Source organism: Phyllobates terribilis, unplaced genomic scaffold (genome assembly GCF_046119375.1).
Source record: "Phyllobates terribilis strain yellow unplaced genomic scaffold, ASM4611937v1 Scaffold_4__5_contigs__length_816908805, whole genome shotgun sequence".
Classification (NCBI taxonomy): Eukaryota; Metazoa; Chordata; class Amphibia; order Anura; family Dendrobatidae; genus Phyllobates; species Phyllobates terribilis.
The window spans coordinates 28,975,936-29,264,293 of NW_027362764.1; positions in this window are offsets into that span (position 1 = coordinate 28,975,936).

The following is a 288,358-nucleotide window of genomic DNA, read 5'->3' on the forward strand; positions in this document are numbered from 1 at the left end:
GAGGGCATGTGTAGCACCCTGAGGATTCGGCTGCTACAGGAGTATTGCACCTCAACCCAGAGGTGTGATATTCCACTCCCGGGTAAGGAAGGAGTGTGGAACTGAGCTCAGATAGACTGCATGCACTACATACATCCCATTTCCAGAGGAGCAGGCCGACGGCACTCCCACTTAGAAATGTGCAGGTGCGACCGAGCCTGTTCCTGGCTGGAGTGGGAGGGGGGAGGAACATCCCATGTAGTGTAGGGGCAGATAGGGGGAGCAGTCTGGGTAGTAATAGGAGCTCATTGGGTGCTGGTCACCTGAGCTCACACATAGAGGGTGTATATAAGGTGGGCACCATCAAAGATCAGGGTCAGATGCAGAGAGTCAGAAGGAGAGAACAAGTCTTCTGCAGAGGAAGTCAGCCTGCAGCAAGGGAGCAGAGCAGACCTGAGCCTGAAGAGTGAGAGAGTGGAGTACAGAAAGACCCAGAGGGGGACAAAGAAGGGACCCAAGAACCCAAATCAGATCACCGGGTGAGGAGTCAGCAGAAGGGTACCGGAACCCAAGCTGGTGGGGGTAAAGACATTCCCCAGCCAGAGACCGGAGACCGTGGGCAGTGTCTGTCACGGTCACCCACTACATTCACCCTGAAGGCACACCACACGGAGGGTCAGGGAACCTGAGGCCAAAGGTTGCCCAACAGAAGGCCCGAGGGAGCTGGATTTAGGTGAATCACTGGTGGGGACGGCTGAAGAGAGGACAGAGAGAGAGAGCTCAGGGCCACGCTCCGGACTTGTTTGGGGGTTGGCCGGATCCAGGACCTGGTGGTCGCAGCACGGCTCGGGTGGTCACTTGGAGCTAGAGTGACCCGTATAATAACTGCAGTAAGTAAAGACCCTTAACTGCACAACCCGAGTCTGTCATCATTACCGGCTGCACCGCACCACCACAACCCCCATCCTCTGCGCCTGTCCCCTCTGAGGCTATACCCTTCCCGTTGGGGGTTATCCCACCAAGCTGCGCACCCACCATCAGCCTCAGCGGACCCAGCAGCAGCGGCGGCCACAGTGACCGCATCACAACGGGTGGCGTAGTCGACAAAACGAACTTTAATAACATCAGTAAAGACTGCCACATAACACTGAGCTTGACGCCCTGGGCACGGGGCCGGGTCACAGCCGCTCGGAGACTACAACCCCCCATCTGATCCGGTGCCGGGTATTCCCCTCAAAAAGGAATATGTCCCAGGGGGCGCGTCAACTTTGGCGTAGTCGGCAGGATTACGTGCCCGCAACACCCGGGTACTGCGTGCCTGAAGAAAAGTGCAAGTTTACCTCAGAAAGAAGTCTCCCGCCGGTTCCGGAGGGTCCACGCCATCGGACTCCATCACCAGTCGTTTCCCGCCGATTGTCCGCCATTTCCAGCTTGTTCCCGCCATCTGCCGAGTTTCCCGCCACTGGGAAGCGATTCCCGCCAAAACCGCAGATTTCCCGCCTTGGAAGAGCAGCGGACGCCATTATGGGCGTGCCAAAGGAGAGCAAGAGGCCACCTCCCATCGTGGGCCAGGACAGAAAATGGCGCCAAAAGTGGAAACCGCCCCCACCAACAGAGACTGTGATGCTGGAGGTGTCTGTCAGCGTGAAAGAACTCCCCCTGGAGCTGACAGTCACCGAGTTGCCCCGGGACCGCCCTCGAAGTAGGAGGAGACGAAAGAAAGGAGAGAAGATGGGTGTCGCCTGGAGCAGTGTAGAACGAGCGCACCCGGAGGCAAGAGGTCTAATGAGGAGTAGCGGAGAAGCTCACCCGGAGTCGAGGAGAGAAAGAGTAGACCCGGGAATGGAGCGGCAGCAGAGCAGCACCGGCCCGCTGGCCAGGAGCCTGCTGGAGGAAGAAGGAGGAGAGCAGAGCAGCACCGGCCCGATGGCCAGGAGCCTGCCGGAAGCAGAGCAGAGCAGCACCGACCCGATGGTCAGGAGCCTGCTGGAGTCAACAACCCCGCTAGGCTTAGCGGAGATCCTGGCGCAGCTTCCCCGAGATCGGGAGTGCGCGCGGAGTGCCCTGGAGGGCCTCGCGGGAAGGATGGCCCGAGTGCAGAGGGAGATCCTGGCGGAGTGGGGCCGGGAGATGGCCCAGCAAGCTGGAACCTGTCCACTTAACCCGCTCCCTTGGAAGAAGACATCGACTGCCTCTGCGGATGACGCGGGAGGACCCAAGGCCGGAGACGGCGCAGAAGAGGGAGCGAGACGCATGGCAGCAGGTAAGGGGGATGCCTATACCCCATACCGGAAGACCGCTTACCTGCCCCAGCTCCCCGTCGCAGAGCCCGAAGGTCCCCCGGCCGTACCCGAGACCGCCATGACACCGCCACCGACTAGGCCCCGACCGGAAGCCGCCGTCGCGACCCCGATGACGTCACGCATCGTGACCCGGAGCGTGGCGCCGGAAGAGGAGCCTCCGGCCTGGTCACAGGGCCTAGCATTTCCGGGCGCCGCATCCAAAGCAGAGCCATCTACCTCCGCGGAGCCTCCGGCCTGGTCGCAAGGCCAGGTAACCCAGGGCGCCGCCGTCCTAACGGTGCCCTTCACCTTCCAGGTGCCCCAGGCCTGGCCGCAAGGCCTGGGCAACCCGGGCGCCACCACCACCGCGCCCGCGCCCGTAATACCTAGGGTGCCACATCTGGGAGAGGACCCCTTCAGCCAGCTAACGTGGCCGGACGGTCGGCCTTTCATCTGGCCCGAAGGATTCTTGGAGCTGGAGCGGCAGAAGCAACTAGGTCCCCTGTGTGAGCCCCTAATCCCGGCTCCGAAGCCCGTGACTCGGGTCTCGCCTCCACTCGAGGAAGCCCAGTTCGTGTGGGACCCCACGGGAGAAGATTTGATGGGGTTCACCGGAGAGACTCGGGCAGCTGCAGCAGCGCGCACAGAGTGTTGCCGTCAACAGCTGGCAGAGTTCAAGAGAGAGCGGGAGGAGAGGCAGGCCAAAGAGCAATGGGCCCAGACCCGCAGCGCGGAGCAAAAGAGTCGGACCAGAAGGGACCCCCGTGCAGCAGATCGTCCCCGTACCATCGGGACGGTAATAAAGTTTAATGCGCAGCATGGGTGGGGCTTCATAAGGGACCGGAACACCATGGGTGACGTCTTCGTTACACGACGGGACGTCGAGTCCCACCTGCCAGAGGGTCACAAAGGCCGTGACCTCTACGTCGGTGACGAGGTAACGTTCACCCGGCACAAGTGTGCCAAGGGACCTTACGCCCTCCACGTGCATCGCTTGACGGAGGAGGAGTTGCGGTGCGAGGAGGAGGAGCAAGAGGACCCGGACGGGTCTGAAGAAACCACCAGCCGTAAGATAAGAGCAGGAGGCAGACGCCGTTGAGTGCGGCAGAGCAGGAGACTGTATATAGTTGCCTGTCGGGGCACAGTGAATCGGAACTGAAACTGAAACTGGAACTGTTGTTGCTGCTAAAACAGTCCCCGTTGGGACCAGCGAACTGTTACCTGTAACCCTTTCCATACCAGGCTGAGGACTGTGAGCAGCCATCCCTTTCCCTTTACCTGGCCGGGGACTGAGAACGGCCAAAATTTCCCTGTACATAGTTGCGCTTGCTAAAGCGCCCCCTACCGGTTTTATTTGGGAAACTGTTTTACAAAAGACTGTCGCACTCTACCTGGTCACGAGTTGCACGGTGACCAGAGGAACAGAAGAGAGAAAGAGACGACGAGAATGTTGTTTACCTGAAAGAGTTTATATATATATTTATATAGTATTTCGTATAATATTTAATATGTTTTACATGTTTATAAAAATGTTGTATGTTTTGGTGGTTTTTGTCTTTGCAGCCCGAGGACGTGCTGTGATTTACCAGGGGGGAATGTAGCACCCTGAGGATTCGGCTGCTACAGGAGTATTGCACCTCAACCCAGAGGTGTGATATTCCACTCCCGGGTAAGGAAGGAGTGTGGAACTGAGCTCAGATAGACTGCATGCACTACATACATCCCATTTCCAGAGGAGCAGGCCGACGGCACTCCCACTTAGAAATGTGCAGGTGCGACCGAGCCTGTTCCTGGCTGGAGTGGGAGGGGGGAGGAACATCCCATGTAGTGTAGGGGCAGATAGGGGGAGCAGTCTGGGTAGTAATAGGAGCTCATTGGGTGCTGGTCACCTGAGCTCACACATAGAGGGTGTATATAAGGTGGGCACCATCAAAGATCAGGGTCAGATGCAGAGAGTCAGAAGGAGAGAACAAGTCTTCTGCAGAGGAAGTCAGCCTGCAGCAAGGGAGCAGAGCAGACCTGAGCCTGAAGAGTGAGAGAGTGGAGTACAGAAAGACCCAGAGGGGGACAAAGAAGGGACCCAAGAACCCAAATCAGATCACCGGGTGAGGAGTCAGCAGAAGGGTACCGGAACCCAAGCTGGTGGGGGTAAAGACATTCCCCAGCCAGAGACCGGAGACCGTGGGCAGTGTCTGTCACGGTCACCCACTACATTCACCCTGAAGGCACACCACACGGAGGGTCAGGGAACCTGAGGCCAAAGGTTGCCCAACAGAAGGCCCGAGGGAGCTGGATTTAGGTGAATCACTGGTGGGGACGGCTGAAGAGAGGACAGAGAGAGAGAGCTCAGGGCCACGCTCCGGACTTGTTTGGGGGTTGGCCGGATCCAGGACCTGGTGGTCGCAGCACGGCTCGGGTGGTCACTTGGAGCTAGAGTGACCCGTATAATAACTGCAGTAAGTAAAGACCCTTAACTGCACAACCCGAGTCTGTCATCATTACCGGCTGCACCGCACCACCACAACCCCCATCCTCTGCGCCTGTCCCCTCTGAGGCTATACCCTTCCCGTTGGGGGTTATCCCACCAAGCTGCGCACCCACCATCAGCCTCAGCGGACCCAGCAGCAGCGGCGGCCACAGTGACCGCATCACAACGGGTGGCGTAGTCGACAAAACGAACTTTAATAACATCAGTAAAGACTGCCACATAACACTGAGCTTGACGCCCTGGGCACGGGGCCGGGTCACAGCCGCTCGGAGACTACAACCCCCCATCTGATCCGGTGCCGGGTATTCCCCTCAAAAAGGAATATGTCCCAGGGGGCGCGTCACATGCAGAATAATGTAAACCCTGTCCTAGGAGCTTACAATCTAATATACAGTATACAGACTGCTCCTGAGGGCTCCTGAAAGATTCCTTGGTACACAGCCATTATGAAAAAGATTCATATGTGCGTAAAGTGGACGATAATAAGAATGGCTTTTTCATATGCGGAAAATGTAAAGCATGCAAAAATATGACCAATAGTAAGGAGTTCAGGAATCACGACAATAGTCGAATATACGAGATTAGAAAGCCCCTATCATGCAGTTCAAAGGGTGTTATTTATCATGCGGAGTGTCCGTGTAAGAAAATATATATTGGGCTTACAACACGAGAATTAAGAATAAGGACTAGGGAGCATATCCTGGATATAGAAAAATCAATGTCCATGGAGGAAACAACTGGATTGAGAACTCTCCCTAGACACTTCAAGCTCCACCATAATAGCGACCCTAGAGGTCTTATAATAAAAGGCATTGACCAGGTTGATATGGGGATTAGAGGTGGTAATCTGGGCCAAACCTTAGCAAGACTGGAGAGTAAATGGATATTCAGGCTGGGTACTATATCCCCCCAAGGCCTGAATGAACAATTCGGCTTTGCTGCCTTTTTATAGCAGCTTCATTAAGAATTAGTTGGGATATATGACACATATTCATATCCATATCCATGACATTATGTCCATAATTTTGAAGTGTATAACACCTAATACATATTCCATTATATAGTACCTAAATTTTAGTCTATACAATTGTCGCTGCATCTTTATTCTCTAAATATATAATTTTTCATTTCCCTAAACCTTGTCTGGCACCTTTTTAAGCTGTTCTGTGTTTTTATATGGTTTTAATTTCATTTTGTTCTATTTAGTCCTCACCTGTTGTTCTGGTCGATGTTCCGTGGTGGTGTCCCTTGTGTTGGCCGTGGTTGGTTGTGTCCTTGTGGTGATCTGGCCAGACTTCTGCAAAAAAGGAGATGAATAGCATAAGAAGATAAAGGTCGGAGCGTCTACCTGAAACCAAATCAACTAATAGTATAAAGATAAACTGTGGACTTTTTTAAAAAAAAGTAAAAAAAGTATAAATATGTATAGTACAGTGATGATGGGAGGAACTATGAACTGTATTGCATTACTGTTATATATTGTATTAATTAATTATATATTTTTATTTAGATTTTATATCTTGGTAAAATAGTATATATATATAAATATTTATTTTTTTATTTTTTTTATTTTTTATTTTTATCTTCAATCTAACAACACTATTTCACCTTAGTCACTTTATATACCTTTCATATTTCTTACTTTTTATTTTTTTATTCATGATCTTTTGCACATGTCACTATATTTTACATGTCACTAAATAATAACATTATATATGAATATGGTCACTTCACTACAATATATTTAAATTTTATTTCATTCACATTACACTATTATATTTTACCACTTTTTTCACCTTTATACTTTATATCTTATGTAATATTGACAATAAATAATTATACCTCCCTACACATCACTTTACAACTCATACACAGTAGTCTACATCTACATTATGTGTTATTCATGGCATCTGCTATGATTAATTTATTTATGCAGTGTATAATGGGCATTATTTGATATACAGTACACTATCTATATGAATTCATCTTTATATGGCACTTTTTTTGATCTTCCATTCTTTTTGCCATGTAACATATGTACATCATTATTTCATAATGACTATATGGTCACCCTTGGATTCAATTATGGTTGAAGCCACTGCCGTACCGCGTGTTATAGGGCTTAGAGCATGTACAACAGTAAATAGAATAGGTATCCACTTACGGGCACGATCTATACTTCGCCACTTCTATATGGGGAATCTAGGATGGAGAGTGCGCATGAGCACGAGCGGACCCGTGGGACTTCCGGTCTTGCGCACTACACACAGCGTGCGTTCCACCGCATGCGTGTCAGGCGCCATATTCCGGAAGTCCGGTTATACACACGGTACTCCCAGTAATGCGGTCATGCGCCGAAACCACTCCCATATTGATAATTATTGAAATCGATTGGTGGGGGGACTTATAAAAACGGAAGGCTTCGTACTGAGTATACGCCCCTATTGAAGAAGCACATTAGCGAAACGGCGTCGTCGGGGCAGGTTCTGTCTTGGAGACCTCCAGATACATAGCATTATCAGCAATCCCTTTGTAAGTACTATGGCTGTCTTAAATATAGATACTTTAGACATATCTTAGATGCCTTAGACATACCCTAGATATCTTATACCTGGGTTTTTCACTATAACAATTGCACTATTTTTTGGCACTTTATAATATGATTACATTCTATAATTAGTCTGTCACTTGACATTTATTTATAAAATTGCTTTCCATATTATGTACAAAATTAAATTGGGAGCAATTTTTATGGGAATAGTGCAATTTGTATTGATGTCTTAATGGATCTGCAGTGATATAATTTCTTGTAGATATATCAGTTAGGGATAATACTATATGTTACTGGATTGACTGGGAGTGGTCTCCTTATTGTCTTTAGGTCTCTGCTTTTACTTATTTTTTATTATATTCTTAAAAAAATTTTTTAATTGATGAAATAAAAGAATGATTTTATTAAGATTCTTTGTTGTATATCTTCCTTAAACCAGATTATTAACTGTGGTTTATGTGTGTAAAAAATGCTCCTGAGGGCATGCAGAATAATGTACACCCTGCACTAGGAGCTTACAATCTAATATACAATATACAGACTGCTCCTGAGGGCATGCAGAATAATGCACACCCTGTCCTAGGGGCTTACAATCTAATATACAATATACAGGCTGATCCTGAGGGCATGCAGAATAATGCACACCCTGCACTAGGAGCTTACAATCTAATATACAATATACAGACTGCTCCTGAGGGCATGCAGAATTATGCACACCCTGCACTAGGAGCTTACAATCTAATATACAAAATACAGACTGCTCATGAGGGCATGCAGAATAATGTACACCCTGTCCTAGAAGCTTACATTCTAATATACAATATACAGACTGCTCCTGAGGGCATGCAGAATAATGTACACCCTGTCCTAGGGGCTTACAATCTAATATACAATATACAGACTGCTCCTGAGGGCATGCAGAATAATGTACACCCTGTCCTAGGAGCTTACAATCTAATATACAGTATACAGACTGCTCCTGAGGGCATGCAGAATAATGCACACCCTGTCCTAGGGGCTTACAATCTAATATACAATATACAGACTGCTCCTGAGGGCATGCAGAATAATGCACATCCTGCACTAGGAGCTTACAATCTAATATACAATATACAGACTGCTCCAGAGGGCATGCAGAATAATGTACACCCTGTCCTAAGAGCTTACAATCTAATATACAATATACAGACTGCTCCTGAGGGCATGCAGAATAATGTACACCCTGTCCTAGAAGCTTACATTCTAATATACAATATACAGACTGCTCCTGAGGGCATGTAGAATAATGCACACCCTGTCCTAGGAGCTTACAATCTAATATACAATATACAGACTGCTCCTGAGGGCATGCAGAATAATGTACACCCTGTCCTAGAAGCTTACATTCTAATATACAATATACAGACTGCTCCTGAGGGCATGTAGAATAATGCACACCCTGTCCTAGGAGCTTACAATCTAATATACAATATACAGACTGCTTCTGAGGGCATGCAGAATAATGCACTCCCTGTCCTAGGAGCTTACAATCTAATATACAATATACAGACTGCTCCTGAGGGCATGCAGAATAATGCACATCCTGTCCTAGGAGCTTACAATCTAATATACAATATACAGGCTGCTCCTGAGGGCATGCAGAATAATGCACACCCTGTCCTAGGAGCTTACAATCTAATATACAATATACAGACTGCTCCTGAGGGCATGCAGAATTATGCACACCCTGTACTAGGAGCTTACAATCTAATATACAATATACAGAGTGCTCCTGAGGGCATGCAGAATAATGCACACCCTGTCCTAGGGGCTTACAATCTAATATACAATATACAGGCTGCTCCTGAGGGCATGCAGAATAATGTACACCCTTTCCTAGGAGCTTACAATCTAATATACAATATCTGAATGTAGCTTTCGAGGGGTGGTTGCGGTGGAGCGCGGTCACAGGAGGCCGGTGTCAGCGGGCCCTGGGCTCTCATAAGATGTCGGCGCCGGTGAGCAGAGTAGCTTTTCCCATTTATTGCCCTGCAGTGGACTTTGGGAAAATGGACGCTTGAGGCGGCGCATGCATCTCCCGAGATCTCAATCTGCACATGCGTCACCTCTAGCAGCCATTTTCCCAAACTCTACTGCAGGGCAATCTATAGGAAAGGGGACTCTGCTCACCGGCGCCGACATCTTATGAGAGCCCAGGGCCCGCAACATCGCCCCACTCCTGTCGCCGCCGACTGGCTAAAGCAGTGGCCCTGTCTCCTGTCACCCCGCTCCACCACCGCCGCCCCCTGGTAACCTACTGTTAAACGGACTATAAGAGGCACCACCATTTTATTAAAAAAATGATTTTCCACCCCAAAATTTGGGGTGCGTCTTATAGTCTGCAAAATATGGCAATGGCAATGCAAGTCTATGCACTTGTGGAAAAATTGGACCGCGCTTTGACATCGGAGTGTGGTCCGATTTTCACCGACTTGCAGAAGGGAGAAGGTGAGAAACCTTTTCTTTCTCCTCTCCATGTCCGAGAAAAACTGATACCACTCTGATGAAAGTCTGATCAGAGTCTGTAACTCTATTATACCAGGTGCCGTTGCTTCAATTCTGCTCTTGATTTCCTGTGGTTCCAGTTCTGGTCTTCCTGCTGCCATCAAGCCACGGCGTTCTCCGTTGTTTCTGCTCGGCCATCCTGCTGCGCCACCGTCATCGGTCCGTGCTTCATTACTGCTGCTCATCTGAACTAGATGAGACATAACACCTATCATTACAAAAAATGAGGATTAAATGATAGGTCCTATTTAATCCGCGTCACCTACTGCTCTATGACCTAAAGGGAAACACCGGCGCCATACTGCAACTCCTGATCACCATAAACCGTCAGCTCCCGGTCACTCCTGATCCAGCAGGACCATGAGAGCGGATAATGGAGAACTGGACCAGTCTGCTATTAAATGGATGTTCTGAAAACTCTATGTTTTGACAAGAATAATGGCAAAGCTACCCAAAAATGGAGCCAAATGGGGTGGTGTCAGCCGGCCCTCCCCTTTCTATATGCTTTTATTAGAGCACATGGGGGTCATAGAGAGCAAAGCCAGCCGATTGCTGAGGGTCTTCAAGACCAGTGATACATGATCAGTTGATCGCCAGCAAGTCCTCATTTAGGGAAGGGTTTGTCCAGATCGGTAGCCCCTGTTAGGCCGGGCTCACACTGCTTTACTAAAGCCCCCAAATGATTTTCCATGGGATCTGGTCAATAACATTTTTTTGTAAATCATAGACTCATTCTAACAATCACAGCACGGGACACAGGATCCAGCGCCATCTGCTGAGATTTTCAGGTTAATGATGCAGTTCTGAATCCCACTACTGACCCCCCATCTATACAATGTATGAGTGAGGTCATAGGTGAAGAGTTCCCTACCTGGACTTGTCACCTTCCAGCAGTCAGCCTCGAATGAAACAAGATGGCTCAGGAGTTACACTCTGTACATTCTATACCAATTGTGATGTCATAGGATGTCTATGTGCTTTGTGATGTCATCAGAACTGCCTGGTTAACCCCTTCCAACCCAATGACATACTTTGATTTTGTGAACAGGTTATTTGGATGCAATGAAGGGACAATAGTAATCATCCAAAACTATAAGTATAGGGACACAAACACATACAGTTGACACCAGAAGTTTCCATACACTATATAAAAAGACGCAGGTTTTTCTCAATATCTGACGTGAAATCAGAATAAACCTTTCCCGTTTTAGGTCAATTAGGATTACCATCATTTTTAATATTTGCCAAATGCCAGAATAATGAGAGAGAGAGGATGTTTTAAGGCATTTTTATTACTTACTGATTCCAGTGATTCAGTTCCAGGTGCGATATCACAGTGTTCAGGATTCAGCAGGATGGATCAGTGTTCTGGTCAGTATGAGGAGTGAGCCGCTGTCTGCAGCTGGAGAGATTCAGTGACCCGTGCACTGCTCTCCCGGGATGTCTAATGCTGGGAGGAGCAGTCAGCAGCACTCAGTGCACTAGCACATGACATGCTGCAAGCACGGCAGCTCACACGTGTCACTGATTACTATTCACCGCTCCTCCCAGCATTAGACATCCCGGCAGAGTACGGGAGTCACTGGATCTGTTCTGCTGCAGTGCAGACAGCAGCTCACTTCAGGGACTGACTGATCGCTGATCAATAATGCTGAATCTCTGCCTCTGCGATACCGCACCTGGAGCAACCAGGGAGAGCGGTGCTGCTGTTGGTAAGTCTAATAGTGATTGGCAGCATCGCAGCCAATCAGTGTTAGTTTTGTTTGTGGCCTCTTCCCCGTGCTAACAGCAGAGCTGAGGTAATGAGCCATGATGTGCTGAGTAACCGTGCTCCCCCCTAACTGTGTCACAGGCTGACAGTGAGAAGCACAGGGAGATGGATGGCTGCCTGCTACATCACTCACCAAAGGTGAGATATATGTAGCTGAGCAGGATTATCACATAACTGAGCCCCCATCAACACCAACAGTGAGGGGCTTTACTCATTGGTGATAGAGGGTGAGAGGGCTCAGTCACTAAGGGAGGATTTCCCTCAATTTTTTGTTTCACCCCTGACTGTCTGAGCCTCCCCTGTATTACCCCTGAGTGCCCCTGTATCAACCCTGACTGATGCCCACCCTGTACCACCCCTGACTGATACAATGTCCCCATTTTGGTATAATGTCCCCCATCCTGGGCTCCATAGGCTGAACTGGATGGACGCTTGTTTTTTTTCGGCCTTATAAACTATGTAACTATGTAACATGCTATAACCATGTCCCCCTTCTGGTATAATGTCCGCCATTCTGGTGTAATGTCACTCATCCTGGTATATTGTCCCCATCTTAATATAATGTTCCCAGCCTGGTATCTTATCTCCCATCCTGATATAATGTCCTTCATTCTGATATAATTTCCCCATCCTGATATAATGTCCGCCATCCTGATGTAATGTCCGCCATCCCAGTGTAATGTCCGCTATCCTGATGAAATGTCCGCCATCCTGGTATAAGGTCCGCCATCCTGGTATAAGGTCCGCCATCCTGGTATAATGTTCCCCCAGCCGGTAGCGGACTTCTGCGGGCCGCCAAGGGCCGCCAACACCTTTTGCCAGCCTCTGATTGGCTGACAGCTTGTCTTGAAGTGCAGGGAGCCGGCGGGTCTCTGCGTCACAATACATTTCAGCAGAATGTGTGTCAGAGAATGCACATCCAGGTGAAATTGGTGTCGTCGGGCCACGCACAAGCATGGGTCTGGTCCCGGTTGTACCCTCTGACCGCGATCATTACGCCCCTGCTTGTTTTGTATGTTTTAATAGTGGAAATAATGATCCCATATGAATCCAGCCTAATGCTGGATATCACAGGAGCATCAACGCTGCACTTGAGTATGGAGCTAGCAATGGAGCGCCCCCCTCTGCGCTGCAATCTTGCCCCTCTGTCTGATACACTGTGACTGGCAGCCGCCTACAGGCCTGTGTCTAGTGTCTCTGAGGGGGCAGCAGCCGCCTACAGGCCTGTGTCTAGTGTCTCTGAGGGGGCAACAGCTGCCTACAGGCCTGTGTCTAGTGTCTCTGAGGGGGCAGCAGCCGCCTACAGGCCTGTGTCTAGTGTCTCTGCGGGGGCAGCAGCCGCCTACAGGCCTGTGTCTAGTGTCTCTGAGGGGGCAGCAGCCGCCTACAGGCCTGTGTCTAGTGTCTCTGAGGGGGCAGCAGCCGCCTACAGGCCTGTGTCTAGTGTCTCTGAGGGGGCAGCAGCCGCCTACAGGCCTGTGTCTAGTGTCTCTGAGGGGGCAGCAGCCGCATTCTGCCACCCCTTTCAGATTGCTCCAACAAGCGCCTGGGGCAAGATGCTCATCTCACCTCATGACAGAAGCAGCCCTGGTTGACATATAGAGAATGAGTAGAAGGAATGATGGTGCAGAGAACCGGTACAGTACAGACCAAAAGTTTGGACACACCTTCTCATTTAAAGATTTTTCTGTAGTTTCATGACTATGAAAATTGTCCATTCACACTGAAGGCATCAAAACTATGAATTACCACATGTGGAATTATATACTTAACAAAAAAGTGTGAAACAACTGAAAATATGTCTTATATTCTAGGTTCTTCAAAGTAGCCACCTTTTGCTTTGATGACTGCTTTGCACACTCTTGGCATTCTCTTGATGAGCTTCAAGAAGGTGTGTCCAAACTTTTGGTCTGTTCTGTATATACCGTATTTTTCAGACTATAAGACGCACCTAGGTTTTAGAGAAGGAAAATAAAAAAATTAAAATTTAAGGAAAAATGTGGTCATGATGCACTTTTAAGGGGGAGAGGGTCTTCTGCTGACACTGGTATAGGGGTAATGTCCCCCAATTCTGACAATATCCCCCATCCTGGTATATATGCCCCCCCTTCCTTTTATACGTGGTCCCCATCCCCATCCTGGTATGCCTGGCATCCCTCCATCCTGGTATGCATGGCACCCCTCATCCTTATCCTGGTATGCATGGCACCCCTCATCCCTATCCTGGTATGCATGGCACCCCTCATCCCTATCCTGGTATGCATGGCACCCATCATCCCCATCCTGGTATGCATGGCACAGCAATCCCCATCCTGGTATGCATGGCACCCCTCATCCCCGTCCTAGTATGCATGGCACCCCTCATCCCTCTCCTGGTATGCATGGCACCCCTAATCCCTATCCGGGTATGCATGGCACCCCTGATCCCTATCCTGGTATACATAGTGTGACACCTCTACTCGTAAAGCCCGTGTTTTACCCTGGGTGTTGGGGGACTCGGTGTCGGGCCTTGTGATGGAGAGGTGGGATGCAGCCATGGCCTGGGCCCAACCCGTGCTCAGGGCCGTCACATTAGAAAGAGATGGTATGGGCTTGTCCGGGTTGAGTGGCTGATTAACGACTACGCCACCTGTGGTGCCTGGTGAAGGGCCACCAGCGCCGCTGCAGTCCGCTGAGGCCTGGTGTTATGGCGGCCAAAGTTATTACTACTCCCCACAGGCGGAGCAAGGGCTCAGGGCAGAGGGACAGGAGGATGGGGGTAGTAGACGGGCGCCGCGTCGTGCGGTATGGCGCAGAATAAACAGTCCGGAGGCCATAGGGGTGAACTTCCAAGGCTTTACTCACATAGATGGCAAAGGAAGGCGACTCCCTGCTCCCCGCGGAGTCCTGTGGTCACCAGGGACCGGGGTCCGACAACCTCCGAGTAAGTCCAGCATTCAGTCGGGACCCTACTGCAGAGTGTTCCTGAACTACAGACCGTATCCTTTCCTGTCCGTGTGTGTGCAAATTGGCCGGGTCTCCCTCTGAGCTCCTCTCAGAACAAGGGTACGGGTGGCAGCTCCGCTCCGTCTGATACCCGGTGGGATCCTCTGGGCCTAACCGGCCTTTCCGTCCAGGACACAGAGTAGCAAGGTCGGGTGTCGGGGGCCGGTACCCCTCTTGCAGCCGGAGGCCCTCTGAATATATCAGCATGGCGAGGACAGGTGGCGTACACCGCTCCGTCTGCATCCTGCCTGGGACCCATTTGTTAGGGAGCCACACTCTTAAGCTCCGGGCCTTCTTGATCCTGCTCCTTGGCCGGGTTGAGACATTCCTTGTCTGCAACCTACCTCTCATCCCAAGGCCAGGGTACGAGGGCTGTGTCCCTTGCCGGTGCAGGCCCACACAGGATCTGCGCTCCGGGAGGGAGGTCACATTACACACAGTATTTGACAGCACAGTACGACCAACTAACTAACAAGGACTAGCAGATGGACTAAAAAGGACCAAGATCAAAGATGGCTTTGTATTAAATATGAAATCTAAGGTGTAACTAACTTGTAGGTCCTCCACACGCATCCACTAACTCTTGGTTCCCCAGTCTCCCTGTAACCAGGGGAGCAGCACCTAGTGCTTACTACCTCCCTCTGGTGGAGAAATGTGGTGTTGGATGCAAAAGTTTGGGTCACGACTATCACACCGGCCTTACCTCAGAGGAGGAACACTACACTCCATTATAGAAGTGCAGCATCTCTGTGGCGGTCGAACCCTCAGGGGCGCCACACATAGCACCCCTCATCCTTATCCTGGTACGTATGGCCCCTCATTCTTATCCTGGTATGTATGGCCCCCTCATCTTTATCCTGTTATGTATGCCCCATCAGGGTTATCCTGGTATGCATGGCACCCCTCATCCTTACCCTTGTATGTATGGCCCCCTCATCCTTATCCTAGTATGCATGGTCCCCCTAATCCCCACCAGGCTGCACATAAAAAATAAACATTCCTACTCACCTTTCTTCTCTTCTCCAGCGATGCATCCTGTCTGCCCGCACTGATCTCTCCATGTGGGCTGCGCATGACGTCACTGCCATGCGCGGCTCACATGGAGAGATCAGCTGCTGGAAGTCAGGACTGTGGGCGCAGGGAGCAGTGACTTCATGCTCCTTAATAGCCGGCACGCAGCGTAGCCGCAGCGCGGCTCCTGCTGCTGCCGGGCTATTGCGTGTGTCCGCTTATTAAAGGGCATGAATATTCACCCCTCTCCACTCCCATGGGCGTGGAGAGAGGTTGCATATTCATGCCCTTTAACAGCGGGCACAGGTGATTCCGGCAACAGTAGGAGCCGCGCTGTGGCTACACTGTGTGCCGCTATTAAGGAGCATGAATATTCACTGCTCCCCACGCCCAGTGAATATTCATTTTCTTTAGCAGTGGGGACAGTGTAGGCTGCAGCGGGCGGCTGCTGCCTCCTGTGTCCCGCTCCTCCGCCGTTACCGCTCCCCCCATACCCCACACAGTGTATATATATACCCCCCCCCCCAACATTCGGACTATAAGATGCATCCCCCCATTTTCCTCCAAAATTTTGGAGGAAAAAAGTGCGTCTTATAGTCCGAAAAATATGTAACTGTATGTGGGAGATTTACTGTAATCAGTGTGAAAGAAATAAGGAGTTGATGCTCATGGCAACAAATCAGATTAAATATCTAATTTTTCAATTTTACAGAGAATCATTTGCAAAAAAAGTAATTGATAGCTTTGGCCAACCATGACATATTTCCTTTGCACTTCTTTTAAATAATCTCCCCCTATCTTTCCAGTTGTTTGACATAGTTGAAACAGAGCTTTAACTGGTTTTCTTTTATATGAAGATTTAATGTGAGTTTGCTGACTGTAATATGCTATCACTTATCATTGTAGGAAAGCACAAATAAAATATATTAATTAATATTAACCCCTAAGTCACTGAGCCAATTTTAACCTTAAAGGGAATCTGTCAACAGATTTTTGCAACCTCATCTTAGAGCAGCATGATGTAGGCAAAGAGAAGCTGAATCAAACAATGTATCACTTAGTTAACTGGGTGCAGCCGTTCTCTTACAAGCAGAGGTTTTAGATTTAGCAATCAGAGCTAAAATGCTAACCCCACCCCCACCGGGCTCTGTATATACAATGTCCATAGAGAGTGAGCTGCCTATCACAGGAAGACCGGGCTCTGTATATACAATGTCCATAGAGAGTGAGCTGCCTATCACAGGAAGACCGGGCTCTGTATATACAATGTCCATAGAGAGTGAGCTGCCTATCACAGGAGGACCGGGCTCTGTATATACAATCAAAACCTACAAAAGACAAAAATATATCTCATACCCTACCATCATTATATATAAATGTAAAGCAAAGTTGCATAATAAATATAGGGTACTTAGTGAACTATTTTTGATCAAAAAAAGTATACAAGCCGTCCCACCAGCGGCAAGGTGACCCTAAATTGGGACGGTACCTATACTGTCTATATTAAAAACCTTACTGTATATCAAAGTTGAAGTGATGCATATAAAAGGGCAGACAAATAGGACCGGGTCCCAACTCCAGACCACCCAGGCCCGTGGTAAGCTACATATATACTAATCAGCTCAACAAAGGGGATGCCACACCCTTAAATTGCACAGAATGCAAACAAGACAAAAAACCAAGCAATGTGAACTGAGGTCTAAGATGGTAGACATGCAAGAAATAGGAGCATGTTCACACTAGCAAAAAGAAGCAAAACCTACAAAAGACAAAAATATATCTCATACCCTACCATCATTATATATAAATGTAAAGCAAAGTTGCATAATAAATATAGGGTACTTAGTGAACTATTTTTGATCAAAAAAAGTATACAAGCCGTCCCACCAGCGGCAAGGTGACCCTAAATTGGGACGGTACCTATACTGTCTATATTAAAAACCTTACTGTATATCAAAGTTGAAGTGATGCATATAAAAGGGCAGACAAATAGGACCGGGTCCCAACTCCAGACCACCCAGGCCCGTGGTAAGCTACATATATACTAATCAGCTCAACAAAGGGGATGCCACACCCTTAAATTGCACAGAATGCAAACAAGACAAAAAACCAAGCAATGTGAACTGAGGTCTAAGATGGTAGACATGCAAGAAATAGGAGCATGTTCACACTAGCAAAAAGAAGCAAAACCTACAAAAGACAAAAATATATCTCATACCCTACCATCATTATATATAAATGTAAAGCAAAGTTGCATAATAAATATAGGGTACTTAGTGAACTATTTTTGATCAAAAAAAGTATACAAGCCGTCCCACCAGCGGCAAGGTGACCCTAAATTGGGACGGTACCTATACTGTCTATATTAAAAACCTTACTGTATATCAAAGTTGAAGTGATGCATATAAAAGGGCAGACAAATAGGACCGGGTCCCAACTCCAGACCACCCAGGCCCGTGGTAAGCTACATATATACTAATCAGCTCAACAAAGGGGATGCCACACCCTTAAATTGCACAGAATGCAAACAAGACAAAAAACCAAGCAATGTGAACTGAGGTCTAAGATGGTAGACATGCAAGAAATAGGAGCATGTTCACACTAGGAAAAAGAAGCAAAACCTACAAAAGACAAAAATATATCTCATACCCTACCATCATTATATATAAATGTAAAGCAAAGTTGCATAATAAATATAGGGTACTTAGTGAACTATTTTTGATCAAAAAAAGTATACAAGCCGTCCCACCAGCGGCAAGGTGACCCTAAATTGGGACGGTACCTATACTGTCTATATTAAAAACCTTACTGTATATCAAAGTTGAAGTGATGCATATAAAAGGGCAGACAAATAGGACCGGGTCCCAACTCCAGACCACCCAGGCCCGTGGTAAGCTACATATATACTAATCAGCTCAACAAAGGGGATGCCACACCCTTAAATTGCACAGAATGCAAACAAGACAAAAAAACAAGCAATGTGAACTGAGGTCTAAGATGGTAGACATGCAAGAAATAGGAGCATGTTCACACTAGGAAAAAGAAGCAAAACCTACAAAAGACAAAAATATATCTCATACCCTACCATCATTATATATAAATGTAAAGCAAAGTTGCATAATAAATATAGGGTACTTAGTGAACTATTTTTGATCAAAAAAAGTATACAAGCCGTCCCACCAGCGGCAAGGTGACCCTAAATTGGGACGGTACCTATACTGTCTATATTAAAAACCTTACTGTATATCAAAGTTGAAGTGATGCATATAAAAGGGCAGACAAATAGGACCGGGTCCCAACTCCAGACCACCCAGGCCCGTGGTAAGCTACATATATACTAATCAGCTCAACAAAGGGGATGCCACACCCTTAAATTGCACAGAATGCAAACAAGACAAAAAAACAAGCAATGTGAACTGAGGTCTAAGATGGTAGACATGCAAGAAATAGGAGCATGTTCACACTAGCAAAAAGAAGCAAAACCTACAAAAGACAAAAATATATCTCATACCCTACCATCATTATATATAAATGTAAAGCAAAGTTGCATAATAAATATAGGGTAGTTCTAGTAAATATAGGGTAGAACTAGTAAATAGTTCACTAAGTACCCTATATTTATTATGCAACTTTGCTTTACATTTATATATAATGATGGTAGGGTATGAGATATATTTTTGTCTTTTGTAGGTTTTGCTTCTTTTTGCTAGTGTGAACATGCTCCTATTTCTTGCATGTCTACCATCTTAGACCTCAGTTCACATTGCTTGGTTTTTTGTCTTGTTTGCATTCTGTGCAATTTAAGGGTGTGGCATCCCCTTTGTTGAGCTGATTAGTATATATGTAGCTTACCACGGGCCTGGGTGGTCTGGAGTTGGGACCCGGTCCTATTTGTCTACCCTTTTATATGCATTACTTCAACTTTGATATACAGTAAGGTTTTAATATAGGCAGTATAGGTACCGTCCCAATTTAGGGTCACCTTGCCGCTGGTGGGACGGCTTGTATACTTTTTTTGATCAAAAATAGTTCACTAAGTACCCTATATTTATTATGCAACTTTGCTTTACATTTATATATAATGATGGTAGGGTATGAGATATATTTTTGTCTTTTGTAGGTTTTGCTTCTTTTTGCTAGTGTGAACATGCTCCTATTTCTTGCATGTCTACCATCTTAGACCTCAGTTCACATTGCTTGGTTTTTTGTCTTGTTTGCATTCTGTGCAATTTAAGGGTGTGGCATCCCCTTTGTTGAGCTGATTAGTATATATGTAGCTTACCACGGGCCTGGGTGGCCTGGAGTTGGGACCCGGTCCTATTTGTCTGCCCTTTTATATGCATCACTTCAACTTTGATATACAGTAAGGTTTTTAATATAGACAGTATAGGTACCGTCCCAATTTAGGGTCACCTTGCCGCTGGTGGGACGGCTTGTATACTTTTTTTGATCAAAAATAGTTCACTAAGTACCCTATATTTATTATGCACTTTGCTTTACATTTATATATAATGATGGTAGGGTATGAGATATATTTTTGTCTTTTGTAGGTTTTGCTTCTTTTTGCTAGTGTGAACATGCTCCTATTTCTTGCATGTCTACCATCTTAGACCTCAGTTCACATTGCTTGGTTTTTTGTTCTGTATATACAATGTCCATAGAGAGTGAGCTGCCTATCACAGGAAGACCGGGCTCTGTATATACAATGTCCATAGAGAGTGAGCTGCCTATCACAGGAGGACTGGGCTCTGTATATACAATGTCCATAGAGAGTGAGCTGCCTATCACAGGAAGGGGCGTGCTGGAGTAGGAGGCAGTCAACCAGCTAGTCACAGCAATGATAAGCTACTGGTGCTAAAACAATCATTGTAAGGAAACAAAATCTCAGATGTCAAGCTGAAATCTGTGTTTTATCCCCTACGGCCACAGCCCCACTATCAGTATTTGGTCAGTATTCGGGCAGTGTTTCTTCTCAGGCGTGGGAGACAAAACCAGGAGTGGATGATAAATGCAGAATTGGTGACTTGCTTCTATTCTACCTTTTCTCTGATTGTTCCTCACCTGGTTTTGGCTCCCATTCCTGAGAAAAAAATACTGACCAAATACTGATAGTGGGTCCGTGGCTTACCTCATGCTGTCTTCAAATTATATAGTAAAAACTTGCTGACAGATTCCCTCTAATGACCAGGGCAAATTTTTGAACTCTGTCCGGTGTCACTATATGTGGTAATAACTCTAACGCTTCAAGGTATCCCAGCTGAGAATGTTTTGTAGTCTATTTTAGTAGTAAATTTAGGTCGATATGTTTTGCATTTATTTGGGAAAATATTGGAATTTTAGTGAAAATTTTGAAAAACTTTCAATTTTCAAACTTTCAATCATTATATCCCTAAACCAGTTAGTCATGTTGTACAAAATAATTAAGACAACATTTCCCTTATGTCTACTTTACATCAGCATCATTTTTCAAATGTCATTTTATTTTTTTAGTATGTTAGAGTGATTAAAAGTTTAATAGCAATTTCTCATTTTTTTCAAGAAATTTACAAAACCTGTTTCACATTTCAATAGACTTTGAAGGGCTTATATATTGGAAACTCCCCAAAAGTGATACTAGTTTAAAAAACGCACCCCTTAAATATTTCAAAACTGCTGTCAGGAATTTTTGTTAACTCTTCTGGACCTATACAGGAATTAATACAAAGTCAAATAGAAAAATTTAATTTTTACTCTAAAATGTTGCTTTAGCCCCATTTTTTCACTTTTACAAGGAATAGTGTGGCACCCCGAGGTTGGTTGCCACAGTGGCAGCAATGTCATGTCTGAGAGCAGGTGGGAGGTTCCCTGGTTGGGGACAATTAGCTTTCAGCACCTCCTGCCTCAGTCCAGGGAGGGGAGAAACCTGCCCTTTATAAACTGGATCTGGGGCGGGGTTAGACAGACCAGTGAAGCCAGAGACAAGTTCCAGTCTAGTTCCAGAGAGAGGGACAGATCAGCAGCAGGCTGAGGAGTCCCTGTAGGCAGAGGAGGAACACGAGGCCAGGAGGGGAACTAGCAGAGTTTGTCCTGGCCAGAGACTTACTAGCCGGACACTGGAGTCCGAGGCTGTGAGGGTTATAAGCCCAGCAGCAGAAAACCACCATGCAGGGGACTTCAAGTCCTCTGGCCCAAGGAAGCCCGGAGGCTCAGCCACACGAGAGGGACCACTACTGCCCTGGAGGGGTGAGAAGCACGGAAGGCCCGAGTCGCCAGTCATACGGGTGAGAACAACATGGTACACTCAGGGACGTGGGCTTCCACTACACTACAGCGGGATAGCCAAGAAAGAGTGAAGTCAGCACGGTAGGCCTACAAACTCCCCCTGACAAGCAGGATTTCCCAGTTGCTCTCAGACTGACCAGGCCTCCATTGTTAACCTGTATTCCGGACAGGTCCTTTCATACCACCAACAGTAAAGACCTTGACTTGCATGACAAACTCCGTGTGGTTACTGCTGCTCCCGCGCACCATCACCCCCATCCTCTGCATACACTGCCCTGAGGCAACACTCCACCTATGGGGAGTTGTACTACACTCTGCTGCACCCACAACACCAACCTCAGTGGTCTGCCCTGCAGCGGCTGTTCATCCTGACTGCAATCCACGGGTGGCGTAGTCGGACATTAGTATATAGACTACCATTTACTTTGACCACCCTGAGCCACGGGACTGGGTCACCGCCACGGTGACTACAACCCCCAGCATCCACAAAAAGGCCCGGTTCCGGGTTCCTCACGCGGCCCAGGGGGCACGTCAACTTTTGGCGTAGTCGGTAGGATTTCGTGCCCGCCACCAATGGGTACTGCGTGCCTGAAGAAAGACTGTAAAACTTACCTTCGTGGAGTTTCCCGCCTTCTGCAGCCGTTTCCCGCCATCTGCAGCCATTTTCCCGCCATCGGGCGCCATCTCTGGGACGCCGTGCGGGAAGAATAGGGGAGTGGATGACGAAAGCGCGCAAGAACTGGAGCCCCGCCTTACGCACGGAGGCTGCGCAAGGTCCTGAAAGAAGCCGAGAGGACGCTGACGTCACCAGGACGCAACGCAAGGTCCTCAACCCCGACGAACGCCCCCAGAGCTGCGGCCTACAGAAGAAAAGCAACGGAAGGTAGGCCACGGTTGCCTAGGGGGGAAGAGGATGACGGAAGCAGAGAGGGCTGTCACCGCCAGCACGGCCTCTGCCGCAGTAATGCCGTTCACAATGCCTTATATCCCCGGAATGGCCTGGTTGCCCCAGTACTCAGGGGAGTCACATACCCTGAGCGACGTTAAGGAGATACTATATAGCCTATTCAAGGTGTACCCGCTGACGGAGGAACAAAAAGTGACCATACTGATAGGCCAGTTAACCGGCGCGGCCCAACGAGAAGTAAAGTCCTGGTCAGTCAGGGACAAGGGGACCGTAAAGAACACTTTTGATACCCGCACCTCAGCAGAGATCAAAATGAGATTTTATGTGTGCAAGCAGCGGGCCCAAGTATAAGAGACTATGCTTTGAACTTGCAAGAGGCACTGAGAGCCATCAAGCAGGCAGACCCTGATAGTGTGAGGAATGCAGATGAACTGCTGACTGAGCAATTCATTGAGGGTCTGCTGTCCAGCACCCACCGAACTCAGTTGCGCCTGATGGCCCTGCAGAACCCTGAGTTAGACTTTGCACAGTTTAAGGACAGAGCTATCCGGGTACTCCGAGAACCCGTACCCGGTGGTGTTGCGGCTTCCAGGCGCCCTGCTATCACTTATCACCAAGAGGCGGCGCCCCAGTCTACGGAATCTGCTGGAGCCAACGCACAGAATAGTAAACCGTCTACAGACCTGCACCTTCAGGTCCAGGAACTGACTAAAGGCATTGCCGCACTAACCAGGACTATGCAGTCGTTACAGGTATCCTCTTCAGGAAAGATCCAGCTGGCTACCAGTCCGGAGGACGTCCCGTGGCGCCGACAGAAGAGGATCCCACCATTCAGAGGGAAGCCAATGGACCGCTACGACCAGGATAGACAGCCCATCTGCCGCCGCTGCAGCCAGCCAGGACATATTGCGAGGTACTGTAATTTAAACGGGCCCAACCTGGGGCAGAGGGACAACCCCCAGGCATAAGATCATCAGGCCCGTCAAACTGGCGTGACAAGTATTTGGGGGGACGACCGGTCTTGCCTGTGGTACTGGATGGCATTCCCATGAGTGCGCTGTTGGACACCGGGTCACAGGTAACCACCATCCCCTATGTACTTTTCAAGCGGTACTGGGATGACACGGATATTACCCGCTACCCAGATATTGACTTGACCATCATCGCCAGCAATGGTCAGCCTGTGCCGCAGGTGGGGTTCAAGGAGGTGACCATCAAGATTGGTAAAGTTGAACTGCCGGCGCAAGGACTGATTATTGTGGACATTGACCGTCGTGAAAGTCACCATAAAATAACCTTGGGTACTAACGTAATTGAAAATTGTCTTTCAGAGATAATTGGTATATTACAGCAGGTGGCAATGAATGCCAGCTCCAGCCAGCAGCGTGTCTTACAAAAGGAGATCAGAGCCCTGATGAAGCGGCAACAGGTAGAACTGTCTGGTGGTGAGATTGGAAGCGTTAGGATGAGTGACCCATTCCCTATCGCCATGCCCCCAAAAAGTGAAATGATGATCTGGTGCCGGTCTGCAATCGGGTTAAGAGGTAGAGACTACCAAGCTATGGTAGAACCCGTTTACTCAGACAGTAGGCCCACCATTTTGACAGCACGGGGGGTGGTTGATGTCTGCCATTGGAGGGTACCGGTCCGCATCCTAAATATTGGGGAAAGAGAAGTACACTTGCCCCAGTATGCGACTCTAGCCAAATTGTTCACCATTAACCAGAACTCTGTAAAGGCCGTGGAACCCTTGCCTCCATCTCAACCAGAGGAGGGTAACGGCTCCAAGAAACAAATGGAGGACTGGTGTCAGAAACTGCATGTGGGCACCGACTCCACTCCCTCACAACAAAAACAGGGAGTCTACCAGGTGGTTCAGGAGTACGAAAGAGTCTTTAGTAAACACCCGCTAGACTTTGGGCAAGTAAAGGGGGTAGAACACCAAATCCCCACAGGAGACCATCCACCCATAAAAGAGAGATACCGGCCTGTACCCCCTGCACACTATCAGAATGGCAAGTGTATGTTGCGAGAGATGAAGGAGGCTGGGGTGATCAGGGATAGCTGTAGCCCCTGGGCAGCTCCTCTAGTTCTTGTAAAAAAGAAAGATGGCACGATGAGGATGTGTGTAGATTATAGAAAGGTCAACAGAATAACACACAAAAATGCGTACCCGTTACCTAGGATAGAGGAGTCCTTGGCTGCATTAAAATCTGCTAACTTCTTCTCTACTTTGGATCTCACTAGCGGGTACTGGCAGGTTCCTGTAGCAGAGTCAGACAAGGAGAAGACCGCCTTCACCACCCCGATGGGCCTCAGTGAAGTCAACTGTATGCCGTTCGGACTCTGCAACGCACCAGGGACCTTCCAGAGTTTGATGGAGTGTTGTCTGGGGCACAGAAATTTCGAGACGGTCCAACTCTACCTGGACGATGTCATCATGTATTCCAAGACCTATGAGGACCATCTAAAGCACCTGGCAGAGGTGTTCGACGCCCTAGCAGGCTTCGGCCTATAGGTGAAACCCTCCAAGTGTCATCTACTGAAGCCAAAAGTACAGTACCTGGGACACGTGGTGAGTGCTGATGGAGTAGCCCCAGACCCTGACAAGATCACGGTGATTAAGGACTGGCCAAGACCCTCCAGCATAAAGGAAGTGCGGCAGTTCCTTGGGTTGGTAGGCTACTACCAAAGATTCATCTCCGGGTTCACCAAAATGGCAGTCCCTATGCAGGACCTCCTGTTAGGTCAGTCAAAGACTAAAAGTCAGAAGCCGCCCTTTAAGTGGGACAAGCTGGAGGAGGAGTCTTTCCGCCAGCTGAAGATGGCCCTCACGGGGGATGAGATCCTGGCCTACCCTGATTACGGCCAGCCTTTTATCCTCCACACCGACGCCAGTAACGTGGGGCTAGGAGCCGTACTGTCCCAGATCCAGCAGGGCAGAGAACGGGTAATTGCTTATGCCAGCAGAAAGTTGAGACCCACAGAGAGAAACCCTGAGAATTATAGCTCCTTCAAGCTAGAGTTCCTGGCAGTGGTGTGGGCAGTCACCGAACGCTTCCAGCATTACCAGGCTTCTTCTAAGTTCACTGTGTACACAGACAACAACCCGCTGACACACCTGGACACTGCAAGACTTGGTGCCCTAGAGCAGAGATGGATGGCCCGGCTGTCCAATTATGAATTTACCATCAAATACCGGACAGGGCGCACAAATGCCAACGCAGATGCATTGTCCAGAATGCCTCACTTGCAGGACGGGGGAGAGGATCCAGAAGAACTGGAAGAAATTGAACTCCCTGCATTCCACCGTCATGGGGTCACCCAGTGTTCCCATTGCATAAAGGAGAGGTGCTCTGCCACCGCTACGTTCAATCCCTTACCCCACCACGGCTGGGCAGAGACACAAGATAGTGACCCCGCAGTCCGCCTGATAAAAGAGATGCTGACCAATGCTGATGCCCACCTTGATCCGGATGCTCCAGAAGAGGCCAAACAGCTGTGGAAGGAGAGGAGCAAGCTGTTTCTCTACGAGGGGAGGCTGTGCCGCAGGACCGTCAACTCTCGAACACATGAGCTGATCTGGCAGGTAGTGGTCCCAAGGCGGGATGCGGCTATGGTCCTAGAAGCATACCATGACGGCGCAGGGCACTTTGGATGGAAGAAGCTGGAGTTCCTGTTGCGTGAGCGGTTCTTCTGGGTAGGCATGAGAGGGGCTATAAAGAGATGGAGCAGAGACTGTGGCCCGTGCAACCTAAGGAGGAAGGACCGCGCCAGCCAGAAGACTCCCCTGCAGCCCATCATCACAAAGTAGCCCCTTGAGCTGGTGGGCCTGGACCACGTAAAGCTGCCTCCAAGCAGATCGGGATACGTCTACGCCCTCACAATCGTAGATCACTACTCACGGTTCCTAGTGGTGGTCCCTGTCAAAGATGTAACAGCTCAGACGGCCGCCAGAGCCTTTCAGCAGCATTTCTGCCGTCCACACGGGTATCCGGAGCAAGTGTTGACTGATCAAGGTCCAGCGTTCGAGGCTAAAGTCTTCCAGGAATTCTGCAACCTGTATGGTTGCAAGAAGATAAGGACAACGCCTTACCACCCCCAAACCAACGGGATGTGTGAGAAAATAAATCAGGTAGTAATAGACCTGCTCAAGACGTTGCCCCTGGAGGAACGCAGCTTGTGGCCTGAGAAACTGCTGGATCTGATGGACTTGTATAACCATATCCCAGTGGGTTCTACCAACTGCACCCTGGCTTACCTAATGAGGTCAAGACCTGGTAAGCTGCCAATTGACCTGGAGATGGGAGTCCTGACACCCGAGGACACCTCACCAGAAGCAGACTGGGACACAGAACGACAGCAGCAATACCGGAAAGTACAGGAAAGCGTGGAGCGAAGTCTGTCTCAAGCCAGAGAGAGGCAAGAGAGGGATTACAACCAGCATGCTCCAGCTGCTCCCCTGGCACCTGGAGAGCAGGTCTTGAAGAGAAAGAGACGGCTCCACAAGTTGGATGATGAGTGGGAGAAAGACCCGTACACCGTATTGCCGTCAAGCCATGAGAACCCAAAAGTGTGTGTTATCAGTAAGGATGGAGGAGAGACCACAGCCACTGTCTCCAGAGACCACCTGAAGAGGTGTCCCGAGCAGCTGTGAAGTGCTGATGAAGACCAAGATAGCCCTAAACCCGCAGAGGAAAGGGAAGAAATGGTCAGTACAGTGCTCGGAGAATTTCCCCGGTCCTGGACACAAATCAACAACGCCATAGTGGTACCCGTCCTTACCTTCCTCCAGCCGACTCCTCAAGAGCCCGCAGAAGAGCCAGTAGTGTTGGAAGAGCCAGTGGCCCCGGAGGCAGAAGAGTCCGTACCAGCAGCTCAGGAGAATCAACCCTCTGCTAGTAGTGAACCTGCCATGCCCGTGGTGAGCCAAAGAGTACGCAGAAAGCTGCCCAACCTACCCGTGACATCTGCAAACACCTCTAGTGCAGACTTGAGCACACCCAGTACACAGGGGGTGGAAACAGGGGACCCAAATAGAGTACCACCAGACAGTGGGTTACGTAGGTTCGCCAGGAGCACTATGGGTCAAATACCAGCTCGCTGGAGAATCTAATTGCCAAGTATATATCTACCTGTATATTGCAAATGTTTTATGTTTATTGCCTGGTTACTAATTATGTTTTTCTAGTTACCCGACAGGGTTCATGGACTAACAGGTTATGGACAGTGAATAACCGGAACTACCTTGTAGATAGTTGCACCTGGTGCCCTCTTGCGAATGGCCACAGATGAAAAAATTGGCCGGCGTGGCCCCCTTGTGGTCCAAAGTAGCTAGCTTCAGCCTTGCCGCCACGCCCAAGGCCAGGAACTTGGGGTTTGTGGGGACTGATCCCCGCACCGTTCAAGACTTCACCTTGTAGGGTGACATGGACACCCAGTCACTGGAGCGCCGTGACCTATAAAAACTAAATATACTTGTATATATGTTTATGTTATCGCTTATACCCTGTATTTGTGTTTTCTTGAAATATGTTTAGTCCCGGAGTACTAAATTTCACTAGGGGGGAATGTGGCACCCCGAGGTCTGGTTGCCACAGTGGCAGCAATGTCATGTCTGAGAGCAGGTGGGAGGTTCCCTGGTTGGGGACAATTAGCAAGCAGCACCTCCTGCCTCAGTCCAGGGAGGGGAGTAACCTGCCCTTTATAAACTGGATCTGGGGAGGGGTTAGACAGACCAGTGAAGCCAGAGACAAGTTCCAGTCTAGTTCCAGAGAGAGGGACAGGTCAGCAGCAGGCTGAGGTGTCCCTGTAGGCAGAGGAGGAACACGAGGCCAGGAGGGGAACTAGCAGAGTTCTTCCTGGCCAGAGACTTACTAGCCGGACACTGGAGTCCGAGGCTGTGAGGGTTATAAGCCCAGCAGCAGAAAACCACCATGCAGGGGACTTCAAGTCCTCTGGCCCAAGGAAGCCCGGAGGCTCAGCCACACGAGAGGGACCACTACTGCCCTGGAGGGGTGAGAAGCACGGAAGGCCCGAGTCGCCAGTCATATGGGTGAGAACAACACGGTACACTCAGGGACATGGGCTTCCACTACACTACAGCGGGATAGCCAAGAAAGAGTGAAGTCAGCACGGTAGGCCTACAAACTCCCCCTAACCAGCAAGATTTCCCAGTTGCTCTCAGGCTGACCAGGCCTCCATTGTTAACCTGTATTCCGGATGGGTCCTTTAATGCCACCAACAGTAAAGACCCTGACTTGCATGACAGACTCCGTGAGGTTACTGCTGCTCCCGCGCACCATCACCCCCATCCTCTGCATACACTGCCCTGAGGCTACACTCCTCCCGTGGGGAGTTGTACTACACTCTGCTGCACCCACAACACCAGCCTCAGCGGTCTGCCCTGCAGCGGCGGTTCATCCTGACCGCAATTCACGGGTGGCGTAGTCGGACATTAGTATATAGACTGCCTTTTAGTTTGACCACCCTGAGCCATGGGACCGGGTCACGACCACGGTGACTACAACCCCCAGCATCTACAAAAAGGCCAAGTTCCGGGTTCCTCACGCGGCCCAGGGGGCGCGTCAAGAGCACAATAAAATTGACCCCACTTGTTACCAAGTTTCTTCTGAGCGTGCTTATTCCCCATATATGGTCAGAAACATCTGTTTTGACAAACGACAGGGCTCGGAAGGGAAGGAGCATCATTTGAATTTTGAAACACAAATTTGGCTGAAATCATTTGCAGGCACCATGACGCATTTGCACGGCCTCTAAGGCACCCAAACAGCAGAAACCCGTCACAAGCGACCCCATTTTGGAAACTGCACCCCTCAAGGTTTTTATCCATGGGTATAGTGAGCATTTTGAACTTACAGGTACTACATATTTGATAACATTATATTGAGAAATTTCAATTTTTGATAAAAATGTTGCCCCAAATTTTTCACTTTTGCAAGAGGTAACATGAAAAAGTGGACCCACAGTTTGTTACCTATGTTCTTCTCATTGCGGTGATACCAAACACAGTCAAAAAAATCTGTTTGGACACACGGCAGGGCTTGGAAGGGAAGAAGCGATATTTGGTATTTGGAATGTAAACTTGACTGGAATAGAATGCTGACACCATGTCACATTTGCAAAGCCCCTGAGGTACCAAACACAGCAGAAACCCTCCAAAAGTGACCCCATTTTGGAAACTAGATGCATTAACCCCTTTGCAACCCATGCCGTATTAGTACGCACATTTGCGTACCCCCAGTTCAGTGAGGGCTGCTGCGCTGAGCCCTCACTGAACCGAGCACATGTCAGCTGATTCTTACAGCTGACATGTGCCCGCAACAGCCGCGGGTGGAATCGCGATCCACCCGCGGCTGTTAACATGTTAAATGCCGCTGTCAATCTCCGACAGCAGCATTTAATGCGCGCTTCCGGGTAGCGCGTCATAAGCCCCGCCCATCGGCGACCCCGTCACTTGATCGCGGGTCACCGATGGGTGGGCATGACAACCCAGGGTCTGCAGCAGACGCCTGTGGTTGTCATGATCTGGTCGCTATGAGCGCCACCTAGTGGTTGGTGCTCATAGCACAGAACCAATTCTGCTATATGCGGGGGATCTGCTCGTCCCCTGTATGTAGCAGAGCCGATCGGATAGTTGCTGCTTCTAGACTATTGAAGCAAGCAACAAGTGAAAAAAAAAAGTTTTTAAAAATATTTAAAAAATTAAAAAAATATAAAAGTTTAAATCACCCCCCTTTCGCCCCATTCAAAATAAAATATATATATATATATATATATATATATAAAAAAAAAAACCTACATAGACATATTTGGTATCGCCGCGTTCAGAATCGCCCGATATATCAATATAAAAAAATAATTAATCCGATCGGTAAACGGCGTAACGAGAAAAAAATTCTAAACGCCAGAATTACGTTTTTTGGTCGCCACAAAATTGCAATAAAATGCAATAACGGTCGATCAAAACATCAGATCTACCCCAAAATGTTATCACTAAAAACGTCAGCCCGGCGCGCAAAAAATAAGCCCTCACCCAGCCCCAGATCACGAAAAATGGAGACGCTACAGGTCTCGGAAAATGGCGCTATTTTTTTTGTTTGTTTCATTGCAGCCATTTGGTAAATTCTAAAAAGATCATTTTTTTCTCATTAAAGTACACTCTGCACCCCATCTTGACTGAAAAAAATAGAAATGTAGAAACTTTTGCAAATTTATAAACAAAGAAAAACTGAAATATCACATGGTCATAAGTATTCAGACCCTTTGCTCAGACATTCATATTTAAGTCACATGCTGTCCATTTCCTTGTGATCCTCCATGAGATGGTTCTACTCCTTCATTGGAGTCCAGCTGTGTTTAATTAAACTGATAGGACTTGATTTGGAAAGGCACACACCTGTCTATATAAGACCTCACAGCTCACAGTGCATGTCAGACCAAATGAGAATCATGAGCTCAAAGGAACTGCCCAAGGAGCTCAGAGACAGAATTGTGGCAAGGCACAGATCTGGCCAAGGTTACAAAAGAATTTCTGCATTACTCAAGGTTCCTAAGAGCACAGTGGCCTCCATAATTCTTAAATGGAAGAAGTTTGGGACCACCAGAAGTCTTCCTAGACCTGGCCGTCAAGCCAAACTGAGCAATCGTGGGAGAAGAGTCTTGGTGAGAGAGGTAAAGAAGAACCCCAAGATCACTGTGGCTGAGCTCCAGAGATGCAGTAGGGAGATGGGAGAAAGTTCTACAAAGTCAACTATCACTGCAGCCCTCCACCAGTCGGGTCTTTATGGGAGAGTGGCCCAACGGAAGCCTCTCCTCAGTGCAAGACATATGAAAGCCCGCATAGAGTTTGCTCAAAAACACATGAAGGACTCTCAGACTATGAGAAATAAGATTCTCTGGTCTGGTAAGACAAAGATAGAACTTTTTGGTGACAATTCTAAGCGGTATGTGTGGAGAAAACCAGGCACTGCTCATCACCTGCCCAATACAATCCCAACAGTGAAACATGGTGGTGGCATCATCCTGCAAATTTGTCACTTAGACAAGGGTTAGTAGGTGAAGCTGGACCCCACAATTTATTGCACAATTTCTTTCGAATGCGGTGATGCCCCATATGTCAGAAACTCTGTTTGACCACATATCAGGGCTGAGAAGGAAGGAGCACTATTTGGATTTTGGAGCCTTAGAATAGTTTGTGGGTGATGTTTGCAGAGCCCTTAAGGTGCCAGAATAGAAGAAAAACCCCAAAGGTAACCCTATTATAGAAATTGCACCTCTCAATGAAATTTCACCTCTCAATGAATTAATCTATGGCTGCAGCGACTATTTTGTAGCATCCACGCTGGGCCTTTTCTCTGGACAATTGCAAATCTGCCAGTTTAGTGCCCATACATTGTGTCCCCCTGCAGTGTAGTGCCCCCATATATTGAAGCGCCTCCATACATTGTGCCCGGCTTGTGTTTCTGGAAACATGCACCATGTAAATGAAGTACTCTCTCCACACTACAATAATGCCAACATGTGGCCACTTACTGCGGTTTAGGCACATTGGGGCTCAGAAGGAGGGGAAGATGCGGATTTGGGAGAGCAGACTTCACTGGATTTTATTTGGGGTTGGGATCTCTGTCGCTTTTCCAGAGTATTCTACCAGTAACATGGGAACCCCCTATATTTCCAATGACAGATGACGGACCTGAGTGGGAGCTGTTTTTTTGCGGAATAAGTTAGGGATCTTATTGGTAACATTTTGGGGTACTTAACATTTTTTGATCGCTTTCAGTATAAGGCTGTGTTCTACGCTGAACACTTACGTCAGGGTTTCCGTGTAAATCCCACAAAAATGTGATTCGGATGAAACTCCCAATGGAATCACTCACTATAATGAGGCAGATGGAGACAATTTGGACTCTGTTTGCTCTCCAGTTCCAGTGGTATCCATCTTTTTAGGCACTCACAGAACTGTGGTCAACCACACGTGCACTAAAAAGACACCTAAAATGATGTGACACCGCCGGAACAGAGACCAGACGGAGTCCAAAGGGACTCCATCTGCCTCATTACAGTGAGTTGTTCCATTGGAGGTTTTGTCAGAATCGCATTTTTTGGGGGGATTTACACGGAAAACCCGACGTCAGTGCTCAGCGGAGAGCGCATTATAAATGTTAACCAAGCCTTATTCTAATTTTTGGGAGGTTGAATGAACAAATAGACAGCAGTACAAGAATATTTATTATTTTTAATTTTGCGTCATTTTCTGTGCGGTATTAGTGATAAGACGTGTGACAGAGTCACTGGTGTAATATACGAGGGGAGGTATGTGTCACTCAGGTTGCTCTCCTGTGTGAACTGAGACCTACTGAATTTCTGCCAGCATGTTATATGCTGGGGGTTAACTCTTTTGAAGGGTGTGGTTTTATGTGAATGACATAGAGATGGGAGGGACGTCATTCACCATACCTTCCCTCAGGGTGTGGCTGAGCAGGGTTTAAATGTTCAGGCCTGTTTATTTCTCTGTATTGTGGTCTGGAGAGGCAAGGTCTCCAGACTGGGAAAGCTTCAGCTCAGGACAGAGCTGAAGGCTGGGATTACACCCTGTGTGGGCATATCCCCCATACATATGGACTGTGCTATCGTTTATCTTTTATTTTGTCGTTTTGCAAGTAAGGCCGTGTTTATTTTTGCTGGAGTTGCAGGGCTTTATGCCATGTAATAAAGCCTGCAGAGAAAACTCGGTTCCTGTGTCTACTTCCGGGAGCGGCCGAGCGAGTCGTCTTACCACAGACGGCTTTAACCTTCGGGTCAGTGATACCAGATTTATATCTTCTTTTTTTTTGTTATGTTTTGCTATTATCACGCAGTACAAATGCTTTTTTTTATAAAAAAAAAAATGTTGTAGTCATGTTCTGAGAGCTGTGCCTTTTTTATTTTTTGGCAGAGCTGTATTAGGGTTTATTTTTTGCGCAATGAGCTGGAGATTTTTTTGTTACAATTTTGGGGTACATAACTTTTTTGATCACTTTTTATTCAGATTTTTTTAGACACTAAATGAATAAAAACCAGCAATTCAGTTATTGTTTTTTTTTATTTTTTTTGCACAGTTCACCGTGCAGTAAAAGTGATAAGACCGATTTGTTCATCGGGTCAGTACGATTACAGCGATAACTTTTTTCCAAATATGCCATATTAGGGGATGTTTTTTGCGGGATGGTTTGGCATTTTGAATTGTACCATTTTTTTTATATATATGTGGAGACACGGGAGGGGGTGGGGCAGTGGGTACTCTCGTCCGCTGGCCCGAGACCGCATGGACCAGGGCTCATCCCACTGAGCACCCGTGGGCATAATTCTACTCAGGCAACACAGGGTGAGGATAAAACAGTGTGGCAATACTTTATTAAACCACCAAACGATCAATAAAATATGGAACAGTCCCAGCAAAATACCCAAGATGGTGCAAATGACAGTCTCACCCTTCCTCTGATTCGCCGGGATTTGAGCCGCTGCAACTTCGGGAATTCCAAGGCCAACTACCCTCACCAGTGGTACCCTCCTTTTGGCTGGCACCCACAGAGAGGAGGTAATGACAAGCTTAGAAAGCTAACCGAGATCAGTGATGTATGTGGCCAGGTGACCTGATTGTCCCAACCTAGATTCTTCAAGACGTCTTTAAGGGTTCAACTATGGTCAATGGAGCAGATCTGTATTCTTCCAGCTAGGGCTGTGGTCCTTAAGGCTGGCATCTCCTGTAGAATGTCAAATCGGTGTCCCTCTTGATGGAGCCATGGTGTCCTGGCAGCTGTCATATACAGTGTTCCTCTATGGAGTCATGATGTCCTGGCTGTGTTCTGTCAAGTCACTCTCTTGTAACAGAAGGATAGAAAATACGCTTTTTATACCCACATTTGTGGTTCAGGTCATCATCCACAGTTCAAGGGGAAGGTGGGATGAGATTAACTCGCAAATCGCAATGTTTGAGTATTTAATCAATCTGCTTAGTTTGTTCTCCTCTGATTTGCAGGTCAACAAGTTACATAGACTTATATAATGGATAATCAACATATTAGCAAACATCGATTGTTCCATGAACCTGTGTTCCTGTCCTCCAAAGATAACAGATACGTTACAACATTCAGACTCACATGACAATAGGCCTAGTTTCTTGTGCAACCGAAGAAAGAAACTCATAAATTCAATAGTCAATATTCAGGCAATAGACTTTATCTCTGGGCCTACTGAATTTAAGTTTGGCATAATTAAGATTAAATGCTGTGTCGTCACAATATTTTTTTTTGCTTTTTATTCAGTTTTTTTGTGTGTCAGTATGGAGTGTTTTAAATTTTTATTTTTTATGGTGTTCGCCTTTCCAAATAAATAACATGCCAGTTTTATAGATCGGGTCATTCCGGACGCGGCGTTACCAATTATGTGTCCATTTTTTTTGTTTATTTCTGTTTTAACACAAACGCTGCATTTTTAGTGGCGAAACAACTTTTTGTGATATGTGTGCGCTTTTTTGTGTGTTTTTTTTTTACTTTTTACACATTTTATGTCATTCTTTTTTTTTACTTTTTCACTTAGTACCACTGTAGGACATGAATATTTTTTACTTTGATCACTAGCTTCATGCCCTGCAGTACTCGTGTACTGCACTGCTGGAGAATTGTCAATGAGTCACTGACTGTGCCTGTGAGACCCAGCTTATGGCAGGATCTCACAGGCCACTGTACCCTGGTGTCATCAGATGACCTCAGGGCACGATGCAATGATTGGCACCTGTGATTATGATCGAGGGTGGACTATCTTGTCATAGGGGGTCTTTTAACCTACTTTTAACCACTTAGATACTGCTGTGGTGATTGACAGCAGTATTTAAGGAGTTAATCTGCCCCAATCGGTTCCAAAACCTCCCAGGGGCCAATACTGCAGGGTATCAGGTGTCATACAGCTGGTATTCAGGAGAATTGCACCCACAGGAGGCGCTATTCACTTATTCACTTATGAGGGATAAGGCCCCTTGACTAGTGATGAGCGAGCGTACTCAGCACTGCCTGACACTCGATCGAGTATCTGGGTGCTTAGGTATGCTCGGCACTCGATCGAGTATTGCGGGTGCTTGATCACCATGTTACAGTCTCCGTCCCTCATGTTTTGCTGCTGCTAGAAAGCCAATAAACATGCAGGGATTGCCTGCCATACACGGTAATGGCGTAGCAATGTTGGCTACTGGCATTACTGTGATTGGCCAGCCGCATCGTGCCGTCGGGTCATGTATAAGACCTGGTGATGTGATGCTCGACACACTCTCCTCTGGAAGCAGTTCATGGACAGTTGATCTAGGAAGGAGAGTTTAGACCCGAGCAGGTGTTTAATTGCTATAGAAGTACTTGTATACTGCTGCTGCACCATTAAAACAAAAGTCCTTTTGAGGGCTGCATCCTGTCCTTTCTCTAATAAAACTGCTGTTACCAGCATTCAGTGTAGGGATAGCTGGTGGAGGAGGGATAGTTTTGGATTAGATGCATATAGACAGGGTTTATTGCCTTACTGTCCTTATTTAGGTATGCTGCTGCTGCTGCAACCTAAAAACAAAAGACCTTTTCAGAGCTACATATTTTCTTTTCCCTATTAATACCGGAAAGTTTGCCGGCATATATTATATACCTAATTTAAAATGCGCAAATCATGCGGCAAGGGACGTAAAAGTGGACGTGCTGCTGATGGTGCATGCAGAGGCTGAGGTCGTGGGCCAGAAGAAACTGTGACTGCTGCGGAAACATGACAAACACGCTCATCCACGAGACCTAGCTTCCTGCCCCAGTTTGCTGGGTGGAGCGGGACATCACTCTTGAAGTCAGAACAGTGCAAACAGGTGGTCGGTTGGATGGCATATAATGCTTCCAGCATGTTTCCCAGCACCACCGTGTATTCCACACTGTCCAGTCTCACTAGGCAAGAGTCTGGAACACATAATCCTCACCATAATCCTCCTTCCTCCCACCATGGCGAGCCCAAGGAGACGAGTGATCCCACACCCGGACAGTCTTTACATTTCCATTAATTGATTTTGGCCTCTCGCACTGCAAATTCAAGAGGGACATGAGGAGATTTTGTGTAGTGATGCCCAAATATTTAAGCAGCCATCGTAAGAAGAATATGACGGTGGGGAACGGCAATTAGTGCCTCCAGAGGTAGATCATGATGAGACACAGTTGCCAACAAGCGATGTTGTTAAGACAACCAGTTAGGACTAGAGAGTGGAAGTCGAAAACAAGGTGGTGGATGATGAAGTCACTGACCCACCAACCTTGGAAGGTGCCATGTGGAGGGAAGACAGGAGCACAGAGGGGGAGTAATCTGCAGCACTGCAACAAGCAGGAAGAGGCAGTGGTGTGGCCAGAGGAAGAAGGCGGGAAACCACACGCAAGTTCCCAGGCCAGTAGTTCCCCAGTCTGGTGCTTTTTTAAAGAAAGCGCAGACAATTAAAGATCAGTCATTTCCAACCTGTACTGTACCAAGATCAGCAGGAGCTTGACCACTACCAGCCTGACCAGCAACAGCATGCTCAGGCACGGAAGAGGGTGAGGAAGCCCAAACACTATGGAAAGGGGGAGTGGAGACCCATAGGCAGATCTGACAACACTATGTTTCCAAAGGAGTTGTCATGCAAGGTGTGGGAAAGGCTTAGTGCAACACAAAGGGAAGAGGGAAAGGGAGCCCAGACTCTAGGGAAATGGGGAAGTGGAGACCTCCTAGGCTGATCTAATATCACCCTGTCTCCATTAACGTCCCTATATTGGTTCTTCACCAATCGCCGCACGCAAACCTCGCCCTGTCTTTCCCTGGCATTTGGCCCTGGCTAGGGAAGGGAGGGGAATGAGCACTAGTCGATCCACACTGACAACTAAAGACAACAAGGGGGAACAAACAAGGGAAGATATCTTAGCTTTTAGTCGACTTCAGAGAGATGAACACCCATCCTCATAGCTACAGAGAGGAAGAAGTAATGCACTTGCTCCGAGCCTTCTCAAGGGGTAATGTGAGTATCGCCGGCACCTCCCCCTTGCAGACAGCAGGTATTTATACACCCAGCCTAGGATGTTAATTAGCAAGAGGAATGTAGCTGCTGGGTCCTAGAGAGACAGCCTCTAAGAAGGTGTCTGTAATGCCAAATGAAGAGATCTCCTGCAACCAACTGCAGGGCGACTGTCTGTCACTTCTGACACACCCGTGACAGGAGTAAGGTCAAAGTTTGAAATACAATTTACAAGCTTCCTTGAATACAAAAAACTTGTCTCTACCTCCTGAAAACCTGTCCGGGAAGGCAAATTTGGGTTCAATAGGAGTCTGCAGCTGCTGCCGTTGCTGCTGAACCTCAGATAGAAGGTCAGTCACCTCTAGTGACAACCTCCGCAGCTGCTCTGCCAGCACAGAAACGGGATCCTTGAACCAGGGGAGAGAAAAAAAAAACACACAAAAAAAACATGTCAGGTTTTTTTTAATATATATTATATTATATGTACGGCCGGTGATAATGTCACGCAAGGTGAGGGAAAGACTAAGTGCAACACAGCGAGAAAAGGGAAAGGAAGCCCAAACACTAGGAAAAGAGGGAGTGGAGACCCCTAGGCAGATCTGACAACACCCTGTCTCCCCTAACGTCCCTAAATAGGTTTCACACTTATAGCCAAGCAGGAAACCTAATACCTGACTGCCCCTAGCGACAGGCCCTAAATAGGGAGGGGATGGGGTGAGCACTAGTCAGCCCCCACTGCAACTAAAGACAAACAGGTAAACAGACAAGGGAATACACTTAGCTTGAGAACACACCAGAGAGATCACGCCAACTATCCTCCAAGGGAACACCAAGAAGACAGTAGCCGACTACCAGTACTTCAGGCTTGGACAGAGGAAAATAGAGCTAGCACTGGCGACTCTCTGGAGAGACTGAAGGTATTTAAACATCCAGCAAGGGTGTGTCAATTAGCAGCAGAAAGTGGAGGTCACAGCTCGGTCCTAGAGGGAGAAGGATATCACCATAATACAGAGATGAAAAGATCAAGAAGGTGCCTGCAGAGCCAAGCGCAGTGACCTTCTACAGCTGGATCCAGGATGACTGTCTGTAACACCTGACACACCCATGACAGCCGTCCCCACTTTACACCAGCACATCATGTCTCATAACATCACTCATGCCCTGACCAATGCAGCTACTGGGAAGGTCCACTTAAAGACCGAGACATGGAAAAGTACTTTTGGCTAGGGACACTACATTTCAATGATATCACACTGGGTGAACCTTCTGGAGGCCGGGACAGAGTCGGACTCTGGAATGGCACATGTGTTACCAATGCCAATGATTGTGGGCCCTAGTTCCATCAGGGTTTCCTCCACCTCCTACTCCAGTTTCTGCACCCCTTCCTCATCCTCCATCTCCGAATGTCATATCGGAGCACCACATCCATATCAATCGCAAGCTGGAAGTACTGCAGCAGTGCCTCGATGAAGCGGCAACAGGCTCTCTGAATTTAATTTGCTTAGGTGACAAACAGCACACTGCCACAGAGTTGTGGAAAGGTATAACAGACCAGACAGATCTGTGGCTCACACCTCTGAATCTACAACCAAGCATGGTCGTGTGTGATAATGGCCATAACCCTATGGCGGCTCTGAAGCTTGGCAAGCTCGTATGAACCATGCCTGGCCCACGTGCTCAACTTAGTGGTTCAGCTGTTTCTCAAAACTTACCCATAATTTGCCTGAGCTACTTGTGAAGGTACGCTGCTTGTGCGCCCATTTTCTCAAGTGAGCTACAGCTACCGCCGATCTGTCAGTGCTGCAGCAGCACTTTCTAAGTGCTAGCTCACCGACTGGTGTGCAACATGACCATGTGCTGGAACTCCACATTACACATGTTGACAAGGCTTTGTGAGCAGCAGAGGGTAGTAGTTGAATACCAGCTACAACTTGGCCGTCATCTGTATTCTAGTCAGCCTCAGCACATAACATCCGATGAGTGGGAATGCTTGTCTGACATCTGTGAAGTTCTACAAAAAGATCAAAGCAGAATAGTGGTATAAGAGTTAAAGCATAACCTTTAATAAATTATGTGAATAAAATCCTATATAGGAATAGTGATACAAAGGACTCAAAAATAAATAGACCGGTCACATAAACCAAAAGTTACGCAAATTATTGGCAAATCGACCAAAAAAATCAGTGGCCTAACCTTCCTAGAACCATCCCTGCCTGAAACATCAAATGTCATTCTTAGCAGACCACCGGTGGTTAATAATGAGCACACAATTCATGCAATAATATTGGAATGATCTCACCAGCCACATCGATAGTTCATGCTTAAACAGGGGATAGTTCAATTCAAGCAGGGCGTCAGAACAACTTCAATCCTCAGCCTTGCATAGTACACCGCTCCCAACGCGTTTCCTTATATTCATAATTCCTCAGGGGAGATAAGGGTGTAAAGACTACCCTACTGTCATGGGTGACCGTCGCCAGCCCAAACTCCATATAGGCGGCGCAGCTCCTCTACGTTCCCTATTCCATTTAAAGCCACCCGCGTATACCACACGCGGGTACGTCACTTCCGGTCCGTGGAACGCATACTCCGGCCATGACACGCACACGTCACATCCGGGGCGGACATACAACCTCCCATTGGTGCGGTGCGGCGCGTGCAAATCGAGGAGGGGGCGTCACATGGGGTAAATAATAGCCACATGATAACCCGAAAAAAGAGGGGGGCCTCATTTCTAGATACGAACACCCTTAGACACCTCCATCCAGGGGTAGTGTCAACCCAGGATCTCTGGATTCAAAACCCTGGCCACGTAAACAAATGCAGCAACAATTAATAATGCCACATATATGTACCCCAATGATAAGTATATAATTCCACATGTGTAAATTTATAGTTTTGATGCCTTCAGTGTGAATGTACAATTTTCATAGTCATGAAAATACAGAAAAATCTTAAAATGAGAAGGTGTGTCCAAACTTTTGGTCTGTACTGTATGTCTTTTTGTGATTTCATCTTTTGTTACTTTTTTAAGCACTGTTCTTCTTTTTGTATTTTAAATAAAAACTTTAATCAGTTTGTCACTCGTTGCTGTAACATACCCACGATCTCGAGGAGAGAAAATAGCTGGGTTCTGTTACCTTGTAGCCAGAGTGCAAGTAGTGAATCGTTCAGGAGCTTGGGAAAGCTGGGTGTGCATGTGTACCAGTGTGCTGATCGGAGAAGGCATCTCGCTGGTCTGGTATAATGGCGAGTGGTGGCAGCGGTAAGTGTGACGTGGGGCCGTCTGTGGGATGCGGTTAGTTAATTGTTATCCTATTGCAATAGGTGAATGTATGAGTAAGTTGGATGTGGAGTCCAGTAAAGCTGCGTTGTGTAACACCGTCTGATAATCCACGTTCTTACCCCCTGTCCTGCGAGTCGGTCACTTTTCTTTACTGCAGGAACTTTAACGTGAACTCAGGTGACTTATAAAAAACCTTGAGCCGGAATATCAACATCCGGGCAATGAAGAGGGTGAAGAATATCCGGTGTATGGCGGTATGTATTTATAGATCATATAAGGTGCCGGTCTATAGAGAAGGGGTCCGTGCACGAAATCCACCCCACGGTCCTCCAACAAGGGGGACAAAGCTTGGGCTCCATAAGACTGAGCAGTTTCCTTGCAAATCCAATGGTGAAGATTTCTCGATAGCGTTGTGAGGTTTACAGATTAATGTGCTGCCAAAAAATGGCGCAGGCTGCCCCAAAATGGCATGGACGCATGCTGGCACATTTGCTTTCCATGGCTGCAGAGCAGATCTCAATCCAAATAAAATAGGAAGCAAAAATAATAAATGAAGATCTAGAAAAGCTTCATAATCACAACAGGAAATAATGTCACCGAAGCAGGATTCAAGAAAGACTTCATTATACAAAACCAATAGAAAGGTTCCTCCAAAAATAGTTATTTGTAGTGAAACTTATGCAAAACAAGGGTACAAAAAGAGGTTCTTCAGCAGATGCAGTGTGTATACATTTTCACTGTATGTAGTAAGGTAGACATCACAGTGCACACCTCCGCTGCTGCAGAACCTCATAGTACATACCTCCGCTGCTGCAGAACCTCATAATACGCACCTCAGCTGCAGCAGAACCTCATAATACACACCTCAGCTGCTGCAGAACCCCATAGTACACACCTCCGCTGCTGCAGAACCTCATAGTACATACCTCCGCTGCTGCAGAACCTCATAGTAAATACCTCCGCTGCTGCAGAACCTCATAATACATATCTCAGCTGCTGCAGAACCTCATAATGCACACCTCAGCTGCTGCAGAACCTCATAATACACACCTCAGCTGCTGCAGAACCTCATAATACACACCTCAGCTGCTGCAGAACCTCATAGTACATACGTCCGCTGCTGCAGAACCTCATAATACACCTCAGCTGCAGCAGAACCTCATAATACACACCTCAGCTGCAGCAGAACCTCATAATAACACCTCAGCTGCTGCAGAACCTCATAGTACACACCTCCGCTGCAGCAGAACCTCATAATATACATCTCAGCTGCTAAGATAATATTAGTATTCTGTTTTTTTATTAATGATTAGTATTCAGTCATCATGTGGTGGTAATATGTGGTCTGGTCATGGTGTGGTGGTATTTGTTCCTGGTATGTGGTGTTTTTCGGTCACTATGTGGTGGTAATATGTGGTCTGGTCATGATGTGGCAGTATTTGTCTCCTGTATGTGGTATTATTTGGTCACTATGTGGTGGTAACATGTGGTCCGGCCATGCGGAACCGCCGGTGGAAGTCAAGGTCTCTTGCTAGCCGAACTGTAGTGTCAAGCCGGTTTGTGGTGAATTAATGAGGAATAGTGAATACAGAGAACAAGTAAAGAGAGAGAAAAGAGAGGGATTGAATTTATGTGAGGAAAATGTTACGCTTTATCAAGGAAATGTTTGAGAGGATATGTACCCGCTATCTACTGTGTATAACCCTCCCAAAGTTAATGTTCAGTAAAAAGTTTATTTTGAGCTGTCAAATATCTGGTCCTGGCCAACAAGCAACATAGGTTACATGCGGCCTACACAGACGTAGCACCCTCACAGCACAAGTCCACGCACCAAGCCTTGACCCCCACCTTCATGTAATGTGCCGTGGCGCAAGAGACTAGTACCTCGCCGACGGCTACCGCTCCGCAACACTTTACATTTGGCGTAGTCAGCAGGATCGAGTCTTGCAGCTAGAAGAGCAGAGTGATGCAGGGAAAACTCGAGTTACGTATAGGATGGCGACCATTACGCAATCCAAGATGGCGCAGCGCATGAACTTTGTATTGGTGGTTAGTGGCTCAGAACAACAAGAAGGTCCCGCTTATCGTGAGCGTAGACGGAGAGGCTGGACAAGGAAAAGAGGACCTTGGGTTGGCCAGACTGTTTGAGGAGAGGGTAGGAATCAGCACGGCAGACCTGGGACAGGCTGTTCCAGCTCAAGCAACCAAGCCAGCGATAAGGACCCAAACCATGACTTTGCGCCCCCTGCGACCTGTGGGGATCGAGATAAGGTTTTGGAAGTTTGTGAGGGATCAGCGCAGCATGGATCTATCGGCGGCCCAGAAAAAGAACCCAAAACTAAAGCTGAAGAGATGCTGGTAGGTTCCCTAGCTGTCCACTTAAAGGAACAGGCCTCCTATGAAGAAGTTGTTAGCTTTGACTCAAAAGGAGGGCATGCATATATAACTGAGCATGGGACTGGCCACAACGTCTATGTAGAGAGGCGGATGATGACGAAGGAATACCTACCCCAGAGGCCACATGATCTTTCGCTGGACGAGTGGGTAATGTTCCTGAAGTTGCAAGGTTCTCACTTGAGTTACATAATTGGTGAGACTCTGGATTGGACGGTGTCAGATGGGAGGTGGTAGAAGGCTGAGAAAGCTTGGGAGAGGGCTGTGGAAGTGGACCAAGCTGAAGGTGGCACAAGAAGAGAGCTGGAGATTTTCTCCACCGACATGAGAACCGTCTGTAGTCCAGATGATGCAGGGATCGGTAGCCCATTTCCACATGGCTGGGACCACTACAGTGTCAGAGGTCGGGGCCACCTGTGGGTCAGGAACTGGGAAACAGAGCTCCAGGAACAAGATGAAGGCTGCTCCCGAATCCTCTGTAGGAGGAGGAAGAAGAAAATTACCCAGGATAAGTCGAAGAATAATAAAAGGAGACAGAGTTGGAATTGGTAAAGGCTGTGTTGTGCCAGTTGCGCCCTCAGTTTCTAGGCCAAGGTTCCAGCATGTCTATGACCCACGTATCCGAGACCCCCCCCCCCCGTGTTAATGGCCACACATGGCCAAAGTTGTTTTCCCCAGTTTTGTTGCTCTCCTTGCGCATTAACCTGCTGGATTAATAGACACTGCAGAGTTTTAGTTTTGCACAGATTGCATTCCACTTTTTTCTGAGTCATTTCACACATAATGCTTCTGCAATGCAACCAAAGACTTTTTTGATGTGTTTTTTTTTCCTGAAAGCAATGCAGTTTTCCAATTGATTTTTAAAGGTGTAAACATACTGCAGGCAAAAATACTGGTAAACTACAAAAGTCTGTGACAATAATAAAATACTCTGAAAATACCCAGTGTCATAAGTGAGGTTATGAGTTATATAGATCAAAAGCTGGGGCCATTGGATCATTGCCTGCACCCCCTGCTGTGAACAGGTAATTGAAGCAGGTTATCTGATGGAGAGCAGACATGGAGTCTATATACAGAGTAATTACCGGGTAGCTGTTAATGTTGGATAACCATTTGGGCCAGCAGATGTGTCCTGTATGCCTCCACTGGCACATAGGTGTTAAACGCAGGGGCATCAATGCTTTAACCTTGTTCATCCACTCTGTCTGTACCCTGAAAACCAGACAAGGTAAAACAATATTTTAAGGTTTTTGTTATAATAATTTTTATGTGATTAATTATATAGTCGTTGAAAGATAAGGTTTTAGAATATTTTCTTTATATGCTTATACTAAAATGTCTTAACTATAGCCAACGCCTAAGTGATTCATGCATGAAAATTATTGTTTAAGAAATAAAAATGAGATGTGCAAAAAGAAGATTGCAAAAGGACAAGTTCCTCTATATGCCTACACATGTTTTGATAATGGACACTGACGATACAGCTTATAATCTTAATCAGCCAGACGATTAGATTTGTTAAGCCAAGAGAAATACACTATTGTGTTAATGTTGACTTGTAATGTGTATTTCTGTGGCTGGTCAAGAAGGACACGCTATTATGTGTATAAAACTGAAAGTTGACTTCTCTTCGTATGGAAACAATGATGTTGTTAATATGCTAATGACATATTATACTAAGCTAGCTAGATGTTTATTTGCAAGAGCCCCCTTCTATACCAACTATGTAAATAGATTAGCTCAAACAATTATACCTGAGCCCTGTGAGTAATGCCATCCCTAACCCCTTACCTGTTAATGTGTACTTGAACAGAAAACTGTAACTATTTTAAGGGACATGTGGTTCTATAGCAGTCAGACTTGAAACAGATTCAGAGAGACTTTGCAAGGAAAATCAAAGATCAGAGACTCGTTCATGCCATCAGCTTGGGAGCATGGCTGTATCCAAACAGACACAGATTTGGATTCTACATGATTCCGGCCTAAGAGTACGAGGCCCTGACTGGAAAGATATGGATCTGCTCCATTGACCATCAGAGAGCCCATGGATACATTTGAGGATGCCAGGTTGTGACGATTAAGTCACCTGGCCCCATGGATATGTTGTTTGGGGTTGCCAGGTGGGACCCTCCGGTCGACTGGAACCCATGGAGACATTGGGAGAAGCCATATTGGGACCAGCTGGTCATCTGGCCCCATGGAAACTCCCGAAGAGGCCATGTTGGGACCGTCAGGTCTCCTGGCCTTGTACCTCGATGGACTGTTAGCTTCCTAAGCTGGCCGCTATTTTCTCTCTGTGGGGTCCGCCAGAAGTGGGCGGCCACTGGTTGAGGTAGTTGGCCCTGGAAGTCCCAAAGTCACAGTTGTTCTATCCCAGGCGGGCTAGCGGAAGATTGAGAACTGTTTAATTTTGCACTATCTTGGGTATTTGCTGGGACTGTTTATTGTCCGCTTTGTGGTTCAATAAAGTATTGCCACACTGTTTTACCCTCATCTTGTGTTGTCTGAGTAGTATTACGCCCACGGAAGACCCCGGGTCTTCACAGACACTATGGAAAATAACTGGTTTGCACTGGTATTTGCTGTGTCAGCATTGCTATATATGCTACTGTAAATGTATAGCGGGCAGACACTCCTACTGCCATCTTTATAGAGGTGAATTGCGTGTATGTCCTTGTATACAAGACATAAACCTTAATATGAACTCAGATGTCTCCAGTTTTCCATTGGTAAAGACAAATTCTTTTATAGACAAAATCTTTGTATATATCCAGGATCGTGAAGCCTATTCACATCTGTTGGTAAAATTGCAAAAGTTTTGGTAGCTGGCAATCCACAAGAGTGCAAGATCTCCCTGAATTATGGATAGATCATATTCATGCGTGGTATGTATAGAAGGCTGGAAAGGATGTTCAGTAAGATGACAGCCATATTGTTTCTGTGGGAGGATTCTGCTAAAGCTGGATTAGAATCGAATCTAATCAGCCATCCTCCACTTTCCTCCATGGAGGGAAGAGTGAGGAGTCTGGTGAGACCTTTTATAACCTGTTATCTAAGGAATATCGGAGTCAGACCCCAGGAGAAGCAATGAGTATTGCAGGTCTGTCCATATCTACCATCACGTTCTCCTCCCACGGATCCAGTTCGTAAGATGTAGAGTGAAGGAAATAAGTATTTGATCCCTTGCTGGTTTTGTAAGTTTGCCCACTGACAAAGACATGAACAGTCTATAATTTTAAGGGTAGGTTAATTTTAACATTGAGAGATAAAATATCCCCCAAAAAATCAAGACAATCACATTGTATAAATTAGATACATTTATTTGCCTTTTGCAGTGAGAAATAAGTATTTGATCCCCTACAAACCATTATGAGTTTCTGGCTCCTACAGACCAGTTAGACGCTACTAATCAACTCGTTACCTGCATTACAGACAGCTGTCTTACATAGTCACCTGTATAAAAGACTCCTGTCCACAGACTCCATTAATCAGTCAGACTCTAACCCCTACAACATGGGCCAGACCAAAGAGCTTTCTAAGGATGTCAGGGACAAAATCATAGACCTGCACAAAGCTGGAATGGGCTACAAAACCATAAGTAACAGCAAGGGATCAAATAATTATTTCCTTCACTGTATCTGTATTGTATCCCTTTTATTTTATTTGTTTTTGCTTGTATATATGTCTTTTTGTGATTTCAAAGGTATATATTATTGGAGGCAGGATAATGTATGGGCTCCTGTCAGGTATATATTATTGGAGGCAGGAGAATGTACGGGCTCCTGTCAGGTATATATTATTGGAGGCAGGAGAATGTATGGGCTCCTGTCAGGTATATATATTATTGGAGGCAGCAGAATGTATGGGCTCCTGTCAGGTATATATTATTGGAGGCAGGAGAATGTATGGGCTCCTGTCAGGTATATATTATTGGAGGCAGGAGAATCTATGGGCTCCTGTCAGGTATATATTATTGGAGGCAGGAGAATCTATGGGCTCCTGTCAGGTATATATTATTGGAGGCAGGAGAATGTATGGGCTCCTGTCAGGTATATATTATTGGAGGCAGCAGAATGTATGGGCTCCTGTCAGGTATATATTATTGGAGGCAGGAGAATGTATGGGCTCCTGTCAGGTATATATTATTGGAGGTACCAGAATCTATGGGCTCCTACCAGGTATATATTATTGGAGGCAGCAGAATGTATGGGCTCCTGTCAGGTATATATTATTGGAGGCAGCAGAATGTATGGGCTCCTGTCAGGTATATATTATTGGAGGCAGGAGAATGTATGGGCTCCTGTCAGGTATATATTATTGGAGGCAGCAGAATGTATGGGCTCCTGTCAGGTATATATTATTGGAGGCAGGAGAATGTATGGGCTCCTGTCAGGTATATATTATTGGAGGCAGCAGAATGTATGGGCTCCTGTCAGGAATTTATTATTGGAGGCAGGAGAATGTATGGGCTCCTGTCAGGTATATATTATTGGAGGCAGGAGACTCTATGGGCTCCTGTCAGGTATTTATTATTGGAGGTACCAGAATCTATGGGCTCCTGTCAGGTATATATTATTGGAGGCAGCAGAATCTATGGGCTCCTGTCAGGTATATATTATTGGAGGCAGCAGAATATATGGGCTCCTGTCAGGTATATATTATTGGAGGCAGCAGAATGTATGGGCTCCTGTCAGGTATATATTATTGGAGGCAGGAGAATGTATGGGCTCCTGCCAGGTATATATTATTTGAGGCAGCAGAATGCATGGGCTCCTGTCAGGTATATATTATTGGAGGCAGCAGAATGTATGGGCTCCTGTCAGGTATATATTATTGGAGGCAGCAGAATGTATGGGCTCTGTTAGGTATGTATTATTGGAGGCAGGAGAATGTATGGGCTCCTGTCAGGTATATATTATTGGAGGCAGGAGAATGTATGGGCTCCTGTCAGGTATATATTATTGTAGGCAGCAGAATGTATAGGCTCCTGTAAGGTATGTATTATTGGAGGCAGTAGAATCTATGGGCTCCTGTCAGGTATTTATTATTGGAGGCAGCAGAATCTATGGGCTCCTGTCAGGTATATATTATTGGAGGCAGCAGAGTGTATGGGCTCCTGTCAGGTATATATAATTGGAGGTATCAGAATCTATGGGCTCCTGTCAGGTATATATTATTGTAGGCAGCAGAATGTATGGGCTCCTGTTGTCAGGTATATATTATTGGAGGCAGGAGAATCTATGGGCTCCTGTCAGGTATATATTATTGGAGGCAGCAGAATGTATGGGCTCCTGTCAGGTATATATTATTGGAGGCAGCAGAATGTATGGGCTCCTGTCAGGTATATATTATCGGAGGTACCAGAATGTATGGGCTCCTGTCAGGTATATATTATTGGAGGTACCAGAATGTATGGGCTCCTGTCAGGTATATATTATTGGAGGTACCAGAATGTATGGGCTCCTGTCAGGTATATATTATTGGAGGCAGCAGAATGTATGGGCTCCTGTCAGGTATATATTATTGGAGGTACCAGAATGTATGGGCTCCTGTCAGGTATATATTATTGGAGGCAGCAGAATGTATGGGCTCCTGTAAGGTATGTATTATTGGAGGCAGGAGAATCTATGGGCTCCTGTCAGGTATATATTATTGGAGGCAGCAGAATCTATGGGCTCCTGTCAGGTATATATTATTGGAGGCAGCAGAGTGTATGGGCTCCTGTCAGGTATATATTATTGGAGGTACCAGAATCTATGGGCTCCTGTCAAGTATATATTATTGGAGGCAGGAGAATGTATGGGCTCCTGTCAGGTATATATTATTGGAGGCAGCAGAATGTATGGGCTCCTGTCAGGTATATATTATTGGAGGCAGGAGAATGTATGGGCTCCTGTCAGGTATATATTATTGGAGGCAGCAGAATGTATGGGCTCCTGTCAGGTATATATTATTGGAGGCAGCAGAATGTATGGGCTCCTGTCAGGTATATATTATTGGAGGCAGCAGAATGTATGGACTCCTGTCAGGTATATATCATTGGAGGCAGGAGAATCTATGGGCTCCTGTCAGGTATATATTATTGGAGGTACCAGAATCTATGGGCTCCTGTCAGGTATATATTATTGGAGGCAGCAGAATCTATGGGCTCCTGTCAGGTATATATTATTGGAGGCAGCAGAATGTATGGGCTCCTTTCAGGTATATATTATTGGAGGCAGGAGAATCTATGGGCTCCTGTCAGGTATATACTATTGGAGGTACCAGAATCTATGGGCTCCTGTCAGGTATATATTATTGGAGGCAGCAGAATCTATGGACTCCTGTCAGGCATATATTATTGGAGGCAGCAGAATGTATGGGCTCCTGTCAGGTATATATTATTGGAGGCAGCAGAATCTATGGGCTCCTGTCAGGTATATATTATTGGAGGCAGCAGAATGTATGGGCTCCTGTCAGGTATATATTATTGGAGGCAGGAGAATGTATGGGCTCCTGTCAGGTATATATTATTGGAGGCAGCAGAATGTATGGGCTCCTGTCAGGTATATATTATTGGAGGCAGGAGAATGTATGGGCTCCTGTCAGGTATATATTATTGGAGGCAGCAGAATGTATGGGCTCCTGTCAGGTATATATTATTGGAGGCAGGAGAATGTATGGGCTCCTGTAAGGTATGTATTATTGGAGGCAGGAGAATCTATGGGCTCCTGTCAGGTATATATTATTGGAGGCAGCAGAATCTATGGGCTCCTGTCAGGTATATATTATTGGAGGCAGCAGAGTGTATGGGCTCCTGTCAGGTATATATTATTGGAGGTACCAGAATCTATGGGCTCCTATCTGGTGTATATTATTGGAGTTAGGAGAATGTATGGGCTCCTGTCAGGTATATATTATTGGAGGCAGCAGAATGTATGGGCTCCTGTCAGGTATATATTATTGGAGGCAGGAGAATGTATGGGCTCCTGTCAGGTATATATTATTGGAGACAGGAGAATGTATGGGCTCCTGTCAGGTATATATTATTGGAGGCAGCAGAATGTATGGGCTCCTGTAAAGTATGTATTATTGGAGGCAGGAGAATGTATGGGCTCCTGTCAGGTATATATTATTGGAGGCAGGAGAATGTATGGGCTCCTGTCAGGTATATATTATTGGAGGCAGCAGAATGTATGGGCTCCTGTAAAGTATGTATTATTGGAGGCAGGAGAATCTATGGGCTCATGTCAGGTATATATTATTGGAGGCAGCAGAATTTATGGGCTACTGTCAGGTATATATTATTGGGGACAGCAGAATGTATGGGCTCCTGTCAGGTATATATTATTGGAGGCAGGAGAATCTATGGGCTCCTGTCAGGTATATATTATTGGAGGTACCAGAATCTATGGGCTCCTGTCAGGTATATATTATTGGAGGCAGCAGAATGTATGGGCTCCTGTTAGGTATATATTATTGGAAGCAGCAGAATGTATGGACTCCTGTCAGGTATATATTATTGGAGGCAGGAGAATGTATGGGCTCCTGTCAGGTATATATTATTGGAGGCAGGAGAATGTATGGGCTCCTGTCAGGTATATATTATTGTAGGCAGCAGAATGTATAGGCTCCTGTAAGGTATGTATTATTGGAGGCAGTAGAATCTATGGGCTCCTGTCAGGTATTTATTATTGGAGGCAGCAGAATCTATGGGCTCCTGTCAGGTATATATTATTGGAGGCAGCAGAGTGTATGGGCTCCTGTCAGGTATATATAATTGGAGGTATCAGAATCTATGGGCTCCTGTCAGGTATATATTATTGTAGGCAGCAGAATGTATGGGCTCCTGTTGTCAGGTATATATTATTGGAGGCAGGAGAATCTATGGGCTCCTGTCAGGTATATATTATTGGAGGCAGCAGAATGTATGGGCTCCTGTCAGGTATATATTATTGGAGGCAGCAGAATGTATGGGCTCCTGTCAGGTATATATTATCGGAGGTACCAGAATGTATGGGCTCCTGTCAGGTATATATTATTGGAGGTACCAGAATGTATGGGCTCCTGTCAGGTATATATTATTGGAGGTACCAGAATGTATGGGCTCCTGTCAGGTATATATTATTGGAGGCAGCAGAATGTATGGGCTCCTGTCAGGTATATATTATTGGAGGTACCAGAATGTATGGGCTCCTGTCAGGTATATATTATTGGAGGCAGCAGAATGTATGGGCTCCTGTAAGGTATGTATTATTGGAGGCAGGAGAATCTATGGGCTCCTGTCAGGTATATATTATTGGAGGCAGCAGAATCTATGGGCTCCTGTCAGGTATATATTATTGGAGGCAGCAGAGTGTATGGGCTCCTGTCAGGTATATATTATTGGAGGTACCAGAATCTATGGGCTCCTGTCAAGTATATATTATTGGAGGCAGGAGAATGTATGGGCTCCTGTCAGGTATATATTATTGGAGGCAGCAGAATGTATGGGCTCCTGTCAGGTATATATTATTGGAGGCAGGAGAATGTATGGGCTCCTGTCAGGTATATATTATTGGAGGCAGCAGAATGTATGGGCTCCTGTCAGGTATATATTATTGGAGGCAGCAGAATGTATGGGCTCCTGTCAGGTATATATTATTGGAGGCAGCAGAATGTATGGACTCCTGTCAGGTATATATCATTGGAGGCAGGAGAATCTATGGGCTCCTGTCAGGTATATATTATTGGAGGTACCAGAATCTATGGGCTCCTGTCAGGTATATATTATTGGAGGCAGCAGAATCTATGGGCTCCTGTCAGGTATATATTATTGGAGGCAGCAGAATGTATGGGCTCCTTTCAGGTATATATTATTGGAGGCAGGAGAATCTATGGGCTCCTGTCAGGTATATACTATTGGAGGTACCAGAATCTATGGGCTCCTGTCAGGTATATATTATTGGAGGCAGCAGAATCTATGGACTCCTGTCAGGCATATATTATTGGAGGCAGCAGAATGTATGGGCTCCTGTCAGGTATATATTATTGGAGGCAGCAGAATCTATGGGCTCCTGTCAGGTATATATTATTGGAGGCAGCAGAATGTATGGGCTCCTGTCAGGTATATATTATTGGAGGCAGGAGAATGTATGGGCTCCTGTCAGGTATATATTATTGGAGGCAGCAGAATGTATGGGCTCCTGTCAGGTATATATTATTGGAGGCAGGAGAATGTATGGGCTCCTGTCAGGTATATATTATTGGAGGCAGCAGAATGTATGGGCTCCTGTCAGGTATATATTATTGGAGGCAGGAGAATGTATGGGCTCCTGTAAGGTATGTATTATTGGAGGCAGGAGAATCTATGGGCTCCTGTCAGGTATATATTATTGGAGGCAGCAGAATCTATGGGCTCCTGTCAGGTATATATTATTGGAGGCAGCAGAGTGTATGGGCTCCTGTCAGGTATATATTATTGGAGGTACCAGAATCTATGGGCTCCTATCTGGTGTATATTATTGGAGTTAGGAGAATGTATGGGCTCCTGTCAGGTATATATTATTGGAGGCAGCAGAATGTATGGGCTCCTGTCAGGTATATATTATTGGAGGCAGGAGAATGTATGGGCTCCTGTCAGGTATATATTATTGGAGACAGGAGAATGTATGGGCTCCTGTCAGGTATATATTATTGGAGGCAGCAGAATGTATGGGCTCCTGTAAAGTATGTATTATTGGAGGCAGGAGAATGTATGGGCTCCTGTCAGGTATATATTATTGGAGGCAGGAGAATGTATGGGCTCCTGTCAGGTATATATTATTGGAGGCAGCAGAATGTATGGGCTCCTGTAAAGTATGTATTATTGGAGGCAGGAGAATCTATGGGCTCATGTCAGGTATATATTATTGGAGGCAGCAGAATTTATGGGCTACTGTCAGGTATATATTATTGGGGACAGCAGAATGTATGGGCTCCTGTCAGGTATATATTATTGGAGGCAGGAGAATCTATGGGCTCCTGTCAGGTATATATTATTGGAGGTACCAGAATCTATGGGCTCCTGTCAGGTATATATTATTGGAGGCAGCAGAATGTATGGGCTCCTGTTAGGTATATATTATTGGAAGCAGCAGAATGTATGGACTCCTGTCAGGTATATATTATTGGAGGCAGGAGAATGTATGGGCTCCTGTCAAGTATATATTATTGGAGGCAGGAGAATGTATGGGCTCCTGTCATGTATATATTATTGGAGGCAGCAGAATGTATGGGCTCCTGTCAGGTATATATTATTGGAGGCAGGAAAATCTATGGGCTCCTGTCAGGTATATATTATTGGAGGTACCAGAATCTATGGGCTCCTGTCAGGTATATATTATTGGAGGCAGCAGAATCTATGGGCTACTGTCAGGTATATATTATTGGAGGCAGCGGAATGTATGGGCTCCTGTCAGGTATATATTATTGGAGGCAGCAGAATGTATGGGCTCCTGTCAGGTATATATTATTGGAGGCAGCAGAATGTATGGGCTCCTGTCAGGTATATATTATTGGAGGCAGGAGAATGTATGGGCTCCTGTCAGGTATATATTATTGGAGGCAGCAGAATGTATGGGCTCCTGTCAGGTATATATTATTGGAGGCAGCAGAATGTATGGGCTCCTGCTAGTTATACATTATTGGAGGCAGAAGAATGTATGGGCTCCTGTCAGGTATATATTATTGGAGGCAGCAGAATGTATGGGCTCCTGTCAGGTATATATTATTGGAGGCAGCAGAATGTATGGGCTCCTGTAAGGTATATATTATTGGAGGCAGCAGAGTGTATGGGCTCCTGTCAGGTATATATTATTGGAGGTACCAGAATCTATGGGCTCCTGTCAGGTATATATTATTAGCCTCTTGATAAAGCTACACGCGAAACGCGCGTCGAGGCCCCTGGTGGATGTCCCTTACCTGCCTCCTTCTGCCCTATACACTTGGGAGGGTTAGCAACCTATTTGGTGAGTGCTCCTATTTATCCATTATTATGGCTTCCCATCTGGGAATTATATTTAAGGATGATACTATCTCGCCCTTTTGTTTATGACCTGATCCTCTCCTTTGTTTCCACCTTTATTACTTATTTTCATTTACTCTTTTCGTCTTTCTCTGCTCCTTCCCTTGACTCTTCCCCTTGTGGATTCCATTGGGATATACTGTACCCTGGCACACACATATCTAAGGGATTTATAAGATGTTATGGGAGTTTCTTTCTATCTCATTGATCCAATAGTCACTCATTGTCTGAACATTAATATGTAATTATACAATTTTTGTATTACTACTGTATACTTTTTTAACTACCTTAATAAACTTTGTCGTTTTATGCCATTATTACTCAATTATTGTGATTTCTCATATATTATTGGAGGCAGCAGAATCTATGGGCTCCTGTCAGGTATATGTGTCACCCTGACCTGGATGCCACAAGTGTAATTATAGCTGTGTCTGAGAGCAAGGGGGAGGTTCTCTAGTCAGGGGAACATTAGCATGCAATGCCTCCTGTCTCAGGCCAGTATTGGGAGCTGGCTGCCCTTATAAAAGCTGGTACTGGGGGCAGGGTTAGGGAGAACTGGATTGCCTGTCTCAGCACTGAGACGTGTCCCAGTGTGGAGCAGGGACAGAAAGTTGATTGCACCTAAGAGGAAGTGTGGCAGTAGGAGAGCCACAAGCCAGAGACAAGAGACGAAGAGAGCCTGTCTTGGCAGAGAAAAGACTTAATTTTACCAGACTTTGGTGTCTGAGGCTGGAAGGATTCCACATCCCCCAGCAGAGAACCAGTCCGCAAGGGACTGTACATTCCTTGGCCTAAGAAGCCTGGAGGCCCTGCCACAACCGAAGGGACCAGTAAAGCCGTACAAGGCTGGGAGCAGAAAGGAACCCACGTCGCAGGCCATACAGGCGAGAATACACGGAAAGCTCGGAAACGTGGGCTGTTACCCTATCAGGAGGAGATAGCCAGAAGGAGCGCAGAGAGCACGGTAGGCCTACACCCTCACCCTGACCAGGGCCAATTTCCCCGTTGCTCTCAGACATCCAGGTCCCCTCCTAGCCGGGACTGCTTGTGGGTCAGTTTACCTGTTTAGTAAAGACCCTGGACTGCAACCTGTTGTCTGTGTGCTCCTTGCTCCTCCAGCACTACCAGCACTGGGACTCTCACTACCATCACTCCCACCATCCACTATACTGCCCTGGGGCTGCACTCTTCCCGTGGGGAGTCACACTACCCTAGCTGCACACCTCATCAGCCCCAGCGGTCTGCATGCAGCGGCGGTTCCTAATAACCGCAATCCACGGGTGGCGTAGTCGGACATTATCTAAAACATCTGAAAGACTAACACTGGTCTGACCACCCTGAGCCGCGGGACCGGGCCGCCACTACTACCCCCATCGTTCCCCTATCGCCCGGATCCGCGTGCCCCACGGCCCAGGGGGCGAGTCAGCTTTGGCGTAGTCGGCAGGATTTCGTGCCCGCAACCACCGGGTACTGCGTGCCTGAAAAAGACTTTTGTAACTTACCTGTGGCGAAGTTTCCTGCCGTCCGGAGTCGTTTCCTGCCATCCGGAGCCGATTCCCGCCATCAGACGCCATCTTGGACCGTTTCCCGCCGTCCGGAGTCGTTTCCCGCCATCTGGAGCCGATTCCGCCATCGGACGCCATCTTGGACCGTTTCCCACCGTCTTCTGCCGTCTTCCCGCCATCCGCGGCTGCTTCCCGCCATCGGACGCCATCTTCAGGACGCCGCACGGGAAGAAGAGGGGCGTGGACGTCAAAACCGCGCGAGATCCGAAGCTCCGCCCCACGCATCGACGCTGCGCAAGGTCCTGGAAGGGAGAGAGAGCGACGTTGACGTCATCAGGACGCGACGCCAGGTCTTCGTCCATAGCAGCAGCAGCGGAGCCACGACCTACAGAAGAGGATCGTCGGAAGGTAGGCCACGCGTAACTAGGGGGGAGGAAGATGTCGGACACAGAGGCGCCCACTACCACCAACGCAGCTGCAGCAGCGGTGATGCCCTTTTCCTTGCCCTACATCCCTGGAGCGGCCTGGCTGCCCAAATACTCAGGGGAGCCCCATGCCCTAACTGACTTTAAGGAAAGGCTATACAGTTTGTTCCAGGTTTACCCCCTGACAGAGGAACAGAAGGTCAGCATATTGACAGGGCAGTTAACTGGCGCAGCCCAAAGGGAGGTAAAATCATGGCCCACTGAGGAGAAAAGGACTGTGAAGGGTATTCTGGCCCGGCTGCGGGGTACCTTTGATACACGTACCTCCGCTGAGATTAAAATGAGGTTCTATGGATGTAAGCAGCGGGCACAGGACAGCATCAGAGACTATGCCCTAAATCTGCAGGAAGCCTTGAGGGCTATTCAACAAACTGACCCTGGCAGTGTGCAGGAAACCGATAAGCTGCTAACAGAACAATTCATAGAAGGTCTGCTGTCTAGCGCCCACAGGGCCCAACTGCGCCTCATGTTCTTTCAGAACCCCGACCTGACCTTTGCCCAATTTAAGGACAGGGCCATAAGGGTGCTCCATGAATCTGCAACCAGTGGCGCTATAAACCCCCGGCGCCCTGCTATCACCTACCATCAGGAGGCGGCGCCCTCCTCTATGGACTCCGTGGAGGCTGATGCACAGGCCCTGAACCAAACCCGTCGAAATGCCTGCACCACCAAGTCCAGGAGCATCGCGGCATTGACCAGGACCGTCCAGACGTTGCAAGTGGACCCGTCAAGACCCATCGAGCTGGCTTCAAGTCCGGAGGATGTCCCGTGGCGTTGATAGAGGAGGATCCTGTCGTTCCGAGGGAGGCCCACAGACCGCTACGCAGAGGATGGACAGCCCATTTGCCGTTGATGCAACCAGCCCGGACACATTTCCAGGTACTGTAATTTAAACGGGTCCAACCTGGGGCAGAGGGCCGACCCCCAGGCATAAGATCACCAGGCCCTTATAATTGGCGTGATAAGTACGTTGGGGGGCGCCCGGTTTTACCCGTGGTGCTGCACGGTATCCCCATGAGCGCCTTGCTGGATACTGGGTCGCAAGTAACCACAATCCCTTATGTATTTTTTAAGCAGTATTGGACTGATGCTGATATCACACGATATCCAGACAGTAACTTGAGCATCATCTCCTGTAATGGCTTACCCGTGCCGCAGATGGGGTTCAAGGAGATGACCATTAAAATTGGTAAAGTTGAACTGCCGGCACAGGGAGTGATTATTGTGGACATTGACCGTCATGAAAGTCACCCTAAAATAACTGTGGGTACTAACATAATTGAAAATTGTCTTTCAGAGGTAATTGTAATTCTACAACAGGTGGCGGTGAATGCTAGTTCCAGCCAACAGAGAGTCCTCAACAAGGAGATAAAAGCCCTGATGAGATGGCAGCAGGTAGAACTGTCTGGTGGTGAGATCGGTAGCGTGAGACTCAGTGATCCATTCCCCATTTCCATGCCTCCCAAAAGTGAAATGATGATCTGGTGTCGGACTGCAATCGGGTTGAGAGGTAGAGACTACCAAGCCATGGTAGAACCCGTGTACTCAGACAGCAGGCCCACCATTTTGACAGCCCGGGGGGTGGTTGATGTCCGTCATGGGAGGGTGCCCGTCCGCATCCTCAACATTGGGGAGAGGGAAGTACACTTACCCAGGTACGCTACACTCGCCAAACTGTTTGTTGTCGAACACCAAGCTATCAGGGCCGTGGAACCCTTGCCTCCATCTCCACAGGCGGAGGGTAATGGCTCCCAGAAACAAAAGGAGGACTGGTGCCAGAAACTCCATGTGGGTGCTGACTCCACTCCCCTGCACCAAAAACAAGGAGTCTACCGGGTGGTACAGGAGTACGAGAGAGTCTTTAGTAAGCACCCGCTAGACTTCGGCAGAGTAAAAGGGATAGAACACCACATCCCCACAGGGAGCCACCCACCAATAAAAGAGAGGCACAGACCTGTACCCCATGCACATTATCAGAACGCCAAGGGCATGCTAAGAGAGATGGAAGAAGCTGGGGTTATTAGAGATAGCTGTAGCCCCTGAGCAGCCCCCTTGGTTCTGGTGAAAAAGAAAGACGGCACCATGAGAATGTGCGTGGACTATGGACAAATCAACCGTATCACCCACAAAGACGCATATCCGCTGCCTAGAATAGAGAAGTCTTTAGCCGAACTAAAATCTGCTAACTTCTTTTCTACTTTGGACCTTACTAGCGGGTACTGGCAGGTTCCTGTGGCAGAGGCTGACAAGGAGAAGACCGCTTTCACCACCCCGATGGGACTGAGCGAATTCAACTGTATGCCTTTCGGGCTCTGCAACGCACCAGGGACCTTCCAGCGGCTGATGGAATGCTGTCTAGGGCACCGAAACTTCGAGACGGTCCTCCTTTACCTGGACGACGTGATCGTCTATTCGAAGACCTACGAGGACCATCTCAAGCACCTGGCTGAGGTGTTCGAAGCCCTGGCAGGCTATGGCCTGAAGGTGAAACCATCGAAGTGCCACCTGCTGAAACCAAAGGTCCAGTACCTAGGGCACATGGTAAGCGCGAAAGGAGTGGTCCCCGACCCTGACAAGGTCACGGCAATCAAGAGCTGGCCAAGCCCCTCGAACATCAAAGAGGTGAGACAGTTTCTCGGGTTGGTAGGCTACTACCGAAGGTTCATCCCCGGGTTCACTAAGATGGCAGCTCCTATGCAGGACCTCCTGATCAGACAGTCTAAGTCCAGGAGTCAAAAGCCACCCTTCAAGTGGGATAAACCGGAAGAGGAGTCCTTCCGCCAGCTAAAGATGGCCCTCATGGGGGATGAGATCCTGGCCTACCCTGATTACGGCCAGCCTTTCATTCTCCACACAGATGCCAGTAATGTGGGACTGGGAGCCGTACTGTCCCAAAACCAACAGGGCAGAGAACGGGTGATCGCATACGCCAGCCGGAAGCTGAGGCCCACCGAGAGGAACCCGGAGAATTACAGCTCCTTCAAGCTAGAATTCTTGGCGGTGGTGTGGGCCGTGACGGAACGCTTCAAGCATTACCTGGCCTCCGCAAAATTCACCGTGTACACGGACAACAACCCGTTGACACACCTGGACAATGCAAGACTGGGTGCCCTGGAACAGCGGTGGATGGCCCGTCTCTCCAACTATGACTTCGTGATCAAGTATCGGGCAGGCAAAACCAACGCCAACGCGGACGCCCTATCAAGGATGCTTCACTTACCTGAAGGTGACGAAGACCCAGAAGAGCTGGAGGAGGTAGAACTCCCCGCGTTTCACCGGTATGGAGCCGCTCAACACTCTCACCGCGTGAAGGAGGAGGATCTAACAACTGTGATGATGAATCCCCTACCTCACCACAGCTGGGCCGAGACCCAAGATAGTGACCCTGCAGTCCGCCTGGTGAAAGATCTGCTGACCCGGGAAGACGCCCGCCTAGATCCAGATGTCCCAGAGGAAGCCAAGCAGCTATGGAAGGAGAAGAGCAAGCTGTTCCTCTACGAAGGCAAGTTGTGCAGAAGGATTGTCAACCACCGGACGCACGAGCTGACCTGGCAAGTCGTTGTCCCAAGGCGGGATGCAGCTATGGTCCTGGGGGCTTACCATGACAGAGCGGGACACTTCGGTTGGAAGAAACTGGAGTTCCTACTAAGAGGAAGGTTCTTTTGGGTCGGCATGAGAGGAGCTGTAGAAAAGTGGTGCAGAGACTGTGGCCCTTGTCACCTGAGGAGGAAGGACCGCGCCAGCCAGAAGGCACCCTTGAGGCCCATCGTCACCACGCAGCCTCTTGAGCTGGTAGCTCTAGACCACGTCAAGTTGGCTCCAAGCCGGTCAGGGTACATCTACGCCCTGGCAATTGTGGACCACTATTCCCGTTTTCTCGTGGTGGTCCTGGTAAAAGACTTGACAGCCCAAACAGCGGCCAGAGCCTTCCAGCAATACTTCTGCCGTCCACACGGGTATCCGGAACAGGTCCTGACAGACCAGGGTCCAGCGTTCGAGGCTGAAATCTTCCAGGAGTTCTGCAACCTCTATGGCTGTAAGAAGATCCGGACAACGCCTTACCACCCACAAACCAACGGGATGTGTGAGAAGATGAACAATATAGTCATTGATCGCCTGAAGACGTTACCCCTGGAGGAACGCAGCCTGTGGCCAGAAAAACTGCCGGACCTGATAGACCTATACAACAATATCCCGGTGAATGCTACAAACTGCACCCCGGCTTACCTGATGCGAGCTAGACCAGGTAAGCTGCCCGTAGACCTGGAGATGGGAGTCCTAATACCTGAGGACACCTCCCCGGATGCAGACTGGGATACGGAAAGGCAACTGCAGTACAAGAAGGTACAGGAGAGTGTGGAGAAGAGCCTGGCCCAGGTGAGAGAGAAGCAAGAAAGACTCTTCAATCAACACGCCCCTGCTGGTCCCCTAGAACCTGGTGAGCAAGTCCTAAAGCGAAAAAGAAGGCTACATAAGTTGGACGACCAGTGGGAAAGGGAACCCTACACCGTACTGCAGTCTGACCACGACAACCCAAAGGTGTGCGTAATCACCAAGGACGGAGGAGAAACCACTAGTGTCGTCTCCAGAGACCACCTCAAAAGGTGCCCCGAGCAACCCAAAGGTGTGCGTAATCACTAAGGACGGAGGAGAAACCACTAGTGTCGTCTCCAGAGACCACCTCAAAAGGTGCCCCGAGCAACTCCGTAGTGCAGAAGAGGATCAGAGTGACCTTGAACCCGCAGAGGACAAGGAAGAAAGGATCAGCACCATTCTCGGAGAGTTCCCTCAGTCCTCGACTCGCATAAATGATGCTATAGTGGTACCCGTCCTGCATTTCCTGCAACCGGCACAGCAACAACCAACACCAGAGCCGGAAGGTGAAGAGGAGCAAGCGGTTCCAGAGGCAGAAGAGCCTGTACCAGCAGCCCAGGAGAGTCAACCCTCTGCTGACAGTGAGCCTGCCATGCCTGCGGTAAGCCAAAGGACCCGCAGACAGCTGCCTGCCCTACCTGTACACCCAGCTGGTAGCTGTACCCCTAACGCTAGTGGGGAAAGCCAGGTTGGTCCACCACCAGACAGTGAGCTACGTAGGTCAACCAGGAGCACAAAGGGACAGATACCCGCTCGCTGGAGAATATAGAGTGTACTAAACTTGTAAATAACCCTGTTGCCAAGTGTTGAATTGTTTGCCAAGTTATATGCATGTTTAGTAATTCTGTGTTTCAGTTTCTTGCAGCTACCGTAAGGACTCAAAGGTTATGGACTTTTTATAACCGGGACCTTGTATGGACTGCGTTTGGAGCCTAACCCAGGAATGAACTAAGACTGTAAAGGACTTGGGGTAGGACAGACCCCCACCTGGTTAAGGCTCCCCGTTGTTTTGGTGATATGGACACCCGGTCACAGACCACACTGTGACCTAAAGAACTCAATTTGTGCGTCGTCTGTCTGTTAATGTTTTATTGTTATGCATATTGTCTTTGTTTACTGTTTAGTCCCGGAGTACTAAATTTCACTAGGGGGGAATGTGTCACCCTGACCTGGATGCCACAAGTGTAATTAAAGCTGTGTCTGAGAGCAAGGGGGAGGTTCTCTAGTCAGGGGAACATTAGCATGCAATGCCTCCTGTCTCAGGCCAGTAGGGGGAGCTGGTTGCCCCTATAAAAGCTGGTACTGGGGGCAGGGTTAGGGAGAACTGGATTGCCTGTCTCAGCACTGAGACGTGTCCCAGTGTGGAGCAGGGACAGAAAGTTGATTGCACCTAAGAGGAAGTGTGGCAGTAGGAGAGCCACAAGCCAGAGACAAGAGGCGAAGAGAGCCTGTCTTGGCAGAGAAAAGACTTAATTTTACCAGACTTTGGTGTCTGAGGCTGGAAGGATTCCACATCCCCCAGCAGAGAACCAGTCCGCAAGGGACTGTACATTCCTTGGCCTAAGAAGCCTGGAGGCCCTGCCACAACCGAAGGGACCAGTAAAGCCGTAGAAGGCTGGGAGCAGAAAGGAACCCACGTCGCAGGCCATACAGGTGAGAATACATGGAAAGCTTGGAAACGTGGGCTGTTACCCTATCAGGAGGAGATAGCCAGAAGGAGCGCAGAGAGCACGGTAGGCCTACACCCTCACCCTGACCAGGGCCAATTTCCCCGTTGCTCTCAGACATCCAGGTCCCCTCCTAGCCAGGACTGCTTGTGGGTCAGTTTACCTGTTTAGTAAAGACCCTGGACTGCAACCTGTTGTCTGTGTGCTCCTTGCTCCTCCAGCACTACCAGCACTGGGACTCTCACTACCATCACTCCCACCATCCACTATACTGCCCTGGGGCCGCACTCTTCCCGTGGGGAGTCACACTACCCTAGCTGCACACCTCATCAGCCCCAGCGGTCTGCATGCAGCGGCGGTTCCTAATAACCGCAATCCACGGGTGGCGTAGTCGGACATTATCTAAAACATCTGAAAGACTACCACTGGTCTGACCACCCTGAGCCGCGGGACCGGGCCGCCACTACTACCCCCATCGTTACCCTATCACCTGGATCCGCGTGCCCCACGGCCCAGGGGGCGAGTCAGCTTTGGCGTAGTCGGCAGGATTTCGTGCCCGCAACCACCGGGTACTGCGTGCCTGAAAAAGACTTTTGTAGCTTACCTGTGGCGAAGTTTCCCGCCGTCCGGAGTCGTTTCCTGCCATCCGGAGCCGATTCCCGCCATCAGACGACATCTTGGACCTTTTCCCGCCGTCCGGAGTCGTTTCCCGCCATCTGGAGCCGATTCCCGCCATCGGACGCCATCTTGGACCGTTTCCCGCCGTCTTCTGCCGTCTTCCCGCCATCCGCGGCTGCTTCCCGCCATCGGACGCCATCTTCAGGACGCCGCGTGGGAAGAAGAGGGGCGTGGACGTCAAAACCCGCCGAGATCCGAAGCTCCGCCCCACGCACCGACGCTGCGCAAGGTCCTGGAAGGGAGAGAGAGCGACGCTGACGTCATCAGGACGCGACGCCAGGTCCTCGTCCATAGCAGCAGCAGCGGAGCCACGGCCTACAGAAGAGGATCGTCGGAAGGTAGGCCACGCGTAACTAGGGGGGAGGAAGATGTCGGACACAGAGGCGCCCACTACCACCAACGCAGCTGCAGCAGCGGTGATGCCCTTTTCCTTGCCCTACATCCCTGGAGCGGCCTGGCTGCCCAAATACTCAGGGGAGCCCCATGCCCTAACTGACTTTAAGGAAAGGCTATACAGTTTGTTCCAGGTTTACCCCCTGACAGAGGAACAGAAGGTCAGCATATTGACAGGGCAGTTAACTGGCGCAGCCCAAAGGGATGTAAAATCATGGCCCACTGAGGAGAAAAGGACTGTGAAGGGTATTCTGGCCCGGCTGCGGGGTACCTTTGATACACGTACCTCCGCTGAGATTAAAATGAGGTTCTATGGATGTAAGCAGTGGGCACAGGACAGCATCAGAGACTATGCCCTAAATCTGCAGGAAGCCTTGAGGGCTATTCAACAAACTGACCCTGGCAGTGTGCAGGAAACCGATAAGCTGCTAACAGAACAATTCATAGAAGGTCTGCTGTCTAGCGCCCACAGGGCCCAACTGCGCCTCATGTTCTTTCAGAACCCCGACCTGACCTTTGCCCAATTTAAGGACAGGGCCATAAGGGTGCTCCGTGAATCTGCAACCAGTGGCGCTATAAACCCCCGGCGCCCTGCTATCACCTACCACTAGGAGGCGGCGCCCTCCTCTATGGACTCCGTGGAGGCTGATGCACAGGCCCTGAACCAAGCCCCGTCGAAAGGCCTGCACCACCAAGTCCAGGAGCTAACCAGGAGCGTCGCGGCATTGAGCAGGACCGTCCAGGCGTTGCAAGTGGACCCGTCAAGACCCATCGAGCTGGCTTCAAGTCCGGAGGATGTCCCGTGGCGTCGACAGAGGAGGATCCCGTCGTTCCGAGGGAGGCCCACAGACCGCTACGCAGAGGATGGACAGCCCTTTTGCCGTCGATGCAACCAGCCCGGACACATTTCCAGGTACTGTAATTTAAACGGGTCCAACCTGGGGCAGAGGGCCTGACGCGCCCCCTGGGCCGAGTGCAAGGGATACCCGGAGCCGGATCTCTATGGGGGTAGTAGTCCTTGTGGTGGTGACCCGGTCCGTGCCCAGGGTGTCAAACTAAGTGGCAGTCTATGACAGTAGATGTTAATTTGATCGACTACGCCACCCGTTGAGTGCGGCTTTGAAGCCGCCGCTGCAGAGCAGTCCGCTGAGGCCGGTGGTATATGTGCAGCAGTGATGGTATAACCCCCAACGGGAGGGGTATGGCCTCAGGGCAGCAGGTGTGGATGATGGGTGTAGTTATGTTGTAGAAAGGAGAGTCAGAGACTTGAGGTGCAGTTTCAGGGTTTTTACTCACAGGTGTTCTCTCAGTCACTCTGGCCTTGAGTGACCACCCGAGCCGTGCTGCGTCCACCAGGTCCTGGACTCGGCCAACCCCCAGGCAGTCCGGAGCGTGGTCCTGAGCTTCCCTGTCTCTCTCTCTTCCTCCTGGCCGTTCCCACCAGGGATCCACCTTTGGCCGGCTCCCTCGGGTCTCTTGGTGGTCAAACCTCCTCTGGGTTCCCTGACTCTATGCTTGGTGTGCCTTTCTGGTGGATTTGGTGAGGGTCGTGGCAAATCTTGACCACGACCTCCGGTTTCTGGCTGAGGATTAGTGGCCTCCACCAGTTCGGGTTCCGGTACCCGTGTCCGCCAACCCTTCACCCTTTCTGGTCTGTTTCTGGGTTCTTGGGGTTCCCTCTGTCTTTCTCTCTGGGTCCTTCTTACTCCTCTCTCTCTCTCTCTGCAGGCCTTGCTCCTGGAGCTGGGCCCAGCCGGAGCCACAGCTCCCTGTCAGCCCTCCTGGCTGAGCTCCTCTGCACTCCACTCCCCTACTACAAGACAAGACTGACTGACCCTGTCCTAAGATGGTGCCCACCTTATATACTCCCTCTATGTGTGAGCCCAGGTGACCAGCACCCAATGGGCTCCTAGCTTTACCCAGACTACTCCCCCTATCTGCCCCTACACTACTGGGATGTTCCACCCCCCTCCCACTCCAGCCAGGGACAGACGCTGTCGTACCTGCACATATACTGGTGGGAGTACCGTTGTTCTGTCCCCCGGAAATGGGATGTATGTAGTGCATGCAGCCTACTAAGCTCAGTTCCACACTCCATCCTTACCCGGGAGTGGAATACCACACCTCTGGCTTGAGGTGTAATACCCCTGTAGCAGCCGAGTCCTCAGGGTGCTACAGGCCGACCCCCAGGCATAAGATCACCAGGCCCTTATAATTGGCGTGATAAGTACGTTGGGGGGCACCCGGTTTTACCCGTGGTGCTGGACGGTATCCCCATGAGCGCCTTGCTGGATACTGGGTCGCAAGTAACCACAATCCCTTATGTACTTTTTAAGCAGTATTGGACTAATGCTGATATCACACGATATCCAGACAGTAACTTGAGCATCATCGCCTGTAATGGCTTACCCGTGCCGCAGATGGGGTTCAAGGAGATGACCATTAAAATTGGTAAAGTTGAACTGCCGGCACAGGGAGTGATTATTGTGGACATTGACCGTCATGAAAGTCACCCTAAAATAACTGTGGGTACTAACATAATTGAAAATTGTCTTTCAGAGGTAATTGTAATTCTACAACAGATGGCGGTGAATGCTAGTTCCAGCCAACAGAGAGTCCTCAACAAGGAGATAAAAGCCCTGATGAGATGGCTGCAGGTAGAACTGTCTGGTGGTGAGATCGGTAGCGTGAGACTCAGTGATCCATTCCCCATTTCCATGCCTCCCAAAAGTGAAATGATGATCTGGTGTCGGACTGCAATCGGGTTGAGAGGTAGAGACTACCAAGCCATGGTAGAACCCGTGTACTCAGACAGCAGGCCCACCATTTTGACAGCCCGGGGGGTGGTTGATGTCCGTCATGGGAGGGTGCCCGTCCGCATCCTCAACATTGGGGAGAGGGAAGTACACTTACCCAGGTACGCTACACTCGCCAAACTGTTTGTTGTCGAACACCAAGCTATCAGGGCCGTGGAACCCTTGCCTTCATCTCCACAGGCGGAGGGTAATGGCTCCCAGAAACAAAAGGAGGACTGGTGCCAGAAACTCCATGTGGGTGCTGACTCCACTCCCCTGCACCAAAAACAAGGAGTCTACCGGGTGGTACAGGAGTACGAGAGAGTCTTTAGTAAGCACCCGCTAGACTTCGGCAGAGTAAAAGGGATAGAACACCACATCCCCACAGGGAGCCACCCACCAATAAAAGAGAGGCACAGACCTGTACCCCCTGCACATTATCAGAACGCCAAGGGCATGCTAAGAGAGATGAAAGAAGCTGGGGTTATTAGAGATAGCTGTAGCCCCTGGGCAGCCCCCTTGGTTCTGGTGAAAAAGAAAGACGGCACCATGAGAATGTGCGTGGACTATAGACAAATCAACCGTATCACCCACAAAGACGCATATCCGCTGCATAGAATAGAGGAGTCTTTAGCCGCACTAAAATTTGCTAACTTCTTTTCTACTTTGGACCTTACTAGTGGGTACTGGCAGGTTCCTGTGGCAGAGGCTGACAAGGAGAAGACCGCCTTCACCACCCCGATGGGACTGAGCGAATTCAACTGTATGCCTTTCGGGCTCTGCAACGCACCAGGGACCTTCCAGCGGCTGATGGAATGCTGTCTAGGGCACCGAAACTTCGAGACGATCCTCCTTTACCTGGACGACTTGATCGTCTATTCGAAGACCTACGAGGACCATCTCAAGCACCTGGCTGAGGTGTTCGAAGCCCTGGCAGGCTATGGCCTGAAGGTGAAACCATCGAAGTGCCACCTGCTGAAACCAAAGGTCCAGTACCTAGGGCACATGGTAAGCACGGAAGGAGTGGCCCCCGACCCTGACAAGGTCACGGCAATCAAGAGCTGGCCAAGCCCCTCGAACATCAAAGAGGTGAGACAGTTTCTCGGGTTGGTAGGCTACTACCGAAGGTTCATCCCCGGGTTCACTAAGATGGCAGCTCCTATGCAGGACCTCCTGATCGGACAGTCTAAGTCCAGGAGTCAAAAGCCACCCTTCAAGTGGGATAAACCGGAAGAGGAGTCCTTCCGCCAGCTAAAGATGGCCCTCACGGGGGATGAGATCCTGGCCTACCCTGATTACGGCCAGCCTTTCATTCTCCACACAGATGCCAGTAATGTGGGACTGGGAGCCGTACTGTCCCAAAACCAACAGGGCAGAGAACGGGTGATCGCATACGCCAGCCGGAAGCTGAGGCCCACCGAGAGGAACCCAGAGAATTACAGCTCCTTCAAGCTAGAATTCTTGGCGGTGGTGTGGGCCGTGACGGAACGCTTCAAGCATTACCTGGCCTCCGCAAAATTCACCGTGTACACGGACAACAACCCGTTGACACACCTGGACAATGCAAGACTGGGTGCCCTGGAACAGCGGTGGATGGCCCGTCTCTCCAACTATGACTTCGTGATCAAGTATCGGGCAGGCAAAACCAACGCCAACGCGGACGCCCTATCAAGGATGCCTCACTTACCTGAAGGTGACGAAGACCCAGAAGAGCTGGAGGAGGTAGAACTCCCCGCGTTTCACCGGTATGGAGCCGCTCAACACTCTCACCGCGTGAAGGAGGAGGATCTAACAACTGTGATGATGAATCCCCTACCTCACCACAGCTGGGCCGAGACCCAAGATAGTGACCCTGCAGTCCGCCTGGTGAAAGATCTGCTGACCTGGGAAGACGCCCGCCTAGATCCAGATGCCCCAGAGGAAGCCAAGCAGCTATGGAAGGAGAAGAGCAAGCTGTTCCTCTACGAAGGCAAGTTGTGCAGAAGGATTGTCAACCACCGGACGCACGAGCTGACCTGGCAAGTCGTGGTCCCAAGGCGGGATGCAGCTATGGTCCTGGGGGCTTACCATGACAGAGCGGGACACTTCGGTTGGAAGAAACTGGAGTTCCTACTAAGAGGAAGGTTCTTTTGGGTCGGCATGAGAGGAGCTGTAGAAAAGTGGTGCAGAGACTGTGGCCCTTGTCACCTGAGGAGGAAGGACCGCGCCAGCCAGAAGACACCCTTGAGGCCCATCGTCACCACGCAGCCTCTTGAGCTGGTAGCTCTAGACCACGTCAAGTTGGCTCCAAGCCGGTCAGGGTACATCTACGCCCTGACAATCGTGGACCACTATTCCCGTTTTCTCGTGGTGGTCCCGGTAAAAGACTTGACAGCCCAAACAGCGGCCAGAGCCTTCCAGCAATACTTCTGCCGTCCACACGGGTATCCGGAACAGGTCCTGACAGACCAGGGTCCAGCGTTCGAGGCTGAAATCTTCCAGGAGTTCTGCAACCTCTATGGCTGTAAGAAGATCCGGACAACGCCTTACCACCCACAAACCAACGGGATGTGTGAGAAGATGAACAATATAGTCATTGATCTCCTGAAGACGTTGCCCCTGGAGGAACGCAGCCTGTGGCCAGAAAAACTGCCGGACCTGATAGACCTATACAACAATATCCCGGTGAATGCTACAAACTGCACCCCGGCTTACCTGATGCGAGCTAGACCAGGTAAGCTGCCCGTAGACCTGGAGATGGGAGTCTTAATACCTGAGGACACCTCCCCGGATGCGGACTGGGATACGGAAAGGCAACTGCAGTACAAGAAGGTACAGGAGAGTGTGGAGAAGAGCCTGGCCCAGGTGAGAGAGAAGCAAGAAAGACTCTTCAATCAACACGCCCCTGCTGGTCCCCTAGAACCTGGTGAGCAAGTCCTAAAGCGAAAAAGAAGGCTACATAAGTTGGACGACCAGTGGGAAAGGGAACCCTACACCATACTGCAGTCTGACCACGACAACCCAAAGGTGTGCGTAATCACCAAGGACGGAGGAGAATCCACTAGTGTCGTCTCCAGAGACCACCTCAAAAGGTGCCCCGAGCAACTACGTTGTAGTTAGGGGCTGTACCCCTAACACTAGTGGGGAAAGCCAGGTTGGTCCACCACCAGACAGTGAGCTACGTAGGTCAACCAGGAGCACAAAGGGACAGATACCCGCTCGCTGGAGAATATAGAGTGTACTAAACTTGTAAATAACCCTGTTGCCAAGTGTTGAATTGTTTGCCAAGTTACATGCATGTTTGGTAATTCTGTGTTTCAGTTTCTTGCAGCTACCGTAAGGACTCAAAGGTTATGGACTTTTTATAACCGAGACCTTGTATGGACTGCGTTTGGAGCCTAACCCAGGAATGAACTAAGACTGTAAAGGACTTGGGGTAGGACAGACCCCCACCTGGTTAAGGCTCCCCGTTGTTTTGGTGATATGGACACCCGGTCACAGACCACACTGTGACCTAAAGAACTCAATTTGTGCGTCGTCTGTCTGTTAATGTTTTATTGTTATGCATATTGTCTTTGTTTACTGTTTAGTCCCGGAGTACTAAATTTCACTAGGGGGGAATGTGTCACCCTGACCTGGATGCCACAAGTGTAATTAAAGCTGTGTCTGAGAGCAAGGGGGAGGTTCTCTAGTCAGGGGAACATTAGCATGCAATGCCTCCTGTCTCAGGCTAGTAGGGGGAGCTGGCTGCCCCTATAAAAGCTGGTACTGGGGGCAGGGTTAGGGAGAACTGGATTGCCTGTCTCAGCACTGAGACGTGTCCCAGTGTGGAGCAGGGACAGAAAGTTGATTGCACCCAAGAGGAAGTGTGGCAGTAGGAGAGCCACAAGCCAGAGACAAGAGGCGAAGAGAGCCTGTCTTGGCAGAGAAAAGACTTAATTTTACCAGACTTTGGTGTCTGAGGCTGGAAGGATTCCACATCCCCCAGCAGAGAACCAGTCCGCAAGGGACTGTACATTCCTTGGCCTAAGAAGCCTGGAGGCCCTGCCACAACCAAAGGGACCAGTAAAGCCGTACAAGGCTGGGAGCAGAAAGGAACCCACGTCGCAGGCCATACAGGCGAGAATACACGGAAAGCTCGGAAACGTGGGCTGTTACCCTATCAGGAGGAGATAGCCAGAAGGAGCGCAGAGAGCACGGTAGGCCTACACCCTCACCCTGACCAGGGCCAATTTCCCCGTTGCTCTCAGACATCCAGGTCCCCTCCTAGCCGGGACTGCTTGTGGGTCAGTTTACCTGTTTAGTAAAGACCCTGGACTGCAACCTGTTGTCTGTGTGCTCCTTGCTCCTCCAGCACTACCAGCTCTGGGACTCTCACTACCATCACTCCCACCATCCACTATACTGCCCTGGGGCCGCACTCTTCCCGTGGGGAGTTACACTACCCTAGCTGCACACCTCATCAGCCCCAGCGGTCTGCATGCAGCGGCGGTTCCTAATAACCGCAATCCACGGGTGGCGTAGTCGGACATTATCTAAAACATCTGAAAGACTACCACTGGTCTGACCACCCTGAGCCGCGGGACCGGGCCGCCACTACTACCCCCATCGTTCCCCTATCGCCCGGATCCGCGTGCCCCACGGCCCAGGGGGCGAGTCATATATATTATTGGAGTCAGGAGAATGTATGGGCTCCTGTCAGGGATATATTATTGGAGGCAGCAGAATGTATGGGCTCCTGTCAGGTATATGTTATTGGAGGCAGGAGAATGTATGGGCTCCTGTCAGGTATATATTATTGGAGGCAGCAGAATGTATGTGCTCCTGTCTGGTATATATTATTGGAATCAGGAGAATCTATGGGTCCTGTAAAGTATGTATTATTGGAGGCAGGAGAATGTATGGGCTCCTGTCAGATATATATTATTGGAGGTACCAGAATCTATGGGCTCCTGTCAGGTATATATTATTGAAGGTACCAGAATCTATGGGCTCCTGTCAGGTATATATTATTGGGGACAGGAGAATGTATGGGCTCCTGTCAGGTATATATTATTTTAGGTACCAGAATCTATGGGCTCCTGTCAGGTATATATTATTGGAGGCAGCAGAATGTATGGGCTCCTGTCAGGTATACAGTGCCTACAAGCAGTATTCAGCCCCCTGCAGATTTAGCTGGTTTGATAAGATGCAAATAAGTTAGAGCCTTCAAACTGCAAACGAGAGTAGGATTTATGAACAGAAGCATAAATCTTACAAACCAAAAAGTTATGTTGCTCAGTTGAATTTTAATAAATTTTAAACATAAAAGTGTGAGTCAATTATTATACAACCCCTGTGTTTAATATTTTGTGGAATAACCCTTGTTTGCAATTACAGCTAATAATCGTCTTTTATAAGACCTGATCAGGCGGCACAGGTCTGAGGAGTTATCTTGGCCCACTCCTCCATGCAGATCTTCTCCAAGTTATCTAGGTTCTTTGGGTGTCTCATGTGGACTTTATTCTTGAGCTCCTTCCACAAGTTTTCAATTGGGTTAAGGTCAGGAGACTGACTAGGCCACTCCAACACCTTGACTTTTTCCCTCTTGAACCAGGCCTTGGTTTTCTTGGCTGTGTGCTTTGGGTCGTTGTCTTGTTGGAAGATGAAATTACAACCCATCTTAAGATCCTTGATGGAGGAGCGGAGGTTCTTGGCCAAAATCTCCAGGTAGGCCGTGCTATCCATCTTCCCATGGATGCGGACCAGATGGCCAGGCCCCTTGGCTGAGAAACAGCCCCACAGCATGATGCTGCCACCACCATGCTTGACTGTAGGGATGGTATTCTTGGGGTCATATGCAGTGCCATCCAGTCTCCAAACGTCACGTGTGTGGTTGGCACCAAAGATCTCGATCTTGGTCTCATCAGACCATAGAACCTTGAACCAGTCTGTCTCAGAGTCCTCCAAGTGATCATGAACAAACTGTAGACGAGCCTTGACATGACGCTTTGAAAGTAAAGGTACCTTACGGGCTCGTCTGGAACGGAGACCATTGCGGTGGAGTACGTTACTTATGGTATTGACTGAAACCAATGTCCCCACTGCCATGAGATCTTCCCGGAGCTCCTTCCTTGTTGTCCTTGGGTTAGCCTTGACTCTTCGGACAAGCCTGGCCTCGGCACGGGAGGACACTTTCAAAGGCTGTCCAGGCCGTGGAAGGCTAACAGTAGTTCCATAAGCCTTCCACTTACAGATGATGCTCCCAACAGTGGAGACAGGTAGGCCCAACTCCTTGGAAAGGGTTTTGTACCCCTTGCCAGCCTTGTGACCCTCCACGATCTTGTCTCTGATGGCCTTGGAATGCTCCTTTGTCTTTCCCATGTTGACCATGTCTGAGTGCTGTTCACAAGTTTGGGGATGGTCTTAAATAGTCAGAAAAGGCTGGCAAAAGAGATCTTTAATCCACACATGTGAAGCTCATTATTCTTGGTGCCTGAACTACTTCTTAATACTTTAGGGGGACCAAACAGAATTCTTGTGGTTTGAGGGGTTGAATAATAAATGACACTCTGAATTAACTTTTAACGTTTAAAAAAAAAACAAAAAAAAAAACCAAAAACAATATTTGCTGCAGTGCATTTCCCACTTCCAGGCTGATCTACAGTACAAATGTCACAATGCCAAGTTAATTCTGCATGTGTCAACCAGCAAAATCTGCAGGGGGTTGAATACTACTTGTAGGCACTGTATATTATTGGAGGCAGCAGAATGTATAGGCTCCTGTCAGGTATATATTATTGCAGGCAGCAGAATGTATGGGCTCCTGTCAGGTATATATTATTGGAGGCAGCAGAATGTATGGGCTCCAGTCAGGTATATATTATTGGAGGCAGGAGAATGTATGGGCTCCTGTCAGGTATATATTATTGGAGGCAGCAGAATGTATGGGCTCCTGTAAGGTATGTATTATTGGAGGCAGGAGAATCTATGGGCTCCTGTCAGGTATATATTATTGGAGGCAGCAGAATGTATGGGCTCCTGTCAGGTATATATTATTGGAGGCAGGAGAATGTATGGGCTCCTGTCAAGTATATATTATTGGAGGCAGCAGAATGTATGGGCTCCTGTAAGGTATATATTATTGGAGGCAGGAGAATGTATGGGCTCTTGTCAGGTATATATTATTGGAGGCAGGAGAATCTATGGGCTCTTGTCAGGTATATATTATTGGAGGCAGCAGAATCTATAGGCTCCTGTCAGGTATATATTATTGCAGGCAGCAGAATGTATGGGCTCCTGTCAGGTATATATTATTGGAGGCAGCAGAATGTATGGGCTCCTGTCAGGTATATATTATTGGAGGCAGGAGAATGTATGGGCTCCTGTCAGGTATATATTATTGGAGGCAGCAGAATGTATGGGCTCCTGTAAGGTATGTATTATTGGAGGCAGCAGAATCTATGGGCTCCTGTCAGGTATAGATTATTGGAGGCAGCAGAGTGTATGGGCTCCTGTCAGGTATATATTATTGGAGGTACCAGAATCTATGGGCTCCTGTCAGGTATATATTATTGGAGGCAGCAGAATCTATGGGCTCCTGTCAGGTATATATTATTGGAGTCAGGAGAATGTATGGGCTCCTGTCAGGTATATATTATTGGAGGCAGCAGAATGTATGGACTCCTGTCAGGTATATATTATTGGAGGCAGGAGAATGTATGGGCTCCTGTCAGGTATATATTATTGGAGGCAGCAGAATGTATGGGCTCCTGTAAAGTATGTATTATTGGAGGCAGGAGAATGTATGGGCTCCTGTCAGGTATATATTATTGGAGGTACCAGAATCTATGGGCTCCTGTCAGGTATATATTATTGGAGGCAGCAGAATCTATGGGCTACTGTCTGGTATATATTATTGGGTACACGAGAATGTATGGGCTCCTGTCAGGTATATATTATTGGAGGCAGGAGAATATATGGGCTCCTGTCAGGTATATATTATTGGAGGTACCAGAATCTATGGGCTCCTGTCAGGTATATATTATTGGAGGCAGCAGAATGTATGGGCTCCTGTCAGGTATATATTATTGGAGGCAGCAGAATGTATGGGCTCCTGTCAGGTATATATTATTGGAGGCAGGAGAATCTATGGGCTCCTGTCAGGTATATATTATTGGAGGCCGGAGAATGTATGGGCTCCTGGCAGGTATATATTATTGGAGGCAGCAGAATGTATGGGTTCCTGTCAGGTATATATTATTGGAGGCAGCAGAATGTATGGGCTCCTGCTAGTTATATATTATTGGAGGCAGGAGAATGTATGGGCTCCTGTCAGGTATATATTATTGGAGGCAGCAGAATGTATGGGCTCCTGTCAGTTATATATTATTGGAGGCAGCAGAATGTATGGGCTCCTGTCAGGTATATATTATTGGAGGCAGCAGAATGTATGGGCTCCAGTCAGGTATATATTATTGGAGGCAGGAGAATCTTTGGGCCCCTGTCAGGTATATATTATTGGAGGCAGCAGAATGTATGGGCTCCTGTCAGGTATATATTATTGGAGGCAGGAGAATGTATGGGCTCCTGTCAGGTATATATTATTTTAGGCAGCAGAATGTATGGGCTCCTGTCAGGTATATATTATTGGAGGCAGCAGAATGTATGGGCTCCTGTCAGGTATATATTATTTTAGGCAGCAGAATGTATGGGCTCCTGTCAGGTATATATTATTGAAGGCAGGAAAATCTATGGGCTCCTGTCAGGTATATATTATTGGAGGCAGGAGAATGTATGGGCTCCTGTCAGATATATATTATTGGAGGCAGCAGAATGTATGGGCTCCTGTCAGGTATATATTATTGGAGGCAGCAGAATGTATGGGCTCCTGTCAGGTATATATTATTGGAGGCAGCAGAATGTATGGGCTCCGGTCAGGTATATATTATTGGAGGCATGAGAATCTATGGGCTCCTGTCAGGTATATATTACTGGAGGCAGCAGAATGTATGGGCTCCTGTCAGGTATATATTATTGGAGGCAGGAGAATGTATGGGTTCCCTTCAGGTATATATTATTGGAGGCAGCAGAATGTATGGGCTCCTGTCAGATATATATTATTGGAGGCAGCAGAATGTATGGGCTCCTGTCAAGTATATATTATTGGAGACAGCAGAATGTATGGGCTCCTGTCAGTTATATATTATTGGAGGCAGGAGAATGTATGGGCTCCTGTCAGGTATATATTATTGGAGGCAGCAGAATGTATGGGCTCCTGTCAGGTATATATTATTGGAGGCAGCAGAATCTATGGGCCCATGTCAGGTATATATTATTGGAGGCAGGAGAATGTATGGGCTCCTGTCAGGTATATATTATTTTAGGCAGCAGAATGTATGGGCTCCTGTCAGGTATATATTATTGGAGGCAGCAGAATGTATGGGCTCCTGTCAGGTATATATTATTTTAGGCAGCAGAATGTATGGGCTCCTGTCAGGTATATATTATTGGAGGCAGGAAAATCTATGGGCTCCTGTCAGGTATATATTATTGGAGGCAGCAGAATCTATGGGCTCCTGTCAGGTATATATTATTGGAGGCAGGAGAATGTATGGGCTCCTGTCAGGTATATATTATTGGAGGCAGCAGAATGTATGGGCTCCTGTCAGGTATATATTATTGGAGGCAGCAGAATGTATGGGCTCCGGTCAGGTATATATTATTGGAGGCAGGAGAATCTATGGGCTCCTGTCAGGTATATATTATTGGAGGCAGCAGAATGTATGGGCTCCTGTCAGGTATATATTATTGGAGGCAGGAGAATGTATGGGTTCCCTTCAGGTATATATTATTGGAGGCAGCAGAATGTATGGGCTCCTGTCAGATATATATTATTGGAGGCAGCAGAATGTATGGGCTCCTGTCAGATATATATTATTGGAGGCAGCAGAATGTATGGGCTCCTGTCAAGTATATATTATTGGAGACAGCAGAATGTATGGGCTCCTGTCAGTTATATATTATTGGAGGCAGGAGAATGTATGGGCTCCTGTCAGGTATATATTATTGGAGGCAGCAGAATGTATGGGCTCCTGTCAGGTATATATTATTGGAGGCAGCAGAATCTATGGGCTCCTGTCAGGTATATATTATTGGAGGCAGCAGAATCTATGGGCCCCTGTCAGGTATATATTATTGGAGGCAGGAGAATGTATGGGCTCCTGTCAGGTATATATTATTGGAGGCAGGAGAATGTATGGGCTCCTGTCAGGTATATATTATTGGAGGCAGCAGAGTGTATGGTCTCCTGTCAGGTATATATTATTGGAGGCAGTAGAATGTATGGGCTCCTGTCAGGTATATATTATTGGAGGCAGGAGAATGTATGGGCTACTGTCAGGTATATATTATTGGAGGCAGGAGAATCTATGGGCTCCTGTCAGGTATATATTATTGGAGGCAGCAGAATCTATGATCTCTTCCCAGGTATATGTCAGTGAAGCTAGCAGAATGCAGCCTACAATGTATGGTCTCCATCCAGGTCTTGACTGCAGCCCATACATTCTAGCCGTTTCGCTGTTAAAGACGCTATAATGTAAGGGCTCCTGGTGGTATATAATCGTGAAGGCATCACAATATATTGGCTCCTGCCAGGTATACAATAGAACGTCAGAATCAGGGGTGTAACGTACCCAGCGGACAAGGGGCTCGCCGTCGCCAGCCCCTATATCAGCTGAATGTGCATCCTCGAGCACATATTCAGCTGAAGTGTATTGCAGCGAAAAATCTTGACGGATCCGTGCTCCGCAATACATGCTGCCGGCCAATCAGAGGCGGCCGGGGGCGCATGGCAGTGACGTTATGCGCTCCTGTCAAAATCAACCAAAATCAGCTGCCAGCTTCAGATGTGGACGCCGCACAGCATGGTGAGTGCTAGCAAGGTGAGTGGGAGCGTTTATTGTTTTTTTCTGTGTATTGACCAACAGCGGGGCCATATATCAGGATGGGGCCATATACCAGGATGGGAGACATATACCAGGATGAGGGCCATACACCAGTATGGGGAATATATACCGGGATGGGGCCATATACCAGGATGGGGAATATATACCAGGATGAGGGCCATATACCAGGATGAGGAACATATTTTAGAATAGGCTGTGCATTATACTATACAGAGGACTATAGGCTGTGCATTATACTACATGCATGACTATAGGGTGTGCATTATACTGTATGGTGCATTATTGAGGGTGCATTATACTATATGGAGGAGTATAGGGAGTGCATTATACAATAGGGAGGACTATGGGCTGTGCATTATACTGTATGGAGTACTATGGGGTTCATTATAGTGTATGGAGGAGTATGGGGAGTGCATTATACTATAAGTAGGAGCATAATACTGTAGGGGGACTATGGGGCTCTATGACTTCTGTTTTCACCCCTGGGGAGTGTAATGCTTTGCTTTTTTTTTCTATACAGTAAAGAACAGCACCAGAATGGGGGATATATACTGTATATACCAGTATGGGGCTTTAAGATAAGGGACCATGATGAGGGACATATATAGCAGATGGAAGTCATATATATATTTTTTTTTTCCTGGGTGGGGGATGGTCCAAATCTTGCACCAGGCCCATCAGACTTTACTTACGCCTCTGATTAGAATGTATGTGTTCCTGTTCGGGATATGTTAGTGAGCAGAGATGAGCGAATGTTTCAATGTTCGGGTCAGATTACGATTGTCGAATTTGCAAAATTCGCCGAACATTGACGAACGTCATAGGATTCAAAGGGGGGCAACAACAAACGCATACACAACACCTTCAAACTGGCCCAAAAGCTGCCAAAGCGCATCAAATTAGGGGCAGACACCAGGAAAGTACCATCAATTGACCCAGAGTACAAGTACTATAATTATTATTATTACAGCGACATTTATTCTGTGGCGCTTTACATGTGAAAAGGAGTCACTGACTGGTACAAGAGGAGAGAGGACCCTGCCCGTGAGGGCGCACAAACAATCTACAAGGGATGGGTGAGGATACAGTAGGTGAGGGTAGAGCTGGTCATGCAGCGGTATGGTGGAGCAGTGGTTACTGCAGGTTGTAGGCTTGTCGGAAGAGGTGGGTCTTCAGCTTCCTTTTCAAGGTTTCCAGGGTAGGCGACAGTCTGATGTATTGGAGTACAGAGTTACCCAGTAGGGGAGAAGTACAGGACAAATCTTGTATGCGATTGTGGCAAGAAGAGATAAGAGGGAAGTAGAGAAGATCTTGGAAGGATGGGCGGTTGCGTGCAGGGAGACTAGGTCACACATGTATGGAGGAGACAGGTTTTCGATGGCTTGGTATGCCAAACTTAGGTTTTTCAATTGGAGTCTCTGGGCAACGGGGAGCCAGCGCAGGGATTGACAGAGAGAGGAGAGAAGCCGGCGAATAGCGGGATGACATGTGGATTAGCCAGCCAGCACAGTTTAGGATAGATTGGAAGAGTGCGAGACTGGTAGAAGGGAGGCCACAGAGTAGGAGCTTGCAGTAATCGAGGCGGGAGAGGATGAGGACATGTGTGACACCCCAGGGGTCTGGTTGCCACAGTGATAGAGATATTACGTCTGAGAGCAGGTGGGAGGTCTCTTGGTCAGGAATCCTATGCATGCCACACCTCCTGCCCAGTCCTGGGAGGGGAAGAACTTCCCCTATATAAACCTAGGGCTGAGGCAGGGTTAGTGAGTAGAGAAGAAGTAGAGACAGAGAAAAGAAGCAAATATAGGAACAGAACATCAGGAGCTCTGTGGGAGCAGTGTTACAAGGAGTCAGGGGCTGGCAGCTGCAGAGCTCGCCCTGACTGAGAAGATTTCTTACCGGACCCGGAGTCCGAGGCTGTGGGGACTAACTCCTACCCAGCAGCAGAATCCGTCAGGCAGGGGATTCCAGGTCCTCTGGCCAAGAAACCCGAAGGCACGGTCACACGCATGGGACCAGCACCGCCGTCGTGGAGCGGAAGCTACAAGAAGGCCCCGAGTCACCGGCCATACGGGTGAGCACCACACGGTACACTGAGGGACGTGGGCTACTTATACCCGCCTCTAGCAAGGTAGCCAGAAGAGTACAGTTAGTTTGGGAGGCCTACAACTCCGCCTGGCCAGGGGAGATCCCATCTGCTCAAGGACTGACCAGGCCCCAATCGCTAGCCAGTACTCCGGGAGGGTCTATCTTTGTCACCAGTAAAGACCCTGAACTACACAGTACCGTCTCCGAGTGGTTCCTGCTACCCCCATCATCCACGTCGGCTGCCCTGAGGCCATACCCCTCCCGTTGGGGGTTATACTATCACGCTGCACAATCCTACCACCGGCCTCAGCGGTCTGCCCTGCAGCAGCAGCTCCTTAGCTGTACTCAACGGGTGGCGTAGTCGTCCAACATCTACCGCTGATACATCGCCGCTCAGTTTGACTCCCTGGGCACGGACCGGGTCACCGCCACGAGACTACAACCCTCAACAGATCCGGCTCCGGGTAAGCTCCCGCGTGCGCAACGCAGCGCGACACAGGCCCAGGCGCGCGTCAACTTTTGGCGTAGTCGGCAGGATTTCGTGCCCGCAACCACCGGGTACTGCGTGCCTGAAAAAGACTGTTCAAACTTACCTGTGGTGAAGATTCCCGCCATCCGGCGCCATCTTCAGCCTTCTTCCCGCCATCGGTGAAGATTCCCGCTATCCGGCGCCATTTTCAGCCTTCTTCCCGCCTTCCGTGGAGTTTTCCCGCCGTTGGACGCCATCTTGAAGACGTCGCGCGGGAAGAAGAGGGCCGTGGACTCCGAAAGCGCGCGAGAACTGAAGCCCCGCCTCACGTCCGGACGTCGCGTAAGGTCCTGGAAGGAGCCCAGCAGATGCCGACGTCACAGGAGCGCGACGGAAGGTCCTCAACCCTGACGATCTACTGCGGAGCCGCGGCCTACGGAAGAGGATCATCGCAAGGTAGGCCACGGTCCACTAGGGGGGAGGAGGATGTCGGATACGGAGGAGAGCTTCACTGCCTCAACCCCCGTCAGCGCCACCGCTGCTGCAGTCATGCCTTTCACCATGCCCTATATCCCGGGAGCGGCCTGGCTACCCCAGTACTCAGGGGAGTCACATACCCTGCATGACTTTAGAGAAAAGCTGGATAGCCTCTTCCAGGTGTACCCCCTCACAGAAGAGCAAAAAGTGAGCATCCTGGTGGCCCAATTAACTGGGGCAGCCCGAAGGGAGGTAAAGTCCTGGCCACCTGGGGGGAGGACTGTCGCAGGGATACTAACCCGGCTGAGGGACACCTTTGATACCCGCACCTCAGCCGAGATCAAGCTTAGATTCTACAGGTGCAAGCAGCGAGCACACGAGAGTATAAGGGACTATGCCCTGAACCTACAAGAGGCCCTGAGAGCCATTAAGCAGACCGACCCTGACGGCGTGGGAGACGAGGACAGGCTGTTGACTGAACAATTTATAGAGGGTTTATATTGCAATGCCCACCGAACCCAGTTGCGGGCAATGGCCTTACAGGACCCTCATTTGGGATTTGCACAGTTCAAGGACAGAGCCATCCGGGTGCTCCGAGAACCGGCACCAGGTGGCGTTGTGACCCACAGACGCCCCACTACCACTTACCACCAGGAGGCGGCACCCTTGTCGGCAGGGCCTGTGGGAGCTGATGCGCAGGCTTTGAACAATGACCCGGCTCCAGACCTGCACCATCAGGTCCAAGAGCTAGCTAAAAGCGTTGCTGCGCTAACCCGAACTGTGCAGTCTTTACAGGTTTCCACTCCAGGGAAGATCCAGCTGGCATCCGGACCGGAGGACATCCCGTGGCGTCGACCAAGGAGGACCCCACCGGCCAGAGGGAGACCCAGCGACCGATACAACGAGGATGGACGACCCATCTGCCGCCGCTGCAATCAACCCGGACATATGGCAAGGTACTGTCCTTTAAACTGGCACAACCTGGGGTAGAGGGCCAACCCCCAGGAAAAAGATCACCAGACCCATCGAACTGGCGCGACAAATATGTGGGAGGACGTCCAGTCTTACCCGTGGTACTGGATGGCATTCCTATGAGTGCCCTACTGGACACCGGGTCACAGGTCACCACCATCCCGTACGTGCTCTTCAAGCAGTACTGGAATGACTCGGATATCACCCGCTACCCTGACGACGACTTGAGTATCATCGCCAGCAATGGTCAGCCCGTGCCACAGATTGGATTTAAAGAGGTGACCATTAAAATCGGTAGAGTCGAACTGGCAGCACAGGGACTGATCATTGTAGACATTGACAAACACGAGAGTCACCCAAAGATAACTCTAGGAACTAATGTAATTGAAAATTGTCTTGCAGAGGTGATTTTCCTTTTACAGCAGGTTGCCAAGAACGCCAGCTCCGGCGAGCAGCGAGTGCTCCAAAAAGAGATCCGGGCACTGATGCGACGGCAACAGGTGGAACTCTCCGGTGGTGAGATTGGTAGCATGAGTATGTGTGACCCTTTCCCTATTGCCATGCCCCCAAAAAGTGAAATGATGATTTGGTGCCGGGCAGCTATTGGTCTGAGAGGTAGAGATTACCAGGCAATGGTAGAACCAGTTTACTCAGACAGTAGGCCCACCATCTTGACAGCACGGGGGGTGGTTAATGTACGCCATGGGAGGGTGCCCGTTCGCATAATCAATATCGGGAAGAGGGAAGTGTACCTGCCCCGGTATGCCACGCTAGCCAAATTATATACCATTAACCAAAATGCTATACAATCTGTGGAACCCTTGCCTCCATCTCACCCGGAGGAAGGTAACGGCTCTAAGAAAACAATGGAGGACTGGTGTCAGCAACTACATTTGGGTACTGACTCCACTCCCTCACACCAGAAACAGGGAGTCTATCGGGTGGTTCAAGAGTACGAGAGAGTGTTTAGTAAACACCCGTTAGACTTCGGGCGAGTCAAGGGGGTAGAACACCACATCCCCACGGGAGACCATCCTCCCATAAAAGAGAGGTATCGACCCGTACCCCCTGCACACTACCAACACGCCAAGGGGATGCTTAGAGACATGAAGGAGGCTGGGGTGATCAGGGATAGCTGTAGCCCCTGGGCAGCTCCACTAGTCTTAGTCAAAAAGAAAGACAACACCATGACGATGTGTGTAGATTACCGGAAAATCAACCGTATCACACACAAGGATGCGTACCCCTTACCAAGAATAGAGGAGTCTTTGGCTGCTTTAAGATCTGCTAACTTCTTCTCTACCTTGGATCTCACTAGTGGGTACTGGCAGGTTCCTGTAGCAGAGGCGGACCGGGAGAAGACCACATTCACCACCCCGATGGGACTTAGCGAATTTACCTGTATGCCGTTCGGACTCTGCAACGCACCAGGAACCTTCCAACGATTAATGGAGTGCTGTCTGGGCCACAGAAACTTCGAGACGGTCCTGTTGTACCTGGACGATGTCATCGTATATTCTAAGACTTATGAGGACCACCTGAAACACCTGGCGGAAGTGTTCGAAGCTCTGGCAAGCTACGGCCTAAAGGTGAAACCCTCCAAGTGTCACCTCCTGAAACCAAAGGTGCAGTACCTGGGACACGTGGTGAGCGCTGACGGAGTGGCTCCCGACCCTGATAAGATCACCGCAATTAAGGAATGGCCAAGTCCCTCCAGTGTAAAGGAAGTGCGGCAGTTCCTCGGGTTGGTAGGCTACTACCGCAGGTTCATCCCCGGTTTCACCAAAAAGGCAGCTCCTATGCAGGACCTCCTGATAGGCCAGTCCTGGAAGGCCAAGAACCAGAAGCCACCCTGCAGATGGGAGAAGTTGGAAGAAGAGTCCTTCCGCCAGCTGAAGATGGCCCTCACGGGGGATGAAATCCTGGCGTACCCGGATTACAGCCAGCCCTTTATCCTCTACACCGACGCAAGTAACATCGGGCTAGGAGCCGTGCTGTCCCAGATCCAGCAGGGGAAAGAGCGAGTAATCGCTTACGCTAGCCGAAAACTGCGACCCACCGAAAGAAACCCTGAGAATTACAGCTCATTTAAGCTAGAGTTCCTGGCAGTGGTGTGGGCAGTCACCGAACGCTTTAAGCACTACCTCGCTTCTTCCCGGTTCGTCGTGTACACGGATAACAACCCGTTGACACACCTGGACACGGCAAGACTCGGTGCCCTAGAGCAGAGATGGATGGCCCGCCTGTCCAACTACGAGTTCACCATCAAATACCGGGCAGGACGCTCCAATACCAACGCGGACGCCCTGTCCAGGATGCCAAACCTACCGGACGTAGGAGAAGATCCAGAGGGACTGGAAGAAGTCGAACTCCCCGCGTTTCACCGTCATGGGACTATCCAGTATTCCCATCGGGTAAGGAGTAAGCAAGCCGCTACGTTTAACCCCTTGCCTCACTACAACTGGGAGGAAACGCAAGACAGTGACCCTGCCGTCCGACTGGTGAAGGAGATGCTGACTCGGCCAGAGGCTCGCCTTGACCCAGACGCTCCGGAGGAAGCCAAACAACTGTGGGCTGAGAAGAGTCGACTGTTCCTTTACAAGGGGAAGTTGTGCCGCAGAATGGTTAACTCCCGGACGCATGAACTAATCTGGCAAGTAGTGGTGCCACGAAGAGACGCAGCCATGGTGATGGAGGCATACCACGACGGGGCTGGACACTTCAGATGGAAGAAGTTGGAGTTCCTGCTGCGCGGGCGGTTCCACTGGGTAGGCATGAGGGGAACCATCGAGAGGTGGTGCAGAGACTGTGGCCCGTGCAACCTAAGAAGGAAGGACCGTGCCAGCCAGAAGACTCCCCTGCAGTCCATCGTCACCCGGCAGCCGTTGGAACTGGTAGCCTTGGATCATGTAAAACTGACCCCAAGCAGAAGTGGCTACGTCTACGCGTTAACCATCGTGGATCATTACTCCCGGTTCTTGGTTGTCGTCCCCGTCAAGGACTTAACGGCTCAAACAGCAGCTAGAGCCTTCCAGCAGCACTTCTGCCGTCCACACGGGTACCCGGACCAAGTGCTGACGGACCAGGGACCTGCCTTTGAAGCGGAGGTCTTCCAGGAATTCTGCAATCTGTATGGCTGCCGGAAGATAAGGACGACACCCTATCATCCGCAAACTAATGGACTTTGTGAGAAAATGAACCAGGTGGTAATGGATCTTCTGAAAACGTTGCCCCTGGAAGAACGCAGTCTGTGGCCTGAGAAGCTGCCCGATCTGGTGGACCTATACAACCACATCCCGGTAGGTTCCACCAACTGTACCCCGGCTTACCTAATGAGGGCGAGACCTGGTAAGTTACCTGTTGACCTGGAAATGGGAGTCCTGACACCCGAGGACACTTCACCAGAAGCAGACTGGGACACAGAGAGGCAGCAGCAGTACCGGAAAGTACAGGAGAGCGTGGAGCGAAATCTCTGTCAGGCTAGGGAGAGACAAGAGAAAACTTACAACCAGTATGCTCCCGCTGTTCCCCTGGTGCCCGGAGAGCAGGTCTTGAAGAGGAAAAGACGGCTCCACAAGTTGGACGACCAGTGGGAGAAGGACCCGTACACCGTACTGCCCTCAAGCCACGAGAACCCGAAGGTCTGTACCATCAGTAAAGACGGAGGGGAGACCACAGCCATTGTATCCCGGGATCACCTGAAGAAGTGTCCTGAACAGCTACGGAACCCTGAAGAGGAACAAGAAGACCATCGACCCGTAGAGGAAAGGGAAGATATGGTTAGTACTGTGCTCGGAGACTTCCCTCGGTCTTGGACTCAAGTCAATGGTGCAGTTGTGGTACCCGTACTCACCTTCCTCCAACCAGCATCCCAAGCACCTACGGAGCAACAGGTAGAGCTGGAAGAACAGCCAGTCCAGGAGGCAGAAGACCCCACACCAGCAGATCAGGAGGATCAACCCTCTGCTTGCAGTGAGCCTGCCATATCCCTAGTGAGCCAAAGGGCCCGTAGACAGCTGCCCAATTTACCCTTGACAGCTCCTACACCCTGTAGTTCAGGGCCAGACAGTCAGCTCCGTAGGTCCACTAGGTCCACTAGAGGCCAGTTACCCGCACGTTGGAGGATTTGAAGTGTATAAATTGTTTTATTTGTGGTTACCTGTTTTTCTTGTTGCTTGTGTATAATTATGTGTTTCTAGTTGTTTATAGGAGTCTTTGGTGGATTTACCGGGAATCCTGTGTACATAGTTGGAGCGTAACCCAGGACGGACTAAAGACTGTTAAGGACTCGGGGCAGGACAGACCCCTACCTGGTTACGTCTCCCTGTTTTGGTGAAATGGACACCTTGCTTTCTTCAAAGACTGCACCCGGTTACGGACATGCCGTGACCACCTTTATGTGTTTCTTTATTGTATTGTTATTGTTATATCTTGTTATGTTTTTCTAAAATATGTTTAGTCCCGGAGTACTAAATTTCACTAGGGGGGAATGTGACACCCCAGGGGTCTGGTTGCCACAGTGATAGAGATATTACGTCTGAGAGCAGGTGGGAGGTCTCTTGGTCAGGAATCCTATGCATGCCACACCTCCTGCCCAGTCCTGGGAGGGGAAGAACTTCCCCTATATAAACCTAGGGCTGAGGCAGGGTTAGTGAGTAGAGAAGAAGTAGAGACAGAGAAAAGAAGCAAATATAGGAACAGAACATCAGGAGCTCTGTGGGAGCAGTGTTACAAGGAGTCAGGGGCTGGCAGCTGCAGAGCTCGCCCTGACTGAGAAGATTTCTTACCGGACCCGGAGTCCGAGGCTGTGGGTACTAACTCCTACCCAGCAGCAGAATCCGTTAGGCAGGGGATTCCAGGTCCTCTGGCCAAGAAACCCGAAGGCACGGTCACACGCATGGGACCAGCACCGCCGTCGTGGAGCGGAAGCTACAAGAAGGCCCCGAGTCACCGGCCATACGGGTGAGCACCACACGGTACACTGAGGGACGTGGGCTACTTATACCCGCCTCTAGCAAGGTAGCCAGAAGAGTACAGTTAGTTTGGGAGGCCTACAACTCCGCCTGGCCAGGGGAGATCCCATCTGCTCAAGGACTGACCAGGCCCCAATCGCTAGCCAGTACTCCGGGAGGGTCTATCTTTGTCACCAGTAAAGACCCTGAACTACACCGTACCGTCTCCGAGTGGTTCCTGCTACCCCCATCATCCACGTCGGCTGCCCTGAGGCCATACCCCTCCCGTTGGGGGTTATACTATCACGCTGCACAATCCTACCACCGGCCTCAGCGGTCTGCCCTGCAGCAGCAGCTCCTTAGCTGTACTCAACGGGTGGCGTAGTCGTCCAACATCTACCGCTGATACATCGCCGCTCAGTTTGACTCCCTGGGCACGGACCGGGTCACCGCCACGAGACTACAACCCTCAACAGATCCGGCTCCGGGTAAACTCCCGCGTGCGCAACGCAGCGCGACACAGGCCCAGGGGCGCGTCACATGCACTGGTGTTTTTGTAGATTCATAGTTGAGGAATGTGTGGATACTGGAGATATTTTAGAGTTGTAGTCGGCAGCAAGTGGAAAGGGCTTGGATCTGACGTTTGAAGGACAGATCAGAGTGGGCAGCCATTGACTTTGATGGATAGGTCAGTTGGGGGGGTGAATGAGATGGTGAAAAGATGATGAATTTGGTTTTAACCATGTAAAGTTTTATAAATCTAGCAGAGAAGAAAGCTGAAAGAGCGGACAGACATTGTGGGATTCTGGTTAGTAAGGAGGAGATATCAGGTCCAGAGAGGTAGATCTGTGTGTCATCAACATAGAGGTGATACTAAAAGCCTTGAGACTGTAAGAGCTGTCCCAGGCCGAAGGTGCAGATGGAGAAGAGCAGGGGTCCTAGAACTGAATCTTGGGGGACACTGACAAGAGGTAGAGGTGGTGTGTGAGTGGGAGACACTGAATGTCCGGTCGGTTAGGTATGAAGAGATCCAAGCTAGGGCCAAGTTGGTGATGCAGAGACAGTGGTACGCTTTGTAGATGAGGGCCAGAAAGAATATGTGCTCCAGTGGATGACAAGCGTGGCATCAAGTGGCCTCTGCTCTTCTTCCTCCATTTTAACATCACACATAGTACAGTCCTCAGAGGTGGCACCCCAATTACCCTTGTTTTCCCCCACGTCACAACTCTCCAACTGCCCAACTGACTGTGGGAAACTACAAATGGGCGAGTCTGCAGAGCTGTGCACACATTCTATTCCAGGGAATCAGAGGTGTGATACAAAGCTTCACAGACTCAAGAGGGGGAAGGCTTGTGTAGCAATGCCCAAAATTTTTTTCAGTTGATCCGGGCCCGGACGAAGTAGGGTCCGAACAGAATCCAAACCCTCGTCATCAGACGTTAATCCCTGGGGGTGAGCATGGATGGGTTGGAGAACAAAACAAATACACACCAGAACATGGAGAACTAAACTAATATACAACAGAGGTTGGAAAACTAAACTACTAAACAGCTATGTTTGGAGAATGAAACTAATGCACACCAGAACATGAAGAACTAAACTAATATACAACAGGGGATGGAGAACTGGACCACTAGACATCAAGGTGTCACTAGACAGCAAGTGTTGGAATCCTCAAGGCTTCTGCGACAAACCTCTATATCTAACGCTTTGTCCGATGCCTCTGCCTCCTCTAGGGCCTCCACCTGCGCCCTCAACCTCTTCCTTAATAAGACACATGTTCCAACAGTGCAGAAAGAATCTCCCCACCTCCGTACTGCGCAGCCATGGCTCACCGGTTAAAATTAATATGCCTTGGAGATTGCAGTCATACAGCTGAAGAGTTGTGGACAGCTCTCCAGGCCGAGTTTGAGCAATGGCTATCTCCACTGAACCTGGAGCAAGAGAAGGACGTGTGCAATAATGGTGCAAACCTCGTGGTGGCCCTATGCTGGGGCAACCTCACACACCGGGGCAACCTCGCACACGTGCCTTGTATGTCTTGCATCCTCTACCTGATGGTACAGCAATTTCTCTGCCACTATCCCGGCCTGGATGCGCTGCTGCAGAAATCACGGTTTGTGTGTGCTCATTTAAAACTATAAAAAGAGTAGGATCTTTAGTATAAAAACCAGACTCGCCAATGTAACCTCTTAATCCTCGCAAGCTTCAACACAAAGTTCACAAGGTAGACAGCAGCAATGATCGGTCCCCTAGACAACGAGCAAACTCCTTCATGATGACAGAGGCCACTATCTCCTTAGCTTGATGCTGGTACTTTTCTGTGGGAATGAGCTGGTCTCCAACCAGACAGGAATATCCAGTGAATGGCACGCCACGGTTTGGTATTAGCACCCAGTACCAGAAACGAAGCCATCCACAATTTCCATATGTCAGGAATTTTATTTGATAGAATGGCTGCCCAAACATTAGTTTCTCACAAAGGAGCTGAAGACACTGAGTGGCAGTAGGTGCAAGTTTCTCCAGCATGTTAGACCGAAGATTACGAAAGGGAATATAGCGGGAGATTAATTCAGAGATGTGTGGAGGAGAAAGGTTATGGATGGCTTTGTAGGTCAGTGTTAGTAGTTTGAACTGGATAAGCTGGGCAATTGGGAGCCAGTGAATGGATCTTATAGATTGCTGGAGCCAGTCCACAGTAAAAAAGTAGCCAAGAGTGTCCGGGAACCTTGGCCAGGGATGCTTCTCGTCAGGGTTGCACAGGCCCACAAGAGAACCGGAGACTCCCTCAGTGGGCCCTGGCTTCTCCTTCAGGAGAGTTCATAATGCAAATCTTTGAGCAGGGGAGAAAGGTGGGTCCTCAGAATCAAATTCTCTGGTGGGCCCAATGTTCTTCAGTCTGACATTGCTTCTTGGTGACAGTTGTATTTCACCACAGCCATATTCTTTAGCTCGGTGAAAGGACTGGCATAGAGGGAAACTGAATCTATGCCGGCTGTCATTTCTCCCAGGAAAGTCCTTTAATGCAGCTTCTTCCATAAGCAATGACAGCACGCCCAACATCAGCTCACACTTCTTGGTGCTGCTTCAACATACAAAGATGTTTCTTTGCGCCTTGAATTTCATGACACAGAGTTGAGCCATGGGCTGATCTACAATGCGTTTTCAGAAATAACGTGCATAAGCAAAGCCACTGAAGGTCATCATTAAGCAAAACTCGTACAGCTTTCCCACAGACTGAAAGAGGGGTATTAAGACTTCCAAGAAAGCCAAGATTTCCCTGTCCTCACTAAGAGGACGAATGTTCAAGTTCTCCTCCTCCTCCTTGAGATAAGATGAGGCTGGGCTGTGTAGCATCACCCTGTGTAGTTCCCTGCTCTGCCTGCAAGGCCTTGTCTTTGTGAGCTGCGAGCGTTTCAGTAAACAGAGAAGCGGGATGGTGACGCTAATTATGGCGTCATCGCCACTCACCATCTTGGTGGAGTCCTCAAAGTTTTGGAGACAACACAGATGTCAAACTTCCAACCCACTCATCAGCTGTTATGTGCGGAGGCTGACCTGAATTCCAATGAGTATCTTGAAGCTGGTACTCAACAACTGCCCTCTGCTGCTCACAAATCCTTCCCAACATCTGCAACGTTGATTTCCAACGTATGGTCACATCGCACACCAGTCAGTGAGCTGGAAGCTGCAAACGCTGCTGAAGCACTGCCAGGGTGGGGAAAGCTGTAGCTGACTTTCTAAAATGGGCACACACGCAGCGTTTTCATGAGCAGCTCTGGCAGATCTGGGTAATTTTTGAGAAACCGCTGAATCACTAAGTTGAGCACATTTAGTGCTCGCTCATCACTAATGGGTACCCCTGTCTGGAGAACAGTATCATCACCAAAGAATTAAAAGATGAAATGTAGCCTGCTTTATATACCATAGTACTAAGAAAACCAATTTCGATTATATCATGTGTGCTCCTGTGACAATATCTGTACCAAATAATTAATTTCACTAGATATAGAATTAGTATAATAGGGGCCGACAACTCTTCCACTACAATCCAACAGATGAAGACTCAACCAGGAGTGTTCACATTTCAAACAATTAGGGCCTGACACCACCATTTCCATGGCCAACAGCTTGGAAATGGTGGCGTTCAATCTCTTAGCTTTGTCATGTGTAGGAGGAAACAATCTTTTGCTGGCTGCAGTGCTGAGAGAGGGCGGAGTATGGTGGACCAGACAAACAGCTGGACCGTGAGTGAGATGCAGACGGAGAAGTTACGATGGATAAGGTTGTGGTGTGCTCGTTCTCTGAGATCGGTCAGAAACAGCCGGCATGTCCGCTTCCATTACAGGAGATGGGCTCTCACTCAGCCTGACTGGAGCGGGTAAAGAATCAGAGATTCTGCGGTCGGAGACCTGCTTGACAATACTTGGCACTGTAACAAAAATGGAGGAGGAAGCACCAGATGCGTTTTATGGGGTGGCTGATGGTTGTTTATTGAAAATCAATTTTGAGTTTAACATGTTTGTGTACACCTGTGTGGAGATCAATATCTGCACCAAAAATTAATTTCACTAAAGTATAACTATTACAATAGAGACCAAAACCTCTTCCACTACAGGCAACACAGCAGATGGAGACCCAACCAGGAGAGTTCACATTAAAAAATTAGGGCCTAACACCACCGAAGTGGCATCTATTTCAGGAGATTAGAAGTAGTATAATGGGGACAGACACCTCTTCCACTACAACCAACCCAGCAGATGGAGACTCAATCAGGAGTGCACCATCCTCTCCAGTCGTTCATGTGTCAGACTTGTACTCTGTTATTGCTGGTGCACGAGCTGGTCTAAAGAATGTGTGAAAGGACTGACAGAAGTTGCTTCTGCCACTTACACTACTGCTGCTACTAATATTTTTGCGTTGATAAATTGACGTGCCAGAGGTTGGAAGTGTAGAGCTGCAATGCACTCTGTGTGCCTCATTGCTGTCTTTGGAAAAACCTCTCTTAAGATTGTGTAAAAACGTGTTTCAATACTCCAGCATTCGCGGGCCCCTTTCCAGGGCAGGAAGTATGTGGCAAAATTTACTCTTATAACATGGATCTAACAGAATTGCAAGCCAGTAGTCAGCACTATTTAGAATCATAACTATATGGGGATCATGGTGAAGATAGTGCAGCAAAAAGGCATTCATATGTTGGGCTCTTCCATGAGGTTCAAGCTCATGCTGTGTTGGTGCCTAGGTAATTCTGAAGCTTGTTTCCTCTGTTCCCTCCCACCAAACACGAACAGAGAGGGGATGATTATCCTCTTCATGTTCAGACTGTTGCTCGTCCCCATCACCTCTTCCTCTTCCTTTTGTTCCTCGCCTCTTGCACCTTCACTAACAATTTGTCTGGTATCACCAACCCCCCTCGATCGCAGTGAACCACCCTACCTTGTCACCCTGAGATGTCCCCCAGTGTATGAAGTTAGTAACAGAAGAAAGTATTTTAGTGTGGATGAGACCTGTATAACATAGCAGATATGCTCTAAACTATTTCAAACTGAGATGTCTTCTGCTGTATAACGTTAGGAACAGAAGAAAGTATTTTAGTGTGGATGAGGCCTATATAACATAGCAGATATGCTCTAAACTATTTCAAACTGAGATGTCTTCTGCTGTATAACGTTAGGAACAGAAGAAAGTATTTTTTTTTACTGTGGGTGAGGCCTGTATAACAGGTGACGCGCCCCTGGGCCTACTTGGTGTAGCGTTGGGGGTAGTAGTCTCGTGGCGGTGACCCGGTCCGTGCCCAGGGAGTCAGACTAAGTGGCGGTATATTAGCAGTAGATGTAGGACGACTACGCCACCCGTTGAATGCAGCTATGGAGCTGACGCTGCAGGGCAGACCGCTGAGGCCGGTGGAAGGATGGTGCAGCGTGGATGGTATAACCCCCAACGGGAGGGGTATGGCCTCAGGGCAGCCGACGTGGATGATGGGGGTAGTAGGAACTACTCAGAGACGATGCGGTGTAGTTCAGGGTCTTTACTGGTGACAAAGATAGACCCTCCCGGAGTACTGGCTAGCGGTCGGGGCCTGGTCAGTCCTTGAGCAGATGGGATCCCCCTTGGCCAGGCGGAGTTGTAGGCCTCCCCAACTAATTGTACTCTTCTGGCTTCCTTGCTAGAGGCGGGTAAAGGTAGCCCACGTCCCTGAGTGTACCGTGTGGTGCTCACCCGTATGGCCGGTGACTCGGGGCCTTCTAGTGGCTTCCGCTCCACGACGGCGGTGCTGGTCCCACGCGTGTGACCGTGCCTTCGGGTTTCTTGGCCAGGGGACCTGAAATCCCCTGCCGGGCGGTTTCTGCTGCTGGGTCTGGGTTAATCCCCACAGCCTCGGACTCCGGGTCCGGTGGTAACTCTTCAATCAGGGCGAGCTCTTCAGCTGCCAGCCCCTGATTCCTTTTAGCACTGCTCCCACTGAGCTCCTGATCTTTCTTTCCTATGCTGCTTCTCTTCTTCTCTCTGTACTCTTTTTTTTCTAACCCTGCCTCAGCCCCAGCTTTATATAGGGGAAGTTCTTCCCCTCCCAGGACTGGGCAGGAGGTGTGGCATGCATAGGATTCCTGACCAAGAGACCTCCCACCTGCTCTCAGACATAACATTGCTATTACTGTGGAGACCAGACCCCTGGGGTGCCACATTCCCCCCTAGTGAATTTTAGTACTCCGGGACTAAACATATTTTTGTAACATAACAAATTACAAACAGAAACAACGTAATAAAGAAAAACATTAGGACGGTCACGGCGTGTCCGCAACCGGGTGCAGTTTTTCAAGAAAAGAAGGGTGTCCATTTCACCAAAACAGGGAGACGTAACCAGGTAGGGGTCTGTCCTGCCCCGAGTCCTTAACAGTCTTTAGTCCATTCCTGGTTACGCTCCAACATATGTACAAAGGATTCCGGATAATCCATAAACGACATCTATAAAATAACTAGAAATACACAATTATTTACAAGTAACAGAAAACAGATAAATACAAATAAACAGTCTAAACACTTAGATCCTCCACCGCACGGGCAACTGGCCTTTAGTGACCCTAGTGGACCTACGGAGCTGGCTGACTGGTCCTGAGCTACAGGGTATAGGAGCTGTCAAGGGTAAACTGGGCAGCCGTCTACGGACTCTTTGGCTCACTAGGGGTATGGCAGGCTCACTATAAGCAGAGGGTTGATTCTCCTGGTCTGCTTGTGTGGGGTCTTCTGCCTCCTGGACCGGCTGTTCTTCCAGCTCTACCTGTGTCTCCGTAGGCACTTGGGATGCTGGTTGGAGGAACGTGAGGACGGGTACCACAACAGCACCATTGACTTGAGTCCAAGACCGAGGGAAGTCTCCGAGCACAGTACTAACCATATCTTCCCTTTCCTCTACGGGTCGAGGGTCTTCTTGTTCCTCTTCAGGGTTCCGTAGCTGTTCAGGACACTTCTTCAGGTGATCCCGGGATACAATGGCTGTGGTTTCCCCTCCGTCTTTACTGATTGTACAGATCTTTGGGTTGTCGTGGCTTGAGGGCAGTACGGTGTACGGGTCCTTCTCCCACTGGTCGTCCAACTTGTGGAGCCGTCTTTTCCTCTTCAAGACCTGCTCTCCGGGCACCAGGGGAACAGCGGGAGCCTACTGGTTGTAAGTTTTCTCTTGTCTTTCCCTAGCTTGACAGAGACTTCGCTCCACGCTCTCCTGTACTTTCCGGTACTGCTGCTGCCTCTCTGTGTCCCAGTATGCTTCTGGTGAAGTGTCCTCGGGTGTCAGGACTCCCATCTCCAGATCAACAGGAAGCTTACCAGGTCTCGCCCTCATTAGGTAAGCCGGGGTACAGTTGGTGGAACCTACAGGGATGTGGTTGTATAGGTCCACCAGGTCGGGCAGCTTTTCAGGCCACAGACTACGTTCTTCCAGGGGCAATGTTTTCAGAAGATCTATCACCACCTGGTTCATTTTCTCACAAAGTCCATTAGTTTGCGGGTGATAGGGTGTTGTTCTAATCTTCCGGCAGCCATACAGGGTGCAGAACTCCTGGAAGACTTCCGCTTCAAAGGCAGGCCCCTGGTCCGTCAGCACCTGCTCCGGGTATCCGTGTGGACGGCAGAAGTGCTGCTGGAAGGCTCTAGCTGCTGTTTGAGCCGTTAAGTCCTTGACGGGGACGACAACCAAGAACCGGGAGTAGTGATCCACGATGGTTAACGCGTAGACGTAGCCACTTCTGCTTGGGGTCAGTTTTACATGATCCAAGGCTACCAGTTCCAACGGCTGTCTGGTGATGATGGACTGCAGGGGAGTCTTCTGGCTGGCACGGTCCCTCCTTCTTAGGTTGCATGGGCCACAGTCTCTGCACCACCTCTCGATGGTTCCTCTCATGCCTACCCAATGGAACCGCCCGCGCAGCAGGAACTTCAGCTTCTTCCATCCGAAGTGCCCAGCTCCGTCGTGGTATGCCTCCATCACCATAGCTGCGTCTCTTCTTGGCACCACTACTTGCCAGATTAGTTCATGCGTCCGGGAGTTAACCATTCTGCGGCACAACTTCCCCTTGTAAAGGAACAGTCGACTCTTCTCAGCCCACAGTTGCTTGGCTTCCTCCGGAGCGTCTGGGTCAAGGCGTGCATCTGGCCGAGTCAGCATCTCCTTTACCAGTCGGACGGCAGGGTCACTGTCTTGCGTCTCCGCCCAGTTGTAATGAGGTAATGGGTTGAACGTAGCGGATTGCTTACTCCTTACACGGTGGGAATACTGGATAGTCCCATGACGGTGGAACGCGGGGAGTTCAACTTCTTCCAGTTCCTCTGAATCTTCCCCTACGTCCGGTAGGTTCGGCATCCTGGACAGGGCGTCCGCGTTGGTATTGGAGCGTCCTGCCCGGTATTTGATTGTAAACTCATAGTTGGACAAGCGGGCCATCCATCTCTGCTCTAGGGCACCGAGTCTTGCAGTGTCCAGGTGTGTCAACGGGTTGTTATCCGTGTACACGGTGAACCGGGAAGCAGCGAGGTAGTGCTTAAAGCGTTCGGTGACTGCCCACACCACTGCCAGGAACTCTAGCTTAAATGAGCTGTAATTCTCAGGGTTTCTTTTGGTGGGTCGCAGTTTTCGGCTGGCGTAAGCAATTACCCGTTCCTTCCCCTGCTGGATCTGGGACAGTACGGCTCCTAGCCCGATGTTACTGGCGTCGGTGTAGAGGATAAAGGGCTGGCTATAATCAGGGTACGCCAGGATTTCATCCCCCGTGAGGGCCATCTTCAGCTGGCGGAAGGACTCTTCTTCCAGCTTCTCCCATCTGAAGGGTGCTTCTGGTTCTTGGCCTTCCTGGACTGGCCTATCAGGAGGTCCTGCATAGGAGCTGCCTTTTTGGTGAAACCGGGAATGAACCTTCGGTAGTAGCCTACCAACCCGAGGAACTGCCTCACTTCCTTTACGCTGGAGGGGCTTGGCCATTCCTTAATTGCGGTGATCTTATCAGGGTCGGGAGCCACTCCGTCAGCACTCACCACGTGTCCCAGGTACTGCACCTTTGGCTTCAGGAGGTGACACTTGGAGGGTTTCACCTTTAGGCCGTAACTTGCCAGAGCTTCGAACACTTCCGCCAGGTGTTTCAGGTGGTCCTCGTAGGTCTTGGAATAGACGATGACATCGTCCAGGTATAACAGGACCGTCTCAAAGTTTCGGTGTCCCAGACAGCATTCCATCAATCGCTGGAAGGTTCCTGGTGCGTTGCAGAGTCCGAACGGCATGCAGGTAAACTCGCTAAGTCCCATCGGGGTGGTGAATGCGGTCTTCTCCCGGTCCGCCTCTGCTACAGGAACCTGCCAGTACCCGCTAGTGAGATCCAAAGTGGAGAAGAAGTTAGCAGACTTTAAAGCAGCCAAAGACTCCTCTATTCTTGGTAAGGGGTACGCATCTTTGTGTGTGATACGGTTAATTTTCCGGTAATCTACACACATTCTCATGGTGTTGTCTTTCTTTTTGACCAAGACTAGTGGAGCTGCCCAGGGGCTACAGCTATCCCTGATTACCCCAGCCTCCTTCATGTCTCTAAGCATCCCCTTGGCGTGTTGGTAGTGTGCAGGGGGTACGGGTCGGTATCTCTCCTTTATGGGAGGATGGTCTCCCGTGGGGATGTGGTGTTCTACCCCCTTTACTCGCCCGAAGTCTAACGGGTGTTTACTAAACACTCTCTCGTACTCTTGAACCACCCGATAGACTCCTTGTTTCTGGTGTGAGGGAGTGGAGTCAGTACCCAGATGTAGTTGCTGACACCAGTCCTCCATTGGTTTCTTAGAGCCGTTACCTTCCTCCGGGTGAGATGGAGGCAAGGGTTCCACAGACTGTATAGAATTTTGGTTGATAGTATATAATTTGGCTAGCGTAGCATACCGGGGCAGGTATACTTCCCTTTTCCCGATATTTATTATACGAACGGGCACCCTCCCATGGCGTACATCAACTACCCCCCGTGCTGTCAAAATGGTGGGCCTACTGTCTGAGTAGACGGGTTCTACCATTGCTTGGTAGTCTCTACCTCTTAGACCAATAGCTGCCCGGCACCAAATCATCATTTCACTTTTCAGGGGCATGGCAATAGGGAAAGGGTCACACATTCTTACGCTACCAATCTCACCACCGGAGAGTTCCACCTGTTGCCGTCGCATCAGTGCCCGGATCTCTTTCTGGAGCACTCGCTGCTGGCCGGAGCTGGCGTTCTTGGCAACCTGCTGTAAAATGAAAATCACCTCTGCAAGACAATTTTCAATCACATTAGTTCCTAGAGTTATCTTTGGGTGACTCTCGCGCTTGTCAATGTCTACAATGATCAGTCCCTGTGCTGCCAGTTCGACTCTACCGATTTTAATGGTCACCTCTTTAAATCCGATCTGTGGCACGGGCTGACCATTACTGGCGATGATACTCAAGTCGTCGTCTGGATAGCGGGTTATATCCGAGTCATTCCAGTACTGCTTGAAGAGCACGTACGGGATGGTGGTGACCTGTGACCCGGTGTCAAGTAGGGCACTCATAGGAATGCCATCCAGTCCCACAGGCAAGACTGGACGTCCTCCCACATATTTGTCACGCCAGTTCGATGGGCCTGGTGATCTTTTTCCTGGGGGTTGGCCCTCTACCCCAGGTTGTGCCAGTTTAAAGGACAGTACCTTGCCATATGTCCGGGTTGATTGCAGCGGCGGCAGATAGGTTGTCCGTCCTCGTTGTACCGGTCGCTGGGTCTTCCTCTGGCCGGTGGGGTCCTCCTTGGTCGACGCCACGGGATGTCCTCCGGCCCGATGCCAGCTGGATCTTCCCTGGAGTGGAAACCTGTAAAGACTGCACAGTTCGGGTTAGCGCAGCAACGCTTTTAGCTAGCTCTTGGACCTGATGGTGCAGGTCTGGAGCCGGGTCATTGTTCAAAGCCTGCGCATCAGCTCCCACAGGCCCTGCCAACAAGGGCGCCGCCTCCTGGTGGTAAGCGGTAGTAGGGCGCCTGTGGGTCACCACGCCACCCGGTGCCGGTTCTCGGAGCACCCGGATGGCTCTGTCCTTGAACTGTGCAAAGTCCAGATGAGGATCCTGTAAGGCTATCGCCCGCAACTGGGTTCGGTGGACATTGCAATATAGTCCCTCTATAAATTGCTCGGTCAACAGCCTGTCCTCGTTTCCCACGCTGTCAGGGTCGGTCTGCTTAATGGCTCTCAGGGCCTCTTGTAGGTTTAGTGCATAGTCCCTTATACTCTCATGTGCTCGCTGCTTGCACCCATAGAATCTAAGCTTAATCTCGGCTGAGGTGCGGGTATCAAAGGTGTCCCTCAGCCGGGTTAGTATCCCTGCGACAGTCCTCCTCCCAGGTGGCCAGGACTTTACCTCCCTTTGGGCTGCCCCGGTTAGTTGGGCCACCAGGATGCTCACTTTTTGCTCTTCTGTGAGGGGGTACACCTGGAAGAGGCTATCCAGCTTTTCTTTAAAGTCATTCAGGGTATGTGACTCCCCTGAGTACTGGGGTAGCCAGGCTGCTCCCGGGATATAGGGCATGGTGAAAGGCATGACTGCAGCAGCGGTGGCGCTGGCGGGGGTTGAGGCAGTGAAGCTCTCCTCCGTATCCGACATCTTTCTCCCCCCCTAGTGGACCGTGGCCTACCTTGCGATGATCCTCTTCCGTAGGCCGCGGCTCCGCAGTGGATCGTCAGGGTTGAGGACCTTCCGTCGCGCTCCTGTGACGTCGGCGTCTGCTGGGCTCCTTCCAGGACCTTACGCAACGTCCGGACGTGAGGCGGGGCTTCAGTTCTCGCGCGCTTTCGGAGTCCACGCCCCTCTTCTTCCCGCGCGGCGTCTTCAAGATGGCGTCCAACGGCGGGAAAACTCCACGGAAGGCGGGAAGAAGGCAGAAGATGGCGCCGGATGGCGGGAAAACTTTGCGGATGGCGGGAAGAAGGTAGAAGATGGCGCCGGATGGCGGGAAACCTCCACGTATGGCGGGAATCTTCACCACTGGTAAGTTTGAACAGTCTTTTTCAGGCACGCAGTACCCGGTGGTTGCGGGCACGGAATCCTGCCGACTACGCCAAAGTTGACGCGCCCCTGGGCCTACTTGGTGTAGCGTTGCGCACGCGGGGACTACCCGGAGCCGGGCCTGTTGGGGGTAGTAGTCTCGTGGCGGTGACCCGGTCCGTGCCCAGGGAGTCAGACTAAGTGGCGGTATATTAGCAGTAGATGTAGGACGACTACGCCACCCGTTGAATGCAGCTATGGAGCTGCCGCTGCAGGGCAGACCGCTGAGGCCGGTGGAAGGATGGTGCAGCGTGGATGGTATAACCCCCAACGGGAGGGGTATGGCCTCAGGGCAGCCGACGTGGATGATGGGGGTAGTAGGAACCACTCAGAGACGATGCGGTGTAGTTCAGGGTCTTTACTGGTGACAAAGATAGACCCTCCCGGAGTACTGGCTAGCGGTCGGGGCCTGGTCAGTCCTTGAGCAGATGGGATCCCCCTTGGCCAGGCGGAGTTGTAGGCCTCCCCAACTAATTGTACTCTTCTGGCTTCCTTGCTAGAGGCGGGTAAAGGTAGCCCACGTCCCTGAGTGTACCGTGTGGTGCTCACCCGTATGGCCGGTGACTCGGGGCCTTCTAGTGGCTTCCGCTCCACGACGGCGGTGCTGGTCCCACGCGTGTGACCGTGCCTTCGGGTTTCTTGGCCAGGGGACCTGAAATCCCCTGCCGGGCGGTTTCTGCTGCTGGGTCTGGGTTAATCCCCACAGCCTCGGACTCCGGGTCCGGTGGTAACTCTTCAATCAGGGCGAGCTCTTCAGCTGCCAGCCCCTGATTCCTTTTAGCACTGCTCCCACTGAGCTCCTGATCTTTCTTTCCTATGCTGCTTCTCTTCTTCTCTCTGTACTCTTTTTTTTCTAACCCTGCCTCAGCCCCAGCTTTATATAGGGGAAGTTCTTCCCCTCCCAGGACTGGGCAGGAGGTGTGGCATGCATAGGATTCCTGACCAAGAGACCTCCCACCTGCTCTCAGACATAACATTGCTATTACTGTGGAGACCAGACCCCTGGGGTGCCACATTCCCCCCTAGTGAATTTTAGTACTCCGGGACTAAACATATTTTTGTAACATAACAAATTACAAACAGAAACAACGTAATAAAGAAAAACATTAGGACGGTCACGGCGTGTCCGCAACCGGGTGCAGTTTTTCAAGAAAAGAAGGGTGTCCATTTCACCAAAACAGGGAGACGTAACCAGGTAGGGGTCTGTCCTGCCCCGAGTCCTTAACAGTCTTTAGTCCATTCCTGGTTACGCTCCAACATATGTACAAAGGATTCCGGATAATCCATAAACGACATCTATAAAATAACTAGAAATACACAATTATTTACAAGTAACAGAAAACAGATAAATACAAATAAACAGTCTAAACACTTAGATCCTCCACCGTACGGGCAACTGGCCTTTAGTGACCCTAGTGGACCTACGGAGCTGGCTGACTGGTCCTGAGCTACAGGGTATAGGAGCTGTCAAGGGTAAACTGGGCAGCCGTCTACGGACTCTTTGGCTCACTAGGGGTATGGCAGGCTCACTATAAGCAGAGGGTTGATTCTCCTGGTCTGCTTGTGTGGGGTCTTCTGCCTCCTGGACCGGCTGTTCTTCCAGCTCTACCTGTGTCTCCGTAGGCACTTGGGATGCTGGTTGGAGGAACGTGAGGACGGGTACCACAACAGCACCATTGACTTGAGTCCAAGACCGAGGGAAGTCTCCGAGCACAGTACTAACCATATCTTCCCTTTCCTCTACGGGTCGAGGGTCTTCTTGTTCCTCTTCAGGGTTCCGTAGCTGTTCAGGACACTTCTTCAGGTGATCCCGGGATACAATGGCTGTGGTTTCCCCTCCGTCTTTACTGATTGTACAGATCTTTGGGTTGTCGTGGCTTGAGGGCAGTACGGTGTACGGGTCCTTCTCCCACTGGTCGTCCAACTTGTGGAGCCGTCTTTTCCTCTTCAAGACCTGCTCTCCGGGCACCAGGGGAACAGCGGGAGCCTACTGGTTGTAAGTTTTCTCTTGTCTTTCCCTAGCTTGACAGAGACTTCGCTCCACGCTCTCCTGTACTTTCCGGTACTGCTGCTGCCTCTCTGTGTCCCAGTATGCTTCTGGTGAAGTGTCCTCGGGTGTCAGGACTCCCATCTCCAGATCAACAGGAAGCTTACCAGGTCTCGCCCTCATTAGGTAAGCCGGGGTACAGTTGGTGGAACCTACAGGGATGTGGTTGTATAGGTCCACCAGGTCGGGCAGCTTTTCAGGCCACAGTCTACGTTCTTCCAGGGGCAATGTTTTCAGAAGATCTATCACCACCTGGTTCATTTTCTCACAAAGTCCATTAGTTTGCGGGTGATAGGGTGTTGTTCTAATCTTCCGGCAGCCATACAGGGTGCAGAACTCCTGGAAGACTTCCGCTTCAAAGGCAGGCCCCTGGTCCGTCAGCACCTGCTCCGGGTATCCGTGTGGACGGCAGAAGTGCTGCTGGAAGGCTCTAGCTGCTGTTTGAGCCGTTAAGTCCTTGACGGGGACGACAACCAAGAACCGGGAGTAGTGATCCACGATGGTTAACGCGTAGACGTAGCCACTTCTGCTTGGGGTCAGTTTTACATGATCCAAGGCTACCAGTTCCAACGGCTGTCTGGTGATGATGGACTGCAGGGGAGTCTTCTGGCTGGCACGGTCCCTCCTTCTTAGGTTGCATGGGCCACAGTCTCTGCACCACCTCTCGATGGTTCCTCTCATGCCTACCCAATGGAACCGCCCGCGCAGCAGGAACTTCAGCTTCTTCCATCCGAAGTGCCCAGCTCCGTCGTGGTATGCCTCCATCACCATAGCTGCGTCTCTTCTTGGCACCACTACTTGCCAGATTAGTTCATGCGTCCGGGAGTTAACCATTCTGCGGCACAACTTCCCCTTGTAAAGGAACAGTCGACTCTTCTCAGCCCACAGTTGCTTGGCTTCCTCCGGAGCGTCTGGGTCAAGGCGTGCATCTGGCCGAGTCAGCATCTCCTTTACCAGTCGGACGGCAGGGTCACTGTCTTGCGTCTCCGCCCAGTTGTAATGAGGTAATGGGTTGAACGTAGCGGATTGCTTACTCCTTACACGGTGGGAATACTGGATAGTCCCATGACGGTGGAACGCGGGGAGTTCAACTTCTTCCAGTTCCTCTGAATCTTCCCCTACGTCCGGTAGGTTCGGCATCCTGGACAGGGCGTCCGCGTTGGTATTGGAGCGTCCTGCCCGGTATTTGATTGTAAACTCATAGTTGGACAAGCGGGCCATCCATCTCTGCTCTAGGGCACCGAGTCTTGCAGTGTCCAGGTGTGTCAACGGGTTGTTATCCGTGTACACGGTGAACCGGGAAGCAGCGAGGTAGTGCTTAAAGCGTTCGGTGACTGCCCACACCACTGCCAGGAACTTTAGCTTAAATGAGCTGTAATTCTCAGGGTTTCTTTTGGTGGGTCGCAGTTTTCGGCTGGCGTAAGCAATTACCCGTTCCTTCCCCTGCTGGATCTGGGACAGTACGGCTCCTAGCCCGATGTTACTGGCGTCGGTGTAGAGGATAAAGGGCTGGCTATAATCAGGGTACGCCAGGATTTCATCCCCCGTGAGGGCCATCTTCAGCTGGCGGAAGGACTCTTCTTCCAGCTTCTCCCATCTGAAGGGTGGCTTCTGGTTCTTGGCCTTCCTGGACTGGCCTATCAGGAGGTCCTGCATAGGAGCTGCCTTTTTGGTGAAACCGGGAATGAACCTTCGGTAGTAGCCTACCAACCCGAGGAACTGCCTCACTTCCTTTACGCTGGAGGGGCTTGGCCATTCCTTAATTGCGGTGATCTTATCAGGGTCGGGAGCCACTCCGTCAGCACTCACCACGTGTCCCAGGTACTGCACCTTTGGCTTCAGGAGGTGACACTTGGAGGGTTTCACCTTTAGGCCGTAACTTGCCAGAGCTTCGAACACTTCCGCCAGGTGTTTCAGGTGGTCCTCGTAGGTCTTGGAATAGACGATGACATCGTCCAGGTATAACAGGACCGTCTCAAAGTTTCGGTGTCCCAGACAGCATTCCATCAATCGCTGGAAGGTTCCTGGTGCGTTGCAGAGTCCGAACGGCATGCAGGTAAACTCGCTAAGTCCCATCGGGGTGGTGAATGCGGTCTTCTCCCGGTCCGCCTCTGCTACAGGAACCTGCCAGTACCCGCTAGTGAGATCCAAAGTGGAGAAGAAGTTAGCAGACTTTAAAGCAGCCAAAGACTCCTCTATTCTTGGTAAGGGGTACGCATCTTTGTGTGTGATACGGTTAATTTTCCGGTAATCTACACACATTCTCATGGTGTTGTCTTTCTTTTTGACCAAGACTAGTGGAGCTGCCCAGGGGCTACAGCTATCCCTGATTACCCCAGCCTCCTTCATGTCTCTAAGCATCCCCTTGGCGTGTTGGTAGTGTGCAGGGGGTACGGGTCGGTATCTCTCCTTTATGGGAGGATGGTCTCCCGTGGGGATGTGGTGTTCTACCCCCTTTACTCGCCCGAAGTCTAACGGGTGTTTACTAAACACTCTCTCGTACTCTTGAACCACCCGATAGACTCCTTGTTTCTGGTGTGAGGGAGTGGAGTCAGTACCCAGATGTAGTTGCTGACACCAGTCCTCCATTGGTTTCTTAGAGCCGTTACCTTCCTCCGGGTGAGATGGAGGCAAGGGTTCCACAGACTGTATAGAATTTTGGTTGATAGTATATAATTTGGCTAGCGTAGCATACCGGGGCAGGTATACTTCCCTTTTCCCGATATTTATTATACGAACGGGCACCCTCCCATGGCGTACATCAACTACCCCCCGTGCTGTCAAAATGGTGGGCCTACTGTCTGAGTAGACGGGTTCTACCATTGCTTGGTAGTCTCTACCTCTTAGACCAATAGCTGCCCGGCACCAAATCATCATTTCACTTTTCAGGGGCATGGCAATAGGGAAAGGGTCACACATTCTTACGCTACCAATCTCACCACCGGAGAGTTCCACCTGTTGCCGTCGCATCAGTGCCCGGATCTCTTTCTGGAGCACTCGCTGCTGGCCGGAGCTGGCGTTCTTGGCAACCTGCTGTAAAATGAAAATCACCTCTGCAAGACAATTTTCAATCACATTAGTTCCTAGAGTTATCTTTGGGTGACTCTCGCGCTTGTCAATGTCTACAATGATCAGTCCCTGTGCTGCCAGTTCGACTCTACCGATTTTAATGGTCATTTCTTTAAATCCGATCTGTGGCACGGGCTGACCATTACTGGCGATGATACTCAAGTCGTCGTCTGGATAGCGGGTTATATCCGAGTCATTCCAGTACTGCTTGAAGAGCACGTACGGGATGGTGGTGACCTGTGACCCGGTGTCAAGTAGGGCACTCATAGGAATGCCATCCAGTCCCACAGGCAAGACTGGACGTCCTCCCACATATTTGTCACGCCAGTTCGATGGGCCTGGTGATCTTTTTCCTGGGGGTTGGCCCTCTACCCCAGGTTGTGCCAGTTTAAAGGACAGTACCTTGCCATATGTCCGGGTTGATTGCAGCGGCGGCAGATAGGTTGTCCGTCCTCGTTGTACCGGTCGCTGGGTCTTCCTCTGGCCGGTGGGGTCCTCCGTGGTCGACGCCACGGGATGTCCTCCGGTCCGGATGCCAGCTGGATCTTCCCTGGAGTGGAAACCTGTAAAGACTGCACAGTTCGGGTTAGCGCAGCAACGCTTTTAGCTAGCTCTTGGACCTGATGGTGCAGGTCTGGAGCCGGGTCATTGTTCAAAGCCTGCGCATCAGCTCCCACAGGCCCTGCCAACAAGGGCGCCGCCTCCTGGTGGTAAGCGGTAGTAGGGCGCCTGTGGGTCACCACGCCACCCGGTGCCGGTTCTCGGAGCACCCGGATGGCTCTGTCCTTGAACTGTGCAAAGTCCAGATGAGGATCCTGTAAGGCTATCGCCCGCAACTGGGTTCGGTGGACATTGCAATATAGTCCCTCTATAAATTGCTCGGTCAACAGCCTGTCCTCGTTTCCCACGCTGTCAGGGTCGGTCTGCTTAATGGCTCTCAGGGCCTCTTGTAGGTTTAGTGCATAGTCCCTTATACTCTCATGTGCTCGCTGCTTGCACCCATAGAATCTAAGCTTAATCTCGGCTGAGGTGCGGGTATCAAAGGTGTCCCTCAGCCGGGTTAGTATCCCTGCGACAGTCCTCCTCCCAGGTGGCCAGGACTTTACCTCCCTTTGGGCTGCCCCGGTTAGTTGGGCCACCAGGATGCTCACTTTTTGCTCTTCTGTGAGGGGGTACACCTGGAAGAGGCTATCCAGCTTTTCTTTAAAGTCATTCAGGGTATGTGACTCCCCTGAGTACTGGGGTAGCCAGGCTGCTCCCGGGATATAGGGCATGGTGAAAGGCATGACTGCAGCAGCGGTGGCGCTGGCGGGGGTTGAGGCAGTGAAGCTCTCCTCCGTATCCGACATCTTTCTCCCCCCCAGTGGACCGTGGCCTACCTTGCGATGATCCTCTTCCGTAGGCCGCGGCTCCGCAGTGGATCGTCAGGGTTGAGGACCTTCCGTCGCGCTCCTGTGACGTCGGCGTCTGCTGGGCTCCTTCCAGGACCTTACGCAACGTCCGGACGTGAGGCGGGGCTTCAGTTCTCGCGCGCTTTCGGAGTCCACGCCCCTCTTCTTCCCGCGCGGCGTCTTCAAGATGGCGTCCAACGGCGGGAAAACTCCACGGAAGGCGGGAAGAAGGCAGAAGATGGCGCCGGATGGCGGGAAAACTTCGCGGATGGCGGGAAGAAGGTAGAAGATGGCGCCGGATGGCGGGAAACCTCCACGTATGGCGGGAATCTTCACCACTGGTAAGTTTGAACAGTCTTTTTCAGGCACGCAGTACCCGGTGGTTGCGGGCACGGAATCCTGCCGACTACGCCAAAGTTGACGCGCCCCTGGGCCTACTTGGTGTAGCGTTGCGCACGCGGGGACTACCCGGAGCCGGGCCTGTTGGGGGTAGTAGTCTCGTGGCGGTGACCCGGTCCGTGCCCAGGGAGTCAGACTAAGTGGCGGTATATTAGCAGTAGATGTAGGACGACTACGCCACCCGTTGAATGCAGCTATGGAGCTGCCGCTGCAGGGCAGACCGCTGAGGCCGGTGGAAGGATGGTGCAGCGTGGATGGTATAACCCCCAACGGGAGGGGTATGGCCTCAGGGCAGCCGACGTGGATGATGGGGGTAGTAGGAACCACTCAGAGACGATGCGGTGTAGTTCAGGGTCTTTACTGGTGACAAAGATAGACCCTCCCGGAGTACTGGCTAGCGGTCGGGGCCTGGTCAGTCCTTGAGCAGATGGGATCCCCCTTGGCCAGGCGGAGTTGTAGGCCTCCCCAACTAATTGTACTCTTCTGGCTTCCTTGCTAGAGGCGGGTAAAGGTAGCCCACGTCCCTGAGTGTACCGTGTGGTGCTCACCCGTATGGCCGGTGACTCGGGGCCTTCTAGTGGCTTCCGCTCCACGACGGCGGTGCTGGTCCCACGCGTGTGACCGTGCCTTCGGGTTTCTTGGCCAGGGGACCTGAAATCCCCTGCCGGGCGGTTTCTGCTGCTGGGTCTGGGTTAATCCCCACAGCCTCGGACTCCGGGTCCGGTGGTAACTCTTCAATCAGGGCGAGCTCTTCAGCTGCCAGCCCCTGATTCCTTTTAGCACTGCTCCCACTGAGCTCCTGATCTTTCTTTCCTATGCTGCTTCTCTTCTTCTCTCTGTACTCTTTTTTTTCTAACCCTGCCTCAGCCCCAGCTTTATATAGGGGAAGTTCTTCCCCTCCCAGGACTGGGCAGGAGGTGTGGCATGCATAGGATTCCTGACCAAGAGACCTCCCACCTGCTCTCAGACATAACATTGCTATTACTGTGGAGACCAGACCCTTGGGGTGCCACACATGGAATATATTTCAAACTCAGATCTAGCCTGCTGTATCACGTTAGTCACAGCAAAAAAAAACTTATTTTTTTACTCTGCATACAGCTGAATTTTACCACCACAAAAGGACTAGGTGGACTCTGGCTAGCAACTGAAAAAAATATATATATTTTTTACTGTGCATGCAACTGAATTTCACCCCCAAAAACTGATAAGGTGGGCTACTATAGCTTGCGCTATCACATTAGCAAATTAAAAAAATATATTTTTGTGCTCTGCACTCAGCTTTGTATAACAGCTGAATTTCAACCCTACAAAATGAAAAGGTGTGCTAGTCTCTACTAAAGCCATAAAAATTAAATAAAATGTAACACTAAAGCCATCTTCACACAACATAAAGACAGCGTTTTTTTATGCAGGTGTCCGCACCAAAGAACAAAATAACAATCTTATTATTGTCTGTTTGCGTTTTGTTTGAGTTTCTTTTGAGTTTTCCCCCTTAAAATGTGTTTTGGTGATGCTGTGAATGTACATTTTTAATACCACAGAAAAACTTTGATTTTTGAGCTTAAAAATGTGTTTTTCTTTACCTGTTTTTATTTTACAGGCTCCACATTGGCTTATATATTAAAAAAAATGTATGAAATCCACATAGTTCAGCAGCGTCTTTAGCTGCACTGCAGGCGTAGATTTCATTAAATCACATCCACTGTGTTTGGACATTAAGGCCGTGTTCAGATGTAGCATAAATGCTGTGTTTTTTTCAGCTGATTTTTTTGGAACAGTCATTTTGCAGCATTTAAATGACCAAGAAAAGTGGATGCGATTTCATGAAAACCGCTCTGTGGTCTAAAGACGCTGCTGATCTGTACGGTTATGGGTTTTTTTTACGTCTAGAGGCTTCTATGTGGAGCCTAAAAAGAGAGAAAACGCAGGTAAAATACTGCAGTTACTTTAAGTGCAGAATCAAAGCTATTCTGTATTATAAAAAAAAGGAACAATGCGGCTTCACATCTGCAGCAAAAACCATCAAATAAGGGGGAAAAGGCATAAAAAAATGCAGCAAGTATGCAATAATCAGAGATGATTGTTATTGTGTAGTTTGGTGCGGACATCTACAGAAAACAAAAAAATACAGTATTTATTCAACATGTGAACACAAAAAAGCCAGATGTCAAATAGTGAAGCTACATAAAGATGAGAAAGTTGAATGGACAGAAAATAAATCCATAGATCCCAACTGAAAGAAGCACGACGCACAGATGACATCATGCCAGCCCTGGCTAATCAAAAGTCACGCCGGATGAGGTAAGGTTAGTAGTGTTGTATGAGCCTGCTCAGTTAACCCTTTCACAGAGCACGCTCAGGTCCTGTTCGAGTATTCTCGGCATCTATGCTCGCGGCGGCTGCATTTGTCGCGGCTGTTAGACAGGTGTGACACATGCAGGGATTGTATGTTTGTAAGGCAATCCCTGCATGTATCACAGCTCTCTAACAACCCCAGTGGCTCGAGCATAGATCCTGAGCATGCCGTAAATACTCAGGCAGCACCCGAGCATGCTCGGTGAAAGGGTAAACCGAGCACGCTCATGCAACACTATAGGTAAGAGATTCGTGGCCTCCTGTCCAGCGTCTCATGAATTGATCCGCTCAGCTCTAGTTCAAACTAGCTATGGAATCCGTTCTACGCCTGGGTGGCGAGCATATTTATTGGTATATGGTCTCCCATGCTGGTATGTGCTGCCCCCCTCCTGGTATTTGTTCTGCCCCACCATCCTATCCTGGTATGCGTGGGGTCCCTCACCCCCCAATCCTGGAATGCGTGGGGTCCCTCACCCCCCAATCGTGGTATGCGTGGGGTCCCTCACCCCGCAATCCTGGTATGCGTGGCGCCCCTCACCCCGCAATCTTGGTATGCGTGGCGCCCCTCGCCCCTCAATCCTGGTATGCGTGGCGCCCCTCATCCCTATCACACTGCACACATACCAAAAAATAAACACTTATACTCACCTTTCTTCCCTGTGCTCCAGTGCTGCTGTGTTCTGTTCGGCCGGAGTACGCGTGTGCCCATACTGCACTGTCCGGCGCCATTTTGCTGAAGACGCACCGCAAATGTGTCTTCAGCAAAATGGCGCAGGATAGCGCTATGCGCATGCACCAATTCCGACGCCTCACTCTTGCCCCGGTCTCTGGCAAAGAGAGGCGCCGTGGCAATGCTCCTCCCGATCAGGTAAGTATGGCACCGGAGATAGCTGTATACGTTCAGTGTCTACGCATACCGTGATCTCCGGTGACATACACTCCTCTTACCTGTAACGGCTCCATGCGTTCTTCTCTCTGGAGCCAGACTGCGCAGGCGTGTATCGCGCTTGCGCAGTTTATAGAGGCTTCAGAGACACGCATCTCATGTTATATTATAGATAACTGCCTTTCTGCAGCATGTGGCCTGGGGCACTATCTAGTACCGTCCTCCCGTGTGGCCTGGGGCACGGCTGGCACTATCTAGTATCGTCCTCCCGTGTGGCCTGGGGCACGGCTGGCACTATCTAGTACTGTCCTCCCGTGTGGCCTGGGGCACGGCCGGCACTATCTAGTACCGTCCTCCTGTGTGGCCTGGGGCACGGCCGGCACTATCTAGTACCATCCTCCCGTGTGGCCTGGGGCACTATCTAGTACCGTCCTCCTGTGTGGCCTGGGGCATGGCTGGCGCTATCTAGTACCGTCCTCCCGTGTGGCCTGGGGCACGGCTGGCACTATCTAGTACCGTCCTCCCGTGTGGCCTGGGTCACGGCTGGCACTATCTAGTACCGTCCTCCTGTGTGGCCTGGGGCATGGCTGGCGCTATCTAGTACCGTCCTCCCGTGTGGCCTGGGGCACGGCTGGCACTATCTAGTACCGTCCTCCCGTGTGGCCTGGGGCACGGCTGGCACTATCTAGTACCGTCCTCCCGTGTGGCCTGGGGCACGGCTGGCACTATCTAGTACTGTCCTCCCGTGTGGCCTGGGGCACGGCCGGCACTATCTAGTACCGTCCTCCTGTGTGGCCTGGGGCACGGCCGGCACTATCTAGTACCGTCCTCCCGTGTGGCCTGGGGCACGGCCTGCACTATCTAGTACCGTCCTCCCGTGTGGCCTGGGGCACGGCCGGCACTATCTAGTAACGTCCAGTTCTATGGATGTCGCTGGTCTTCATCCAACACTGTCCTCCTTCTCTGCTTCATGTGGATTACACATCCAACGTCAGCCACACAGCCTCTGCCATCACACTCCTGCGCAGGCACACTTCTCTGCTCTGTGCGGGGAAAGGGCAGAGAGAAGTGCGCCTGCGCAGGAGCGCGATGTAAGACACTGTCTGGATGATGTAGGACACGTCATCCACTTGAAGAAAGGAGGATGGCAATCTCAGGAGGAGGTGCCGGATTAACACTAGAGAAACCCATGGGTCGGGACCGCCCTGTAGGTGAGTGTAATATAAGGTTTTTTTTACATTATGCAGATTGGCTTGGGGACTTATATACAGCATTCTAGAATAGTGTATATAAAGGCCATACAGGTGGTGGTCATACTTTATATGGGGAAAACCAGGTGACAGGTTCCCTTTAAGCAGGTTTTCATCTATGCAGCTTGTACAAGTGAACTTCATTGTTTCAAAAGTGGGTTACCTGTCTAAGCCATGTTATTATAGTACTTTTACATGGTTTACACAGATGCATCATGGGCTTTTCCTGCCCTATGAGTAAAATGAAAGGCTAAAATACAATGTGGAAGCTTAATCAGAGAAATGTTTTATTTACATTCAGAACAAGTTTAAAAGAAACAAGTGACCATTACCACAGAAATCTCAAACGTTTAATTGTAGAAATATTGTAGAAATAACATTAACATCATGCAGGGCCGGCGTCAGCACCCGGCGCACCCGGGCAAATGCCGGGGCCCTGAGCTGGCAGAGGGGCCCACTGGCGGTCGCACACCCCGCTGGGCTATGGGCGGAGGAGAGCGGTGTCAGCGCCCGCCCTTCCCCCCGCTTGCTCAGAGCCCCGGCAGCCCGATACTTACCTCTCCCCGTGCAGATCAGCTGTCTTCCTGCCCTGCACTCCCTGTGACGTCTCAGGTCAGAGGGTGCGGTGACGTCTTTACACCGCGCCCTCCCCTGAGCCGTCACAGGGAGCGCTGAGCGGGAAGACGCCGACAACGCTGGAGTTCGGACCCGAGCAGCGGGCAGCAGGCGAGGAGGAGGGAGGTGAGTATTTGATTTTTTTTTTTTAATGTATGGAGGCATGGGGCAGTATAAAGAGAAGGGCGGGGGGCATCCTGCATGGGGCATTATATAGAGGGGGGGGTGACATCCTGCATGGGGCATTATAAGGTGGGGAACAGCCTGCATGGGGCATTATAAAGGGGGGGGCAGCCTGCATAGTGCATTATGTGGGGGGGAACAGCCTGCATGGAGCATTATAAGGGGGGGCAGCCTGTATGGGGCATTATGTGGGGGGTAACAGCCTGCATGGAGCATTAAAAGGGGGGGGGCCTGTATGGGGCATTATGTGAGGGGTAACAGCCTGCATGGAGCATTATAAGGGGGGGACAGCCTGTATGGGGCATTATGTGGGGGGTAACAGCCTGCATGCAGCATTATATAGGGGCCAGTATCCTGTATGGAGAGTTATAAGGGGACCGGTATCCTGTATGGAGCGTTATATGGGGGCCAGTATCCTGTATGGAGTTTAATAAGGGGACCAGTATCCTGTATGGAGCGTTATATGGGGGCCAGTATCCTGTATGGAGCTTTATAAGGGGACCAGTATCCTGTATGGAGCGTTATATGGGGGCCAGTATTCTGTATGGAGCCTTATATGGGGGCCAGTATTCCGTATGGAGCCTTATATGGGGGCCAGTATTCCGTATGAAGCGTTATATGGGGGCCAGTATTCCGTATGGAGCCTTATATGGGGGCCAGTATTCTGTGTGGAGCGTTATATGGGGGCCAGTATCTTGTATGAAGCGTTATATGGGGGCCAGTATCCTGTATGGAGTGTTATATGGGGCCCAGTATACTGTGTGGAGCGATTCGCCGGTTTCTGAGCTATTGTGGAATTTACAATAGATATCACTCATGTAATGTAAGAAGTGAAATCTTCAGGCTTGTACTATATATATATATTTATTTATTTATCTGCGGTATCTCTGCATCATGAATCGTGGTATGTGTTAAAGGGGCCCACTGAGACTCTTTCGCCCGGGGCCCAGAAAAACCTGGAGCCGGCCCTGACATCATGTATAGAAATAATTCTAATTTTATAAAAGTGCATTTATGGGACGATTGTGGGTAAGGTCTTTGCCCCGACCCCTCGGCCTGCCTCCGGTGTCTGATGTTTCAGCGTCCTGGAAATGAGATCATGATGCCTGCTTTGGATAGCAAATCAATAGCCTTGAAAAACAGAGGAATAAGGGTAGGGGGTCTTTGGGGAAATTGGTCTCAAAAACAAGGCAACGTGGAAAATTCTATTTTGTAGCTGTAGGCGACAACGTCTCAGACCCAAGCGTTGTTGACTATTGAGAGCCACTCATCCCGGAACCAAAAGGAGACGGCCGCCCACCCTGAGAAACATCCCAGGTGGGAACACCGCGTCATACCGATGAGAATCTGCTAGATATGGGCCTGGCAGACCGGCACTAGTGGGTTCGTTGATGCCAGGAGGGGGCTAGCCTAAAGGAAGGTCTCTTCTTTTCCTGGCGGGTCGGAGAGTTGTCTTTTTGGTTGCTGTTCTACACTGAAAATTTCCGAAAGGACCAAAACTGGACTGGGCGTCTCTTGGGAGGAGGGCATTTGGCCCTCTGTTGCGGAAGCAAAATATTCTTACCCCCCATGGCATTAAAGATCATCTTATCTAGCTCTTCGAAAAGGCGGGAGCCCTGGAAGGTGAGGCTGGTGGACTTTTTGGAAACTGAATCCACGTTCCATGATTTCAGCTATGAGGCCATGTGGATGGTGATGTTGCCGGCTGGCAGGGCTGAATAGGCGGCTGCAGGGGGGGCACACTTTCCTTATAGGCAGTGAGGTGCTCCTGGGGAGGTGACATTGTGGGCGGACTGCAGTCCTGGCAGAGGGAACAGGTCTGACTACAGGAAAACCTTTTGTTACAGGAGAAACATGTGTGGCACCCCAGGGGTCTGGTTGCCACAGTGATAGAAATATTACGTCTGAGAGCAAGTGGGAGGTTCCCTGGTCAGGAGCCCTTGGACATGCAACACCTCCTGTCCCAGACCAGATAGGGGAGGAACCTGCCCTATATAAACTGGATCTGGGGCGGGGTTAGGAGAGTCAGAGCCTGGAGTTTGTTCCAGACGCAGAGAAAGAAACAGCTAGGAGCTCTGTAGGAGCAGGAGCTGAAGACCAGGGACTTGAGCTAAGCGGAGTTCGTCCTGGCAGAAGACGCCAAGAACCAGACACAGGAGTCCGAGGCTGTGGGGACTTATATATACCCAGCAGCAGAAACCCGCTGGCAGGGGATTTCAGGTCCTCTGGCCATAGAAGCCCGGAGGCTCAGTCACGAGCAAGGGACCAGCACCGCCATCGAGGAGCGGAGGCTATCAGAAGGCCCCAAGTCACCAGCCATACGGGTGAGCACCACACGGTACACTAAGGGACGTGGGCTACTTCCACTCGCTTACAGCAAGGTAGCCAGGAAGAGTGCAGATAGACGGGGAGGCCTACAACTCCACCTGGCCAGGGGAACTCCAGTTTGCTCACAGACTGACCAGGCCTCTTATGCTAGCCAGTACTCCTGGGAGGGTCTGCCTTATCATCATCAGTAAAGACCCTGAACTGCACTGCAAAGCCTCTGAGTCGTTCCTGCTGCGCCCGTGCACCATCACTCCCATCATCCACACTCACTACCCTGAGGCTAAACTCCTCCCGTGGGGAGTTATACTACACTCTGCTGCCCTCACAACATCAGCCTCAGAGGTCGGTCCAGCAGCGGCGGTTCTTATTGACCGCAATCCACGGGTGGCGTAGTCGGACATTGCATTATACTGATACAGAGACTGCCACAATATTGGTCTGACCACCCTGAGCCACGGGACTGGGTCGCCACTACTACTCCCAGCATTGCCCTGAAGTCCGGTCCCGGGTGCCCCACGGCCCAGGGGGCGAGTCAGCTTTTTGGCGTAGTCGGCAGGATTGTGACCAACCCGCCACAAACGGGTATTGCGTGCCTGAAAAGGACTTCATATTTACCTGCAAAAGAGTTTTCCCGCCGTCCGGAGCCATTTCCCGCCATCTTCAGCCGTTTCCCGCCATCCTCGGCCGCTTTCCCGCCATCGGGCGCCATCTTCGGGACGCCGCGCGGGAAGAAGAGGGACGTGGACATTCAAACCGTGCGAGACCTGAAGCCCCGTCCTACGCACCAACGGTGCGCAAGGTCCTGGAAGGAGAGAGAGCAATGCTGACGTCACCAGGGCGCGACGCAAGGTCCTCGCCTGGAGCAGCATCAGCGGAGCCGCGGCCTACGGAAGAGGATCGACAGAAGGTAGGCCACACTTAACTAGGGGGGAGGAAGATGACGGACACGGAGGGACCCTCTACCACCAGCACGGCCACTGCCGCAGTAATGCCGTTCACCATGCCATACATCCCCGGAGCGGCCTGGCTGCCCCAATACTCAGGGGAGTCGCATACCCTAAGCGACTTTAAAGAGAGACTGTACAGCCTATTTAAAGTATACCCCCTGACGGAGGAACAAAAAGTGAGCATATTGATAGGCCAGTTAACCGGCGCAGCCCAGCGTGAAGTAAAGTCCTGGTCAGTCCGGGACAAGGTGACCGTAAAGGAGATCTTGGCCCGCCTGAAGGACACTTTTGATACCCGTACCTCAGCAGAGATCAAAATGAGATTTTATGGGTGCAAGCAGCGGGCCCAAGACAGTATAAGAGACTATGCTTTGAGTTTGCAAGAGGCCCTGGGAGCCATTAAACAGGCACCCTGACAGTGTACGGAATGCAGATGAACTGTTAACTGAGCAATTCATTGAGGGTCTACTGTCCAACGCCCACCGAACCCAGTTACGTGCAATGGCCTTGCAGAACCCTGGTTTAGACTTTGCAAAGTTCAAAGAGAGGGCCATCCGGGTGCTCCGAGAACCGGCACCGGGTAGCGCTGTAACCCACCGGTGCCCTGCTATTACCTATCATCAGGAGGCGGCACCCTTGTCTACAGAGTCTGTAGGAGCTGGTGCGCAGGCTTTGGATAACAACCGGGCTACAGACCTGCACTATCAGGTCCAAGAGCTGACTAAAAGTGTAGCCGCGCTAACCAGAACTGTGCAGTCTTTACAGGTCTCTCCTCCAGGAAAGATCCAGCTGGCGTCCTGACCGGAGGACGTCCCGTGGCGCCGACAGAGGAGGATCCCAACGTCCAGAGGAAGACCCAGCGACAGATACAACAAGGACGGACAACCCATCTGCCGCCGCTACAATCAACCCGAACATATGGCAAGGTACTGTCATTTAAACGGGCACAACCTGGGGCAGAGAGCCAACCCCCAGGCGTAAGATCATCAGGCCCCTCAAACTGGCGTGATAAATATGTAGGGGGACGTCCAGTCTTGCCTGTGGTACTGGATGGCATTCCAATGAGTGCCCTACTAGACACCGGGTCACAGGTAACTACCATCCCTTATGTGCTCTTTAAGCGGTATTGGAATGACTCTGACATAACCCGCTACCCAGATGACGACCTGAGTATCATCACCAGCAATGGTCAGCCCGTGCTGCAGGTGGGATTCAAAGAGGTGACCATTAAGATCGGTAAAGTCGAACTGGCGGCACAAGGACTGATTATTGTGGACATTGACCGTCATGAGAGTCATCCTAAAATAACCTTGGGGACTAACGTGATTGAAAATTGTCTTGCAGAGATAATTCTTATTTTACAGCTGGTTGCCAAGAACGCCAGTTCCAGCCAGCAGCGTGTTCTCCAAAAAGAGATCCGGGCGCTGATGAAGTGGCAACAAGTGGAACTATCTGGTGGTGAGATTGGTAGCGTGAGAATGTGTGACCCGTTCCCTATTGCCATGCCCCCGAAAAGTGAGATGATGGTCTGGTGCCGGGCAGCTATTGTTTTAAGAGGTAGAAACTACCAAGCAATGGTGGAACCCGTTTACTCAGACAGTAGGCCCACCATTTTGACAGCACGGGGGGTGGTCGATGTACGCTATGGGAGGGTACCTGTCCGCATCATAAATATCGGGGAGAGAGAAGTATGCCTGCCCCGGTATGCCACGCTAGCCAAATTGTTCACCATAAACCAAAATTCTGTAAGGGCCGTGGAACCCTTGCCTCCATCTCAACCAGAGGAAGGTAACGGCTCTAAGAAACAAATGGAGGACTGGTGTCAGCAACTGCATTTGGGTACTGACTCCACTCCCTCACACCAAAAACAGGGAGTCTACCGGGTGGTTCAGGAGTACGAAAGAGTCTTTAGTAAGCACCTGCTAGACTTCGTGCGAGTAAAAGGGGTAGAACATCACATTCCCAATGGAGACCATCCACCCATAAAGGAAAGATACCGACCTGTACCCCCTGCACACTATCAGCATGCAAAGGGGATGTTGCGGGACATGAAGGAGGCTGGGATAATCAGAGACAGCTGTAGCCCCTGGGCAGCTCCACTAGTTCTAGTGAAAAAGGACAACACAATGAGAATGTGTGTAGACTACAGAAAGGTCAACCGTATCACACACAAAGATGCGTACCCGTTACATAGAATAGAAGAATCTTTAGCTGCATTAAAATCTGCTAACTTCTTCTCCACTTTGGATCTTACTAGCGGGTACTGGCAAGTTCCTGTAGCAGAGGCAGACAAGGAGAAGACTGCATTCACCACCCCGATGGGTCTCAGCAAATTCAACTGTATGCCGTTCGGGCTCTGCAACGCACCAGGAACCTTCCGGCGGTTGATGGAATGCTGTCTGCGACACCGGAATTTCGAGACGATCCTGTTATACCTGGACGATTTCATCGTCTATTCCAAAACCTACGAGAACCATCTGAAACACCTGGCAGAAGTGTTTTTGACGCCCTGGCAAGCTACGGCCTAAAGGTGAAACCCTCCAAGTGTCACCTCCTGAAACCAAAGGCGCAGTACCTGGGACACGTGGTGAGTGCTGACTGAGTGGCTCCCGACCCCGATAAGATCACCGTGATTAAAGACTGGCCAAGACCCTCCAGCATAAAGGAAGTGCGGCAGTTCCTCGGGTTGGTAGGCTACTACCGAAGATTCATTCCCGGTTTCACCAAAATGGCAGCCCCTATGCAGGACCTCCTGATAGGTCAATCCAGGAAGGCCAAAAACCAGAAGCCGCCCTTCAGGTGAGAAAAGCTGGAAGAGGAGTCCTTCCGCCAGCTGAAGATGGCCCTCACGGGGGATGAAATCCTGGCGTACCCGGACTACGGCCAGCCCTTTATCCTCCACACGGACGCGAGCAACATCGGGCTAGGAGCCGCACTGTCCCAGATCCAGCAGGGGAAAGAACGGGTAATCGCTTATGCCAGCCGAAAACTACGGCCTACAGAGAGAAACCTTGAGAATTATAGCTCATTCAAGCTAGAGTTCCTGGCAGTGGTGTGGGCAGTGACCGAACGTTTCAAGCATTACCTTGCCTCTTCTAAGTTTACCGTGTACACGGACAACAACCCGTTGACACACCTGGACACTGCAAAACTTGGTGCCCTGGAGCAGAGATGGATGGCCCGCCTGTCCAACTATGAATTCACCATCAAATACCGGGCGGGACGCTCAAATGCCAACGTGGATGCCCTGTCCAGAATGCCAAACTTACCGGACGTAGGGGAAGATCCAGAAGAACTGGAAGAAGTCGAACTCCCTGCATTCCACCATCATGGGATTACCCTGTATTCCCAACATGTGAGGGACAGGCGCTCTGCTACGTTCAATCTCTTACCCCACTACAGCTGGGCGGAGACACAAGACAGTGATCCCGCAGTCCGTCTGGAGAAGGAAATGCTGACACAGGCTGATGCCCGTCTTGACCCAGACGCTCCGGAGGAGACCAAGCAACTGTGGAAGGAGAAAAGTAAACTGTTTCTTTACAAGGAGAAGCTGTGCCGGAGAATGGTCAACTCTAGAACACATGAGCTGACCTGGCAGGTAGTGGTCCCAAGACGAGACGCGGCTATGGTTCTGAAGGCATACCACGACGGAGCAGGACACTTCGGGTGGAAGAAGCTGGAGTTCTTGTTGCGTGGACGGTTCTACTGGGTAGGCATGAGAGGAGCCATCGAGAGGTCGTGCAGAGACTGTGGCCCGTGCAGCCTAAGAAGAAGAGACCGTGCCAGCCAGAAGACTCCCTTTCAGCCCATCATCACCAGGCAGCCACTGGAACTGGTAGCTCTGGACCATGTGAAACTGGCTTCTAGCAAATCTGGGTAAGTCTACGCCCTCACCATCGTAGATCACTACTCCCGGTTCCTGGTGGTGGTCCCTGTCAAAGACTTAATGGCTCAAACAGCAGCCAGGGCCTTCCAGCTGCACTTCTGCCATCCACACGGGTATCCGGAGCAAGTGCTGATGGACCAAGGACCAGCCTTCGAAGCAGAGGTCTTCCAAGAGTTCTGCAATCTGTATGACTGCTGGAAGATAAGAACAACGCCCTATCACCCTCAGACCAACGGACTATGTGAGAAAATGAACCAGGTGGTGATAGACTTGCTAAAAACTTTGCCCCTGGAAGAACGCAGTCTGTGGCCTGAAAAACTGCCTGATTTGGTGGACTTGTATAATCACATCCCCGTAGGTTCCACCAACTGTACCCCGGCTTACCTAATGAGAGCAAGACCTGGTAAGCTGCCTATTGCCCTGGATATGGGAGTCCTGACACCTGAGAACACCTCGCCAAAGGCGGACTGGAATACAGAATGGCAGCAGCAGTATCGGAAAGTACAGGAGAGCGTCGAGCGAAGTCTGTCTCAAGCAAGAGAAAGGCAAGAGAAGGCTTATAACCAGCATGCTCCCGCTGTTCCCCTGGTACCGGGAGAGCAGGTCTTGAAGAGAAAGAGGTGGCTCCACAAGTTGGACGACCAGTGGGAGAAGGACCCGTACACCGTACTGCCATCAAGCCATGAGAACCCAAAAGTCTGTGTAATCAGTAAGGATGGAGGAGAGACCACAGCCATTGTCTCCAGAGACCATCTGAAAAAGTGTCCCGAGCAGCTGCAAAGCCCTGACGAAGATCAAGAGAACCCTCAACCCGCAGAGGAAAGGGAAGAAATGATCCCCGGTCCTGGACTCAAATCAACAACGCAGTCGTGGTACCCGTCCTCACCTTTCTCCAGCCAGCCCCTCAAGGGCCTACAGAAGAACAGGGAGTGTCAGAAGAGCAGCCGGCCCAGGAGGCAGAAGAATCCATACCAGCAGCCCAGGAGAATCAACCCTCTGCTAGTAGTGAGCCTGCCGTGTCCCTAGTAAGCCAAAGAGTACGCAGAAAGCTGCCAGGCCTACCCGCAACACCTCCTACACCCTGTAGTGCAGAACCAGATAGTGGTTACATAGGTCCACCAGGAGCACTAGAGGTTTGATGCCCGCTCGCTGGAGAATCTAAACTATAATGTGAATTTACCTGTAAACTACAAATGCTGAAAATGGTTTATGTTTGCTGCCTGTTTATTAATTATGTTTCTCTAGTTATCCTGCAGGTTTATTTGGACTGTCAGGTTATGGACGCTGAGTAATCGGAACTATATTGTAAATAGTTGCACCTTGTGCCTCTTGCGAAGACAACCACGGAAGAAAAACCTGTCTGGCGTGGCCCCGTGTGGTCCAAAGTAGTTCGCTTCGCCTTGCAGCCACGCCCAGGGCCAACGTTTGGGGTTTGCTTTGGACAGGTCCCCTACTCTGTTCTAAGACTTCACCTTGGGTGATATGGACACCCGGTTACGGAAATGCCGTGACCATCAAGACAAAATGTACTTTTTCCTGTTATTTTTTATACCCTTGTATTTGTGTTTTTCTTAAAAATGTGTTTAGTCCCAGAGTACTAAATTTCACTAGGGGGAATGTGGCACCCCAGGGGTCTGGTTGCCACAGTGATAGAAATATTACGTCTGAGAGCAAGTGGGAGGTTCCCTGGTCAGGAGCCCTTGAACATGCAACACCTCCTGTCCCAGACCAGATAGGGGAGGAACCTGCCCTGTATAAACTGTATCTGGGGCGGGGTTAGGAGAGTCAGAGCCTGGAGTTTGTTCCAGACACAGGGAAAGAAACAGCTAGGACCTCTGTAGGAGCAGGAGCTGAAGACCAGGGACTTGAGCTAAGCGGAGTTCGTCCTGGCAGAAGACGCCAAGAACCGGACAAAGGATTCCGAGGCTGTGGGGACTTATATATACCCAGCAGCAGAAACCTGCCGGCAGGGGATTTCAGGTCCTCTGGCCATAGAAGCCCGGAGGCTCAGTCATGAGCAAGGGACCAGCACCGCCATCGAGGAGTGAAGGCTATCAGAAGGCCCCAAGTCACCAGCCATACGGGTGAGCACCACACGGTACACTCAGGGACGTGGGCTACTTTCACTCGCTTACAGCAAGGTAGCCAGGAAGAGTGCAGATAGACGGGGAGGCCTACAACTCCACCTGGCCAGGGGAACTCCAGTTTGCTCACAGACTGACCAGGCCTCTTATGCTAGCTAGTACTCCCGGAAGGGTCTGCCTTATCATTATCAGTAAAGACCCTGAACTGCACTGCAAAGCCTCTGAGTCGTTCCTGCTGCGCCCGTGCACCATCACTCCCATCATCCACACTCACTACCCTGAGGCTAAACTCCTCCCGTGGGGAGTTATACTACACTCTGCTGCCCCCACAACATCAGCCTCAGAGGTCGGTCCAGCAGCAGCGGTTCTTATTGACCGCAATACACGGGTAGCGTAGTCGGACATTGCATTATACTGATACAGAGACTGCCACAATATTGGTCTGACCACCCTGATCCACGGGACTGGGTCGCCACTACTACTCCCAGCATTGCCCTGAAGTCCGGTCCCGGGTGCCCCACGGCCCAGGGGGCGAGTCACATGCAAAATGCTGGACAATGGGAGTGAGACTCCCTGGGTTTAGGTATACAGAGTAGAGAAAGAAACAGGTGCTAGAGGGGAGCTAGGCTGTGGATAAAGAGCTGCCCCCGGTGGCAGAGCTTACTCAGACCCTGCATCCTGAGGACCTGGAGGACCGCCTGAAGGTGGCGGTGATCCGGCAGAACCAGGCGATGAGGCAGCAGAATTCAGGTGAGCTGTGGCAGTGTTATAAACTGGCGACAGAAAGATGGCGCCGAGCAGGAGAAAGGTAGCGTCAGGAAAAACATGTGCAGGGTTCTTGCGCACCAGAATGCAAAGTGTGCCCTGATAGGTGGAGAGCAGAAAAGCGCTGGGGAGCCGGCGTGCGTGATTGTTTAGGCTGCTAGGGGTGTGGCCCGGGCACCGGGGAAAGTCTAGACTGAAGTCTGGATTTTTTAAGAGAGGGGGCTGCAGGAGCCTCTGGAAAATGTGGAGGTGGAGATTCGAGCACCCTCACTGCCTGGTAGGATATATCTGTACTGAAGAACCTGAATCCTTCTTCGCAGACCGATGATGAAGCTGGGCATGAGATAACCTGGACAAAGACCTTCGGGCAGCTGGCAGGTAACGGATCAGTCTTCCCTCCCTGCACCTTCTGGATCTGGGGGGCGAGCGGGCAGAGGATTAGTGCCAAGGACCATCTGCTGGGGAATCCCAAACACTTTTGTTGTGTTAGGGTCCTGCCTCATATACCACAGAGGATACAGTAGTGAAACAATTCCACTGTCACCCTCACAAACCGTATCTGAAAGAAAAAGGGGAATCATTAATAAAAAAAAAACAAAAAACCCCCACAAATCTAAGGCTACATACACATTGCGTTCTGTGTCCCGTCGGAGTATACGTCCGAAATCCCCAGGAAACAGGGTCTGACGTATGCGCCAACGGGGGCCATAGACTGCAATGGTGACTGCAGAGCGAACGTGCACTTTTTTTCGACAGTGTACGCCTACAGGAGGTGGACTCTCAGACACAGTAGCCTATGTCTGAGTGTCCACCTCCTGTGGGAATACAGTCCGGAAAGCACACGTTGGCTTTGCCATCACCATTGCAGTCTATGGTCACCGTCAGCGCATACGTCCAAACCCCGTTTTGCCGGGGATTTCAGACGTATGCCCCGACAGGGAGACAGAGCGCAGTGTGAAAGCACCTTAAGGTAGAGATGGGCCTGGGTCCAGACCTGTGTCTGCCTCCTACTGACACCAAGCTAAAACGGATTAGCTTCATGCCAGTTGATGATGCACCCTTCTGGGGAAGAGAGAACTTTTTTTTGCATAGTGTCAGCAGCATACACCCATGTTTTTTTGTGTCCCCCAATGAAGCATTAACCCCCCACCCCAAATCACCCCCAACATTAACCCCCCACAGATGGTCCCCAGGATTAATCCCCCCACATCAACCTGAGGGCCCCAAAGCATAAACCCCCCCAAATTCCACCACACCCCCCCAAGCATAAACCCACACCAGCCGCCTCCCCAAGAATAAACCCCTACCCCAAAGCCCAGCAGGCGGCCCCCTCCGCAGAATTTTTGATTCTCAGCACAGATAAAGCAGACAGCTACGGGCTGCCACCTCCAGCTGCCTGGCTTTACCGTGGCTGCTGATCAAAAGTCAGGAAAGGCCAATGTTTTTTTTTTATTTAAAAAAATAAATGCGTGGGCTCCCGCCATATGTTGATCGCCAGCCAGATAAAACAAGGCAGCTGGGGGCTGGGATTCGCAGCATGGTTAGGCCCAAGCGTTCTTGGCCCCCCACGCTGAAGATCACAGCCCGCAGCCACCCCTGAAAATGGCGCATTCCTCATAGCACCATTTCCAGGTGCTTTACCCGGCTCTTCCAGCGGCCCTGGTGGTGAGTGGCACCCTGGGTAATAATAGGGTTAGTACCAGGCCAGCTTTGTATTATCAGCTGGTACTAAGCCCGAAATTCATGGTGTCACGCCAAATTAGACATAGCCACCATGAATTTCTAGTAAACAGAAAAAAAAAGACAGAATTTTTTTTTTATTTTTTTTTTAAATAAAACACATTTAGGGACTCCATCTTTAATAAAGAAAAATCCTCACTCCAACGTAATCCATAGGTCTTCTGTCTTCAGCTCTGTTACATCTTTGCCATAAGAAATATGTCTGCTGACAGATGAGCCGGCACAGGATGACACTGGAGCACTGTTACTGTGGAGTGCCGCACTATGTTGCTTTTTTGTCATTTCATGCTGTGTAGAAATCTTGGGAAAAGTGTGGATTGTGCTCTGGAAGTGATCAGTTATAGCTACAGTAACTATGTTATTTTCTGTATAGAAGATGTGATATATCGGTCTGCGGCAGATAAAGAACTTGTGAGTATGTGTATTACCTATACACGCACACTGACACTATATACAGAGCTCCTGTGTATAATATCAATGGTGATGACTGCATAACTTGTACACTATATACAGAGCTCCTGTGTATAATGTCACTGGTGATCACTGTATAACCTGTACACTGACCCAATATACAGAGCTTTTTTTACATTTTTATTATTTTAGTATTATTTGTCACTATGTGGTGGCATTATGTGCTTTGGTCATGACATGACGATATTTGTCCCTTGTATGTGGTATTATTCGGTCACTATGTGGTGGTAATATGTGGTCTCATGGTCTGTCAGTATTTATACCTTGTATCTGGTACCATTTGATCACTATGTGGTGGTATTATGTGCTTTGGTCATGGTGTGGCGGCAGAGTCGGTCTGGCCTGGCGGGAAATCGGGAAATTTCCCGGTGGGCCTCGACATGAGAGTGAGAGAATTGGTGGCGGGGGACCCTTTAAAAGTTTGAGCCTTTTAAAAGCGCGGCTGAATCAAATGTAGCGTCGCGCGCACGGCACATTCATTGGTGACAGCGGGCCTGCGGTGACGTGCATGCAGCATACTTACCACGTGACTCTCTGACACTAAGAGGATGGATTCTGTGGCAGACTGTGGTGTCAGGTGACATTGACGCGGCTCTCTTCTGGCCTCTGATATGCCGCGGCCGCGCTCTGCAGTGCTTTCTCTCTGCTCCGGGGCAGTCCTATGATACGCCGGAGCCACAGAACCCGACGTCTCGCTCTGCTCTCCCTGCTCCCGGGCTTCTCATACGGTTCCATGCCGGCTCCATATCTGCTCTGGCCTGCTCCCCTGTAGTAATACCGGCTCCCGACCAGGTGGTGGCACCGGAGCACCGCCCCCTTCTCTCCTGCTCTGACTCTGGGCTTTTTAATACCGGCTCCGGGGCTGGATATGTGGAATGTGGCCTGGCCTGGAATTGGAAACAAGGCTGCAGGCCTACAGCTCTCACTGCTTCACTTTCATGTCAAGAGCACCGTGCCAAATAGTCAATAACCTTTTTATGGGTGAGTTATATGGGTGTGTGTGTATGTGTGTGTGTGTGTGTGTGTGTGTGTGTGTGTGTGTGTGTATATATATATATATATATATATATATATATATATATATATATATATATATATATATATATGCCTGTGTGTGTGTGTACAGTGTGTGTATATGCCTGCATGTGTGTGTGTACATGTCTGCATGTGTGTGTGTGTATGCCTGCATGCGTGTGTGTGTGTATGCCTGCATGCGTGTGTGTGTTTGTATGCCTGCATGTGTGTGTGTACATGTCTGCATGTGTGTGTGTGTGTATGCCTGCATGCGTGTGTGTATGCCTGCATGCGTGTGTGTGTGTATGCCTGCATGCGTGTGTGTATATGCCTGCATGTGTTTGTGTGTATGTATTTGAGTGCCTGCATGTCTACGTGTGTATATGTGTCTTCACACGTGTGTGCGTACTTCCCTGCGTGTCTGCAGTTTTGTGTGTGATTGAGTGTGTCTGAGCATGAATGCGTGTGCATTTCTGTGTGTGCTTGCCTGCTGGTGTACGTGTCCCCATTTCTGTGAGTATGTGTATCTGTGTGTGCATATTAGGGCTCTTTCACATGTCCTGATATTTACGGGACTGGAGATATCCGTGTCCACCTGTGTGTCATCCTTGTGACACATACCGGCACTTGGGAATCAGTGTACAGTTAGCGCTGTTCCCAAGAGCCGGGTGCTGAGCGCTGCCCTCATCATAGATCCCTGCCGGTGCTGCGATCAGCAGCAGCAGGGTCAATGATGAGAGTAGTAGTCTACTCCCTCCGTGTCCAACTGTAAAAATAGGAATAAAATAAAAGAATCCTTATACTCACCTCTCCTAAGCGTCACCCGCTGTAATCCGTGTGAGCGCTCACTCCGAGGAGAATGACTCCTGCAGCGAGCGGGCCCTGGAGCTGTGCTCAGTGATTGACAGGGCACCCCTTGTTGAGCGCAGCTCCGGGGCCCGCTCGCTGCAGGAGTCGTTCTCCTCGGCGTGAGCGCTTGCACGGATTACAGCGGGTGACGCTTAGGAGAGGTGAGTATAAGGATTTTTTAATTTTATTCCTATTTTGACAGTTCTACACGGCGGGAGTAGACTACTACTCTCATCATTGACTCTGCTGCTGCTGATCACAGCGCCGGCAGGGATCTATGATGAGAGCAGCGTTCAGCACCCGGTGCTTGGGAAGAGCGCTGTCATCAGTGTGCAGGATGTTTTGCGGGAGGTGCAGCAGGTAAAAACATTCATTTGAATGGGTCTACGTGTACCAATGTCTCTGGTACGTGTGGAAACTGTCACCGCATGTACTGACGTGTGAAAGAGCCCTTAGTATGTGTCTGTGTGCTCTTGTTTTCGTGTGTGTAAGCGCGCTTCTGCATGTCTGTGTGCTCTTCCGAAGATTTATTATATTTGGGGAGAGATGGCAGAGAAATTTTAGGAGACAGAATGGGGAGATGTGTGAGAGGACAATGTGAACAGGGGGCCCAGTATGTTAAGGAGAGGACAGTGTGGAGAGCAGGTAGCATAAGAGGGGTAGAGTGTATGTCATGTTTTGTGCAGAGAGCATTGTAAGAGTTAGGTTTATTCAGGGGCTCAGTGTAGATATTTTTATTCAGGAGCATTATAATGACACTGCTATCTTTAAGGGCATCGTGTCGGGATGTGCTGCAGAAGACCGGAGAAGATGGAAGTCTGCAGAGACGAGCTGTGGATAAGAAAAGTCATCATTGAGACTGGACAAGAGGAAGAACAGAAAGAGAACGACTCTAATCAGAGAAACCGTCTCAGGTAAGATACCTGGATGTAAATGTTCATCTGTGATCCTGCCTGTGTCTCATCAGTACTGTGGTTCCTGTATGGTCCGCAGTCTGATGATGACTGATAACAACTCCCAGTATCTCTATTGTTAATTACATACTGGGAGTTGTAGGTTTATGTGATATAAAGATATATGGGGCTGACCTGACATTACAAATGATGGTGGTTCAGATGATGTATTCATGTACTGATGTGTTTGTGCGCGTCTGTGTGTTTGTGCGCGTCTGCGTATCTGGAATAATATGTCTTTTTGTAAGATGCGTGTATGTAACTGTGCATTGTGGTGTGTAATAACATTCATATGCTTGAGGCACCTTTACTAAATCTATTAGGTATCTTTCACATGTGTTAGGGAATTCCATTTGTCTTTCCACATTTAGGAACAGACCAGTGAAATTTGCTAACCTTGTCATAACTGTCACCATTGGGATGTGCTTGTATGGAGCGGGTTCAGGAGCTGAGCCTGCTCCATACCGGGCAGATGTCGGCTGTGTTACATAGCTGGCGTCTGCCTGTAACAGCAGTGATCAGAGCTCGCCTTGATTGCTGATGTTTTGAGTATTTAAGTGCCCTTGTCAATCACTGACAGCAGCATTTAGATAGCACAATGGCCGGTGCATGCTGTCACCTGTTCCCTTCTGCCCCCTGTGACGCAGTTGCAGGTTGCTGATGGGTTGCCAGTAGTGCTGAGTGAGCGTGGTCGGATAAGAGACATTACAGTCACCGCGAACTACAAAGTGAGCGTGCTGCAATAACGTCCGGCACCTTGATTGTGACACTTCCATGGACCCCAACCTCAGGCTGAGCTTCATTGAATGACTAACATGGCAGCAACACCTGGCAACTAGTGCTGAGTGAGTGTGGTCAGATAAGGTGTGATCCCAGCAAGCTCGGGTGTTATCTGAGTATCTTGTAGTGCTCTGCTACTATGCTCGAATCCCCAGGGTAGCATGTTTTGCGGCGGTAAACAGAAGCAACACATGCAGGGATTACCTAACAAACTGGCAATTCCTGCATGTGTTGCGTCTGTCTACCGCCGCAAAATATGCTACCCTGGGGATTCGAGCATAGTAGCAGAGCACTACAAGATACTCAGATAACACCCGAGCATGCTGGGATCACACCTTATCCGACCACGCTCGCTCAGCACTAATTGCCAGGTGCTGCTGCCATGTTAGTCATTCAATGAAGCTCAGCCTGAGGTTGGGCTCCATGGAAGTGTCACAATCAAGGTGCCGGACAATATTGCAGCACCCTCACTTTGTAGTTCGCAGTGACTGTAAAGTCTCCCTCCTTGCACCGATCCTATGACAGGAAGCGAGTGGCGGCAGGGAGAATAAAATGTAATTTTCTCCGTGTAGCCAGCGCTTTTCTAATAAGCCGTCTAACCAGGCTTTAAACCCTATTTACCTGCAGATTAACCCCATATCTGCAGATAAATAGCGTTTTTCAAGGTGACAAGTTACCATTAAAGGGACTCTGGCAGTACGGAATGGCTGTCCGAAGAAAGTCCTGCCGCTTGGTGCTCCACAGCGCGGCCAATCATGTAACTATAGTGCATTATAGAAAAGCATAACAAGTAATAAAACCGTTTATGGTGGGCTGTAGTGTGGGCCCCTAGAGTCAGTTCCCCTGGTGGGCCCTAGGCACCCCAGTCCGACCCTGTTTACAGGACTCTACAAATTATAAGTTATAATTAGTCAGAAGTGTTCACTGTCCCTTTATAAAGAATTGTTACTAAATAACAGGATGGTTTATTAAAGAGGTCTTCCTCTGCAATCAATAATGCCCCCATCGATTTCAATTTGGAAAAAAGTTTTTTTGTGATTCCGTTTGGTTGTTATAAGGGTCTGTGAGGGGCGCTATCGCTGACTGCTCATTGGGCGTCTCTGACCCCGGCTACAGCCGGCTCTGACCTCCGCTGAGGTCATGTCACATTCCAGATTCATGCCGGCGTGACCCAGTGGCGCCACCTCCTGTCACAGCCCAGCATCCACCGCGCGCTTTCCCTCTCCTCTGCATTCATCTAGCAATTAAAAGACTATATACGGTACATAAATATATATCAATAGGCCGCTGTGAATAAACCACATACATCATTACAGTAAATATTGCAGGAATCCTTCATCATCTCCCCTCCAGATTATAAGCAGTGTAATGATTGCAGTAATCATCCATACCATCCACCCCAGTTTATTACCATAGTAACATCATTGTCAGTTATCATCCATTCGATGCCATTCACCATGCTCGCTGCTCCCTATGGTTTATTGTCACAGACAGTAACCATGACGACCGGCACTAATCATTCATCACATACTCTTATGTTTCCCAATAACTGTGCAGTGTAAACTGCTGCCAATCACCCAATGAACAAGTGTAAAGAGGTGGTCCGCTACATTGTAAAATGCCCCCATCCATTTACACCTTTTAACTAACTATTTTTGGAAATACCTTATGTAGCCAGATGTGCCTGTGGGTGGCGCTATCCTTTCTTGCTCAGTCCACATCACGTGACCTCGGCTGATGTCACCTCAACTTCCGGATTTCTTGGATTCACCTAGGCATGACCCAGTCGCACGCACTAAACCCTCCCGCCACGATTGACTGGGTTGTGAACGGCGTTTCACCGCACGTCACATCCCAAAAGGCCTCCACACAGGAAGTGCAGGAGCGCCCTTACTGCCATTACCCATAAGGACTCAGCTGAATATGCATCCCCACTGGGATATCTCTCATATGGTTTGGACCATCACAGCCTTACTCAGAGCGACTATGTGAGCAGGGCCCAGGAGCGGACCGAAACGTAAAAGTCCCCTCTAAACTAAAGAACTGTTTTTTCTCCGCCACTTGCACGTTTTTCTAAATATCATTAAAACTTTTGCATTGGATCTCCTGAGTGTGCGGTGAAAGTTTCTATCCTCTAGTGATTGTGGGGTCTGCAGCGCCCTTCCACTCGCACCTCACTCTATAGCTGGGGGCAGGACAATTTTTGTAATCGTGAACATCCCAAAATCCAGAGAGCGCTTGCGGCCAATGAAAGCAGAGGAGAGAGGGAAAGCGCGCGCTTGATTTTGGACCGATGCTGGATGGAAGGGGGCATTATAGAATGTAGCGGACCACCTCTTTAAGCTTAAAAATAATCATTCTCAGAATTATATCGTCCTGTAAACAAGAGATGCGCTGTCAAGAAAAATGACCGTCTATGTGCACACAATGAAGTGTTACTGATAGGGATGTGTGGATCCATGGATGTTCAGGTTCGGCAGATTCTACAAAGCTACAGTTAAAAGTTTGGTTTTGGATCAAACTTGACCCCGAACCCAATAGAAGTCAATAGGGACCCTAACTTCAGTGCTTAAAAAGGGCTGTAAAATGTTCATAGTAAGGGCTAAGGGGCTGCAAAAGGAAGCCAAATGGGGGTACGTTCAGGACAATTGCCCTGAAGACAAATGTTGATAGGAAAATGACTTAAAATAACATAATAAAAAAAAAAGAAACAATTATAATCTTGAACCAGAAGGCAGAGGTGCAAGTGAAGCAGGAGGATGAGGAGGAGGAGGAGGTGGAGGTGGCGGTGTAGGTGGAAAAAGTGGAGGAGGAGTAGGTAGCCAAAACTGTATTTTTTTTTTGTTTTTTTAGGGGGTACTCTGAAAACAGGCAGTGTAATAATCTGCGAGCCACTCTCTCTCTGAATACAGGCCGTGTAATACTCTGCAATTTTTTGGGTTGAAAACAAAGCGGAGAGCATCAAATAGATGTGTCAGTTTTGCTGGTGGTGGTGAATGTAGCTGCTGCAGGGAGAGAAAGGCCGTGGTCGATCTGTGTCGGCTACGTGCCCAAATGAAACACCTTCCTTTGCTGCAAGTAGGCGACAGGATGCTCTGTGTAGTTTCGTAGGCCCGAGTATCGTTGGATGAATGGTGAGGCCAGAACAAGTAGAAGTGGTTTTAGGTTGGTTGACTGAGAGTGCCTTCAGTCCCATTGCTTTGTCTTCCACCTAATCCCCTGCTGAAAGCGCAGATTTGGCACCTGAGGCTCATGGGCATCTGTCTTCCACCTCACCCCCTGGCAAGCAGTCTGAGCCCCAAGTCATGCAGCGGGATCTTCTGTTTTTTGATGACTGCTGGCTGTGGTTCCGTGGGCCATCCATCTGGCCCTGGCCAACAATTGGAAGAGATTGAGTGCACTGATGCCCGACCACTTGTTTTGTTGGAGGATGAGTACGTGGCATGGGTAGTGTAAACGGTCAGCAGACCACTGCAGCACATCTCTGATGATGCTGACGATGAAACACTGTGCCAACTGCTGCTGCAGCTTCCTGCAGTGTGCACACCGGCATGGAGGGCAGGGGTGAAGACTGGGTGGAACATCATGTGGGGGATTATTGTTATTATTTATTTTTAGAGCACCATTGATTCTATGGTTTTGTACATGAGGAGGAGTTACATACAAACACAAATAGAAATTGCAATGAACAAACTAATAGTGACGGACAAGTACAAAGGGGAGAGGACCCTACCATTGCAGCCTTACATTCTACAGGATAATGGGGAAGGATAGTAGTTTTGGGGGGTGCAACAGCTCTGCTGTTGGTAAGGTGGCAGTGGGGTCATTGCAGGCTGTAAGCTGTTCTGAAGACATGGGTTTTCAAGTTCCGCTTGAAACTTCCAAATGAGGGGCTAATCGGATGTGTTGGGCCACAAAATTCTACAGGATGGGGAATACTCAGGAGAAGTCTTGCAGGCGATTGGATGAGGACCGTACGATTGTGGAGGAGAGAAGGAGGTCTTGGGAGGACCAGAGATTACGTGGTGGGAGATATCAGCAGTTTAGTTCAGAGACAGGGGCGGACCTACCGCTGGTGCAGCCGGTGCAGCTGCATCGGAGCCTGGCCGTGCAGGGGTGCAGGGGGGCCCTTACCGGGCGGTTAATATTGAGGGCAATCTGGCCTGCTTCTCGGAGCCCCAGGCTCTGGGGGGCCCATGGCCAGATTGCCCTCTCATGTGCGGCGGGCAGCGAGCGATCCCTCCAGCTCCACTGCTGACAGAAGGAAAATGGCAGTGGAGCTGAGGGATCCGTCCTCTGCTTCCTGCCCGGCGCTTTCTCCCTGACACAGGATCGTACAGCTTGATGACGTCATCAAGCAGCGCGGGCCTGTGTAAGGGAGGAAGTTACCGGCAACAAAGAGGATGCTGCGGGAGCGTGCTGAGAGGTAAGTTGTATTTTTGTTTTGTTTTTTTGTACTGATACACTGGGGAGAGGAACAGGAGAATGAGGGGAGGTGGGGGGAGAGCAATGATGGGCAGATCAGTGATGGGAATAGCAGTGATGGGCGGAGCAGTGATGGGCAGAGCAATGATGGGGAGAGCAATGATGGGAGAGCAATGATGGGCAGAGCAGTGATCGGCAAAGCAATGATGGGGAGAGAAATAATGGGCAGAGCAATGATGGGGACAGTGGGGATGGGCAGAGCAATGATGGGGACGGGGAAAGCAATGATGAGGATGGTGGGGATGGGGAGAGCAATGATGAGGATGGTGGGGATGAGGAGAGCAATGATGGTACTGGGGTGAGCAATGACGGGGGTCGCTGGGAGAGAGCAATGATGGGGGTGCAGTGCTGGGAGAGAGCAATGATGGGGTGCTGAGAGAGAGCAATGATGGGGTGCTGGGAGAGAGCAATGATGGGGGTGCTGGGAGAGAGCAATGATGGAGGTGCTCAGAAAGAGCAATGACAGGGGTACTGGGAGAGAGCAGTGATGGGTGTGACGCGCCCCCTGGGCCTGTGCTGTGCTGCTGTGCAGGGGGAATACCCAGAGCCGGATCGCTGGGGGTTGTAGTTCTCCGTGGCGGTGACCCGGTCCGTGCCCAGGGTGGTCAAACCAGTGGCAGTCTAAATGTTGTAATAAGTGTCCGACTACACCACCCGTGGATTGCGGTCAGTGGGGACCGCCGCTGCGCTGCCGACCGCTGAGGCTGATGTTGGTTGCGCAGCCGAGTATGGGATAACTCCCCACGGGAGGAGTATTGCCTCAGGGCAGCTAATGTGAGAGATGATGGGAGTGATCGTGTGAGGGTCCCAGTGCTAATGGTGCTGGTGCGGCAAGGAATCACAGAAACGTGTGGTGCAGTTCAGGGTCTTTACTGATGGTACAAGGCAGACCCTCCCGGGAGTACTGGCTAGTATAAGGGGCCTGGTCAGTCTGCGAGCAAGCAGGAGTTCCCCTGGCCAGGTGGAGTTGTAGGCCTCCCCGTTAATCTGCACTCTTCCTGGCTATCTTGCTGTCAGCGGTTACAAGTAGCCCACGTCCCTGAGTATACCGTGTGGTGCTCACCCGTATGGCTGGTGACTTGGGGCCTTCTGTTAGCCTCCGCTCCTGGATGGCGGCGCTGGTCCCTTCTCTGTGACTGAGCTTCCGGGTTTCTATGGCCAGAGGACCTGGAATCCCCTGCCGGCTGGTTTCTGCTGCTGGGTGTAGATCAGTCCCCACAGCCTCGGACTCCTGTGTCCGGTTTTAGTGTCCTAGTCCAGGGCGAGCTCTGCTCAGCTCCAGCCCCTGGACTTCTGCTACTGCTCCTACAGAGCTCCTGTTGTATCTTTCCCTGTGTCTGGAACTTCACTGTCTAATCCCGCCCCAGACCCAGTTTATAAGGGCAGATTCCTCCCCTCCCAGGTCTGGGTGGGCCGTGTTGCATGTTTAGGGATCCTGACCAGAGAAACCTCCCACTTGCTCTCAGACATAATATCTCTATTACTGCTGCAACCAGACCCCTGGGGTGCCGCAGGTGTGCTGGGGGAGAGCAGTGCTGGGGGTGCGGGGAGAGAGCAGCGATGGGGGTTTCACTTTGCTTGTACTGTAAAACCTGGTATATTTTCTGTGTGCACATAGCCTTACAGTTAATTGGGGAGAGTCACAGAGATTGAATAATTTATGCTATTGGCCGGTGGAGATTATAGTTAATGGGGGACACAGTGCTGCTTATCACTTTATATTTTGATTACTAAGTGGCTAATAGTATATTAATGGGGGGGAGTACATATCTGTATTCAGGGGCGCAGTGTGGGGGAAACACGTGTATATATACAATATGTAACCTTGTTATTTTCTAGACTGGAGATCATCGTGACAAGACGAGTCGTGGCTGGGAGATGTCGACATGAAGGTCTGACCAGATGGAGAAGAAGCAGCAGAAACCGACTCTGATCAGATAAGACGTCAGCGGTAAGTGCCTGGATGTAAGTATTATTCTGTATCTGCACTGTGTGACTTGGAGTGATAATGTTATCTGTAAAATCCCTTAGGCTGCATTCTCACATTTGTGTGAAATGTCCATCTGCTGAAAGATTTTTTTATTGGATGGTCCACGGACTCGTAGAGTTTTATAGGTCCATTCACACATCCATGAAAATCATGGATCTGAGAATAAGATCTGTGAGGGTCAGAGAATGTCCAGTTGTGATCTGATTTTGAGGATTAGAATAGGACATGCTCAATGCAGGAATGTAGCCTTATTATGTATAGCACAGTCAGGCTTGGACTGGCCCACAGGAGAATCCTCCGGTAGGCCCTTGTGCAAGAGTGCAGGGTCGGCGTCAGCACCTGGCGCACCCCGGCAAGTGCCGGGGCCCTGAGCAGGCGGGGGGCCACTCGCTGTCGGGCACCCCGCTGCGCTATGGGAACCGTGAGCGGAGGAGAGCGGGGTCAGAGCCCGCTCCCCCTTGCTTGCTCAGGGCCCCGGCAGCCGGCGGCACAATACTTACCTCTTCCCGGGCCTCTGCAGCAGCTCCCGTCTCTTCTGTGTCCTCTGACTGTGATGTCTCAGGTCAGAGGGCGTGGTGACTGCTTTCCACCACGCTCTCTCCTGAGCCGTCACAGCGCAGAGCAGGAAGACGCCGGCGACGCGGGTGAGGGGTCTGGAGCAGCGGCAGCAGGTGAGAAGTGAGGTGAGTATTTGATTTTTTTTTTAATGTATGGAGGCATGGGGCATTATAAGGAAGGTGGGGGGTGACATCCTGCATGGGGCATTATAAGGGAGGGGGGGTGACATCCTGCATGGGGCATTAAAGGGGGGGAGTGACATCCTGCATGGGGCATTATAAGGAAGGGGGTGTGTGACATCCTGCATGGGGCATTATATGGAGGGGGGGGGAGTGACCTCCTGCATGGGGCATTATAAGGGGCGGGGGTGTGACTTCCTGCATGGGGCATTATAAGGGGGGGTGACATAATGCATGGGGCATTATAAGGGGGGCGACATCCTTCATGGGGCATTATAAGGGGGGTGACATCCTACATGGGGCATTATAAGGGTGGGTGACATCCTGCATGGGGCATTATAAGTGTGGGTGACATCCTGCATGGGGCATTATAAAGGGGGAACAGCCTGCGTGGGGCATTATGTGGGGGGGACAGCCTGCATGAGGTATTATGTGGTGGGAACAGCCTGCATGGAGCGTTATATGGGGGTTAGTATTCTGTATGGAGCGTTATATGGGGCCAGTGTCCTGTATGGAGCATTTTATGGGGGCCAGTATTCTGTATGGAGCGATTCGCCGGTTTCTGAGCTATTGTGGAATTTACAATAGATATCACTCATGTAATGTAAGAAGTGAAATCTTTGGCATTCTACTATATATATATATATATATATATATATATATATATATATATATATATATATATTCTCTGCGGTATCTGTGCATCATGAATCGTGGTATGTGTTAAAGGGGCCCACTGAGACTCTTTCGCCCGGGGCCCAGAAAAACCTGGAGCCGGCCCTGCAAGAGTGTCCACCACCCTCTTATAGGAGCAGCACTTGGCACAATATAATTGACTCACTATGTACAGACAAAGGCAGAATCTTATTCATTTACAAATCTACCCCGTTCATTGTTATATATATTTGTTATATATATTTGTAATTGAGAATAACGTCATATTTGCATGAAGCTGAAACGTGGGCCCTGGAGTTGGATAGTGGGGGCCACTTGGCACCACAGTCAGACTCTGCTTGTGTCTCTTGTATTCGGCGGCTCTGTGTCCGGTCTTCAGTCTTCGATCAGGTAGTTTGTTGCGTAGGACATATACTATTTTAGTGCCCTGCCCCCATCACAGAGATCGACCCCCATAACACTTGTAATGTAACTTGGGACAGGAGCTGACATTATGATACCACAATGGGTGGAGATAGATGTGGTCTGCCGTCTGTAAATGGCGCCCCCATAATTCCTGGTTCTACGTCAGGAATATTGAGGGTAGTAATTGTCACTTCCATCATTGTAACTGTGTAAAAAAAAAAAAGTCAAGACAAAAAAACTCACATAACACTTTTATTTTCTTTCTTTTTATGTTTTATTGGAATAGCAATAAGCAACATTGTAATAAAAATATTACTGGCCCTTTAAGAAATTAAACCCTGATCACAATGACTCTCAGGTAAGGCTCCATAGAGACCACATAACTGGATGTGGTCATTGAGGACCCACTGAGAGCCACTGCAGCCAGAGATCCAGAGGAAGGCGAAGAAACCCCCCGGAGAGCTCTGCCTCAGGGGGGAAAAAAATTCCTTCCTGACCCCAGTGGTGGCGATCGGATATTTCCCTGGATCACGTCTGTCCTGCTGCATATTGCTGTATATCTACATGTATTATAAGCTCAGGCAAAGGAAAAGACAAGTACACCCTGCTCAAGAGGAGCTTACAATCTAATATACAGGCTGCTCCTGAGGGCATGCAGAATAATGCACACCCTGTCCTAGGAGCTTACAATCTAATATACAGTTACCAGACTGCTCCTGAGGGCATGCAGAATAATGCACATCCTGTCCTAGGAGCTTACAATCTAATATACAGTTACCAGACTGCTCCTGAGGGCATGCAGAATAATGCACACCCTGTCCTAGGAGTTTACAATCTAATATACAGTATACAGACTGCTCCTGAGGGCATGCAGAATAATGCACACCCTGTCCTAGGAGCTTACAGCCTAATATACAATATACAGACTGCTCCTGAGGGCATGCAGAATAATGCACACCCTGTCCTAGGAGCTTACAATCTAATATACAGTATACAGACTGCTCCTGAGGGCATGCAGAACAATGCACATCCTGTCCTAGGAGCTTACAATCTAATATACAGTATACAGACTGCTCCTGAGGGCATGCAGAATAATGCTCACCCTGTCCTAGGAGCTTACAGCCTAATATACAATATACAGACTGCTCCTGAGGGCATGCAGAATAATGCACACCCTGTCCTAGGAGCTTACAATCTAATATAGTGTGGGGTGCACACACGTGTCCTCTTCAGCAAAGTGTTCTGTTCAAAAAGTGTCTGACAGTCATTTCAATGGCAACCGACTAACGTCCATCCATCTCTTCTACCTTCACACATCTCTGTTTGCTGGATCTATATCATGTGCTGAACTCTCATCTTGAAACCATTTCTATGGTATAACATCTCTGCTTGCTGGATCTATGTCACCTGCTGAACTCTCATTTTGAAACCATTTCTATGGTATAACATCTCTGTTTGCTGGATCTATGTCATCTGCTGAACTATCATCTTGAAACCATTTCTATGGTATAACATCTCTGCTTGCTGGATCTATGTCATCTGCTGAACTCTCATCTTGAAACCATTTCTATGGTATAACATCTCTGCTTGCTGGATCTATGTCATCTGCTGAACTCTCATCTTGAAACCATTTCTATGGTATAACATCTCTGCTTGCTGGATCTATGTCATCTGCTGAACTCTCATCTTGAAACCATTTCTATGGTATAACATCTCTGCTTGCTGGATCTATGTCATCTGCTGAACTCTCATCTTGAAACCATTTCTATGGTATAACATCTCTGCTTGCTGGATCTATGTCATCTGCTGAACTCTCATCTTGAAACCATTTCTATGGTATAATGTGTCTGCTTGCTGTATCTGTGCTCTGTTATTTTAGTCATTGTATTCAACAGTCACTGTCTATCCTTCCATCATTGTAGACTTTATCTGGTGGTGAAAGGTGTTATACTGTGTCAGGCATAGTGTGTTAGGTCTGTGACTTTGATCAGCTAACCACTCCCTGGTGTGCTGAGCAGCTGCCAATTTAGTCACAAGCAGCTCCCACAATCCCTCTCACCTGATGCTATAGTCCTTCCTATAAATCTAGATGCATCATAAAGGGTGCATGCACGTGTCCTCTTCTGCAAAGTATCCTGTTCGACAAGTGTCTGACAGTCATTTCAATGGCAACCGTCTACTGTTCATCCATCTCTCCTATCTTCACACAGATATAACATCTCTGCTTGCTGTATCTATGTCATCTGCTGTACTCTGATCTTGAAACCATTTCTATGGTATAACATCTCTGCTTGCTGAAACTATGTCATCTGCTGAACTCTCATCTTGAAACCATTTCTATGGTATAACATCTCTGCTTGCTGGATCTATGTCATCTGCTGAACTCTCATCTTGAAACTATTTCTATGGTATAACATCTCTGCTTGCTGGATCTGTATTATCTGCTGAACTCTCATCTTGAAACCATTTCTATGGTAATAACATCTCTGCTTGCTGGATCTATGTCATTTGCTGAGCTCTCATCTTGAAACCATTTCTATGGTATACCATTTCTGCTTGCTGGATCTATGTTATCTGCTGAACTCTCATCTTGAAACCTTTTCTATGTTATAACATCTCTGCTTGCTGGATCTATGTCATCTGCTGAACTCTCATCTTGAAACTATTTCTATGGTTTAACATCTCTGCTTGCTGGATCTGTATTATCTGCTGAACTCTTATCTTGAAACCATTTCTATGGTAATAACATCTCTGCTTGCTGGATCTATGTCATTTGCTGAGCTCTCATCTTGAAACCATTTCTATGGTATACCATTTCTGCTTGCTGGATCAATGTCATCTGCTGAACTCTCATCTTCAAACCATTTCTATGGTATAACATGTCAGCTTGCTGGATCTATGCCATCTGCTGAACTCTCATCTTGAAACCATTTCTATGGTATAACATCTCTGCTTGCTGGATCTATGTCATCTGCTGCACTCTCATCTTGAAACCATTTCTATGGTATAACATCTCTGCTTGCTGGATCTATGTCATCTGCTGAACTCTCATCTTTAAACCATTTCTATGGTATAACATCTCTGCTTGCTGGATCTATGTCATCTTCTGAACTCTCATCTTGATATCATTTGAATGGTATAACATCTCTGCTTGCTGGATCTATGTCACCTGCTGAACTCTCATTTTGAAACCATTTCTATGGTATAACATCTCTGTTTGCTGGATCTATGTCATCTGCTGAACTATCATCTTGAAACCATTTCTATGGTATAACATCTCTGCTTGCTGGATCTATGTCATCTGCTGAACTCTCATCTTGAAACCATTTCTATGGTATAACATCTCTGCTTGCTGCATCTATGTCATCTGCTGAACTCTCATCTTGAAACCATTTCTATGGTATAACATCTCTGCTTGCTGGATCTATGTCATCTGCTGAACTCTCATCTTGAAACCATTTCTATGGTATAACATCTCTGCTTGCTGGATCTATGTCATCTGCTGAACTCTCATCTTGAAACCATTTCTATGGTATAACATCTCTGCTTGCTGGATCTATGTCATCTGCTGAACTCTCATCTTGAAACCATTTCTATGGTATAATGTGTCTGCTTGCTGTATCTGTGCTCTGTTATTTTAGTCATTGTATTCAACAGTCACTGTCTATCCTTCCATCATTGTAGACTTTATCTGGTGGTGAAAGGTGTTATACTGTGTCAGGCATAGTGTGTTAGGTCTGTGACTTTGATCAGCTAACCACTCCCTGGTGTGCTGAGCAGCTGCCAATTTAGTCACAAGCAGCTCCCACAATCCCTCTCACCTGATGCTATAGTCCTTCCTATAAATCTAGATGCATCATAAAGGGTGCATGCACGTGTCCTCTTCTGCAAAGTATCCTGTTCGACAAGTGTCTGACAGTCATTTCAATGGCAACCGTCTACTGTTCATCCATCTCTCCTATCTTCACACAGATATAACATCTCTACTTGCTGTATCTATGTCATCTGCTGTACTCTGATCTTGAAACCATTTCTATGGTATAACATCTCTGCTTGCTGAAACTATGTCATCTGCTGAACTCTCATCTTGAAACCATTTCTATGGTATAACATCTCTGCTTGCTGGATCTATGTCATCTGCTGAACTCTCATCTTGAAACTATTTCTATGGTATAACATCTCTGCTTGCTGGATCTGTATTATCTGCTGAACTCTCATCTTGAAACCATTTCTATGGTAATAACATCTCTGCTTGCTGGATCTATGTCATTTGCTGAGCTCTCATCTTGAAACCATTTCTATGGTATACCATTTCTGCTTGCTGGATCTATGTTATCTGCTGAACTCTCATCTTGAAACCTTTTCTATGTTATAACATCTCTGCTTGCTGGATCTATGTCATCTGCTGAACTCTCATCTTGAAACTATTTCTATGGTTTAACATCTCTGCTTGCTGGATCTGTATTATCTGCTGAACTCTTATCTTGAAACCATTTCTATGGTAATAACATCTCTGCTTGCTGGATCTATGTCATTTGCTGAGCTCTCATCTTGAAACCATTTCTATGGTATACCATTTCTGCTTGCTGGATCAATGTCATCTGCTGAACTCTCATCTTCAAACCATTTCTATGGTATAACATGTCAGCTTGCTGGATCTATGCCATCTGCTGAACTCTCATCTTGAAACCATTTCTATGGTATAACATCTCTGCTTGCTGGATCTATGTCATCTGCTGCACTCTCATCTTGAAACCATTTCTATGGTATAACATCTCTGCTTGCTGGATCTATGTCATCTGCTGAACTCTCATCTTTAAACCATTTCTATGGTATAACATCTCTGCTTGCTGGATCTATGTCATCTTCTGAACTCTCATCTTGATATCATTTGAATGGTATAACATCTCTGCTTGCTGGATCTATGTCATCTGCTGAACTCTCATCTTGAAACCATTTCTATGGTATAAAATCTCGGCTTGCTGGATCTATGTCATCTGCTGAACTCTCATCTTGAAACTTTCTATGGTATAACATCACTGCTTGCTGTATCTGTGTCATCTGCTGAACTCTCATCTTGAAACCATTTCTATGGTAATAACATCTCTGCTTGCTGGATCTGTGTCATCTGCTGAGCTCTCATCTTGAAACCATTTCTATGGTATACCATCTCTGCTTGCTAGATCTATGTCATCTGCTGAACTCTCATCATGAAACCATTTCTATGGTATAACATCTCTGCTTGCTGCATCTATGTCATCTGCTGAACTCTCATCTTGAAACCATTTCTATGGTATAACATCTCTGCTTGCTGGATCTATGTCATCTGCTGAACTCTCATCTTGAAACCATTTCTATGGTATAACATCTCTGCTTGCTGGATCTATGTCATCTGCTGAACTCTCATCTTGAAACCATTTCTATGGTATAACATCTCTGCTTGCTGGATCTATGTCATCTGCTGAACTCTCATCTTGAAACCATTTCTATGGTATAATGTGTCTGCTTGCTGTATCTGTGCTCTGTTATTTTAGTCATTGTATTCAACAGTCACTGTCTATCCTTCCATCATTGTAGACTTTATCTGGTGGTGAAAGGTGTTATACTGTGTCAGGCATAGTGTGTTAGGTCTGTGACTTTGATCAGCTAACCACTCCCTGGTGTGCTGAGCAGCTGCCAATTTAGTCACAAGCAGCTCCCACAATCCCTCTCACCTGATGCTATAGTCCTTCCTATAAATCTAGATGCATCATAAAGGGTGCATGCACGTGTCCTCTTCTGCAAAGTATCCTGTTCGACAAGTGTCTGACAGTCATTTCAATGGCAACCGTCTACTGTTCATCCATCTCTCCTATCTTCACACAGATATAACATCTCTGCTTGCTGTATCTATGTCATCTGCTGTACTCTGATCTTGAAACCATTTCTATGGTATAACATCTCTGCTTGCTGAAACTATGTCATCTGCTGAACTCTCATCTTGAAACCATTTCTATGGTATAACATCTCTGCTTGCTGGATCTATGTCATCTGCTGAACTCTCATCTTGAAACTATTTCTATGGTATAACATCTCTGCTTGCTGGATCTGTATTATCTGCTGAACTCTCATCTTGAAACCATTTCTATGGTAATAACATCTCTGCTTGCTGGATCTATGTCATTTGCTGAGCTCTCATCTTGAAACCATTTCTATGGTATACCATTTCTGCTTGCTGGATCTATGTTATCTGCTGAACTCTCATCTTGAAACCTTTTCTATGTTATAACATCTCTGCTTGCTGGATCTATGTCATCTGCTGAACTCTCATCTTGAAACTATTTCTATGGTTTAACATCTCTGCTTGCTGGATCTGTATTATCTGCTGAACTCTTATCTTGAAACCATTTCTATGGTAATAACATCTCTGCTTGCTATATCTATGTCATTTGCTGAGCTCTCATCTTGAAACCATTTCTATGGTATACCATTTCTGCTTGCTGGATCAATGTCATCTGCTGAACTCTCATCTTCAAACCATTTCTATGGTATAACATGTCAGCTTGCTGGATCTATGCCATCTGCTGAACTCTCATCTTGAAACCATTTCTATGGTATAACATCTCTGCTTGCTGGATCTATGTCATCTGCTGCACTCTCATCTTGAAACCATTTCTATGGTATAACATCTCTGCTTGCTGGATCTATGTCATCTGCTGAACTCTCATCTTTAAACCATTTCTATGGTATAACATCTCTGCTTGCTGGATCTATGTCATCTTCTGAACTCTCATCTTGATATCATTTGAATGGTATAACATCTCTGCTTGCTGGATCTATGTCATCTGCTGAACTCTCATCTTGAAACCATTTCTATGGTATAAAATCTCGGCTTGCTGGATCTATGTCATCTGCTGAACTCTCATCTTGAAACTTTCTATGGTATAACATCACTGCTTGCTGTATCTGTGTCATCTGCTGAACTCTCATCTTGAAACCATTTCTATGGTAATAACATCTCTGCTTGCTGGATCTGTGTCATCTGCTGAGCTCTCATCTTGAAACCATTTCTATGGTATACCATCTCTGCTTGCTAGATCTATGTCATCTGCTGAACTCTCATCATGAAACCATTTCTATGGTATAACATCTCTGCTTGCTGGATCTATGTCATCTGCTGAACTCTCATCTTGAAACCATTTCTATGGTATAACATCTCTGCTTGCTGGATCTATGTCATCTGCTGAACTCTCATCTTGAAACCATTTTTATGGTATAACATCTCTGCTTCCTGGATCTATGTCATCTGCTGAACTCTCATCTTGAAACCATTTCTATGGTATAACATCTCTGCTTGCTGGATCTATGTCATCTGCTGAACTCCCAACTTGAAACCATTTCTATGGTATAACATCTCTGCTTGCTGGATCTATGTTATCTGCTGAACTCTCATCTTGAAACTATTTCTATGATATAATATCTCTGCTTGCTGGATCTATGTCATCTGCTGAACTCTCATCGTGAAACCATTTCTATGGTATAACATCTCTGCTTGCTGGATCTATGTCATCTGCTGAACTCCCAACTTGAAACCATTTCTATGGTATAACATCTCTGCTTGCTGGATCTATGTCATCTGCCGAACTCTCATCTGGAAACCATTTCTATGGTATAACATCTCTGCTTGCTGGATCTATGTCATCTGCTGAACTCTCATCTTGAAACTTTCTATGGTATAACATCACTGCTTGCTGTATCTGTGTCATCTGCTGAACTCTCATCTTGAAACCATTTCTATGGTAATAACATCTCTGCTTGCTGGATCTGTGTCATCTGCTTAGCTCTCATCTTGAAACCATTTCTATGGTATACCATCTCTGCTTGCTAGATCTATGTCATCTGCTGAACTCTCATCATGAAACCATTTCTATGGTATAACATCTCTGCTTGCTGGATCTATGTCATCTGCTGAACTCTCATCTTGAAACCATTTCTATGGTATAACATCTCTGCTTGCTGGATCTATGTCATCTGCTGAACTCCCAACTTGAAACCATTTCTATGGTATAACATCTCTGCTTGCTGGATCTATGTTATCTGCTGAACTCTCATCTTGAAACTATTTCTATGATATAATATCTCTGCTTGCTGGATCTATGTCATCTGCTGAACTCTCATCTTGAAACCATTTCTATGGTATAACATCTCTGCTTGCTGGATCTATGTCATCTGCTGAACTCCCAACTTGAAACCATTTCTATGGTATAACATCTCTGCTTGCTGGATCTATGTTATCTGCTGAACTCTCATCTTGAAACTATTTCTATGATATAATATCTCTGCTTGCTGGATCTATGTCATCTGCTGAACTCTCATCGTGAAACCATTTCTATGGTATAACATCTCTGCTTGCTGGATCTATGTCATCTGCTGAACTCCCAACTTGAAACCATTTCTATGGTATAACATCTCTGCTTGCTGGATCTATGTCATCTGCCGAACTCTCATCTGGAAACCATTTCTATGGTATAACATCTCTGCTTGCTGGATCTATGTCATCTGCTGAACTCTCATCTTGAAACCATTTCTATGGTATGACATCTCTGCTTGCTGGATCTTTGTCATCTGCTGAACTCTCATCTTGAAACCATTTCTATGGTATAACATCTCTGCTTGCTGGATCTATGTCATCTGCTGAACTCTCATCTTGAAACCATTTCTATGGTATGACATCTCTGCTTGCTGGATCTTTGTCATCTGCTGAACTCTCATCTTGAAACCATTTCTATGGTATAACATCTCTGCTTGCTGGATCTATGTCATCTGCTGAACTCTCATTTTGATACCATTTCTATGGTATAACATATCTGCTTGCTGGATCTATGTCATCTGCTGAACACTCATCTTGAAACCATTTCTATAGTATAACATCTCTGCTTGCTGGATTTATGTCATCTGCTGAACTCTTATCTTGAAACCATTTCTATGGTATAACATCACTGCTTCCTGTATCTGTGTCATCTGCTGAACTCTCATCTTGAAACCATTTCTATGGTAATAACATCTCTGCTTGCTGGATCTGTGTCATCTGCTGAGCTCTCATCTTGAAACCATTTCTATGGTATACCATCTCTGCTTGCTGGATCTATGTTATCTGCTGAACTCTCATCTTGAAACCTTTTCTATGTTATAACATCTCTGCTTGCTGGATCTATGTCATCTGCTGAACTCTCATCTTGAAACTATTTCTATGGTATAACATCTCTGCTTGCTGGATCTGTATTATCTGCTGAACTCTCATCTTGAAACCATTTCTATGGTAATAACATCTCTGCTTGCTGGATCTGTGTCATCTGCTGAGCTCTCATCTTGAAACCATTTCTATGGTATAACATCTCTGCTTGCTGGATCTATGTCGTATGCTGAACTCTCATCTTGAAACCATTTCTATGGTATAACATCTCTGCATGCTGGATCTATGTCATCTGCTGAACTCTCATCTTGAAACCATTTCTATGGTATAAGATCTCTGCTTGCTGGATCTATGTCATCTGCTGAACACTCATCTTGAAACCATTTCTATAGTATAACATCTCTACTTGCTGGATCTATGTCATCTGCTGAACTCTTATCTTGAAACCATTTCTATGGTATAACATCACTGCTTGCTGTATCTGTGTCATCTGCTGAACTATCATCTTGAAACCATTTCTATGGTAATAACATCTCTGCTTGCTGGATCTGTGTCATCTGCTGAGCTCTCATCTTGAAACCATTTCTATGGTATACCATCTCTGCTTGCTGGATCTATGTTATCTGCTGAACTCTCATCTTGAAACCTTTTCTATGTTATAACATCTCTGCTTGCTGGATCTATGTCATCTGCTGAACTCTCATCTTGAAACTATTTCTATGGTATAACATCTCTGCTTGCTGGATCTGTATTATCTGCTGAACTCTCATCTTGAAACCATTTCTATGGTAATAACATCTCTGCTTGCTGGATCTGTGTCATCTGCTGAGCTCTCATCTTGAAACCATTTCTATGGTATAACATCTCTGCTTGCTGGATCTATGTCGTATGCTGAACTCTCATCTTGAAACCATTTCTATGGTATAACATCTCTGCTTGCTGGATCTATGTCATCTGCTGAACTCTCAGTTGATACCATTTCTATGGTATAACATCTCTGCTTGCTGTATCTATATCATCTGCTGAACTCTCATCTTGAAACCATTTCTATGGTATAACATCTCTGCTTGCTGGATCTATGTCATCTGCTGAACTCTCATCTTGAAACCATTTCTATGGTATGACATCTCTGCTTGCTGGATCTTTGTCATCTGCTGAACTCTCATCTTGAAACCATTTCTATGGTATAACATCTCTGCTTGCTGGATCTATGTCATCTGCTGAAATCTCATTTTGATACCATTTCTATGGTATAACATATCTGCTTCCTGGATCTATGTCATCTGCTGAACTCTCATCTTGAATCCAATTCTATAGTATAACATCTCTGCTTGCTGGATCTATGTTATCTGCTGAACTCTCATCTTGAAACTATTTCTATGATATAATATCTCTGCTTGCTGGATCTATGTCATCTGCTGAACTCTCATCGTGAAACCATTTCTATGGTATAACATCTCTGCTTGCTGGATCTATGTCATCTGCTGAACTCCCAACTTGAAACCATTTCTATGGTATAACATCTCTGCTTGCTGGATCTATGTCATCTGCCGAACTCTCATCTGGAAACCATTTCTATGGTATAACATATCTGCTTGCTGGATCTATGTCATCTGCTGAACTCTCATCTTGAAACCATTTCTATGGTATGACATCTCTGCTTGCTGGATCTTTGTCATCTGCTGAACTCTCATCTTCAAACCATTTCTATGGTATAACATCTCTGCTTGCTGGATCTATGTCATCTGCTGAACTCTCATCTTGAAACCATTTCTATGGTATGACATCTCTGCTTGCTGGATCTTTGTCATCTGCTGAACTCTCATCTTGAAACCATTTCTATGGTATAACATCTCTGCTTGCTGGATCTATGTCATCTGCTGAACTCTCATTTTGATACCATTTCTATGGTATAACATATCTGCTTGCTGGATCTATGTCATCTGCTGAACACTCATCTTGAAACCATTTCTATAGTATAACATCTCTGCTTGCTGGATCTATGTCATCTGCTGAACTCTTATCTTGAAACCATTTCTATGGTATAACATCACTGCTTGCTGTATCTGTGTCATCTGCTGAACTCTCATCTTGAAACCATTTCTATGGTAATAACATCTCTGGTTGCTGGATCTGTGTCATCTGCTGAGCTCTCATCTTGAAACCATTTCTATGGTATACCATCTCTGCTTGCTGGATCTATGTTATCTGCTGAACTCTCATCTTGAAACCTTTTCTATGTTATAACATCTCTGCTTGCTGGATCTATGTCATCTGCTGAACTCTCATCTTGAAACTATTTCTATGGTATAACATCTCTGCTTGCTGGATCTGTATTATCTGCTGAACTCTCATCTTGAAACCATTTCTATGGTAATAACATCTCTGCTTGCTGGATCTGTGTCATCTGCTGAGCTCTCATCTTGAAACCATTTCTATGGTATAACATCTCTGCTTGCTGGATCTATGTCGTATGCTGAACTCTCATCTTGAAACCATTTCTATGGTATAACATCTCTGCATGCTGGATCTATGTCATCTGCTGAACTCTCATCTTGAAACCATTTCTATGGTATAATATCTCTGCTTGCTGGATCTATGTCATCTGCTGAACTCTCATCTTGAAACCATTTCTATGGTATAACATCTCTGCTTGCTGGATCTATGTCATCTGCTGAACTCTCAGTTGATACCATTTCTATGGTATAACATCTCTGCTTGCTGTATCTATGTCATCTGCTGAACTCTCATCTTGAAACCATTTCTATGGTATAACATCTCTGCTTGCTGGATCTATGTCATCTGCTGAACTCTCATCTTGAAACCATTTCTATGGTATGACATCTCTGCTTGCTGGATCTTTGTCATCTGCTGAACTCTCATCTTGAAACCATTTCTATGGTATAACATCTCTGCTTGCTGGATCTATGTCATCTGCTGAAATCTCATTTTGATACCATTTCTATGGTATAACATATCTGCTTGCTGGATCTATGTCATCTGCTGAACACTCATCTTGAATCCAATTCTATAGTATAACATCTCTGCTTGCTGGATCTATGTCATCTGCTGAACTCTTATCTTGAAACCATTTCTATGGTATAACATCACTGCTTGCTGTATCTGTGTCATCTGCTGAACTCTCATATTGAAACCATTTCTATGGTAATAACATCTCTGCTTGCTGGATCTATGTCATCTGCTGAACTCTCATTTTGATACCATTTCTATGGTATAACATCTCTGCTTGCTGGATCTATGTCATCTGCTGAACTCTCATCTTGAAACCATTTCTATGGTATAACATCTCTGCTTGCTGGATCTATCTCATCTGCTGAACTCCCATCTTGAAATCATTTCTATGATATAACATCTCGGCTTGCTGGATATATGTCATCTGCTGAATTCTCATCTTGAATCCATTTCTATGGTATAACATCTCTGCTTGCTGGATCTATGTCCTCTTGTCAACTCTCACCTTGAATCCATTTCTTTGGTATAACATCTCTGCTTGCTGGATCTATGTCATCTGCTGAACTCTCATCTTGAAACCATTTCTATAGTATAACATCTCTGCTTGCTGGATCTATGTCATCTGCTGAACTCTCATCTTGAAACCATTTCTATGGTATAACATCTCTGCTTGCTGGATGTATGTCATCTGCAGAACTCTCATCTTGAAACCATTTCTATGGTATAACATCTCTGCTTGCTGGATCTATGTCATCTTGTGAACTCTCATCTTGAATCCATTTCTATGTTATAACATCTCTGCTTGCTGGATCTATGTCATCAGCTGAACTCTCATCTTGAAACCATTTCTATGGTATAACATCTCTGCTTGCTGGATCTATCTCATCTGCTGAACTCCCATCTTGAAATCATTTCTATGATATAACATCTCGGCTTGCTGGATATATGTCATCTGCTGAACTCTCATCTTGAATCCATTTCCATGGTATAACATCTCTGCTTGCTGGATCTATGTCATCTTGTGAACTCTCATCTTGAAACCATTTCTATGGTATAACATCTCTGCTTGCTGGATCTATGTCATCTGCAGAACTCTCATCTTGAAATCATTTCTATGGTATAACACCTCTGCTTGCTGGATATATCTCATCTGCTGAACTCTCATCTTGAAACCATTTCTATGGTATAACATCTCTGCATGCTGGATCTATGTCATCTGCTGAACTCTCATCTTGAAACCATTTCTATGGTATAATATCTCTGCTTGCTGGATCTATGTCATCTGCTGAACTCTCATCTTGAAACCATTTCTATGGTATAACATCTCTGCTTGCTGGATCTATGTCATCTGCTGAACTCTCAGTTGATACCATTTCTATGGTATAACATCTCTGCTTGCTGTATCTATGTCATCTGCTGAACTCTCATCTTGAAACCATTTCTATGGTATAACATCTCTGCTTGCTGGATCTATGTCATCTGCTGAACTCTCATCTTGAAACCATTTCTATGGTATGACATCTCTGCTTGCTGGATCTTTGTCATCTGCTGAACTCTCATCTTGAAACCATTTCTATGGTATAACATCTCTGCTTGCTGGATCTATGTCATCTGCTGAAATCTCATTTTGATACCATTTCTATGGTATAACATATCTGCTTGCTGGATCTATGTCATCTGCTGAACACTCATCTTGAATCCAATTCTATAGTATAACATCTCTGCTTGCTGGATCTATGTCATCTGCTGAACTCTTATCTTGAAACCATTTCTATGGTATAACATCACTGCTTGCTGTATCTGTGTCATCTGCTGAACTCTCATATTGAAACCATTTCTATGGTAATAACATCTCTGCTTGCTGGATCTATGTCATCTGCTGAACTCTCATTTTGATACCATTTCTATGGTATAACATCTCTGCTTGCTGGATCTATGTCATCTGCTGAACTCTCATCTTGAAACCATTTCTATGGTATAACATCTCTGCTTGCTGGATCTATCTCATCTGCTGAACTCCCATCTTGAAATCATTTCTATGATATAACATCTCGGCTTGCTGGATATATGTCATCTGCTGAATTCTCATCTTGAATCCATTTCTATGGTATAACATCTCTGCTTGCTGGATCTATGTCCTCTTGTCAACTCTCACCTTGAATCCATTTCTTTGGTATAACATCTCTGCTTGCTGGATCTATGTCATCTGCTGAACTCTCATCTTGAAACCATTTCTATAGTATAACATCTCTGCTTGCTGGATCTATGTCATCTGCTGAACTCTCATCTTGAAACCATTTCTATGGTATAACATCTCTGCTTGCTGGATGTATGTCATCTGCAGAACTCTCATCTTGAAACCATTTCTATGGTATAACATCTCTGCTTGCTGGATCTATGTCATCTTGTGAACTCTCATCTTGAATCCATTTCTATGTTATAACATCTCTGCTTGCTGGATCTATGTCATCAGCTGAACTCTCATCTTGAAACCATTTCTATGGTATAACATCTCTGCTTGCTGGATCTATCTCATCTGCTGAACTCCCATCTTGAAATCATTTCTATGATATAACATCTCGGCTTGCTGGATATATGTCATCTGCTGAACTCTCATCTTGAATCCATTTCCATGGTATAACATCTCTGCTTGCTGGATCTATGTCATCTTGTGAACTCTCATCTTGAAACCATTTCTATGGTATAACATCTCTGCTTGCTGGATCTATGTCATCTGCAGAACTCTCATCTTGAAATCATTTCTATGGTATAACACCTCTGCTTGCTGGATATATCTCATCTGCTGAACTCTCATCTTGAAACCATTTCTATGGTTTAACATCTCTGCTTGCTCGATCTATGTCATCTGCTGAACTCTCATCTTGAATCCATTTCTATGGTATAACATCTCTGCTTGTTGGATCTATCTCATCTGCTGAACTCTCATCTTGAATCCATTTCTATGGTATAACATCTCTGCTTGCTGGATCTATGTCATCTGCTGAACTCTCATCTTGAAACCATTTCTATGGTATAACATCTCTGCTTGCTGGATCTATGTCATCTGCAGAACTCTCATCTTGAAATCATTTCTATGGTATAACACCTCTGCTTGCTGGATATATCTCATCTGCTGAACTCTCATCTTGAAACCATTTCTATGGTTTAACATCTCTGCTTGCTCGATCTATGTCATCTGCTGAACTCTCATCTTGAATCCATTTCTATGGTATAACATCTCTGCTTGTTGGATCTATCTCATCTGCTGAACTCTCATCTTGAATCCATTTCTATGGTATAACATCTCTGCTTGCTGGATCTATGTCATCTGCTGAACTGTCATCTTGAAACCATTTCTATGGTATAACATTTCTGCTTGCTGGATCTATCTCATCTGCTGAACTCCCATCTTGAAACCATTTCAATGGTATAACATCTCTGCTTGCTGGATCTATATCATCTGCAGAACTCTCATCTTGAAACCATTTCTATGGTATAACATCTCTGCTTGCTGGATCTATCTCATCTGCTGAACTCCCATCTTGAAACCATTTCTATGGTATAACATCTCTGCTTGCTGGATCTATGTCATCTGCTGAACTCTCATCTCGAAACCATTTCTATGGTATAACATCTCTGCTTGCTCGATCTATGTCATCTGCTGAACTCCCATCTTGAAACCATTTCTATGGTATAATGTGTCTGCTTGCTGTATCTGTGCTCTGCTATTTGATGCATTGTATTCAATAGTCACTGTCTGTCCTTCCATGATTGTAGACTTTATCTGATGTTGAAAGGTGTTATACTGTTTCAGGTATAGTGTGTTAGGTCTGTGTCTTTGATCAGCTATCCACTCCCTGGTGAGCTGAGCAACTGCCAATTTAGTCTCAAGCAGCTCCCACAGTCCCTCTCACCTGATGCTATAGTCCTTCATATAAATCTAGATGCATCATAAGGGGTGCATGCACGTTTCCTCTTCAGCAAAGTGTCCTGTTCAACAAGTGTCTGACAGTCATTTCAAAGGCAACCGACTAACGTCCATCCATCTCTTCTATCTTCACACAGGTATAACATCTCTGCTTGCTGTATCTATGTCATCTGCTGAACTCTCATCTTGAAACCATTTCTATGGTATAACATCTCTGCTTGCTGGATCTATGTCATCTGCTGAACTCTCATCTCGAAACCATTTCTATGGTATAACATCTCTGCTTGCTCGATCTATATCATCTGCTGAACTCCCATCTTGAAACCATTTCTATGGTATAATGTGTCTGCTTGCTGTATCTGTGCTCTGTTATTTGATGCATTGTATTCAATAGTCACTGTCTGTCCTTCCATCATTGTAGACTTTATCTGATGGTGAAAGGTGTTATACTGTGTCAGGCATAGTGTATTAGGTCTGTGTCTTTGATCAGCTATCCACTCCCTGGTGAGCTGAGCCGCTGCCAATTTAGTCACAAGCTGCTCCCACAATCCCTCTCACCTGATGCTATAGTCCTTCCTATAAATCTAGATGCATCATAAGTGGTGTACGCACGTGTCCTCTTCAGCAAAGTGTCCTGTTCGACAAGTGTCTGAAAGTCATTTCAATGGCAGTCATTCAGGACAGGAGTCAGGTAACCCCCACTTTATACTCTCTTCTAACTATGTACTTTACTCCTTCATCCATATTCCTGTGTGCTTTTTTTCATCCACAATCACCGCACTATCCCCCCTCCATCACCACTCATCCATATCTGCCCCTCTCTCCTTCCCTCTCCTATGTACAGCTCCCATGCTCTTTTGAACTTCCTGAGAAATCTCACTCTTATCCAAAGGTATTGCACAGGAAACCATGTCACAAATCCAAAAACTATCTGCTCTTTCTCTTTTAACTGCTACTACTCATTTCAGGGGATATCTCTCCTAACCCTGGACCACCCTCCGCCAACATCAACCTCTCCCTTACCTCACATCGAAACCCTGCTAACCTTATTAACATCAGCTGTACTCCATCATCCCCCTCCTTCAATTGCGCACTGAGGAATCCATGGTCTATATGCAACAAGCTTCCTTTCCTGCACAATTACTTTCTGACCAACTCTCTCAATCTGCTGGCCCTCACTGAAACCTGGATCCAGGATTCTGACACTGTCTCCCCTGCTGCTATTTCTCATGGCAGCCTGCATTTTTCCCATTCCCCGAGACCTGCAAACAGACTTCGTGGTGGGGTCGGCATACTCCTGTCCCCACATTGCACCTTCCAGGTCATCCTCCCAGTACCATCACCCTCATTCCCTTCTTTTGAGGTCCACACCATCAGGCTCTTCCATCCCCTCTCCCTCAGAGTAGCGGTCGTATACCGTTCTCCAGGCTCACCCATCCAGTTCCTTGACCATTTTTCTGCCTGGCTGCCGCACTTAATGTCCTCAGATTTACCAACCCTTATCCTGGGAGACTTCAACATCCCCATAAACAGCCCCACCTCCTCATCCGCATCCCAGCTTCTATCTTTAACCACTTCTCTTGGCCTCTCACAGCTTTCAACCTCTGAGACACACAAAGATGGAAACACCCTTGATCTGGTCTTTGTCCGGCTTAGTTCAATCCCCCACCTAAATAACTCCCCTCTTCCCCTCTCTGATCATAACATTCTCTCCTTCATGCTCACAAATCCTCGCCCGCCCCAGCACACTCCTACCTATCACACATTCAGAAATCTACAAGCCATTAACCCTCATACACTTACAGACTCCCTTCACTCATCACTGTCCTCAATCTCCTCTTTTTCCTGTCCTGATCTGGCTGTAAACCACTACAATGACACTCTCAAAAGCACGCTGGACCAAGTAGCGCCCATCACCCTCAGAACCTCTAAACACAGAGCAAAACAGCCCTGGCTCACACCGCAAACCCGATTTCTCCAGCATTGCTCTAGAAGTGCCGAACGCCTATGGAGGAAAACTCGCACACTAGAAGACTTTATCCACTACAAATTTATGTTAAAAACATATAACTCTGCCCTTCACCTCGCCAAACAGACCTACTTCACCACCCTGATCTCCTCACTATCCAACAACCCCAAAGAAACTCTTCAATACCTTTCACTCTCTCCTCAGTCCTAAAGCGCAGGCCCCCATCACGGACATTTGTGCCGAGGACTTGGTCTCCTACTTCACAGAGAAAATAGACACCATCCATCAGGAAATCAGCCCCCAGCCACTAAGAGCCGTGACTCCCATCCCTCCCCACATCCCCTCTGGATCACTCTCCACATATGACCCAGTCACAGAAGACAAAGTCTCCAGGCTCCTCTCTTCTTCCCATCACACTACATGCACCACTGACCCCATCCCCTAACATCTACTCCAGTCTCTTTCTTCAGTCGTCACTACTCGCCTAACTAAAATCTTCAACCTCTCCCTCTCTTCTGGTATCTTCCCCTTCTCCTTGAAACACTCCATCATTACTCCATTATTAAAAAAGCCCTCTCTTGACCTTTCCTGCACAAACAACTACAGACCAGTCTCCAATCTTCCCTTCATCTCTAAACTCTTGGAGCGCCTGGTCTACTCCCGCCTTACCAGTTACCTCTCCACTCACTCTCTTCTAGACCCATCACAGTCCGGCTTCCGTCCCCTAAATTCTACAGAAACTGCACTCATCAAAGTAACCAATGACCTTCTGACAGAAAAACGTAATGGTCACCACTCTCTGCTCATTCTTCTTGACCTCTCTGCAGCCTTTGACACCGTTGACCACCACCTCCTACTCTCTACGCTCCACTCAATCGGCATTAAGGACACTGCTATCTCCTGGTTCTCCTCCTACCTATCTGACCGCTCTTTCAGTGTACCGTTCGCTGGCTCCACTTCTTCCCCTCTTCCTCTCACTGTTGGGGTTCCTCAGGGTTCAGTCCTTGGCCCTCTTCTATTTTCTCTCTACACAGCCCCAATTGGACAGACCATCAGCAAATTTGGTTTTCAGTACCATCTTTATGCTGATGACACACAACTATACACCTCATCCCCTGACCTTACTCCCGCTGTACTACAGAACACCAGTGACTGTCTGGCTGCAGTTTCTAACATAATGTCCGCTCTCTACCTGAAACTCAACCTTTCCAAAACTGAATTTCTTCTGCTCCCGCCGTCTACCCACCTCTCGAAATCTGACATCTCTCTCTCCGTGTGTGGTACCACAATAATGCCGAGCCAGCAGGTGTGTTGTCTGGGCGTTGTGTTTGACACCAATCTCTCCTTCACCTTCCACATACAATCTCTTGCCCACTCTTGTCGCTTGCACCTGAAGAACATCTCTAGAATCCGCCACTTTCTCACCTTGGAAACAACAAAAACCCTCACTGTTGCCCTGATCCACTCCCGCCTCAACTACTGTAACTCTCTATTAATTCGCCTCCCCATCACTCGACTTTCCCCCCTCCAGTCCATCTTTAATGCTGCTGCCAGGGTCATCTATTTGGCTAACCGTTACTCAGACTCCTCCGCTCTGTGCCAGTCATTGCACTGGCTGCCCATGAATTATAGGATCCAATTTAAATTGCTTGTTCTCACCCACAAAGCTCTCCACAGTGCACCCTATATCTCTTCCCTCTTTTCTGTTTATCGGCCTACCCGTTCTCTACGCTCCGCAAGCGACTTTTGACTAACATTCACACTAATCCGTACCTCCCACTCCCGGCTTCAAAACTTCTCCTGAGCTGCACCTATTCTTTGGAATGCTCTACCCCAAGAAATTAGGATGAACCACAATTTACACAGATTTAGGCGCTCCCTAAAAACACACCTGTTTAGGGCAGCCTATCACCTTCCCTAATCGAAGTCCTTTTATCTTCTTATAGTCCATCCCTTATTTCTCCACACAACTCTCCACCGGACCAAAAAGCACCACAAATACTGGCTGGTGATGAGCTCATGCAGCCTTTATCTATCCCTCATCACCTCAAGATGGCTGGACCATCCTTGTAAATAAGCCATTGTACTTTGTGTCACCCCCACCTCATTGTAGATTGTAAGCTCTTACGAGCAGGGTCGCCATTATTTTTGCTGTAATTATTGTATTATCTTTAGCTATGTTACTTATGACTGTTGTATATGAACCTGTGAATTGTTAAACGCTGCGGAATATGTTGGCGCTATATAAATAAAGATTATTATATTATACAGGCTGCTCCTGAGGGCATGCAGAATAATGCACACCCTATCCTAGGAGCTTACAATCTAATATACAATATATAGGCTGCTCCTGAGGGCATGCAGAATAATGCACATCCTGTCCTAGGAGCTTACAATCTAATATACAATATACAGACTGCTCCTGAGGGCATGCAGAATAATGTACACCCTGCACTAGGAGCTTACAATCTAATATACAATATACAGACTGCTCCTGAGGGCATGCAGAATAATGTACACCCTGCACTAGGAGCTTACAATCTAATATACAGTATACAGACTGCTCCTGAGGGCATGCAGAATAATGTACACCCTGTCCTAGGAGCTTACAATCTAATATACAATATATAGGCTGCTCCTGAGGGCATGCAGAATAATGCACACCCTGTACTAGGAGCTTACAATCTAATATACAGTATACAGACTGCTCCTGAGGGCATGCAGAATAATGTACACCCTGTCCTAGGAGCTTACAATCTAATATACAATATACAGGCTGCCCCTGAGGGCATGTAGAATAATGTACACCCTGTCCTAGAAGCTTACAATCTAATATACAATATACAGGCTTCTCCTGAGGGCATGTAGAATAATGTACACCCTGTACTAGGAGCTTACAATCTAATATACAATATACAGGCTGCTCCTGAGGGCATGTAGAATAATGTACACCCTGTCCTAGGAGCTTACAATCTAATATACAATATACAGACTGCTCCTGAGGGCATGCAGAATAATGTACACCAAGTCCTAGAAGCTTATAATCTAATATACAATATACAGGCTGCTCCTGAGGGCATGCAGAATAATGCACATCCTGTCCTAGGAGCTTACAATCTAATATACAATATACAGACTGCTCCTGAGGGCATGCAGAATAATGTACACCCTGTCCTAGGAGCTTACAATCTAATATACAGTATACAGACTGCTCCTGAGGGCATGCAGAATAATGTACACCCTGTCCTAAGAGCTTACAATCTAATATACAATATCCGAATGTAGCTTACTGAGGGGTGGTTGCGGTGGAGCGCGGTCACAGGAGGCCGGTGTCAGCGGGCCCTGGGCTCTCATAAGATGTCGGCGCCGGTGAGCAGAGTAGCTTTTCCCATTTATTGCCCTGCAGTGTGCTTTGGGAAAATGGACGGTTGAGGCGGCGCATGCATCTCCCGAGATCTCAATCTGCTCATGCGTCACCTCCAGCAGCCATTTTTCCAAAGCCTACTGCAGGGCAATCTATAGGAAAGGGGACTCTGCTCACCGGCGCCGACATGTTATGAGAGCCCAGGGCCCGCAGCATCGCCCCACTCCTGTCGTCGCCGACTGGCTAAAGCAGTGGCCCTGCCTCCTGTTACCCCGCTCCACCACCGCCGCCCCCCTGGTAACCTACTGTTAAACGGACTATAAGAGGCACCACCATTTTATTAAAAAAAATGATTTTCCACCCCAAAATTTGGGGTGCGTCTTATAGTCTTCAAAATATGGCAATGGCAATGCAAGTCTATGCGCTTGTGGAAAAATTGGACCGCGCTTTGACATCGGAGTGTGGTCCGATTTTCACCGACTTGCAGAAGGGAGAAGGTGAGAAACCTTTTCTTTCTCCTCTCCATGTCCGAGAAAAACTGATACCACTCTGAGCAAAGTCTGATCAGAGTCTGTAACTCTATTATACCAGGTGCCGTTGCTTCAATTCTGCTCTTGATTTCCTGTGGTTCCAGTTCTGGTCTTCCTGCTGCCATCAAGCCACGGCGTTCTCCGTTGTTTCTGCTCGGCCATCCTGCTGCGCCACCGTCATCGGTCCGTGCTTCATTACTGCTGCTCATCTGAACTAGATGAGACATAACACCTATCATTACAAAAAAGAGGATTCAATGATAGGTCCTATTTAAGGAATCATCCTGATGCACAAGAAAGAAAACGTCGCTCAGAGATGTTTGCTGAGATTTTTTTAGGGGTAAATGATGAAGTTCTAAACTTCACCACAAACTCCCCACAGCTACACAATGTGTGAATAGGGCCTTAGTGTTAAGTGAAGAGCTACCTACATAGACTTGTCTTCCTCAAGATGCCGCCTCTGGGACACAAGATGGTTCAGGATTAGAACTTTACACATTCTGTACCAACTGTGATGTCATGTGATATCTATGATGTCATGTGCCCTGTGATGTCATAATAACTGCCACTGCTGTGTTATGTATCGAGTTTCCAACATCAAGGAAGAGTTGAATTAATAAAAAGAAATCACAGGCTGCAAATAACCACCAGCCTCATTTTAATTGAGTCATGATGCAGATAATAACCTAAACATTTCCATCCTTTTATTCTAATCCGCATCACCTACTGCTCTATGACCTAAAGGGAAACACCGGCGCCATACTGCAACTCCTGATCACCATAAACCGTCAGCTCCCGGTCACTCCTGATCCAGCAGGACCATGAGAGCGGATAATGGAGAACTGGACCCGTCTGCTATTAAATGGCTGTTCCGAAAACGCTATGTTCTGACAACATTAATGGCAAAGCTGCCCAAAAATGGAGCCAAATGGGGGGGTGTCAGCCGGCCCTCCCCTTTCTATATGCTTTTATTAGAGCACATGGGGGTCATAGAGAGCAAAGCCAGCCGATTGCTGAGGGTCTCCAAGACCAGTGATACATGATCAGTTGATCTCCAGCAAGTCCTCATTTAGGGAAGGGTTTGTCCAGATTGGTAACCCCTGTTAGGCCGGGATCACACTGCTTTACTAAAGCCCCCAAATGATTTTCCATGGGATCTGGTCAATAACATTTTTTTGTAAATCATAGACTCATTCTAACAATCACAGCACGGGACACAGGATCCAGCGCCATCTGCTGAGATTTTCAGGTTAATGATGCAGTTCTGAATCCCACTACTGACCCCCCATCTATACAATGTATGAGTGAGGTCATAGGTGAAGAGTTCCCTACCTGGACTTGTCACCTTCCAGCAGTCAGCCTCGAATGAAACAAGATGGCTCAGGAGTTACACTCTGTACATTCTATACCAATTGTGATGTCATAGGATGTCTATGTGCTTTGTGATGTCATCAGAACTGCCTTTTTAACCCCTTCCAACCCAATGACATACTTTGATTTTGTGAACAGTTTATTTGGATGCAACGGCGCAGACAATGAAGGGACAATAGTAATCATCCAAAACTATAACTATAGGGACACATACACATGCAGTTGACACCAGAAGTTTCCATACACTATATAAAAAGACGCAGGTTTTTCTCAATATCTGACATGAAATCAGAATAAACCTTTCCCGTTTTAGGTCAATTAGGATTTTACCATAATTTTTAATATTTGCCAAATGCCAGAATAATGAGAGAGAGAGAGAATGTTTTAAGGCATTTTTATTACTTACTGATTCCAATGATTCAGTTCCTGGTGCGATATCACAGTGTTCAGGATTCAGCAGGATGGATCAGTGTTCTGGTCAGTATGAGGAGTGAGCCGCTGTCTGCAGCTGGAGAGATTCAGTGACCCGTGCACTGCTCTCCCGGGATGTCTAATGCTGGGAGGAGCAGTCAGCAGCACTCAGCGCACTAGCACATGACATGCTGCAAGCACAGCAGCTCACACGTGTTACTGATTACTATTCACCGCTCCTCCCAGCATTAGACATCCCGGCAGAGTACGGGAGTCACTGAATCTGTTCTGCTGCAGTGCAGACAGCAGCTCACTTCAGGGACTGACTGATCGCTGATCAATAGTGTTGAGTATTCCGATACTGAAATATCGGGTATCGGCCGATATTTGCGGTATCGGAATTCCAATACTTAATTCCGATACTTTTACAATATCGAATACCGGAATCGGAAATTCCCATAATGCCTGCGCTCTGCAGTGTCTCTGAAGGATGACAAGCTGGATGGCATCGCTCAGCTGAGATCCAGCCTGTCATCAGAATGCCATCCTAGCGTGGGAGAATTCTCCTGATTGTTTAAAAGCCGGCGGGCGGTAAAAAGCCGCCGGCTTTTAAACAATCACACAGCCCCATACTGCTTCCCCGCAGCCTCCCACCCCGATCCTCCGCTCCCCTCGCCACCTCACATCCCGATCGTAAGTTAGGACCGGGCGGGGAGCACAGCGCAAAGGAGCGGGGAGCGAAGGACCCGGGCGGGCGGGGAAGCCGGCAGTGAAAAGACTTCACCGCCGGCTTTCCCGTTCTGTGCTGCGCTTTCCTGCCGGATATTTCAAATGAACAGCTGAGGTATCAGGTGATGCCGATCAGCTGTTCATTTGAAGTCGCCGCGGTGCCCTCAGAGGGTTCATGTGAGTTCATGCTTGACTGCATGAACTCACATGAACTTTCCCACGGCCGCACAGGTCAGCCTCACCTCCCAGACCCGTCATGATTGGTGTGTGTGGGTGTCTGTGCGGGTGTGCGCGGTGTGTCTGTGCGTGTGTCTGCGAGTGTGTGCGGGGTGTCTGTGCGGTGTCTGTGCGATGTGTGTGGTGTCTGTGCGATGTCTGCGGGTGTGTGCGATGTCTGTGCGATGTGTGCGGTGTCTGTGCGATGTCTGCGGGTGTGCGCTGTGTCTGTGCGATGTGTGCGGGTGTGTGCGTGCAGGCAGACATAGGCCGATGTGACACTACTACTCCCATCGGCCTATGTCTGTCCCCCGTCCACTCGTGCCAGCAGGATCAGCTCGATGGGAGCAGTAGTTCCCATCAGCCTGATCCTGCTATATAAATTGCCCTACTGTGTCCCCAATAAATGTTAGATACATGTCATTGGTGGCCAGTGGTTACCTAAAAGAAATTAGTTCATACATTACCTGTCCCCGCCGATCGCCACCTAAAATAAAGTAAAAAATAAAAAACTACACCTATACTCACCTAGACACCTAATTCCCCGAAGCCATCGATCTCCTGTAATAAAATCTAAAATAATAAACCACAACCTTATCCTTACCCCTCCGTAGTAGTCCACGAGTGTCCCACGATGATCTCCAGTTTAGAGCAGCCACATAGAATGTGACCGCTCTGAACTGCTGCCGCCGCTAGAATGATGGGGCTGTAAAGCAGCCCCGTCATTGCATAAGCGGGTTCGCTGGAGTTCAGGCAGCGCTGCTCCGGTTAGCTGCTTTACGGCCCTGCTGTATCGTGAGAAATTCCCACGGTACAGCAGTGCCGTAAAGGAGGTCTCCGGAGCTGCGCTGCCTGAATGCACTCCGGTGACCTCAGTCAGTGGCTCCCGCTGCCGGGAGCGGACGTGTTCCCGGCAGCGTGAGCTTACAGCAGCCATGCACAGCTGTCACCATCTCCAGATGTGACAGCTGTGCATGGGAGATCAGCGCAGGAACGTGGACAGGTAACTATTTTTTTTAGTAAACTAAGAATTAAATAAAATGGTGTGTTTTATTTCAAATAAATTATTTTTTTCTGGGTGTAGTGTGTTTTTTCTTTTTAACACTTTGTAGGTTAGTAATGGGGGTGTCTTATAGACGCCCATCATTACTAACCTGGGCTTCATGGCAGCTGGCGCTGACATGAACCCCACCACTATTACCCCCTGCCACCGCACCAGGGCAGCGTGGAAGAGCGAGGCTAAGTGCCAGAATTGGCGCATCCTATGGATGTGCCATTTCTGGGGCGGCTGACGGCTGGTGTTTCTAGCCTGGGAGGGGGCCAATATTCATGGCTCCCTTCCTGGGCTATTAATATCAGCCCCCAGCTGTCTGCCTAGCCTTTGCTAGCTATTAAAATAGGGGGGACCCCACGTCATTTTTTTTGGGGGGTCCCCCATTTTATTAGCTAGTAAAGGCTAGGTATTCAGCTGGGGGCTGATATTAGTAGCCCGGGAAGCTCCGTGGGTATTACCCCCTTCCCAGGCTTCAAACATCTGCCCCAGCCGCCTGCTTAACCTCCGCTAGAGACTAAAATTAAGGGGAACCCCACGCCAATTTTTTTTTAAAGAAATCCGTTATTTTAACACTAAATGACAAGTACAGTAATCAACACTATCACTGTACTTCATATATATGTGACTGACATGTTTCTATCTATCTAATCTATGTGTTAAGCTCTATTCTGTCTGTTATAAATTGTCGGGTACAGATGCTGAATTGCCGGCCGGCTTTTTTAAAGAGACGGTGCATGAAAACACTATTATATTTTTTAATAAATCCTTTACACTAAATGACAAGTACAGTAAGCAACACTGTCACTGTACTTCATATATATGTGACTGACATATTTCTATCTATCTAATCTATGTGTGATACTCTATTCTTTCTGTTGTAAATTGCCGGGTACCGGTGTATGCCGCTGATGAATTGCCGGCTTTTCATGTAATACATTCTACATTATTCTTAGTTGTTTTCCTTCATGTAGAATTAACCTACAAGGAAAGAAAGGGTTTATTTTCATTCCGATATTTGTGTCCCATTGACTTGCATCGGTTTCCGGTATCGGAATCGGCGATATCCGATACTTTTTGAGTATCGGTCCGATCCAATCCGATACGATATTTCCTGATATCGGAAGGTATCGCTCAACACTACTGATCAATAATGCTGAATCTCTGCCTCTGCGATACCGCACCTGGAGCAACCAGGGAGAGCGGTGCTGCTGTTGGTAAGTCTAATAGTGATTGGCAGCATCGCAGCCAATCAGTGTTAGTTTTGTTTGTGGCCTCTTCCCCGTGCTAACAGCAGAGCTGAGGTAATGAGCCATGATGTGCTGAGTAACCGTGCTCCCCCCTAACTGTGTCACAGGCTGACAGTGAGAAGCACAGGGAGATGGATGGCTGCCTGCTACATCACTCACCAAAGGTGAGATATATGTAGCTGAGCAGGATTATCACATAACTGAGCCCCCATCAACACCAACAGTGAGGGGCTTTACTCATTGGTGATAGAGGGTGAGAGGGCTCAGTCACTAAGGGAGGATTTCCCTCAATTTTTTGTTTCACCCCTGACTGTCTGAGCCTCCCCTGTATTACCCCTGAGTGCCCCTGTATCAACCCTGACTGATGCCCACCCTGTACCACCCCTGACTGATATAATGTCCCCATTTTGGTATAATGTCCCCCATCCTGGGCTCCATGCTATAACCATGTCCCCCTTCTGGTATAATGTCCGCCATTTTGGTGTAATGTCACTCATCCTGGTATATTTTCCCCATCTTAATATAATGTTCCCAGCCTGGTATCTTATCTCCCATCCTGATATAATTTCCCCATCCTGATATAATGTCCGCCATCCTTATGTAATGTCCGCCATCCTGATGAAATGTCCGCCATCCTGGTATAAGGTCCGCCATCCTGGTATAAAGTCCGCCATCCTGGTATAATGTTCCCCCAGCCGGCAGCCGTCTTCTGCGGGCCGCCAAGGGCCGCCAACACCTTTTGCCAGCCTCTGATTGGCTGACAGCTTGTCTTGAAGTGCAGGGAGCCGGCGGGTCTCTGCGTCACAATACATTTCAGCAGAATGTGTGTCAGAGAATGCACATCCAGGTGAAATTGGTGTCGTCGGGCCACGCACAAGCATGGGTCTGGTCCCGGTTGTACCCTCTATGACCGCGATCATTACGCCCCTGCTTGTTTTGTATGTTTTAATAGTGGAAATAATGATCCCATATGAATCCAGCCTAATGCTGGATATCACAGGAGCATCAAGATGGGTGCGCACAGCTGAATGGTCACCATACAGGCACATGCCCGCTGTATGTTGCGTGTGCACAGCTGAATGGTCACCATACAGGCACATGCCCGCTGTATGTTGCGTGTGCACAGCTGAATGGTCACCATACAGGCACATGCCCGCTGTATGTTGCGTGTGCACAGCTGAATGGTCACCATACAGGCACATGCCCGCTGTATGTTGCGTGTGCACAGCTGAATGGTCACCATACAGGCACATGCCCGCTGTATGTTGCGTGTGCACAGCTGAATGGTCACCATACAGGCACATGCCCGCTGTATGTTGCGTGCGCACAGCTGAATGGTCACCATACAGGCACATGCCCGCGGTATGTTGCGTGTGCACAGCTGAATGGTCACCATACAGGCACATGCCCGCTGTATGCAGCGTGTGCACAGCTGAATGGTCACCATACAGGCACATGCCCGCTGTATGCAGCGTGTGCACAGCTGAATGGTCACCATACAGGCACATGTCCGCTGTATGCAGCGTGTGCACAGCTGAATGGTCACCATACAGGCACATGCCCGCTGTATGTTGCGTGTGCACAGCTGAATGGTCACCATACAGGCACATGCCCGCTGTATGGTGCGTGTGCACAGCTGAATGGTCACCATACAGGCACATGCCCGCTGTATGTTGCGTGTGCACAGCTGAATGGTCACCATACAGGCACATGCCCGCTGTATGTTGCGTGTGCACAGCTGAATGGTCACCATACAGGCACATGCCCGCTGTATGTTGCGTGTGTACAGCTGAATGGTCACCATACAGGCACATGCCCGCTGTATGCAGCGTGTGCACAGCTGAATGGTCACCATACAGGCACATGCCCGCTGTATGTTGCGTGTGCACAGCTGAATGGTCACCATACAGGCACATGCCCGCTGTATGTTGCGTGTGCACAGCTGAATGGTCACCATACAGGCACATGCCCGCTGTATGCAGCGTGTGCACAGCTGAATGGTCACCATACAGGCACATGCCCGCTGTATGTTGCGTGTGCACAGCTGAATGGTCACCATACAGGCACATGCCCGCTGTATGTTGCGTGTGCACAGCTGAATGGTCACCATACAGGCACATGCCCGCTGTATGTTGCGTGTGAAGTGGTCTCCACTCCTGAGCCAACTCCGCACACGTGGACCCTGCTGTGGACGTTCTGGTACTGTAGGTTCATCTGTGCCAAGGGATTAATATATTTCAAATTGATTTTATGTTTGTGCCTGGGGACAGGAGCACCCTGGCACCGGCTGTCTTAAAAAAGGCACGAAACAAATGCATTCATATTAAAACCATTTTTACATGCATAAAAAGTTGCAATGTGTACAAATTTATATTACTATGCAACATTTGACACACTGGATGTCAGCTCTTTTTTAACATTGAGAAGTGTGCTACCATGCTTAAAATGTTGTGCTTAAATAATTTGCACCTAATGTATCATTAGTGACGAAATTTGATAAATACGGAATAATGGAGTTGAAGTGAGTACAAAAGATTTTGCTCAAATTATGCCATTTTTGATAAATGTGAACCATTGTGTTTTTACGTTACACCACAATATTAGCATATTTTATCTCACAATTGGGGGGCTTGTATTATTTCTATGTAGTTACATATTGGGCCCCAGGAATAATTTCCTCTGTGGGGGCCCAAGGCTCACCAGTACAACGCTGCACCTGAGTATGGAGCCAGCATTGGAGCGCCCCCCTCTGCTCTGCGATCTTGCCCCTCTGTCTGATACACTGTGACAAACATTGATCTATTCGTACAATTGGTAACAGAGGAATTTAGAAAGATACCGTTTTCACGGCCCTATGACAACTGTAGTAGAGATGAGAGGAGGGCAATCGAGGAGCTCAACAGTTTTCGGGACATAGTAATAAAACCTTCTGATAAAGGTGGCAATATAGTTCTATGGCCTACCGCAAAATACGAAAAAGAGGTTAAAAAACATCTGGGGGACCCTACAACTTATAAAAGACTTACATTTAATCCCCTCAGGAAGTTTCAAGATCTACTTGGGTCCATACTATCTGAGGCAGTACTGAGAGGAACATTATCTAAACAGGAAGCAGAATGCTTGTATAACAAAAATCCACGTATTGCCACTTTTTACCTTCTCCCGAAGACTCATAAGAACCTAACCACCCCCCCAGGAAGGCCCATAGTGTCCGGTATACAAAACTTCTGTGAGCCAATTTGTAGATTCATCGATCACACCCTTTGCCCATTGGTAGAAACACTACCATCTTATCTTAAGGATACCGCAGATTTCCTTAAAAAAATTGATGGGATACATGTCGATGATGACGTCATCATGGTGACCTGTGACGTGGAAGCGTTATACACGTCTATCCGCCATGAGGACGGAATCAGAGCGACAAGGGAATTCCTGGGGATGTTGGATATGGAAGATGAGATGCGCGACCTCGTGTCTGAGCTGTTACATTTTGCCCTGAACCACAACTTTTTTCTATATGGAGAATCCTTCTTCCTACAGCTCCAGGGGACAGCAATGGGGGCAGCATGTGCTCCCTCGTACGCTAATCTGTTCCTGGGGCTGTGGGAGAGGGGTATCTTCATGACTGACCCAGTACAGGGTGTTGATAAGATTCTGTACTGGGGTCGTTATATTGACGATATCTTTTTCCTATGGCAGGGCTCGGACACTGAGGTCGCCCGTCTCATCTCCATTCTGAATCTCAATGACCTTAACATCAATCTTACTTTCAAGACTGGGAGACACAACATTGAATTCCTGGATGTTCTGTTGAATGTTGATCCCGATGGATACATTCAAACGGATGTCTTTCGGAAGCCCAGAGCGGCCAACATTCTCCTCCATGCAAGCTCATCGCATCCAAGGAAGCTAATTAATAGTATTCCTACATGACAGTTCTTGAGAATCCGTCGTATCTGCTCGAGTTACGATACTTTTGAAAGACAGGCATTAGACCTCAAAAAAAGATTCAGAGAGAGAGGCTATAACGAGCAAATCATACGGAAAAGCTATTGAAGAGCCAAGTTCTCTAGAAGGAAAGATTTACTATATCAACGATGCAAACCTGAAGAAAAAGACATAGTGAGATTCATTTCAACATTCAATACCCGGAGTGGTGAAATGTGGAATGCTTTAAAGAAACATTGGCAAGTGCTGCAACTGGACAAAACTCTTTCCTCACACATTTCTCGAAATCCTACTGTCACATATAGGCGGTCCCAGAATTTACGAGACAAACTAGTCCACAGTCATCTAAAAGAAAATAAAAAAAAATGCATTTTCGGATCCAGAGGTCCTGCATGGGGGTGTAGACCTTGCGGGTCCTGTGTGGCTTGCCCAAATATCCTCTCCACGAAGGGATTCACCAACGCAGATCAAACCAGAGAGTATAAAATTACTCATACCATCACATGCATTACAGCAAGAGTTATCTATAGTGCAAAATGTACATCGGGATGACTACTCGAGAGCTCCGTAGGCGGACGAGAGAACACGTCCTGGACATTACAGCAGCCAGGGAAATAGAAAACTTGGATGAGCTGAAAACTTTACCCCGCCATTTTAAAAGATATCACGGATGTGACGCCTCTCTTTTAAAGGTCAGTGGTATTGATCGGGTCTATGTGGGGATTCGTGATGGGAACTGGAAAAAAGTCCTGGCCCAAAAGGAAGTAAAATGGATAACCATTCTCAACACCATGGTACCTAATGGACTTAACGAATCCAATAGTTTTGCTCCCTTCCTTTGAATCCTTCTTCCCCCCCTTTTTTTTTTTTGGTATTTATTCTTCTCTCCATTGGTCTTTTGATCTCCGGTTCTCTATTGGTCACTATTTTATGATGGTTTTAATTTATGTGTTCTAGTCTTTTATTCTAATTTTACTTTTACTTTCTTTAGTTCTTTCGCCTATTCCGTATATCTATCCATGAGGAGGGAGATGGCCGCCCTTATGTGCCGGATGAATGAAGCAGCAGGCCTTACTCAAGTTCTTCATGTGATGGACTGTACTAATGGACATGTCAATACATTTATGTGCACTTCCCCTTTTTTCACTTTACTAGTATATATTATTTTATATATATTTTTATTGTGTTTAGGATGTATATATATACTATACGTTTTGTACATGTTTTATATATTTTGCATATACATACTCTTATATGTATTTGTTATATATTCTATATATATATTTCTATATACACCTATTTGCATCACTTTTCTCATTATTATTCATTTTCCCCACGTGTTTCCTTCCCCCCATTCCCCTTTCCCATCCCCCCTTTTTCTTGTCCCCCCCCTTTTTTTCTCCCTCACTTATCCCTTCACTTTGTTAGAGATGTATCACTTATTTTTTCTTCTTTTTTTGTTCACTATTTCATACGTATCAGTCACAGCAGCTGTCTTTGCGTCCCAGGGTGGCACGCACTAGTCACATTTACATACCTATTATCCAATCCCTGGCCAGCTTCCACTACGTATTTCTGTATACATCACTTCTGGTATTTGCGTTCCAGGGTGGCACGCATCTGTCACACCGACATGTCTACTATTCAGTCCCTCGGCCCGTTTCTGTTTCTATTTCCGGATGTTCCGCATACGTCACTTCCTGGCCTGCGTTCCAGCATGACACGCACGCCAATACCGTCGCTTCTGGCAGACCGCGCTCCACGGAGACGCGATCCCCCGATGTGGCGGTGATTGGCTTATTAGGGCAAAGCGCTATGTCAGCACACATTGTCATCGTCCTCCTCATTGGCCAATTCTCTCTATATATACCCTACTTCCTTTCTCTCACCATATCCTGGTTAAAGCTAAACGGCGAAACGCGCGTCGGATCTGCGTGGATTCTGAGGGACTCACAGGTAGTTCATTATCTATCTACATTTCTCACATTGTGACATAACTTTTTGACATACCTCTTTACCTAGCTGCTGTGTCTCTATTATTATCTCATCTTTATGAGTTTACTATTTATATATATGTATATGTATTTGGGAGTATATTTATTGCACTATGCACTTTAAATCTAACTGTTATTCCTCTATGATTGAAGCTGTTTGACCATAGAATGGCATTTAGTAGTATGTCTTGCATAGATTTTGATACTTTACAATTTTTCTGCCTGCCCTCAGAATATCCATTTCTCTGGACTTTTTTCCTCTTTGTCTATTCATTTTGTAAAAAAAAATTTTCTGTGATTTTTCTATTGAATAAATGATTTTTACGTCTGACCATGTGTCATAGTTGTAGGTTTTACCTGAGTATGGAGCTAGCATTGGAGCACTCCCCTTTGCTCTGCAATCTTGCCCCTCTGTCTGATACACTGTGACTGGCAGCTGCCTACAGGCCTGTGTCTAGTGTCTCTGAGGGGGCAGCAGCCGCCTACAGGCCTGTGTCTAGTGTCTCTGAGGGGGCAGCAGCAGCCTACAGGCCTGTGTCTAGTGTCTCTGAGGGGGCAGCAGCCGCCTACAGGCCTGTGTCTAGTGTCTCTGAGGGGGCAGCAGCCGCCTACAGGCCTGTGTCTAGTGTCTCTGAGGGGGCAGCAGCCGCCTACAGGCCTGTGTCTAGTGTCTCTGAGGGGGCAGCAGCCGCCTACAGGCCTGTGTCTAGTGTCTCTGAGGGGGCAGCAGCCGCCTACAGGCCTGTGTCTAGTGTCTCTGAGGGGGCAGCAGCAGCCTACAGGCCTGTGTCTAGTGTCTCTGAGGGGGCAGCAGCCGCCTACAGGCCTGTGTCTAGTGTCTCTGAGGGGGCAGCAGCCGCCTACAGGCCTGTGTCTAGTGTCTATGAGGGGGCAGCAGCCGCCTACAGGCCTGTGTCTAGTGTCTCTGAGGGGGCAGCAGCCGCCTACAGGCCTGTGTCTAGTGTCTCTGAGGGGGCAGCAGCAGCCTACAGGCCTGTGTCTAGTGTCTCTGAGGGGGCAGCAGCTGCCTACAGGCCTGTGTCTAGTGTCTCTGAGGGGGCAGCAGCCGCCTACAGGCCTGTGTCTAGTGTCTATGAGGGGGCAGCAGCCGCCTACAGGCCTGTGTCTAGTGTCTCTGAGGGGGCAGCAGCTGCCTACAGGCCTGTGTCTAGTGTCTCTGAGGGGGCAGCAGCAGCCTACAGGCCTGTGTCTAGTGTCTCTGAGGGGGCAGCAGCTGCCTACAGGCCTGTGTCTAGTGTCTCTGAGGGGGCAGCAGCCGCCTACAGGCCTGTGTCTAGTGTCTATGAGGGGGCAGCAGCCGCCTACAGGCCTGTGTCTAGTGTCTCTGAGGGGGCAGCAGCCGCCTACAGGTCTGTGTCTAGTGTCTATGAGGGGGCAGCAGCCGCCTACAGGCCTGTGTCTAGTGTCTCTGAGGGGGCAGCAGCTGCCTACAGGCCTGTGTCTAGTGTCTCTGAGGGGGCAGCAGCCGCCTACAGGCCTGTGTCTAGTGTCTCTGAGGGGGCAGCAGCTGCCTACAGGCCTGTGTCTAGTGTCTCTGATGGGGCAGCAGCCGCCTACAGGCCTGTGTCTAGTGTCTCTGAGGGGGCAGCAGCTGCCTACAGGCCTGTGTCTAGTGTCTCTGAGGGGGCAGCAGCCGCCTACAGGCCTGTGTCTGGTGTCTCTGAGGGGGCAGCAGCTGCCTACAGGCCTGTGTCTAGTGTCTCTGAGGGGGCAACAGCTGCCTACAGGCCTGTGTCTAGTGTCTCTGAGGGGGCAGCAGCCGCATTCTGCCACCCCTTTCAGACGGCTCCAACAAGCGCCTGGGGCAAGATGCTCATCTCACCTCATGACAGAAGCAGCCCTGGTTGACATATAGAGAATGAGTAGAAGGAATGATGGTGCAGAGAACCGGTACAGTACAGACCAAAAGTTTGGACACACCTTCTCATTTAAAGACTTTTCTGTATTTTCATGACTATGAGAATTGTACATTCACACTGAAGGCATCAAAACTATGAATTAACACATGTGGAATTATATACTTAACAAAAAAGGGTGAAACAACTGAAAATATGTCTTATATTCTAGGTTCTTCAAAGTAGCCACCTTTTGCTTTGATGACTGCTTTGCACACTCTTGGCATTCTCTTGATGAGCTTCAAGAGGTAGTCACCGGAAATGGTCTTCCAACAATCTTGAAGGAGTTCCCAGAGATGCTTAGCACTTGTTGGCCCTTTTGCCTTCACTCTGCGGTCCAGCTTAACCCAAACCATCTCGATTGGGTTCAGGTCTGGTGACTGTGGAGACCATACATACCAGGATTGGGGGATGAGGAGGCCATGCATACCAGGATTGGGGATGAGGGGGCCATGCATACCAGGATTGGAAATGAGGGGTGCCATGCATACCAGGATTGGGGATGAGGGGGCCATGCATACAAGGATTGGGGATGAGAGGGCCATGCATACCAGGATTGGGATGAGGAGGCCATACATACCAGGATTGGGGATGAGGGGGCCATGCATACCAGGATTTGGGATGAGGGGTGCCATGCATACCAGGATTGGGGATGAGGGGTCTATGCATACCAGGATTGGGGATGAGGGGGCCATGCATACCAGGATTGGGGGTGAGGGGTGCCACGCATACCGGGATTTGGGGTGAGGGGTGCCACGCATACCGGGATTGGGGGTGAGGGGTTCCACGCATACCGGGATTGGGGGTGAGGGGTGCCACGCATACCAGGATTGGGGATGAGGGGTGCCACACATACCGAGATTGGGGATGAGGGGTGCCACGTATACCAGGATTCGGATGAGGGGCCATGCATACCAGTATGGGGATGAGGGATGGGGTACCATGCATACCAGGATAGGGATGAGGGGTGCCCATCATACCAGGATTTGGGATGAGGGGTGCCACGCATACCAGGATTGGGGATGAGGGGTGCCACGCATACCAGGATAGGATGGTGGGGACAGGATTGGGGCAGCACAAATACCAGGAGGAGGGCAGCACATACCACACATACCAGCATGGGAGACCATATACCAATAAAAATACTCGCCACTAGTGTTGAGCCACCCCCGTAGTGTTCGAGTTCGGTTCGGTTCGTCGAACACCCGTGTGTTCGCCGAACTGTTCGTCGAACTGTTCGTCGAACACCTTCGAACACCGTTAAAACCAATGGCAGGCAAACAAAAACACATAGAAACACATAGAAAACACCTTCAAAGGTGTCCAAAAGCTGACAAACTGCTCAGAAGACACAACTAACACATGGAAAAGTGACAAGTACATATAGTCATGAGAAAAGAAAAGAGGTGGAGGAGTAAAAGGAGGGGGAGACACAGATATAGGCATGTCATGCCCTTCTAAAATCCAAAAAGTGAGAAGCCGACACGTTCAGTCCGCTCCTGCCCGTGCCACCTCCGTGTCGCCGGGTTTGTGCCAGAGCCGCAGTGAACCCTGACGGCCAGCCCCCCTCTCCCAATACTGGTGCCTGTCCGCTGGTGGGTCGAGCGAGCCCCCCTGTGGTGGAGGCAGCTCTAAGCTTTTTAATTTAAATTGTCTCTCTAATTTGAATGAATACACTTTAAATCCATTTACAAGGATCTATTGGAGGGCAAGTCTCATGCCAGCAGCCGCGTAATTCCAGCTCCAGTAGCGTCCACTAAAGCTGCTGCAGTTAAAAAGCTTTTATAAGGATCGAGCTCGGCTGTCCACCGCAAGGCATCCTACTGCCAGTCCCAGCCCCTATGCCTTGGGGTGCCTCCTGATGCTCTTCACTGAGTATCCCGTGGTCCCGAAGCATTTCCTTTGAAAAAATTAAGTGTCCAAACTACAGGTGGTGTAGCTTGCTTAACAGCCGGGATAATCCGCTGACTAGCAGACACTGCTACTAGGCACAAAGTATTTCCTGGGCTAGATGCAGTTAAAAAATTGTAATTAGATACTCTCGTTGGATGCTGAGAAAGCATTCCATAGAGTCTCCTGGCACGCCATATATGATTCTCTTAAAAAGCTTGGGGTAGGGGTCTAGGGGACCCTTTTATAGCCAAAATCATGGCCCTGTATCGCAATACGTCACCTAGGCTGAAGATAAATGGAACTGTAGCACCCTGAGGGCTCGGTTGCTACAGAGGTATTGCACCTCACCCAGAGGTGTGATATCTCACTCTCAGGTAAGGATGGAGTGTGGATCAGGACCCGACACCTGCATGCATTACACCACATTGCCGTGGGGCAGGGCGACCAATATGCCCCTGAGATGGGCACGACAGTCCCTGTCCCTGGCTGGAGTGGGGGGAGGGAACACTGAGGAAGGGCAACCCTGTAGTGCAGGAGCAGGGAGGAAGCAGTTCCTGGGTGCATTGAGAAGGGAGTATAAAAGGTGGGCACCATCTTAGTTCAGTGCAGAGAAGTCTGAGCAGAAGTGGCAGGGAGCAGGGGCTCTGCATGAGCTCTGCTCCGGAGGCGGGCCTAGTAACAGAGGCCCAGGCCTGGAAGAGGGAGAAGGAAGGAAGAGGAGCGGAGAAGGCTCCAGGAACGAGGAACGAAGGGATCTCAGGGGTGCGGACGGGCGAGTCGCCACCGCACGCCCGAATCCACCAGCGTGGAGGGGTCAGGCCAAAGGGGGAGACCGGTCCCCGAAACTAGTGGAGGCAGGAAACGACCCTCAGCTAGAAACCGGAGGCTGTGACATTTTATGTGGCGCAGCCCCTCGCTACACCCGCTAGGAGGGCAGCACATAGGGTCAGGGAAACTGGCGCCAAGTTTACCAAGAGGAGGCCCGAGGCAGCCGGACAGAAGGGTTGGTAAGAAAGGCCAGACAAAGGACACACAAAGGGGGTCCTGTGAAGCGCTCCAAAGTTATCTGGGAGTTGTCTGAGCCCCTCACCTGGTGAGCACAGTACGACGTGGGCAGCCGTTACCTGCAGACGTGGTCTGGATAATAAGAACTGTGAGTAAAGGCCCTGGACTGCATCACTGACTCCGTGTCGTTACTGCTGCTGCCCTGCACCATCACCCCCATCCTCTGCATACACTGCCCTGAGGCTATACTCCTCCCGTGGGGAGTTATGCTACGCTCTGCTGCACCCACAACACCAGCCTCAGCGGTCTGCCCTGTAGCGGCGGTTCACTCTGACCGCAATCCACGGGTGGCGTAGTCGGACATTTAAACATCAAAACCACATAAATAGTTCCGCCACTGGTTTGACCACCCTGAGCCACGGAACCGGGTCGCCGCCACGGAGACTACAACCACCAGCATCCACCAAAAAGGGTCCGGCTCCGGGTGTCCCAAGGCCCAGGGGGCGCGTCAGAACATTTTCATCACCTTTCACAATCACCAATGGGACAAGGCAGGGATGTCCTCTGTCCCCTCTCTTATACATCCTAGTGACGGAGCACCTGCTCTCATCAATTCGCCATAACCCCAATATTAGGTGGATTGAGGTGGGAGGCACCGAGTACAAGTGCTCTCTATTTGCTGATGATGTCCTAGTATATATCACTCAATCACATATATCCATCCATGCTGTTATGGCTGAAATAGATCACTTTGTTACATGGTCAAATTTTAAAATCAATGCAGCGAAGTCTGAGGCCCTCGATGTCTCCCTCCCCAAATCCATATAGGATTCCATCCAGTCCAACTTTCCCTTTGCCTGGCCCTCACAGGGTATCAAATACTTAGGAATTCCTATTCATAGAGACCTCTCCCATCTATGTTATCTTAATTTTGGGCCCTTTATTGAACAACTCCATACAGACCACGGTTGGCAAGTTAGAACTGTAAGATTCACTACGTGAACCACTGGTGTTTTGTGGAAAAGCACATGTACACTGCGTTCCAAATTATTATGCAAAAAGTGTTTAGGAGTGATAAGGGAAGAATTTGTTTGTTTGTCAGTTAAACTCATTGATGGTGATGTGTGTCAGGGCTCTTTATATCACTGTAAGCAATTGCAGACACCTGTGCTAATTAGTTTGGCAGGTGTGTCCAATGAAAGGCAAGACTACTTAAGAAGGCTGTCTTACATTATTAAGCAGCCTACATTTTCTGCCAAAATGGGAAAGAAAAAGGATGCGTCGGCTGCTGAGAAGCAACAAATTGTGGAGTGTTTAGGTCAAGGCATGACTACAATCAACATTGTGCGATGATCAGGATGAAGTGTCTTGGCAATCAAGAAGTATGTAGCTGATTCACAGTACACACGTGTGCGTGCTAATAAGGGCAAATTGAGGACTCTTTCCTACAGGCAATTACGTCAGGTTAAAAGAGCAGCGGCAAAAAAGCCTTGTCATAGCAGCAGACAAGTTTTTGAAGCTGCTGGTGCCTCCAACGTCCCCCGAACAACAAGATGCAGGGTCCTTCAGAGGTTTGCAGCTGTGCATATGCCATCCTGTCGACCTCCTCTATCCACTTCACACAAGCAGAAACGGCTCCAGTGGGCCAAACATTACATGAAGACTGATTTCAAAACTGTTTTGTTCACGGATGAGTGCCGTGCAGCGCTCGATGGTCCAGATGGATGGAGTGGAGGATGGCTGGTTGATGGACACCCCACGCAAACACGGCTACAGCGCCAACAAGGAGGAGGTGGAGTAATGTTTTGGGCTGGAATCATGGGGAGAGAGATTGTCGGCCCCTTTAGGATCCCTGAAGGCGCTAAAGATGAACTCCATAATGTATGTGGATTTTCTCAAACAGCACTTCCTGCCATGGTTCAAGAAGAAGAACCATGTATTTCACAGCAAGATCATTTTTTTGCATGATAATGCACCATCTCATGCTGCACATAAAACATCTGCATCTCTGGCTGATATGGGCATAAAAGGGGACAAACTTATGGTGTGACACCCATGCTCCCCTGACCTCTACCCCATTCAGAACCTCTGGAGCATCATCAAAAGGAGTGTCTATGATGGCGGGAGGCAGTTCACATCTAAGCAACAGCTCTGGGTGGGTATTCTGTCCTCATGCAAAACAATTGAAGCAGAAACCATCCAAAACCTGACAAATTCAATGGACGAGAGAGTTCAGAAGCTCCTTTCGAACAAGGGGTCCTATGTGAAAATGTAACATCACCTAGAATAAAGTTTTGAGTTGAAAACTGTTTGATTTCAGTTTCTAATAACCTGCTAATGCTTATAATTTCAAAAATGACCATTTTTTTGGTCTTTATTAAAATGAAAAGGTTGATCGAAAAGTTTGGGGGATCTAAGAGTGTGGCAACCCAGTAGTCATGATTACTTCGAATTCTGACAATATGGGGGTCATGTTGCAGGTAGTGCAGCAAGAAGGCACTTATGTGTCTTGCGCATCTCGGAGCCTGAAAAATTATTTTCCGGGCTAGATGCAGCTAAAAATTATTATTAATTTTAAATCTGGTGGAGCTTTAGTATAGATGGCCTAATAGAATCAGTGCTGCACACTGCTACAAAGCCCAAATTATTTTCCAGTCAAGATACAGATAAACATGATTAGTAATTTTAAATCTGGTGGAGCTTATTATAGATGGCCTAATAGAATCAGTGCTGCACACTGCTACAAAGCCCAAATTATTTTCCAGCCAAGATACAGATAAACATGATTAGTAATTTGAAAGCTTAAAACGGTTGGTAGGGTGATTTTAACCAATCATCAAGCTTTTACTCTCCCCAGGATGACACAGGGGTAGAAAAGTCGTTTCGGATCCATGATTTGTTCATCTTTATGAACGTGAGTCTGTCTACATTATCAGTGGAGAGCCGCGTGCGCTTATCTGTCAGCACACCACCAGCAGCGCTGAACACACGTTAAGACAGAACGCTGGCTGCGGGGCATGACAAGATCTCCAAGGCGTAAGTGGCTAGCTCCGGCCATTTATCCAGATTGGAAGCCCAAAAAGAGCAAGGGTCCAGTGACACAGTCATGGCTTCAATGTTTACTTGGAGATACTCCTGTACCATCGTCTCTAGGCGTTGACTATGTGTCAGACTTCTTGTCTCCTGTGGCCTTGCAAAGGATGGGCTAAAAAAGTGGTGAAATGATTCCGCAAAATTGATGTTACCAGCAGATACTGTGGTTCTGTTACGGTTTGAGTGCTGAACACTTGACGGTCCCACGGTTGGCAAGTTGGAACTGTGAGATTCACTACGTGCACCACTGGTGTTTTATGGAAAAGCACATGTAAGATTCTGCAACAGTCTCTGCTGATACTCCTGCATGCGTGCATCCCTTTCTATGGCAGGAATAATTTCTGCAAATTTACTTTTGTACCGGGGATCTAACAGTGTGGCAACCCAGTAGTCAGGATTATTTCTAATTCTCACAATTCGAGGGTCATGTTGCAGGTAGTGCAGCAAGAAGGCACTCATGTGTGTTGCGCATCCAGGAGCACCAAGTCCCTGTTGTGTTGGTGGCGAGGTAACAATCATGCTTCCTTCCTCTGTCCTCTCCCCCCAACCTCGCACAACAGAAATGTGATCAAGGTCTCCCTCATCTGATGAGTCTTCCATCAGTTCGTCCTCCACTTCTTCCTGGGCTCCTGCACCTTCCTCACTAGTTTGGCTGCTACCATGCGCCCTGGTAAAACCATCTCCCCCACCCTCACATGCCTGCCGCCTTGGTGCTGCCGACCGTCTGGACCTTGCAGATGTTAGCCCTTCTGCATACAACTCCTCCTCCTCTACTTCCTCCACCTCCTCTTGTGCCACCACCTGACTCCGAATTCTGTTTAACATATGCTCCAGCATGTAAATCACCGGAATAGTCATGCTGATAATGGCATCGTCAGCACTAAACATCTTCGTCGCCATTTCAAAACTGTGCAGAAGGGTGCATAGGTCCCTGATCTGAGACCACTCCTCCAGCGTGATTTGCCCCACCTCCGGATCTCGTTGGCCCAGGCTATACGTCAGAACGTATTGCACCAGGGCTTGTCGGTGCTGCCACAGTCGCTGCAACATGTGCAGAGTTGAATTCCACTGGGTAGGCACATCGCATTTCAGCCGGTGAAGTGGCAGGCCCAACGACTTCTGTAGAGATGTAAGTCGCTGAGCTGCGGGATGCGAACGGCGGAAGTGAGCACACAGCGACCGTGCCCTCTGCAGAAGGCCATCTAGTCTGGGATAGTGGGCTAAAAATTGCTGGACAACCAGGTTCAACACGTGAGCCATACAAGGCACGTGTGTGACATTGCCCCGGCGAAGGGCCGCACCCAGGTTTGCAGCATTGTCGCACACGGCCTTCCCTGGTTTCAGGTCCAGTGGAGACAACCATTCATGAAATTGGTTCTCCAGAGCTGACCACAACTCCTCAGCTGTGTGACTCACATTTCCCAGACATTTCAAAGTAAAAACCGCCTGATGACGTTGAGCCCTACTGCCAGCATAGTAAGGAGGTGTGCAGGATCCCTTCTGCGCAGTTAGAAAGCTTGTGGCATGACCAGACAGGCTTTGGGTGCAGGTGGAAGACTGAGAGGAGGTTGAGGAGGCAGAAGCAGTGGAGGAACTTTGACATAAAGAGGATTGACGCACAACTCGTGGGGACGGCAAGACTTGGACAGCAGCCCCTTGTCCTGCTGTCACCATAGTTACCCAGTGCCCAGTCAGCGACATGTAACGCCCCTGTCCATGCCTACTCGTCCAAGTGTCTGTGGTGAAATGCACCCTGTCACACACAGAGTTTCTCAAAGAAGCGGTGATGTTGTGTGCGACATGCTGGTGGAGCGCAGGCACACCTTTCTTTGAGAAGTAGTGCCGACTGGGCATCTGGTACTGGGGCACTGCGACGGACATAAGGTCTCGAAAATCCTCTGTGTCCACCAGGCGGAAAGGCAGCATTTCTGTAGCCAAGAGCTTGCAGATGGTGAAATTCAACCTCTTAGCTTTCTCATGGCTAGGAGGAAATGGTCTTTTACTTGTCCACATCTGAGGGACCGAGGGCTGGCTATTGTGCTTAGACGGGGTTGATAAGGGTGTCCCCGGCAAACTGCCGGTCTGTGCGGAAGATGCAGGCGCACATGTTAGGTTGCCTTGATCCAAAGGTGGTGCTATCGATGTCGGACAGCACTCAACACCAGCTGGTGTTACCACCTCCAAAGAAAATGATGACCTGCCAATCACGCTGGCTGTTGCGGGTAAAGAGGTGGCAGGTCTGCGCCCCAAAACAGGTGTGACTGCTGTCCCCCCAGTCACAGAGGATGAAGAGGCCGCGGATGCACAAGATATGGCAGACGGTGGTTGGCCCGGCCGGCTAGGGCGCATTGTAGCACACTGAGCTTCCCACTGCAACTTATGCTTCATGTCCATGCATGAAGTACTCAAACTATGTATTTTTTGGCCTCTACTTAGCTTTTGCTGACAAATGTTACAGATAACACGAGTTGGGTCATCTTTATCGATCTGAAAAAATGCCCAGGCTATGCAAGGCTTAGCACCCATGCGACCTGAAGAGCCACCACGACTTGTGGTGAGAGGCAGAGTTGTGTTTGAGGATGCAGTTGTTGACGTGCTTCCAGTACTACGTCTCTGTCCAGGAAGGCGCAACCTGACCTCGTCGTCACTAGCATCTTCCTCCACCTCCTCTGCTGACCTCATCTCTTGGCTGACTGTGGGTTGACAGTAAGTGGGATCTCCAACCTCATCATCATCACCCTGTGCGTTATCACACCCGTCGTCCTCAGAGCCAACCTGTTCCTGCCCTGACAAAAAACGAAAGTTGTCGCTCCAATCAGGTATTTGAGTCTCATCATCGTCTTCCTCATTGTCTCCACCAACAGGAGTTACAGTTTGGGAATGAGGGTCTACATTATGGTCAGAACCTTCTGCGTCTGGTCCTGGATCCGACTCATAAAGATTCTGGGCATCAGTGCAGATCATTTCCTCGTCTGGATTCACAGAAGCGCTGGAGTCGACCTCTGATTCCCAGGCTATAGTATGAGTAAACAGCTCTGCAGACTCAACCATCTGTTCTACCTCATACTCAGATGGGCAGCTGGAGATTTGGGAGCTGTGAGGAAGCAAGTGCGATTGGGGTGACACCTTTGAGGACTGGAGTATTTGTGATGTTGAAGTTGATGTGGAGGAGAGCCCACTTAAAGGAGCACTTGATATCCGTTGAAGCACCTGCTGTTTTTGTGCCTCATCTGGAATTTGTAGCGATTGGCATGGCCATAAGAAAGGGATCTTATCACATTGTCCGCTAAAAGAAGTAGACATTTTAGTTTGGCTGGAAGATGGTCTTTCTTCTGCAGATGTTACTGTAGCTTTAACACCTACCCCACGGACACAACCTTTTTTCCCCTTCCCAACACGCCTATTCCCCTTTCCACCAGCAGCAGGCCTTTTTCCACTCATTTTGGTGGTTAACTAATTCACAACTCTGGAGTTGTTTGCACAAAAAAACAATGGATGGGAACCGAGCAGAGCTGAGTGGCCAAACTGTGGTATTAGGCCAAAACTATTGGCTGGGTTAGATGCAGAAAAAAATTATATTCAATTTGCAACCTGATGGAGGTCAGTATAGATGGACTAATAGAGAAAGTCCCACACACAGCTAGAAGCCCAAATATTTTTTCAGAGGTAGATGCAGAAAAAAAATATATTCAGTTTGCAACCTGATGGAGGTCAGTATAGATGGACTAATAGAGAAAGTCCCACACACTGCTAGAAGGCCAAATATTTTTTCAGAGCTAGATGCAGACAAAAAATTATTTTTAATTTGCAACCTGATGGAGGTCAGTATAGATGGACTAATAGAGAAAGTCCCACACACTGCTAGAAGGCCAAATATTTTTTCAGAGCTGGATACAGATAAAAATTATTTTTAATTTGCAACCTGATGGAGGTCAGTATAGATGGACTAATAGAGAAAGTCCCACACACTGCTAGAAGGCCAAATATTTTTTCAGAGCTGGATGCAGATAAAAATTATTTTTAATTTGCAACCTGATGGAGGTCAGTATAGATGGACTAATAGAGAAAGTCCCACACACTGCTAGAAGCCCAAATATTTTTTCAGAGCTAGATGCAGACAAAAAATTATTTTCAGTTTGCAACCTGATGGAGGTGAGTATAGATGGACTAATAGAACAAGTCCCACACACAGCTAGAAGCCCAAATATTTTTTCAGAGGTAGATGCAGAAAAAAATTATATTCAGTTTGCAACCTGATGGAGGTCTGTATAGATGGATTAATAGAACAAGTCCCACACACAGCTAGAAGCCCAATATTTTTTCAGAGGTAGATGCAGAAAAAAAATATATTCAGTTTGCAACCTGATGGAGGTCAGTATAGATGGACTAATGGAGAAAGTCCCACACACTGCTAGAAGGCCAAATATTTTTTCAGAGCTGGATGCAGATAAAAATTATTTTTAATTTGCAACCTGATGGAGGTCAGTATAGATGGACTAATAGAGAAAGTCCCACACACTGCTAGAAGGCCAAATATTTTTTCAGAGCTGGATGCAGATAAAAATTATTTTTAATTTGCAACCTGATGGAGGTCAGTATAGATGGACTAATAGAGAAAGTCCCACACACCGCTAGAAGGCCAAATATTTTTTCAGAGCTAGATGCAGAAAAAAATTATATTCAGTTTGCAACCTGATGGAGGTCAGTATAGATGGACTAATAGAACAAGTCCCACACACAGCTAGAAGCCCAAATATTTTTTCAGAGCTGGATGCAGATAAAAATTATTTTTAATTTGCAACCTGATGGAGGTCAGTATAGATGGACTAATAGAGAAAGTCCCACACACTGCTAGAAGGCCAAATATTTTTTCAGAGCTAGATGCAGACAAAAAATTATTTTCAGTTTGCAACCTGATGGAGGTCAGTATAGATGGACTAATAGAACAAGTCCCACACACAGCTAGAAGCCCAAATATTTTTTCAGAGGTAGATGCAGAAAAAAATTATATTCAGTTTGCAACCTGATGGAGGTCTGTATAGATGGATTAATAGAACAAGTCCCACACACAGCTAGAAGCCCAATATTTTTTCAGAGGTAGATGCAGATAAAAATTATTTTTAATTTGCAACCTGATGGAGGTCAGTATAGATGGACTAATAGAGAAAGTCCCACACACTGCTAGAAGGCCAAATATTTTTTCAGAGCTAGATGCAGACAAAAAATTATTTTCAGTTTGCAACCTGATGGAGGTCAGTATAGATGGACTAATAGAACAAGTCCCACACACAGCTAGAAGCCCAAATATTTTTTCAGAGGTAGATGCAGAAAAAAATATATTCAGTTTGCAACCTGATGGAGGTCTGTATAGATGGATTAATAGAACAAGTCCCACACACAGCTAGAAGCCCAATATTTTTTCAGAGGTAGATGCAGAAAAAAAATATATTCAGTTTGCAACCTGATGGAGGTCGGTATAGATGGACTAATAGAACAAGTCCCACACACTGCTAGAAGCCCAAATATTTTTTCAGAGGTAGATGCAGAAAAAAATTATATTCAGTTTGCAACCTGATGGAGGTCTGTATAGATGGATTAATAGAACAAGTCCCACACACAGCTAGAAGCCCAATATTTTTTCAGAGGTAGATGCAGAAAAAAAATATATTCAGTTTGCAACCTGATGGAGGTCAGTATAGATGGACTAATAGAGAAAGTCCCACACACTGCTAGAAGGCCAAATATTTTTTCAGAGCTAGATGCAGACAAAAAATTATTTTTAATTTGCAACCTGATGGAGGTCAGTATAGATGGACTAATAGAGAAAGTCCCACACACTGCTAGAAGGCCAAATATTTTTTCAGAGCTGGATGCAGATAAAAATTATTTTTAATTTGCAACCTGATGGAGGTCAGTATAGATGGACTAATAGAGAAAGTCCCACACACTGCTAGAAGGCCAGATATTTTTTCAGAGCTGGATGCAGATAAAAATTATTTTTAATTTGCAACCTGATGGAGGTCAGTATAGATGGACTAATAGAGAAAGTCCCACACACTGCTAGAAGGCCAAATATTTTTTCAGAGCTGGATGCAGATAAAAATTATTTTTAATTTGCAACCTGATGGAGGTCAGTATAGATGGACTAATAGAGAAAGTCCCACACACTGCTAGAAGGCCAAATATTTTTTCAGAGCTAGATGCAGAAAAAAATTATATTCAGTTTGCAACCTGATGGAGGTCAGTATAGATGGACTAATAGAACAAGACCCACACACTGCTAGAAGCCCAAATATTTTTTCAGAGGTAGATGCAGATAAAATTTATTTTTAATTTGCAACCTGATGGAGGTCAGTATAGATGGACTAATAGAGAAAGTCCCACACACTGCTAGAAGGCCAAATATTTTTTCAGAGCTAGATGCAGACAAAAAATTATTTTCAATTTGCAACCTGATGGAGGTCAGTATAGATGGACTAATAGAACAAGTCCCACACACAGCTAGAAGCCCAAATATTTTTTCAGAGGTAGATGCAGAAAAAAATTATATTCAGTTTGCAACCTGATGGAGGTCTGTATAGATGGATTAATAGAACAAGTCCCACACACAGCTAGAAGCCCAATATTTTTTCAGAGGTAGATGCAGAAAAAAAATATATTCAGTTTGCAACCTGATGGAGGTCAGTATAGATGGACTAATAGAGAAAGTCCCACACACTGCTAGAAGCCCAAATATTTTTTCAGAGGTAGATGCAGAAATAAATTATATTCAGTTTGCAACCTGATGGAGGTCTGTATAGATGGATTAATAGAACAAGTCCCACACACAGCTAGAAGCCCAATATTTTTTCAGAGGTAGATGCAGGAAAAAAATATATTCAGTTTGCAACCTGATGGAGGTCAGTATAGATGGACTAATAGAGAAAGTCCCACACACTGCTAGAAGGCCAAATATTTTTTCAGAGCTAGATGCAGAAAAAAATTATATTCAGTTTGCAACCTGATGGAGGTCAGTATAGATGGACTAATAGAATGATGCTATGCCCAAAAGATTTTACTTCACTAGGTGCAGTAAAAAAATTGGTATTCTATACACAGGTGGTATATCTTGCAACACAGATAGGCTACTCCACTGACTAACACACTCTGCAATAGGCCAAAAAGGATTAGCTTTGCTAGATTCAGCCAAATGCTGTGAAAAAAATTTGCACAGCACTGGCACAGACCTGCCTGGCAAAAACTGATAGGAACTGATGTAACCTAGTCCTGAAAAGGACTCCAATTACAATTAGTCTTTACTCCCACAATCTATCTATTTAAGAGCACAGACCTGCCTGATAAAAGTCGTAGGAAATGCTGTAACCTAGTCCTTAAAAGGACTGCAATCACAACTATTCCCTACTCCCAAGCTATCTGTATATTTGTGCGAAAATTGGCTTGAAATTAACAAGGTATAGCGCACACAGCAACAGCGGTGCCGTCTAACACGCAGCTGCAGCAGTGAGAAAATGGTGGCGACGGGGAAAATGGCTTGGTCTTATAGGGCAAGGACATGTGACATACACTGCTAATCACACATGCCCTTGCTTGTGTGAATAAAAGCACTTCGCTCCGTGTGTGCGCTGCTGATAGGCTGACAGATTGCACCTCCCCACTGCAAATGCGGGAAAGAGAAAAAAAAATGGAGATCTTCATTGTTCCTGCAGAGATCCATCCCCTGCCCCTCCCCCCACCCCGCTGTACACTCAAACTGCGTATTAACATTAATTTTCATCATTACTGAGAAAAAATCCAGTTATGATTTTGGTGCACGAACAGTTATCGAACATAACCTTGAACAGCCGAATTTTTCTCAAATCGTTCGTGTTCGCCGAACGGCTCGAACACCGCCCAAAACAGCTCGAATTTGAGATTGGTGAACAGTTCGAGTAGAACAACGCTCATCTCTACTCGCCACCCGGGCGTAGAACGGGTTCAATAGCTAGTAATATAATATTGGTCCAAGTGCTATCCGATAAAACATCGGCTTGCACTCGTCCGAGTTATACGCTCATTTGAGCGAGCCCTTATATTCACCTCCGATGCTAGTTCCATTTCATTGATTTCGGTACAGGCTCTCCCGGCAATCGCGTGACAATGTCTTTCAAATAAATCAGACCTCCGGTGGAAGCCTATTGCCCATTTTGTTTTTTATTAAAGATGGAGTCCCTACATGTATTTTGTGTTTTATTTTTATTAAAAAAAATTTCTCTGTGTTGTCCTTTTTTTCTTCTGTTTACTAGAAATTCATGGTGGCTATGTCTAGTTTGGCGTGACACCATGAATTTCGGGCTTAGTACCAGCTGATAATACAAAGCTGGCCTGGTACTAACCCTATTATTACCCAGCGTGCCACCCCCCTCCAGGGCTGTTGGAAGAGCCGGATAAAGCACCTGGAAATGGCGCTACGATGAATGCGCCAATTCCAGGGGTGGCTGCGGGCTGACGTTTTCAGCGTGGGGGGCCCAGAATGCTTGGGCCTTACCATGCTGAAAATCCCAACCCCCAGCTCCCTGGTTTTACCTGGCTGGCGATCAAAATATGGCGGGAGACCACGCATTTTTTTTTTTAAACAATTTTTTAAAATAAAAAAAGCAAACATTGGGCTTTCCTGACTTTTGATCAGCAGCCACGGTAAAGCCAGGCAGCTGGAGGTGGCAGCCCGTAGCTGTCTGCTTTATCTGCACTGAGAATCAAAAATTCTGTGGAGCGCTATGTCATTTTTGTTTTATTATTTATTTATTTTCACACTTCTATATGTGTGACAGTCCCAACAGCCAATCACAGACGCTGACACAGAGAACGGGCGTCTGTGATTGGCTGCTTGAGTAACCTGAAAGCAGCCCATACATAGTACCATACTAGAATATATGGGCTAATTGTACATTACTCGAACAGCCAATCACAGACGCCCATCCTCTTTGACAGCATCTGCGATTGGCTGTTGGGTCTGTCACATATAGAAGTGTGAAAAGAAATTTTTAAAACGATGTGGCACTCCGCAGAATTTTTGATTCTCAGCGCAGATAAAGCTGACAGCTACGGCCTGCCCCCCCCCCCCCCCAGCTGCCTGACTTTACCTTGGCTGGCGATCAAAAGACAGAGAAGCTGAATATTTGTTTTAAACTTATTTAACTTTTTTTTTTTTTAAAAATGCGTGGGCTCCGGCCATATGTTGATCGCCAGCCAGATAAAACAAGGCAGCTGGGGGCTGGGATTCGCAGCATGGTAAGGCCCAAGCGTTCTTGGCCCCCCACGCTGAAGATCACAGCCCGCAGCCACCTCTGAAAATGGCGCATTCCTCATAGCACCATTTCCAGGTGCTTTACCCGGCTCTTCCAGCGGCCCTGGTGGTGAGTGGCACCCTGGGTAATAATAGGGTTAGTACCAGGCCAGCTTTGTATTATCAGCTGGTACTAAGCCCGAAATTCATGGTGTCACGCCAAATTAGACATAGCCACCATGAATTTCTAGTAAACAGAAAAAAAAAGACAGAATTTTTTTTTTTTTATTAAAAATAAAACACATTTAGAGACTCCATCTTTAATAAAGAAAAATCATCACTCCAACGTAATCCATAGGTCTTCTGTCTTCAGCTCTGTTACATCTTTGCCATAAGAAATATGTCTGCTGACAGATGAGCAGGCACAGGATGACACTGGAGCACTGTTACTGTGGAGTGCCGCACTATGTTGCTTTTTTGTCATTTCATGCTGTGTAGAAATCTTGGGTAAAGTGTGGATTGTGCTCTGGAAGTGATCAGTTATAGCTACAGTAACTATGTTATTTTCTGTATAGAAGATGTGATATATCGGTCTGCGGCAGATAAAGAACTTGTGAGTATGTGTATTACCTATACACGCACACTGACACTATATACAGAGCTCCTGTGTATAATATCAATGGTGATGACTGTATAACTTGTACACTATATACAGAGCTCCTGTGTATAATGTCAATGGTGATCATTGTATTACCTGTACACTGACACTATATACAGAGCTTCTGTGTATAATGTCACTGGTGATCACTGTATAACCTGTACACTATATACAGAGCTCCTGTGTATAATGTCACTGGTGATCACTGTATTACCTGTACACTGACACTATATACAGAGCTTCTGTGTATAATGTCACTGGTGATGACTGTATAACCTGTACACTATATACAGAGCTCCTGTGTATAATGTCACTGGTGATCACTGTATAACCTGTACACTGACCCAATATACAGAGCTTTTTTTACATTTTTATTATTTTAGTATTATTTGTCACTATGTGGTGGCATTATGTGCTTTGGTCATGACATGACGATATTTGTCCCTTGTATGTGGTATTATTCGGTCACTATGTGGTGGTAATATGTGGTCTCATGGTGTGTCAGTATTTATACCTTGTATCTGGTAGCATTTGATCACTATGTGGTGGTATTATGTGCTTTGGTCATGGTGTGGCGGTATTTGTGCCTTGTATGTGGCATTATTTGGGCACTATGTGGTGGTAATATGTGATCTGGTCACGGTGTGGTAGTATTTCTGCCTTCTATCTGGTAATATTGGTCTTGGTAGAGTGGATTGTGGTTGGTCATTTGTTTTATCTGATATCAATAAGGGGAAACCTCTTTATTTCCAATAGATATTAAATACTTGGATGTTTAACCCCTCCCTGTCCTGTGACTATTACACAGCAGCAGAGATGCAGTTACAGAGGTTCACCAGAGAAAGCAAGTTGGCATTTGGTGAGATTTTCACCTCTGTATTTATAAGACAAAACCAGGAGTGGGTGAGAAATGCATAAAACATGACCTCGGATCGCTCCACTCCTGGATTTGTCTTATAAATACTGAGGTAAAAATCTCACCAAATACTCAAAGTGCCACAATCTCCTGACAGTGCGGATTCCACCAATAAATAAGTGATCCCCTTCCCAACCTGTGCATCGCTGAGAACTTGTTTTCACCAATAAAAACCCTTTAATGCAAACTACAGTAATTGTACATGGCATTTCTGGTGAGCGCACAGTGATGGGCAGGAGGCACCAATATAATGGGGATAACGGCTAACAGGTATCTGCAAATAGCTGAAGGGTGGGTGGGCCCGGGTGGGTGGGCCCCTGGAGTCAATTTCCCTGGTGGACCCCAGACACCCCAGTCCGGCGCTGGACGGAAGGCAGCTGGAATTTCATGGTGGATGAAGTGTGGATTTATTAGAGAACTGGATCCCTGTTTTGTACCTACACTTGAGTGAAGGTGTGAATGAAATTCTACAAATCTCAGAAGTAGAGGACTGTGAGGATCAGACGAGTCTTCATTGCATTATGTTTTAAGTGTTTACCAACCTTTAGGCTATGTTCACACATCATGTTTTTTTCAGCGTTTTTTTTAACGCGTTTTTTAATGCAAATTTTCAGCTGCGTTTTGCAGTACCCGCAAAGTCTATGAGATTCCAGAAATCTCATGCACACATCATGGGTTTTTTTGTTCAGAATTTTGGGCTTTGCATGTTTTTTTTTTGTTGCAAAATAGAGCATGTCACTTCTTTCAGCGTTTTTTCAGTGTTTTTTTACCCATTGAAAGTAATGGGTGGTGAAAAAAACGCTGAAAAAACGCACCAAAAATGCAGGTGTCAGGTTTTTCAGTGTTTTTTTTCAGCGTTTTTTGCGCCAAAACCAGAAATTTTTATCTTTCTTTTTCACTGAACATTATGTGCAAACGTATAAGAGACAAAAGGACAGTGAAAAAAAACGCAGCAAAAATGCACCAAAAAAATAAGCAAAACAGCAAGAAAAATCCTGAACAAACATCTGGCAAGAGATCAGGTTTTGCTGCAGAAAAAAACATGATGTGTGAACATAGCCTTACACACAAGAACCCCTGAGAATGGAACGATCAACTTTCAATCCTTGAGACCATTGATGTCACCTTGTATGTCAGTCAGCAGTCGGCTTTCTATAATACCCGGCTATTACTGCGCTGAAACAGCGGAGAACAGTTTATCATATATTATAAGAAATACAAGTGTTCTGCCTGCGGCCCTCCTGGAAATCCCTTACTCCCCCCTGGTTGTATCTGAGTTATAGGCTCAGAACATGCAAACCACTAATATAATGGCCGTCCTAGTCCAACCATTAGTGGGATTCCAGACATTGCCTAATTTGTATCACATGAACGGCAATAAATCATCTCCAGCTGTAATGTAGTGATACATATATGCCGATAAGAAGGTAAAGAGTCATAAAGAGAAAAACAATAGAAACTGAAATGATACAACGGCTTCTGCTTCTGACGTCTAATTGTGGAAAAGTATTTCAATTAGTAAATATAAGAGGATTTAATTATATATATACTGTGTGTATATATATATATATATATATATATATATATATATATATGTATTATAGAATGTTATCATTTCATGTAATCCACTTATATACATTCTAATCCATATATATATATATATACATACAGCCTTGACTCTTACAAAACTAAAGGTTTTTCCCAAAATTCGAAGTTGTCCCATATCAATAATAAAACTTACTAATCGTTTGGGGTCCAACCACTGGCCCCCTTAGCAATCCAGACAATGGGTCCCTAGATCCCAGGAACCAGGCTCTGCATAGCCCTGTATTGAATGGAGTGGAGGTGTACATGCTAGACCACAACTTTATTCATTGTCTATAAGACTGTCAGATTACAGCCCCGACTATTCCCTACAGTCCCATAGGGAATAAATTACGATTTTTTGGAATAACCTTTTTAATCTAAGCAGCCTTAAATGTTTATTGGAATATAGCACGTCCTGTCTGCGGTGTAAGTGAGCGCAGCTCTAATGATTGTGTTATATCGCACTTCCTGTCTGCGGTGTAAGTGACGCAGCTCTAATGATTGTGTTATATCACACTCCCTGTCTGCCGTGTAAGTGAGCGCAGCTCTAATGATTGTGTTATATCACACTCCCTGTCTGCCGTGTAAGTGAGCGCAGCTCTAATGATTGTGTTATATCGCACTTCCTGTCTGCCGTGTAAGTGAGCGCAGCTCTAATGATTGTGTTATATCGCACTTCCTGTCTGCCGTGTAAGTGACGCAGCTCTAATGATTGTGTTATATCTCACTTCCTGTCTGCGGTGTAAGTGACGCAGCTCTAATGATTCTGCTTCTTGTGTTATATCGCATGGTCTAAGTCTAGGAAGAGAGGACTGAATACACCCGATTCTGAAACTCTCCTCTCCACATCCTGTTTATACAATTCTCATTATTGTTTGACGACATTAAATTATTTTAATACAACGTTGGACTGTGATTATCCTGATTTAGTAATAGGAGACGGTGAATGTGGTTGAACCAACAGGTCCACGAGCCGATATTAGAAAGCCGACAGATTTGTAGTTGTAGAAAAGAGAAAAGTCGTCAAATCAAATCAAAATAAAAACCAAAAGACAAGATAAGCAGGAATTACAACTAGAATGTAAAGCTGCCATAAGGTTGCTACATGTATTTCAATATACATTTTTGGCATGCTACTTTTATTTTTCTTAAAAAAAAAAAGCTGCCTTCCTAAACGTGCTAGTGAGTAAACCATCTGTTGTTTGCTGAGCGGGGGCCGTGTGCAGGTGACCTCGAGTGAACCGTCTGTTGTTTGCTGAGTGGTGGCCGTGTGCAGGTAACCTCAAGTAAACCGTCTGTTGTTTGCTGAGCGGTGGCCGTGTGCAGGTAACCTCGAGTAAACCGTCTGTTGTTTGCTGAGCGGTGGTCGTGTGCAGGTAACCTCGAGTAAACCGTCTGTTGTTTGCTGAGCGGTGGCCGTGTGCAGGTAACCTCGAGTAAACCGTCTGTTGTTTGCTGAGCGGTGGCCGTGTGCAGGTAACCTCTTCATTTACATGACTCTACAAATTATAAGTTAGAATTGCACTTGGAAGCCCAAATCCTGGATCTAAGAGCTCAGATAGCGGTGCTGAGGAGCATCGACAACATGGAACGGAGTTTGCTGCTCACCGAGCAGAGACTCAATGGGTCAACACTGGGGGTGGAGCATAGTGGGGAAGTGCAGGCTGAACAGGCAGGGAGCTGGATAACAGTTAGGAGGGATAGAGGGAAGAAGTATAGGAAGGCTGGTTCAGAACCGGCATTATTGGAGCACGACAGATCCTCTGACCGCCGGGGGAGTGTATGCTCCAGTAATGTGGGGGAGGGGGGAAGTGTAGGGCAGGCTAGACAGGTCCTGTTAGTGGGTGACTCTATTATTAGGGGGACAGACAGGGCAATCTGTCACAAAGACCGGAATCACCGAACGGTGTGCTGCCTCCCTGGCGCTAGAGTCCGGCACATCGCGGATTGGGTTGACAGGTTACTGGGTGGGGCTGACGAAGACCCAGCGGTCATGGTCCACATTGGCACCAATGACAAAGTGAGTGGTAGATGGAGGGTCCTTAAAAATGATTTCAGGGATCTAGGTAGGAAGCTTAGGGCAAGGACCTCCAAGGTAGTTTTCTCAGAAATACTACCAATCCCGCGAGCCACACAGGAGCGCCAACGGGAGGTTAGGGAGGTGAATAAGTGGCTAAAGAGTTGGTGCAAGGCAGAAGGGTTTGGGTTCATGGAGAACTGGGCCGACTTCGCTGTCGGCTACAGGCTCTACCGTAGGGACGGGCTGCACCTCAATGGGGAGGGTGCAGCGGTGCTGGGGAAGAAGATAGCTAATAGGTTGGAGGAGTTTTTAAACTAGAGACGGGGGGGGAACCAAGGAAATAGGTGGGATGTGAGTCAAGCAAGGGGGAAGGGGAGAAGTGAATATAATGAGGGTGGAGAGGGGGGTGGGGATAGTACAGTTAGATCGTTAGAGAAGAATAGGATGCTAAATAACCCCAAAGTTTTATCTTGCATGCTGACCAACGCAAGAAGCCTGACCAATAAGGCGGATGAGCTGCGGGCGCTTATATCGGAGGAGAGGTATGACATCGTAGGTATAACAGAGACTTAGCTAGACGATAGCTACGACTGGGCGGTAAATTTATTAGATTATAGTTTATTTAGAAGGGACCGGAAACAGGGGAAGGGCGGAGGAGTCTGCTTATATGTAAAGTCATGTCTAAAGCCCAGACTAAGGGAAGATATAGGAGAGGGAGAAGAGGGGGTCGAGTCCATGTGGGTAGAGATAGAGGGAACAAAAAATAATAATAAAATATTACTGGGGGTCTGCTATAAGCCACCCAATATAACAGAGGAGAATGAGAAACTGCTATTAGGACAAATAGACAAAGTAGCAAAACATAATGAGGTGATTGTAATGGGGGACTTCAACTACCCGGATATTGACTGGGAAACAGAAACCTGTAGATCACAGAAAGGAAAAAGGTTCTTGACAAATATCAAGGACAATTATCTCTCCCAACTAGTGCAGGAACCAACGAGAGGGAAGGCCGTGTTGGACTTAATATTGACTAATAGGCCTGATAGAATAACTGAGGTACAGATAGGGGGGCACCTAGGTAATAGCGATCATAATATTATCAATTTCAAAATGCCCTTCAGTAGGGTTATCAATAAGGGAACAACTAAAACATTAAACTTTAGGAGGGCGAAGTTTGATCAGCTGAAAGAAAACCTTCAACTTATAGACTGGGACAAAGTTCTTAATCAAGGAAATACGAATAGTAAATGGGAAACCTTCAAAAGAATTCTGAATACTCAGTGCGAGAGGTATATACCGTATGGGAATAAAAGGGCCCGAAATAAGAGGAAACCAATATGGTTGAATAAGAACGTAAAAGGGGCGTTAAATAGCAAAAAAGAGGCATTCAAGAGATTAAAACAGGAAAACAGTAAGGAGGCACTAATGTGTTACAAGGAAAAAACGAGAACCTGTAAAAAACAAATAAAAATAGCGAAGGAGGAAACAGAGAGACGTATTGCTAGGGAAAGTAGATCAAATCCCAAACTGTTCTTTACGTATATAAATAGTAAAAGGATTAAATCGGATAATATTGGACCGATAAAAAGTGATGAAGGCAAAATCATAGAGAAAGATGAGGATAAAGCTAATCTATTAAATAAATTTTTTTCGACAACTTTCACAAAGGAAAAAGAACTAACAGGCGAAATGAGAAGTGACAAACTTAATCCTCCACTAAGTATGACAAATCTAACCCAAGCTGGGGTACAGAAACGCCTCAGTAACATTAAAATAAACAAATCACCAGGACCTGATGGCATACACCCACGGGTACTAAGGGAACTAAGTCATGTGATAGACAGACCGTTATATCTTATATTTAAGGACTCTGTTGAGACTGGGTCTGTACCACTTGATTGGCGACAGGCGAATGTAGTGCCAATATTCAAAAAGGGAGCGAAAAGTGACGCCGGAAACTATCGGCCGGTGAGTCTGACGTCCGTTGTGGGCAAAATTTTTGAAGGCTTTATTAATGAGGCAATCATGGAGCATCTTGATGCTAATAATCTATTAACCCCGAACCAACATGGATTCATGAGGAATCGCTCCTGCCAAACAAACCTGATTGACTTCTACGAGGAGGTGAGCTCTCGAGTAGATCAGGGGGAACCAGTGGATGTCGTGTATCTCGACTTCTCAAAAGCGTTCGATAGCGTGCCACATAATAGGTTGGTATACAAAATGAGAATGATGGGGCTGGGGGAAAATGTCTGCAAGTGGGTAGCTAACTGGCTAAAGGATAGAAGGCAGAGGGTGGTTATAAATGGAATATACTCAGATTGGGTAAGCGTCACTAGTGGGGTACCACAGGGGTCTGTACTAGGCCCAATGTTATTTAATATCTTTATTAACGACATAGTCAACGGGATAAATAGTAAAATATCAATATTTGCAGATGACACAAAGTTGTGTAAAACAATTAATACAAAAGAGGACAGTGCAGACCTACAGAGGGATTTGGATAAGCTGGGTAGGTGGAGCATTAAATGGCAAATGAGGTTTAACGAGGAAAAATGTAAGGTCATACATATGGGAAGGAAAAATGGAAGTCACCAGTACTCACTGAATGGGAAATCATTGGGGAATTCAGAGATGGAGAAGGACTTGGGCATCTTGATTGATAGCAAACTAAATTGGAGTGCCCAAAGTCAGGCGGCTGCTGTAAGGGCAAACAGGGTAATGGGATGTATCAGAAGAGGTATAGCTGCAAAGGAGGAGAACATTGTTCTTCCACTGTACAAAGCTCTGGTCAGACCACACTTGGAATACTGTGCTCAGTTATGGGCCCCAATATATAGAAAGGATAGAAATGAGCTTGAAAAGGTACAAAGGAGGGCAACAAAATTAATAAAGGGAATGGAGAGACTGCAATACCCAGAGAGGTTGGCAAAACTAGGACTAATCAGCCTGGAAAAGAGAAGGTTGAGGGGGGACATAATAAATGTGTACAAATATGTTAGGGGACAGTATACAGACCTTGCCCGGGATTTGTTCAAAAGGAGGGATATTACGGTAACAAGAGGGCATTCACTAAGACTGGAAGAGAAAAGGTTTCAGCACCAGCATAGGAAGGGGTTCTTTACGGTAAGAGCAGTGAGAATATGGAATTCACTGAGTGAGGAGACGGTAATGTCGGATTCACTAAACCAGTTCAAGCGGGGACTGGATGCATTTCTAGATACCAGGCAGATTTCAGCGTATACTTAAAAATAAAATAAAAAAGTAGGTTGATACAAGGATTTATTTTGACTGCTGGTTTCAGAGTCGGGAGGGAATTTTTCCTCAGGTGAAGATTGGCCAAATCATTTGGGGTTTTTGCCTCCTCTGGATCAACTTTAGCAATTACAGAACTAACAGGTCGAACTTGATGGACGCAAGTCTTTATTCGGCTTTACTAACTATATTACTATGTTACTAGTCCAAAGTGTTCACTGTCCCTTTTTAAAGAATTGTTACTAAATAACAGGATGGTTTATTAAAGAGGTCTTCCTCTGCAATCAATAATGCCCCCATCGATTTCAATTTGGAAAAAAGTTTTTTTGTGATTCCGTTTGGTTGTTATAAGGGTCTGTGAGGGGCGCTATCGCTGACTGCTCATTGGGCATCTCTGACCCCGGCTACAGCCGGCTCTGACCTCCGCTGAGGTCATGTCACATTCCAGATTCATGCCGGCGTGACCCAGTGGCGCCACCTCCTGTCACAGCCCAGCATCCACCGCGCGCTTTCCCTCTCCTCTGCATTCATCTAGCAATTAACAGACTATATACGGTACATAAATATATATCAACAGGCCGCTGTGAATAAACCACATACATCATTACAGTAAATATTGCAGGAATCCTTCATCATCTCCCCTCCAGATTATAAGCAGTGTAATGATTGCAGTAATCATCCATACCATCCACCCCAGTTTATTACCATAGTAACATCATTGTCAGTTATCATCCATTCTATGCAATTCACCATGCTCGCTGCTCCCTATGGTTTATTGTTACAGACAGTAACCATTGTTAGAACCCTCCTGTTAGTTTTTTTTCTGTCTTGTTGGTTACATGACTTTCTGCCTTTATAATCCAGCTCCGCCCTTCTGGCTTTGCTGGACTTCAGTGTTACTTTTACTCTTGAGCTAGCCAGGTGCCTTGTACCTTACGCAGTAGTTTGTTTGGTCCTTGGACCACTTTGTACTTTGTGTTTGTTTGTCTTTTTCCTGCTACAATTTCTACTAGGAGGTGTCCAACTTTTTCCCAGTTCTTAGTTCTTGTAGGGACCCCTCCCTTATATCTATAGGTCTGCGTTCAGACTAGCCGAGGACTGAGGCGGGTCTGTTCACAAGGAACAGGCCCCCCGCAGCATCGCAGGGAATCAGCTTAGTCCTATCGTAGGGACAGTCTTCCTATCTTTCCTTAGTGCTTGTAGCAGTTCATAACAGTAAGTCCAGCCTTAAAAACTATTAAAACACTCTAAGGAAAGAAATCCAGATTTCAGCATGGTGTCGGTTCAGGAGTTGGCCCAACGCCTGCAGGGACTGTCTTTGGAGGTGGCCGAGCTCCAACAACACGTGAGTAGCTGTCCTGGAGCGCATTTTGTGGAGCCGAAGGTAGGACTGCCAGATTTTTTTTTTGGTAAACAGCAAGATTTTTTTTCCTTTAAAAACGCTTGTTTATTATATTTTCGTTTAAGACCCAGATCCTCTGGGAATGAATCACAGCGCATTGGGTTTATAATGTCACTTTTGCGCAAGAAACCACAGGGATGGGCCTTTTCTCTCCAACCTAATGATCCGTGTTTTAGATCAGTGTAAGATTTTTTTTCTGCTATGGGGTTGTTGTATGACGATCCTGATCGAGTCTCTTCAGCTGAAACTGAATTGAGACGTTTGAAGCAGGGATCAGGTGATGTGGAAAATTATTGTACATACTTCCGTAGATGGTCTGCTGAGGTGGAATGGAACTATTCAGCATTGAAATGTCTCTTTCTTGCTGGGCTAGGTGAAAGGGTTAAGGATCTGCTGATTGCCTTTCCAACACCTGGAACCTTGCAGGAGGCAATGCAATTAGCTATACGTGTGGACAGGAGACTGCGTGCTAGGGTTAATGAAGAGAAATCTATTGCTATTGCTGCTTCCAGTCATCAGAGGGTCTGCTCAGACGGCGGAGAACCGATGGAGATTGGGGCGATGTCACCCCGCTCTCAGGAAAAAGACCGCAGATTTGCTAAGGGATTGTGTTTTTATTGTGGTAAATCTAACCACTTTATTAAGAACTGTGAGCTTCGTTTGAACAAAGAAAAAAAATGGTCAGTTACGCGCCATATTGCCTGTTTACACTGTGTTCCAAATTATTATGCAAATAATATTTTCTCAGATTTTCCCAAATTACCTATATGAATTGCAGTCATTGTAATTTTCCAGTCAAATAACTATTAGAGTACAATTGAAAGGTTTTTGTACAAACTGCCTATGATAACAGGATATTTTTAAAAAAATAAAAAACTCAAACTGCACTCAAAATGCATGTTCCAAATTATTATGCACAGCAGAGTTTTTCATTTTAATAAAGAACAAAAAAATGGTCATTTTTGAAATTATAAGCATTAGCAGGTTATTACACACTGAAATCAAACAGTTTTCACCTCAAAACTTTATTCTAGGTGATGTTACATTTGCACATAGGACCCCTTGTTCGAAAGGAGCTTCTGAACTCTCTCGTCCATTGAATTTGTCAGGTTTTGGATGGTTTCTGCTTTAATTGTTTTGCATGAGGACAGAATACCCTCCCAGAGCTGTTGCTTAGATGTGAACTGCCTCCCGCCATCATAGACACTCCTTTTGATGATGCTCCAGAGGTTCTCAATGGGGTTGAGGTCAGGGGAGCATTGGGGCCACACCATAAGTTTGTCCCATTTTATGCCCATAGCAGCCAGAGATGCAGATGTGTTATGTGCAGCATGAGACGGGGCATTATCATACATGAAAATGATCTTGCTGCGGAATGCACGGTTCTTCTTCTTGAACCATGGAAGGAAGTGCTGTTTGAGAATCTCAACATACATTATGGAGTTCATCTTTACCCCTTCAGGGATCCTAAAAGGGCTGAAAATCTCTCTCCCCATGATTCCAGCCCAAAACATTACTCCACCTCCTCCTTGTTAGCGCCGTAGCCGTGTTTGCGTGGGGTGTCCATCAACCAGCCATCCTCCACTCCATCCATCTGGACCATCGAGATCATTTCATGCATGATAATGCCCCGTCTCATGCTGCACATAACACATCTGCATCTCTGGCTGCTATGGGCATAAAAGGGGACAAACTTATGGTGGGCCCCCATGCTCCTCTGACCTCAACCCCATTGAGAACCTCTGGAGCATCATCAAAAGGAGTGTCTATGATGGCGGGAGGCAGTTCACATCTAAGCAAAGCTCTGGGAGGGTATTCTGTCCTCATGCAAAACAATTAAAGTAGAAACCATCCAAAACCTGATAAATTCAATGGACGAGAGAGTTCAGAAGCTCCTTTCGAACAAGGGGTCCTATGTGCAAATGTAACATCACCTAGAATAAAGTTTTGAGTTGAAAACTGTTTGATTTCAGTGTGTAATAACCTGCTAATGATTATAATTTCAAAAATGACCATTTTTTTGTTCTTTATTAAAATGAAAAGGTTGAAAACTCTGCTGTGCATAATAATTTGGAACATGCATTTTGAGTGCAGTTTGAGTTTTTTATTTTTTTTAAAATATCCTGTTATCATAGGCAGTTTGTACAAAAACCTTTCAATTGTACTCTAATAGTTATTTGACTGGAAAATTACAATGACTGCAATTCATATAGGTAATTTGGGAAAATCTGAGAAAATATTATTTGCATAATAATTTGGAACACAGTGTAAATTCAAAGGGGGTATTTCTTTCTGGAAGCACCTCAGTCCAGGAGGAATTGATTGAATTTCGGGTATTTGTGGATTGTGGTTCTACACTCAATGTGATTGATAAGGGATTTTTGGAAAAATTTAAATTAGAATCCAAACTTTTGTCATCTCCTATTTCTGTGGTTGCTGTTGATGGCTCTCCTTTGAAATGTATTACTCACAAGGTTTTTGAATTTCCCCTCACCATTAATGGTATTCACCAAGAGAATTTGGATTTGGCGGTATTAAATAATTTGCCTTCTCCAGTGGTTTTGGGGTTACCTTGGTTAAAATTGCACAATCCTGTTCTGGATTGGTCTACCAATGAAATTAAGTCTTGGAGTCCTAAGTGTTATGATAAATGTTGTAGCGGTCGCATTGCTGCTGTGGAAAATGGGGAATTACCTGTACCTATTCAGGATTCTTGGAGGGTTTTTTCTGAGGAGGAGTCGCAAGTTTTGCCTCCTCATAGGGACTATGATTGCACCATTGAGTTTGTCCCTGGAGCTACTCTTCCCAAGAGTCGCTTTTTTAATCTGACTATCCCTGAAAGAAAGGCCTTGGAGGAGTACATACAGACAAGTTTGGCCGCCGGTCACATTAGACCTTCTAAGTCGCCTGTGGCTGTTGGATTTTTTTTGTAAAAAAAAAGGATGGCGGTTTACGTCCATGTCTGGACTTTCGCGAAATTAATAAAATTACTGTACGCAATCCTTACCCACTGCCGTTATTTCCTGACTTGTTTAACCAGTTAGTAGGGACCAAGTGGTTCTCTAAAATTGATCTCCGGGGGGCATACAATTTGTTACGAATGAAGCAAGGTGATGAATGGAAGACTGCTTTTAACACTCCTGTGGGTCATTTTGAGAATCTGGTTATGCCTTTTGGTCTTACCAATGCACCTGCATTTTTTAAGAACCTTATTAATGACATCCTGAGACCTTTGATCGGCGAAAATGTGGTTGTGTATTTGGATAACATTTTGATTTATTTGCCGGATCTGGAGTCTCATTGGCGGAGCGTACGTGAGGTATTACAGTTGTTAAGTGACAATTTGCTTTTTGCTAAGCTGGAGAAATGTGAGTTCGCTGTGCAAAGAATTAGTTTTTTGGGCTACATTATCTCCAGCGAGGGCTTTGAGATGGACCCGGTGAAGGTTCAGGCGGTGCAGGAATGGCCTAGGCCTATTGGTTTGAAATCGATACAGAGATTTTTGGGTTTCGCCAATTAATACAGAAAATTCATTAAGAATTTTTCTATAATTGTTAAGCCGCTGACCGATCTCACCAGGAAAGGTGCTAATGCGGTTCAGTGGACTTCTGAGGCCATTAAAGCTTTTGTGTATCTCAAGGAGAGGTTCAGCTCTGCTCCCATCCTTATGCAGCCTGATGAGACCAAGCCTTTTTTGGTCGAGGTTGATGCTTCTTCCGTGGGGGTCGGTGCTGTTTTGTCTCAGGAAAACAAGGATGGAGTACATCCCTGTGCCTTTTTTCAAAAAATTTTCTGAGACTGAACTTAATTACGATATTGGTAATCGGGAATTGCTGGCTATTAAACTCGCATTTGAACACTGGCGTCACCTCTTGGAAGGTGCTGAATTTCCCATTCTCCAAATTGGTATCGGCTGTGCCTGAGGAGGAGAGTTTTTCCGGTGATTTGGAAAGAGTTTGGACGGATGTGCATTGTAATCTTCAGGAGGCTAACAAAAAATCTAAGAGGTACTTTGATAGGAAACGGCAAGAGGTTTTGTTTGCTGTTGATGACATGGTTTGGTTGTCCTCTAAGAATCTGCGATTGAGGATTCCTTCTAAAAAATTGGGTCCCAAGTTCGTAGGGCCCTTTAAGGTGCTTCAGATAGTTAACCAATCTGCTGTAAGGTTGGAGGTTCCTACCTCCTGGAAGATTAACCCGGTGTTTCATGTTTCTCTGTTGAAAAGAGCTGAAGTGTCGGATGGTGACGCCTCTGCCACTGTTCCTCCGGTGGTGGAGGACGGGGAATATGAAATTTCCCGCATCCTAAATTCTAGACGGTATAGAGGGAGTTTGCAGTATCTCATCGCTTGGAAGGATTTCGGACCTGAGGATAACTCATGGGTGAGGGCGGATGATGTTTCTGCTTCCAGACTTGTCAGAGCGTTTCACAGGAGGTTTCCTGATAAGCCTGGGCCTAGGGGATCCGGAGGATCCTCTTAGAAGAGGGGGTACTGTTAGAACTCTCCTGTTAGTTTTTTTTTAGTTTGCTGGTCACATGACCATTTTTGCCTATTTAATCCGGCTCCGCCCTCCTGGCCTTGCTGGACTTCATTGTATTTACTACTCTTGAGCTAGCTTGGTGCTCTGTTACCGTTCTCTGTTAGTTTTGCTAGGTCTTCTGACCTCTATGCTTTTTGTTGTGTGTTTGTCTTTGACTGCTACTATTTCTGCTAGGAGGTGTCCAACTTATCCCAGTCCCTAGTTCTTGTAGGGATCCCTCCCTCACATCTATAGGTCTTCGTACAGACTAGCTGAGGACTTTAGCGGGTCTGATCGCAGGATCAGGTTCCCCGTTACATCGTAGGGATCTAGTTTAGTTCTATTGTAGGGACAGATTTCCTGCCTTTCCTTAGTGCCTGTAGCAGATCATAACACTTTGTACTTTTTGTTTGTTTGTCTTTTTCCTGCTACAATTTCTGCTAGGAGGTGTCCAACTTTTTCCCAGTCCTTAGTTCTTGTAGGGACTCCTCCCTTATATCTATAGATCTGCGTTCAGACTAGCCAAGGACTGAGGCGGGTCTGTTCACAAGGAACAGGTACCCCGCTGCATCGTAGGGAATCAGCTTAGTCCTATCGTAGGGACAGTCTTCCTTTCTTTCCTTAGTGCTTGTAGCAGTTCATAACAACCATGATGACCTGCACTAATCATTCATCACATACTCTTATGTTTCCCAATAATTGTGAAGTGTAAACTGCTGCCAATCCCCCAATGAACAAGTTTAAAGAGGTGGTCCACTACATTGTAAAATGCCCCCATCGATTTACACCTTTTAACTAACTATTTTTGGAAATACCTTATGTTGCCAGATGTGCCTGTGAGCGGCGCTATCCCTTCTTGCTCAGTCCACATCACGTGACCTCGGCTGATGACACGTCAACTTCCGGATTTCTTGGATTCACCTAGGCATGACCCAGTCGCACGCACTAAACCCCCCCGTCATGATTGACTGGGTTGTGAATGGCGTTTCACCGCACGTCACATCCCAAAAGGCCTTCACACAGGAAGTGCAGGAGCGCCCTTAATGCCATTCCCCATAAGGACTCAGCTGAATATGCATCCCCACTGGGATTTCTCTCATATGTTTGGACCATCACAGCCTTACTCAGAGCGACTATGTGAGCAAGGCCCAGGAGCGGACCGAAACGTAAAAGTCCCCTCAAAACTAAAGAACTGTTTTTTGTCCGCCACTTGCACGTTTTTCTAAATATCATTAAAACTTTTGCATTGGATCTCCTGAGTGTGCGGTGAAAGTTTCTATCCTCTAGTGATTGTGGGGTCTGCAACTCCCTTCCACCGGCCCCTCACTCTATAGCTGGGGGCAGGACAATTTTTGTAATCGTGAACATCCCAAAATCCAGAGAGCGCTTGCGGCCAATGAAAGCAGAGGAGAGAGGGAACGCCCGCGCTTGATTTCGGACCGATACTGGATGGAAGGGGGCATTATAGAATGTAGCGGACCACCTCTTTAAGCTTAAAAATAATCATTCTCAGAATTATATCGTCCTGTAAGCAAGAGATGCGCTGTCAAGAAAAATGACAGTCTATGTGCACACAATGAAGTGTTACTGATAGGGATGTGTGGATCCATGGATGTTCAGGTTCGGCAGATTCTACAAAGCTACAGTTAAAAGTTTGGTTTTGGATCGAACTTGACCCCGAACCCAATAGAAGTCAATAGGGACCCTAACTTCAGTGCTTAAAAAGGGCTGTAAAATGTTCATAGTAAGGGCTAAGGGGCTGCAAAAGGAAGCCAAATGGGGGTACGTGCAGGACAATTGCCCTGAAGACAAATGTTGATAGGAAAATGACTTAAAATAACATAATAAAAAAAAAGAAACAATTATAATCTTGAACCAGAAGGCAGAGGTCCAAGTGAAGCAGGAGGATGAGGAGGAGGAGGAGGTGGAGGTGGCGGTGTAGGAGGAAAAAGTGGAGGAGGAGTAGGTAGCCAAAACTGTATTTTTTTTTTGTTTTTTTAGGGGGTACTCTGAAAACAGGCAGTGTAATAATCTGCGAGCCACTCTCTCTCTCTGAATACAGGCCGTGTAATACTCTGCAATTTTTTGGGTTGAAAACAAAGCGGAGAGCATCAAATAGATGTGTCAGTTTTGCTGGTGGTGGTGGATGTAGCTGCTGCAGGGAGAGAAAGGCCGTGGTCGATCTGTGTCGGCTACGTGCCCAAATGAAACACCTTCCTTTGCTGCAAGTAGGCGACAGGATGCTCTGTGTAGTTTCGTAGGCCCGAGTATCGTTGGATGAATGGTGAGGCCAGAACAAGTAGAAGTGGTTTTAGGTTGGTTGACTGAGAGTGCCTTCAGTCCCATTGCTTTGTCTTCCACCTAATCCCCTGCTGAAAGCGCAGATTTGGCACCTGAGGCTCATGGGCATCTGTCTTCCACCTCACCCCCTGGCAAGCAGTCTGAGCCCCAAGTCATGCAGCGGGATCTTCTGCTTTTTGATGACTGCTGGCTGTGGTTCCGTGGGCCATCCATCTGGCCCTGGCCAACAATTGGAAGAGATTGAGTGCACTGATGCCCGACCACTTGTTTTGTTGGAGGATGAGTACGTGGCATGGGTAGTGTAAACGGTCAGCAGACCACTGCAGCACATCTCTGATGATGCTGACGATGAAACACTGTGCCAACTGCTGCTGCAGCTTCCTGCAGTGTGCACACCGGCATGGAGGGCAGGGGTGAAGACTGGGTGGAACATCATGTGGGGGATTATTGTTATTATTTATTTTTAGAGCACCATTGATTCTATGGTTTTGTACATGAGGAGGAGTTACATACAAACACAAATAGAAATTGCAATGAACAAACTAATAGTGACGGACAAGTACAAAGGGGAGAGGACCCTACCATTGCGGCCTTACATTCTACAGGATAATGGGGAAGGATAGTAGTTTTGGGGGGTGCAACAGCTCTGCTGTTGGTAAGGTGGCAGTGGGGTCATTGCAGGCTGTAAGCTGTTCTGAAGACATGGGTTTTCAAGTTCCGCTTGAAAGTTCCAAATGAGGGGCTAATCGGGCAACAAGGAGGATGCTGCGGGAGCGTGCTGAGAGGTAAATTGTGTTTTTTGTTTTTTTGTACTGATACACTGGGGAGAGGAACAGGAGAATGAGGGGAGGTGGGGGGAGAGCAATGATGGGCGGAGCAATGATGGGCAGATCAGTGATGGGAAGAGCAGTGATGGGCAGAGCAGTGATGGGCAGAGCAATGATGGGGAGAGCAATGATGGGAGAGCAATGATGGGCAGAGCAATGATGGGGAGAGAAATGATGGGGACAGTGGGGATGGGCAGAGCAATGATGGGGACGGGGAAAGCAATGATGAGGATGGTGGGGATGGGGAGAGCAATGATGGGGATGGTGGGGATTGGGAGAGCAATGATGAGGATGGTAGGGATGGGGAGAGCAATGATGAGGATGGTGAAGAAGGGGAGAGCAATGATGGGGATGGTGGGGATGGGGAGAGCAATAATGGGGATGGTGAGAATGGTGGGGATGGGGAGAGCAATGATGGTACTGGGGAGAGCAATGACGGGGGTTGCTGGGAGAGAGCAATGATGGGGGTGCAGTGCTGGGAGAGAGCAATGATGGGGGTGCTGGGAGAGAACAATGATGGGAGTGCTGGGAAAGAGCAATGATGGGGGTGCTGGGAGAGAGCAATGACGGGGGTGCTGAGAGAGAGCAATGATGGGGTGCTGGGAGAGAACAATGATGGGGGTGCTGGGAGAGAGCAATGATGGGGGTGTTGGGAAAAAAACAATGATGAGGTGCTCGGGAAGAGCAATGATGGACGTGATCAGAAAGAGCAATGACAGGGGTACTGGGAGAGAGCAGCGATGGGGGTTTCACTTTGCTTGTACTGTAAAATCTGGTATATTTTCCGTGTGCACATAGCCTTACAGTTAATTGGGGAGAGTCACAGAGATTGAATAATTTATGCTATTGGCCGGTGAAGATTATAGTTAATGGGGGACACAGTGCTGCTTATCACTTTATATTTTGATTACTAAGTGGCTAATAGTATATTAATGGGGGGGGGTACATATCTGTATTCAGGGGCGCAGTGTGGGGGAAACACGTGTATATATACAATATGTAACCTTGTTATTTTCTAGACTGGAGATCATCGTGACAAGACGAGTCGTGGCTGGTAGATGTCGACATGAAGGTCTGACCAGACGGAGAAGAAGCAGCAGAAACCGACTCTGATCAGATAAGACGTCAGCGGTAAGTGCCTGGATGTAAGTATTATTCTGTATCTGCACTGTGTGACTTGGAGTGATAATGTTATCTGTAAAATCCCTTAGGCTGCTTTCTCACATTTGTGTGAAATGTCCATGTGCTGAAAGATTTTTTTATTGGATGGTCCACGGACTCGTAGAGTTTTATAGATCCATTCACACATCCATGAAAATCACCGATCTGAGAATGAGATCTAAGAGGGTCAGAGAATGTCCAGTTGTGATCTGATTTTGAGGATTAGAATAGGACATGCTCAATGCAGGAATGTAGCCTTATTATGTATAGCACAGTCAGGCTTGGACTGGCCCACAGGAGAATCCCCCGGTAGGCCCTTGTGCAAGAGTGCAAGGTCGGCGTCAGCACCTGGCGCACCCCGGCAAGTGCCGGGGCCCTGAGCAGGCAGGGGGGGGCCACTCGCTGTCGGGCACCCCGCTGTGCTATGGGACCCGTGAGCGGAGGAGAGCAGTGTCAGTGCCCGCTCCCCCTCACTTGCTCAGGGCCCCGGCAGCCGGCAGCACAATACTTACCTCTTCCCGGGCCTCTGCAGCAGCTCCCGTCTCTTCTGCGTCCTCTGACTGTGATGTCTCAGGTCAGAGGGCGTGGTGACTGCTTTCCACCACGCTCTCTCCTGAGCCGTCACAGCGCAGAGCAGGAAGACGCCGGCGACGCGGGTGAGGGGTCTGGAGCAGCGGCGCAGGTGAGAAGTGAGGTGAGTATTTGATTTTTTTTTTAATGTATGGAGGCATGGGGCATTATAAGGGAGGGGGATGTGACATCCTACATGGGGCAATAAAAGGGAGGGAGTGACATCCTACATGGGGCATTATAAGGGGTGGGAAGTGACATCCTGCATGGGGCATTATAAGGGAGGGTGTGTGTGACATCCTGCATGGGGCATTATATGCGGGGGGGAGTGACATCCTGCATGGGGCATTATAAGGGGCGGTGGTATGACATCCTGCATGGGGCATTATAGGAGGAGGTGACATAATGCATGGGGCATTATAAGGGGGGGCGACATCCTTCATGGGGCATTATAAGGGGGGTGACATCCTGCATGGGGCATTATAAGGGTGGGTGACATCCTGCATGGGGCATTATAAGGGTGGGTGACATCCTGCATGGGGCATTATAAAGGGGGAACAGCCTGCGTGGGGCATTATGTGGGGGGAACAGCCTGCATGAGGCATTATGTGATGGGAACAGCCTGCACGGAGCGTTATATGGGGGTCAGTATTCTGTATGGAGCATTATATGGGGGCCAGTATTCTGTATGGAGCATTTTATGGGGGCCAGTATTCTGTATGGAGCGATTCGCCGGTTTCTGAGCTATTGTGGAATTTACAATAGATATCACTCATGTAATGTAAGAAGTGAAATCTTTGGCATTGTACTATATATATATATATATATATATATATATATATATATATATATATATTCTCTGCGGTATCTGTGCATCATGAATCGTGGTATGTGTTAAAGGGGCCCACTGAGACTCTTTTGCCCGGGGCCCAGAAAAACCTGGAGCCGGCCCTGCAAGAGTGTCCACCACCCTCTTATAGGAGCAGCACTTGGCACAATATAATTGACTCACTATGTACAGACAAAGGCAGAATCTTATTCATTTACCAATCTACCCCGTTCATTGTTATATATATTTGTAATTGAGAATAACGTCATATTTGCATGAAGCTGAAATGTGGGGCCCTGGAGTTGGATAGTGGGGGGCCACTTGGCACCACAGTCAGACTCTGCTTGTGTCTCTTGTATTCGGCGGCTCTGTGTCCGGTCTTCAGTCTTCGATCAGGTAGTTTGTTGCGTAGGACATATACTATTTTAGTGCCCTGCCCCATCACAGAGATCGACCCCCATAACACTTGTAATGTAACTTGGGACAGGAGCTGACATTATGATATCACAATGGGTGGAGATAGATGTGGTCTGCCGTCTGTAAATGGCGCCCCCATAATTCCTGGTTCTACTTCAGGAATATTGAGGGTAGTAATGGTCACTTCCATCATTGTAACTGTGTACAAAAAAAAAGTCAAGACAAAAAAACTCACATGACACTTTTATTTTCTTTCTTTTTATGTTTTATTGGAATAGCAATAAGCAACATTGTAATAAAAATATTACTGGCCCTTTAAGAAATTAAACCCTGATCACAATGACTCTTAGGTCAGGCTCCATAGAGACCACAGAACTGGATGTGGTCATTGAGGACCCACTGAGAGCCACTGCAGCCAGAGATCCAGAGGAAGGCGAAGAAACCCCCCGGAGAGCACTGCCTCAGGGGGGGAAAAAATTCCTTCCTGACCCCAGTGGTGGCGATCGGATATTTCCCTGGATCACGTCTGTCCTGCTGCATATTGCTGTATATCTACATGTATTATAAGCTCAGGCAAAGGAAAAGACAAATACACCCTGCTCAAGAGGAGCTTACAATCTAATATAAAGGCTGCTCCTGAGGGCATGCAGAATAATGTACACCCAGTCCTAGGAGCTTACAATCTAATATACAATATACAGACTGCTCCTGAGGGCAATCAGAATAATGTACACCCTGTCCTAGGAGCTTACAGCCTAATATACAATATACAGACTGCTCCTGAGGGCATGCAGAATAATGCACACCCTGTCCTAGGAGCTTACAATCTAATATACAATATACAGACTGCTCCTGAGGGCAATCAGAATAATGCACACCCTGTCCTAGGAGCTTACAGCCTAATATACAATATACAGACTGCTCCTGAGGGCATGCAGAATAATGCACACCCTGTCCTAGGAGCTTACAATCTAATATACAGTATACAGACAGCTCCTGAGGGCATGCAGAATAATGCACACCCTGCCCTAGGAGCTTACAATCTAATATACAGTATACAGACTGCTCCTGAGGGCATGCAGAATAATGCACACCCTGTCCTGGGAGCTTACAATCTAATATACAATATACAGACTGCTCCTGAGGGCATGCAGAATAATACACACCCTGTCCTAAGAGCTTACAATCTAATATACAGTATACAGACTGCTCCTGAGGGCATGCAGAATAATGCACACCCTGTTCTAGGAGCTTACAATCTAATATACAATATACAGACTGCTCCTGAGGGCATGCAGAATAATGTAAACCCTGTCCTAGGAGCTTACAGCCTAATATACAATATACAGACTGCTCCTGAGGGCATGCAGAATAATGTACACCCTGCACTAGGAGCTTACAATCTAATATACAGTATACAGACTGCTTCTGAGGGCATGCAGAATAATGTACACCCTGTCCTAGGAGCTTACAATCTAATATACAGTATACAAACTGCTTCTGAGGGCATGCAGAATAATGTACACCCTGTCCTAGGAGCTTACAATCTAATATACAGTATACAGGCTGCTCCTGAGGGCATGCAGAATAATGCACACCCTGTCCTAGGAGCTTACAATCTAATATACAGTATACAGACTGCTCCTGAGGGCATGCAGAATGATGCACATCCTGTCCTAGGAGCTTACAACCTAATATACAATATACAGACTGCTCCTGAGGGCATGCAGAATAATGCACACCCTGTCCTAGGAGCTTACAATCTAATATACAGTATACAGACTGCTCCTGAGGGCATGCAGAATAATGCACACCCTGTCCTAGGAGCTTACAATCTAATATAGTGTGGGGTGCACGCACGTGTCCTCTTCAGCAAAGTGTCCTGTTCAACAAGTGTCTGACAGTCATTTCAATGACAACCAACTAACGTCCATCCATCTCTTCTACCTTCACACAGGTATAACATCTCTGCTTGCTGTATCTATGTCATCTGCTGAACTTTCATCTTGAAACCATTTCTATTGTATAACATCTCTGCTTGCTGGATCTATGTCATCTGCTGAACTCTCATCTTGAAACCATTTCTATGGTATAATGTGTCTGCTTGCTGTATCTGTGCTCTGTTATTTGATGCATTGTATTCAATAGTCACTGTCTGTCCTTCCATCATTGTAGACTTTATCTGATGGTGAAAGGTGTTATACTGTGTCAGGCATAGTGTGTTAGGTCTGTGTCTTTGATCAGCTATCCACTCTCTGGTGAGCTGAGCAGCTGCCAATTTAGTCACAAGCAGCTCCCACAATCCCTCTCACCTGATGCTATTGTCCTTCCTATATATCTAGATGCATCATAAGGGGTGCACGCAGTGTGGGGTGCACGTACTTGTCCTCTTCAGCAAAGTGTCCTGTTCGACAAGTGTCTGACAGTCATTTCAATGGCAATCGACTAACATCCATCCATCTCTTCTATCTTCACACACGCATAACATCTCTGCATGCTGGATCTATGTCACCTGCTGAACTCTCATCTTGAAACCATTTCTATGGTATAACATCTCTGCTTGCTGGATATATGTCATCTGCTGAACTCTCATCTTGAAACCATTTCTATGGTATAACATCTCTGCTTGCTGGTACTATGTCATCTGCTGTACTCTCATCTTGAAACAATTTCTATGGTATAATATCTCTGCTTGCTAAATCTATGTCATCTGATGAACTCTCATCTTGAAACCATTTCTATGGTATAACATCTCTGCTTGCTGTATCTATGTTATCTGCTAAACTCTCATCTTGAAACCATTTCTATGGTATAACATCTCTGCTTGCTGGAGCTATGTCATCTGCTGAACGCTTATCTTGAAACCATTTCTACGGTGTAACATCTCTGCCTGCTGGATCTATGTCATCTGCTGAACTCTCATCTTGAAACCATTTCTATGGTATAACATCTCTGCTTGCTGGATCTATGTCATATGCTGAACTCTTATCTTGAAACCATTTCTATGGTATAACATCTCTGCTTGCTGGATCTATGTCATCTGGTGAACTCTCATCTTGAAACCATTTCTATGGTATAACACCTCTGCTTACTGGATCTATGTATGTCATCTGCTGAACTCTCATCATGAAACCATTTCTATGGTATAACATCTCTGCTTGCTGGATATGTCATCTGCTGAACTCTCACCTTGAAACCATTTCTATGGTATAACATCTCTGCTTGCTGGATCCATGTCATCTGCTGAACTCTCATCTTGAAACCATTTCTATGGTATAACATCTCTGCTTGCTGGATCTATGTCATCTGCTGAACTGTCATCTTGAAACCATTTATATGGTATAACATCTCTGCTTGCTGGATCCATGTCATCTGCTGAACTCTCATCTTGAAACCATTTCTATGGTATAACATCTCTGCTTGCTGGATCTATGTCATCTGCTGAACTCTCTTGTTGAAACCATTTCTATGGTATAACATCTCTGCTTACTGGATCTTTGTCATCTGCTGAACTCTCATCTTGAAACCATTTCTATGGTATAACATCTCTGCTTGCTGGATCTATGTCATCTTCTGAACTCTCTTCTTGAAACCATTTCTATGGCATAACATCTCTGCATGCTGGATCTATGTCATCTGCTGAACTCTCATCTTGAAACCATTTCTATGGTATAGCATCTCTGCTTGCTGGATCTATGTCATCTGCTGAACTCTTATCTTGAAACCATTTCTATGGTATAACATCTCTGCTTGCTGGATCTATGTAATCTGCTGAGCTCTCATCTTGAAACCATTTCTATGGTATAACATGTCTGCTTGTTGGATCTATGTTATCTGCTGAACTCTCATCTTGAAACCATTTCTATAGTATAACATCTCTGCTTGCTGGATCTATGCCATCTGCTGAACTCTCATCTTGAAACCAATTCTATGGTATAACATCTCTGCTTGCTGGATCTATGTCATCTGCTGTACTCTCATCTTGAAACCATTTCTATGGTATAACATCTCTGCTTGCTGGATCTATGTCATCTGCTGAACTCTCATCCTGAAACCATTTCTATGGTATAACATCTCTGCATGCTGGATCTATGTCATCTGCTGAACGCTCATCTTGAAACCATTTCTATGGTATAAAATGTCTGCTTGCTGGATCTCTGTCATCTGCTGAACTCTCATCTTGAAACCAATTCTATGGTATAATATCTCTGCTTGCTGGATATATGCCATCTGCTGAACTCTCATCTTGAAACCATTTCTATGGTATAACATCTCTGCTTGCTGGATCTATGTCATCTGCTGAACTCTCATCTTGAAACCAATTCTATGGTATAACATTTCTGCTTGCTGGATCTATGTCATCTGCTGAACTCTCATCTTGAAACCATTTCTATGGTATAACATCTCGGCTTGCTGGATCTATGTCATCTGCTAAACTCTCATCTTGAAGCCATTTCTATGGTATAACATGTCTGCTTGCTGGATCTCTGTCATCTGCTGAACTCTCATCTTGAAACCATTTCTATGGTATAATATCTCTGCTTGCTGGATATATGCCATCTGCTGAACTCTCATCTTGAAACCATTTCTATGGTATAACATCTCTGCTTGCTGGATCTATGTCATCTGCTGAACTCTTATCTTGAAACCATTTCTATGGTATAACATCTCTGCTTACTGGATCTATGTCATCTGCTGAACTCTCATCTTGAAACCATTTCTATGGTTTAACATTTCTGCTTACTGGATCTATGTCATCTGCTGAATTCTCATCTTGAAACCATTTCTATGGTATAACATCTCTGCTTGCTGGATCTATGTCATCTTCTAAACTCTCATCTTGAAACCAATTCTATGGTATAACATCTCTGCTTGCTGGATCTAAGTCATCTGCTGAACTCTTATCTTGAAACCATTTCTAAAGTATAACATCTCTGCTTGCTGGATCTATGTCATCTGCTGAACCCTCATCTTGAAACCATTTCTATGGTATAACATCTCAGCTTGCTGGACCTATGTCATCTTCTAAACTCTCATCATGAAACCATTTCTATGGTATAACATCTCTGCTTGCTGGATCTATTCCATCTGCTGAACTCTCATCTTGAAACCATTTCTATGGTATAACATCTCTGCTTGCTGGATCTATGTCATCTGCTGAACTCTCATCTTGATACCATTTCTATGGTATAACATCTCTGCTTGCTGGATCTATGTCATCTGCTGAACTCTCATCTTGAAACTATTTATATGGTACAACATCTCTGCTTGGTGGATCTATGTAATCTGCTGAGCTCTGATCTTGAAACCATTTCTATGGTATAACATGTCTGCTTGCTGGATCTATATCATCTGCTGAACTCTCATCTTGAAACCATTTCTATGGTATAACATCTCTGCTTGCTGGATCTATGTCATCTTCTAAACTCTTATCTTGAAACCATTTCTATGGTATAACATCTCTGCTTGCTGGATCTATGTTATCTTCTAAACGCTAATCTTGAAACCATTTCCATGGTATAACATCTCTATTTGCTGGATCTATTCCATCTGCTGAACTCTCATCTTGATACCATTTCTATGGTATAACATCTCTGCTTGCTGGATCTATGTCATCTGCTGAACTCTCATCTTGAAACCATTTCTATGGTATAACATCTCTGCTTGATGGATCTATGTCATCTGCTGAACTCTCATCTTGAAACCATTTCTATGGTATAACATCTCTGCTTGCTGGATCTATGTCATCTGCTGAACTCTATTTTTGAAACCATTTCTATGGTATAACATCTCCGCTTGATGGATCTATGTCATCTACTGAACTCTCATCTTGAAGCCATTTCTATGGTATAAAATCTCTGCTTGCTGTATCTATGTCATCTGCTGAGCTCTCATCTTGAAACCATTTCTATGGTATAACATCTCTGCTTGCTGGATCTATGTCATCTGCTGAACTCTCATCTTGAAACCATTTCTATGGTATAACATCTCTGCTTGCTGTATCTATGTCATCTGCTGAGCTCTCATCTTGAAATAATTTCTATGGTATAACATCTCTGCTTGCTGGATCTATGTCATCTGCTGAACTCTCATCTTGAAACTATTTCTATGGTATAACATCTCTGCTTGCTGGATCTATGCCATCTGCTGAACTCTCATCTTGAAACCATTTCTATGGTATAACATCTCTGCTTGCTGGATCTATGTCATCTGCTGAACTCTCATCTTGAGACCATTTCTATGGTATAGCATCTCTGCTTGATGGATCTATTTCATCTGCTTGACTCTTATCTTGAAACCATTTCTATGGTATAACATGTCTGCTTGCTTTATCTATGTCATCTGCTGAGCTCTCATCTTGAAACCATTTCTATGGTATAACATCTCTGCTTGCTGGACCTATGTCATCTTCTAAACTCTCATCTTGAAACCATTTTAATGGTATAACATCTCTGCATGCTGGATCTATGTCATCTGCTGAACTCTCATCTTGAAACCATTTCTATGGTATAACATCTCTGCTTACTGGATCTTTGTCATCTGCTGAACTCTCATCTTGAAACCATTTCTATGGTATAACATCTCTGCTTGCTGGATCTATGTCATCTTCTGAACTCTCTTCTTGAAACCATTTCTATGGTATAACATCTCTGCTTGCTGGATCTACGTATGTCTTCTGCTGAACTCTTATCTTGAAACGATTTCTATGGTATAACATCTCTGCTTGCTGGATCTATGTAATCTGCTGAGCTCTCATCTTGAAACCATTTCTATGGTATAACATCTCTGCCTGCTGAATCTATGTCATCTGCTGAACTCTCTTCTTGAAATCAATTCTATGGTATAACATCTCTGCTTGCTGGATCTATGTCATCTGTTGAACTCTTATCTTGAAACCATTTCTATGGTATGACATCTCTGCTTGCTGGATCTATGTCATCTGCTGAACTCTCATCTTGAAACCATTTCTATGGTATAACATCTCTGCTTGTTGGATCTATGTCATCTGCTGAACTCTCATCTTGAAACCATTTCTATGGTATAACATCTCTGCTTGCTGGATCTATGTCATCTTCTAAACTCTCATCTTGAAACCAATTCTATGGTATAACATCTCTGCTTGCTGGATCTATGTCATCTGCTGAACTCTTATCTTGAAACCATTTCTATAGTATAACATCTCTGCTTGCTGGATCTATGTCATCTGCTGAGCTCTCATCTTGAAACCATTTCTATGGTATAACATCTCTTCTTGTTGGATCTATGTCATCTGCTGAACCCTCATGTTGAAACCATTTCTATGGTATAACATCTCAGCTTGCTGGACCTATGTCATCTTCTAAACTCTCATCATTAAACCATTTCTATGGTATAACATCTCTGCTTGCTGGATCTATTCCATCTGCTGAACTCTCATCTTGAAACCATTTCTATGGTATAACATCTCTGCTTGCTAGATCTATGTCATCTGCTGAACTCTCATCTTGATACCATTTCTATGGTATAACATCTCTGCTTGCTGGATCTATGTCATCTGCTGAACTCTCATCTTGAAACTATTTATATGGTACAACATCTCTGCTTGGTGGATCTATGTAATCTGCTGAGCTCTGATCTTGAAACCATTTCTATGGTATAACATGTCTGCTTGCTGGATCTATATCATCTGCTGAACTCTCATCTTGAAACCATTTCTATGGTATAACATCTCTGCTTGCTGGATCTATGTCATCTTCTAAACTCTTATCTTGAAACCATTTCTATGGTATAACATCTCTGCTTGCTGGATCTATGTTATCTTCTAAACTCTAATCTTGAAACCATTTCCATGGTATAACATCTCTGCTTGCTGGATCTATTCCATCTGCTGAACTCTCATCTTGATACCATTTCTATGTTATAACATCTCTGCTTGCTGGATCTATGTCATCTGCTGAACTCTCATCTTTAAACCATTTCTATGGTATAACATCTCTGCTTGCTGGATCTATGTCATCTGCTGAACTCTCATCTTGAAACCATTTCTATGGTATAACATCTCTGCTTGCTGGATCTACGTCATCTGCTGAACTCTATTTTTGAAACCATTTCTATGGTATAACATCTCCGCTTGATGCATCTATGTCATCTACTGAACTCTCATCTTGAAGCCATTACTATGGTATAAAATCTCTGCTTGCTGTATCTATGTCATCTGCTGAGCTCTCATCTTGAAACCATTTCTATGGTATAACATCTCTGCTTGCTGGGTCTATGTCATCTGCTGAACTCTCATCTTGAAACCATTTCTATGGTATAACATCTCTGCTTGCTGTATCTATGTCATCTGCTGAGCTCTCATCTTGAAATCATTTCTATGGTATAACATCTCTGCTTGCTGGATCTATGTCATCTGCTGAACTCTCATCTTGAAACCATTTCTATGGTATAACATCTCTGCTTGCTGGATCTATGCCATCTGCTGAACTCTCATCTTGAAACCATTTCTATGGTATAACATCTCTGCTTGCTGGATCTATGTCATCTGCTGAACTCTCATCTTGAGACCATTTCTATGGTATAGCATCTCTGCTTGATGGATCTATTTCATCTGCTTGACTCTTATCTTGAAACCATTTCTATGGTATAACATGTCTGCTTGCTGTATCTATGTCATCTGCTGAGCTCTCATCTTGAAACCATTTCTATGGTATAACATCTCTGCTTGCTGGACCTATGTCATCTTCTAAACTCTCATCTTGAAACCATTTCAATGGTATAACATCTCTGCATGCTGGATCTATGTCATCTGCTGAACTCTCATCTTGAAACCATTTCTATGGTATAACATCTCTGCTTGCTGGATCTATGTCATCTGCTGAACTCTCATCTTGAAACCATTACTATGGTATAACATCTCTGCTTGCTGGATCTATGTCATCTGCTGAACTCTCATCTTGAAACCATTTCTATGGTATAACATCTCTGCTTGCTGGATCCATGTCATCTGCTGAACTCTCATCTTGAAACCATTTCTATGGTATAACATCTCTGCTTGCTGGATCTATGTCATCTGCTGAACTCTCTTGTTGAAACCATTTCTATGGTATAACATCTCTGCTTACTGGATCTTTGTCATCTGCTGAACTCTCATGTTGAAACCATTTCTATAGTATAACATCTCTGCTTGCTGGATCTATGTCATCTTCTGAACTCTCTTCTTGAAACCATTTCTATGGCATAACATCTCTGCATGCTGGATCTATGTCATCTGCTGAACTCTCATCTTGAAACCATTTCTTTGGTATAGCATCTCTGCTTGCTGGATCTATTATATCTGCTGAACTCTTTTCTTGAAACCATTTCTATGGTATAACATCTCTGCTTGCTGGATCTACGTATGTCATCTGCTGAACTCTTATCTTGAAACGATTTCTATTGTATAACATCTCTGCTTGCTGGATCTATGTAATCTGCTGAGCTCTCATCTTGAAACCATTTCTATGGTATAACATCTCTGCCTGCTGGATCTATGTCATCTGCTGAACTCTCATCTTGAAACCAATTCTATGGTATAACATCTCTGCCTGCTGGATCTATGTCATCTGCTGAACTCTCATCTTGAAACCAATTCTATGGTATAACATCTCTGCTTGCTGGATCTATGTCATCTGCTGAACTCTTATCTTGAAACCATTTCTATGGTATGACATCTCTGCTTGCTGGATCTATGTCATCTGCTGAACTCTCATCTTGAAACCATTTCTATGGTATAACATCTCTGCTTGTTGGATCTATGTCATCTGCTGAACTCTCATCTTGAAACCATTTCTATGGTATAACATCTCTGCTTGCTGGATCTATGTCATCTTCTAAACTCTCATCTTGAAACCAATTCTATGGTATAACATCTCTGCTTGCTGGATCTATGTCATCTGCTGAACCCTCATCTTGAAACCATTTCTATGGTATAACATCTCAGCTTGCTGGACCTATGTCATCTTCTAAACTCTCATCATGAAACCATTTCTATGGTATAACATCTCTGCTTGCTGGATCTATTCCATCTGCTGAACACTCATCTTGAAACCATTTCTATGGTATAACATCTCTGCTTGCTGGATCTATTCCATGTGCTGAACTCTCATCTTGAAACCATTTCTATGGTATAACATCTCTGCTTGCTGGATCTATGTCATCTGCTGAACTCTCATCTTGAAACTATTTCTATGGTACAACATCTCTGCTTGCTGGATCTATTCCATCTGCTGAGCTCTCATCTTGAAACCATTTCTATGGTATAACATCTCTGCTTGCTGGATCTATGTCATCTGCTGAACTCTCATCTTGAAACCATTTCTATGGTATAACATCTCTGCTTGCTGGATCTATGTCATCTGCTGAACTCTATTTTTGAAACCATTTCTATGGTATAACATCTCCGCTTGCTGGATCTATGTCATCTACTGAACTCTCATCTTATAGCCATTTCTATGGTATAACATCTCTGCTTGCTGAATCTATGTCATCTGCTGAGCTCTCATCTTGAAACAATTTCTATGGTATAACATCTCTGCTTGCTGGATCTATGTCATCTGCTGAACTCTCATCTTGAAACCATTTCTATGGTATAACATCTCTGCTTGCTGTATCTATGTCATCTGCTCAGCTCTCATCTTGAAATCATTTCTATGGTATAACATCTCTGCTTGCTGGATCTATGTCATCTGCTGAACTCTCATCTTGAAACCATTTCTATGGTATAACATCTCTGCTTGCTGGATCTATGCCATCTGCTGAACTCTCATCTTGAAACCATTTCTATGGTATAACATCTCTGCTTGCTGGATCTATGTCATCTGCTGAACTCTCATCTTGAGACCATTTCTATGGTATAGCATCTCTGCTTGATGGATCTATTTCATCTGCTTGACTCTTATCTTGAAACCATTTCTATGGTATAACATGTCTGCTTGCTGTATCTATGTCATCTGCTGAGCTCTCATCTTGAAACCATTTCTATGGTATAACATCTCTGCTTGCTGGACCTATGTCATCTTCTAAACTCTCATCTTGAAACCATTTCTATGGTATAACATCTCTGCATGCTGGATCTATGTCATCTGCTGAACCCTCATCTTGAAACCATTTCTATGGTATAACATCTCTGCTTGCTGGACCTATGTCATCTTCTAAACTCTCATCTTGAAACCATTTCTATGGTATAACATCTCTGCTTGCTGGATCTATGTCATCTGCTGAACTCTCATCTTGAAACTATTTCTATGGTATAACATCTCTGCTTGCTGGATCTATTCTATCTGCTGAACTCTCATCTTGAAACCATTTCTATGGTATAACATCTCTGCTTGCTGGATCTATGTCATCTGCTGAACTCTCATCTTGATACCATTTCTATGGTATAACATCTCTGCTTGCTGGATCTATGTCATCTGCTGAACTCTCATCTTGAAACTATTTCTATGGTACAACATCTCTGCTTGCTGGATCTATGTCATCTGCTGAGCTCTGATCTTGAAACCATTTCTATGGTATAACATGTCTGCTTGCTGGATCTATGTCATCTGCTGAACTCTCATCTTGAAACCATTTCTATGGTATAACATCTCTGCTTGCTGGATCTATGTCATCTTCCAAACTCTCATCTTGAAACCATTTCTATGGTATAACATCTCTGCTTGCTGGATCTATGTTATCTTCTAAACTCTCATCTTGAAACCATTTCTATGGTATAACATCTCTGCTTGCTGGATCTATGTCACCTGCTGAACTCTCATCTTGAAACCATTTCTATGGTATAACATCTCTGCTTGCTGGATCTATGTCATCTGCTGAACTCTCATCTTGAAACCATTTCTATGGTATAACATCTCTGCTTGCTGGATCTATGTCATCTGCTGAACTCTCATCTTGAAACCATTTCTATGGTATAACATCTCTGCTTGCTGGATCTATGTAATCTGCTGAACTCTCATCTTGAAACCATTTCTATGGTATAACATGTCTGCTTGTTGGATCTATGTCAACTGCTGAACTCTCATCTTGAAGCCATTTCTATGTTATAACATCTCTGCTTGCTGGATCTTTGTCATCTGCTGAACTCTCATCTTGAAACCATTTCTATGGTATAACATGTCTGCTTGCTTTATCTATGTCATCTGCTGAACTCTTATCTTCAAACCATTTCTATGGTATAACATCTCTGCTTGCTGGATCTATGTAATCTGCTGAGCTCTCATCTTGAAACCATTTCTATGGTTTAACATGTCTGCTTGTTGGATCTATGTCAACAGCTGAACTCTCATCTTGAAGTCATTTCTATGGTATAACATCTCTGCTTGCTGGATCTATGTCATCTGCTGAACTCTCATCTTGAAGCCATTTCTATGGTATAATATCTCTGCTTGCTGGATCTATGTCATCTGATGAACTCTCATCTTGAAACCATTTCTATGGTATAACATCTCTGCTTGCTGGATCTATGTCATCTGCTGAACTCTCATCTTGAAGCCATTTCCATGGTATAATGTGTCTGCTTGCTGTATCTGTGCTCTGTGATTTGATGCATTGTATTCAATAGTCAGTGTCTGTCCTTCCATCATTGTAGACTTTATCTGATGGTGAAAGGTGTTATACTGTGTCAGGCATACTGTGTTAGGTCTGTGTCTTTGATCAGCTATCCACTCCCTGTTGAGCTGAGCACCTGCCAATTTAGTCACAAGTAGCTCCCACAATCCCTCTCACCTGATGCTATAGTCCTTCCTATAAATCTAGATGCATCATAAGGGGTGCACGCACGTGTCCTCTTCAGCAAAGTGTCCTGTTCGACAAGTGTCTGACAGTCATTTCGATGGCAGTCATTCAGGGCAGGAGTCAGGTAACCCACACTTTATACTCTCTTCTAACTATGTACTTTACTCCTGCATCCATATTCCTGTGTGCTTTTTTTCATCCTCACTCACCGCCCTATCCCCCCTCCATCACCACTCATCCATATCTGCCCCTCTCTCCTTCCCTCTCCTATGTACAGCTCCCATGCTCTTTTGAACTTCCTGAAAAATCTCACTCTATCTTATCCAAAGGTATTGCACAGGAAACCATGTGACAAATCCAAAAACTATCTGCTCTTTCTCTTTTAACTGCTACTACTCATTTCAGGGTATATCTCTCCTAACCCCGGACCACCCTCCACCAACCTCAACCTCTCCCTTACCTCACATCGAAACCCTGCTAACCTTATTAACATCAGCTGTACTCCTTCATCCCCCTCTTTCAATTGCGCACTGAGGAATCCACGGTCTATATGCAACAAGCTTCCTTTCCTGCACAATTACTTTCTGACTAACTCTCTCAATCTGCTGGCCCTCACTGAAACCTGGATCCAGGATTCTGACACTGTCTCCACTGCTGCTATTTCTCATGGCGGCCTGCATTTTTCCTATTCCCCGAGACCTGCAAACAGACTTGGTGGTGGGGTCGGCATACTCCTGTCCCCACATTGCACCTTCCAGGTCACCCCCCCAGTACCATCACTCTCATTCCCTTCTTTTGAGGTCCACACTATCAGGCTCTTCCATTAGCTCTCCCGCAGAGTAGCGGTCGTATACCGTTCCCCAGGCTCACCCACCCAGTTCCTTGACCATTTTTCTGCCTTGTTGCCACATTTCATGTCCTCAGATTTACCAACCCTTATCCTGGGAGACTTCAACATCCCCATAAACAGCCCCACCTCCTCATCCGCATCCCAGCTTCTATCTTTAACTACTTCTCTTGGCCTCTCACAGCTTTCAACCTCTGAGACACACAAAGATGGAAACACCCTTGATCTGGTCTTTGTCCGGCTTAGTTCAATCCCCCACCTAAATAACTCCCCTCTTCCCCTCTCTGATCATAACATTCTCTCCTTCACGCTCACAAATCCTCACCTACCCCAGCACACTCCTACCTATCACACATTCAGAAATCTACAAGCCATTAACCCTCATACACTTACAGACTCCCTTCACTCATCACTGTCCTCAATCTCCTCTTTTTCCTGTCCTGATCTGGCTGTAAACCACTACAATGACACCCTCAGAAGCACGCTGGACCAAGTAGCACCCATCACCCTCAGAACCTCTAAACACAGAGCAAAACAGCCCTGGTTCACACCGCAAACCCGATTTCTCCAGCGTTGCTCTAGAAGTGCCGAACGCCTATGGAGGAAAACTCACACACTAGAAGACTTTATCCACTACAAATTTATGTTAAAAACATATAACTCTGCCCTTCACCTCGCCAAACAGACCTACTTCACCACCCTGATCTCCTCACTATCCAACAACCCCAAAAAACTCTTCAATACCTTTCACTCCCTCCTCAGTCCTAAAGCACATGCCCCCATCACGGACATTTGTGCCGAGGACTTGGTCTCCTACTTCACAGAGAAAATAGACACCATCCATCAGGAAATCAGCCCCCAGCCACCAAGAGCCATGACTCCCACCCCCTCTCCACATCCCCTCTGGATCACTCTCCACATATGACCCAGTCACTGAAGATAAAGTCTCCAGGATCCTCTCTTCTTCCCATCCCACTACATGCACCACTGACTCCATCCCCTCAAATCTACTCCAGTCTCTTTCTTCTGTCGTCACTACTCATCTAACTAAAATCTTCAACCTCTCCCTCTCTTCTGGTATCTTCCCCTCCTCCTTCAAACACTCCATCATTACTCCATTATTAAAAAAGCCCTCTCTTGACCTTTCCTGAAAAAACAACTACAGACCAGTCTCCAATCTTCCCTTTAACTCTAAACTCTTGGAGCGCCTGGTCTACTCCCGCCTTACCAGTTACCTCTCCACTCACTCTCTTCTAGACCCATCACAGTCCGGCTTCCGTCCCCTAAATTCTACAGAAACTGTACTCATCAAAGTAACCAATGACCTTCTGACAGCAAAACGTAATGGTCACCACTCTCTGCTCATTCTTCTTGACCTCTCTGCAGCCTTTGACACCGTTGACCACCACCTCCTACTCTCTATGCTCCACTCAATTGGCATTAAGGACACTGCTCTCTCCTGGTTCTCCTCCTACCTATCTGACTGCTCTTTCAGTGTACCGTTCGCTGGCTCCACTTCTTCCCCTATTCCTCTCACTATTGGGGTTCCTCAGGGTTCAGTCCTTGGCCCTCTTCTATTCTCTCTCTACGCAGCCCCAATTGGACAGACCATCAGCAAATATGGTTTTCAGTACCATCTTTATGCTGATGACACACAACTATACACCTCATCCCCTGACCTTACCCCCGCTGTACTACAGAACACCAGTGACTGTCTGGCCACAGTTTCTAACATAATGTCCGCTCTCTACCTGAAACTCAACCTTTCCAAATACTGAATTTCTTCTGCTCCCGCCGTCTACCCACCTCTTGAAATCTGACATCTCTCTCTCCGTGTGTGGTACCACAATAATGCCGAGCCAGCAGGTGCGTTGTCTGGGCGTTGTGTTTGACACCAATCTCCCCTTCACCTTCCACATACAATCTCTTGCCCACTCTTGTCACTTGCACCTGAAGAACATCTCTAGAATCCGCCACTTTCTCACCTTGTAAACAACAAAAACCCTCACTGTTGCCCTGATCCACTCCCACCTCGACTACTGTAACTCTCTATTAATTGGCCTCCCCCTCACTCGACTTTCCCCCCCTCCAGTCCATCTTTAATGCTGCTGCCAGGGTCATCTATTTGGCTAACCGTTACTCAGACTCCTCTGCTCTGTTCCAGTCATTGCACTGGCTGCCCATGAATTATAGGATCCAATTTAAATTGCTTGTTCTCACCCACAAAGCTCTCCACAGTGCGGCACCCCCCTACATCTCTTCCCTCTTTTCTTTTTATCTGCCTACCCGTTCTCTACGCTCCGCAAGCGACTTTCGACTAACATCCACACTGATCCGTACCTCCCACTCCCGGCTTCAAAACTTCTCCTGAGCTGCACCTATTCTTTGGAATGCTCTACCCCAAGAAATTAGGATGAACCACAATTTACAGTTTTAGGCGCTCCCTAAAAACACATCTGGCTGGTGATGAGCCCATGCAGCCTTTATCTATCCCTCATCCCCTCAAGATGGCTGGGCCATTCTTGTAAATAAGCCATTGTACTTTGTGTCACCCCCACCTCATTGTAGATTGTAAGCTCTTACGAGCAGGGTCGCCATTATTTTTGCTGTAATTATTGTATTATCTTTAGCTATGTTACTTCTGACTGTTGTATATGAACCTGTGAATTGTTAAGCGCTGCGGAATATGTTAGCGCTATATAAATATAATAAATATTATTATTATATTATACAGGCTGCTCCTGAGGGCATGCAGAATAATGCACACCCTGTCCTAGGAGCTTACACTCTAATATACAATATACAGACTGCTCCTGAGGGCATGCAGTATAATGTACACCCTGTCCTAGGAGCTTACAATCTAATATACAATATACAGACTGCTCCTGAGGGCATGCAGAATAATGCACACCCTGTCCTAGGAGCTTACAATCTAATATACAGTATACAGACTGCTCCTGAGGGCATGCAGAATAATGCACACCCTGTCCTAGGGGCTTACAATATAATATACAGTATACAGGCTGCTCCTGAGGGCATGCAGAATAATGTACACCCTGTCCTAAGAGCTTACAATCTAATATACAGTATACAGACTGCTCCTGAGGGCATGCAGAATAATGTACACCCTGTCCTAAGAGCTTACAATCTAATATACAGTATACAGACTGCTCCTGAGGGCATGCAGAATAATGTACACCCTGTCCTAAGAGCTTACATTCTAATATACAATCTGCTCCTGAGGGCATGCAGAATAATGTACACCCTGTCCTAAGAGCTTACAATATAATATACAGTATACAGGCTGCTCCTGAGGGCATGCAGAATAATGCACACCCTGTCCTAGGAGCTTACAATCTAATATACAATATACAGACTGCTCCTGAGGGCATGCAGAATAATGTACACCCTGTCCTAGGAGCTTACAATCTAATATACAATATACAGGCTGCTCCTGAGGGCATGCAGAATAATGCACATCCTGTCCTAGGAGCTTACAATCTAATATACAATATCTGAATGTAGCTTACTGAGGGGTGGTTGTGGAGGAGCGCGGTCACAGGAGGCCGGTGTCGGCAGGCCCTGGGCTCTCATAAGATGTCGGCGCCGGTGAGCAGACTAGTTTTTCCCATTTATTGCCCTGCAGTGGATTTTGGGAAAATGGACGCTTGAGGCGGCGCATGCATCTCCCGAGATCTCAATCTGCACATGCGTCACCTCTAGTAGCCATTTTCCCAAAGCCTACTGCAGGGCAATCTATAGGAAAGGGGACTCAGCTCACCGGCGCCGACATCTTATGAGAGCCCAGGGCCCGCAGCATCGCCCCACTCCCGTCACCGCTGAATGCCTAAAGCAGTGGCCCTGCCTCCTGTTACCCCGCTCCACCACCGCCGCCCCCTGGTAACCTACTGTTAAACGGACTATAAGAGGCACCACCATTTTATTAAAAAAATTATTTTCCACCCCAAAATTTGGGGTGCGTCTTATAGTCTGCAAAATATGGCAATGGCAATGCTAGTCTATGCGCTTGTGGAAAAATTGGACCGCGCTTTGACATCGGAGTGTGGTCCGATTTTCACCGACTTGCAGAAGGGAGAAGGTGAGAAACCTTTTCTTTCTCCTCTCCATGTCCGAGAAAAACTGATACCACTCTGATCAAAGTCTGATCAGAGTCTGTAACTCTATTATACCAGGTGCCGTTGCTTCAATTCTGCTCTTGATTTCCTGTGGTTCCAGTTCTGGTCTTCCTGCTGCCATCAAGCCACGGCGTTCTCCGTTGTTTCTGCTCGGCCATCCTGCTGCGCCACCGTCATCGGTCCGTGCTTCATTACTGCTGCTCATCTGAACTAGATGAGACATAACACCTATCATTACAAAAAAGAGGATTCAATGATAGGTCCTATTTAAGGAATCATCCTGATGCACAAGAAAGAACACGTCGCTCTGAGATGTTTGCTGAGATTTTTTAGGGGTAAATGATGAAGTTCTAAACTTCACCACAAACTCCCCACAGATACACAATGTGTGAATAGGGCCTCAGTGCTAAGTGAGGAGCTACCTACATAGACTTGTCTTCCTCAAGATGCCGCCTCTGGGACACAAGATGGTTCAGGATTAGAACTTTACACATTCTGTACCTCACACTGCTTTACTAAAGCCCCCAAATGATTTTCCATGGAATCTGCTCAATAACATTTTTTTGAGACATGGTCCAGCGCCATCTGCTGAGATTTTTAGGTTAATGATGCAGTTCTGAATCCCACTACTAGCCCCCCATCTATACAATGTATGAGTGAGGTCATAGGTGAAGAGTTCCCTACCTGGACTTGTCACCTTCCAGCAGTCAGCCTGGAATGACACAAGATGGCTCAGGAGTTACACTCTGTACATTCTATACCAATTGTGATGTCATAGGATGTCTATGTGCTTTGTGATGTCATCAGAACTGCCTGGTTAACCCCTTCCAACCCAATGACATACTTTGATTTTGTGAACAGGTTATTTGGATGCAATGAAGGGACAATAGTAATCATCCAAAACTATAACTATAGGGACACATACACATACAGTTGACACCAGAAGTTTCCATACACTATATAAAAAGACGCAGGTTTTTCTCAATATCTGACGTGAAATCAGAATAAACCTTTCCCGTTTTAGGTCAATTAGGATTTTACCATCATTTTTAATATTTGCCAAATGCAGAATAATGAGAGAGAGAGGATGTTTTAAGGCATTTTTATTACTTACTGATTCCAGTGATTCAGTTCCAGGTGCGATATCACAGTGTTCAGGATTCAGCAGGATGGATCAGTGTTCTGGTCAGTATGAGGAGTGAGCCGCTGTCTGCAGCTGGAGAGATTCAGTGACCCGTGCACTGCTCTCCCGGGATGTCTAATGCTGGGAGGAGCAGTCAGCAGCACTCAGTGCACTAGCACATGACATGCTGCAAGCACGGCAGCTCACACGTGTCACTGATTACTATTCACCGCTCCTCCCAGCATTAGACATCCCGGCAGAGTACGGGAGTCACTGGATCTGTTCTGCTGCAGTGCAGACAGCAGCTCACTTCAGGGACTGACTGATCGCTGATCAATAATGCTGAATCTCTGCCTCTGCGATACCGCACCTGGAGCAACCAGGGAGAGCGGTGCTGCTGTTGGTAAGTCTAATATTGATTGGCAGCATCGCAGCCAATCAGTGTTAGTTTTGTTTGTGGCCTCTTCCCCGTGCTAACAGCAGAGCTGAGGTAATGAGCCATGATGTGCTGAGTAACCGTGCTCCCCCCTAACTGTGTCACAGGCTGACAGTGAGAAGCACAGGGAGATGGATGGCTGCCTGCTACATCACTCACCAAAGGTCAGATATATGTAGCTGAGCAGGATTATCACATAACTGAGCCCCCATCAACACCAACAGTGAGGGGCTTTACTCATTGGTGATAGAGGGTGAGAGGGCTCAGTCACTAAGGGAGGATTTCCCTCAATTTTTTGTTTCACCCCTGACTGTCTGAGCCTCCCCTGTATTACCCCTGAGTGCCCCTGTATCAACCCTGACTGATGCCCACCCTGTACCACCCCTGACTGATACAATGTCCCCACTTTGGTATAATGTCCCCCATCCTGGGCTCCATGCTATAACCATGTCCCCCTTCTGGTATAATGTCCGCCATTCTGGTGTAATGTCACTCATCCTGGTATATTGTCCCCATCTTAATATAATGTTCCCAGCCTGGTATCTTATCTCCCATCCTGATATAATGTCCTTCATTCTGATATAATTTCCCCATCCTGATATAATGTCCGCCATCCTGATGTAATGTCCGCCATCCCAGTGTAATGTCCGCTATCCTGATGAAATGTCCGCCATCCTGGTATAAGGTCCGCCATCCTGGGCTCCATGCTATAACCATGTCCCCCTTCTGGTATAATGTCCGCCATTCTGGTGTAATGTCACTCATCCTGGTATATTGTCCCCATCTTAATATAATGTTCCCAGCCTGGTATCTTATCTCCCATCCTGATATAATGTCCTTCATTCTGATATAATTTCCCCATCCTGATTAAATGTCCGCCATCCTGGTATAAGGTCCGCCATCCTGGTATAAGGTCCGCCATCCTGGTATAATGTTCCCCCAGACGGTATCTGACTTCTGCGGGCCGCCAACACCTTTTGCCAGCCTCTGATTGGCTGACAGCTTGTCTTGAAGTGCAGGGAGCCGGCGGGTCTCTGCGTCACAATACATTTCAGCAGAATGTGTGTCAGAGAATGCACATCCAGGTGAAATTGGTGTCGTCGGGCCACGCACAAGCACGGGTCTGGTCCCGGTTGTACCCTCTATGACCGCGATCATTACGCCCCTGCTTGTTTTGTATGTTTTAATAGTGGAAATAATGATCCCATATGAATCCAGCTTAATGCTGGATATCACAGGAGTATCAAGATGGGTGCGCACAGCTGAATGGTCACCATACAGGCACATGCCCGCTGTATGTTGCGTGTGTACAGCTGAATGGTCACCATACAGGCACATGCCTGCTGTATGTTGCGTGTGTACAGCTGAATGGTCACCATACAGGCACATGCCCGCTGTATGTTGTGTGTGTACAGCTGAATGGTCACCATACAGGCACATGCCCGCTGTATGTTGCGTGTGTACAGCTGAATGGTCACCATACAGGCACATGCCCGCTGTATGTTGCGTGTGCACAGCTGAATGGTCACCATACAGGCACATGCCCGCTGTATGTTGCGTGTGTACAGCTGAATGGTCACCATACAGGCACATGCCCGCTGTATGTTGCGTGTGCACAGCTGAATGGTCACCATACAGGCACATGCCCGCTGTATGTTGCGTGTGCACAGCTGAATGGTCACCATACAGGCACATGCCCGCTGTATGTTGCGTGTGCACAGCTGAATGGTCACCATACAGGCACATGCCCGCTGTATGTTGCGTGTGTACAGCTGAATGGTCACCATACAGACACATGCCCGCTGTATGTTGCGTGTGCACAGCTGAATGGTCACCATACAGGCACATGCCCGCTGTATGTTGCGTGCGCACAGCTGAATGGTCACCATACAGGCACATGCCCGCTGTATGTTGCGTGTGCACAGCTGAATGGTCACCATACAGGCACATGCCCGCTGTATGTTGCGTGTGCACAGCTGAATGGTCACCATACAGGCACATGCCCGCTGTATGTTGCGTGTGCACAGCTGAATGATCACCATACAGGCACATGCCCGCTGTATGTTGCGTGTGAAGTGGTCTCCACTCCTGAGCCAACTCCGCACACGTGGACCCTGCTGTGGACGTTCTGGTACTGTAGGTTCATCTGTGCCAAGGGATTAATATATTTCTAATTGATTTTATGTATGTGCCTGGGGACAGGAGCACCCTGGCACTGGCTGTCTTAAAAAAGGCACGGAACAAATGCATTCATATTAAAACCATTTTTACATGCATAAAAAGTTGCAATTTGTACAAAATTATATTATTATGCAACATTTGACACACTGGATGTCAGCTCTTTTTTAACATTGAGAAGTGTGCTACCATGCTTAAAATGTTGTGCTTAAATAATTTGCACCTAATGTATCATTAGTGACGAAATTTGATAAATATGGAATAATGGAGTTGAAGTGAGTACAAAAGATTTTGCTCAAATTCTGCCATTTTTGATAAATGTGAACCATTGTGTTTTTATGTTACACCACAATACTAGCATATTTTATTTCACAATTGGGGGGCTTGTATTATTTCTATGTAGTTACATATTGGGCCCCAGGAATAATTTCCTCTGTGGGGGCCCAAGGCTCAGCAGTACAACGCTGCACCTGAGTATGGAGTTAGTGTGACGCTCTCAGCCCTGCCCTGGGAAGATGGGGGGTACTCAGAGCCGGGTCAGATGTTGAGGGGGATGCAGTCGTGGCCTGGACCTGTTCCGTGCCCAGGGCCCTCACATTAAAAGTGATGTTAGGGCTTTCCGGGTTGAGTGGTATTTGTCGACTACGCCACATGTGGTGTCTGGTGAGGCCTGATGTCATGGCGGCTAAAGTTCTCACTGCTCCCCACAGGCGGAGCAGGGCCTCAGGGCAGGCAAGGCAGGATGAAGGGGGGGAAGTAGTGTGGGAGTGCGGGCACCGTGTCGCGTGGTATGGCGCGTAATGAAGAGTCCAGAGGCCATAGGGATGAATTTCCAAGGCTTTACTCACAGTTCTCTTAAGCAGCGCAAGGCTTCTCCCTGCTCCTCGCGGAGTCCTGCGGCCACCAGGGACGGGGGTCCAACTACCTCCGAGGAAGTCCAGTGTTTGGTAGCGTCCCTACACCAGAGTGTTTCTGCACTACAGACTTCACCCTTTCCCGTCTGTGCGTGTGTAGATAGGCCAGGTCTCCCTCTGAGCTCCTCTCAGGTGTAGGGCTCAGGTGGCAATTCCCCTCCATCCGTAGCCCGGCGGGATCCTCAGGGCCTAACCGGGCTTTCCCATCCTGGAAGTAGAGTACGAGGTCGGGTGTCGGGGGCCGGTACCCCTCTGGCAGCCGGAATCCCTCTGAATAGATCAGGTAGGCGAGGACAGGTGGTGAGCTCCGCTCCGTCTGCATCCTCCCCGGGACCCATTTGCTAGGGAGCCACACTCTAAAGCTCCCAGGCCTTCTTGATCCTGGTCCTTGGCCGGGTTGAGACATTCCTTGTCTGCAACCTACCTCTCATCCCATAGATTGGGGTACGAGGGCTGTGTCCCATGCTGGTGCAAGCCCACACAGGATCTGCGCTACCGGAGGGAAGTCACTTAACACACAGTATTTTGACAGCACAGCACGACCACAAGAAGACTGCCAGAGACCACACAGGTCTGAAGGGCTGGACTCTGCACTAAGCAGACAGGACCCACCAGAAGAACCAAGATCAAAGATGGCACTCTATTAAATATGAAATTTGAAGTGTCACTGACTAACTGCTCCTCCACCCACACCCACTAACTGGTTCCTACCACTTTGTGTTCCCCAGTCTCCCTGTAACCAGGGGAGCAGCACCTAGTGCATACTAGCTCCCTCTGGTGGAGAAATGTGGTGTTGGATGCAAAAGGCTAGATCACTACCATCACACCGGCCTTACCTCAGAGGAGGAACACCACACTCCATTAAAGAAGTGCAGCATTCCTGTGGCGGTCGAACCCTCAGGGGCGCCACATTAGCATTGGAGCACTCCCCTTTGCTCTGCAATCTTGCCCCTCTGTCTGATACACTGTGACTGGCAGCCGCCTACAGGCCTGTGTCTAGTGTCTCTGAGGGGGCAGCAGCCGCCTACAGGCCTGTGTCTAGTGTCTCTGAGGGGGCAGCAACCGCCTACAGGCCTGTGTCTAGTGTCTCTGACGGGGCAGCAGCCGCATTCTGCCACCCCTTTCAGACAGCTCCAACAAGCGCCTGGGGCAAGATGCTCATCTCACCTCATGACAGAAGCAGCCCTGGTTGACATATAGAGAATAAGTAGAAGGAATGATGGTGCAGAGAACCGGTACAGTACAGACCAAAAGTTTGGACACACCTTCTCATTTAAAGATTTTTCTGTATTTTCATGACTATGAAAACTGTACATTCACACTGAAGGCATCAAAACTATGAATTACCACATGTGGAATTATATACTTAACAAAAAAGTGTGAAACAACTGAAAATATGTCTTATATTCTAGGCTCTTCACAGTAGCCACCTTTTGCTTTGATGACTGCTGTGCACACTCTTGGCATTCTCTTGATGAGCTTCAAGAGGTAGTCACCGGAAATGGTCTTCCAACAATCTTGAAGGAGTTCCCAGAGATGCTTAGCACTTGTTGGCCCTTTTGCCTTTACTCTGCGGTCCAGCTCACCCCAAACCAACTCGATTGGGTTCAGGTCTGGTGACTGTGGAGGCCAGGTCATCTGGCGTAGCACCCCATCACTCTCCTTCTTGGTCAAATAGCCCTTACACAGCCTGGAGGTGTGTTTGGGGTCATTGTCCTGTTGAAAAATAAATGATGGTCCAACTAAACGCAAACTGGATGGAATAGCATGCCGCTGTAAGATGCTGTGGTAGCCATGCTGGTTCAGTATGCCTTCAATTTTGAATAAATCCCCAACAGTGTCACAAGCAAAGCCCCCCCACACCATCACACCTCCTCCTCCATGCTTCACGGTGGGAACCAGGCATGTAGAGTCCATCCGTTCACCTTTTCTGCGTCGCACAAAGACACGGTGGTTGGAACCAAAGATCTCAAATTTGGACTCATCAGACCAAAGCACAGGTTCCCACTGGTCTAATGTCCATTCCTTGTGTTCTTTGGACCAAACAAGTCTCTTCTGCTTGTTGCCTGTCCTTAGCAGTGGTTTCCTAGCAGCTATTTTACCATGAAGGCCTGCTGCACAAAGTCTCCTCTTAACAGTTGTTGAAGAGATGTGTCTGCTGCTAGAACTCTGTGTGGCATTGACCTGGTCTCTTATCTGAGCTGCTGTTAACCTGCGATTTCTGAGGCTGGTGACTCGGATAAACTTATCCTCAGAAGCAGAGGTGACTCTTGGTCTTCCTTTCCTGGGGCGGTCCTCATGTGAGCCAGTTTCTTTGTAGCGCTTGATGGTTTTTGCAACTGCACTTGGGGACACTTTCAAAGTTTTCCCAATTTTTCAGACTGACTGACCTTCATTTCTTAAAGTAATGATGGCCACTCATTTTTCTTTACTTAGCTGCTTTTTTCTTGCCATAATACAAATTCTAACAGTCTATTCAGTAGGACTATCAGCTGAGTATCCACCAGACTTCTGCTCAACACAACTGATGGTCCCAACCCCATTTATAAGGCAAGAAATCCCACTTATTAAACCTGACAGGTCACACCTGCGAAGTGAAAACCATTTCCGGTGGCTACCTCTTGAAGCTCATCAACAGAATGCCAAGAGTGTGCAAAGCAGTCATCAAAGCAAAAGGTGGCTACTTTGAAGAACCTAGAATATAAGACATATTTTCAGTTGTTTCACACTTTTTTGTTAGGTATATAATTCCACATGTGTTAATTCATAGTTTTGATGCCTTCAGTGTGAATGTACAATTTTCAAAGTCATGAAAATACAGAAAAATCTTTAAATGGGAAGGTGTGTCCAAACTTTTGGTCTGTACTGTATATACCGTATTTTTCGGACTATAAGACGCACTGGACCATAAGACGCACATAGGTTTTAGAGGAGGAAAATAAAAAAATAAAAATTTAAGCAAAAAATGTGGTCATGATGCACTTTTAAGGGTCTTCTGCTGACACTGGTATAGGGGTAATGTCCCCCAATTCTGACAATATCCCTCATCCTGGTATATATGCCCCCCATCCTGGTATGCCTGGCATCCCTCCATCCTGGTATGCATGGCACCCCTCATCCCTATCCTGGTATGCATGGCACCCCTCATCCCTATCCTGGTATGCATGGCACCCCTCATCCCTGTCCTGGTATGCATGACACCCCTCATCCCTATCCTGGTATGCATGGCACCCCTCATCCCTATCCTGGTATGCATGGCACCCCTCATCCCTATCCTGGTATACATGGTACCCCTCATCCCCATCCTGGTATGCACGGCACAGCAATCCCCATCCTGGTGTGCATGGCACCCCTCATCTCCGTCCTGATATGCATGGCACCCCTCATCCCTGTCCTGGTATGCATGGCACCCCTCATCCCTGTCCTGGTATGTATAGCACCCCTCATCCTTATCCTGGTATGTATGGCCCCTCATCCTTATCCTGGTATGTATGGCCCCCTCATCTTTATCCTGTTATGTATGCCCCTATTAGGGTTATCCTGGTATGCATGGCACCCCTCATCCTTACCCTTGTATGTATGGCCCCCTCATCCTTATCCTAGTTTGCATGGTCCCCCCTAATCCCCACCAGGCTGCACATAAAAAAATAAACATTCCTACTCACCTTTCTTCTCTTCTCCAGCGCTACATCCTGTCTGCCCGCACTGATCTCTCCATGTGGGCCGCAAATGACGTCACTGCCATGCGCGGCTCACATGGAGAGATCAGCTGCCGGAAGTCACTGCTCCCCACGCCAGGACTGTGGGCGCAGGGAGCAGTGACTTCATGCTCCTTAATAGCCGACACGCAGCGTAGCCGCAGCGCGGCTCCTACTGCTGCCGGGCTATTGCGTGTGTCCGCTTATTAAAGGGCATGAATATTCACCCCTCTCCACTCCCATGGGCGTGGATAGAGGTTGAATATTCATGCCCTTTAAAAGCGGGCACAGGTGATTCCGGCAACAGCAGGAGCCGCACTGCGGCTACACTGTATGCCGCTATTAAGGAACATGAATATTCACTGCTCCCCATGCCCCATGGGTGTGGGGAGCAGTGAATATTCATTTTGTTTAGCAGCGGGGACACTGTAGACTGCAGCGGGTGGTTGCTGCCTCCTGTGCCCCGCTCCTCCGCCATTACCGCTCCCCCCACACCCCACACCGTGTATATATATACCCCTCCCCCCCCCAACATTCGGACTATAAGATGCACCCCCTATTTTCCTCCAAAATTTTGGAGGAAAAAAGTGCGTCTTACAGTCCGAAAAATATGTAACTGTATGTGGGAGATTTACTGTAATCAGTGTGAAAGAAATAAGGAGTTGATGTTCATGGCAACAAATCAGATTAAATATCTAATTTTTCAATTTTACAGAGAATCATTTGCAAAAAAAAGTAATTGATAGCTTTGGCCAACCATGACATATTTTCTTTGCACTTCTTTTAAATAATCTCCCCCTATCTTTCCAGTTGTTTGACATAGTTGAAACAGAGCTTTAAACTGGTTTTCTTTTATATGAAGATTTAATGTGAGTTTGCTGACTGTAATATCCTATCACTTATTATTGTAGGAAAGCACAAATAAAATATATTAATTAATATTAACCCCTAAGTCACTGAGCCAATTTTAACCTTAAAGGGAATCTATCAACAGATTTTTGCAACCTCATCTTAGAGCAGCATGATGTAGGCAAAGAGAAGCTGAATCAAACAATGTATCACTTAGTTAACTGGGGGCAGCCGTTCTCTTACAAGCAGAGGTTTTAGATTTAGCAATCAGAGCTAAAATGCTAACCCCACCCCCACCGGGCTCTGTATATACAATGTCCATAGAGAGTGAGCTGCCTATCACAGGAAGACCGGGCTCTGTATATACAATGTCCATAGAGAGTGAGCTGCCTATCACAGGAAGACCGGGCTCTGTATATACAATGTCCATAGAGAGTGAGCTGCCTATCACAGGAAGACCGGGCTCTGTATATACAATGTCCATAGAGAGTGAGCTGCCTATCACAGGAAGACCGGGCTCTGTATATACAATGTCCATAGAGAGTGAGCTGCCTATCACAGGAAGACCGGGCTCTGTATATACAATGTCCATAGAGAGTGAGCTGCCTATCACAGGAAGACCGGGCTCTGTATATACAATGTCCATAGAGAGTGAGCTGCCTATCACAGGAAGACCGGGCTCTGTATATACAATGTCCATAGAGAGTGAGCTGCCTATCACAGGAAGGGGCGTGCTGGAGTAGGAGGCAGTCAACCAGCTAGTCACAGCAATGATAAGCTACTGGTGCTAAAACAATCATTGTAAGGAAACAAAATCTCAGATGTCAAGCTGAAATCTGTGTTTTAACCCCTACGGCCACAGCCCCACTATCAGTATTTGGTCAGTATTCGGGCAGTGTTTTCTCTCAGGTGTGGGAGACAAAACCAGGAGTGGGTGATAAATGCAGAATTGGTGACTTGCTTCTATTCTACCTTTTCTCTGATTGTTCCTCACCTGGTTTTGGCTCCCACTCCTGAGAAAAAAATACTGACCAAATACTGATAGTGGGTCCGTGGCTTACCTCATGCTGTCTTCAGATTATATAGCAAAAACTTGCTGACAGATTCCCTCTAATGACCAGGGCAAATTTTTGAACTCTGTCCGGTGTCACTATATGTGGTAATAACTCTAACGCTTCAAGGTATCCCAGCTGAGAATGTTTTGTAGTCTATTTTAGTAGTAAATTTAGGTCAATATATTTTGCATTTATTTGGGAAAATATCGGAATTTTAGAGAAAATTTTGAAAAACTTTCAATTTTCAAACTTTCAATCATTATATCCCTAAACCAGTTAGTCATGTTGTACAAAATAATTAAGACAACATTTCCCTTATGTCTACTTTACATCAGCATCATTTTTCAAATGTCATTTTATTTTTTTAGTATGTTAGAGTGATTAAAAGTTTAATAGCAATTTCTCATTTTTTTCAAGAAATTTACTAAACCTGTTTCACATTTCAATAGACTTTGAAGGGCTTATATATTGGAAACTCCCCAAAAGTGATACTAGTTTAAAAAACGCACCCCTTAAATATTTCAAAACTGCTGTCAGGAATTTTTGTTAACTCTTCTGGACCTATACAGGAATTAATACAAAGTCAAATAGAAAAATTTAATTTTTACTCTAAAATGTTGCTTTAGCCCCATTTTTTCACTTTTACAAGGAATAGCACCTATAAAATTGACCCCACTTGTTACCAAGTTTCTTCTGAGCGTGCTTATTCCCCATATATGGTCAGAAACATCTGTTTTGACAAACGACAGGGCTCGGAAGGGAAGGAGCATCATTTGAATTTTGAAACACAAATTTGGCTGAAATAATTTGCAGGCACCATGTCGCATTTGCACGGCCTCTAAGGCACCCAAACAGCAGAAACCCGTCACAAGCGACCCCATTTTGGAAACTGCACCCCTCAAGGTTTTTATCCATGGGTATAGTGAGCATTTTGAACTTACAGGTACTACATATTTGATTACATTATATTGAAAAATTTAAATTTTTGACAAAAATGTTGCCCCAAATTTTTCACTTTTGCAAGAGGTAACATGAAAAAGTGGACCCACAGTTTGTTACCTACTTTCTTCTGATTGCGGTGATACCAAACACAGTCAAAAAAATCTGGACACACGGCAGGGCTTGGAAGGGAAGAGGCGATATTTGGTATTTGGAATGTAAATTTGACTGGAATAGAATGCTGACACCATGTCACATTTGCAAAGCCCCTGAGGTACCAAACTCAGCAGAAACCCCCCAAAAGTGACCCCATTTTGGAAACTAGATGCATTAAGGAATTCATCTAGTGGTGTGTTGAGCTTGTTGACACCCTAAGTGCTTCACAGAACTTTTTAAAATGTGGATGTGGAAACGAAAATATTGTTTTAGCCCCAAATTTGTAATTTTCACAATGGATAATAGCAAAAATTGGACCCCATAATTTGTTACGCAATTTCTTCCGAACACGAAGACACACCATATGTGGTCAAAAACTTTTGGGCACATGGCAGGGCTCAGAAAGGAAAGAGCGCTATTTGATTTTTGGAGCGTAAATTTGTCTGGAATAGATTGTGAATGCCATGTCACATTTACAGGGGCCCTAACTGTCACGCACAGAGTGGGAAAGACTAAGTACAACAAGAAGGGATGAGGGGAAGGGAGCCCAGACACTAGGGAAAGGGGGAATGGGGACCCCGAGGCAGATCTAATAACACCCTGCTTACCCTACCATCCCTATATTGGTTCCACATCATTCGCCGAGCAGGAAACCTAATCCCTGTATATCCCTGAATGGGGGGATGGGTGAGCACTGGTCAGTCCCCACTATAAACTAAAGACAACAAGGGAGACAAACAAAGAGGGGATAACTTAGCTTGAGCAGACACCAGAGAGATAACACCAAACGTCCTCCAAGGGCACCACAGAGGAAGCTAGCCGACTGCTATAGCTCCAAGCCTTCACAAGGGAAAATGAGAATATCACTGGCGACTCCCTGTAGCAGACAGAGTTTATAAACACCCAGACCAGGGTATGTCAATCAGAGCAGGAGGGAGGACCGCTGGGTCCAAAAGTCAGAAAGATTAAGAAGGCATCTGCAATGCCAAACGCAGTGACCTTCTGCAGCTAGATGCAGAGGGACTGTCTGTTACATCTGACACACCCGTGACACTAAATGCCAAAACAGTGCAAACCCCCCCTATAAGTGACTCCATTTTGGAAAGTAGACCTCTGAAAGAATTCATCTAGGGGTGTATTTATTATTTTTAACTTACAGGTAAATAATGAAACTTTATAACATTTAGATGTGGAAAGAAAAAAAAATATTTTTCCCCACTAAAATACTGTTTTGACACCAAACTTATTATTTCCACTAGTGGCAATAGGAGAAAATGGACCCCATAATTTTCTATGGAATTTTTACTGACCGTGGCAGTACCCCATATGTGGTTGTACACTACTGTTTGAGCACACAGCAGGGATTGGATGGGAAGGAGCGCTACTCGGCTTTTAGAACGCAGATTCCATTTGAATACAGTGGGTACGGAAAGCATTCAGACTACTTTAAATTTTTCACTCTTTGTTTCATTGCAGCCATTTGGTAAATTCTAAAATGGTCATTTTTTTCTCATTAAAGTCCACTCTGCACCCCATCTTGACTGAAAAAAACAGAAATGTAGAAATTTTTGCAAATTTATCAAAAAGAAAAACTGAAATATCACATGGTCATAAGTATTCAGACCCTTTGCTCAGACACTCATATTTAAGTCACATGCTGTCCATTTCCTTGTGATCCTCCTTGAGATGGTTCTACTCCTTCATTGGAGTCCAGCTGTGTTTAATTAAACTGATAGGACTTGATTTGGAAAGGCACACACCTGTCTATATAAGACCTCACAGCTCACAGTGCATGTCAGACCAAATGAGAATCATGAGCTCAAAGGAACTGCCCAAGGAGCTCAGAGACAGAATTGTGGCAAGGCACAGATCTGGCCAAGGTTATCAAAGAATTTCTGCATTACTCAAGGTTCCTAAGAGCACAGTGGCCTCCATAATTCTTAAATGAAAGAAGTTTGGGACCACGAGAAGTCTTCCTAGACCTGGCCGTCAAGCCAAACTGAGCAATCGTGGGAGAAGAGTCTTGGTGAGAGAGGTAAAGAAGAACCCCAAGATCACTGTGGCTGAGCTCTAGAGATGCAGTAGGGAGATGGGAGAAAGTTCCACAAAGTCAACTATCACGGCAGCGCTCCACCAGTCGGGTCTTTATGGCAGAGTGGCCCGACGGAAGCCTCTCCTCAGTGCAAGACATATGAAAGCCTGCATAGAGTTTGCTCAAAAACACATGAAGGATGAAGGAAATAAGATTCTCTGGTCTGGTAAGACAAAGATAGAACTTTTTGGTGACAATTCTAAGCGGTATGTGTGGAGAAAACCAGGCACTGCTCATCACCTGCCCAATACAATCCCAACAGTGAAACATGGTGGTGGCAGCATCTTGCAAATTTGTCACTTAGACAAGGGTTAGTAGGTGAAGCTGGACCCCACAATTTATTGCACAATTTCTTTTGAATGCGGTGATGCCCCATATGTCAGAAACTCTGTTTGGCCACATATCAGGGCTGAGAAGGAAGGAGCACTATTTGGATTTTGGAGCCTTAGAATAGTTTGTGGGTGATGTTTGCAGATCCCTTAAGGTGCCAGAATAGAAGAAAAAACCCAAAAGTAACCCTATTATAGAAATTGCACCTCTCAGTGAAATTTCACCTCTCAATGAATTAATCTATGGCTGCAGCGACTATTTTGTAGCATCCACGCTGGGCCTTTTCTCTGGACAATTGCAAATCTGCCAGTTTAGTGCCCATACATTGTGTCCCCCTGCAGTGTAGTGCCCCCATATATTGAAGCGCCTCCATACATTGTGCCCGGCTTGTGTTTCTGGAGACATGCACCATGTAAATGAAGTGCTCTCTCCACACTACAATAATGCCAACATGTGGCCACTTACTGCCGTTTAGGCACATTGGGGCTCAGAAGGAGGGGGGCATGCGGATTTGGGAGAGCAGACTTCACTGGATTTTATTTGGGGTTGGGAGCTGTGTCGCTTTTCCAGAGTATTCTACCAGTAACATGGGAACCCCTTATATTTCCAATGACAGATGACGGACCTGAGTGGGTGCTGGTTTTGTGTGGAATAAGTTAGGGATTTTATTGGTAACATTTTGGGGTACTTAACATTTTTTGATCGCTTTCAGTATAAGGCTGTGTTCTACGCTGAACACTTACGGGTTTCCGTGTAAATACCACAAAAATGTGATTCGGATGAAACTCCCAATGGAATCACTCACTATAATGAGGCAGATGGAGACAATTTGGACTCTGTTTGCTCTCCAGTTCCAGTGGTATCCATCTTTTTAGGCACTCACAGAACTGTGGTCAACCACACGTGCACTAAAAAGACACCTAAAATGATGTGAGACCGCCGGAACAGAGACCAGACGGAGTCCAAAGGGACTCCATCTGCCTCATTACAGTGAGTTGTTCCATTGGAGGTTTTGTCAGAATCGCGTTTTTTTGGGATTTACACGGAAAACCTGACGTCAGTGCTCAGCGGAGAGCGCATTATAAATGTTAACCAAGCCTTATTCTGATTTTTGGGAGGTTGAATGAACAAATAGACAGCAGTACAAGAATATTTATTATTTTTAATTTTGCGTAATTTTTTGTGCGGTATTAGTGATAAGACGTGTGACAGAGTCACTGGTGTAATATACGAGGGGAGGTATGTGTCACTCGGGTTGCTCTCCTGTGTGAACTGAGACCTACTGAATTTCTGCCAGCATGTTATATGCTGGCGGTTAACTCTTTTGAAGGGTGTGGTTTTATGTGAATGACATAGAGATGGGAGGGACGTCAGTCACCATACCTTCCCTCAGGGTGTGGCTGAGCAGGGTTTAAATGTTCAGGCCTGTTTTTTTCTCTGCATTGTGGTCTGGAGAGGCAAGGTCTCCAGACTGGGAAAGCTTCAGCTCAGGACAGAGCTGAAGGCTGGGATTACACCCTGTGTGGGCATATCCCCCATACATATGGACTGTGCTATCGTTTATCTTTTATTTTGTCGTTTTGCAAGTAAGGCCGTGTTTATTATTTCTGGAGTTGCAGGGCTTTATGCCATATAATAAAGCCTGCAGAGAAAACTCGGTTCCTGTGTCTACTTCCGGGCGCGGCCGAGCGAGTCGTCTTACCACAGACGGCTTTAACCTTCGGGTCAGTGATACCAGATTTATATCTTCTTTTTTTTTGTTATGTTTTGCTATTATCACGCAGTAGAAATGCTTTTTTTTATATATAAAAAAAAAAAAAATTGTCGTCATGTTCTGAGAGCTGTGCCTTTTTTATTTTTTGGCAGAGCTGTATTAGGGTTTATTTTTTGCGCAATGAGCTGGAGATTTTTTTTGTTACAATTTTGGGGTACATAACTTTTTTGATCACTTTTTATTCAGATTTTTTTAGACACTAAATGAATAAAAAACAGCAATTCAATTATTTTTTTTTTTATATTTTTTTTGCACAGTTCACCGTGCAGTAAAAGTGATAAGACCGATTTGTTCTTTGGGTCAGTACGATTACAGCAATAACTTTTTTCCAAATATGCCATATTAGGGGATGTTTTTTGCTGGATGGTTTGGCATTTTGAATTGTACCATTTTTTTTTACATATATGTGGAGACACGGGAGGAGGTGGGGCAGTGGGTACTCTGGTCCGCTGGCCCGAGACCGCATGGACCAGGGCTCATCCCACTTAACGCCCGTGGGCATAATTCTACTCAGGCAACACAGGGTGAGGGTAAAACAGTGTGGCAATACTTTATTAAACCACCAAACGATCAATAAAATATGGAACAGTCCCAGCAAAATACCCAAGATGGTGCAAATGACACTCTCACCCTTCCTCTGATTCGCCGGGATTTGAGCCGCTGCAACTTCGGGAATTCCAAGGCCAACTACCCTCACCAGTGGCACCCTCCTTTTGGCGGGCACCCACAGAGAGGAGGTAATGACAAGCTTAGAAAGCTAACCGAGATCAGTGATGTATGTGGCCAGGTGACCTGATTGTCCCAACCTAGATTCTCCAAGACGTCTTTAAGGCTGCGTGCCGACGTTGCGGATTACAACCGTTTTTGATGCGGAATTTCCTTGGTAACCCGCACCCCATGGTCCCCAATGGGATTCCGCAAGTTCTATGCACATGCTGCGGATTTTTCCGCAGCGTTTATGCTGCGTACAAAAATCCGCAGCATGTCATTTAATTTTGCGGAAGCGCAGCGGAACTCCCGCCATTGACTTGCATTGAGACGCACAGAAACCGCGACTGTACATTTTTACAAGCGGCTTCTATGCGTCTCTATGTGCGAATGGTACCCAGTTCTGGAGGAGAGGAGACTCTCCTCCAGACCTGGGTACCATTGTACCTGTAAAAAAAAGAATAAAATAATAAATAAAGTTATATTCACCTGTCCGGCGTCTTCTCTGAATGCCAGCATCGCTTGAGGACCTGCGGTGACGTCACAGTCATGTGACCGCAGGCCCTTCACCGCTCTGTCTCGCGAGATGCCGGCATCCAGGAACCAGACAGGAAGCAGCGCTGCAGCCACGCCGGGCATCGGGAGTGAGTATAGCTTTATTTGTTTTAATTTTTACGGTTCACACTGTATAAATCCATGCTGTTTGCATGGATTTATACAGTGTGACCTAGTTGTCAAGCACTTTCCAAGTGATGCTATTGTTATAGCAGAAGATGGAGTCCCTCAAGTTTAAAGGCCCCATCTATGCTATATAAGTCTGACAGTTATTTTAGGTGAAAACAACAGCTATGAATGTTCCTTCTTGTATCAATAGCGTGTCCTTGGGAGAAGATAAAGTATACTCCCTGGCCAGATGTTTCTTCTTGTAGCAATAATGTGTTCTTGCAGAAAGATGAAATGACCTTGCTAACTAGATAAGTCTAATTAAATATTTTAAAGCATACAGAAACTAGCTTTTTCGCTTGTTCAGCTAAACTGTATAATCGAACCATATATGGCAAATCCGTTTCCTGCCTTTTAGGGTGTATATTAGCCCTGTGTTTTGTAATAAAGTTTTTAGAGTATGTTTAGACACAAACATCCTGTCCTGTGTCTTCATTCTCTCCGAGCTCGTAATCCAAAGGATAGAAGACCCAAAATTCAGTGACGACAGCTGGCGCCTCGAACAGGGACCTTGAGTTAATCTACCCAAGGGTGCTCGACCGGTCCGAGACGTGGGACGAGTGAAGCTCTCTGTTGGTGATATATACAGCGCTGAGGTAAGAATAACTGTTATATTCTACCTAATTATATCACTGCATAGAAGAGACTCCCTCACCCCCGAGCGGTCGGCTCCCCAGGTAATTCAACAGATTGTTGTCTGGCTCAGGTCCCTTTGAACCAGTAGAATCCCTCAGATAAATTGACAGTCCTGCCTTCTATCCTTTGGAGAATTTAAGAATGAAAGTATGAATCCGATGATTGTGTTGTGGATGTGTCCCGGGATTGATGTTTTTGGTCTGTTTTTCTGGTTGGCGTATAAGTCCTAGAGAGGCTAGTAGTGGAATGGTTCAGAAACCTTTGTGGCCCATTGTCTAAGTGACCATTGTCTAAGTGACTGAGGAGTCTCTTCTAGGTGAGGAGAACCGAAAAAAATGGGGAACCAAAATGCCAAGGAAGGCATTATAGCCAAAGACTTAGTGGTACGCAGAGAAGGGAAACAGGCACTGATTGGAATTGACAAAATGTTGTGTAAAGCGGGAATGAATGAGAATGGAGAGATGAATGGAGAGAAATGGAAATCCTTCTTTAACTCCTATCATGGATGGTTGAAAGATAAGGGTCTGTTGAAGACAGTGGATGTATGGATGAATGCATGCGCTTATTTTGAAGGAAAGATTGAAGAATTAGGAGACGGACGTTACAGACTGACAAAAACTGGAATGACAGATTTTCCTCCCTGTCCGCTCCCGACGTCACCCCCACCCCAGTACCAGAATTCTCAAGAACCTAAATGTTGGGTTTGCCCCAGATGTGGATAGCAGAACCCCTTGACAGTAGACATCTGTGTGGCATGTGGAGGACCGAGACCCCACCCAGCTAGTCTATTCCCAATGAGGACGGTAGTTATGCCAGGAGCACCGGGAGCAGAAGCAGTAGCAGCAGGGGGGGATGCAGTGGTTCCAGGTCAGGAAGCTCGCACAATGTTAATGTATAGACCATGGAGCCCTTCAGAGCAGTTGGCACTGATCTCCCAGCTGCCAGACCCATCCCAGTCCCCTATGGGTTTCGCTAGAATGATCACCACCATACAGGATACGTACCATGCCACTAGAATAGATCTGCAGGGGGTAATTAAGGGAAAATTGGCAGATGAAGCCCGCTATGATAGGTTGATAGATGAGACAAAAAAACAGTATGCCAATAGGACCGGACCCGTAGATGCAGAATCTAATTATGCAGCAGCTGGAGTCCTATTCGCAGCAGCGTTGGTAAAAGCATGTCAAGACAGGCAAGCAGAAAAGCAAGTTACACTAGAAGATAGAGTGCAGGGAAAGGAGGAAGATCCTAAGGATTATTTCTATGCACTAAAGAAAACCTGGTCAGAAATGGGGTTCAACCCCGGGAATAAGACTAGTGAGAGGGTATTAGCAAGTGCTTTCATGAATGGACTAAAGAAAGAGATTGCAGAGAAGGTAAAAGCAAGTAGACCGGACTGGGGATCAGTGAAGGCAGAAGATTTAGCTAGAATAGCTCAGGGGGCACAGCATGACATAGCGCAGGCAAAAAGAGCTGCCAGAATACATATAGTAGAGACGACCCCCAGAAACAACAGAGGCAGAGGACAGACTGAAGGAGAAGGACAGAGACTATGTTACGGATGTAAAAAGCCAGGACATTTTAGAAAGAACTGTAGGACCAACCCTTATCCAAATGCTCAGAGTACGGGTCCTCCAGCCGACCAAACAACGCCCCCATAGGATGAGGGTAGCTTGCACATGAACCCCCTCATCTCCTTACCCCCAACTCCCAGCTTTATAGTGCAGGTGAACCTACCAGGGGGACATGAAATCGATTTCCAAGTAGATACGGGGGCCGACAATTCAGTAATTACGCAAGGTGATTGGCCATACACTGACACTGATTTTTCACATCATGTCATTGCCACCCCCTTCAATTCCCCGTCTGTCCTGCTTCCTGTCACTAAAAGAATTCCCCTGCAAATTCAAGGAGCTACTGTACATAGCCAGCTCATGGTATCGCCCCGAGGCCAATGTAACCTTTTGGGAAATGATGTGTTGTCCCAATTACAAGCACATATTGAGTATCATCCCGATGGCACTGTCACCATGACCCCAGGTTTAAAACCAAGTACCCTTTGCAAAATTATGTCACTAGATATTGCCAGCATAGAAGAGACAAATGAGTTTCCCCCGATATTGGAGCAGGCTGTACCACATGATTTTTGGGCCTCAGACAAAACAGATGTTGGTAGGTTAAGAGTTCAACCAGTAATGGTGAAATTAAAACCAGGAGCCATCTTGCCTCAACAGAGGCAGTATCCCCTTAGCTCGGCTCAGGAGAATGCCATAGCCCAGCAAGTCCAAAAATTACTACAGAGAGGAGTCCTAGTCAAAACCCAGTCCCCTTGCAACACTCCCCTGTTCCCAGTAAAGAAAAAGAGTGTGCCAGGACCACCAGCCGCATATAGAATGGTCCATGACCTCCGGTTGGTTAACAAAGCCACAGAACTTCTAACACCAGTTGTGCCCAACCCGCATACTCTTCTGTCACAGATACCTTCTAACTCTCTTTGCTTTTCAGTGGTTGATTTGGCAAATGCATTTTTCAGTGTACCATTACATCCTGACTGCCAGTACCTGTTTGCTTTCACATTCCAGGGCAGTCAATATACATGGACAGTGTTGCCACAGGGTGCCCAGAATTCACCCACAATGTACACTGCAAGTCTGCAGGAAATACTGGAGGGATGGTCTGAACCACATATCGTTGTTTTGCAATATGTCGATGACCTGCTCATTTGTGCCCCCTCCAGGAAACAATGTCATAGTGCAACTATATCGCTTATGTTGTTTCTCTATCACGCTGGCTGCAAGGCATCGAAAGATAAGCTTCAGTTTTGTAAATCTTCAGTCACCTTTTTGGGACATTGCATTACACCAGGAGCTCGTCATTTAACAAATGCACGTAAACAAGCAGTACAGGCATTCACCGTCCCCATTAATGTTGCAGCCCTCAGAACTTTTCTTGGACTTGTTTCCTATTGCAGACAGTGGATTCATGCCGTCTCTGTTTTAATGCAGCCCCTCTATGACTGTCTTACTCCAACACCTTTTGTACTAACACCAGAGGCAATAGACTGTTTTTATTCTCTCAAGAACCGTATTTTGGCCGCTCCAGCTTTGGGTACCCCTAATTATGAGCTCCCATTTACTCTGTACCTTCATGAACAAGCTGGACATGCAGCAGGAGTTTTAACTCAAACACACGGTGATAATCAGAGACCTGTTGCCTACTTTAGTGGCAGATTGGATGCGGTAGCCAGAGGTGCACCATCCTGCGTACGTGCTCTGCATGCTGTTGGACTATTACTCCATAAATCCGCAGACATTGTTCTTGACCACCCGCTCACCGTGCTAACACCTCATGATGTCTACACTATATTGAATCAAGTGCAACCCGCTCACCTCTCAGCAGCACGTCATCTTAGGTTAGAATGTGCACTGTTAATGCCTCCCAATGTTTCTTTACAGAGGTGTACTACCCTGAATCCAGCAACTTTGTTACCTCTCTCGGATCTAAAGGAGGGGTCAGGTACTGTGCTTTTTACGGAAGATCCAAGAGAGGAAGTTCCTCATGACTGTGTACAAATGATGGCACAAGAAACGGCAGGTTTACCTACTGTATTTGAACATGAATTACAAAATGCAGATTTTGAATTTTTTGTAGATGGATCCCGTCATCAGGACGATTCAGGTACCTTCCATACTGGATATGCAGGTGTCACCCTCAATGCAGTAATCAAGGCAGAACCAATGCTCCCACACCAGTCGGCTCAAGAAGCTGAACTTAGGGCCCTAACCGAGGCCTGTAAACTAGCGGAAGGTAGTATTGTTAACATTTACACAGATTCTAGGTACGCATTCGGTATATCGCATGATTTTGGTCCAATATGGAAGTCAAGAGGTTTCCTGACGGCAGCAGGACACCCCATTAAGAATGCTGATGCGGTCCAGCAGTTAATTGATGCGCTACAACTACCTAAACAAGTAGCTGTCATAAAGGTAAGAGCACATACCAGACGCACCGACCAGGTAAGCAGAGGAAACGCGATGGCAGATGCAGCGGCAAAAACAGCAGCCTGTAAGCCGCAACAAGGGTCAACAGTACGTCAGTTAAGTGCCCCTAAAAACCCCTTTGTGTCGGAGGACATCTTATACCAAATGCAGGCTCAGACTCAAAAGGAGGAGGTTGATAAGTGGTTAAAGGAAGGTGCATGCCTGAATGAAGCAAATGGGGTATGGGGGAAAGGGACACGACGATGCCTTCCAAGGGCACTGTACCCAGCAGCTGCCCAGATACTACATGGGCCGACACACCAATCTAAAACGGGTGTGATGAGTGTGATGCAGAAACATTGGGTGGCACCAGGATTCTCCACCTGTATTGAAAACCTGGTACAAGGGTGCATGATATGTGCTACACATAATCAGGGTAGAGTAGTTAAAACACCACCCAAACACACCCCCCGGCCCCTCTATCCATTCCAGAGACTGCAAATTGATTATATTCAGCTGCCAAAGTCAGGATCATGGGAATATGTGTTGGTCTGTATTGATTTGTTCTCAGGATGGCCAGAGGTTTTCCCGATTGCCAAAGCCACGGCTGCGGCAACCGCAAAGAAACTGCTTGCGGAGGTGGTCTGCAGGTATGGGGTACCAGAGGTAATTGAGAGTGACAGAGGTACACACTTCACAGGTGAAATAATGAATGAAGTCATGTCAGCTCTAGGAATTCAACAAGCATTCCACACCCCATATCACCCGCAAAGTAGTGGTAAAGTGGAAAGACTGAATGGGACATTGAAATTAAAAATTCAGAAAGCCATGGCTGAGACAGGAAAACCATGGCCGGACTGTTTACCACTTGCTCTGTTTTCAGTAAGATACACGCCTAATAGAAAGACTGGACTCTCTCCATATGAGATATTGTTTGGCAACGTACCCAGCCTAGGGTGTTTCTATCCGCAAGCATTAGAAATGAACAACCATGTGCTAAGTTCCTATGTGAGGGCTTTACTCAAAAAGATTAAGCAAGTACATGATAATGTCTTCAGTTCTCTTCCAGATCCAGATCAAGACTCTAGCAGCCATACGCTGTAACCTGGAGACTGGGTGGTTATAAAAAGACACGTGAGGAAAAGCCTAGATCCACGGTTTGACGGACCCTTTCAAGTTCTTCTGACCAGAAGTACAGCCGTTAAGCTAGAGGGAAAAGAGGCCTGGATCCACGCGTCCCATTACAAAAAGATACTAGGAGAACCAGCGGACAAAGAATGAAGACATTGTTTATACTTACCTGCATACTTACAACCACAGGTGCATGGACTAGGTTGAGCGCCACAGATGGAGATGACGATAGATTCATTAGACACCATCTTGCTCTAATCGATGGACTAAAGGAGCAAAACCAGACCATTGCTAATTGTTGGATATGTACACATGCCCCTGTGACGTCCACTAGCATACCCTTTCTCGCTGTCCCGGTCTCATGGGAAGAGATAAACTTTTGAGTGAACTGTTCAGATACTTTGGCCAATAATTCCACACAGAGATTTTCCTTTCTAAATCCCGCAAATTGGTTTAAAGGTATTGGTGGGTGGTTGGCTGGTATAGTACAAGCTATTTTACAGGTTTTGCTAATGTGTCTTGCGGTTTATTTGGTTTTTAAGCTTTTTCTAATGTCTATTCAGCATTGTACTAAAAGAAAACATAGAGATTCGTATTGATAAATGAAGGAACAAAAGGATGGAATGTTATAGCAGAAGATGGAGTCCCTCAAGTTTAAAGGTCCCATCTATGCTATATAAGTCTGACAGTTATTTTAGGTGAAAACAACAGCTATGAATGTTCCTTCTTGTATCAATAGTGTGTCCTTGGGAGAAGATAAAGTATACTCCCTGGCCAGATGTTTATTCTTGTAGCAATAATGTGTTCTTGCAGAAAGATGAAATGACCTTGCTAACTAGATAAGTCTAATTAAATATTTTAAAGCATACAGAAACTAGCTTTTTCGCTTGTTCAGCTAAACTGTATAATCGAACCATATATGGCAAATCCGTTTCCTGCCTTTTAGGGTGTATATTAGCCCTGTCTTTTGTAATAAAGTTTTAAGAGTATGTTTAGACACAAACATCCTGTCCTGTGTCTTTATTCTCTCTGAGCTCGTAATCCAAAGGATAGAAGACCCAAAATTCAGTGACGACACTATCGCCTGGAAAGCGCTTGTCAATCTGCATGCGGAAACACATGTGAACCCGCATGTGGATCCGCATGTATTCTGCAGGAAAAACGCATGCACAACCTGCATGCGTTTTTTCTGCCAGGGAGATGCAGAAATGCTGCAGAAATTTTCTGCTTCATTTCTGCATCGTGGGCACATAGCCTTTGGGTTCAACTATGGTCAATGGAGCAGATCTGTATTCTTCCAGCTAGGGCTGTGGTCCTTAAGGCTGGCATCCTGTAGAATGTCAAATCAGTGTCCCTCTTGATGGAGCCATGGTGTCCTGGCAGCTGTCCTATACAGTGTTCGTCTATGGAGTCATGATGTCCTGGCTGTGTTCTGTCAAGTCACTCTCTTGTAACAGAAGGATAGAAAATACGCTTTTTATACCCACATTTGTGGTTCAGGTCATCATCCACAGTTCAAGGGGAAGGTGGGATGAGATTAACTCGCAAATCGCAATGTTTGAGCATTTAATCAATCTGCTTAGTTTGTTCTCCTCTGATTAGCAGGTCAACAAGTTACATAGACTTATATAATGGATAATCAACATATTAGCAAACATCGATTGTTCCATGAACCTGTGTTCCTGTCCTCCAAAGATAACAGATAAGTTACAACATTCAGACTCACATGACAATAGGCCTAGTTTCTTGAGCAAAAGAAAAAAGAAACATATAAATTCAATAGTCAATATTCAGGCAATAGCCTTTATCTCTGGGCCTACTGAATTTAAGTTTGGCATAATTAAGATTAAATGCTGTGTCGTCACAATATTTTTTTTGCTTTTTATTCAGTTTTTTTGTGTGTCAGTATGGAGTGTTTTAAATTTTTATTTTTTATGGTGTTCGCCTTTCCAAATAAATAACATGCCAGTTTTATAGATCGGCTCATTGCGGACGCGGCGTTACCAATTATGTGTCCATTTTTTTTGTTCATTTCTGGTTTAACACAAACGCTGCATTTTTAGTGGCGAAACAACTTTTTGTGATATGTGTGCGCTGTTTTGTGTGTTTTTTTTTACTTTTTACACATTTTATGTCATTCTTTTTTTTACTTTTTCACTTAGTACCACTGTAGGACATGAATATTTTTTACTTTGATCACTAGCTTCATGCCCTGCAGTACTCGTGTACTGCACTGCTGGAGAACTGTCAATGAGTCACTGACTGTGCCTGTGAGACCCAGCTTATGGCAGGATCTCACAGGCCACTGTACCCTGGTGTCATCAGATGACCTCAGGGCACCATGCAATGATTGGCACCTGTGATTATGATCCAGGGTGGATTATCCTGTCATAGGGGGTCTTTTAACCTACTTTTAACCACTTAGATATTGCTGTGGTGATTGACAGCAGTATTTAAGGAGTTAATCTGCCCCAATCGATTCCAAAACCTCCCAGGGGCCAATACTGCAGGGTATCAGGTGTCATACAGCTGGTATTCAGGGGAATTGCACCCACAGGAGGCGCTATTCACTTATGAGGGATAAGGCCCCTTGACTAGTGATGAGCGAGCGTACTCAGCACTGCCTGACACTCGATCGAGTATCTGGGTGCTTAGGTATGCTCGGCACTCGATCGAGTATTGCGGGTGCTTGATCACCATGTTACAGTCTCCGTCCCTCATGTTTTGCTGCTGCTAGAAAGCCAATAAACATGCAGGGATTGCCTGCCATACACGGTAATGGCGTAGCAATGTTGGCTACTGGCATTACTGTGATTGGCCAGCCGCATCGTGCCGTCGGGTCATGTATAAGACCTGGTGATGTGATGCTCGACACCCTCTCCTCTGGAAGCAGTTCATGGACAGTTGATCTAGGAAGGAGAGTTTAGACCCGAGCAGGTGTTTAATTGCTATAGAAGTACTTGTATACTGCTGCTGCACCATTAAAACAAAAGTCCTTTTGAGGGCTGCATAATACAGACCTCAGCTGCTGCAGAACCTCATAATACACCTCAGCTGCTGCAGGACCTCATAATACAATTCAGCTGCTGCAGAACCTCATAATGCACCTCAGCAGCTGCAGAACCTTATAATACACCTCAGCTGCTGCAGAACTGCATAACACACCTCAGCTGCTGCAGAGCCTCATAATACACCTCAGCTGCTGCAGAACCTCATAATACACACCTCAGCTGCTGCAGAATCTCATAATACACACCTCAGCTGGTGCATAACATCATAATACACACGTCAGCTGCTGCAGAACCTCATAATACACCTCAGCTGGTGCAGAGCCTCATAATACACACCTCAGCTGCAGCAGAACATCATTATACACCTCAGCTGCTGCAGAACCTCATAATACACCTCAGCTGCTGCAGGACCTCATAATACACCTCAGCTACTGCAGAACCTCATAATACACCTCAGCTGCTGCATAACCTCTTAATACACCTCAGCTGCTGCATAACCTCTTAATACACCTCAGCTGCTGCATAACCTCATAATACACCTCAGCTGCTGCAGAACCTGATAATACACACCTCAGCTGCAGCAGAACCTCATAATACACGTCTCAGCTGCTGCAGAACCTCATAATACACACCTCAGCTGCTGCAGAGCCTCATAATACACAGATCAGCTGCAGCAGAACCTCATAATACACATCAGCTGCTGCAGAGCCTCATAATACACGTCTCAGCTGCTGCAGAACCTCATAATACACACCTCAGCTGCAGCAGAACCTCATAATACACCTCAGCTGCTGCAGAGCCTCATAATACACCTCAGCTGCTGCAGAACCTCATAATACACACCTCAGCTGCTGCAGAACCTCATAATACACATCTCAGCGGCTAAGGTAATATTAGTATTGTGTTTTTTTTATTAATGATTAGTATTCAGTCATCATGTGGTGGTAATATGTGGTCTGGTCATGGTGTGGTGGTATTTGTTCCTAGTATGTGGTGTTTTTCGGTCACTATGTGGTGGTAATATATGGTCTGGTCATGGTGTGGTGGTATTTGTTCCTAGTATATGGTGTTTTTCGGTCACTATGTGGTGGTAATATGTGGTCTGGTCATGATGTGGCAGTATTTGTCTCCTGTATGTGGTATTATTCGGTCACTATGTCGTGGTAACATGTGGTCCGGCCATGCGGAACCGCAGGTGGAAGTCAAGGTCTCTTGCTAGCCGAACTGTAGTGTCAAGCTGGTTTGTGGTGAATTAATGAGGAATAGTGAATACAGAGAACAAGTAAAGAGAGAGAAAAGAGAGGGATTGAATTCATGTGAGGAAAATATTATGCTTTATCAAGGAAATGTTTGAGAGGATATGTACCCGCTATCTACTGTGTATAACCCTCCCAAAGTTAATGTTCAGTAAAAAGTTTATTTTGAGCTGTCAAATATCTGGTCCTGGCCAACAAGCAACATAGGTTACATGCGGCCTACACGGACGTAGCACCCTCACAGCACAAGTCCACGCACCAAGCCTTGACCCCCACCTTCATGTAATGTGCCGTGGCGCAAGAGACTAGTACCTCGCCGACGGCTACCGCTCCGCAACACTTTACATTTGGTGTAGTCGGCAGGATCGAATCTTGCAGCTAGAAGAGCAGAGTGATGCAGGGAAAACTTGAGTTACGTGGAGGATGGCGACCATTACGCAATACAAGATGGCGCAGCGCATGAACTTTGCACTGGCGGTTAGTGGCTCAGAACAACAAGAAGGTCCCACTTATCGTGAGCGTAGACAGAGAGGCTGGACAAGGAAAAGAGGACCTTGGGTTGGCCAGACTGTTTGAGGAGAGGGTAGGAATCAGCACGGCAGACCTGGGACAGGCTGTTCCAGCTCAAGCAACCAAGCCAGCGATAAGGACCCAAACCATGACTTTGCGCCCCCTGCGACCTGTGGGGATCGCGATAAGGTTTTGGAAGTTTGTGAGGGATCAGCGCAGCATGGGTCTGTCGGCGGCCCAGAAAAAGAACCCAAAACTAAAGCTGAAGAGATGCTGGTAGGTCTTCTAGCTGTCCACTTAAAGGAACAGGCCTCCTATGAAGAAGTTGTTAGCTTTGACTCAAAAGGAGGGCATGTATATATAAGTGAGCATGGGACTGGCCACAACGTCTATGTAGAGAGGCGGATGATGACGAAGGAATACCTACCCCAGAGGCCACATGATCTTTCGCTGGACGAGTGGGTAATGTTCCTGAAGTTGCAAGGTTCTCACTAGAGTTACATAATTGGTGAGACTCTGGATTGGACGGTGTCAGATGGGAGGTGGTAGAAGGCTGACAAAGCTTGGGAGAGGGCTGTGGAAGTGGACCAAGCTGAAGGTGGCACAAGAAGAGAGCTGGAGATTTTCTCCACCGACATGAGAACCGTCTGTAGTCCAGATGATGCAGGGATCGGTAGCCCATTTCCACATGGCTGGGACCACTACAGTGTCAGAGGTCGGGGCCACCTGTGGGTCAGGAACCGGGAAACAGAGCTCCAGGAACAAGATGAAGGCTGCTCCCGAATCCTCTGTAGGAGGAGGAAGAAGAAAATTACCCAGGATAAGTCGAAGAATAATAAAAGGAGACAGAGTTGGAATTGGTAAAGGCCGTGTTGTGCCAGTTGCGCCCTCAGTTTCTAGGCCAAGGTTCCAGCAGGTCTATGACCCACGTATCCGAGACCCCCCCCCCATGTTAATGGCCACACATGGCCAAAGTTGTTTTCCCCAGTTTTGTTGCTCTCCTTGCGCATTAACCTGCTGGATTAATAGACACTGCAGAGTTTTAGTTTTGCACAGATTGCATTCCACTTTTTTCTGAGTCATTTCACACATAATGCTTCTGCAATGCAACCAAAGACTTTTCTGATGTGTTTTTTTTCCTGAAAGCAATGCAGTTTTCCAATTGATTTTTAAAGGTGTAAACATACTGCAGGCAAAAATACTCGTAAACTACAAAAGTCTGTGACAATAATAAAATACTCTGAAAATACCCAGTGTCATAAGTGAGGTTATGAGTTATATAGATCAAAATCAGGGGCCATTGGATCATTGCCTGCACCCCCTGCTGTGAACAGGTAATTGAAGCAGGTTATCTGATGGAGAGCAGACATGGAGTCTATATACAGAGTAATTACCGGGTAGCTGTTAATGTTGGATAACCATTTGGGCCAGCAGATGTGTCCTGTATGCCTCCACTGGCACATAGGTGTTAAACCCAGGGGCATCAATGCTTTAACCTTATTCATCCGCTCTGTCTGTACCCTGAAAACCAGACAAGGTAAAACAATATTTTAAGGTTTTTGTTATAATAATTTTTATGTGATTAATTATATAGTCGTTGAAAGATAAGGTTTTAGAATATTTTCTTTATATGCTTATACTAAAATGTCTTAACTATAGCCAACGCCTAAGTGATTCATGCATGAAAATTATTGTTTAAGAAATAAAAATGAGATGTGCAAAAAGAAGATTGCAAAAGGACAAGTTCCTCTATATGCCTACACATGTTTTGATAATGGACACTGACGATACAGCTCATAATCTTAATCAGCCAGACGATTAGATTTGTTAAGCCAAGAGAAATACACTATTGTGTTAATGTTGACTTGTAATGTGTATTTCTGTGGCTGGTCAAGAAGGACACGCTATTATGTGTATAAAACTGAATGTTGACTTCTCTTCGTATGGAAACAATGATGTTGTTAATATGCTAATGACATATTATACTAAGCTAGCTAGATGTTTATTTGCAAGAGCCCCCTTCTATACCAACTATGTAAATAGATTAGCTCAAACAATTATACCTGAGCCCTGTGAGTAATGCCATCCCTAACCCCTTACCTGTTAATGTGTACTTGAACAGAAAACTGTAACTATTTTAAGGGACATGTGGTTCTATAGCAGTCAGACTTGAAACAGATTCAGAGAGACTTTGCAAGGAAAATCAAAGATCAGAGACTCGTTCATGCCATCAGCTTGGGAGCATGGCTGTATCCAAAGAGACACAGATTTGGATTCTACATGATTCCGGCCTAAGAGTACGAGGCCCTGACTGGAAAGATATGGATCTGCTCCATTGACCATCAGAGAGCCCATGGATACATTTGAGGATGCCAGGTTGTGACGATTAAGTCACCTGGCCCCATGGATATGTTGTTTGGGGTTGCCAGGTGGGACCCTCCGGTCGACTGGAACCCATGGAGACATTGGGAGAAGCCATATTGGGACCAGCTGGTCATCTGGCCCCATGGAAACTCCCGAAGAGGCCATGTTGGGACCGTCAGGTCTCCTGGCCTTGTACCTCGATGGACTGTTAGCTTCCTAAGCTGGCCACTATTTTCTCTCTGTGGGGTCCGCCAGAAGTGGGCGGCCACTGGTTGAGGTAGTTGGCCCTGGAAGTCCCAAAGTCACAGTTGTTCTATCCCAGGCGGGCTAGCGGAAGATTGAGAACTGTTTAATTTTGCACTATCTTGGGTATTTGCTGGGACTGTTTATTGTCCGCTTTGTGGTTCAATAAAGTATTGCCACACTGTTTTACCCTCATCTTGTGTTGTCTGAGTAGTATTACGCCCACGGAAGACCCCGGGTCTTCACAGACACTATGGAAAATAACTGGTTTGCACTGGTATTTGCTGTGTCAGCATTGCTATATATGCTACTGTAAATGTATAGCGGGCAGACACTCCTACTGCCATCTTTATAGAGGTGAATTGCGTGTATGTCCTTGTATACAAGACATAAACCTTAATATGAACTCAGATGTCTCCAGTTTTCCATTGGTAAAGACAAATTCTTTTATAGACAAAATCTTTGTATATATCCAGGATCGTGAAGCCTATTCACATCTGTTGGTAAAATTGCAAAAGTTTTGGTAGCTGGCAATCCACAAGAGTGCAAGATCTCCCTGAATTATGGATAGATCATATTCATGCGTGGTATGTATAGAAGGCTGGAAAGGATGTTCAGTAAGATGACAGCCATATTGTTTCTGTGGGAGGATTCTGCTAAAGCTGGATTAGAATCGAATCTAATCAGCCATCCTCCACTTTCCTCCATGGAGGGAAGAGTGAGGAGTCTGGTGAGACCTTTTATAACCTGTTATCTAAGGAATATCGGAGTCAGACCCCAGGAGAAGCAATGAGTATTGCAGGTCTGTCCATATCTACCTTCACGTTCTCCTCCCACGGATCCAGTTCGTAAGATGTAGAGTGAAGGAAATAAGTATTTGATCCCTTGCTGGTTTTGTAAGTTTGCCCACTGACAAAGACATGAACAGTCTATAATTTTAAGGGTAGGTTAATTTTAACATTGAGAGATAAAATATCCCCCAAAAAATCAAGACAATCACATTGTATAAATTAGATACATTTATTTGCCTTTTGCAGTGAGAAATAAGTATTTGATCCCCTACAAACCATTATGAGTTTCTGGCTCCTACAGACCAGTTAGACGCTACTAATCAACTCGTTACCTGCATTACAGACAGCTGTCTTACATAGTCACCTGTATAAAAGACTCCTGTCCACAGACTCCATTAATTAGTCAGACTCTAACCCCTACAACATGGGCCAGACCAAAGAGCTTTCTAAGGATGTCAGGGACAAAATCATAGACCTGCACAAAGCTGGAATGGGCTACAAAACCATAAGTAACAGCAAGGGATCAAATAATTATTTCCTTCACTGTATCTGTATTGTATCCCTTTTATTTTATTTGTTTTTGCTTGTATATATGTCTTTTTGTGATTTCAAAGGTATATATTATTGGAGGCAGGATAATGTATGGGCTCCTGTCAGGTATATATTATTGGAGGCAGCAGAATCTATGGGCTCCTGTCAGGTATATATTATTGGAGGCAGGAGAATCTATGGGCTCCTGTCAGGTATATATTATTGGAGGCAGGAGAATCTATGGGCTCCTGTCAGGTATATATTATTGGAGGCAGGAGAATGTATGGGCTACTGTCAGGTATATATATTATTTGATGCAGCAGAATGTATGGGCTCCTGTCAGGTATATATATTATTGGATGCAGCAGAATGTATGGGCTCCTGTCAGGTATATATATTATTGGATGCAGCAGAATGTATGGGCTCCTGTCAGGTATATATATTATTGGATGCAGCAGAATGTATGGGCTCCTGTCAGGTATATATTATTGGAGGCAGGAGAATCTATGGGCTCCTGTCAGGTATATATTATTGGAGGCAGGATAATGTATGGGCTCCTGTCAGGTATATATTATTGGAGGCAAGAGAATCTATGGGCTCCTGTCAGGTATATATTATTGGAGGCAGGAGAATCTATGGGCTCCTGTCAGGTATATATTATTGGAGGCAGGAGAATGTATGGGCTCCTGTCAGGTATATATTATTGGAGGCAGCAAAATGTATGGGCTCCTGTCAGGTATATATTATTGGAGGCAGCAGAATGTATGGGCTCCTGTCAGGTATATATTATTGGAGGCAGGAGAATGTATGGGCTCCTGTCAGGTATATATTATTGGAGGCAGGAGACTCTATGGGCTCCTGTCAGGTATATATTATTGGAGGTACCAGAATCTATGGGCTCCTGTCAGGTATATATTATTGGAGGCAGCAGAATCTATGGGCTCCTGTCAGGTATATATTATTGGAGGCAGCAGAATGTATGGGCTCCTGTCAGGTATATATTATTGGAGGCAGCAGAATGTATGGGCTCCTGTCAGGTATATATTATTGGAGGCAGGAGAATGTATGGGCTCCTGTCAGGTATATATTATTGGAGGCAGCAGAATGTATGGGCTCCTGTCAGGTATATATTATTGGAGGCAGGAGAATGTATGGGCTCCTGTCAGGTATATATTATTGGAGGCAGCAGAATGTATGGGCTACTGTCAGGAATTTATTATTGGAGGCAGGAGAATGTATGGGCTTCTGTCAGGTATATATTATTGGAGGCAGGAGAATGTATGGCCTCCTGTCAGGTATATATTATTGGAGGCAGGAGACTCTATGGGCTCCTGTCAGGTATATATTATTGGAGGTACCAGAATCTATGGGCTCCTGTCAGGTATATATTATTGGAGGCAGCAGAATCTATGGGCTCCTGTCAGGTATATATTATTGGAGGCAGCAGAATATATGGGCTCCTGTCAGGTATATATTATTGGAGGCAGCAGAATGTATGGGCTCCTGTCAGGTATATATTATTGGAGGCAGGAGAACGTATGGGCTCCTGCCAGGTATATATTATTTGAGGCAGCAGAATGCATGGGCTCCTGTCAGGTATATATTATTGGAGGCAGCAGAATGTATGGGCTCCTGTCAGGTATATATTATTGGAGGCAGCAGAATGTATAGGCTCCTGTTAGGTATGTATTATTGGAGGCAGGAGAATGTATGGGCTCCTGTCAGGTATATATTATTTGAGGCAGCAGAATGCATGGGCTCCTGTCAGGTATATATTATTGGAGGCAGCAGAATGTATGGGCTCCTGTCAGGTATATATTATTGGAGGCAGCAGAATGCATGGGCTCCTGTCAGGTATATATTATTGGAGGCAGCAGAATGTATGGGCTCCTGTCAGGTATATATTATTGGAGGCAGCAGAATGTATAGGCTCCTGTTAGGTATGTATTATTGGAGGCAGGAGAATGTATGGGCTCCTGCCAGGTATATATTATTTGAGGCAGCAGAATGCATGGGCTCCTGTCAGGTATATATTATTGGAGGCAGCAGAATGTATGGGCTCCTGTCAGGTATATATTATTGGAGGCAGCAGAATGTATAGGCTCCTGTTAGGTATGTATTATTGGAGGCAGGAGAATGTATGGGCTCCTGTCAGGTATATATTATTGTAGGCAGCAGAATGTATGGGCTCCTGTAAGGTATGTATTATTGGAGGCAGGAGAATCTATGGGCTCCTGTCAGGTATATATTATTGGAGGCAGCAGAATCTATGGGCTCCTGTCAGGTATATATTATTGGAGGCAGCAGAGTGTATGGGCTCCTGTCAGGTATATATTATTGGAGGTATCAGAATCTATGGGCTCCTGTCAGGTATATATTATTGTAGGCAGCAGAATGTATGGGATCCTGTTGTCAGGTATATATTATTGGAGGCAGGAGAATCTATGGGCTCCTGTCAGGTATATATTATTGGAGGCAGCAGAATGTATGGGCTCCTGTCAGGTATATATTATTGGAGGCAGCAGAATGTATGGGCTCCTGTCAGGTATATATTATTGGAGGTACCAGAATGTATGGGCTCCTGTCAGGTATATATTATTGGAGGTACCAGAATGTATGGGCTCCTGTCAGGTATATATTATTGGAGGTACCAGAATGTATGGGCTCCTGTCAGGTATACATTATTGGAGGCAGCAGAATGTATGGGCTCCTGTCAGGTATATATTATTGGAGGTACCAGAATGTATGGGCTCCTGTCAGGTATATATTATTGGAGGCAGCAGAATGTATGGGCTCCTGTAAGGTATGTATTATTGGAGGCAGGAGAATCTATGGGCTCCTGTCAGGTATATATTATTGGAGGCAGCAGAATCTATGGGCTCCTGTCAGGTATATATTATTGGAGGCAGCAGAGTGTATGGGCTCCTGTCAGGTATATATTATTGGAGGTACCAGAATCTATGGGCTCCTGTCAAGTATATATTATTGGAGGCAGGAGAATGTATGGGCTCCTGTCAGGTATATATTATTGGAGGCAGCAGAATGTATGGGCTCCTGTCAGGTATATATTATTGGAGGCAGCAGAATGTATGGGCTCCTGTCAGGTATATATTATTGGAGGCAGCAGAATGTATGGGCTCCTGTCAGGTATATATTATTGGAGGCAGCAGAATGTATGGGCTCCTGTCAGGTATATATTATTGGAGGCAGCAGAATGTATGGACTCCTGTCAGGTATATATCATTGGAGGCAGGAGAATCTATGGGCTCCTGTCAGGTATATATTATTGGAGGTACCAGAATCTATGGGCTCCTGTCAGGTATATATTATTGGAGGCAGCAGAATCTATGGGCTCCTGTCAGGTATATATTATTGGAGGCAGGAGAATGTATGGGCTCCTGTCAGGTATATATTATTGGAGGCAGGAGAATCTATGGGCCCCTGTCAGGTGTATATACTATTGGAGGTACCAGAATCTATGGGCTCCTGTCAGGTATATATTATTGGAGGCAGCAGAATCTATGGACTCCTGTCAGGCATATATTATTGGAGGCAGCAGAATGTATGGGCTCCTGTCAGGTATATATTATTGGAGGCAGCAGAATGTATGGGCTCCTGTCAGGTATATATTATTGGAGGCAGCAGAATGTATGGGCTCCTGTCAGGTATATATTATTGGAGGCAGCAGAATGTATGGACTCCTGTCAGGTATATATCATTGGAGGCAGGAGAATCTATGGGCTCCTGTCAGGTATATATTATTGGAGGTACCAGAATCTATGGGCTCCTGTCAGGTATATATTATTGGAGGCAGCAGAATCTATGGGCTCCTGTCAGGTATATATTATTGGAGGCAGGAGAATGTATGGGCTCCTGTCAGGTATATATTATTGGAGGCAGGAGAATCTATGGGCTCCTGTCAGGTGTATATACTATTGGAGGTACCAGAATCTATGGGCTCCTGTCAGGTATATATTATTGGAGGCAGCAGAATCTATGGACTCCTGTCAGGCATATATTATTGGAGGCAGCAGAATGTATGGGCTCCTGTCAGGTATATATTATTGGAGGCAGCAGAATCTATGGGCTCCTGTCAGGTATATATTATTGGAGGCAGCAGAATGTTTGGGCTCCTGTCAGGTATATATTATTGGAGGCAGGAGAATGTATGGGCTCCTGTCAGGTATATATTATTGGAGGCAGCAGAATGTATGGGCTCCTGTCAGGTATATATTATTGGAGGCAGGAGAATGTATGGGCTCCTGTCAGGTATATATTATTGGAGGCAGCAGAATGTATGGGCTCTTGTCAGTGTCAGGTATATATTATTGGAGGCAGGAGAATGTATGGGCTCCTGTAAGGTATGTATTATTGGAGGCAGGAGAATCTATGGGCTCCTGTCAGGTATATATTATTGGAGGCAGCAGAATCTATGGGCTCCTGTCAGGTATATATTATTGGAGGCAGCAGAGTGTATGGGCTCCTGTCAGGTATATATTATTGGAGGCAGCAGAATCTATGGGCTCCTTTCAGGTATATATTATTGGAGGCAGGAGAATGTATGGGCTCCTGTCAGGTATATATTATTGGAGTTAGGAGAATGTATGGGCTCCTGTCAGGTATATATTATTGGAGGCAGCAGAATGTATGGGCTCCTGTCAGGTATATATTATTGGAGGCAGGAGAATGTATGGGCTCCTGTCAGGTATATATTATTGGAGGCAGGAGAATGTATGGGCTCCTGTCAGGTATATATTATTGGAGGCAGCAGAATGTATGGGCTCCTGTAAAGTATGTATTATTGGAGGCAGGAGAATGTATGGGCTCCTGTCAGGTATATATTATTGGAAGCAGGAGAATGTATGGGCTCCTGTCAGGTATATATTATTGGAGGCAGCAGAATGTATGGGCTCCTGTAAAGTATGTATTATTGGAGGCAGGAGAATCTATGGGCTCATGTCAGGTATATATTATTGGAGGCAGCAGAATCTATGGGCTACTGTCAGGTATATATTATTGGGGACAGCAGAATGTATGGGCTCCTGTCAGGTATATATTATTGGAGGCAGGAGAATCTATGGGCTCCTGTCAGGTATATATTATTGGAGGTACCAGAATCTATGGGCTCCTGTCAGGTATATATTATTGGAGGCAGCAGAATGTATGGGCTCCTGTCAGGTATATATTATTGGAAGCAGCAGAATGTATGGGCTCCTGTCAGGTATATATTATTGGAGGCAGGAGAATGTATGGGCTCCTGTCAAGTATATATTATTGGAGGCAGGAGAATGTATGGGCTCCTGTCAGGTATATATTATTGGAGGCAGCAGAATGTATGGGCTCCTGTCAGGTATATATTATTGGAGGCAGGAAAATCTATGGGCTCCTGTCAGGTATATATTATTGGAGGTACCAGAATCTATGGGCTCCTGTCAGGTATATATTATTGGAGGCAGCAGAATCTATGGGCTACTGTCAGGTATATATTATTGGAGGCAGCGGAATGTATGGGCTCCTGTCAGGTATATATTATTGGAGGCAGCAGAATGTATGGGCTCCTGTCAGGTATATATTATTGGAGGCAGCAGAATGTATGGGCTCCTGTCAGGTATATATTATTGGAGGCAGCAGAATGTATGGGCTCCTGTCAGGTATATATTATTGGAGGCAGCAGAATGTATGGGCTCCTGTCAGGTATATATTATTGGAGGTACCAGAATCTATGGGCTCCTGTCAGGTATATATTATTGGAGGCAGCAGAATGTATGGGCTCCTGTCAGGTATATATTATTGGAGGCAGCGGAATGTATGGGCTCCTGTCAGGTATATATTATTGGAGGCAGCAGAATGTATGGGCTCCTGTCAGGTATATATTATTGGAGGCAGCAGAATGTATGGGCTCCTGTCAGGTATATATTATTGGAGGCAGGAGAATGTATGGGCTCCTGTCAGGTATATATTATTGGAGGCAGCAGAATGTATGGGCTCCTGTCAGGTATATATTATTGGAGGCAGCAGAATGTATGGGCTCCTGCTAGTTATACATTATTGGAGGCAGAAGAATGTATGGGCTCCTGTCAGGTATATATTATTGGAGGCAGCAGAATGTATGGGCTCCTGTCAGGTATATATTATTGGAGGCAGCAGAATGTATGGGCTCCTGTAAGGTATATATTATTGGAGGCAGCAGAGTGTATGGGCTCCTGTCAGGTATATATTATTGGAGGTACCAGAATCTATGGGCTCCTGTCAGGTATATATTATTAGCCTCTTGATAAAGCTACACGCGAAACGCGCGTCGAGGCCCCTGGTGGATGTCCCTTACCTGCCTCCTTCTGCCCTATACACTTGGGAGGGTTAGCAACCTATTTGGTGAGTGCTCCTATTTATCCATTATTATGGCTTCCCATCTGGGAATTATATTTAAGGATGATACTATCTCGCCCTTTTGGTTATGACCTGATCCTCTCCTTTGTTTCCACCTTTATTACTTATTTTCATTTACTCTTTTCGTCTTTCTCTGCTCCTTCCCTTGACTCTTCCCCTTGTGGATTCCATTGGGATATACTGTACCCTGGCACACACATATCTAAGGGATTTATAAGATGTTATGGGAGTTTCTTTCTATCTCATTGATCCAATAGTCACTCATTGTCTGAACATTAATATGTAATTATACAATTTTTGTATTACTACTGTATACTTTTTTAACTACCTTAATAAACTTTGTCGTTTTATGCCATTATTACTCAATTATTGTGGTTTCTCATATATTATTGGAGGCATCAGAATCTATGGGCTCCTGTCAGGTATATGTGTCACCCTGACCTGGATGCCACAAGTGTAATTAAAGCTGTGTCTGAGAGCAAGGGGGAGGTTCTCTAGTCAGGGGAACATTAGCATGCAATGCCTCCTGTCTCAGGCCAGTAGGGGGAGCTGGCTGCCCTTATAAAAGCTGGTACTGGGGGCAGGGTTAGGGAGAACTGCATTGCCTGTCTCAGCTCTGAGACGTGTCCCAGTGTGGAGCAGGGACAGAAAGTTGATTGCACCTAAGAGGAAGTGTGGCAGTAGGAGAGCCACAAGCCAGAGACAAGAGGCGAAGAGAGCCTGTCTTGGCAGAGAAAAGACTTAATTTTACCAGACTTTGGTGTCTGAGGCTGGAAGGATTCCACATCCCCCAGCAGAGAACCAGTCCGCAAGGGACTGTACATTCCTTGGCCTAAGAAGCCTGGAGGCCCTGCCACAACCGAAGGGACCAGTAAAGCCGTACAAGGCTGGGAGCAGAAAGGAACCCACGTCGCAGGCCATACAGGCGAGAATACACGGAAAGCTCGGAAACGTGGGCTGTTACCCTATCAGGAGGAGATAGCCAGAAGGAGCGCAGAAAGCACGGTAGGCCTACACCCTCACCCTGACCAGGGCCAATTTCCCCGTTGCTCTCAGACATCCAGGTCCCCTCCTAGCCGGGACTGCTTGTGGGTCAGTTTACCTGTTTAGTAAAGACCCTGGACTGCAACCTGTTGTCTGTGTGCTCCTTGCTCCTCCAGCACTACCAGCACTGGGACTCTCACTACCATCACTCCCACCATCCACTATACTGCCCTGGGGCCGCACTCTTCCCGTGGGGAGTCACACTACCCTAGCTGCACACCTCATCAGCCCCAGCGGTCTGCATGCAGCGGCGGTTCCTAATAACCGCAATCCACGGGTGGCGTAGTCGGACATTATCTAAAACATCTGAAAGACTACCACTGGTCTGACCACCCTGAGCCGCGGGACCGGGCCGCCACTACTACCCCCATCGTTCCCCTATCGCCCGGATCCGCGTGCCCCACGGCCCAGGGGACGAGTCAGCTTTGGCGTAGTCGGCAGGATTTTGTGCCCGCAACCACCGGGTACTGCGTGCCTGAAAAAGACTTTTGTAACTTACCTGTGGCGAAGTTTCCTGCCGTCCGGAGTCGTTTCCTGCCATCCGGAGCCGATTCCCGCCATCAGACGCCATCTTGGACCGTTTCCCGCCGTCCGGAGTCGTTTCCCGCCATCTGGAGCCGATTCCCGTCATCGGACGCCATCTTGGACCGTTTCCCACCGTCTTCTGCCGTCTTCCCGCCATCCGCGGCTGCTTCCTGCCATCGGACGCCATCTTCAGGACGCCGCACGGGAAGAAGAGGGGCGTGGACGTCAAAACCGCGCGAGATCCGAAGCTCCGCCCCACGCATCGACGCTGCGCAAGGTCCTGGAAGGGAGAGAGAGCGACGTTGACGTCATCAGGACGCGACGCCAGGTCTTCGTCCATAGCAGCAGCAGCGGAGCCACGGCCTACAGAAGAGGATCGTCGGAAGGTAGGCCACGCGTAACTAGGGGGGAGGAAGATGTCGGACACAGAGGCGCCCACTACCACCAACGCAGCTGCAGCAGCGGTGATGCCCTTTTCCTTGCCCTACATCCGTGGAGCGGTCTGGCTGCCCAAATACTCAGGGGAGCCCCATGCCCTAACTGACTTTAAGGAAAGGCTATACAGTTTGTTCCAGGTTTACCCCCTGACAGAGGAACAGAAGGTCAGCATATTGACAGGGCAGTTAACTGGCGCAGCCCAAAGGGAGGTAAAATCATGGCCCACTGAGGAGAAAAGGACTGTGAAGGGTATTCTGGCCCGGCTGCGGGGTACCTTTGATACACGTACCTCCGCTGAGATTAAAATGAGGTTCTATGGATGTAAGCAGCGGGCACAGGACAGCATCAGAGACTATGCCCTAAATCTGCAGGAAGCCTTGAGGGCTATTCAACAAACTGACCCTGGCAGTGTGCAGGAAACCGATAAGCTGCTAACAGAACAATTCATAGAAGGTCTGCTGTCTAGCGCCCACAGGGCCCAACTGCGCCTCATGTTCTTTCAGAACCCCGACCTGACCTTTGCCCAATTTAAGGACAGGGCCATAAGAGTGCTCCATGAATCTGCAACCAGTGGCGCTATAAACCCCCGGCGCCCTGCTATCACCTACCACCAGGAGGTGGCGCCCTCCTCTATGGACTCCGTGGAGGCTGATGCACAGGCCCTGAACCAAACCCGTCGAAATGCCTGCACCACCAAGTCCAGGAGCTAACCAGGAGCATCGCGGCATTGACCAGGACCGTCCAGACGTTGCAAGTGGACCCGTCAAGACCCATCGAGCTGGCTTCAAGTCCGGAGGATGTCCCGTGGCGTTGACAGAGGAGGATCCTGTCGTTCCGAGGGAGGCCCACAGACCGCTACGCAGAGGATGGACAGCCCATTTGCCGTTGATGCAACCAGCCCGGACACATTTCCAGGTACTGTAATTTAAACGGGTCCAACCTGGGGCAGAGGGCCGACCCCCAGGCATAAGATCACCAGGCCCTTATAATTGGCGTGATAAGTACGTTGGGGGGCGCCCGGTTTTACCCGTGGTGCTGGACGGTATCCCCATGAGCGCCTTGCTGGATACTGGGTCGCAAGTAACCACAATCCCTTATGTATTTTTTAAGCAGTATTGGACTGATGCTGATATCACACGATATCCAGACAGTAACTTGAGCATCATCTCCTGTAATGGCTTACCCGTGCCGCAGATGGGGTTCAAGGAGATGACCATTAAAATTGGTAAAGTTGAACTGCCGGCACAGGGAGTGATTATTGTGGACATTGACCGTCATGAAAGTCACCCTAAAATAACTGTGGGTACTAACATAATTGAAAATTGTCTTTCAGAGGTAATTGTAATTCTACAACAGGTGGCGGTGAATGCTAGTTCCAGCCAACAGAGAGTCCTCAACAAGGAGATAAAAGCCCTGATGAGATGGCAGCAGGTAGAACTGTCTGGTGGTGAGATCGGTAGAGTGAGACTCAGTGATCCATTCCCCATTTCCATGCCTCCCAAAAGTGAAATGATGATCTGGTGTCGGACTGCAATCGGGTTGAGAGGTAGAGACTACCAAGCCATGGTAGAACCCGTGTACTCAGACAGCAGGCCCACCATTTTGACAGCCCGGGGGGTGGTTGATGTCCGTCATGGGAGGGTGCCCGTCCGCATCCTCAACATTGGGGAGAGGGAAGTACACTTACCCAGGTACGCTACACTCGCCAAACTGTTTGTTGTCGAACACCAAGCTATCAGGGCCGTGGAACCCTTGCCTCCATCTCCACAGGCGGAGGGTAATGGCTCCCAGAAACAAAAGGAGGACTGGTGCCAGAAACTCCATGTGGGTGCTGACTCCACTCCCCTGCACCAAAAACAAGGAGTCTACCGGGTGGTACAGGAGTACGAGAGAGTCTTTAGTAAGCACCCGCTAGACTTCGGCAGAGTAAAAGAGATAGAACACCACATCCCCACAGGGAGCCACCCACCAATAAAAGAGAGGCACAGACCTGTACCCCATGCACATTATCAGAACGCCAAGGGCATGCTAAGAGAGATGGAAGAAGCTGGGGTTATTAGAGATAGCTGTAGCCCCTGAGCAGCCCCCTTGGTTCTGGTGAAAAAGAAAGACGGCACCATGAGAATGTGCGTGGACTATGGACAAATCAACCGTATCACCCACAAAGACGCATATCCGCTGCCTAGAATAGAGGAGTCTTTAGCCGAACTAAAATCTGCTAACTTCTTTTCTACTTTGGACCTTACTAGCGGGTACTGGCAGGTTCCTGTGGCAGAGGCTGACAAGGAGAAGACTGCTTTCACCACCCTGATGGGACTGAGCGAATTCAACTGTATGCCTTTCGGGCTCTGCAACGCACCAGGGACCTTCCAGCGGCTGATGGAATGCTGTCTAGGGCACCGAAACTTCGAGACGGTCCTCCTTTACCTGGACGACGTGATCGTCTATTCGAAGACCTACGAGGACCATCTCAAGCACCTGGCTGAGGTGTTCGAAGCCCTGGCAGGCTATGGCCTGAAGGTGAAACCATCGAAGTGCCACCTGCTGAAACCAAAGGTCCAGTACCTAGGGCACATGGTAAGCGCGGAAGGAGTGGTCCCCGACCCTGACAAGGTCACGGCAATCAAGAGCTGGCCAAGCCCCTCGAACACCAAAGAGGTGAGACAGTTTCTCGGGTTGGTAGGCTACTACCGAAGGTTCATCCCCGGGTTCACTAAGATGGCAGCTCCTATGCAGGACCTCCTGATCGGACAGTCTAAGTCCAGGAGTCAAAAGCCACCCTTCAAGTGGGATAAACCGGAAGAGGAGTCCTTCCGCCAGCTAAAGATGGCCCTCATGGGGGATGAGATCCTGGCCTACCCTGATTACGGCCAGCCTTTCATTCTCCACACAGATGCCAGTAATGTGGGACTGGGAGCCGTACTGTCCCAAAACCAACAGGGCAGAGAACGGGTGATCGCATACGCCAGCCGGAAGCTGAGGCCCACCGAGAGGAACCCGGAGAATTACAGCTCCTTCAAGCTAGAATTCTTGGCGGTGGTGTGGGCCGTGACGGAACGCTTCAAGCATTACCTGGCCTCCGCAAAATTCACCGTGTACACGGACAACAACCCGTTGACACACCTGGACAATGCAAGACTGGGTGCCCTGGAACAGCGGTGGATGGCCCGTCTCTCCAACTATGACTTCGTGATCAAGTATCGCGCAGGCAAAACCAACGCCAACGCGGACGCCCTATCAAGGATGCTTCACTTACCTGAAGGTGACGAAGACCCAGAAGAGCTGGAGGAGGTAGAACTCCCCGCGTTTCACCGGTATGGAGCCGCTCAACACTCTCACCGCGTGAAGGAGGAGGATCTAACAACTGTGATGATGAATCCCCTACCTCACCACAGCTGGGCCGAGACCCAAGATAGTGACCCTGCAGTCCGCCTGGTGAAAGATCTGCTGACCCGGGAAGACGCCCGCCTAGATCCAGATGTCCCAGAGGAAGCCAAGCAGCTATGGAAGGAGAAGAGCAAGCTGTTCCTCTACGAAGGCAAGTTGTGCAGAAGGATTGTCAACCACCGGACGCACGAGCTGACCTGGCAAGTCGTTGTCCCAAGGCGGGATGCAGCTATGGTCCTGGGGGCTTACCATGACAGAGCGGGACACTTCGGTTGGAAGAAACTGGAGTTCCTACTAAGAGGAAGGTTCTTTTGGGTCGGCATGAGAGGAGCTGTAGAAAAGTGGTGCAGAGACTGTGGCCCTTGTCACCTGAGGAAGAAGGACCGCGCCAGCCAGAAGACACCCTTGAGGCCCATCGTCACCACGCAGCCTCTTGAGCTGGTAGCTCTAGACCACGTCAAGTTGGCTCCAAGCCGGTCAGGGTACATCTACGCCCTGGCAATCGTGGACCACTATTCCCGTTTTCTCGTGGTGGTCCCGGTAAAAGACTTGACAGCCCAAACAGCGGCCAGAGCCTTCCAGCAATACTTCTGCCGTCCACACGGGTATCCGGAACAGGTCCTGACAGACCAGGGTCCAGCGTTCGAGGCTGAAATCTTCCAGGAGTTCTGCAACCTCTATGGCTGTAAGAAGATCCGGACAACGCCTTACCACCCACAAACCAACGGGATGTGTGAGAAGATGAACAATATAGTCATTGATCTCCTGAAGACGTTGCCCCTGGAGGAACGCAGCCTGTGGCCAGAAAAACTGCCGGACCTGATAGACCTATACAACAATATCCCGGTGAATGCTACAAACTGCACCCCGGCTTACCTGATGCGAGCTAGACCAGGTAAGCTGCCCGTAGACCTGGAGATGGGAGTCCTAATACCTGAGGACACCTCCCCGGATGCAGGCTGGGATACGGAAAGGCAACTGCAGTACAAGAAGGTACAGGAGAGTGTGGAGAAGAGCCTGGCCCAGGTGAGAGAGAAGCAAGAAAGACTCTTCAATCAACACGCCCCTGCTGGTCCCCTAGAACCTGGTGAGCAAGTCCTAAAGCGAAAAAGAAGGCTACATAAGTTGGACGACCAGTGGGAAAGGGAACCCTACACCGTACTGCAGTCTGACCACGACAACCCAAAGGTGTGCGTAATCACCAAGGACGGAGGAGAAACCACTAGTGTCGTCTCCAGAGACCACCTCAAAAGGTGCCCCGAGCAACTCCGTAGTGCAGAAGAGGATCAGAGTGACCTTGAACCCGCAGAGGACAAGGAAGAAAGGATCAGCACCATTCTCGGAGAGTTCCCTCAGTCCTGGACTCGCATAAATGATGCTATAGTGGTACCCGTCCTGCATTTCCTGCAACCGGCACAGCAACAACCAACACCAGAGCCGGAAGGTGAAGAGGAGCAAGCGGTTCCAGAGGCAGAAGAGCCTGTACCAGCAGCCCAGGAGAGTCAACCCTCTGCTGACAGTGAGCCTGCCATGCCTGCGGTAAGCCAAAGGACCCGCAGACAGCTGCCTGCCCTACCTGTACACCCAGCTGGTAGCTGTACCCCTAACGCTAGTGGGGAAAGCCAGGTTGGTCCACCACCAGACAGTGAGCTACGTAGGTCAACCAGGAGCACAAAGGGACAGATACCCGCTCGCTGGAGAATATAGAGTGTACTAAACTTGTAAATAACCCTGTTGCCAAGTGTTGAATTGTTTGCCAAGTTATATGCATGTTTAGTAATTCTGTGTTTCAGTTTCTTGCAGCTACCGTAAGGACTCAAAGGTTATGGACTTTTTATAACCGGGACCTTGTATGGACTGCGTTTGGAGCCTAACCCAGGAATGAACTAAGACTGTAAAGGACTTGGGGTAGGACAGACCCCCACCTGGTTAAGGTTCCCCGTTGTTTTGGTGATATGGACACCCGGTCACAGACCACACTGTGACCTAAAGAACTCAATTTGTGCGTCGTCTGTCTGTTAATGTTTTATTGTTATGCATATTGTCTTTGTTTACTGTTTAGTCCCGGAGTACTAAATTTCACTAGGGGGGAATGTGTCACCCTGACCTGGATGCCACAAGTGTAATTAAAGCTGTGTCTGAGAGCAAGGGGGAGGTTCTCTAGTCAGGGGAACATTAGCATGCAATGCCTCCTGTCTCAGGCCAGTAGGGGGAGCTGGCTGCCCCTATAAAAGCTGGTACTGGGGGCAGGGTTAGGGAGAACTGGATTGCCTGTCTCAGCACTGAGACGTGTCCCAGTGTGGAGCAGGGACAGAAAGTTGATTGCACCTAAGAGGAAGTGTGGCAGTAGGAGAGCCACAAGCCAGAGACTAGAGGCGAAGAGAGCCTGTCTTGGCAGAGAAAAGACTTAATTTTACCAGACTTTGGTGTCTGAGGCTGGAAGGATTCCACATCCCCCAGCAGAGAACCAGTCCGCAAGGGACTGTACATTCCTTGGCCTAAGAAGCCTGGAGGCCCTGCCACAACCGAAGGGACCAGTAAAGCCGTAGAAGGCTGGGAGCAGAAAGGAACCCACGTCGCAGGCCATACAGGCAAGAATACATGGAAAGCTTGGAAACGTGGGCTGTTACCCTATCAGGAGGAGATAGCCAGAAGGAGCGCAGAGAGCACGGTAGGCCTACACCCTCACCCTGACCAGGGCCAATTTCCCCGTTGCTCTCAGACATCCAGGTCCCCTCCTAGCCGGGACTGCTTGTGGGTCAGTTTACCTGTTTAGTAAAGACCCTGGACTGCAACCTGTTGTCTGTGTGCTCCTTGCTCCTCCAGCACTACCAGCACTGGGACTCTCACTACCATCACTCCCACCATCCACTATACTGCCCTGGGGCCGCACTCTTCCCGTGGGGAGTCACACTACCCTAGCTGCACACCTCATCAGCCCCAGCGGTCTGCATGCAGCGGCGGTTCCTAATAACCGCAATCCACGGGTGGCGTAGTCGGACATTATCTAAAACATCTGAAAGCCTACCACTGGTCTGACCACCCTGAGCCGCGGGACCGGGCCGCCACTACTACCCCCATCGTTCCCCTATCGCCCGGATCCTCGTGCCCCACGGCCCAGGGGGCGAGTCAGCTTTGGCGTAGTCGGCAGGATTTCGTGCCCGCAACCACCGGGTACTGCGTGCCTGAAAAAAACTTTTGTAGCTTACCTGTGGCGAAGTTTCCCGCCGTCCGGAGTCGTTTCCTGCCATCCGGAGCCGATTCCCGCCATCAGACGCCATCTTGGACCGTTTCCCGCCGTCCGGAGTCGTTTCCCGCCACCTGGAGCCAATTCCCGCCATCGGACGCCATCTTGGACCGTTTCCCGCCGTCTTCTGCCGTCTTCCCGCCATCCGCGGCTGCTTCCCGCCATCGGACGCCATCTTCAGGACGCCGCGCGGGAAGAAGAGGGGCGTGAACGTCAAAACCGCGCGAGATCCGAAGCTCCGCCCCACGCACCGACGCTGCGCAAGGTCCTGGAAGGGAGAGAGAGCGACGCTGACGTCATCAGGACGCGACGCCAGGTCCTCGTCCATAGCAGCAGCAGCGGAGCCACGGCCTACAGAAGAGGATCGTCGGAAGGTAGGCCACGCGTAACTAGGGGGGAGGAAGATGTCAGACACAGAGGTGCCCACTACCACCAACGCAGCTGCAGCAGCGGTGATGCCCTTTTCTTTGCCCTACATCCCTGGAGCGGCCTGGCTGCCCAAATACTCAGGGGAGCCCCATGCCCTAACTGACTTTAAGGAAAGGCTATACAGTTTGTTCCAGGTTTACCCCCTGACAGAGGAACAGAAGGTCAGCATATTGACAGGGCAGTTAACTGGCGCAGCCCAAAGGGAGGTAAAATCATGGCCCACTGAGGAGAAAAGGACTGTGAAGGGTATTCTGGCCCGGCTGCGGGGTACCTTTGATACACGTACCTCCGCTGAGATTAAAATGAGGTTCTATGGATGTAAGCAGCGGGCACAGGACAGCATCAGAGACTATGCCCTAAATCTGCAGGAAGCCTTGAGGGCTATTCAACAAACTGACCCTGGCAGTGTGCAGGAAACCGATAAGCTGCTAACAGAACAATTCATAGAAGGTCTGCTGTCTAGCGCCCACAGGGCCCAACTACGCCTCATGTTCTTTCAGAACCCCGACCTGACCTTTGCCCAATTTAAGGACAGGGCCATAAGGGTGCTCCGTGAATCTGCAACCAGTGGCGCTATAAACCCCCGGCGCCCTGCTATCACCTACCACCAGGAGGCGGCGCCCTCCTCTATGGACTCCGTGGAGGCTGATGCACAAGCCCTGAACCAAGCCCCGTCGAAAGGCCTGCACCACCAAGTCCAGGAGCTAACCAGGAGCGTCGCGGCATTGACCAGGACCGTCCAGGCGTTGCAAGTGGACCCGTCAAGACCCATCGAGCTGGCTTCAAGTCCGGAGGATGTCCTGTGGCGTCGACAGAGGAGGATCCCGTCGTTCTGAGGGAGGCCCACAGACCGCTACGCAGAGGATGGACAGCCCATTTGCCGTCGATGCAACCAGCCCGGACACATTTCCAGGTACTGTAATTTAAACGGGTCCAACCTGGGGCAGAGGGCCGACCCCCAGGCATAAGATCACCAGGCCCTTATATTTGGCGTGATAAGTACGTTGGGGGGCGCCCGGTTTTACCCGTGGTGCTGGACGGTATCCCCATGAGCGCCTTGCTGGATACTGGGTCGCAAGTAACCACAATCCCTTATGTATTTTTTAAGCAGTATTGGACTGATGCTGATATCACACGATATCCAGACAGTAACTTGAGCATCATCGCCTGTAATGGCTTACCCGTGCCGCAGATGGGGTTCAAGGAGATGACCATTAAAATTGGTAAAGTTGAACTGCCGGCACAGGGAGTGATTATTGTGGACATTGACCGTCATGAAAGTCACCCTAAAATAACTGTGGGTACTAACATAATTGAAAATTGTCTTTCAGAGGTAATTGTAATTCTACAACAGGTGGCGGTGAATGCTAGTTCCAGCCAACAGAGAGTCCTCAACAAGGAGATAAAAGCCCTGATGAGACGGCAGCAGGTAGAACTGTCTGGTGGTGAGATCGGTAGCGTAAGACTGAGTGACCCATTCCCCATTTCCATGCCTCCCAAAAGTGAAATGATGATCTGGTGTCGGACTGCAATCGGGTTGAGAGGTAGAGACTACCAAGCCATGGTAGAACCCGTGTACTCAGACAGCAGGCCCACCATTTTGACAGCCCGGGGGGTGGTTGATGTCCGTCATGGGAGGGTGCCCGTCCGCATCCTCAACATTGGGGAGAGGGAAGTACACTTACCCAGGTACGCTACACTCGCCAAACTGTTTGTTGTCGAACACCAAGCTATCAGGGCCGTGGAACCCTTGCCTCCATCTCCACAGGCGGAGGGTAATGGCTCCCAGAAACAAAAGGAGGACTGGTGCCAGAAACTCCATGTGGGTGCTGACTCCACTCCCCTGCACCAAAAACAAGGAGTCTACCGGGTGGTATAGGAGTACGAGAGAATCTTTAGTAAGCACCCGCTAGACTTCGGCAGAGTAAAAGGGATAGAACACCACATCCCCACAGGGAGCCACCCACCAATAAAAGAGAGGCACAGACCTGTACCCCCTGCACATTATCAGAACGCCAAGGGCATGCTAAGAGAGATGAAAGAAGCTGGGGTTATTAGAGATAGCTGTAGCCCCTGGGCAGCCCCCTTGGTTCTGGTGAAAAAGAAAGACGGCACCATGAGAATGTGCGTGGACTATAGACAAATCAACCGTATCACCCACAAAGACGTATATCCGCTGCCTAGAATAGAGGAGTCTTTAGCCGCACTAAAATCTGCTAACTTCTTTTCTACTTTTGACCTTACTAGCGGGTACTGGCAGGTTCCTGTGGCAGAGGCTGACAAGGAGAAGACCGCCTTCACCACCCCGATGGGACTGAGCGAATTCAACTGTATGCCTTTCGGGCTCTGCAACGCACCAGGGACCTTCCAGCGGCTGATGGAATGCTGTCTAGGGCACCGAAACTACGAGACGGTCCTCCTTTACCTGGACGACGTGATCGTCTATTCGAAGACCTACGAGGACCATCTCAAGCACCTGGCTGAGGTGTTCGAAGCCCTGGCAGGCTATGGCCTGAAGGTAAAACCATCGAAGTGCCACCTGCTGAAACCAAAGGTCCAGTACCTAGGGCACGTGGTAAGCGCGGAAGGAGTGGCCCCCGACCCTGACAAGGTCACGGCAATCAAGAGCTGGCCAAGCCCCTCGAACATCAAAGAGGTGAGACAGTTTCTCGGGTTGGTAGGCAACTACCGAAGGTTCATCCCCGGGTTCACTAAGATGGCAGCTCCTATGCAGGACCTCCTGATCGGACAATCTAAGTCCAGGAGTCAAAAGCCACCCTTCAAGTGGGATAAACCGGAAGAGGAGTCCTTCCGCCAGTTAAAGATGGCCCTCATGGGGGATGAGATCCTGGCCTACCCTGATTACGGCCAGCCTTTCATTCTCCACACAGATGCCAGTAATGTGGGACTGGGAGCCGTACTGTCCCAAAACCAACAGGGCAGAGAACGGGTGATCGCATACGCCAGCCGGAAGCTGAGGCCCACCGAGAGGAACCCGGAGAATTACAGCTCCTTCAAGCTGAAGGAGGAGGATCTAACAACTGTGATGATGAATCCCCTACCTCACCACAGCTGGGCCGAGACCCAAGATAGTGACCCTGCAGTCCGCCTGGCGTAACTAGGGGGGAGGAAGATGTCGGACACAGAGGCGCCCACTACCACCAACGCAGCTGCAGCAGCGGTGATGCCCTTTTCCTTGCCCTACATCCCTGGAGCGGCCTGGCTGCCCAAATACTCAGGGGAGCCCCATGCCCTAACTGACTTTAAGGAAAGGCTATACAGTTTGTTCCAGGTTTACCCCCTGACAGAGGAACAGAAGGTCAGCATATTGACAGGGCAGTTAACTGGCGCAGCCCAAAGGGATGTAAAATCATGGCCCACTGAGAAGAAAAGGACTGTGAAGGGTATTCTGGCCCGGCTGCGGGGTACCTTTGATACACGTACCTCCACTGAGATTAAAATGAGGTTCTATGGATGTAAGCAGTGGGCACAGGACAGCATCAGAGACTATGCCCTAAATCTGCAGGAAGCCTTGAGGGCTATTCAACAAACTGACCCTGGCAGTGTGCAGGAAACCGATAAGCTGCTAACAGAACAATTCATAGAAGGTCTGCTGTCTAGCGCCCACAGGGCCCAACTGCGCCTCATGTTCTTTCAGAACCCCGACCTCACCTTTGCCCAATTTAAGGACAGGGCCATAAGGGTGCCCCGTGAATCTGCAACCAGTGGCGCTATAAACCCCCGGCGCCCTGCTATCACCTACCACTAGGAGGCGGCGCCCTCCTCTATGGACTCCGTGGAGGCTGATGCACAGGCCCTGAACCAAGCCCCATCGAAAGGCCTGCACCACCAAGTCCAGGAGCTAACCAGAAGCGTCGCGGCATTGAGCAGGACAGTCCAGGCGTTGCAAGTGGACCCGTCAAGACCCATCGAGCTGGCTTCAAGTCCGGAGGATGTCCCGTGGCGTCGACAGAGGAGGATCCCGTCGTTCCGAGGGAGGCCCACAGACCGCTACGCAGAGGATGGACAGCCCATTTGCCGTCGATGCAACCAGCCCGGACACATTTCCAGGTACTGTAATTTAAACGGGTCCAACCTGGGGCAGAGGGCCTGACGCGCCCCCTGGGCCGTGTGCAAGGGATACCCGGAGCCGGATCTCGATGGGGGTAGTAGTCCTTGTGGCGGTGACCCGGTCCGTGCCCAGGGTGTCAAACTAAGTGGCAGTCTATGACAGTAGATGTTAATTTGATCGACTACGCCACCCGTTGAGTGCGGCTTTGAAGCCGCCGCTGCAGAGCAGTCCGCTGAGGCCGGTGGTATATGTGCAGCAGTGATGGTATAACCCCCAACGGGAGGGATATGGCCTCAGGGCAGCAGGTGTGGATGATGGGTGTAGTTATGTTGTAGAAAGGAGAGTCAGAGACTTGAGGTGCAGTTTCAGGGTTTTTACTCACAGGTGTTCTCTCAGTCACTCTGGCCTTGAGTGACCACCCGAGCCGTGCTGCGTCCACCAGGTCCTGGACTCGGCCAACCCCCAGGCAGTCCGGAGCGTGGTCCTGAGCTTCCCTGTCTCTCTCTCTTCCTCCTGGCCGTTCCCACCAGGGATCCACCTTTGGCCGGCTCCCTCGGGTCTCTTGGTGGTCAAACCTCCTCTGGGTTCCCTGACCCTATGCTTGGTGTGCCTTTCTGGTGGATTTGGTGAGGGTCGTGGCAAATCTTGACCACGACCTCCGGTTTCTGGCTGAGGATTAGTGGCCTCCACCAGTTCGGGTTCCGGTACCCGTGTCCGCCAACCCTTCACCCTTTCTGGTCTGTTTCTGGGTTCTTGGGGTTCCCTCTGTCTTTCTCTCTGGGTCCTTCTTACTCCTCTCTCTCTCTCTCTGCAGGCCTTGCTCCTGGAGCTGGGCCCAGCCGGAGCCACAGCTCCCTGTCAGCCCTCCTGGCTGAGCTCCTCTGCACTCCACTCCCCTACTACAAGACAAGACTGACTGACCCTGTCCTAAGATGGTGCCCACCTTATATACTCCCTCTATGTGTGAGCCCAGGTGACCAGCACCCAATGGGCTCCTAGCATTACCCAGACTACTCCCCCTATCTGCCCCTACACTACTGGGATGTTCCACCCCCCTCCCACTCCAGCCAGGGACAGACGCTGTCGTACCTGCACATATACTGGTGGGAGTACCGTTGTTCTGTCCCCGGAAATGGGATGTATGTAGTGCATGCAGCCTACTAAGCTCAGTTCCACACTCCATCCTTACCCGGGAGTGGAATACCACACCTCTGGCTTGAGGTGTAATACCCCTGTAGCAGACGAGTCCTCAGGGTGCTACAGGCCGACCCCCAGGCATAAGATCACCAGGCCCTTATAATTGGCGTGATAAGTACGTTGGGGGGCACCCGGTTTTACCCGTGGTGCTGGACGGTATCCCCATGAGCGCCTTGCTGGATACTGGGTCGCAAGTAACCACAATCCCTTATGTACTTTTTAAGCAGTATTGGACTAATGCTGATATCACACGATATCCAGACAGTAACTTGAGCATCATCGCCTGTAATGGCTTACCCGTGCCGCAGATGGGGTTCAAGGAGATGACCATTAAAATTGGTAAAGTTGAACTGCCGGCACAGGGAGTGATTATTGTGGACATTGACCGTCATGAAAGTCACCCTAAAATAACTGTGGGTACTAACATAATTGAAAATTGTCTTTCAGAGGTAATTGTAATTCTACAACAGATGGCGGTGAATGCTAGTTCCAGCCAACAGAGAGTCCTCAACAAGGAGATAAAAGCCCTGATGAGATGGCTGCAGGTAGAACTGTCTGGTGGTGAGATCGGTAGCGTGAGACTCAGTGATCCATTCCCCATTTCCATGCCTCCCAAAAGTGAAATGATGATCTGGTGTCGGACTGCAATCGGGTTGAGAGGTAGAGACTACCAAGCCATGGTAGAACCCGTGTACTCAGACAGCAGGCCCACCATTTTGACAGCCCGGGGGGTGGTTGATGTCCGTCATGGGAGGGTGCCCGTCCGCATCCTCAACATTGGGGAGAGGGAAGTACACTTACCCAGGTACGCTACACTCGCCAAACTGTTTGTTGTCGAACACCAAGCTATCAGGGCCGTGGAACTCTTGCCTTCATCTCCACAGGCGGAGGGTAATGGCTCCCAGAAACAAAAGGAGGACTGGTGCCAGAAACTCCATGTGGGTGCTGACTCCACTCCCCTGCACCAAAAACAAGGAGTCTACCGGGTGGTACAGGAGTACGAGAGAGTCTTTAGTAAGCACCCGCTAGACTTCGGCAGAGTAAAAGGGATAGAACACCACATCCCCACAGGGAGCCACCCACCAATAAAAGAGAGGCACAGACCTGTACCCCCTGCACATTATCAGAACGCCAAGGGCATGCTAAGAGAGATGAAAGAAGCTGGGGTTATTAGAGATAGCTGTAGCCCCTGGGCAGCCCCCTTGGTTCTGGTGAAAAAGAAAGACGGCACCATGAGAATGTGCGTGGACTATAGACAAATCAACCGTATCACCCACAAAGACGCATATCCGCTGCATAGAATAGAGGAGTCTTTAGCCGCACTAAAATCTGCTAACTTCTTTTCTACTTTGGACCTTACTAGTGGGTACTGGCAGGTTCCTGTGGCAGAGGCTGACAAGGAGAAGACCGCCTTCACCACCCCGATGGGACTGAGCGAATTCAACTGTATGCCTTTCGGGCTCTGCAACGCACCAGGGACCTTCCAGCGGCTGATGGAATGCTGTCTAGGGCACCGAAACTTCGAGACGATCCTCCTTTACCTGGACGACTTGATCGTCTATTCGAAAACCTACGAGGACCATCTCAAGCACCTGGCTGAGGTGTTCGAAGCCCTGGCAGGCTATGGCCTGAAGGTGAAACCATCGAAGTGCCACCTGCTGAAACCAAAGGTCCAGTACCTAGGGCACATGGTAAGCACGGAAGGAGTGGCCCCCGACCCTGACAAGGTCACGGCAATCAAGAGCTGGCCAAGCCCCTCGAACATCAAAGAGGTGAGACAGTTTCTCGGGTTGGTAGGCTACTACCGAAGGTTCATCCCCGGGTTCACTAAGATGGCAGCTCCTATGCAGGACCTCCTGATCGGACAGTCTAAGTCCAGGAGTCAAAAGCCACCCTTCAAGTGGGATAAACCGGAAGAGGAGTCCTTCCGCCAGCTAAAGATGGCCCTCACGGGGGATGAGATCCTGGCCTACCCTGATTACGGCCAGCCTTTCATTCTCCACACAGATGCCAGTAATGTGGGACTGGGAGCCGTACTGTCCCAAAACCAACAGGGCAGAGAACGGGTGATCGCATACGCCAGCCGGAAGCTGAGGCCCACCGAGAGGAACCCGGAGAATTACAGCTCCTTCAAGCTAGAATTCTTGGCGGTGGTGTGGGCCGTGACGGAACGCTTCAAGCATTACCTGGCCTCCGCAAAATTCACCGTGTACACGGACAACAACCCGTTGACACACCTGGACAATGCAAGACTGGGTGCCCTGGAACAGCGGTGGATGGCCCGTCTCTCCAACTATGACTTCGTGATCAAGTATCGGGCAGGCAAAACCAACTCCAGCGCGGACGCCCTATCAAGGATGCCTCACTTACCTGAAGGTGACGAAGACCCAGAAGAGCTGGAGGAGGTAGAACTCCCCGCGTTTCACCGGTATGGAGCCGCTCAACACTCTCACCGCGTGAAGGACGAGGATCTAACAACTGTGATGATGAATCCCCTACCTCACCACAGCTGGGCCGAGACCCAAGATAGTGACCCTGCAGTCCGCCTGGTGAAAGATCTGCTGACCTGGGAAGACGCCCGCCTAGATCCAGATGCCCCAGAGGAAGCCAAGCAGCTATGGAAGGAGAAGAGCAAGCTGTTCCTCTACGAAGGCAAGTTGTGCAGAAGGATTGTCAACCACCGGACGCACGAGCTGACCTGGCAAGTCGTGGTCCCAAGGCGGGATGCAGCTATGGTCCTGGGGGCTTACCATGACAGAGCGGGACACTTCGGTTGGAAGAAACTGGAGTTCCTACTAAGAGGAAGGTTCTTTTGGGTCGGCATGAGAGGAGCTGTAGAAAAGTGGTGCAGAGACTGTGGCCCTTGTCACCTGAGGAGGAAGGACCGCGCCAGCCAGAAGACACCCTTGAGGCCCATCGTCACCACGCAGCCTCTTGAGCTGGTAGCTCTAGACCACGTCAAGTTGGCTCCAAGCCGGTCAGGGTACATCTACGCCCTGACAATCGTGGACCACTATTCCCGTTTTCTCGTGGTGGTCCCGGTAAAAGACTTGACAGCCCAAACAGCGGCCAGAGCCTTCCAGCAATACTTCTGCCGTCCACACGGGTATCCGGAACAGGTCCTGACAGACCAGGGTCCAGCGTTCGAGGCTGAAATCTTCCAGGAGTTCTGCAACCTCTATGGCTGTAAGAAGATCCGGACAACGCCTTACCACCCACAAACCAACGGGATGTGTGAGAAGATGAACAATATAGTCATTGATCTCCTGAAGACGTTGCCCCTGGAGGAACGCAGCCTGTGGCCAGAAAAACTGCCGGACCTGATAGACCTATACAACAATATCCCGGTGAATGCTACAAACTGCACCCCGGCTTACCTGATGCGAGCTAGACCAGGTAAGCTGCCCGTAGACCTGGAGATGGGAGTCTTAATACCTGAGGACACCTCCCCGGATGCGGACTGGGATACGGAAAGGCAACTGCAGTACAAGAAGGTACAGGAGAGTGTGGAGAAGAGCCTGGCCCAGGTGAGAGAGAAGCAAGAAAGACTCTTCAATCAACACGCCCCTGCTGGTCCCCTAGAACCTGGTGAGCAAGTCCTAAAGCGAAAAAGAAGGCTACATAAGTTGGACGACCAGTGGGAAAGGGAACCCTACACCATACTGCAGTCTGACCACGACAACCCAAAGGTGTGCGTAATCACCAAGGACGGAGGAGAATCCACTAGTGTCGTCTCCAGAGACCACCTCAAAAGGTGCCCCGAGCAACTACGTTGTAGTTAGGGGCTGTACCCCTAACACTAGTGGGGAAAGCCAGGTTGGTCCACCACCAGACAGTGAGCTACGTAGGTCAACCAGGAGCACAAAGGGACAGATACCCGCTCGCTGGAGAATATAGAGTGTACTAAACTTGTAAATAACCCTGTTGCCAAGTGTTGAATTGTTTGCCAAGTTACATGCATGTTTGGTAATTCTGTGTTTCAGTTTCTTGCAGCTACCGTAAGGACTCAAAGGTTATGGACTTTTTATAACCGGGACCTTGTATGGACTGCGTTTGGAGCCTAACCCAGGAATGAACTAAGACTGTAAAGGACTTGGGGTAGGACAGACCCCCACCTGGTTAAGGCTCCCCGTTGTTTTGGTGATATGGACACCCGGTCACAGACCACACTGTGACCTAAAGAACTCAATTTGTGCGTCGCCTGTCTGTTTATGTTTTATTGTTATGCATATTGTCTTTGTTTACTGTTTAGTCCCGGAGTACTAAATTTCACTAGGGGGGAATGTGTCACCCTGACCTGGATGCCACAAGTGTAATTAAAGCTGTGTCTGAGAGCAAGGGGGAGGTTCTCTAGTCAGGGGAACATTAGCATGCAATGCCTCCTGTCTCAGGCTAGTAGGGGGAGCTGGCTGCCCCTATAAAAGCTGGTACTGGGGGCAGGGTTAGGGAGAACTGGATTGCCTGTCTCAGCACTGAGACGTGTCCCAGTGTGGAGCAGGGACAGAAAGTTGATTGCACCCAAGAGGAAGTGTGGCAGTAGGAGAGCCACAAGCCAGAGACAAGAGGCGAAGAGAGCCTGTCTTGGCAGAGAAAAGACTTAATTTTACCAGACTTTGGTGTCTGAGGCTGGAAGGATTCCACATCCCCCAGCAGAGAACCAGTCCGCAAGGGACTGTACATTCCTTGGCCTAAGAAGCCTGGAGGCCCTGCCACAACCAAAGGGACCAGTAAAGCCGTACAAGGCTGGGAGCAGAAAGGAACCCACGTCGCAGGCCATACAGGCGAGAATACACGGAAAGCTCGGAAACGTGGGCTGTTACCCTATCAGGAGGAGATAGCCAGAAGGAGCGCAGAGAGCACGGTAGGCCTACACCCTCACCCTGACCAGGGCCAATTTCCCCGTTGCTCTCAGACATCCAGGTCCCCTCCTAGCCGGGACTGCTTGTGGGTCAGTTTACCTGTTTAGTAAAGACCCTGGACTGCAACCTGTTGTCTGTGTGCTCCTTGCTCCTCCAGCACTACCAGCTCTGGGACTCTCACTACCATCACTCCCACCATCCACTATACTGCCCTGGGGCCGCACTCTTCCCGTGGGGAGTCACACTACCCTAGCTGCACACCTCATCAGCCCCAGCGGTCTGCATGCAGCGGCGGTTCCTAATAACCGCAATCCACGGGTGGCGTAGTCGGACATTATCTAAAACATCTGAAAGACTACCACTGGTCTGACCACCCTGAGCCGCGGGACCGGGCCGCCACTACTACCCCCATCGTTCCCCTATCGCCCGGATCCGCGTGCCCCACGGCCCAGGGGGCGAGTCATATATATTATTGGAGTCAGGAGAATGTATGGGCTCCTGTCAGGGATATATTATTGGAGGCAGCAGAATGTATGGGCTCCTGTCAGGTATATGTTATTGGAGGCAGGAGAATGTATGGGCTCCTGTCAGGTATATATTATTGGAGGCACCAGAATGTATGGGCTCCTGTCAGGTATATGTTATTGGAGGCAGGAGAATGTATGTGCTCCTGTCTGGTATATATTATTGGAATCAGGAGAATCTATGGGTCCTGTAAAGTATGTATTATTGGAGGCAGGAGAATGTATGGGCTCCTGTTAGATATATATTATTGGAGGTACCAGAATCTATGGGCTCCTGTCAGGTATATATTATTGGAGGTACCAGAATCTATGGGCTCCTGTCAGGTATATATTATTGGGGACAGGAGAATGTATGGGCTCCTGTCAGGTATATATTATTTTAGGTACCAGAATCTATGGGCTCCTGTCAGGTATATATTATTGGAGGCAGCAGAATGTATGGGCTCCTGTCAGGTATACAGTGCCTACAAGCAGTATTCAACCCCCTGCAGATTTAGCTGGTTTGATAAGATGCAAATAAGTTAGAGCCTTCAAACTGCAAACGAGAGTAGGATTTATGAACAGAAGCATAAATCTTACAAACCAAAAAGTTATGTTGCTCAGTTGAATTTTAATAAATTTTAAACATAAAAGTGTGAGTCAATTATTATACAACCCCTGTGTTTAATATTTTGTGGAATAACCCTTGTTTGCAATTACAGCTAATAATCGTCTTTTATAAGACCTGATCAGGCCGGCACAGGTCTGAGGAGTTATCTTGGCCCACTCCTCCATGCAGATCTTCTCCAAGTTATCTAGGTTCTTTGGGTGTCTCATGTGGACTTTATTCTTGAGCTCCTTCCACAAGTTTTCAATTGGGTTAAGGTCAGGAGACTGACTAGGCCACTCCAACACCTTGACTTTTTCCCTCTTGAACCAGGCCTTGGTTTTCTTGGCTGTGTGCTTTGGGTCGTTGTCTTGTTGGAAGATGAAATTACAACCCATCTTAAGATCCTTGATGGAGGAGCGGAGGTTCTTGGCCAAAATCTCCAGGTAGGCCGTGCTATCCATCTTCCCATGGATGCGGACCAGATGGCCAGGCCCCTTGGCTGAGAAACAGCCCCACAGCATGATGCTGCCACCACCATGCTTGACTGTAGGGATGGTATTCTTGGGGTCGTATGCAGTGCCATCCAGTCTCCAAACGTCACGTGTGTGGTTGGCACCAAAGATCTCGATCTTGGTCTCATCAGACCATAGAACCTTGAACCAGTCTGTCTCAGAGTCCTCCAAGTGATCATGAACAAACTGTAGACGAGCCTTGACATGACGCTTTGAAAGTAAAGGTACCTTACGGGCTCGTCTGGAACGGAGACCATTGCGGTGGAGTACGTTACTTATGGTATTGACTGAAACCAATGTCCCCACTGCCATGAGATCTTCCCGGAGCTCCTTCCTTGTTGTCCTTGGGTTAGCCTTGACTCTTCGGACAAGCCTGGCCTCGGCACGGGAGGACACTTTCAAAGGCTGTCCAGGCCGTGGAAGGCTAACAGTAGTTTCATAAGCCTTCCACTTACAGATGATGCTCCCAACAGTGGAGACAGGTAGGCCCAACTCCTTGGAAAGGGTTTTGTACCCCTTGCCAGCCTTGTGACCCTCCACGATCTTGTCTCTGATGGCCTTGGAATGCTCCTTTGTCTTTCCCATGTTGACCATGTCTGAGTGCTGTTCACAAGTTTGGGGATGGTCTTAAATAGTCAGAAAAGGCTGGCAAAAGAGATCTTTAATCCACACATGTGAAGCTCATTATTCTTGGTGCCTGAACTACTTCTTAATACTTTAGGGGGACCAAACAGAATTCTTGTGGTTTGAGGGGTTGAATAATAAATGACACTCTGAATTAACTTTTAACGTTTAAAAAAAAACCAAAAAAAAAACCCAAAAACAATATTTGCTGCAGTGCATTTCCCACTTCCAGGCTGATCTACAGTACAAATGTCACAATGCCAAGTTAATTCTGCATGTGTCAACCAGCTAAATCTGCAGGGGGTTGAATACTACTTGTAGGCACTGTATATTATTGGAGGCAGCAGAATGTATGGGCTCCTGTCAGGTATATATTATTGGAGGCAGGAGAATGTATGGGCTCCTGTCAAGTATATATTATTGGAGGCAGCAGAATGTATGGGCTCCTGTAAGGTATATATTATTGGAGGCAGGAGAATGTATGGGCTCCTGTCAGGTATATATTATTGGAGGCAGGAGAATCTATGGGCTCTTGTCAGGTATATATTATTGGAGGCAGCAGAATCTATAGGCTCCTGTCAGGTATATATTATTGCAGGCAGCAGAATGTATGGGCTCCTGTCAGGTATATATTATTGGAGGCAGCAGAATGTATGGGCTCCTGTCAGGTATATATTATTGGAGGCAGGAGAATGTATGGGCTCCTGTCAGGTATATATTATTGGAGGCAGCAGAATGTATGGGCTCCTGTAAGGTATGTATTATTGGAGGCAGCAGAATCTATGGGCTCCTGTCAGGTATAGATTATTGGAGGCAGCAGAGTGTATGGGCTCCTGTCAGGTATATATTATTGGAGGCAGCAGAATCTATGGGCTCCTGTCAGGTATAGATTATTGGAGGCAGCAGAATCTATGGGCTCCTGTCAGGTATAGATTATTGGAGGCAGCAGAATGTATGGGCTCCTGTCAGGTATATATTATTGGAGGTACCAGAATCTATGGGCTCCTGTCAGGTATATATTATTGGAGGCAGCAGAATCTATGGGCTCCTGTCAGGTATATATTATTGGAGTCAGGAGAATGTATGGGCTCCTGTCAGGTATGTATTATTGGAGGCAGCAGAATGTATGGGCTCCTGTCAGGTATATATTATTGGAGGCAGGAGAATGTATGGGCTCCTGTAAAGTATGTATTATTGGAGGCAGGAGAATGTATGGGCTCCTGTCAGGTATATATTATTGGAGGTACCAGAATCTATGGGCTCCTGTCAGGTATATATTATTGGAGGCAGCAGAATCTATGGGCTACTGTCAGGTATATATTATTGGGTACACGAGAATGTATGGGCTCCTGTCAGGTATATATTATTGGAGGCAGGAGAATATATGGGCTCCTGTCAGGTATATATTATTGGAGGTACCAGAATCTATGGGCTCCTGTCAGGTATATATTATTGGAGGCAGCAGAATGTATGGGCTCCTGTCAGGTATATATTATTGGAGGCAGCAGAATGTATGGGCTCCTGTCAGGTATATATTATTGGAGGCAGGAGAATCTATGGGCTCCTGTCAGGTATATATTATTGGAGGCCGGAGAATGTATGGGCTCCTGGCAGGTATATATTATTGGAGGCAGCAGAATGTATGGGTTCCTGTCAGGTATATATTATTGGAGGCAGCAGAATGTATGGGCTCCTGCTAGTTATATATTATTGGAGGCAGGAGAATGTATGGGCTCCTGTCGGGTATATATTATTGGAGGCAGCAGAATGTATGGGCTCCTGTCGGGTATATATTATTGGAGGCAGCAGAATGTATGGGCTCCTGTCAGTTATATATTATTGGAGGCAGCAGAATGTATGGGCTCCTGTCAGGTATATATTATTGGAGGCAGCAGAATGTATGGGCTCCTGTCAGTTATATATTATTGGAGGCAGCAGAATGTATGGGCTCCTGTCAGGTATATATTATTGGAGGCAGCAGAATGTATGGGCTCCAGTCAGGTATATATTATTGGAGGCAGGAGAATCTATGGGCTCCTGTCAGGTATATATTATTGGAGGCAGCAGAATGTATGGGCTCCTGTCAGGTATATATTATTGGAGGCAGGAGAATCTATGGGCTCCTGTCAGGTATATATTATTGGAGGCAGCAGAATGTATGGGCTCCTGGCAGGTATATATTATTGGAGGCAGCAGAATCTATGGGCTCCTGTCAGTTATATATTATTGGAGGCAGCAGAATATATGGGCTCCTGTCAGGTATATATTATTGGAGGTACCAGAATCTATGGGCTCCTGTCAGGTATATATTATTGGAGGCAGCAGAATGTATGGGCTCCTGTCAGGTATATATTATTGGAGGCAGCAGAATGTATGGGCTCCTGTCAGGTATATATTATTGGAGGCAGGAGAATCTATGGGCTCCTGTCAGGTATATATTATTGGAGGCCGGAGAATGTATGGGCTCCTGGCAGGTATATATTATTGGAGGCAGCAGAATGTATGGGTTCCTGTCAGGTATATATTATTGGAGGCAGCAGAATGTATGGGCTCCTGCTAGTTATATATTATTGGAGGCAGGAGAATGTATGGGCTCCTGTCGGGTATATATTATTGGAGGCAGCAGAATGTATGGGCTCCTGTCGGGTATATATTATTGGAGGCAGCAGAATGTATGGGCTCCTGTCAGTTATATATTATTGGAGGCAGCAGAATGTATGGGCTCCTGTCAGGTATATATTATTGGAGGCAGCAGAATGTATGGGCTCCTGTCAGTTATATATTATTGGAGGCAGCAGAATGTATGGGCTCCTGTCAGGTATATATTATTGGAGGCAGCAGAATGTATGGGCTCCAGTCAGGTATATATTATTGGAGGCAGGAGAATCTTTGGGCCCCTGTCAGGTATATATTATTGGAGGCAGCAGAATGTATGGGCTCCTGTCAGGTATATATTATTGGAGGCAGGAGAATGTACGGGCTCCTGTCAGGTATATATTATTGGAGGCAGCAGAATGTATGGGCTCCTGTCAGGTATATATTATTGGAGGCAGGAGAATGTATGGGCTCCTGTCAGGTATATATTATTTTAGGCAGCAGAATGTATGGGCTCCTGTCAGGTATATATTATTGGAGGCAGCAGAATGTATGGGCTCCTGTCAGGTATATATTATTTTAGGCAGCAGAATGTATGGGCTCCTGTCAGGTATATATTATTGGAGGCAGGAAAATCTATGGGCTCCTGTCAGGTATATATTATTGGAGGCAGCAGAATCTATGGGCTCCTGTCAGGTATATATTATTGGAGGCAGGAGAATGTATGGGCTCCTGTCAGATATATATTATTGGAGGCAGCAGAATGTATGGGCTCCTGTCAGGTATATATTATTGGAGGCAGCAGAATGTATGGGCTCCTGTCAGGTATATATTATTGGAGGCAGCAGAATGTATGGGCTCCGGTCAGGTATATATTATTGGAGGCAGGAGAATCTATGGGCTCCTGTCAGGTATATATTATTGGAGGCAGCAGAATGTATGGGCTCCTGTCAGGTATATATTATTGGAGGCAGGAGAATGTATGGGTTCCCTTCAGGTATATATTATTGGAGGCAGCAGAATGTATGGGCTCCTGTCAGATATATATTATTGGAGGCAGCAGAATGTATGGGCTCCTGTCAAGTATATATTATTGGAGACAGCAGAATGTATGGGCTCCTGTCAGTTATATATTATTGGAGGCAGGAGAATGTATGGGCTCCTGTCAGGTATATATTATTGGAGGCAGCAGAATGTATGGGCTCCTGTCAGGTATATATTATTGGAGGCAGCAGAATCTATGGGCCCATGTCAGGTATATATTATTGGAGGCAGGAGAATGTATGGGCTCCTGTCAGGTATATATTATTTTAGGCAGCAGAATGTATGGGCTCCTGTCAGGTATATATTATTGGAGGCAGCAGAATGTATGGGCTCCTGTCAGGTATATATTATTTTAGGCAGCAGAATGTATGGGCTCCTGTCAGGTATATATTATTGGAGGCAGGAGAATGTATGGGCTCCTGTCAGGTATATATTATTGGAGGCAGGAAAATCTATGGGCTCCTGTCAGGTATATATTATTGGAGGCAGCAGAATCTATGGGCTCCTGTCAGGTATATATTATTGGAGGCAGCAGAATGTATGGGCTCCTGTCAGGTATATATTATTGGAGGCAGCAGAATGTATGGGCTCCGGTCAGGTATATATTATTGGAGGCAGCAGAATGTATGGGCTCCTGTCAGGTATATATTATTGGAGGCAGCAGAATGTATGGGCTCCTGTCAGGTATATATTATTGGAGGCAGCAGAATGTATGGGCTCCGGTCAGGTATATATTATTGGAGGCAGCAGAATGTATGGGCTCCTGTCAGGTATATATTATTGGAGGCAGCAGAATGTATGGGCTCCTGTCAGGTATATATTATTGGAGGCAGCAGAATGTATGGGCTCCTGTCAGGTATATATTATTGGAGGCAGCAGAATGTATGGGCTCCTGTCAGGTATATATTATTGGAGGCAGGAGAATGTATGGGCTCCTGTCAGGTATATATATTATTGGAGGCAGCAGAATGTATGGGCTCCTGTCAGGTATATATTATTGGAGGCAGCAGAATGTATGGGCTCCTGTCAGGTATATATATTATTGGAGGCAGCAGAATGTATGGGTTCCCTTCAGGTATATATTATTGGAGGCAGGAGAATGTATGGGCTCCTGTCAGATATATATTATTGGAGGCAGCAGAATGTATGGGCTCCTGTCAGATATATATTATTGGAGGCAGCAGAATGTATGGGCTCCTGTCAGGTATACATTATTGGAGGCAGCAGAATGTATGGGCTCCTGTCAGGTATATATTATTGGAGGCAGGAGAATGTATGGGTTCCCTTCAGGTATATATTATTGGAGGCAGCAGAATGTATGGGCTCCTGTCAGATATATATTATTGGAGGCAGCAGAATGTATGGGCTCCTGTCAAGTATATATTATTGGAGGCAGGAGAATGTATGGGTTCCCTTCAGGTATATATTATTGGAGGCAGCAGAATGTATGGGCTCCTGTCAGGTATATATTATTGGAGGCAGCAGAATCTATTTGCCCCTGTCAGGTATATATTATTGGAGGCAGGAGAATGTATGGGCTCCTGTCAGGTATATATTATTGGAGGCAGGAGAATGTATGGGCTCCTGTCAGGTATATATTATTGGAGGCAGCAGAGTGTATGGTCTCGTGTCAGGTATATATTATTGGAGGCAGCAGAATGTATGGGCTCCTGTCAGGTATATATTATTGGAGGCAGCAGAATCTATGATCTCTTCCCAGGTATATGTCAGTGAAGCTAGCAGAATGCAGCCTACAATGTATGGTCTCCATCCAGGTCTTGACTGCAGCCCATACATTCTAGCCGTTTCGCTGTTAAAGACGCTATAATGTAAGGGCTCCTGGTGGTATATAATCGTGAAGGCATCACAATATATTGGCTCCTGCCAGGTATACAATAGAACGTCAGAATCAGGGGTGTAACGTACCCAGCGGACAAGGGGCTCGCCGTCGCCAGCCCCTATATCAGCTGAATGTGCATCC